This window comes from Lissotriton vulgaris, chromosome 4_1, assembly GCF_964263255.1.
Source record: "Lissotriton vulgaris chromosome 4_1, aLisVul1.2, whole genome shotgun sequence".
NCBI lineage: Eukaryota > Metazoa > Chordata > Amphibia > Caudata > Salamandridae > Lissotriton > Lissotriton vulgaris.
In genome coordinates, this window is record NC_141691.1 from 811,217,877 (window position 1) to 811,506,234 (window position 288,358).

General features: G+C 46.5%; 2 protein-coding genes across 2 annotated transcripts in view; both read left to right on the forward strand.

Annotated features, from left to right (window-relative positions):
- The first annotated feature begins 9,019 nt into the window (after positions 1 to 9,019).
- Positions 9,020 to 184,205, forward strand: E2F3 (E2F transcription factor 3). Its single transcript, XM_086965146.1, has 7 exons — positions 9,020 to 9,554; positions 78,289 to 78,394; positions 115,623 to 115,851; positions 128,219 to 128,377; positions 132,327 to 132,441; positions 151,382 to 151,517; positions 182,380 to 184,205. Exons 1-7 carry the CDS (start codon positions 9,297 to 9,299, stop codon positions 182,643 to 182,645), a joined length of 1,269 nt encoding a protein of 422 aa, XP_086821272.1. The 5' UTR covers positions 9,020 to 9,296; the 3' UTR covers positions 182,646 to 184,205.
- Positions 184,206 to 273,642: 89,437 nt separating this feature from the next.
- CDKAL1 (CDKAL1 threonylcarbamoyladenosine tRNA methylthiotransferase) overlaps positions 273,643 to 288,358 on the forward strand; it is a 2,392,744-nt gene continuing 2,378,028 nt past the window's right edge. The window contains exon 1 of the mRNA XM_086965147.1: positions 273,643 to 273,851. The gene's annotated coding sequence lies outside the window, so the exon portion shown is untranslated. The remainder of the gene's footprint in view (positions 273,852 to 288,358) is intronic.

Consider the following 288,358-nt stretch of genomic DNA (forward strand, 5'->3'; position numbering starts at 1 on the left):
ACCAAACCATTTGAGGGTATGAAAAAGGTAAGGCCATTCAACCCTGTCGAACGCCTTCTCGGCATCCAAGGCGATCGCAACAAGAGAATGTTGTAAAAGTGGGGATTTTGTCAAAATATTAAACAGTAATCTGGTGTTGTCAGTAATAAATCGGCCCTTCACAAAGCCGAACTGTTTCTCACCCAAAAGGTCGGGAAGCAGAAGGTCCAGCTGTGCCGCCAACGATTTAGCAAAGATTTTGTAGTCGATATTCACTAGGGAAAAAGGCTGATAGTTCTTACAGTATTTGGCATCTTTCCCCTCCTTGGGTATCAAACAGATATGGGCATCGGAAAAGGTCCCAGAGGAGCCCCCCAGGGCGGTGAACGAACTTAGGAGAGAGTGAAGTTTTGGAATGAGCAGGTTTGAGAAGTGAAGGTAAAACTCAACGGTTAAACCATCAGGTCCAGGGGCTTTGTTTAATTTGAGGTTGTGAAGCGCGGTAAGTAGTTCCCTTTGGGAGATATCAGATTCCAAAGTGGAAAGGTTGAGAGGAAAGTGTGCAGGCTTCTGAATGGTAGAAAAGAAATGTGTGAGTGAGTGGAGAGAGGGTTGGGTTTTAGAGGAGTATAAAGTCTTGTAGAAGAGGGAGAACTCAGTTAAAATGTTGGTATCAGTGTGTTTGAGATTGGAGTTATTGTCATAAATGGCTTCAATGTTTAGCTTATTATGCTTAATCTTCAAATAGTTAGCAAGAAGTTTCCCAGCCTTGTTCCTGCCTCCATAAAACTTAGCACTAGACTTCAACAGGTACAATGAAGCATCCTCTGTAGATTTCTTGTTAAACTTCATTTTGGCGGCCACAAGAGCAGTGAGAGTATCCTGAGAATGAGAGGTAGAGTAGGCGTGTTCCAGTCTCTTAATGTCACAAAGAATATCTCCTGTGAGTTTACGGGTGGCTTTACGCTTTCTTGCCACAAAGCGAGTAATAAAATACCGTGCTGCGGCTTTGAAAGCATTCCAAATAGTGTGTGTCGGGATAGAGGGAGTATCATTAAGCAAGAAAAATTCATCAAAAAAAGCGATAAAGGAAGAAGTAAATTTAGGATCTAAAAGAAGAGCATTGTTGAAACGCCACCTCTTAGGTCCATCAGATTTGGGAAGTACCTCAATATTGATCAGGACAGGGGCATGGTCTGAAAGTAAAATCCGGCCAATTTCAGCAGCAGTGAGAGTTTGAGCAATATTGTGGGAAGCAAAAATGTAGTCGAGCCGCGACTGAGAGCGATGGGAGGGAAAATAAAAAGTAAACTCCTGTAGGGCCGGGTTGCAAAGCCGCCAGGTATCAACAAGTTTGTGTTGGGAGATAGCCTGGGTAAAGAGCTTATGGGATTTATTAGGAATATGATGGGCCGCAGAGTACCTATCTACAAAAGGGTCCAAAGGATGATTACAATCACCAGCAAGGATGAAGTTGTCATCCATAAACAGAGTGATGTGACGAGAAAAATCATCCCAAAAAAGAGGCTCACCAACAGTAGGAGCGTAGACATTGAGGAAAGAGACTGGAACACCTCTGAGAGATAGTTTGACATATGTCCATCTTCCATTAGTATCTGATTCCTGGGAGATAATAGAAAGGGGGAGAGACTTACGGCATAGGATAGCCACACCATTACGTTTACCATCTCCTTGTGAGTAAAAGACCTCACCCACCCAACCCCTTTTAAGTTTGACAGATTCAGTGTCGGACAGGTGAGTTTCCTGCAAAAAAGCAACATCAACATTTAGCTTAGCCAAGTGAGACAAAATTCGCTGAAGTTTGATTGGGGAATTAATACCCTTGCCATTCCATGAGATTATATTTAGCGACATATCATATAAAATAACCTATAGCAAACACATTGGCAAAAACAGAAAAAAGAACCCATGAGACAAAATAAGAATATAAGAAGAAAGTGATCACCTAGACTAAGGAGGAAGAAGAGAGGGAAAGAAAGAGTAACGGGTATAAAAGAAGGAGGGAAAAGAAAGCAGGAAAGAGATAAAAAGAAGAAAAAAGGCCAGTGGAGTAAAAGGAATAACGGCATAGGCAAGAGAAAATCTTAAGGACGGATATGTATCATCCGAAAACAAATCAGAGAGAAGGAACAAAAGGAGGGGGAGGCAGAGCAAAACGAGGCACAAAAGGTACACACAAAAGAGGAAACAAAAAAGGATCATACCTACAAAGGGAAAACACGAGAAGAAACTGAGGGGGGATGGTACCACACGGGTAAGGCGGCACACCAAGGTCGGCCGGGTGGGAAACCGGGAGACATCATCAGACGGGGAAGGAATCCTGTGAGGGTGAAAAAGGACAACAAGGGGTTAAAGTACAGAGAGAAGTTGAACCGGTAACAAAAACAGCGATGGATAACAGCATAGCGCAGAGAAGATAAAAACCAACATACTGAAACGTCTTAAAGAACAAAGAAGGCAGGTTGCAACAGCAATACAGAGAGACCCCTTAAAGATCAAAGAAAGCAAAATGCAATAGCAATAAGAGAATCAACACAACCACTGGTCATCCAGGAGCAGAGGACGAGGGTCCAGATGAGTCCATGGCGAAAGTCTTATGCGCATTGATGAAACTCTGAAGGCGTACTGGATCATCATAGATGGTAGTCTTGTTATTGTAGGTGACCTTGAACAGACAAGGCTGGTACAAGCCATATCTCTCTCCCATCTCACGAAGGTCACCTCTCAAACCCAGGAAAGCCTTACGGCAGTTGGCAGTAGCTTTTGCATAATCCTGAGCAAAGAACAGGGAGGAGCCAGACCATGTCAATGTTGGAGAGGATTTGGCAGCCGTCAAGACCTTGAAGAGATCAGTGTATTCCAAAAAATAGAGAATGACACCTCTGGGCCTCTGTGAGGGGGAGAGCGAAGAAGATGGGCGCCTCAATCGATGTGCAGGCTTGATATTAAGGGTTGTGCCCTCTGGCAGACGCAATAGCTTGGGAAGGAACGATTTAAAGAAGGCAAGAGAGTCAGAGCCCTCGAGTCCCTCTGCCAGACCATAAATGTGGTGGTTGTTCCGCCTATTTCTATTTTCCAACTCCTCCACCTGTCGCTGAAGAACAGACACTTGAGAATTCAAATGAGACACTGTGGAACAAATTTCTTGAAAGGACTTAACAGAATGTTCGACGGAGGCCACCCTGGTTTCAATTTGCGACCAGTTATCCGTGAGATTCTGGAGCTTGATGTTGGTTTCTTCCATAAAAGGGCGGAGGGATCTGATTTCCTCCAGAAAAGGGTAGAAAGACCTGATTTAGTACAGTAATAACTCCATAGAAACAGGCGCAGACTGTTTAAGAGGCAAGGGGGGATCCTTCTTCAGTCTTTTGGTATTAGTTTTCCCTGATGGGGGTTGGGAAGGTTCCATTGCTATATCTGAGCCAGACGAGGTGAGAGAATCTTCTAATTTAGAGAAAGCAGAGAAGACTTTAGAGTTCTTGACAATAGTAGTCTTAGTCATGCGGGCCGGTGTGACATGGACTAAAGCCTGTCCATAAAGCGGATGCCTGAGTTAATTGGTCGAACAGTGTTCGCAAAAGTCCACAAGGAAATGGGCGAATACACCAAAATGGCTACACCAAAAATAAAGAGTGTAGCGTGGGTGCAGCGCAAGTCACACGCATCATTGAAAAGGAGCAGCTGTTAAAATAGGTTCCAAGTGCGAATAATAAACAAGGCAACCATTGGAGAACAAAGTGAACCTGCCAGATTGAAGATGAGGCAATGCTTGTCTTCAGGAGCAGCTAGGCAAGAGCCCTATGAAGCATTGAAGAGTAAAGTCATAATCACAATGCAGCCAACGTTGAACATGCGAGGAGAGGGAATCCAACACTCAAATACATCAAAAGCCAACAAAGAAGATGTAATGAGGAGGTCCTTGAGTCGGACAAAATGGCGATGATACAAACAGTGAAGCAGCAAGTAATCTGAGATACTCACAGAGCGGGATATAGTTCAAAAGCTGTAAAGTCACTTATTTGAGACGCTGTACATTAGCCGCAGGCAGGATGGCTGAGAGAAAGCAAGTTAAAGTCACTAATTGAAAAAGCACATCACAAAGTGGAGAGGGCTGAGCCATGAAAGAGTGTATATCAAGTGAGGAGCATGTCGCAGCAAAAATGGAGAAGCTGTGGCATTCTTAGGCTGAGAAGTGGGCAGTTGACCAAGCGAGATAAGGAGAGAGGAAAGGCCAAAGGGCACCTCCAACAACGTAGAATATGGCATCAAAACTGCATCCAAAGGGCAAGGAAAAACTATCTTAGTAGCCCCTCCACCTCCGTAGCCAAGAAAGACTGATCCAGGTTAAGTAGCGCAGCAAAAGTGCACTGTCATGTTGAAGAAGGGAGTAGTTAATCACACAGTCCTCAGTGAGATCATATCCAGCGCTAAGCGGCAGTAAATGAAGGAAGAGCAGCCCCCATTAACCATAAAAGCTCCTACGCCATAACAGTGAGGGGAATGAGAGAGAGCCTGAAGCCCCACAAAATGGCGGTTGGGAGTATTCAATGATGTGGTAGCAAGTCGTAGCGTTTCTGAGGTGAAGGGGAAACGTATGAGCCTCAAAAAGGTGATAAGGGAAGTCCCATAAATGCAAAGATGTTCCGATTGTAAAATAAATTCAGTCACATGCAAAGCTCCGTGTGCCGGTTAAGAAGGCTGATTGTGCGCGGCATCCCAAAATGGCGGCCGTGCTCAAAAACTGAAACGGAGCAACTTACTACAACAAAGTTCTCCGTCCCAGAGCAGTGTAGCGCAGTTTCAGGGGTCGCGTAGGAATCCAGAAGTGTTCCGAAGTGAAGACATAGCCTTCAGACAGGAAAAGACGAGCTGTGAGCGGTACGTCTCCCGGAGCCCCAGCAGAGCATCACTCGGGCGCCGCCATCACCACCGGGCGCCAAGCCACGCCCCTCTCGTCACTGATGAACTTAAGCTTTCAGTTTCGGAAGATGATTGGTTAAGTGCAAGCAAGAAGGATTTAACTTTATCTAAGGCCTTGGAATCTGCGTCTGGGAGTTGGCCGGATGTGAGGAATTTGTCGGGCATCTAAGGACTATGTCTCAAGTGGCGGAGGAGTTGTCGGTAAATGGCAACGTCCTTCTACACGGGGACAAGGTAGTTCCTCCAGCTGAGTTAAGGAAAGAGATTATTAGGTTGGCTCACATTGGTCACTTAGGTGTGTCTAAGGCTTGTTTGAGGATAAAATTGTATTACTGGTGGCCTGGTTTGGATGCACAGGTATGGTCTGTAGTGAATAATTGGGATGAGTGTTTGTCAGACAAGCACTGGAAATTACCTAGTGAACCGTTACATCCCACTGTTTTTCCAGATGCTGCTTGGGAAAAAGTAGGTTTGGATTTCTTTGGACCTTATAATATCTTGCCTGATAATATGAAATTCTTGATTTTGGCGGTTGACTACTTTTCGAAGTTGTTATATTTCAAGTTTGTGGATGCTCCTAATTCGGATAACACAATTATGTTTTTGAGGAAGCTCTTCAGGTTGGAGGGGGCTCCTAAATTTTTGGTGACGGACAATGGAACTCATTTTGTTTTGGAGAAAATGTGTTCATTCTTGAAGTCTCAAGATGTTAAACATCTCAGGGTGGCGCTCTATTCTCCTGCTTCTAATGGTTTGGTGGAGCGGGGCAATAAAGTAATGAAGGAGGGTATACAAACGGCTGTGGCTTCTGGAATGGAGGTAGGGACCTTTGTTGAGGAGAAAGTTTGGAATTATAACACGTCTCCACATTGTACTACTGGAGTTACCCCTTTTGAGTTGCTTAGAGGAAGGAAGGTACATTCGTCACTATTTCCTACTTGGTTGAACAATAAATGTTCTGGTAAAGGAGTGGTTAGAGAAGATGGAAAATTAGCTGAAGTGGTCAGACAAAAACAAGAGGTCATGAAAAGACATTTTGATGGGAAAAGGACCCCTGTTTCACAAGGTATTGTGGTCGGGGATTGGGTGATGATAAAAAAACCTTTTAGGGTTTCAAAATGAAGCTCTGTTTTTTCTAGACCTGTGCAAGTTGTTAAAATTAGTAAAGGTTCAGTTTTCTTGGGAGAGAATGGTTTTGTGGAGTGTCTAGTTAAGATGTCTGAAAATCAGGCATTAGTGGTTAACAGGCACAAGGACAGAGGGGTCGAGGATAACTGTGGTTGGTCTCACTGTTTAACATCTAGTACTGGCGGGAGGAATGTGAATACTTCCATCTCTGATACATCGGTTTCCATTCAACCCTCAAATTCCTTGAGTTCACATGCTGCTTCTGCCATTCAACCTTCTACTTCTGTTTCTTTCAACAGGAATGGTAGAGTAATAAAAGCCCCTGTTAGGTTTAATGATTTTGTTAGATATTAGGGTATATATATATATATTTTTTTTTTGTTAAATTCTGATAAGGGGGAAGGTGATGTAATAGATTATTATGTTATAAATTGCTCGTGATTATTATTCTATGTGCCCCTTTAAGACATGTGTTCCTTTGAATGTCTGTGAGTGTTCCTGGCTCGTGGTTCGCTCAGTGACTGCAGTTACTGAGTGAACTCCGGTCTGAGAGGACACGTTATTCGTGGGTGAACTTCTTTGCAGGGGCGGATTGGCAAGGCGGGCATTCGGGAATGGGCCGAAGGGCCGGTGCCTCAGTGCCCTCTGTGGGCCGTTTTTTTTCTCCCCTGTCCCAGTCCACAGAGAGTGGACTAGGAAAGGGGAGAAAAAAACCGGCCCACAGAGTGCACGGAGACAGAGAAAATGAAAGCAGCCTCGCTGTGCGGCCAGACAGCGATTGTCAGCTGTGGCCTCTCCTTCACCCCTGCCCTGCCAAGCAATCAAGCTGAGGCTGGGCTGGGCAGGGGTGATTGTTAGCAATAATCGGCCTCCCTGGGGGCCAGGTGTTTCTCAGGCCTTTGAGCCATTTGCACCTCGGCCCCCTGGCGTCCATGCAGCCCAGAAACGGTGTTAGTCTTAACACCTCGCCCACAGCCCTTCACATTCAGGGCATAGTGGGCGAGGAAGAATGGGTCTTGCTGTGGGGGCCTGGTGATGTTTGGCATTTTTTTTGTTTTATTTATTTATTTATGCAATTTTATATAGCGCAGACTTTACCGAAGGTGTCAGAGCGCTTCACACTAGGAACAGCAATAACACATGAGGAGAAAATTATAAGTGGACAAATTACAAAAGCAAACGTTAAGTTACATGAATCAAAAGTGACAATAGTGTGCAACCAAAATACAAGAGGAGCAAACGATACATTACAGGAGGAAAAAGTGACATGTGTGCAGGTTACAAAAGCGTACAAAATACAAGTAGAGGTATAATACTGCAATTAATGTCAGACACTCCAGCACAAGAACAAACGTTACATAGGCAATGGTGGCACTTGTGCAAGTATCTAAAGCAAACAAAAGTGAGAGGAGCAAACAGTGTGTTACAAGAGAAAAGTGACTTGTGCAAGTTACAAAAGGGTACCGTACACAGGTACAAGGGTAATACTACAGTAAATGGTAAACACTCAAACTGCCAGAACACACTGGGAAGGCACTTCCCATGCACCAGCTTCACCTCAGCCTGCCCCCTGGCTACCTGGCTACCTTGGATGACCCAGAAAGCTGTGTTTTGTGCTCCCCTGCCAGGACATTTTCCCAAGGCCTGGAGGGTTGATTAATTTACTAATTGCAGGGGCCTTACCTCTGTTCATGTGCTCCTGAGCTGAAGGTCTGGGGAGGGCTGAGTAAGTTAGTAATAGCAGGGGCTTTGCTGCTTTTCAGGTGCTCCTGTGCTGGAGGGCTGGAATAATTTTGACAAAAAGGGGCCTTGCTATTTTTTTTAGTTGCTCAGCATGTAGGCCATTGTCACCTTGGCCCTGTGTCGTGTGCAAGAACAGTATCCCCCAACTTTCATTCCTTGTCTGTGCAAATGGTGTTTCATGAAAGGGCACGCCCCTTGAATGTGGGCCACGCCCCTTAAATATGGGCTACGCCTCTTGAATGTGGGCCACTTTTTTCATCAGTGCCCGGGCCGAATTGTGATCCCAATCCGACCCTGCTTCTTTGGAATAAACTCCTTCTTTCAATCAAGAATACTGTGGACAATATCATTTACTACACCCACCCACATAAGTGATGCAAGAGCAGTGAAGAAGGGTTAATGGGTATGCTGTGGCCAAATTCATCTACATTTCGGCGACTCTCGTACTTTGGTTGGTTACAAGTGTAATTTACACATGCTGAAATGTATTCTAATGTTTCCTATTTATTTTTTAAATAATCTGCTCCGATTGTTGTTCCCATAATTACTCTTCAAACGATAAACGGCATGAGTGCAAAATCCAAGCTGCACCGAAACAAATGGAAAGTTAACAAACATCCTGTGCACGAAATTGACCCATGGAATCCCGCATGTCGTTACACGGCTGACATGGTAGAGACGAAGCACAGCAGATGCATGAAAGCTGGCATGCCACGCGCCCTACAATCCCTACAGGGCAGGATTCATTCAGACTAGTAACAAAATCTAGTGTCACAATACAGTGTTATATCCGTACTACTTTTTTTTATAATTGCGAAAGAAAATAAATTATTTTTGAAAACATACTAGTAGTCGATCCAGTGTGGATATTTAAGTTAACAAAAAAAAAACATCGCCATTGAAACACTCCTAGCCTGGTAAGGTGTTAGCTTTTTAGTGTGGCACGTCTTACAATAAAATCATTTGCACTAAAATAGTGAGCCCGCCACATCGCGGAAGTAATCAAATGTGTCCTATTCGTAGTAGGTGCAACCTCGAGGCAGTCAACGCGTTGCCCGGGCAACAGCTGAAGCGACGCTGTATAGTACGCCGCCGCGTGGTAGTCTACACTCTCTTCCGGATAGGCCGGCGGATTCTGACCAATTGCGTAGGGCGTCGCGGTGACTGGCATCACTTTATGCAAATTTAGTTTAAAAAAGACGGCGGGAGTTCTGAGTTTCGCGCGAGCAGCTTTGGCGCCGCGCGCTGGAATCGGCCCCTCCATTCATTGTCCGCTTCCTGGAGAGCCATTTTCCTGCCGCGGCGCAGAACAGAGGCCGCCGCCCGCTCCCGCAATCCGCTGCCATCCGCCCGCCGCAGACTCCAAAACCCATAGGGAAGCGGCCTCCTCGACCCCCCTGACTCTCAGCTTGTCATAGCTGACCCCATTTCTTATCGGGGAGTGCTCCCTTTGCTCGAAAAAGGGTAACGGAGCGACGGAGGGCAGCCGGCGGCGGCGCAGCGAGATGCGGAAGGGCATGGCCCCGGGGACCCCAGCCCGGCGGCTAGTGAGCCGAGAGCACGGCCCTCCCACCCCGCTACTGCTGGCCGCCGGCTTTAGCCCGGCCGCCTACATCCAAATCTTGGCTTCGCCGCCGCCCAGCCCGGCCGCGCCGCCCCACGAGCAGGCTAGCCCAGCGGGTGGCCCGATGCATCCCGCCCTGCACGGATCCGGTGGCAGCAGGGGCGTCCCGCCGCAGAGCCCCAGCACGGGGCGGCCCAAGGTAAAACTCGACAAACGTAGGCCTCTATAAGGGCGCTCCGGAGCACACCTCGTACGTGTGCATGCTTACGTCATACGTGTGCATCTCTTCAAGGGCACAGCCACGCACTTCATGACAAGACCACTGATGCACTCCAAGCCTGTGCGTTGGCTCTTATCTGGTTGTATGTGTATTTCCGAGGCACAACTGCATTGTTGCACTTGCACAGAGCGCCTGTATTTAGTTGTGTATGTATACGTGTGTGGTGACCTAAGCAGCGCGCATCTCGAGTGCCTACACAAAAATTGTCTGTGTAATGTAACAGGTGTTCATATAAAACGCTTCAATACCTTCAGGTCGAGTTGGCGCTATATTAAAAAAAAAGTGTAAATCTGCCCAGACTATCTGTGCATTTATTGAATTCTCAGTTTCACCAAACACGTTTTGGATTCTGCGCACACTGTCAGTGCGTTTATTGAATACTGTGTTCCACCACGGAGGTTTTGGATGTTCACACTACTGCAACTATAAACGTATAAGAGATATTCGTATACTTAGCTACATTACAGCCAATGAACATATGGACTGACATGAATATGCGCCTGTGTGGAACACCATACTTGTCATTTTTGCACTTAACTTTGTTTAATCATTGGTTTCACCTCAATACCAGTTTCACATATAAATATAGCAATAAATAACAGAAAGGTGGCCAGTCAACCTTTGTGAAGGGCCATTTATTGTGTGGCAATGTGTTGCGTGTTTAGGAACTTTTGAACCATTTTAACTTGAAAGATTTTTTTTTTTGGATTAAAATCTGCAGAATATGCAGTAGAGATGATGGATTACGTGGCAAATGCGGCAGTCGCACCATCACATAATTCCAGTGGCTTTGCATATAGCACACTAACTTCTTTTCCACATCAAAATATAGGCGAAACTAGTGATGGCTCAAGATAATGCTTTTGAAGAATTTTTACTATTTTTGTAAGTTACCTACTATCGCCACCAAAGATAATTGTCTCTTCTGGTTTGGTTAAATGAAGTAGTTACACCTATTCTGTCAATTATGGTAACTTCTAGTCCAGCAAAGTTTGATAAAACCTCATCAATACAGTTAATCTCACACTTGGTTCCTACATTTAAAGATTTTCAAGATAAGGTCGCAGTTGATAGCTCGTTCTCTGAACCTTTGATTGTATAACCTAAACCAGATAAAAATCATATCTCTGTCTACCTAATCTTTTTCATTAATCAGAATTGTTAAATCTATGTTAAAGTCTTGGATAATAGATCATCTAATATCATGATTCTGGTTTTGACCCTGACAAAAATGGATTTTTGAAAGGCAGAGTACACTCTTAATCCAATAATTATTCTTCGTGTGTTGTCCTGCATTAGCTACATTCAATTCACTCTTGGCCTTCTAGCATTGGATGCTTAGAAGGCATTAGTTGGTCAATTGCAGATTTAATTTCTAACTGTGCACTCTTTTCATTTTGGTCCAATGTTATAAATATTATCAGTTTTGTACATAAACCACCAGCAGGACTTGTGTAAATGGTATTATAGTTTTTATACATTCCTAGGAAATGGACAACGTTGCCTTTTCGGTCTTCTTTTCTTATTAGCCATTTTACCCATACTTTGATATTTTAGGAACTAAAAAGATGTTAGTGGGGAAACGCAGTATTAGAAAACCATGTCAGTGTGAATATTTTATTTGATTCTACTTCTATATTGAACATTCTAGTAATATGGATATTGCAGATTCTCTGGCTAAACACTAAATGTTACTACTGAATTTTCCCCTTCAGTTTGCTTTGTACATTGGTCATGGCAAAATATACGGATTGTTTTGGTATCAAATTGCTTGTGAATGCCTCTGTTACTTTCTGTAAACCAGTTACTTAAAAAAAAAAATATATTAATTGTGGTATATAATAGCAGTTACAAGTTAACCTCAACTGTCCCAAAACCAGCCCCATGATAGAGCTGGCCACAGTGTAAACATTTAAATGTCTAATTTGGTCTACCAGCAGCACATTACAAGTATGTTTTGAAAATTGTTTTGTTTATATGTAATATTACAAGCAATTTCACGTATACCCACAACCATTTCTTGCTAGTGGGCTGCCTGGGTGTGATCCAGCATCTGGCAATGCATTTCTTTGCAACCAGTTCAGCATTTTTTTCCCCACGTGTTAGGTGTTCACCCAGGGCACCAGGACCAAGAGACATAGCTGGGTGGAAGACTGCAAATACAAGCCGGTCAAATCGCATTATTTTGCAGACGTTCTCCCAAAAGTTTCGTATCCCTGGACATTCCCACCACACATATATAAATGTCCCTACTGCCTGCTTACGTTTAGGGCAGTTTAGAGGGGTCTATAGCTGTATCAAATGCCTACTGGGCATCCAAACTGGCGAGTGCACATGGCTCCTTCCCTCTCGAGATCTGCTGTATAATAATTCCTTCCATATGTTGATGGTGGTTTTGCGGACCCCCACAAACCCAGCCTGGTCTGAGTGTACTAGTTCTCCTGCCACTATGTTGTCATATTTAAAGAGTGCATTTTGGGCTTGGCACTCACCGGTCTGCACGAGGGTAACAGTGAAAGAATTGCCGCAAGTGTTAAATAACGGGTGTGCATCCTGTTCCTACATTTGATGACTCCGGCCATCATAGTCAGACGATGAGCCAAGATCTTCCATATCGATCATAGATGATGGGCGCTATGATTCTCATTTAGATGTGTACCATCCCGGTTTAGGCAGAGCCACTATATAAGTCTCCCTTAGTGTGGCTGGTAACACCCCGTGTTCAAATGCCTCCCAATACAAGGCTAGTAATGGCACATACAGTAAGCCTACATATTTCTTATAAGATTCAACTGTCAGGCCATCAGCCCAGCTGTCTTTCCTGAATTCATTTGGTTGATAGCCCACTTTATATCGAACTTGTCAATCTGGCGTTTAGTATCTTCCACACTTAGTCTGTCTACGCTTTTTTAGATTTGGTACAAATATTTATTTATAAAATGTTTAGACTGGCAAAACTTATGAATGGGCTAGAACAAACCTAAATACATTAAAACAATGGTATGGGTCTACCTGACTGTTGTAAACCATGCCTAGCTGTTTTAAGAAGACGTTGGTCTTTGATTGCTCTCCACAAGACTTCAGCCCCTAAATGGTGCCAACAGTAGCAACTCTAATTGAAGTCAAGTCTTACTTTCTATTAGGTGTGGCTTGATGCCGCTGGAGTAGGCAGCAAGGCTTACCAGCTCCCAACAGTCAGCTGCTGCTCTGTCCCATCCTGATCCCCTATAGAGCACACTCCATGATGGGACTGTAGCCCCGTGAAGCGAGCGGACCGCAGAGCTGGTCCAGAAAGCAGCCCACAAATGAGGAGACAGGTACCAAAAGTCTAGACAGCCGGCACAAAATGGCACCGCCCGCTGGAGCTAGGAGACGCGGCGGCTAGACTGTCTGAACCTGTGTTCCCTGTGATGGACTGGGCCTGCGGGACTCCTCTAATAGCGCACAGTGGATATGAGGAGAGTGGTGGGCTAAAACTAGAGCACTGATGCAAGGCCTGTGAACCTCGATGGGAGGGGAAAGAGTGACCTAGGTGCCCTGCTGCTTCGAGCGTTGAAGTAGTCGAGAGCGGCCCGCGCTCTTCTCCCCCCTCCCTGACCTAGGCAACAGACAGACTGCGAGGAGAGCTCCGACATTCCCGGAGGCCCCTGCACTGAGGTAGGAGCGCAGGGCAGATAATCACACCTGCGGATAGACTGCGAGAGCAACTGATTCGGGGGAACATGAGGCAAACCCACGTGGCTGGGAGCGGCCTGACTATAATGCGAGAGAGATGAGGAGAGCACGGACGCAGACACAGGCCCTAAACAGAATGAGACCTGTGGTGGGACCCTGACACTGGGAGGCAGTGGATCCTACACTGAGGAGGCGACCCTACACATGACCCTGAGGCAAGTGATGGCCTAGAGGAGGCTAGGAGAAGTGCCCCGGGCCCTAAGAAGAGATACTGGCTGATGTTGGAGGGCCTGTGGGAAAAGTGACCGGGTACACACATAATGTGTGGGTGGCAGAGGGCCTCACCATGACCACAGAACTGGGGAGACTAGACTCTGCTGTGACACCACGCTAGAGGACACCACACTCGGTGGGGTCGAGAGAGGCCATAAGAGGGAGCAGCATTCAACCCAGTTAGGCCTGGGTGGGATGTGCCACCCCGCACATGGAGGCAAGGGTCAGGTCCCAATCGAAGTGCCAGGCGGGGCTACAACTCGGAGGCACAGTGCAGTGGATACCCCAAGAGTTGGCTGAGGCACGAGACGGCCCAGCTGGGAGATTGAGGAGCCACACCTAAGGAGCAGAAGTGCACCCTGAGCTCGAAACAGCTAGCTAACAAACACCCTCTAGAGAGGAGCGAGAGACCTACCTATAATCAAGGGTGACTGAACCAGGAGGATGTGCAGGGATGACAGAAGACCCAAGAACAATAATGGGGAAGCAGAACAAGAGAGCGCGAGGAAACAGGCTGATAAGCTGCCAGAAGAGCGCTGTAGGAACAGGGAATCTGACCCTACAGGACATTTTACAGGCCATAAATACCTCTAGTGAGAAGGGAAAATTGATACAATAGGAACTGATCTGGGCATATTAAAGGACGACCATAGGCTCTTAGCGGGGAGAGTCACAACAAATGAGCGCCAGATCAGAGTCCGCCCCTGTAGTGACAGAGATGAAGGCCCAACTGATGGTGCTGAAGATGCTGAAAACCGCTCGTGCAGAAATGACAGACTGATTAGCCTGCCTGAGAATGCGTACAGTGCAAGCATGGTGCGCTACTTAGAGGAATGGCTCCGCACTACAGTGGCACCAGAGGGTCTCATTGTTCTGCGTTCTTGAGGGCCCACTGAGTACCGACGCGACCGGCTGTCCCAGGAGCCCCCCCTGTAGTGCAGTTCCTATATTCCCAATAAGGTCTGCGCATTGGAATAATATATCCTATAGATTTGATGTAGGACTTATGTCGACTAGGTCTCTATCGAATATACTAAACCTATTAGTGAGTGCCAGCTAGCTCGGAGGTCACTAGAAACGTTCTCAAATTCACAAGAAGGGATTCGTTTCTGATAACCGAATAAACATGACAACTTTGTTTCCCAAGAATAAGATATGCATCTCTAGAGTCGTGGAAACAATAGATAAGTATTTCACTCAGTCAATCGTGCATGCTTCTTTTCAACAGAGGTGCAGAGAACTAGAGAGACGGGTGCTTTCAATAAAAGGTTTTTATTGAACAGTCTTCTTTCTCCTGCAAGTAAAGTGAACTGCTACAATTGTTATGCAAGCTGCAAAGTATAATGTGTACAGCGAGAATAGTATTATAAAATATACTGTAAAAGCATTGTATGGTTTCTAAGCCATATAAAAATACATACATAAATACATAGGCTAAAATACTCAACTGGTGCTCTCTAAAATACGCCTACCCCAGTGTACCTTAATCTGAGTCTAGTACGAGGGAGGGAGTAAGTAGGTGTGTAGCATAGGTTTCGTTTTCTTTGCCAAGAATCTATCCAAGATTTCTCTTAGGTTCTAATCAGCTCCATACCTTAGTTTCGAATGAAGTAGGTCTGGTATCTCTCTTGGGACTCTTTCCCAACACCCCGCAAGGGGAGTTTGGAAACACCGGAGCTGGATTCTCAGCGAGAGAAAGGACAGCTTCTCGATCAGTGCGTCAGCTGGAGGGTCGGCTTCCTTCTGCACTTGCTGTAGCGAGCTGCGTCGGGGTAAGTAGATAGTCTAACTGCTCCGAACCACCATGCGTTGCTAGAGCAAGTGAAGGCATATTTATACCTTGAAAGTGCCTAGTTTGATGTAAAGTTGGGCATATTGTCAGTAAAGAACCCCAAGGGAATAGTTGTTCTTTGTAAACTCCATGAGTTCTTGGACAAACCAATAGGCAGGTCCCTGGCTGCTTAAGCCGATTTTCCAAGAAATCGTTGTGATGTTTTGGTATAGGTGAAAGTAGCCATGCCTGCATTTGGACTGCATAGGCTATGTGTAAATATGGGTATGATTTCTATGCCTATATTAAGGCAATGTGAATTGTACCTATATAAGGGCATGAATCTGGGAAATTCGCTCAGATCCTAAAATGTCGTACAACACCCCAAAACCAATGTTTCCGAGGCGACTGCACTACCGGGATAGAGACCACATACTGGCGCAAGCCTGGTGGCAAGAGGATATCAGTCAACAGTGTGTTGATCTGAATATTACCAGACTTCTCTAGGGAGGTACAGCAATGGAGGAGCTCCTTTCAGAGCTGAAAAGCTGACAAATCTACTATAAATACGCAATGCAGTACCCAGCCATGGTACAAGTGTCCACACCCGATGGAACTACGTTTATTTGGCTCCCCGCAGGAGGCATGGAAATGGCTGGAACACCATCTGGGAGTATCCCCGCCCAGGGACCAGAGCCGATGTGGAGGTCTAAGTAGACTATCCTGCAGCACAGCGTGCAAAAGGGACACTTTGCGCCATCACAGGAGGAGGCGCAGATGAAGCGCCATGCAAGTGGTGGCACGTATCAGTGGAAAAGGGCAGGACTGCGCTCGCTTCGAGGTTGGTGGGCCTGGAGCTGACTCTGGCTCTAAGCCGGACTCTAGTGCTTTTGAGGTCCTGAGCAGTCAATCATGGGCTTGTTAAAGCGCACCTAATCACCTGTAAGGGTCTCAAAGCGCTGGGAGGGAGGTGGTGGTTCAGGTTCCAGTCTGTCAAGGAGGGAGTGTTGAAGAGCCAGGCCTTAAGGTTTCTCGTGAAGATGGGGAGCGATATTGTCTGCTTGAGGTGGAGCGGTAGGGCGTTCCATGCACTGGCCGCGAGGAAGGAGAAGCAGCACCCTCCTGATCTGGTCTTTCTGGTGCGGGCTACCATGGCGTAGGAGAGCTGGGCTGATCATAGGGTTCTTTGGGGTGCGTGGAAGTTGATTCGGCTGTTGAGGTATACTGGTCCGGTGTTGTGGAGGGCTTTGTGTGCGTGGGTGAGGATCTTGAAGGTGTTTCTTGCTTCGATGGGGAGCCAGTGGAGAGTGTGCAGGTGTTTGGATATGTGGCAGTGATGTGGTTAGTTGAGGACCTGTCTTGAGGCGGTGTTCTGGATGTTTTGTAGCTGGCAGGTGAGGTTTTTGTTCATGCAGACGTAGAGTGCGTTGCCGTAGTCGAGCCTGCTGATGATGAGGGTGTGGGTGACTGTTTTTCTGTGCTCGAGGGGGGGTCCGTTTGAAGGTCTTGCGTATGAGGCGGAAAATGTGGAAGCAGGAGGGGAGGACGCGACAGAGTTGATCTGGCAGTCCATTTTGAGTTCGTAGTCTAAGATGATTCCAAGGTTGCGTGCGTGGTCCGTGCGGGCGGTTGGGCTACCGAGGCCGGTGGGCCAACAGGTGTCATACCAGGTGTCTGGGTGTGGGCCCATGATGAGTACTTCTGTTTTGTCGGTGTTGAGTTGTAAGCATCTCCTTTTCATCCATTTGGCAACCGCTTCCATGCCTTCTTGGAAGTTGTTTGGCTGCGTGGCTTCGTTTGACAGGGAGAGGATGAGTTTGGTGTCATCGGCGTATGAAACAATGTTGAGTCCGTAGGTTCGGATGATGGGGTCGAGGGGAGCCATCTAGACACTGAAGAGTGTTGGGCTGAGGGAAGATCCATTGGGGACTCCGCACGTGGTTGGTGTAGGGTCCGAGAGGGGGGGGGGGGGAGTCTGACTCGCTGCGTTCTGCCGGAGAGGAAGGAGCGGATCCAGTTGAGGGCCTTGTCTTGAATCCCTGCACCGTGGAGCCTCTGTATTAGGGTGCGGTGAGAGACTGTCTAACAACGCTGAGAGGTTGAGGAGCATGAGGGTTGCTGTTTCTCCTTTGTGCAGTAGGGTGCGGATGTCGTCTGTTGCAGCGAGGAGGGCGGTTTCCTTGCTGTGTTTTTCTGAAGCGGTTTTGGGAGGAGTCGAGGAAATTGTGCTCTTCCATGAATGTGGCGAGTTGGCAGTTGATGACTTTCTCGATGACTTTAGCTGGGAAGGGGAGCAGGGCGATGGGTCTGTAGTTTTTGAGGTCAGTGGGGTCCGCAGAGGGTTTCTTGAGGAGGGGGTTGATCTTGGCGTGTTTCAAGTAGTTGGGGAACGATGCGGTTGCCAGGGAGCGGTTGATGGTGTGGCGGAGCATGGGTGCAATGGTGTTGGCGGCTCTGTTGAAAATGTGGTCCGGGGGGTGTAGGATCCGAGAGGAAAGGGGCGAGTCTGACCCTTTGTGTTCTGCCGAAGAGGAAGGAGTAGATCAGTCAAGGGCCATGTCCTGGATACCTGCGTCATAAAGTCTGCGTATTAGGGTGGGGTGGGATACTGTGTCGATGGCCGCTGAGAGGTAGAGGAGGATGAGGACTACTGTTTCTCCTTCCTCCATTAGGAGGCGAATGTCGTCTATTGCTGCGAGGAGGGCGGTTTCTGTGCTGTGGTTTTTTCTGAAGCTGGATTGTGACTGGTCGAGGATGTTGTGTTCTTCGATGAAGGTGGCAAGTTGGCAGTTGATGGCTTTTTTGATGACTTTAGCTAGGACTGGGAGTAGGGAGATGGATCTGTAGTTTCAGGTCGGTGGGGTCTGCCGAGGGCTTCTTCTGGAGGGTGTTGATCTCGGCGTATTTTCAGTCGTCTGGGAAGGAGGCGTTCGCCAGGGACCGGTTGATGGTGTGGCGAAGCATGGTATCCCGGCAGACTGAGCTGCTTTGAATTTAGAATCCATCGTTTTAATTGCGTGGTAGTAAGTACACAGTTTGGCTACCTACAACAGGGTGCCAGTGGAAACTGCTTAGGAGTACACAGTGATCAGGTCTACATCCCGGAGGTCGACCTCACTGAGAATTTAAGCCTGAGTTAAGTATTATTGCACCCAGCGTAGGTACTACTTTTTATACGAAATCAACAAAACAAGAGACAACCCCACCTCCCCCAGCCCACCCTCCATCCGCATCAGTTTGAGCCCTGCCTAAATAACCTCACCAGTCGCCAAGAACAATGGTCAGTCATCTAGCAATTGGATCTGTGGATGCACCGGGTGGTTCTAATGGTATGAGCTGTAAGATTTTCTGATATTTCGGGCATGTTGCTTCTCATGTCTTTGGTAAGAATCTGTAAATAAGGGACCCATAGTTTTGCAAATTCTTTGCTTTTCCCTTCTACTCTAAGCGATAATCGCTCCATAGCTAAAAGTTGGTCGGTGGATCCAATCTCGAGGATCAGCATCTATCTAAGAACCCCCCACTGCGCTAAGTGTACCTGACGCGCGGCAAGCAGTGCCATAGCGATCGGTCTGCCCCTCAGTGACTTCAGCGGAAAGAAACTATTGTGGAAAAGACCCAATAGTGTATGTTCAGGAACACGTGGCAATGTAATCTGAAATGCTGCATCAATGTCATCAATGATTGCTGCCCAATAACGCACCAGTTTCGGACAATGCCAGAGCAAGTGCACCAGGGTACCAGTAAGGCCACACCCCTGCCAGCAGAGGTCTGACTTGGACCTGTCCCAACAATGAACGCGCGCTGGAGTATAATACTAGTAAGCAACCACTTTATATGCAGACTCCGCTCCTGCTGTGTTGGAAGCAGTATGATGTGCTCGATTAAAAAAAAAAACATTCTTTGTGATAAGGGCCTCCCCAGTTCAGTCTCCCATCTTACTTGTGCTTTTGTACGGTGTCTCTTTGGATGTGTAGTGATCATGGCGCAAAGTTCAGATATGAGTTTATGATCTTTTTTACACACCAGGGTGCCAGGAGGCGGGACATTAGGGTGAAGTTCTTGGGTTGTGTAACCCAATGTGCAACCTGCGAGTTGTGGAAGGCATCTGAAGGTAGTAGATCATAATCTTTACACAACTGGGAAAAGGGGATCAAGCCCTCAACATCAAAAAGGGAACCTACCCTCTCGAAACCCTCCTCCCGCCTTCGATGGAAGATTGGAGACGAACACCCTGGCGGAAATTCGGGGTTATCTACGATGGGGGACATAGAAGGAAATGTGGTCCAACCATTCGGGACTGCAAGCCAGTCCCACACCTTAAGAGTCGGGGAGGTAACCGGCGAGGAATACAGTCCCCACGCCCTATGCTTGAGCGGGAGCCACAGTTCAAGCCATATATTCCGTCCGGCCACTGATTGGTCCATAAAGTTCCAATGTTTACTGGATAGGGGCCTGTTCCATTCAGCGATGTAGCGGAGGCATGTCGACTGGTAGTAAGCGCCCACTAACGGGAAGCCTAGCCCTCCCTGTGCCTTCGAGGAGGTTATGTGCGCAAGCGCGAGGCGCGGTTTCTTGCTCTCCCATACAAACCTATTGAGAAAGCCTTGCAATTTCCAAAGTGTGCCCGGCGGTGGGCTCAAAGATAGCATTTGGAAGATGTACAGGAGGCACGGGAGCACTGTCATCTTCACCGCCGCCATCCTCTCGTACCACGCCAACTTGAAGCGCGACCTGGCAGCTAGGGCCTTGGTTGTTTGCTCCAACAGCATGGTGTAATTGAGAGAGACCGTTTTTTAGCGATGGACGATTTCAGGCGAATGCCCACGAATGCCCAGGTAAATGATGTCCGCGGGCGCTCAATGGAATGCAAAGTCTTGCTGCAGGTCCAGAACCTCAGTCTCTGGAATCGAGATATTGACAATCTGCAACTCTGCGAAGTTGACCTTGACCCCTGCAACTTTCCCAAAAGCAGTAAGCTCCCTAGCCTGGGACTGCAAAGTCAACCGAGGCTGAGCGAGAGATGACATCATCGGCATACATACTAATTTTTTGTGTCAGCTCCAAATTTGAGACCTACAATGTCGGGGTTTGACCTAATTCGCTCGGCAAAAGGCTCCATATAGAGCGCAAATAAAAGTGGGTATAGGGGACGGCCCTGCCGCGTTTCCCGGGCAATGGGGGAAAGGGTTGATTTTACTTCCATTAACCCGCACCGCAGCTGTGGGGGAGGCGTATAAGCAACGAACCCAGCAGATGAAGTTATCCCCGAATCCGTATGCACGCATCACCGCAAACCAGTACTCCCAATCAACACTGTCAAAGACCTGCTCCGCTTCGATCAAGAGTAATAGGGCCCGAGGTACGTGATCGATGTATAAGGTCAATGAGATGCAGCAGCAGTTTAGAGCTATCCCCACCTTGCTGAGTCTGTATAAAACCAGATTGGTCCGGGTCTACAATATCATCCATATGGGGGCTAAGGCGTGACGCTAAAACACCCGCAAACCATTTCACGTTGATATTAAGGAGCAAGATTGGTCAGTATGACCCACAATCTTTGGGCCCTTTCCTGGGTTAAAGGATCACAGATATTGCCTCTGACAATGTAGGCGTCACTTCCCCAGTGTCCAGGTTAAAAAAAGGAGCCAGCTCCACACAGTGTTTTATAAAATAAAGCTGGGAAACCATCCGGTGACTTAGCTAACTTTTATCCCCGAAATCGCCGATATGACCTCTTCTATGCGAATGGCTGAGTCCTAGTTATCGGCCAAAGATTTGAGTAAGGGAGAAATATCGCAGGAGTTCAAGTACTCCCCTGGGTCATGCAGGAGGGTGTTGCCCCTAGCATAAAGGCGCTGGTAAAAGTTACGAAAGGAATCGACGATAAGGGCATCTGTGGTGTGTTCCACCCCCTTCTGGTCCCGTATGGAATGGATTGCAGACATCTGTACTTGTACTTGTAATCTGTGCGCTAGCATCTTCCCACACTTATCCACACTGAGGTATAATTTATGCCGCAGTCTCAGGAGAGCATGCTCAGCCCTGTCGAGGTCTAGGTGTGTCAGCATGCGCCACCAACTCACTCCAAACCCTCGGATCCCCCGTCCACTTATGAACTGCCTCCAGCTCTCCCACTCCCTTTTCTAAACCTGCACATTTCTCCCTGCTCAGGTGCGCGAATGACCCTGCAACCGCGATGAATTCGCCCTGCACCATCAACTTGAAAGCCTCCCACACCACCGCGAGAAGTGTACCCTCCTGTCTCGGACGGCTTGGTGACTTCCTCAGAGTGAAGAAGGGATTTGCGGAGTTTCCAGCCCAGCGGGATTGATCGCGAACACCGCTCTGGGAGCAGCTCTGAAAGGGAGCAGGGGGTGATATCCGCAGCGTGCAAAATGGGGAGAAGAGATGACGAGGCTAAAAAGTGATCCAGGCGCGCATATGTTTTGTGCGCCGCTGAAAGGTAGGTGTAGCCACGCTCATTAGGATGATGTATACGCCACACATCGCACAACCCACAGCCGTTGTCTCCCAGCCTGCGACAGTGCCCATGTCTGATGGGATCTCTGCCCGATCTATCCAGTTACTTTCCATTACAACATTAAGCCCCCGACCAAAAGCGCAGCATCAGGAGAGGTAAGAACCTCATACAGGGCTAGTCGCAAGAAGGACTGCTGCAGTTCATTAGGTGCATATAAGGACCCTATTGTCAAATGTGCGTTTCCCCCCCCCCCCCCATTGTATCCTAACTGCCAGTAACCCACCCTTAACTTCTGCCATGGTGGAAACTACTTTGCATTGCGCCTGTGCACTAAAGCGGATCGCTACTCTATTTTTATTGGACGGCCCAGAGGGCCAGATTTGTTGTGGGAAGCGTCTATCCCTCAGGCGTCTGGTATCTTTAGCTAGGAAGTGGGTTTCTTGGAGCAAACAAATATCACCATCCGCATTCTACAAAAGGGAGAGTATTGCAAAGCGCTTTACAGGATTATTTAACCCTCGAACATTCAGGCTAACAACTTTCAGATCACTACCTATCGCGGTAGTGGGAGAAGAAAGGCTATGCACCCGCTCAAGACCAAATGAATCAAGGACAGCAAAGGTTAATCCGTACAGTCTAGTCACCTATCAATCTTGCCCATGAACTGATGAGGAGCCCCAAAGTAACACCCCCCAAAAAAACCATTCCTGAACAATAAGAAACAGCTATAGAAAAAAAGGAAAGGAGAAAACCAGAAAATATGACACAAGTTCGTCTGTGGTCAGTGTTCAGGAAGAACGTAGCACAGACTCAGTCCGTACCAAGTGTTACGTAGCTATCACTCCAATGGCCAGGGAGTAGTGTCACTGCACACAGTCTAAGTGCTTCCTCTCTCTGGTGTCGGAAGATGGACCCAAGTGGATGCCATGTTTACTACATCAAGGGGTCCCAGGACGCTCTGTTACTTGTGTCACTGACAAAAGGGCAGATTCTCTCTCCAGCTTGCATGCGGCTGTAACAGGCACGGGGCTTGGCAGCGATTTCCCGACCCTCTGCCATTCGAAGGAGCGAAATCTTCTGTGGGGGAGTGGTTTGGCATCCCCCGCCAAGGCAGGAGTCTTCTCTAGACCCAATGTGTCGTACTCTTCCTCCAAGATAGAATCTGCAACAACTTGCCCTGATATTTGAAGATGAGGCGGAGCATGTGGCCCCAGGAGTAAGGAATATTTTTCTCCTGGAGGTGTTCGGTGATGGGTTTTAAATTCTCTGCGCTTAATGTGTAGGCCACCAAATCTTGGAAGAGCGTAGGTTGGTGGCTACGGAACTGCACTGGATTAAGGTCTCGTGCCCTACGGAGGATGCGTTCCTTCAGTTGAAAGTCATGAACGCAGACGAGGTTATCTGGGAGGGGTGGGGGAAAGAGCTCTAGCACCACGCGGGAGTCCTACTCGATGGACCCGGTCCATTTGAATCTCCTGGATCTCTTCATCCCTGAGGACCTGTAAAAACAGAGCGCTGACGGAGGCACAGAGGTAATCACCTTCCCCTTTCCAAGGGACCGTCCGGATATTATTGCGCCTGAAGCGGTTTTCCAGGTCTTCTGCGTGGGCTTGTAGGTCACTGTTCTGGTCCAGCAGGCGCAGCATCTCTTTGTTACAGTTGATGTAAGTCCTCTTCCCTACCCAGATCGTGCTCCTCCAGAGTTGCCACCCTTTCTCCAATGTTATCGACATCACGACGAACGTCTCTCAGATCCGCAGAGAGCTGGGAGCGTAGCTCCTGGCTATCATCCTTGATGGCTGTGAAGAGTTCAACCATGAAAGCCTTAGTTGTTGGCGAGTCGTCTCCCTCCATTGGTGGTGCCCTAGCCTCGGGCTGTACTGACGAATGTCCTGATGTTTTCTGGAGTAGGTCCTTCAGGGATTTCTCCTTCCGTCCTCTGGCTGATGACATGGTGGCCAAAGCAGATCACCGCCAGTGACACCCCTTGGCACTTCAGAATAGGCGAGGGCAGCGTATCTGGTCTCACAACAGTACTGTCCACCCACTGCCAAGCCCGGCTGACTCCACCAACACGGTACCTGGGTGCAGGTTTAGCTATAGAGGTAGCTCCGTCGCACGTGCCAGTGTCTGCGCTCGTAACTGCTGAATCGCGGGCTGGCCAATATCCTTTCGGCCTGGCACCTCCCTCCACTTAACCTTTGGGCCAGGACGAGAAGGCTCATTTTGGGTGCCAAGAGGGCTTGGCTATCACACAGCAGCTGGTCTATACTACGCCAAAATGTAAGCTCAATTCAGCGCTTGTTAGGCCTCAGACTCTATCCGGGGGGGTGTATCGACACCGGCGCCAATTGTTCATCCACTGCGGTAATGGGCACAATCCTCCCCAAGGGAGCCCTGTTGCAGTTCTTTGCTGGCAACAGAAGAATAGGCCGCGCCGTCCGCCGATCCACGGACCGGAGGCAGCCCCACCTGATCACCGAAGCATGAGCTCCCAGCCCTTCGGAGGACAATTCAAAATTTGCAAACATACGTGACAAGAATTTTCAATTCTATTAAGGACAAGGAGGCGAGGATTATGCTTTTCTCATTTCTTTAATGAAATGCTCAGCAGCCAATATGAAAACAAAAAATCTACATTTCCCATGAGCACTAGGGAATAACCATAGAGTATACAGTATAAAAGGTCACAACACTAGACCTTCTTCCTCTTTCTTTGTTGAGGAAACAGTTCAAGTCCAAAAGGCAATCCAACGTAGACCAAAAGGAACAAGACCAAGCGCGTCGCAGAAATCCAAAGGAACTGGACGCAGGCAGTAGAAGAACATAGAGACGGATGAGACCGGCAAACTCTACTTCTGGTTGGAACCTGAAAAGAGACATATAGCCGTAATACCCAAATAGTGCAAGTAAGAATGCAAAATCGGGGGGGGGGAAAACAAGAGGAGTTAATTGTGCAACATCATCAAGACATATTACAGCAAATAATAATACAAATCAATAACAATGGGTGGGATAATCCTCGCCTCCTTGTCCTTAATAGAATTGAAAATTCTTGTCACGTATGTTTGCAAATTTTGAATTCTATGTCAGGACAGGAGGCTCCGATTATGCTTGTTCAAAGCTGATCCACCACCACAGAAGCAATATGATCAATAGGTTTATAATAAAACGTTTTAAAAACTGAATCGGATGACCACTCCGCTGCTTTCATAATGTCAAAAAGAGTGACACCCAAGGAGAAAGCTTTAGAAGCCATCGCCCCACGTGCAGAATGTGCACTAAACAGACACATCAATGCTTCTGACATGAGCCATCTTACCCAGGGTGCTAAAGTAGCTGGGGTCACAGGGCGAAAAGGTTTCTGTAAAGCAATCAACAATTGACCCTGCATATCTGAACGTAAGGAAGCAGTACTTACTTCATAATCCTTGAGACACTGCACAACGCATAGGTTGGGATGAGCGGGACAAGAGGGATACGTAATCACCTCAGTATTAGATTTAGTTCGCCTGAAAAGACGAAATGTAACTCCATCCGGCGTAAAACAGCGACCCGCAAGGTCCAACGCACGGACATCCGACACACGTTTACAAGAGACAAGACACAACAACATGGTCAACTTTGCAGACAACTGCTTACGGGATAACGACGGGTTAGAAGGCCAGGCACAACCGCAAAACGATGGAAAAATCCCATAAAGAGACATACTTAGGAGTTGGTGATTTCGAGAGACGAATACCCTTAAGTAATTTGGAAATGAAAGGGTGTTCACCAGCAGGCTTTCCATCAATCTGGATATGGCCAGCCGAGATAGCGGAACAAAAATTGTTGACTGTTCTATAAGCTAAACCTGAAGTGGCTAGGGACGCCAGAAAGTTAATGATCAAAGAGACATCTGCTGAAACGGGATCAACTTCCCGTTGAACACACCAATCACACCAGCGCTTCCAAGCACCCTTGTATCGTTTGTGAGTATTGGGAGACCAGGCCTCACTAATGAACTTGGAAGCGTCGCTAGAAATGCCTGGGAGCGTCCAGCGGTCCCCGAGATCTGCCACGCCAGCAACTGGAGGGATCCGGACAGAATCAGGGGATGCGGACCTTCTAGAAGATCCAGCAAGAGATTCCACTTCTGGGGAAGAAGGAGAGGAGGCTCGCAACACATTTCCAGGAGAACCGGGAACCACGCTTGAGCCCTCCAGAGCGGAGTAATCCGAATCAGATCCGCTCGAAACCGTGTGGCGTAAGCTAGAACTCTGGGGATCATCATGAATGGGGGAAACGCATAGCACAGAGTCGAGGGCCAAACCTGGAGAAAGGCATCCGTGGCTAGGGCCAGCGGATCTGGTCTCCAACTGTAAAATAGCGGAAGCTGTGTTTTGAGGCGAGAAGCAAACCGGTCTATGTGACACTGGCCCCAACGCCGAAGAAGAGAGCGGAACACGTGAGGGTGAAGCCTCCAGTCGCTGAAGTCCCGAAGATGCCTCGAATGGCAATCCGCAATTTGATTGTGGCGACCCGGAAGATATTCTGCAATGACAGTGATCTTCCGCTGCAGGCAAGAATGCCAAAAGTCCTTGGCTATCTCCGCAAGCACTTTGGACCGAGTCCCTCCCAGCTTGTTGACATAACGGACTGCAGACACGTTGTCCATCCGGAGAAGAATGCAGCAGTTGGACTGATGGGGAGTAAAGCACTTGATCGCAAAAGAACCCGCCAGGAGTTCCAGACCGTTTATGTGGAGAGAACTCCTGAGGAGACCAACGACCCCCCCCCCCACCAGTCGAGGCAGGACCGCAGCGGGCTCCTCAACCCCAGCGACTAGCATCGGATTCGATCACTAGTTCGGCGATGCACCGAAGAGAGCTCGACCATTCCAGGCCTCCATGTGGTCTAGCCACCATTGCATCCCCCACCTCACCTCCTCCGACAGAGGCCTTTGCGGAGATGTTGGATCTTTAGACGCTGCATTGCTCGGTAATGCAGAGGTCCCGGGAAGATCGCCTGAATGGAAGACGCTAACAGACCTACTACACGTGCCAACGATCTCAATGACAGTCTGTCTGGAAATAACAGATGTCGACTCCCTCTTGATGTAACACATTTTCTGAGCGGGTAAGAGAAGCTGACGGGCAACTGAATCTATCTTGAAACCCAGAAAATCTATCGATTGCGTCGGAGCCAAAACCGATTTCGGAATGTTGATCAGAAAACCGAGAGATTGCAAAAAGATCGATGGACCACTCCAGAGGAGTCAGGAGCCTGAGTGGGCAATCTGCCATTAGGAGAATATCGTCCAAGTAAATAATCAGACGTATACCTCGAGCTCGGAGATATTCCACAACCGGAAGTTTCGTGAAGCACCACGGTGCTGACGAAAGGCCGAACGGGAGAACCTGATATTCGTACCAAACCCCCTTCCATTGAAACTGGAGAAACCGACGATGAGGCTTGAAGATTGGAATCGACAGATACGCGTCTTTGAGATCCAGAGGGACCATCCAGTCTCCTTCGCGAAGGAGATCCCGCAAGAGATGGATGCCCTCCATCTTGAAGTGCCGGTACACAACCCCTCCGTTAAAGTCTTTCAGGTTGAGAACCAGGCGAGACCCGCCTCCTTTCTTCTTGACCAGAAAGACTGAGCTGGCAAATCCCTTCGGATGACGGCGGTTTTTTATCAGAACGTTGATTTCCTCGGAGAGGCAAGCTTGATCTTGAAGGGAAAAACTTAAAGGAGGGGAAGGACGGGTCTGATGCAGAGGGTGATAGAACTCTATCTTGAACCCTTAAACGGTTTCTATCACCCATGCATCGCTGGAGATCATGCGCCAGTTGTCGAGGAAAAACTGTACTCTGCCCCCCAAAATCACATCGGAAGCATGAATCGGGCTCACCTGCAGAGTTGGAGTCCTGGTAATGACCTTGTTGACCTCCGGAACGGCCTTTTCCATATTGTGCTTTCCCCTTGCGGAAGGGATAGAAGTTCGCTCTGGTGGAGTATCCGGAGTCGTGTCCCCACCACGTTGAGAGGAGTTACCTCGCTGGGACTGTTGGTTTGACCCTCGGCCGAACGAGCGTCCACGATGTCGTCCGGCCTTGGCAAAAACCGGGCGCATAGCCCGGCGCAAGGGAGCCTGTGCCTTGTCGATGCCACTGAAGTTGGAGACAACTTTGGTAAGCTCCTTCAAGAAAGGCTGCCCAAACAAAAGGCCTTGCGCTTCCGGACCCGACTCAGAGGTCGATAGCTCCGCTAGTTTCGGGTCCAACTTCAACAGAATTGACCGGCGCCGCTCAGAGGAAACAGCACAATTGGCGTTACCCAATTGACAGACAGCCCTCTGTGCCCATTCTATCAGTTCATCAGGGTCCACAAGAGCAGAGGCCTCCTTTGCTTGAAACCCAAGATCCCGAATCTTGGTCAGAGGACCAAGCATATCAAGTAATTTGTCTTGGCAAGACCTCCATGGGTCCTTAGCATACTTTTTCAAATAGGTGACCATCATGGGATCTACCTCTGGCGTATCCGCTAAATGATCTGCGAGATCAGGCCTCGGGCATTCAGTGTGGAGTCTGGCTCTAACAGAGGCATCAAAAGACTGACGAATGTGAGCCTGAACATAAGCTGCAACTGCAGGCGAGGGCAACCAAGAGGAAGAATTAGGATGGAGGATATCTGCGGGTTCAAAGTTCAACACCGGCGGACGCTCAGGAGCGTCAACAAAATGTTCCTTGCGGACACGCTTTCTGGTCGGGGGCGAATCATGCTCAGAAGCTGAAGTATGAACATTATCAGAGTCGTCGGTGTCCTGAGGCGCAGAAGACTTTGAAGCCTCAGCCGCCAAAGTTTTAGCCAGTTTCTGGAAATCAGACTTGTGGGGATTGACAGGAGACTTGGTGGATTTTTTAGACGCAGGCAACCAACCCTGTTGTTGCGCATATTGATTTAAATTACGCTTGAGAGGATTAATGGCACATACGAGTGCCTTATTGACAGACTGCTGGACACCTTTATCCAGTTCCTCCACCAAATTATGTTCCAGAGAATCATCATCCTCATCCCCATAATAATAGTCATCTTCTGCGTCATAATAATCCGCCATGATACACAAGTGTAGCAATTCAGAGCCCACAAGATGACTGTAATAAATTTGGAGTATCAAAGACACAATTCAGGGGGAGTGTGAAAACCCCACAGCAGGCCAAAAGAGCAGGCACAAACCTGACTCTAAATTCAGTAAAGCGTGGAGGGAGATAAACCTGCTGAGACTAAAAGCACACTCTAGGCAGAGCCTATGCAACAAAATAACTACTGAAGCCCTTTCCTGAACTCCAGCGTCGAACGGGGTCAAAATTCCACAGGCTGTGGGTGTTTGAATAAACGACCTTTCACTTAACCGGCGCTGTGAGGAATCACAGAAGCCGGAAATATGGCAATGCGCATGCACAACACTGCCGCCTGTGTAAACACGGCTCGAGAGCGCTCGTGCTCTCTGCACGAGCCGGCAACGCCTTCTCCCGCTCCACAACCGCAACAGGGCAACACACCGGCGCCCAGGCACAGGGAGGCGAACTCACGCTCCCAAACGAACACGCCGCTGAACGGGTGAAACACTAACGAAAGCGGTAGCAATGGCAACCGGAGCGCTCCAACAAAGAGCAAACACAGCGCGCTGAAAACGCCAAAGCAATAACACAAAGTAAGTGACAGTCAATGTCTAAGCATGTAAACAGCAAGAAGCATGGAAATACAGATAAAGTCACTTAACTGGCTGCGGAGCAGCAAAGAAAGAGGAAGGACTAGTGTTGTGACCTTTTATACTGTATACTCTGTGGTTATTCCCTAGTGTTCATGGGAAATGTAATTTTTTGTTTTCATATTGGCTGCTGAGCATTTCATTAAAGAAATGAGAAGCATAATCGGAGCCTCCTGTCCTGACAGAATCAAGGCTCACAGAGAGCCACAGACGGCGGAGGAAGCACCGCACACATCACCTCTCAGGGAGTCCGCTGGGAACCCCATGTAGGCGCACAGTGCTGTTGCTCCACTAAGCCCAAGAGTGCAAGGCCATGTCCCATCTACCAGGCCCCGCGCTCACTGCCACTCAGCCTCTGGGAGCCCGGCGGGGCCTGCGTCTGCCTGCCTAGTCACCGTCCCTGGAAGGGAACCCACAAATGAAGGCGCCGCACGCTCCAGGGGTCGATGTCACCAGCAGGGGACCCTGACCGCCCGATGCGTCCTGCGGACCGGGTCTCACCTCGTTCGGCCGCACCCCACTCTCTGCCCGCCACTCCTCACCTCCGGACCTCTGTGGTGGGGGCAATCAAAGCTGTCGGGAGCAGCTAGACAACGCCGTATCGCTGCCCAAGGGCACTCTGCAGGGCTAAGGATCCCAATCCGCAAACACGGTTGCAAGTGGCCAGTCCACACCGCCAGGCCCACTCTTCTCTGGCGTTGTCAACCGCAGGCCCCAGCAGGAAAGCTCAAGTAAGTAAGTACATTTTTTATTGTATATAGTTAATTAAAACCTTTACAATATTGTTCATATAAAAGAAGCAACTTGTACTTTAAAATTAAAGTGTACAAACTAGAGATACATTAAAATAGAGAAACTTTCTCAAATGTCTGTGTACATAGTGATTTTGCTGTTATACTTGCACTTCGCACGGTCGGATTCGGACCTTTGCCGTCATTTCATGTTCATGATTAGCTGAAGTGCCTTTTGGCAAAATCTAGCGTCCCTACAAGCTGTCTGCAGTTTGTAGCTGTTCAGGGCCAGCATGACGGCCGGGCGGCATGATCTACTTTGAGAAAGTCGAAAAACATGAAGTAGGTAATAACGTCTCAAATTTGTTAAAGATGGGCAAATACACAATATATATGCATCAAGGATTCTTCCATTTCCCCACATAGTCTACAGAAGGGTGTCGGCCATGTTTTCTTCCATGCAGGTGTGTGATTTTTTTAATATGGTGGTTCCCAGCCGTAATTTTAAAAGTATTTTTTGAGCAGGTGGGGATATATGATTGACTAAATATGGTTGTGGCTCCGGCTTCCCATATGTGGCCAACACAGTCCATCCATGTTTTTTATTTGCTGTGGCAGCTTTATCTGCTGTCCATGATATTTGCTTTGCTGCTGCGTTAGTCTCTTTTTTGAACGCCACAAATGATTGATTTGTGTTCCATACCTTTTCCATTTTAAGGCTCGAGACGGCGTTCTCCCATACCATGAGTTTTTTGTCTTTTCTGGTTATTTATCTCAGTCCAACAATGGCCCATAAGGGAGTCCTCTTCAGCAGCTTAGTTTCCAGCATGTTTTTAATATGGCTGCTTGTCTGATTTGGTGCTGGTTTAGTAGACCGATTTCCAAGCGGATCTGGGATTGAGATACGAACCTCGGAATATGATAGATGTATTTGAACAACTGATTGTTGTGTGTTCAAGAAGTTAGCATCTTTTCCCTTGTACAAGTCCGATCCATACGTGAGAGATGGGAGAAATTTTGCAGATATTATCTTCAACAAATGCGAATTGGATTGGCAATTCATTTTTCTTTTTAACAAGTTTAGGGCGAAGCGTAGTTTGATAGCCTGTGCCTTTCTTTAAGACTGATGATCTTTCAGCGACCACCTAGCATCGACTACAACTCCCAAGTATTTGTACGTGGAGGTCTGCTCTAATGTGTTGCCTGCAATTTGCCATTTAAAGGATTTCCTCTCTAGCCGAGCGGCAAAACAGACCATCTTAGTTTTTTTATAATTAATTTGGAGCCCTTGTGCAGAGATGTAATCGTTGAGCTTTGTGATGGAACGTTGAAGGCCCAACGGGGTCTGACTGCAGAGTACAATGTCATCTGCGTACTGTATGCTCCTGATTTTGTGGTTGGCTAGCTTTGGTGGATCACTTTGTTTTCGCAATGCACTTGTCCAGGTCCGCTGTGAAAATATTAAAGAGCGTTGGTGCCAATACACAGCCCTGTTTGAGGCCAACATGGGTGAAGATTTTAGCTGTCGTTCTATCGCCATTAGCTAGTTTTATTCTAACCCAGGTATTAGAGTATAGGTTTATAATGGCCAACAGCAGCTTTGTTGTTGTTCCCCAGTTGGCCATCTTTCGCCATAGTGCCTCCCTCGGAACTGTGTTGAACGCTGCTTTGAGGTCTACAAAGCATGTGTACAGTTTCGCTGAGTTTTCCCTACTTTTTTCCACCATGAGATTTATCGCCAGCAGGTTGCATGATGTACTGGTTCCTGGCCTGAATCCTGTCTGCCTGATCGGCAGAATCTTATTCGCACTCACCCAATCTTCCAGGTCCCTCCGAAGATTCGAGGCATAGATTTTGGCCTCGACATCTATGAGTGCAATGAGGCGGTAATTGCCTGGGTCGGACCTTGTGCCTGCCTTAAAAATAGGATGTAAAATGCTACCTCTCCATGACTCGGGAATGCTTCCGGTTTGAAATACATCATTATATAGTGGGGTGAGGTATTCTGCCCAAAACTGTTGTTCTTGTTTGAACAAACCGGTCGGTAGGCCATTTGGGCCATGGGCGCTTTTGGACCTCAAGTTTCTAAGGACCACTGCTACCTGAGATGGCGTTATCCAGTTTCCGTATGATTGTGGCTCCACTTCTTGGGTATTTATTAGTAGCGAAGTCTGCTGGTCAGTGCACCAAGCCGGGATATTTTTCCTTTGGGCTTGCTCGATGTGTTGTATCCAATCGCTCTCGAGAATGTTTGCGTTAAAGACCTGTGCCGCTCCATTTGCCACTTTGTTAATATCAGCCCAAAATTTCCCGTTGTTATTAGATTTACTAGATGCTAGTAGTGATTGCCAGATGCCATTTTGGTATTTCGCTTTTTCTAACCACACTTCTTTTTTGTAGTTTTGTCTCAAGCTATAAATTTGTTTGCCAATATCTTCACCCTTTGTCTTGGCTATTGCATGTAGCTTTCTGATTTCTCGATTGAGTGACCTTTTCTTACGCAATATTGGGCCAAAAGGCACATGAGGTGATTTTCCAGTTTTCCTTTTAATGATTTGGGTTTGAGTCGAAAATCTCTCCATTAAATTTGTGATCAGATTTTCCCAGTTGTCCCGGAGGGCGGATCCATCTGCTTCAGACACTTCAGTGTGTACTTTTTTCACGTACATCATTATTTCTTTGATGTTGTTGCCATTCCAAACTAGTCACTTAAGATTGTAGAGACTTGGAGGTTCGATCAGTGCTTTGCATGCGGTGGCCCTTTTGTATTGGACACTGAATTCGAAAGCTTGTAGGCTGTGGTCGCTCTCCAGTTTGTGGATGATTTTGAAACTCACAATAGTTTGCAGGGTCTCTAAGTCCACCATAGTGTAATCCAGCACTGATTGAGCCTGTTTAGCTATTCTAGTGGGGGCCGCTGGTTGATCTTGTGAAAACCGGCCGTTCAAAGCAATCATTCCGACCTCGGCAAACATTGATGCACACTGTAGGCCGAACTTATCCTTTTTCCGGTGATTTGTAATGATGCTTGGGATGAATCTGCCGTTCCATTTGTTAGGAGTCATGGTTTGGGCCTGGTCCTTTTCAAGCAAGAACATGTTTAAATCGCCTGACACAACCAGCCCTGCCTGTGGGTAGACAGATTGCATAGATTTGATGAAGGCTTTGAGAATCCAAATCTTTTCCACTTTGTTCCTAGAGTCTGGATGTAAATATACGTTACAGATTATCATTGGCAAGGAATTTTGCGCACTCTGTGTGCTTTTGCAGGGGTCTTTCTTTATATCAAGTTTAATGCACTGGATCCATTGTTGTCCTGTGTCAATGGTGAGGGGAGTCCAAACGATGCTAGTGTTGAGGTAGATGGATAAGGCTCCGGCTGCCCTTCCCGAGGGGCCTCTTTTAATCGCTTGTAGTTGAACTTCCTTAAAACCAACTATGTGCTGGGGAGCCGTTAACCAGGTTTCTTGAAGTAGAATGATGTCAAAATCTTTTTAAAATGCCATTAATTCTACGTCATTAGTTTTGCCCCCAGACCATTGATATTCCACGAACAGGCTCTCAGAGTCGGTTTTCACGCTTCCGCCATCCTTGCCACTGATATGTTTCGTGTTGGGGCTAGGATTGTCCGTCCCTCTTTGGACCCCCCTAGCTGGCCTTGATGTGTTATGCGGAGGTTGGCCCATCCCCCCTTGTTCGTGTCTGTGCCCCCGACGACCCCCCGGAGAAGTCCACCTTCTGGTTTTGGTCTTTCTTCCGCAGATATTGATAAAGGGCCCGGATATCTTTCTGGCGCCACTGGCCTAATTTCAATTCCCCAGTTGGCGAACTCTTCTCTGTATCGCCAGACTTCTTTGGCTATTTCGGGGTCGTTCCATGTGGCCACTGTCATTTCTTTCCCGTTTGAGTTAGGAATTATTCTGAATTTGATGCTTTCTATGTGATTTGTATTCACATACTTTAGCGTCTCAAACAAGTTAATGAGTTTTGATATGGCACTCCGATTTAAGATATCATGGTTTCCCCTTGAATTGTAATGTGGTATTATTTCGAGCGTGATTGAGCCCGCCGGATAGCTTGCGTCTTGCCTCTCATTGTGCTTTAAAGGGCAGGTTTGGTTGTTGGATTTTACTGGTCTCGCTCGGGTGCCCTGCTTTGGGTTGATCAGCTCAGTTTCCGGTGTATTTTCGACGACCGCCTGCTGAGGTCTTAGGCCCACCGGAACATGTGAAGTCAGTCTCTGTTGTTGCTCGGTTGATGGGAGATTATTTTTATTTTTAAGCGCCGGCTCAATATCACGAATCGTCTGCTGTGGTTTTTGGCCCACCGGGGCTAGTGGAGTTAGTCTCTGTTGTTGCCCCAAAGCTGGGGGGTAGTCTTTTGGTACCTGTACCATTTTCGGGAAATAATGCAAAATGTTTTTCTGTGTTACCTGCGGCTTCTGTGGGGGGAGAGCCGACCACTGATTGCCTAGTTATTTGAGCTTGTATTGAATTTAAGGTATTTGAATTCTTTGTTTCGGCTATTACATTGACTTTTTGGTGCGGAGTCACTAGAGGGGCCGCCTGCCCACAGTCCACATTCTCTTCCTGTTCCGCATTAAGCATGTCCTTATTGCTCGGTCCTTGCGATGACGTTCTTATAATTAAGGTTTGCTTGATGGATCTAGTAGCATCTTTTTCCCCCTGTGCCTTATGTCTTGCTTTCCTTAGTCTTACGTTCACGTTTTGTCAGCGGCATGTTTTTTTTTTATTTGCCCCTTTGAGGTTGTCCCCGGTTCTTCGCTGGGCGGATTTTCCAATTCAACCATAGATCTATTTGTTTGGTGCCCATTTATTTGCGATGGCCAGGGGACTTCTTTTCCTGGGGGAGCTAGGATCGGAATATCTTTTTGATGTAGTATGATGGCTTCAGTAGTTGTAGTCTGTTTTTACTGAGACAGAGGAACAGGGCGGTAGGCTACCTTCTATTTCATCCGCCATCAGATCCTCCCTGGGTGTAATGGCGTTGCTGATTGAGCTTGTCAAGTTTCCGGGCGAGCTTTCAATCCCTGGAATTTCAGATGAATTGTGGGCACTGTTTGGTTTGCTTTGTATCTCTGCCAGGATGTCAGTTAAGATGACCGGTAAGACTTTAAGCTGATTCATTGTATCAGAGCACTGACATTCATGATACGTTGTGCGCGGGTCTTTCTGGACTCGTTCGATAAAGGAATTTAACTCTAATCTTATTGTCAATGTCCACGACATGTGAGGCCAAAATTTGCAAGATATCTATCTGTAATTCCAGCTTTTCTGAGTGTTGGAGTAAGGCTGCGGATATAGCTTCCATCATATTTATGAACGGTGGCCACAGCTGTGCGTGCACTGGTAGGCTGTTATCTGCTTGATATCTAAGGTCTTGGGGAGTACTCAGAGCATTGCCCCTTAACTTGGCCCTTGCTGAACCCGGAGCTCGTGGATCTCGAAAGTCAGGTGGTACTTGTGCATCTCCTCCTGGACCCATATCTGGGATGATAGTTTGGCTGGCCATTCTATGCCTTGTATTGAAGCCCTTTGGTGAAGTTATTGGTGAGGTTGTTGGACTTGGTGACAAAATATTGAAGTGGAGCGGGAATAGCCCAGATGGGCGATTTAGTGTTTTACTAGTGATCCTTTGATTAGCTATTGTATTCAGAGCGTTGGTTGGATTGTGACCCTCCTGCAAGTTTGGTGTTTCGTGGTTTCTCATTGGATTGGTAGTTGAGGTGAGAGCACTATTTGGGCTGTAATCCTCCTGCAGGTCTACGCCTGCGGACGATTTTGGAGTGACATTGGGCTTAATTTGTACCTCTGTGACCAACTGGCCCTCCATTTGCTGTGTTTGGCCATTTGATCTCAAGCTTTCACTTGAAGCTGATCCTTGTTATCTGCTTCTATGGTGAGCTTAACAATTGGATCCAATAAGGCTTTGTTGTCCGTTCTTAGAGCCGGGCGTATGGGGGTCCCGTGGTCCTAGTCGAAGTATGAACCTAAACTTAGGGAGCGCCGTGTCACTGACGCGGTAGGTGTCATTTGTACATTTGATATTTCTGTTGTGCTCTCAAAGCGCTCATCACTTGTCACTATAACGGAGTTAGTGATGCCCACTTCCTCTCTTATGTTGATTTGGGCATTCACTGTAAATTGATTCATCTTTTTGTTTAAATTTTTTCGAAGAATGTCCCATGGGTGTTTTTTAATTTCTTGGAAGTTGTTGCTCTGGATGTTATTTTGAAACACCAAGGTTTTTGCTGGGGAGGTCGCTGATTGCGACATTCTTTTGGTGCTAGTTGCGGTTTTTGAATTCTGCTCCTGCTGCGCTGTCGGGGCGGATGATGTAGAAGGAGTTAGAAAGTCTGTGATCTTAGTGTTTTTAAGACCTACAGTCTTCTGTAGTGTTTTAGCTGTGTCGGCGCTGGCAATGATCTCAGGAGTCTCTAGTATGACCTCTGTTGAATCCTCGTCAGATGAATCGTTTAGTTCCTCACTCTTTATCTGGCTTTTTTGCTTTTGCTTGGTTTAGCGATTGGGTCTGTTATGAGTCTCCCTGATCTCATGGTGTGGACGAGGATAGTACTTTGGGGGCACCTGTAACTGCCCTCAGCTCCTTGTGGCCTCTCAAGTGCTCTCGGGTGCTCTTATTGCGTATTCCTGCGTGTTCGTAGCAGTGGGGTCTCAGCTGAGGACTTGGCTAGCGTGGTCTTAATGGATCTACGACGATCCCACCCACGCCTAGGGTCTAGTTTTTTTTTTTAACGATTCGCCTATGCCCAGCACCCGGCACCACAGCACCCGGCCCGCAGCTCGCTGCCGCCTCTCACCTTGTCAGCTGGTGCACTGTGGCACAAAGGGGAAGCCCAAAAATCCTTGTTTTTCTGGTTTTTGCAAGATTGGTCCGGACAGTTGGGTGTTAGCTTCCACCGGCTCCAAGCTCCCTGTCGCTTGATCCAGTGCCGGCTTGTGCTTCCCGGCACCCGCGCCTGATTTAACAGCCGCAATCGCTGCTTTCTCTGCCTCAGCGCGATCCGCTCCCACGACCGTGACCTGCATGTTTCTGGCGTTCTCTGGCGGTTACAGCTCTCTAGCAGTGGAGGCTGGTAGAGACCGTGTGACGTTAAACGTTTAGGCGATCAGCATTCTCCACTCTCCTCTCTTTCACTGAGCCACCGCTCCTGTAGCTTCTGTTTCGGTCACATTCGCGGCGAGACGCTGGAGAGCTGAGGCGGCACGGTCAAGCCCCTTGCTTCTTACTCGCACAACTCAACTGACCACTGGCACTGGCAACCAGTAGCAAAACATGGACTGGAGACTGGAAACAGGAAAATATTCTGGCTTCTGAAAAGCTCCTTCCGTTGTGGAGCCTCGCTGGAGTCACTGCCTCACTGCAATCCCCCACTGCCTTCCGGACTGTCCCAAGGCTTTTCAAGATCTCCCGTGGCCCCAGCCGGCTGCTTGCAGAGAACCTGCAAAGAGCCTCACATCGGCTACCGCCGCTACCGGGCCACTCCTGTTTTTTGCGCAGCGGATAAGGAGACTGCAAGCTCTGGCGGCCTCCTGCGCTCACGTCCCCCGCGCTCCGCACCTCCCTGCACGGGGGGCAGGGTACAGGCACAGGGTACTGGCAGGGTACAGTAGGGTACAGGCAGATTGTCCGCCGGTTGGCGGACACACCAGGGAGAGGCGGAGAGGCTGAAGACAGTGAAAGCCACGCACTGCATGGCAACGCGTCCTCCTTTCACTCACGCTTCCTTCCTTTGTTCTCAAACGAAGGAAGGAAGGAAGGCTCCAAATGCCGCCACCTTCAAAGCGCATCTCTCTGCAATCCTTCCAGCCAAGCCAGGGCTCCGCCGCACCTCTCTAAAGAGCTGAGCAGGGAGGTGTATTTCTCTTCAGTGAGGCGGTCCCAGATTGGGACCGCGTTGGCAGCAATGCCGGGGCTTGACAGGCCGCAGAGAGCAAACAAGTTTACAGGCAGATGGAAAAGAAGGCTCGCCACCTGCGTCAGGATCGCTGCCAAGCTGATACACGCGCTGGGCTCCAGAATGGGCGATAAAACAAAGCTAAGAAGCGGCAGCCCCGGAGGGATAGGAATACACGTCCTATCTCGCCGCTATCTTGGCCATGCCCCCTGCTTTGTCTTTAGACAGTACCTAGATCGCACGCATTAGACAAGTCAGGCTCCTTATTAGTATGGTTGGCTAACCCAAACAGTAGGGGGGTCCCCAATAGTGTAACTGGAGGATGGCAGTAGGTAATACACACAGGAAGGGATCAAAGACCTCTTCACCAGGTATTATGCCCGACTGAATCGCAGATTCCCCCAGTGTAGAGATGAGTCAGCAAGGGAATATTTGTAGGGGCTGAGACTGCCGCGATTAGAACGGGAGGAGGTGGGGGATTTGGGGGAAACTATCAACCCGCAGGTGGTGAACGCTGCTATTAAACACATGGCGTGCAACAAAACGCTGGGAACGGATGATATGCCTTCTGAATTTTACTTGATTTATGCAGTGGAGTTAGCCCCTAGGTTGGTTTCACTGTATGAGGTAGCTGGAGAACCGAAAACACTGCCCGACACCACTAAAGAAGCTCTTAAAGTCCCAGTCCTTAAACCGGGGAAGCTAGCCGCTGTCAATGCTGAAAATGGACTACAAAATACTGAGTAAGAAAATAGCGACTTGGTTGCTACCACATATGTCCAAGTTAGTGCACTCTGATCAGTCTGGCTTTATTCCGCAAAGGAATACTGCCATCAATATCCAGTATCTAATGGCTATATGACCTGTTCCAGAATTCCCAGATGCTTCCATTTCAGGACTTTTGCGAGGCGTTTGACCTTTCCTGAGGCCACTTCCAGATGCACAGAGCCCTCACCGCGGTGTTCAAGAAGCACTTGGGCACCGGAGCCAAGGGCCCTAGACTGCTGTAGATACGTGGCCCTGTTGGCTGGTAGAATTAAAACTGTCTCCTGTATATACAGGGCGATCTGGAACAACATCCAGAGACCCATGGAGCAATTATGGCTTCAGTGGCAAGGGGGCCTGGGAGTCCCTGACTTATCAATCCAGCATCCCTCATCCTTCGAGTTTGCTGTACTTTCTTGCCCCGTTGCGAACTCCTCCACTGTGGCCTTGCTCTGTATTTCCTTCACATTTTCAATTGTATCCTCAAACATGGAGAACTGCAGCACCCACCTGGTGGGACCTGCTACAAACATTCTTTTCCTCTTAGTTTGGGCTATTTCCTTAGCTGTTGGTCCTGCAAAAACGTTCCACTTACACACATAGTCAGTAACTTTCTTATGGGTGTTGCACTTTACTGTCGCCAATTTCGTAGGGAGTGCTAAAGCAGAATAAAGCCTATATATGAGAGGGCTGTGCTGTTTTCTCGTTCCATATGATGTAAGGAACCCTTGCTCTGCCCAGAACAGCCTAAAATTATGGGCGACTCCAAAGGTGTACTGGCTGTTGGTATAAGCATCAACTACCAGTCCCTCACTCAATTCACAGGCTCGTATTAGGCCAACTAGCTCTACAAGTTCCCTATCAGTCAGCCCAAGCAGCAATGTCTCAACTACAGTGCGCAGCATAGTAATCACATAAGCAGCTGTTGTGATGCCATCTGGTAATTTAAACAGCCATCGGCATGACTTTGGGGTCAGATAAGGGAACATCAGTCGGGTCTACCCGTCCTTTCGTCTCTTCTTCTGTCTGGAAGATACAATTCTGTATGTCAATGTCCTCATTCTCAGATGGGAGGGGGTAGTAGTGTGGCCGGATTTAGAGTGGCACATCATATTATTGTAATGTGCTTTTGAAAGAGCGTTAGCTTGTAACCTGTTAGACGCGCACTAGTGAGGTGCTGTGTCCTTGTCTTATTCAAAAGTGTATCGACCGCATGGGGGTACCATAACTGTGAGGTCGTATCCAGTACGAGTCCTGCCGATTGCCTTATTGAGATGGCCACAGCCGCGACTGCTCTTTGATGGCTCGGGAGGGCTTAGGCAACGGGGTCAAGCACAGCAGAGAAGTAAGCACACAGTCGTTGTTTATCACCAAATCTTTGTGTTAAAACCGAAAGTGCACAACCACCTATCTCATGGACGTACAATACGGAGCATTTAGCGTAGTTGGGGGGGGGGGGGGGAGCAAAGCGCAGTTTTTAATTGCTCAATACTGCTGACACTGCAGTCCAAGGCAAGGGTTCATGCACAACTTTTAGTGTTAGCACAAGCCGGGGCTTAATGAACAGCGAATAGCCAGGCATCCACTGCCTGCAATAGGAAGTGATACCTTTGAAAGCACACATCTTTCTGAGTTTGCGGGACAGACATTTTAACAATAGTACTGATGTTCTGAGGGGTCAGTCTCATACCCACCTTTGACAGTAGGTGACCTCCTGTCGACCATTCTGAAATTTGGTTAGTGATACTTTATGGCCATGTTGAGCTAAATGTAGCAGCAATTTAATTGTATTGACTCTGCAACCTTGTTCTGTTTCTGAGGCGATGAGCAAGTCATCAACATACTGATGCAATACATTACCTGTGGGGATTTGCATAGAATCCAGCTGGCCTTTTAATTCCTGACTATAGATACTCGGTCTCTCTGTATAGCCTTGAGGAGTGTGACAGAATCTAAAGCTTCTACCGGGGAGGGTGAATCCGAACAGATATCTGCTATCCGGATGAATGGGAATACTGAAGAATGCATTTTTCAAGTCGATGACGGAAAATAATTTAGCCGAAGAAGGAATCAGTTGTAATGTTGGGGACCACTGGAAACTGGGCAATCGCTCTATTTAAATTAATTTATTTAAAATAGGGGTTTGTTACACCTGTATCCACCAAAAACTCATCAGTCGAACCATGCACATCTGCACTAATGTACAGACTTTTAGTCTACAGGTATCAAAACCGGTCCCTCACTCTGTCCCCGGCTGTCCTAGCTGTAAGACATCCAGGTGACCTCATCGGTATCGTAGTCATCATGATAATACTGTTTGTCCTGAGAGTTGTCAAAGTGGTTCTGATCAGTACTACCCCTCAATGTTCTTAGCCCTGTCCTGGTGACCATCCTCACGACACCTTTCACGATAACCTCGTCCTCCTGAGACTGCCAACTTCTGCAGAAGTACAGGACACTCGCTGCACCAGTGTCTCCCTCCTCTTTACAATACTCACACTGATTCAGACCTACTGGCGTAATATTCCTGCTACTATGGGAAGCTGTCGGGCTAAACCACCACGTCCTCTGCTGTTCCCTCGAAGCCTGCTGCAACAACACATTCGTCTACAAATCCTTGTGCTTTTTGTCCACCTTTTCCTCATTGTCCCTGTGCTCATAATACTGCGCCATGGTCAAGATAAAAGAAGAAGAGGTGGACCAAGTACTCTCGGAAGTCTGTAATTGAGTCCCAATCTCTGGGAGCAAGTTTGAAACCAATCTATTGATGAACAATCAAATGCCACCCTTCAATTGACAAATCTTGTCCACTATAATCTAGAAACACACCTTCAAACAGAGTGAAGAAATCAGACATGCATCTTTCTTCTGAGGACAAGCCGATAGCTTGTCCCATTCAACCTTCCTCGGTGGAATAACAGAATGCATATACATGATAATGCGACCTGGCAAGGCAAGTATCTCTGCTTTAGGCTTAACACCAGGCTTTCTCTACTGGTCCCATACTTTAATTTGATCCCAGGTACCACCCAATGCCGCAACATGATCCTGTGTGTGTACTTGTCTCCAAATATCAATTAGAACCAACAAACCAAGAACATTTCGATATCCACTGTTCTTGGAAACAGGCTGTTACCCTGTGTCTAGTAAAAGTCCAATCAAAGTAGCAGACATGTGCTTCAGGGCATGCTGTTGTACAAGAGGCTCATAATCTTTCATCACACCACACAGCCTCCACACCATTAATGGGGTATCGGGCCCACTGCGCAGCCTGATTAGTCACTACCTGTTTCTCTGTCTCTCCCATATCGGATCGCACCAACGTTCGCCCCAGGCGTTCCTTAAATTTCATCCAGTCTCTATCCTCAGGGCCACGTACTGGTGTCCCACCACCCTGTAATGTTGGTGAATGGAGGAACACAGTGGGAGTGATAACTGAGGTCGTGAGTATTAACGTCGCTGCTGGCTGGGTCGTGAGTGTAAGAGTTGGTGAAAGGGATGTCGAAGCAAAAGTAGCCCACCAAGAACCTCCAGTGTGCGCCAGGGGGCTGCGTTGCGGAGAGGTGTAAAAAAGGGGTGTTGCCTCATTACACCTCTCTGCAACGCAGCCCCCTGGCGCGTTTGCAGAGGAGAACTAATTCCCCTTGCATACTGGGGGTCCCTGGGGGCCAACTAGCCCACCAGGAAACTCCAGTATGCACCAGGGGGCTGCGTTGCAGAGAGGTGTAATGAGGCCACGCCCCTTTTTACACCTCTGCAACGCAGCCCCCTGGCGCATTTGCAGAGGGGAAACTAATTCCTGTTGCATACTGGGGGTCCCTGGGGGCCAACTAGCCCACCAGGAACCTCCAGTATGCATCAGGGGGCTATGTTGCAGAGAGGTGTTATGGGGCCACGCCCCTTTTTACACCTCTGCAACGCAGCCCCCTGGCGCTTTTTCAGAGGGGGAACTAATTCCCCTTGCATACTGGGGGTCCCTGGGGACCAACTAGCCCACCAGCAACCTCTAGTATGAGCCAGGGGGCTCCATTGCAGAGGTATAAAAAGGGGCGTGGCCTCTTTACACGTCTCTGGAAGGGAGCCCCCGGGCCCATTCTGGAGGCTCCTGGTGGGCAAGTTGACCCCCAGTATGCGAGGGGATTTACTTCCCCCCCCCTCTGCAAACGTGCCAGGGGGCGCGTTTTCAGAGAAGTGCAGGGAGGGCACGTGGCCTCCTCCCGATCCCGTTTTAAAAAAAAAAAATTTTTTTTTAAGAAAGGGGGCTGTGTAGCCCCCCTTTTTTTTTTTTTTTTTTTTTTTTTTTTTTTTTTTTTTTTGCCCTGGGGACCCCATCCCCAGGGCCTGCCCCCAATTTTTTTTTATTTTGACGGGAAGGGGGCCGCGTGGCTTTTGCTTAGAAGTACATGTGCACTTAATGAAATTAGTATTCTCCCAGTTAAGGCCATACATGTGCACCAGAGAAGCTGAACCATCTGTTTCATAGGTGTACTTAAAAAAAATATATATATTTCTCCATAACTAATCCAGCATTGTCTCAACAGCACAGATCATATTTTTGCTTACTCTTTGACTAATAGTACTAAAAATAGATTAATTCTAGGATTTATGGACACTCGCGCTTGTACAACATAACTCAGAAAATGTCATTCGTGTATCTACAGATCAGCAGTAATATGTTAATAATAAATCAATAACTTTAGCCTCCTTAATATGAATGCGATTTGAATTTGTGATGGTAATCCTCTATTTATAATCCTTGTATGGATTCAAGAACCGAGAGAGCACCTTTTGAGCACTAATACTACTCAAAAGAGACTTTACCCGTTGGTTTAGGTTTTTGAGAACATTATTCAATCGCCTGAATTTCTCTGTTCGACATGATCTTGCTAGGCAAATGTTGGGGTTTAGTTACAGTTTTCAATTCGCGTTTTTGTTTTTTTTATTGCTTTGGTATTTGACAGATGAGCATGCTTTCTGTTGGTAAGCCAAGATTTGTTCAGAACAGTCTGGGGGTTGGGTAGGGGGGCTTGGTGCTTAATGATGGGATTGGATGTTTACAGATGCTGTTATCTTGGTCCCATTTGACAAAGCACACTGAGCTGTGTTCATACTTTAAGCACAATGCTGGAATCTTTATTTTTTTTTCAATGAGCGAACAATCTGTCAGATTACTTGTAGAGTCAACAAACTTCTTGCACCCAGAGTCTACCAGGCTCGGAGTTTGTTGTTAAGGCCAAGTTCAATTTATTTGGTGGGAAGGGTGCTGGGACTTGTCATGGGCCAGGTGCTGAACCCAGAGCCAAAAGATTGTGCACAATAGGCCCAGTGGTGTAGGGTCCATTACCTGGCCACACGCCTAAATCCGTTCCCAATGCTTGCTCCATATGGACCCAAACCTGTGATCACGAGGCCACCTTGTGTGGCTGACTGCAGGTAGAAATTATTTACATCTGTCTATAACTGAAACTTCTTTAGACCTACCAGTGACACTTACATCTAGAAATAAATCATGATCACAGTTGTAAATGGCTTAAACTGTTGCATTTTACATGCCAATAGAAGGCAATTTGAAGCTGGCGATGAATGCAGATTTCAATCACTTAATATTTGAGGACATTTTTTGTTTGAATATACAGAGATTGTTTAGGAAGGAAATGCAAAATGATCTAACTAGGTTACTTCTGGGGGTAGACTTTATGAACATGTACTGGCAGACGAGAAGTGACTTTATTAGGTTTTCCTTAGTCTGCTGTGTTGTCCACAGATTTGATGGTATGATTCTTCTTGGGTTTGGAATGAATGCATATCCTCCGAATTGATGGTAAGCCTGGGGAATAGTCAAAAAGTGAGGAATCTTCGTCTCATTAAAGTCTCTACCAGAAAGAGCGTTAACAAAGGTAAGTAACTTGTCTTTGTGTTCCTAAGCAAGCTTAGTGGTCATGGACTTCAAACATGTTTAACCTTTTGTGTGTCTGCACACATGGTTTCAAGGTTTGTGAAACCAGCACAATGCCCAACCGAGGCCCTTGAAGGTTGCTGTGTGTTTATGCCCCCCAGTGATGAAGCTTGCCATAACACAGTGGAATTTTCTTTTTTTAAAACCAAGTTCACTTTGGGGGCCAGAACAGGCTCTCCTGCCCTCTTATGGCTCATTTCTGTTGCACTATTGTAGGGTGTGGTGGAGTTGCTGTGCAGTATGCTTTAGGGCAGTGCAAATGAGTTTGAGACATTGTCAAAATTGAGAACTAATGGCAAGAGCTGTAAATTTGGCCAGGAACTTTTCATATTTTTTTTAACGCTATTATAACACTTCAGGGTAACAGAATCGCCTTCAAGGCAGATAAGGGTGTATACCTGGGGAAGATCAGCAAAAGGCCAAGAGATTTGCTGGGATAGTGCAGAAACTCCAATCCCATTAATAAATGGCTGTAATATCCTGGGTTAATGCCCCAGTTAAGAAGATCCATGTTTAACCTACAGGCCCCAGTTTTGACTCCCATTAAGCTGTATTTGGGGAACTAATGCCAGTGACACAGTGGGATTTTAGATTGTTTTGCTTTTCCAGGCTGGAAAAATGGCAAACCATGTAGTACTATACTCTGCTCCATGTTTTCTCACTTATCGGACGTGAAGTTACCCAAGAAAGTGTTACGTTTCCATGCCCCAGACAGTTCCCTTATTGAATTTTTAGATCGCTAAAACGGTCTTGGTTTACGAAATCTAAGAAAGTGGGCCCCATAAATGCAACCTAGGATGTGGAAGAAAGCAGCTGAATGGTCTAACGGGAAAGGGTCTTTAAATTTGCCTGTTCCATTGCCCACCAGCTGATTGGTGGGTGGCCTGGCAAGTTTTTGCAGCCCAAGGAGTTAGTGCTGATCTTCTTTCTTTGAGGCAGTCTCTTGGCCTCCACATTTGTGGATCCTCTGACTTCTGTTATAGTTATGTTCAGTCAACACCTTTTGGGATGTATTTTGAAATGTAAGTCATTCAAGTGAACACAAGCTTTTAGTTTGTCACCATGAAAGTGCTTGGATTCGATGCGATCTTAGTTTGGATCACTCCTTGATTGTATAAATTGACATTTGTACTATCAATCGTTTAGCAAAAGATTGCTAAGTAATGCAGCGTGAAACAAGCAGTTTGTCTTGGTGACGGGAGCAATAAGTTGGCTCAGTGCAACACTGATGCATGAAGTAGCTGTGATTTCTGATACGATTTAAGGTAGGTAGTTTCAGAGGACATTCCACGTACCCAGTTGAGTCCATTTAGGAAAGTTAAAGTCCTTTCCTTGTGAGTGTATATTTCTTAATTTATTGAACAGGTGTTTCCCATCTCCTCTTGTTTAAAAGGTACGGAAAGGATTTGAACAATCCCTTTTTTCAAACTTCTGGGAAGTGTGGCAATATCGGTTAAGTGAGGCAGGGTCCCTCTAATCTGTACTGAAAGGGGGCAGAGCCAGGATGGCGGCAGAGTAAGATGTGCCGATCGCTCCTCTGCTGCATGGACTGACATTTGTCGAGTTCCAGGATGTTGCCTAATGCTGGAACCCGGGCCAGGGGTTGCTGTGCACTTAAAGCTCTTCTGAAGGGGCCTGAATCGAGGCTCAGGGGTAACAACCCCCCCCCCCCATTGATTCAAGGACTGTAGGGCTGACAGCGCCAGACAAGATGGTGGCTGCAAGGGAGCCCACAGCATCCCATTGTCACTGCTGTTAGTTGATGCTGCTGCAGAGAGTGGGGATGGCCCTGCAGGCGACTGCAGCCCAGAGGCTTCCTGGAGGGGTCACGGCAGACAGAGTAACAGGTTCTGCTGCCCCCCCTCCCACTTGGCTGATATCCTGGATGTGACCGAGATAAGAGCCTGATGCAGTACCCCGAGTCAAGCAGCCCCATTGGCACCGTACGGAGCAAGCAAGACCTGCAGTGCTGGGCCCAGTGAGGAGACCTACACCTCTGGGGCTCGGTGGAGCTGACGACGTGGGCCATGTATGGCCACGGCATGCCCAGGAGGCCACTGACGATAAGGGGGAGAGGGAGTTCTGCACTGCTGCATGGTCACGTGGCAGCCCATATACAAGACAGCTAGAAGACTTTATAGGAGATATACCAGCGAGCAACTCTGCTAGAACTAGGACCGCCTGTTGGCCCTTTTACCACAGAGGGGGCCCCTGAGCGGAGGACCTTTGGCTCCATTGTGGACTCAGCAACACAGTGAGCACGAGGTCCCGGTGAGGAGAGCGATGAAGCTGCTGCGTGCACCTGAGGTACCCAGTAGGTTCCTGTTAGCGCTCCATACAGTCAGCCACCCACAGTGACGCCCACAAGCTAGCCCTGAATCGATTCCCAGAGTCTATGCTAGGCTCCTAGCCCTACTATTCCCTGTGGTGCATGCTCACAGCTGCTTGTGGGGCACAGAGTGGAGGCTCAGCAGTACAATTGACAGAGACTTCCTAGCTTGATGAGGCATTGACATTGGTATGATGTCTCACCTTCACCATGGTGGCATCGAAAGGCAAAAGAGAGCACTCTGTTTGTGACATGCTCACCCGCTCCACTGTAGCTGCTTCCAAGGAGCCTGTGCTGGGATCAGAGGCCACTTCAGAGGTATTCATTAGATGAGATGGACCAGGACCAGGCTTTTCTAAAACTCCCTGTTTAACTCCCATGAGGCAGATATGCAACCGCTCAAGAGATCTATCCCAAGAACTAAGGAAGTGAAGCAAGACCTGAGCTCCATGGGGGAGGGAGTATCCTCGCTAGAGGGCACCGAAACGACCAGGGAAGAGGAGGGCGTGGTGTTGAGGCAGGAGGGCCTTTGTCTGCACGAAAGAGGTGGACCTTCAGGCACATGTGGAGGGCCTAGAGAATAGATCCCACAGCAACAACATTCGGCTGCGAGGAGTCCAGTGGGCACTGACTGCTCAGACATATGATGCTTTGTCCTGTCATATGGTTATTACGTTTCCATAGAGTGTGTTAAGTTAGCATGTGCTTATTAAATGTTTAAACGCCATATTTTCTTTCTGCTTCGGTTTGCACACGACACCTAATTGTTATTACAGCTTTTAACCTAGACGAAAGATGTGAATTATTTCAGAATAATATATTATTGTACTGGTATCAGTCGTGCCTGGAACACTTGGTACAACTGTCTGCACACTGAGAACTGCACACTCTAACACAAGGTTGCTGTAGGCCTGATCCTCGCACTACGTTAGTCATAACACAAATAATGTTTGTGCCAACTTTGGGCTTTACGTGAGTTCAAGATACAGTTACAGGGAATGAGAAAACACACATGATGCTGGACATGCTGAGAGCTGGTAGCTGTTGATGTGATCTCCTCCTACTGAGAATTTGAGGTATGGGTTCGCCCAGCTAAAGCCCAGATGAGACCTTCTTAGATATAATATAATATGCTAATTAGGGTGCGCGAAATATAGGTGATACAGAATTCTATAGATTTTTGCATCATAATATGTTATCACAGTTTGCTTACTATGGATTAGTGACTATGCTGCTGACTCTGATTTTTATAATATGTATGTTGATACTATACAAGATACTGCGTTTGAGAATGTTGCATTGAAAAATAAACATTTCAAACTTGCACATGTTTTCATTGCCTCCCAGTTTTGGTTTGGAATGATAATATAACGAAAGAGTGTTCATGTGTTCCACGATACCTGAGGTATTCTAAGTTCATGTTCTGGATTGTCTAAGACATCGGGAAGTATTCACTGCCGATGAGATACTGTAGCTAGCTTGGTAAGGGGATTTCTGAAACATAGGTGAGTTGTGGGTCACCCTGACTCACCCAGGTTCTAGGTCTCTGTGCACAGTTCTGTGAGAGAACGGAAACCCTGCGACATGGCGCCCATACGTTGGTTGGCCTTATAACATGACACTCGAGTAGTATATCATTCAAACCTTAACGCCTACATTCCCGTTTCCGGAAAACGGCAGTGTCGGAAAAAACCTACCTATTTTTGAAATAGGTCCTTTTCAAGCTTGAATCTATCTAAAACGGTTTCTTTGAATTACTACCCAGTTGTGCTACAAAGTATACTTTGTTTTTTCTCAATTCCTGTGCTAACATGGCTCTAGCCGTGGACATCCCGCAGCATAGTCGCATTGCGGTGCGTGACCATTTGCGGATGTATGAGGTTCCTATGGAAGGCTTGGCTGTGGTTTTGGTGGTGAGCGCGGAACATGCTTACCCGTACGAACTGTTTTATTCGTGGGTGACATTTCCCGAGGTGGACGCTAATACTGGTGTGTTCCACACATACACAGCTTCGGTTGTACCGGCTGCGTACGCTCCGTACAGAGCACTGGAGGTTCCTATAGACGCTTGGCAGCATGGAGTTTGGTTTGGTGGCGCCCTACCGCACGCTTTGACCGCTCCGAGGTTAGGTCCTTTGTCCATTCCGGGCACTCCTTGGCCTGCTTTGGCTGGATTTACTCCTCACCCTAGACGTAACGCTTGTAACGTAGCCGAACTGCGGCAGCTTCATGAAGTCGCGGTGGGAGTGATTAGAGCGCTTGTTCATTACATTGGCCGTAATGTTCAGGACGCGGCCCCTAGAGGCGCACAGCTTCGAGCAGAACATGCTGGTCTGAAAATCAACCCGGTCATGGTTAATTCCGTGATGGGTAAGAAGCCCCAGGAAAAGGACGATTTTCCGTTCTGGCTTGCTGAGAAATTCGGCCAGCTGGAAGCTGTGTTTCCCAATACGAGTCCAGGTGATAAGCACCGGATTCTTACACTGAGTTTGCCGAAAGATCTGGCTCCTGATCTTGCTGACTGTGAAACCTGGGGAAAAACTTTTGCAGCGGTCTATTCGAGGTGCTATGGCTCCCCGTCTGTGACCAATCTAGGTGGGGTCCTTAAACGTGTTCAGGACGAACATGGACCGGAGGCGGCTGTTAAATTGGGCATGCGCCTGTGTGGCTCCTTTGAAGTGGTTTGCGGTGTGATCCTTGCGAATGTCAAGGGGGATGCAGTGAACTTTCAAGTTGCTAACGCGTTAGCGTTGGTTCCCGAGCCCGACCGACCCCCGACAGTTAGCAAAGATAATTGTGAATGCTTACAAAATGGTGGGCCACAATGCAAAGGGGGTTAAATCTTTTCCTGATAAGGAGAAGAAACAGCCCCAGGGTCAGACATCGGAAACTAGTGTTCAACAAAAGTCCAAGAAACAAAATTGGCCTAAAAAGCAGAATCAGGGTAAGCAACAACAACAACAACAACAAATACAGGTTTCTGCTCCTGCGTCTCCATTGCCTGCGCAGTCGGATCGAGTTTATGATTTGCACGACCGCGCGATGATTAAATCGCCTGAGAGGTTTCAGGCTTCTGAACAACGCTCTCCTCGTTCCTTTCAGGACTCATCGGCTCCGTCAACCGGTGGTGGAGGGGGCGGCAGGGGCCGGGGTGGCCAGCAAGGACGTGGTCAGCCCCGCCCGCGTGCCAGTGGAGATCAGCAGGAAGGCTCTACGCCCAAGAGACCACAGTTTGCCACAAAGAAAGTCGCTGCCCTGACCGCGCATCGTTATGCCCCAGATAGTGAGAACGCGGCTTCGGAATCTGACGTGGGCTCTGACCTTGCTGGACAGCGCAGCAGAGATTACCATAGTGAGAGAGGCCCTCCGTCCACTGTTGAAGGTGACAGCGACTGAAACTTTTGTTGTGATAGAAACAGCAGATACGCATGTTGCTCCCCCTGAACGACTTTTTGAAATTGTCCTGCTAATTGAAGGTGACATGCAGCGAACTGTAAAAGGGGTATTTTGGGAAAATCTCTCGTCTACGTATGACATTTTGCTTTCGGAGGCTGACTGGCCCCCACCTATTGTTCTCGCAGCTCCGCGAGGGGAGGAGGTAATCCTACCCAGCTTCGCGCACACTGTGCCGAGGGTGGAGGCGCTGCATTTTGCAGAAGAGTGGGCTCTGGCGCTTGCGCCGGCTGTGTACCGCAATCAATGTGGCTGGGATAAATTGTCACCAAGCCATGAGATTCCTTTGCGGTCACAGCCACAGCCTCAACCTCAATATCCCATACGGCGTGAAGCGAAAGCTTCAGTCGCAGCTATCCTTGAACAATTGGAATATCAAGGTGTAATTGAAACGTGTGTGTCACCGATGAATAACCCCCTTTTTACTGTGAACAAGCCGGACGGCTCATATCGTTTGGTTTTGGATTATAGGCATTTGAACTCGCATTGCCGTAACTGTGCAGTACAGAATACGCACGGCTCTGCGTTAGTGAATAGTCTTGAGCGTAAACGGTTCAAAACCACGCTTGACATTTCCAATGGTTTTTATGCACATGCAGGGCTCGAGAAATTCACTCGACCACTCGCATTTGCGAGTGAAATTGATGAAGGACGAGCTATTTTTAGGTCCTACTCGCCCTTTCTGGCGAGTAGGAATACAAACTTGACACTTGACCTCTGCCTCTGAAAGCAGAGGAAATGTGACAAGAAAGCAAGATTTAAAGGCATCTTTATTGCTCACGAAGTAAATGAGCAATAAAAATGCCTTTAAATCTTGCTAACTTGTCACATTTGCTCAGTTTTCAGAGTTTGAGGTCAAGTTCATTTAAGTTAGGTCGAGGAGATTTTGTAGTTTACTAGACCTGCAGGTCTAGAGCTTTTTATACGATTTGTCGAGCCCTGACATAGATTAGACGGTCTAAGTTCCCAATGGACCAGTTTTACGTGCGCCGGAGTGCAAAAAATGTTTAAACGACTCCCAATGGGCTACAAGAACAGTCCTGGAGTTTTTTCCGCGCGCATAGTCTCTCTTTTTGAGAGCTTCGACCCAGTTGCTTGTTCGTATGTGGATGACGTTTATCTCACAGACGACGATCTTTGGGAGCATCTGTGTCGAGTAAATAGCATAATTTGTAACTTTGCTGACATGGGTTACAAGTTTAACTTTGCAAAGTCACACATTGCAGAGTACACAGTGTTGTTTCTAGGTTACGAGCTTAACCATGAAGGGAAGGGTTTAGCACCCCATTTCCTGGAGAAATGCGCACAGTTGTGCTCTCCGACAACACTGAAAAAATTACAATCTCTACTGGGCTTTCTGAATTTCGGGAGGACTTACATTCCGGAATATGCCCAGCGTATCAAGCCTTTGTATGCTTTGATACAACCATCTTTTTCCAAATCATGCTGGCTGCCTGAGCATTCGGCCATTCTGCAGTCTTTGCAGGCTGATTTGCTCGCTTCTGAATACTTACAGACTCATGATAACCAGACCAACCTGGTGATAAGAATTATCCCTGGGGCGGTGGGTTTCGCGTACCTGACTTTTAATGAAGGGGATACAGTACCTATTGCTTACAAGTCACACTTGTACACTTCGGCTGAATTGCGTTTTTCCACTGTGGAGAAAGTTTTAACAGCTGTGCAGATGGCAATTCTTAAGGAACGTGCCCTGTCACAAGGAAAGCGCATGTTGGTTGTTACCCCGTGTCCTGCCTTAGAGGCGGTTACGAAAGCCAGTGTACCTAATTCCAAAGCTTTGCACCCTCGGTGGATTCAATGGGCTGCATCCTTGACGTCCCAGGATGTCACGTTTATATTTGACGCCACTTTACGGTCACAGGAGTATTTACAGTATGAATTTGTTCATCCTGCTCCATTAGCAATGCGGCCGTTGGAGGATTTCCATTGCATCATTTACACTGATGGTTCGGCGCAGGTTGCGCATGGCTCTAAACATGCCTACGTTTCCGCTTGCGCCATTGTGGTCGGTGCCATGATGAACGATGAGTTCAAGTCCAGTGTCGTGCACACGCAGACGCTTGGAGATTGCACCGCACAATTAGCAGAGCTTCGTGCTCTGATGCTTGCATTAGAGTACGCAGATCCTAATGTGACGACTTTGATCGTAAGTGATTCTTACTACTGTGTCCAGTCTTACAATGAAAACTTGTTCTTTTGGATTCAGAATGATTTTTGTGACTCCAAAGGTAGCACAATAAAACATAAAACGATCTGGGTCCGAGTGGCGGAACTTAAAGAGAAGCTGCCACTCGTGTTTGTGATTCATACTCTCGGTCATCAGTGCGTGGGGGTCCACGCTGTTGGCAACTCGCTTGCTGATGAAGCAGCGAAGTCAGCGGTATCAAAATACTTAGTTGCAGCAGTCACGAGGTCCAAAAGCAAAATAGATGATGATATCTTGGCAGCTGTAGCTGCAACAGAGAAGGGAAGTAAATATCCTGCGGGATTCCCTTCTAAATACACATACCACTTAAGTCCCGATAAGGTTCCTTATGTGAAAATCCCTGAAGTTGGCGAGCGTTTAGTTCCCAACTCGGATCGCAGAGCTGCTTTGGTTACAGCGGCACATGAAGGTGTGGCGTCTGCGCATGCGGGCGTCTCGGCCACTGTAACGCAGCTACAACAGAGATTCTGGTGGCGGGGGCTGTACAAACAGACGCGTGAATATGTTCTTCAATGTGACATTTGCCAGCAGATTAAGCCTTCTACTGCTGCGCGTCCGCCTCAGACACAGTTGTACATCTCTAATAAACCGCTTGGTTGCGTTTATTTGGATCACTGCGGTACTTTTTCTTCTGATACTGCGTTTAAATACATCTTAGTAGCAGTTGACTCATGCACACGCTTTGTATGGGTATGGCCGCATCGAAGCGCTGATTCGCGGACTGTCATTAAGGATTTGCGTGTCTTTGTGGGAATTTTTGCCTGTGGTACTTTCCATTCGGACCAGGGTCCGGCTTTCGCCTCTAAGGCATACAAGGCTGCTATGGTTTCGTTGGGAGTCCAAGTCAAGTTTTCAAGTCCCTACAGGCCCGAGAGCAATAGTGTAGTAGAACGAATGAACCGCGACTTAAAGCAATCTTTGACAGCCCGAGTTATAGGTACTGGTTGAAACTGGCTAGCCCACCTCATAGGCGTGCAGCGTGTGCTTAATAATCTCCCTAGAAGGTCTCTGGGTGGGCGGACCCCATACGAAATGCTCTTTGGTATCAAGATGTATGTACCTGACCTTGATGGGCCGGACTACAAGGCCCAGGCCGGGGCCTTTGACGTAGATGAACATTGCAATGTTTTACAGAATCTACAAAAGACCAGAGACAGTCTTGCAAAGGAACATTTGCCCTCCACATCGGATGATGCGTTGCAGATCCCGGTAGTTGGCTGGCTACCCCAAGTTGGAGAACTGGTTCGAGAGAAGATCGATAACAAGAAAGAGTTTGGTCCCTCCTATCGAGCACCAGTTCGAGTCCTTGGAGTGAAGGGCACAAGAACAGTCATTTTACCACCACTTCCAGGTCGTAAGGAAAACAGATTTATTTCTATTGACAATGTCAAGACACACAGGGTGGCCGATTCTTCATAGCATGACACCGGCTGTATCCTGTCCTTCCATGGTGAGGCACTCTGTGCTGGCTATTACATCTGGTGCAGAACGGGAGGTGTCCCTTGAGATGCCTGCCATATCCAGTCCTTTATTAAATACTATTCCTGATACTAACATTGATGAGCTAAACTACACTTATCCTGCTGATTTATCGATGCCTGATTTACAGACCCATTTGGCAGGCCAGTCCAGATTCTCTTTTGACTCTGTTTCGGAAACTTCAAAGAAACCCACAAACATTGCAAGATATGCCACGTTGTTTAAAAAACATTTTTTAATTCCGCCTTGGACATACATTTGGTTGATCCTATTTTCATTCTATCTTTTTATGTCAATTGGTTTTGTGTTTTATTTTTTCCGCCTGATTGATGGTCACTACGTTAAAGAAAGAACAGGAATTCGGTACCTTAATGGAACATTGGCCCCTCTTTCCTCTTCACATTCTGCGCACAGACTGAAACGAAACTTAAATACAGTTAACATTACTGCTTGGCCTGTCCTTGATGGGATTGTGTGGGATGCGGTTAGGTTTCAGATACATGGGCCTACTGAAGTGATTAATGTTCCAAATGTGCTTAGAGTAAACATGGGAGATGTGATTAAACAAAATGTACGTTCTGATGATTGGGATATTCAGGCCGTAGAAGCATTATTCTCGGATTTGAAGTATTAGGCTGCCTTCGATGCTGAGGATCTGTGTACAGATTCTATTAATTATGGTGATTTGTTTTGTTTTCAACACTATGGTAATCATTTTTTACATAAGACAAATTCCAGGAGGGTTGCTGTAAATTATACACAATGGGAACATTGCCCTGCTCCATTCAGTGGCAATTCCAATACATTTCTGAAAAAATATACATATTTTACAGACTTTGATCAATCTAATCCCGAGTCATTTTATTTTAAAATGACACAAATGCCCATTTCCAAAGTTAGACTTACCGATACAAAATTGCTGTATTCGAAGTCCTTTTTAGACAGGTTGGCTGTAGATGGCTACGAGTTCTGGAAAGGAACTATTGACCTTAAATCGGTTTGGGGTACCAAAGATTGGCAGGTTCAAGGCACTGAGGCTTTGCACCGTGCATGTCTCATCCCGAATCACATGTTGTTTTTAAATTCGACCATTTTCCAGACAACATGCTTTGGATTGGCTACTTCTAAAAAATTAAATACACCGACCATCCCAGATTTAAATGAATATACAGGTTGGGGTAATTTCACTGGTTCCTCCATTCAAGAGTTGCAAACTCTTTTACACAATTCGTCCTTTAACATTTCCAGTTTGGATTCCAAGGGTTGGCTGGTATGGCAAAAGAGTGCTGATTCTTGCCAGCGCCGTTTTATGGGTTTGGCTGAGGGGTTCACAAAACTCAGGCCCGATCCACGTTTTGAAGAACACTATACTGTCACGACTTATTCTGTGGGGAAGCTGTGTCAAAATTGGTTACAGCATTCCACTTTAGCTGCAGTTAAACTACATCTGTCTCAATTACATGATAATGTGGATCTGAACGATTTTATAAAAGGCCCGGCTAAAGGTAGATCTAAACGATGGCTGTATGTGATTTACAATGAAATTTGGAAAGTTAACCAAGTTGAGGCTGCTAAACGCCTAAGGGCTATTGATCAAGCTAATTTAGAAAAAGTGCTTGCAGTGGTTGATAACAGCATTAACACGCTTTCTTCCCGAATTTACACGTTGAATAATATTGTGTCTTCTGTTGTTGACATTGTACATGATGAAGTGTCCGTGTTATATCATGGTCAAAATCAATTGCGTTCTGTGATGCAGTTTGCTTGGACACTACAGACTCTTAAGTCTGGTCGAGTGCCATGGACTTTTTTGAACGTATCATAATTATTTGCCCCGTTTAATTTGACTGAAAAACAGCGCATGTTGTCAATGAGAGATGCAACATTTTCTATGTTACATATTGAAAAATTAGAATCCCTGCCATTTTCGGTGGCTGAAGTGACTGCAGCAACATGGCTTATTCATGGTGTTATAACATTACCTTTTGCTTTGTATAAATTTACAAATTGTATGAAATATATAGCCATTGGGCGATATGAACCATTAGGCAGCGCTTTCCTCCATGAGACATGGTCCTTACCATACACTTACAGATGCCTTAAGGAGGGGAATGAAGTGAATCTGAATGGTGAAGAATGTACACAGTCGCCTGACCGCTCACTTATTTGCAGACACATCCAGTTGCATGGTTCTTGTAATCAGGACAAACCTAATTTGGCCTGTGTTTTGAAAGGGACACCAGTTCCTGCAATAGTTCCCACGTTCACGTTGTTGTCCAACGGTAGTTATTTACTTTTGAATAACGAGTTTTGTTGTGGGTTAGAGGCTGGTATCGCATATGTGGTTACCGTGTCTGAAAAGGTCGTTTGCTGCAAGAATGTGTTGTATCCACCCACGCATGGGAATTCAGAAGTTTTAATTTGGCCAAGAATACCAACCTTGAGAGCTGAATTCAATGGTTTAGGCCGTATAAGAGCCCTTTTGTCTCAAAAACAGGTGGCCCTGAGCTCTGCCCGTGAAACTTATGTCCTTCACATAGCAAACACACGCACAGAAGTACAAGCGCTTTTGAGTACTGATTTGCCGTTTCATTTTTGCGAGCTGGTTCATCAAATCTTCAATGCCTCCTCCACATCCAGCCTCGCTCATTTTTTTAAGATGGTTAGTAGTGGTCTCGTGACTACATTTGAAAAAGTATTTGGTATTATCCCTGCGTTCTTTCATTCTATATTCGCTAGTCTGTTTGGCGGATTTCCTGTTTTGCTGGCTTTGGCTGCAGGCGTTCTGGTGATATTTTATTTTATAAAACATGGATGCCCATCCTGCGCAAGGAAACGCACAGCCCCTACTGATGCAGTTTCGCAACCGGATGCTTGATTATTATGGATCCCTGCCGCTTGCGACCTTAAGCACGGCTTTTGGATTATCCTTCAGATTTTCCTATTTCACCTGTGTCCAGCCTGTGTTTCATTGCCTGAGCTGTGATTTCGACTGGGCCATTGATTTGTGTCTGTTTACCGACCTCTCCTGACGTCAACTTTGATAAGCTGATGTCCCCCGTAGTGGCTCATGAGTTGGTCTGTTCTGGCGAAAGGGTTATGGCTGTGGCAGCGATGCATGGACTAATGGGTCAGTGGGACATATTCGCAGCGGCGCATGACTTTCTGGCACAGAGCGTTCTCGAGAACCCACTGAGTTGTCCTCTGAGGTTGCTAGAGGATTCAGTGCTGGAGGAGCACGTATGTTCTTTCCCATTACTTAATTGGATGGCTGAACTGTTTTCGGATGATGACAGTGATTTCATGTTGGAAGCTGTTGCTACATATTTTGCATATTCATTCAACGAGGAATGACTCTTAATACTTCCATCTTTATGGCACGTGACTTTTTAGTAATTCTGAATGGTGCCAGTTTCAATACGAACATTCGATTTTTCCATATGTTCTAGGCCTATTTATTATAGTTAGGCCTCAAGTTCGACTTTTTATATTTTGTGTGGCCACTATAGGCATTCATACCTATTTTTTTGTATTTTTTAAATTTTACATACATTACATACATTTAGCTTGGCTCAATATCATTGAACTCTGCTTTCAAGTCTTGCCTTTCATAGAGTTTGGTTTATATATTTGTCTTTTGACCGTCCTCGGATCATTGGGGGGGGGTGTCATATGGTTATTACGTTTCCATAGAGTGTGTTAAGTTAGCATGTGCTTATTAAATGTTTAAACGCCATATTTTCTTTCTGCTTCGGTTTGCACACGACACCTAATTGTTATTACAGCTTTTAACCTAGACGAAAGATGTGATTTATTTCAGAATAATATATTATTGTACTGGTATCAGTCGTGCCTGGAACACTTGGTACAACTGTCTGCACACTGAGAACTGCACACTCTAACACAAGGTTGCTGTAGGCCTGATCCTCGCACTACGTTAGTCATAACACAAATAATGTTTGTGCCAACTTTGGGCTTTACGTGAGTTCAAGATACAGTTACAGGGAATGAGAAAACACACTTGATGCTGGACATGCTGAGAGCTGGTAGCTGTTGATGTGATCTCCTCCTACTGAGAATTTGAGGTATGGGTTCGCCCAGCTAAAGCCCAGATGAGACCTTCTTAGATATAATATAATATGCTAATTAGGGTGCGCGAAATATAGGTGATACAGAATTCTATAGATTTTTGCATCATAATATGTTATCACAGTTTGCTTACTATGGATTAGTGACTATGCTGCTGGCTCTGAGATTTTTATAATATGTATGTTGATATTATACAAGATACTGCGTTTGAGAATGTTGCATTGAAAAATAAACATTTCAAACTTGCACGTGTTTTCATTGCCTCCCAGTTTTGGTTTGGAATGATAATATAACGAAAGAGTGTTCATGTGTTCCACGATACCTGAGGTATTCTAAGTTCATGTTCTGGATTGTCTAAGACATCGGGAAGTATTCACTGCCGATGAGATACTGTAGCTAGCTTGGTAAGGGGATTTCTGAAACATAGGTGAGTTGTGGGTCACCCTGACTCACCCAGGTTCTAGGTCTCTGTGCACAGTTCTGTGAGAGAACGGAAACCCTGCGACAGTCCAACCGCTATTGCACTTTATCCTGGGCCGTGCTGATGACACCACTTTGCAGCTTGACATTGTCCAGTGGGTTGGTCACCCCGGGGGTCACAACGCAAGACCTCCTGGATATCCTAGCTTGTATCCACGACTTCCAGACCAAAGTAGACACGCCAAGAAGGCCAGAGACTTGCACCCTCTACAATTCTGAGGTCAGTAAAGGGCTCTCATACTGGAAATCTCTGTGCTAACCCTCCAACGACGCTGAGACCTTCAACCGATCACTGAATTCTTACACACTATGGATATCTCATATTGATGGGGATATCCCTTCTGGTTGGTGTTTTGCTGGGAGGGCTAGTTGTTTCAGCCCAAGGCGCTTGAGAAGGCACGTCTCATTCTGGTTCTGCAGAGAGACTCCCCTGGCCACCCATGTCCGGGTCACCTCTGGGCCCTGCATGCTACATTCTGGCAGAAGGCAGTTAAACCTAAAAGACATCTCCACCCCAGACTGAACGAAAGAGCCCAGGAATGCAGGTACTTGATAGACTGAAGTCCGTGGCACCTCTGACCCATGGCGAAGTTAATATACTCATAAGCCTTGCTTTCTCCCTTTGTTGATCTGGTCTGAGGTGACTGGGTGTGACAATGCCTCTGCGCTTTTCGAGGCTTGCATAGTGCTCCTTCAACTGGGTCATGCACAGCTTGCAGTTTTCCATTGTTAATGGACTGGTCTACAAACTAGTTTTGTTTCTAGTTGTTGGGGGTTTCTTATTCTTCTCTCTAAGTCACACAGACCGCCCCAAGAACCACACAAGAGAGGGGCTTTTATACTCTCCCTTTCACCCGGTTTTGCCCTTCCCCGGACCTGCGTGTTATACTGTGGGCTGATGGCATAGCCTGCATGACCCACTGATACCCTGAAGGTTAAACTCACCTTCCTCAATGTTGGAAGCCTAACCATCCTGACCAAACCAATGCAGGAGTATGCATTGACATGTCTTGAGCACACATTGTACATGGAGATTAATCGATGTGGCCAGATGCTTAACGAGAGGGGTCCAGAGATCTGAGTGGACATAGAAATAGCAGGGGTCTTTCACTAATATTGCAGAACATTATACACTGCACATGACTACACTCATGTTAGTATCTAGTTGTACTTGGAGGCATCTTGGGTGACACCCCAACCTCAACACAGTCTGGAGAAGTCTAATAAGATAGAGCAGGTGATCTCTGCCATCACCAGATTGAAACCACTCAAGGCCTGGATCCTTACAGCTTCTCCCCCCAGTTCTATAAAATATTCTGCCTCACCCTGGCTCAGTTTGTCCCACCTGTCCTTTTTAATACCTTCACGGATACCGGTCCTATAACTGACACCATGCTCGAGGCACCCATCATCGTCCTCCCTAAGCCTCTGATCTTTGCCTTTTACATGGAGACTTTAGCTCAGTGAGTAAAAGCGGCCCGCCGTTACAAGAGTACCCTTCGAGACGGCCAGCATATCATCAGTCGTTACACTGACTGTCATTATAGGCCTCTGACATGCTATCATCCCTACCTGTCCTGGGGGTGGAACTTCACTCCTTTGGGGAAGTCTCAGGGTACAAGGTCAACCTTCAAAAGTCCCAAATATTTAACCCATCTCTTTCTCCACGCATGAAACATATCTCCATACTGCGTTCCCTACAGCTTGGGCAGGAGAGCTCATTCCGTACCTAGGGATCCAGTTGGCCCGAACAGTAGTACTCCTAGAACGTTCTCATCCCACAAGTCCAGACAGACTTGGTTAACTGGGGATGGCTCTAACTTTCCTGGTTGGGCAGGATAGTGACTCTTAAAACATCTGTTCTCCCAAAAATCCTTTACATCTTTCAATCACTGTGGCTGACGCCTCCTAAATACACCCTAAGGGATATGCAGCTGGAGATGAATAATTTTATCTGGGACGGGGGAAAAGCAGCCCTACACGGGCAATTTGCTTTATCGTACAACTCTGGAGGATGGACTGGCTTGCCCGATTGTTAATAGATTCTGCCACGGTACACAGCTACACTTTTTGGTGGAATGGGGTAGACCCACCTCCGAGAAACATTTATGCTTTATGGATCAGGCGGTAGTGGGAACCCATGTCTGGAAGGAACCCTGGCTACCCCATAGACACAAGGTTTGGAGAGTCTATTTGTCACCTGTGACAGAGTTCACCTTCAGGGTGTGGGATATTGTGGAGTTCCGGGCCAAGCTGATTTTCTGGAGGAAGCAGATCGCATCCAGTTCTTGCAAATTATACACTTTGTGATATATCAGTCTGTCAAACTACACACCGAGCGCCCCCTTAATCCCTTCGAGAAATGGGTTTTCCTTAAGAGAGTCGACAGGCGTCTTATTACAGAGATCCACGCGCTCCTGGGACAGGTGCCAATGCAAGACAAAACAGCAGGGCAAGAGTTGGGAGGCGGAGCTAGGCCGTACACTAAGACTGGGCAATATCTAGTTCCAGACACACAACGCGCAACATGGAAACCGCATGCAAAATCGGTTTGTATTGGTACCTCACTCTCGCCTGACTCAGGAAATGGTGCCCGGAATGTACAAAGGAGTGCTGGAGGATGTTCAACAGGACTGCCACCTAACTGCTTTTACTGTGGCAATGTCTGAAGCTGGTCCACTTTTGGGAGAGAATCCCTGATTTAGATCGGGCCTTTAATACACACCCTCCTGATGTTCCCTGCTTACACTATACTTGGGCTTTCTAACCCTATGACATACCCTTTGTGGTCGGCTCATCTGTTCATAGTCTCCTTATGGCACTGACTGGACCCCTGACTATATGACTTGGTTACATAAATTATGGTACATTTTGGGAATGGAAAAGCTGTTCCTAGCAGTTTAATTGCAACAGGACACCTATCAAGAGTTGTGGGCCCCCTTCATTACCATTCTATCTACTGAATAAACAAAACTGCATATTTATCCATACTGATCAAAATTATACTGTGACCACAGTTTATGAAAGTAGTGAAATACCCTTGGATCCGTGCTCGGCAAAAATACTTGCGGCTGTGGCTGATCTCATCAACCCAGAGGTCAATACAGTTTTGAATTTGTCATTAAGCAGCAGCAAGATTCCATCTATTTGGAAAAGGGCCAAAATATCCTCTGATAAAGAAGCCTACGGCAGATCCTCTATTAATATCCCACTATTGACCCATCTCACTCCTGCCTTTTTTCGCTAAAACAATCGAAAAATGTGTAACTTCCGAAATCATTGAATCTCACAACCTCCTTCACACAAGTCAATCTGGCTTCCGCCCTAATTTTAGTACAGAGACAGCTCTTCTCGAGATCTTTGAATCCATCAAAGAGACTCTTGATGCAGGTGGGAGAGCAGCGTTGATATTGTTAGATCTATCAGCCGCTTTCGACACCGTGCCCCATGATAGACTCCTTCTGAGACTGAGAGAGTGCGGAGTAGGGGGCACGGTGTTGGAATGGTTCTCCTCCTTTCTGGACGAGAGAAGCCAGGAGGTTTGGACCCCCACCCCCCCTTTCTCTTCCCCGTATGCCTCATTTTTTAATTTATTTAAATATTTTTATTGTTTTCCATACACAGCAAGAGTACAAGATGACCAATCCAGGTTACGAATGGCCACGGCTATACCATGGTGCGTGCAACAATACATGCCATACAGCAGTACTTTCCAATCAGAGCAACCAAGCAAGCAGCAAGGAATTAAAGAAAACCAATTGTGAGCAACTTGCTCAGTCCGTGAAGCATTCAACTTAACCTCCAGGGTACTTGTGCCAGCACCGTATGTTGCATCAAAAGGCCTGAACAGTAATACGTCAGTTCCGAGCCAGAGTCCACCTCAGGTGTCCTCAGCTCTGCAACCAGGGCCTCCCATGCCCGCGCCGCTTCTAGCGCTATATCATTTTGGGATCTTTAGCCTGCTGCAGACGGACCACACTCTCGCTCCCCGCCCATGTAAGGAGAGCAGCCCTCCATCTGGTAAAACTGGGACCCCCCCCCCCCCGGGTTTATCCAGTGGTGGGACGTAATCTCTCTTATGGCCAACACCAATTAATTTTGTCTTGCTAGTGTGGGGGAACCAATGCAAGAGACAGGTTCCTTTGTCTGGAATAATCTGTCGTTCTGTAATATCACTTGATAATGTAATGATATCATCCCAGTAAGTACCCAACTGTGGACAATCCCATAGCATATGCAAAAGACCCACATCTCTCGGCCTACAGCGGGGGCACTGTGCGTTATCTACATGAAAATACTGATTTATTTTCTCCGGGGTTAGGTACGCCCTACGCAATATGAAAAACTGAACTAACTGAAATCTAACATTTCTAGTGCCCTTCCATGCCCTCTTAACTATTTGCTTCCAGGCCGAGTCAGGAATTTCCCTATCCATGTCCGCCTCCCAGTGGGATCGAAGCCTCTGCAGCGGCAGCAACCCCTCCTCAAGAATACGTCTATATAAGCAGGTGATCGATTTGTAGGTTCCCGCCGACATCGTAACATATTGGCACACCGCACTCACCGGGGGTTCTGAAAGGCCCGTTCCCCTGTATTTCTGAATAGCAGCAATCGGGGCCTCATGGATTAAGTAGTGACCCCGTGAAAGTCCAAATCTCTCCTGCAGTTCATCATAAGGTAATAAGACGCCATCTCCGTACAGGTTTCCCATAACCTGCAACCCAAGGGTTTCCCACTCCGCAAGAGCCGACCAATCGCGGCCATGCGGGAGCGTTGTACACATGCCCAGTGGTATCTCTGGGGCATAAGGGCGCTGCACTCCTATTCTGCTGTGGTACCGTTTCCAACAAAGTCTCAGAGTGCGTTCCTCTACTGTCAATGAATCTGCGTGCAGTTTTTGCTGTAATACCACAAAGGACAGGACATGCCGTGGCACGTCCGGTTCGACTTCTCGTTCAGGCCCCCTAAACTCCTGCGCTACTGCCTGAGTGAGGCCCTGGAACTGCGCAGCCAGATAATAAAGTTCGAAATCGGGGACGGCAAGTCCCCCCCCCCCCCCCCCCCCCCCCGCCCTGGGGCGCATCAGTGTGTCTAACGCCACCCATCTTCTCCCACTCCCCCAGAGAAAACTGCTCACCATAGAACAAAGCTGCCGGAAAAGGGCCACAGCTATCCAGACCGGTAATGTGCGGAAGAAATAGAGTAGTGCCACCATCTTCAAGAGTGCCACCCGGCAGCCACTGATAACGGCAATGTTCCCGAAAATTGCATGCTGCTCCTAAGCCCTCTCATAGCCCTCCCAATATTACCGTCAAGCAGATCATCTAGGTTATTGTAAATATGCGTCCCTAGGTAAGGGAGGCAACGAGGCTCCCATGTGACGTGCGCAGACGTGGCTGGGCCACATGATTGGGCCACCGGAAAGACACCGGTTTTGCCCCAATTTACTCTTGAACCTGGAGAGGAGGGCTCGCGCTCCTTCCAATGCCTCCCCTGCGTTCTCTAAGAACATCAAGAGGTCATCCGCATACAGTGAAGTGCGTCCTGCCTCGGAGGCGCAGGCCCTGAAATGCTCGTCCCAATCTGGCACAAGTAGCCAATGGCTCTATGGTATGGGCAAATAATAACTGGGAGAGCGGGCATCCCTGTCGGGTGCCTCGCCCCACCGGGTACGAGGAGGAGATGACCGTTCCCACCTTTACTCTAGCACTTACCGACGAGTACAAAATTTCAGTCCAGCGGATGTATCCCTCACCAAGCCCAAAGGCTCTCATAACCGAGAACAGGTAGGGCCACTCCAAGCTATCAAATGCTTTTGCAATATCCACCGATGGGACCCCGCCTGGCTGTCTGCGCCATGGTCTCCGCTCAAAATGCGTATCAACCTGTCTATGCTACCCGCAGTGTTGCGAGTAGGGATGAAGCCAGCCTGATCGGGATGAACCAAGCGTAGCATGTGTGGGAGTAGCTGGGTGGCCAGAATACGACTCAGGATTTTATAGTCAGTGGTGAGCATGGATAAGGGTCGGTATGCAGAAGGGTCCGTTGGGGCCTTCCCCAGTTTGAGTAGAGGGATGATAATGGCTTCCCTAGTCGAGGGTGGCAGCACACCCAATCGTTTGGCTTCCTTAAACACCGATAGCAATCTAGGGGCAAGGATGTCAACATAAGCCGAATAAAACTCAATGGGCAGGCCATCAATCCCTGGAGTCTCGTTACGGGCCAGCTGTTTAACAGCACATCGTATCTCAGCAAGCGCAATATCCTGGCCGAGAGAATCTGCCTCCTCCACGTCAACTGTAGGCAGCTCCAAATCCTCCAAGAAAGCCTGCACCTCTGCGTCCCCGGCCTGCAGCTGGCTACTATACAAGTCAGCATAGTAGTCACGAAATCAAGCATTTATTTGCTGCTGGGTGTACTGCAACTGTCCCGATGGGGATGTCCGTGCCAGGATAGGAGCACACCTAGGGAGGGGGTTGGCCAGCCAAGCCACTAAAGTACCCGCCTTGTCCCTCTCGGCGTGTGCTCGGTCCAAATAGGCTCTATGGTCGAAGCATCGCAAGCGCTCCACGATCGCCGCCACTGCTTCCCTCAAATTCAAAACCACCTCCTGCGTCTCCGAGTTAGTAGAGTGACTCTGTTCGGCACTCCTAAGACTTTCCTCTGCAGTGTCTATCTCACGCAGCAGCATCTTCCGGACTCCCACCCAATTAGCTATACAGAATCCCCGGACCACCACCATGAAAGCGTCCCATTCAAAAGGGTTGTCGTAGCGCTGCCCTAATTTTCACTAAAGTACCGCCCTATCCCTGCCTCTAGGTCAGTCCGAAAGGCCGGGTCCTCCAGCAGCTCCGGTCGCAAACGCCAAGTCGGGATCGCTGGGCGCTCCCTGGTCCAGCAGAAACTCCCCATAAACGGGTTATGATCCGAGATGGTGCGCGATAAATATTCGCTATTAAGTACTAGGGGAGCAAGGTCAGCGCTACATAAAACCGCATCAAGCCTCACGTGCAAATCATGCAGAGCCGAGAAGTAAGAGTAATCTCGTTCACCGGGATGTTGCGCGCGCCATATATCTATAGGTCGCCAATTATCCTGCCATTGGGTTCTAACCTTTGAGAGTTTATGGATCGGAGCTGCTGGCAACGGGGGATGGGATCTATCCATGGTCACATCTGCAATGGAGTTGAAGTCCCCTCCCAACAATACTGGAGTCGTGAGATAGTCAGCCAGGGCATCGGACATGTGTGTAAAGAAAGTTGCTTGATCCACATTAGGAAAAACAACAATTGATGGACAGAATGCAAAACAATGTCATACATTCACCCCAGTACAGATATCTGGGCCTAAATCCATTGTTTTTTTGCACTCCACACCACCCCAGTTCCGACATGGCCATGTGCAAATCAGCCTTGACCCTGTGCCTCATGGGAACAGTCCAGCCTGAACTGCCAAGCCATGTCTTCCCTGGACCGGAATCAAGCATCCTAGGACCGGTTTCTGGCTATCAGCCGTCTTCAGCCAGGATAGGTTGACTCCAGTGGTGTGGAGAGCACGGGACTCACGTCTGAGCATACCTGTCCCACCTGGGGTGACAAATGCAAAAACAATTGATGGACAGAATGCAGAACAATGTCATACATTCACCCCAGTACAGAGATCTGGGCCTAAATCAATCGTTTTGCAGCGTGAATCTTTCTGGATTCACTATGCTGTGCATATTCCGCAATCTGGTGGTTGGGTCCGGAATCGTAGTCTTTTTTTTTTTTTTTTTTTTCGTAGCCCAGGTGGGCGTCCGTCCCACCATTTGGTGTACCATCGGTGACGTCGGCATGCTTCCGGCGGAAGCTCCCACCCTTGGGCGCCATCTTCAGATTATTTTTCCCGCCGTTGGATCTGGATCGTCGCATGAAGCTCCAGAACTTTTGAAGGAGAAAAGAGGAAAACGCCGAAATTCTACAGAAAAGGACTTGAAAAGACTAGGAGAAGAAGACCATCAAAGCCGGGACGACGAAGGAGGAGAAGTATCTCGAGATCTTCGACGTCCGACAGGGAATACGCGCACAGGGGGCCCCGTGAGCGCAGTAATGGACAATACACCGTTTAAATTCTGCAGTAACTGCCATCACAAGTACGTGCAAAAGGACCAGTACCCGGTCTGCAACCTCTGTCTGCCGGTCGACCGCGGGAGCAAGGACTGCAACGCTTGCTCCGTCTTCACACCAAAGACACTCAGAATTCGAGAGAAGCAGAGGATAGCTCACCACACGATGCAGGTTAAGGGCCAAGTACCGTCGCTGTACGAACTGGGCCTCTCCAACGACGAGGACAACATCGCCGAAGGACCAGATGTCTCCACGGTCGCAGAGACTGATAAGAAAACATCAGGCAAGGTAGGAGAGTCTACGACCGCGAAACCCTCGACAGGGCCTCGAAGGCCCGAGGTAGACTCTCGAAAATCAGTCTAGAGCCTCGAAGGGAGCACCAGTGCCGAAAACCTCGACGACCGAAGCTGCATCCTCTGAAAAACAGCCCAGCGGATCCTTCGAAAAGGACTCCCAGAAGGCGAAGACCAGCGAAAAGCCATGGTCGTCGAAGCAGGTCCCCGAAAAAGGAATCTTGACTTCGAGGGAGAAGGAGTCGAAAACCACGTCGACGACGCCGTCGGAGGGCGGCCGAAACACTAGACGCCGAGCATGCCGCGCAGATGGAGAAGAAGAAAAGACGGCTCGAGGCCGAGATGGAGAAAATCCTCCAGAGGAAGAAAGACTTCAAAGAAAAGATGAGAAGCTACAGGATCCCCTCGAAGCCTGCGACGGCCGTCGCCGAAGTAGAAGAGCACGAGGAGTTCCGACGCCGAAGAGCCGCCGAAAACTCCGGAACCCTCGGAACAGTGAGAAGAGGAAGACCTCTATTACACAGAGGGAGAATATGGGGATCAGCGTTCGCGCTACGACTCGGGATCCTCGACGGCTCAAGACCTGGACTGGCAGGACATCGATGCCGAAAATCCGGAGGAGGCTGTGGAGACATACCCCTCGAGGCCTTCGCTGCCAGATGACATTGGGGCTTACAATGAGGTCATAAAGAAGGCAGCAGCAGCTTATGGGGTTAAATTGGAGGAAGAAAAGCCTAAAGCAGATTTCTTTCTGGAAACCTTGCTCCCCACACAGACAAGGAGCCAATTCCTGCCCATGCTGAAGTGTCATGGACCAAGGAAAGTAAGCGTTCAAGGAACCAGCGACTTGCAGATCCGTCACGCCAAGAACGGAGAAGAACAAGTTCTCCTCCCACCCTCCCTACATCAAAGGCTTTGTTAGAGCAGACTCAATTATCGCTGCGACGGCAAGGAGAAGGGCCAACGTCCCGACAACAGCTGGACCACCACCACCTGACGAGGAGAGCAGGAGGATGGACCTGGCATGCAGAAAAATCGAGAGAAACGCTGCAATGCACTGGCGGATGGCAAATTCCAACGCCCTCCTGAACAGACACCAATATCAACATTGGTACGAGGTGGGGCAATTGCCTTAACACCTCCCAGAGCAATTCCAGCAGAGAGCCACACACCTCGTGGAAGAGGGAAAAAACATAGCAAACTCGTGCCTGAAGACAGCCTTGGACGGAGCAGAAACCTCCAGCAGACTGATGGCTATAGGAATCAGAGAGAAGGCAAGCCTGGCTCAAGATCTCAGGCTTCAAGACAGAGGTTCAGAACAACATCCTGAACACTCCATTCAACGGAGAATCGCTGTTCGGCGCCCCGGTTGATGAGAAGCTCACCCAACTGAAGAAGGATAACGAATCCGCTCCAAGGGTGTTCACAAAATGCCTCGCAGCAGTGGCCACACATCTGTGAAGAGGGGATCCACGTGTACCCCTTCCTCGACGATTGGCTGATAAAGGCGAACTCTCGTAAAACATGCGAGGAACATGCACAGCGAGTCACAAACACGCTGATGGACCTGGGATTCTCCATACACTAGGGAAAATCCTAAATGGAGCCGGAGCAGGTGAAGATCATGGGGATGATGGTGTCATGCATACACCTGGTCCCCAATGTACGCCTACACATGAGACCACTCCAAGAATGGCTGCAACAACAATGGTCACAAGCTACAGGAAGTTGGGAGGATCTTGTGGTTGTAACGCACAAAGTGCAGGAAGAGATGAGGTGGTGGACCAAGAAGAACATTACAGTAGGGAAGCCTCTAACTCCACCAAACCCAACAGTGACCATCACCACAGACGCATCCCAGAAGGGATGGGGCGCACACATATGAACAGGCTCCAAGTGAGGGGTCTGTGGGCACCAGCGGATGCGGTCAGACGCATCAATTACCTGGAACTGAAGACCGTGCTACTCGCCCTGAAGGCCTTCCAGAAACAGCTGTACAAACGGAAGGTGTTGATACAAACGGACAACACAACAACGATGTTCTACATCAACAAGCAGGGAGGGACTCAGTCGTTCCCCCTGTCCAGCCTAGCGCAAGAAATATGGAGATGGGCAATACCACTCGAAACAGACCTGCTGGCCATACACCTACCAGGGAAGGACAATGTGGAGGCGGATTGGCTCAGCAGGCAGACTTCAGCATCCCACGAGTGGGAACTCAACAATCAGGAAACCGAGAGACTATTCAGGAGATGGGGCACCCCAATAACAGACCTGTTTGCAACACGCCAGAATGCAAAATGCCAGTACTTTGCATCCAGGCAACCAGAGGAACAATCCCAGGGGAATGCCCTATGATTCAGCTGGTCAAAAACATTTGCCTACGCTTTTCCCCCGATACCATTGATCCCCAGGGTGCTCAACAAATGCAGGATAAGCAACATAACTATGATCCTGGTGACACCTCAATGGGCAAGGCAGACCTGGTATTCACAGGGTCCACCCCACAAGTTCTCAAAAAGAAAGGACCTACTCTCCATGCAGAACAGAGAAATTCTACACCCAGAGCCAGAGGGCCTCAGCCTAGCAGCTTGGCTCCTGAGGACTTGGAGTTCGCACACCCTAAGCTCCCACAGAGCACTCTGCAGGTGTTGCGAGAGGCACGGAGGCCCAGCACACGCAAATGCTATGTGGCAAAATGGGTAAGATTCACTCAATGGTGCAGCAAGAAAAAGCTGCAGAGGAAGCTGACCAAGGAATCAACGGTGCTAAGATACCTCACGCACCTACTGAAAGCCAAACTAAGCTCATCCTCGCTAAGGGTACACCTGGCAGCAATTGTGGCATACACAAGGGGAGAGACGGGGAGAAGCTTCTTCACATCAAGGGTAGTAAAAAGATTCCTGGAAGGGGCAAAGAAAATAGCGCCACCAAAAAGGATGCCGCTGCCGGCGTGGAACCTGAATGTGGTACTGACAGAGCTCATGAAAGCACCTTTCGAACCCATCCACAAGGCATCACTGCAAATGCTGACAATGAAAGCGGCCTTTCTGGTAGCAATCACCTCGCTACGCAGGGTGAGCGAACTACAGGCACTGACACTGCAAGAACCCTACATCCAGATACACAGTGACAGGGTCGTGATGAGAACAGACCCGCACTTCATGCCAAAGGTGGTGTCAAGGTTCCACATGAATCGGAGTATTCAAATTCCTAGCTTCTTCCAGAACCCCACGACAAGCGCTGAGAGGGCGCTCCACACTCTAGACGCAAGAAGGGCAGTATTGCACTACATTGAAAGGACGAAGGAACACAGGAAGACAAAACAGTTCTGGAGTGCAAAAAAACTATGGATTTAGGCCCAAATCTCTGTACTGGGGTGAATGTATGACATTGTTCTGCATTCTGTCCATCAATTGTTGTTTTTGCAATTTAACACATTGATCAAAACAAAAACGACGAAAAATAACAAGCAGGCGAAACAGAGGGAAAATTATTTGTGTGTACGCTGTATTTATGGTCGACGACGTTTCGATCCCATTCACACGATAACTGGGATCCTCATCGGGACAGCAAATAAACTGTAAGCCTTAAGGATAGCTCGAACATAATTTCTGTGACAAAATTAAGGAGGGGGTCGGGGAGGGAAAAAAAGAAAGGAACAATTAGGAGTAGTATTTGTACATATGTCAGTCAAGTACTCAATAAGAACGTGCGAGAAAGGTGGTGCGGGAAACATTAATAAGAAACCTTGTGTGCCTGGTGTAAAAAAGACACCGGACATAACCGTTACATAAAGGAATTCCTTGAGCACGTTTGGTAATACACAGTGAAGTTGATATGGCCACATGCAGAGAAGAGGGAGAGTCCCTGGCGGTTGCTGAGTAATTAGTGCATTTGAATAGCCAATTATGCTGATGCCTCGCCTGGTGAGAGCGCCCTAGGCTATCTAAATTGGTAAGTGCCCAATAACGAGAGCGGTGTAGGCTGTCTAAATTGGTCAGTGCCCAATACGAGAATGAAGTGCCAGCATCGGTGGGCTTAACATGGAGAAGTATGCTATGGCAAGGCGCTTATACCAATTACGGCATTGGCGCAGAACCGGTCTAAAGGGGTAGGTGCCCATCAAGAAGGTTAACATAAAATTACAGAGAATTGACAAATTTACCTAATTAGCAACCACGAAGTCTCAGGAAAGGGCTGAGCAATTTAATACATTCAAGGTCCTGGGATAGCTGGATACTAGGAAGAGGTTAAGGGCGGGCCGGGTAGGGCCAGTGAATTAGGCAGTGAGGCCAAGTCAAAACGATTTACCTGTGCTGAACCATGTTTACCTGTGCTGAACCCACGGGCCGGTACCTGTGGGTAAGGAAATAAGGGTGGTGTTGGTAGAGATGCGGTTTAATTAAGTGAACGGGCTAATCTAAGGGCTAATTTGTATCGAGGCGGTCAAGGGGACAACTTACCTACATCAGTTGCAGCTTCTCCGCGCCAATGAGCTGGGGGTCCGGGGAAGTTGAGCCTTTGAAGTAGAATTGGCGGGGGGGATCGGAAAGAATCGTGATCCAGCAGTTCCGGGATTAGTTTGAGCAACGTGCACAATGGCAATGGTGTCTGAGCATGCGTCTACGTGGTACGCAAGATATACTGAATGGAGCGCGCTGAGAATGCACAGTGTGCTGATGGCGGCCGCCATCTTAGATGTGCATTTAGACTATGGTCGTCGGTGGCATTGCATAGGAGGCGAATGCAAGGCGACGAAGGTGTGGTGTAGGTTGGGGGAATTAATTTATTCTCAAGGAATTAACTGGTACAGGAAATTCAGCCAATGGAACTACGGAGGAATTGGAGTAGATGGGAACCAACATTACAATTAATTAACAACGGCAGCAGATAATAGTGGTGCCGTGGTAGTGAGTGTAGGTGCCAAAAGTGTTAAGTGAATTCCCTGCCAATCAGGTTCTCAGGGCCTGTGTTTTTCCCTAAAACTGCACCTTTGTTCCCACAATTGGCACATCCCTGGCCACAGGTAATCCCCCTTATAAAAGGTACCAAGGGCACAGTAACCAGTGACAGCCTCCCTTAGAGACCCTGTACCTTAACACCCACACACTGCCATTGCAGGCTGCGTGTTTTGGTGCAGAGAAAAGCTAAGAGTCGTCATGGCACAAATCACTGTGTGCCATGCCTGCAACCCACTGCATGAGGCCTAGGTAAGTCACCCCTCTAGCAGGGTGCACTACCCCTTAAGTGAGGGTACAGTGGCATGAGCCCTGTACCCATACAGTGTCCAAGTCCATTCTTAGACATTGTAAGTGTAAGAGAGCCATTAAGAGTATATGGTGCTGGGAGTTGGTCATTGCGTACTCCACAGCTACATAATGGCTTTACTAAAACCTGGGAAGTTTGGTAGCAAACGTCTCAGCACATTAAACCCAAACTGATGCCAGTGAGGGATTTAATGTAAGATTCACTCAGAAGGCATCTTAGAGATGCCCCCTGAAAAAAAACCAGCCCTAGTGTGGTTCTTGAATGGCTGCCTGCCATTTACCACTACCAGACAGTTTTCTGGACCCCTAGGTAGAGAGTCTCTGCTCTCTGTGGCCAGAAACAAAGCCCATTCTGTGCAGAGGTGTCATACCTCCTCCCCCAGGATGGGCTGGGTCCACGAAGGGGAAGCTGCAAAGGCCTGCCGACTTTGTAAGCTGTCCCTGCCTTTTGCTGCCCCCAGCAACTGGCTCCCACCAGTTTTGCCCCCCCACTTTGGAAAGAAGAATCGTTGTGAAAACCAAGCAAGGATGCGAGGTGTGCCCACCTTTGCCAACCCTACCCCTCAGAATGGGGGGCGGGGGGTGTGAGGTGAAGCACACATCTCAGTCCCCTCCATCTTGAAGATAAGGGGAAACAGCTAATTAGGGAGAAGCTCATGCCCCCTATCACTGGAGGGTGGCATAATAGGGGGGTGTATCCACTCCAAGAAAGGAATCAATTTGTCCCGACCTACACACCCCTTTAACGCCCCTAAATTTAGTATTTTGGGGCAACCCTGAACCTTTTCGCCTCGGACTATAGGAAGAAAGAAGGACCAAAGAGCGGTGCTGACCCAGGAAGAAGAGGACACCAATTGCTTTGGCCCCAGCCCTCCTGGCCTGTCCCAACTCCCACCTAACTACAGTGAAACCACGGCCTGTCCAGCAGAGCCCGGAGAACCTGCCCTGCAACCATGTCCAGTGAGCACCAGATTTGCTCGACAAACACTCACCCACAGAATCCGGATCCAGCCGGCTGTGGGATTTTTGCACCAGACACCCACGGTCCGAGTTAGTGGCCCAACACCATGAGTAGGTTTCCCCAGCAATCCTGACCTGGGATCTAGTGATCCCAGACCTCCCTCAAGCTTCAAGCCGACACTTGCCGTCTCAACCTGAAGGGTCCCCTACTGTGACCGTAGCCAGTACCACGAAGAGGTCTAACTGACAAATCTGACCTGAGATCTGGTGATCTCTGACCTGCCTCGAACTCCCAGCAAAGCCTGCAGCCTCTTCCTGGAGATTCCCCCCGACTGCGACCGGATCTGGTAAGAGAAACCAGATGCCAAAAGACACCCCTGCATCAGATGCCCCGCTGTGTCCAGGCATCCCCCAAGATCCCAACTTACTTTCCAGCTGGTGATCTCCTTAAGGAAGCCTCCATGCCTGAGCCTGCAGCATCTTTACCGAACCGGAGATCTCCATTGAACACCACAGGGTCCATGACTTCGCCTTGGCACTCTGCACTCGGCTGCCCCTGTGCCGCTGGTGGTGCAGCTCCTGTGGGATTGTTGGCCCCTCCAGTGCTGGTCTCTATCCCTGACCAAATGCCCCATTGGCTAACATAGGGTCCCTGCACTCTGCACCCAGCTGCCCCAGTGCCTCCCTAGTGCCGCTGGTTGTGCAACTTGAGTGCCGAACTGGACCTTGGGAAACCTTGGTCCTAACTTCTAAGACTCTCCCTCATAAGTAGTCTAATTACCTGAGAAACCGCTAACACTTTTTCTCCCATAGGAACCCATGTTACGAGTTTGTTCCTAAAATTGTTCTGTCAAGCTGAACTGTTTATATGAAAAGAAAAGTAAGTATATTGCAAATGTGAAAAAAAGTCTTACTTGCCTTGCATTGTAGGATCCACGTGTGGTATCTAGGCATACCACCCGAGTAGTCAGTAATCTAAAAGTATTCCAAAAGTAATTACTGTATAATTTAACCTATTTTGAAACCCAATACTAACCTGTAACAATTGCAGATTCAGCCACAACTGCATTTCCTTGTAAAGTCTTGCATTTGAGAGTATTATTTTCATTACCTATTGTGAGAAAGTGCCCTCATACTGCATGGTTGCCCCCACTTTTTGCTGAATTGCCGATGTACTTAGACTGAGTGTGCCCTGGACTCCTGCTAATCAGGTACCCAGGGCCTATGTTCTTTCCCTAAAACTGCATTAACGCCTAAACCCAATTGGCATCTCTGGCCATAGGTCAGTCCCTGGTAAATGGTACCACGGGTACCCAGGGCACTTTGAGCAGAGCAGGCCTCTAAGGGCTGCTGCACTTATTGTGCCACCCCTAGAGGTCCTTTACCACTACACTCACACACTGCCTTTGCAGGCTGCATGTTTTGGTGCAGAACCAAGTGAAGTCAACATGGCGCACATCTCTGTATGCCATGCCTACAACCCAGTTCCCTGGCATAGGTCAGTCACCCCTCTAGCTGGGTGCACTATACCAGTGGTGAGGGTACAGATGCATGAGCCCTGTACCCCTACAGTGTATAAGTCCATTCTTAGACATTGTAAGTGCAGTGCTTCCATTAAGAATATATGGTGCTGGGAGTTTGTCATTACGAACTCCACAGCACCATAATGGCTACACTGAAAACTGAGACGTTTGGTATCAAACTTCTCAGCACATTAAACTCACACTGATGCCATTGTGGGATTTAATTAAAAATGCACGCAGTAGGCATCTTAGAGATGCCCCCTAAAACTAACCTACCACTAATGTCCAGGCTGAGTGGCTGCTTTCAGCTGCCACCACCAGACAGGTTTCTGGACCCCTGGTTTGAGAGCCTGCTGTTCTCTGGGGCCTTAAACAATGCACACCCTGGTATGAGGTGCCAAGCCTCCTCCTCCAGGATGGGCAGGGTTCACGAAGGGGAAGCTTCAAAGGCCCGCCTTTGTGAACGTCCCCAGGCCACTTGCTGCTTTCAGCAACTGGTCACCACTGGTTCTGACCCCCACTTTGGGCGGGAGAACCGGCGCATTAAAACAAGTGAGTCCCACCTCTGCCAACTCCACCCCTCAGGTGGGGGAAGCAAGGTGAAGCACAACTCTCAGTCCACGCCATCCTGAAGATGGGGACTTGGCCACCCAGGAACAGCAATGCCTCCCTCCCACCGAAGGGTGGCATAATAGGGGGTATACCCACCCCAAGAAGGGACCCATTTGTCCCCGTCTTTTACCTACCTGTAACCCCCCTAAATCCAGTATTTAGTGGCACCTCTGAACCTAGGCAAGAACCTGCAATAAGAAACGAAACAGCTGTACTGAAGCTAACAAGAGGAAGGCGCCCACTGACTTGGCTGCAGCCTTACCGGCCTGTCTCCACCCCGAACCTGCTCCTGTGGAATCCCGGTGTGTCCTGCACCCAGCAACCTCGAACACCCCGGAGGACCTGCCTGCCTTCCAGCACAAAGACTTTTTTCTCCCATGAACACCAGATTTGTTCACCTGCAACTTCTGGCTCCGGCCGGACACTGCGAATCTGCCCCACTCTGCACCTGCCGCCCACGGCCCAAGCTCGAGTGGGCATACACAACGAGAAGGTCACCCCGGCGATCCTGAACCAAGATCCAGCGACCCCCTGACCTGCCTCCAGCCGATGTCTGAATCCAGAAGGCCCCCCTAACCGCGAACAGGAGCTTGTCAGAAGATCTGACCCCAAAAGGCACACCAGCACCTGACGCCCCATGGCCTTGTGTGCCCAAACCAACAGTGCCTAACGACCCCTAAAATCCCCACTTACTTCTCGAAGTGGTGGTCGCACCCAGAAGACCTTTGTCTCCCTGCCTGCAGCACTTTTGCAAATCAGAGGTTCTCCATTGAAACCAAAAGGGCGTCCGACGTCGAAACAGCACCCTGCACCCGGCCGCCCAAGTGCCACTGAGGGTGCACCTTTGGTGCTAATCTGTTTCCCCATTTGCCCTGAGCTAAAGTCCAGATTTGCTCCCAAAGCTTGAGTGACCTGCTAGCCAGCAGCCACCAACCAGAGACCCCCTATCCCCCTTAGGATAATATTAGCACTCTGCACCCGGCCGCCCTAGTGGCGCTGAGTGTATAATGAGGGCATCCTTGACCCTTGGGTAACCCTTGTGCTAACCCCAGAAACTCAACTCCAAAGACCGATTACTTACCAGGTAACCGTTAACTTCATTTCTCTCTATAGGAATCCATTGACTGTTTTTCTCTGAAAAATGTTCAAAGTATGGAGTTAATCTGTATGGAAACCTAAAAATTAACAATTGTGCAAAACGGATGTTACTTACCTTTTCTCTAGGAAATGTCCCAGTGTGATATATAGGCATATCACACTAAGTAGGAAAAGTGATCTAAAAAGGTACTTAAAAGTAACTTACCGGTAATTTTCATTGCAGAGTCGATACAAAGTATATGTACAGCATTTCACAGTATCGCATTACCAGTAATTGAAACTGTAACCATTTTAAAGTACATTTACAATTGCATTTCAAACTGTATATTTACTGCAAAGTATTTACCAACTTATTTGTGCCAGGCTTGCTTGGTTCTGGAAAATAAAATACCTAAAAGAATATTTTTGTACAAAAACAATTGGTCTGAAGTTCAGTCATTGAGTGTGTGAATTTATTTGCTGACTGAGTGTGTACAGCAAATGCTTAACACTGTCTTCTGATACCGCCTTACTGCTCGACCTCACTACGGCAAATAGAGAGTAAGGTTCTATCTAACTTTTACCTCTACCTACCAAGTCCTGCTTGGTCCAAGAAATAAAACATAAGTATACTTTTTTTTTTATACTTGCATAATTGGTCTGGATTCAGTCTGTGTGAGTGCCATCAGTCTTGAGTAAATACAATAAATGCTTAACACGCCATCTGGATAAGCCTAATTGCTCCCCCATACTACCATGAGGAGCTGTTAGTACTGGTTTCATTTAGCCTCTGCTATATTTCTAGGGACTCCCTGGACTATGTGCCTTACTTTGGTATAGTATTGACAGAGCCAGCTTCCTACAGCCCCAGCCACCCTTGTTGTTCCCTTATGTGACTCTTTTCCCTTCTCCCTGCCTCACCACAACCCGCTTTTCCATTGCTTCTCCCCCATGGTCCTATTTTTCATTTTTGAAAAGTCGGGCAGCAAACTATTCATATGCACATCTATAAAACGATATAGATCTTTCTTTTAATGCTGTACAGAATTGCCATTTGTTGCTGATACTGTAGAGCATGAATAAAAGACACAGACTGAGCTAGTCGGTTACAAAGGCGAACCCTATTGGCTTTGCCAATTCTTGTTACCTTTTGCATTTCTAAAAGTATGGCTGGCGTAAGAATTGTACTGGAGGTGTTCAAGTCCCTTCTATGTATGAACTGTTGGGTATCAGGTGACTGGTTCCAGAGCTTTGACTGCAGATAACTATGGCTTGGGGCCTGCAAACTGACAGGCTTTAAAGTGGTGTGATGAGTTGTTTGTAGCAATTCAACACAGCAGATAAAATAGTTTGTTCAGTTTTAATCCGAACTTGCATGATGTGACCTTCTATTCTTCTGTTGCAGGCAAAGCGAAGGCTGGATCTTGGGGAGATTGGCCATCAGTATCTCGTTGAAGAATTCAAAACGCCAAAGGGCAAAGGAAGAGCTGCTACCACAGACAGTCCAAAAAGTAAGTTTTTCTTTGATTTAAGTGGGGTAGTATAAAGAAATGTTTAATTATTTAGCTCAAAGTGGATTAATAAAAATAGTTTACACTACTTTATTCCTCTTCTCTTACTGGATGCAACTACTGTCCACTTTGGGATCTGTGGCTCTTGAAGTATTCCACGTCCTGCATTGATCAAAACAGAAAGAAAATGTTAAATTTTCTGTTGCTTCAAAGTAAGCATCACCTGGAACTCTTTGGGCCGTTCAAGAACTGCAGTGATGTAACTGGTGTGTAAAACTATTTCTTACCCAAGTGCTGCTAGTTAATCTTAGCTCGCACAGGCATTCATAAAGCCAGCAAGGCCGATACATGTGGAAGATGGAAATCAGGGTTTGTGAAAGGTGGGCAGCACATTTTTGTACGAGTTAATTTTATTTTCCATCCTACGTTTGCAGCAGCATAGAAAGAGTGATGGGGTGGAAATACGGTCTGAGCAATTTAATTGTTTCCTATTGTGTTTTTTTTTAAGCATGTGTATATATATATATATATATATATATATATATATATATATATTTTTTTTTTTTTTAAGTCAACTTTGTGAATTTCATGAAGAAGCTGTTTGGTTTGTTTTCTTGAATTTTTTTAGCCCCTCCCAGATATGTCATTCAGCAGCTCCCAGATATGTCATTCAGCAGCATCAATCTCAAATAAGAATGCGTGGAAATGGGATAGAGGTGTTTGTGTGTGTGATGGTCAACACTTAAGCTATGCATACTGAATAGGGAGCTACTGAGTTAGGCTAATGTTGAGGCACAGTTTTCTTACTCCACCAGTTATTGACTTGTCCCACATAACGGGCCACTTTTGGAGCCCAATCACCCAGCACCACATTCCTTCTTCTGGTCCAGCCATCCCACACCTTAAATTGTTGCTAGTAATTACATTTTTTTTTTAAAACCCTGATGCTAAGGTCCATAGTTTTCTTTTTAAAGAGCCTCCAAATAGTTGTGTTTGTTTCCCCAGGACACTTTCACACATCTTGGCAACTCACCCATTCTCTTTGCCTGATTGTCTAGGTAGCCACAGATCAGACGGAGTCTAAAGAACCTCTTTCAGGAGTCATTAAATTCTTCACAAATGGACTTCTATTCTGCAGTGCTCCTTTACATAGTAGGGCTCAGCATTAAAATTGAAGATCTTGTACATTATTGGTTTTTAGGCCAACAAGAACTGCAAGCAGATGCTACAAGAAAGGTTCTCCCACAGATGCTCAAAGAAATGTTCTCCCAAGGATGTTCATTTCTTTAACTCTAGGTCATTACTCTGCTCTTTCAGGCTGTAGGAACCCCTCAGTCATCACCATATACCTGCTTTACCTCTACATGCATTTCTCATCTTGCAGTGAACCGCCATATTTGTCTTCAGGGAAATGTCTTCCACCCCTCCTGTTAACTTCTCCAGTTTGCCAAAGCTCAGCGATCGCCATTGTGGTACTTTTGGGGAAAATCTTACTTTGAAGTACTTAATTGACAAATGAAAATGATGTTTTGTGAGTGGGTTGAAATAAATGACGCACGCTAACCAATGTGTTCTGCAGATGTTCAAAGATAAGACAACTCTTAGTTCTCCAGTACCTCCAGCTGCAGGGGATCACAGCCCTTGAGGGATCATCGAGCAGATTTACTTGGTTAAATATTTAGAACTTGATTTGACCTAAAATCTATGCACATGGAATACTGAGAAGGCAACACATCTAATTGTCCATCTTTGCTTTAGAAGGAGCAAGGCCGCCTTGCATTGTGGGAGAAAACTGCGTGTAAGGTAATGCAGTCAAATGCTTTTAGCATATTGCAGCCAAATTAGTTTTATTAAGGTAAGGTCTAAGGAATATGAGAAGTTGGAGGTGTATGGATAAAAAAACCTTCACAGGTGGGTGAATCGAAGAAAGGCAATGGTATATGAAGCTTTGTCTAACTTCCTTTTTTGCACCCTGAATCCTTTTTTGGATTCGCAAGCTGTTCATTATTCTGCCATCTAGGGGTTGGGTCCAGAATTGTCTCAGTTTTCTTCTTTTTTTATTTTCTTTTGTGGGCATCGTCTACTACCATTTGGTGCTAGGTCCATCCCTTGTGTGATGTCAGACGGCGCCTCAGAAATTCTGGTGTATGGTAGTCATTTCTAGGTACATTTTTTTTCAACCGTTAGGTCTGGAAGCAAGGGAAAAGACTCTGAATTTTGGACGAAATACCTGAAATTTTTGGGGTATTACATAGATTAACAAGGCACCTGATAAGGAGAGAGACCTCCGGACACCTTTCCCCGTCTGAGCAGCAACCATGCAAATGGACCGAAAGTCAACGGTTGGGGCCATGGAAAATACCCCTTTCAAATTTTGCCCTAATTGCCACCCAAAATTCCCACAAGGCGTTACACACGACATCTGTAATCTCTGCCTACAGAGGGATCACAAGGATAAGGACTGTGAGGCCTTCGCTGTTTTTGTGTCAAACTCTCACGGTCTGAAGAAAGCAGAGTTGGAACACCAGACAGAAATGTTTGGTGGGCAGGAACTGCTGGTATCGCTAACTGACTTGGTCCTCTCAAGTTAAGAAGATGAACAGGGGGTGGCCACAGAATCAACACATGGAGGACCGGATGTTGAAGTCCCAGAGGGGGTGATGCCGAGAAGAAGCGTACCGCAAAAAAATCCACCAAGGACATTGAAAAGAAAGCAGAGAAAGTAACTCGGACCCCTCACCCATCAGATACCAAAGGCCTAGAAGAATGCAACCCAGGCGTCGAAGAAGACTGTGACCAAGGTTTAGCTGAGGCCAAAAGAACCCCACGAATCCTATGCCAGGGATACCGACGAGGGGATAACGTCAATCGACAAAGACCGGTGTCTGACAAGAGGCATTAAAGGATAAGACCATACCTTTAGAGGCAAAATCCACCACACCAAAGAGGATCTCCCCAGCTTCTGATGCTGAAAGGGCCCTTGAGGTGGAGAAAAGGAGAAAGCGCCTTGGAGGCAGAAATAGCGGCACTCCTTCAACATAAGGAGTTCAAGGCACTAAAGGAATACAGATTTCTTTTGAAACCCTCAAGGCCAAGGAAGAAGATATCCTCAATGCTCTGGCAACAACCTTACCTCACTAAGAGGAAATCGAGGAAGAAATCTGTTACAGAAGAAGAGGAAGCTACAGGAACTTTCGAGTAAGAGTGGTACGACCTTGACATGGAGTGCCCTGAGGAAGAGGTCTGTAGCTATCCCTTGAAGGCTTCACCTCCAAACAACATAGCCTTTTACAACTGCGTCTTCAAAAGAGCAGCTGATACTTTTGGGGTCCCCAGAGGAGGGGAAAGGATACTTGTGTTTCCTCCCTGAAACATTTGCACTCTCCAAGAAAGGTACACAATACCTCCCTATGCTACCAAACATTCTTGATCAGGGCAAAGAGCATGCCTCAGCAAATGAAGTAACACCAACAGTAGAAAAAATATGAACTCTCTGCAGAGGACCCTAAATATATTCAAAGGAACACTGTGGCTGACTACATCATTGTTACCACAGCAAGAAGGAGGAGCAACGCTCGTTCCTCTTCTGGCCCACCTCCAGAAAGGGAAAGTTAGAGAATGGAAATGGTGGGGAGGAGGATGGAAAGGGAGGCAGCAACGCAATGGCACATAGCGATTTCTAATGTCCTCCTCAATAGGTATAACAAGCATTTGCAATGCAATAGGTCTTGCATTTGCAAGGGTTTAAGCTACTAGCATTGCAAATGACAATGCCTTTTATTTGTTTTAAAAACCAAAACCTAAATAAAAGACATTGTAATTTACAATGCGAATAGCTCAAACTCGCGTAAAAGCGAGACCTATTGCATTGCAAGTGCTTGTTTATTCTTCTATTCCCCTTTTCCTATTTTTGCTCCCCTACATTCTACCACCTTTACTAGTATTTGTTGATGATAAAGTAATTATAGATTACTGTCGAATAATGTTGTTTAGCTATGATGTAATACTACAATGTACAGCCTTCCTAATTTTTTTTTTTAAAACAGATTTTATTAGTCAGGTTGCATATATTATGCAGCGCCCTGCACACCAGACTCAACTGCCAACGCATTTGTAGTACATCTAAAACAGCAAACAACTTTTGTTTTGTAGTCTTTCATCCCCCCATAAGCAACAGCCCAGTATACTGGAGCATAAAAGAGTAACACCCCATCCCCAACTCCCCCCACCTCCCCCCCAACGGTCGCACAAGTCCACATCACCATGTCCACGATTATGCACGAGAAATACTAAAAAAAAAGAAGAACCCCAATTCACCAAACCCTTCATTCTATCCCGCAAAATCTATATGTGATCCTCTACTTAAACCGGCAAAAAGGGCTCTTCCATCGCAGGGGGTTCCAACCATAGACCACGATACTCCGCCCACCGGTTCCAGATTTTATAATGTTGGCATGGGCACCCCCTGGCCACAAATATGGGCTGCTCCAGGCCCATGCAAAAATCAAGGCCGTTTTTCCAAGCTGCCACCGATGGGGCCCTCGTTGCCTTCCAGGCTTGCGCAATGTCCCGCTTTGCCAATGTAAATCCCAATAACAAAAGGTGTTGTTTGTAGATATTGCCCCCCACCCCCTCCATGACATGTAACAGTGCCAGCTGTGGTGTGCGGGTAAGCTCCCAGCCCAGGACCTCTGAGAGACCAGCAAAGACCCCCCTCCAGAACGGATCCAATGATGAACATTGCCATACCGTGTGGATAAACGTGCCCTCTGCCTGGTCACGGCGCAGACATACCGGCGAGGAGATCATCCCCGCCCGCCATAAGCGCGTCCTAGTAAAGTTGACCCTGTGGAGGTATTTAAATTGGACTAGGCGAAGTCGCATTGCAATAGCCACCCCCCTTGGGACTGCCAGGGCCTCTGCCCAGGCCTCCTCTTCCAGCCCCCCACATCAGCCTCCCAGTCCCCTTGGAGCTTTCGAAGTGTGGAGGAGCAATGTATTACCAGGGTTTGAAATATGCGCAAAATCTTCTTTTCCCCTAAATCCCCCATAAAGATGTTAGCCTCGATGGGACTGAACTCAGGAATGGACTCCAGACCCTGCAGACTCGGATACTGATAAAACTGTGTCTGATGAAGATGAAAATCCTCTTGGAGATCCCGAAAGGATTTAAGCGTTGTATCTGCCACTACATCGCCCAATGTGGAAATACCAATGGCATCCCACCCGCTTAACCCCGGAAGGGCCGCCAACTGGGGCAGCCGCCCGTTGTTTCACAAGGGGGTCTCCCGGGGTCAAGACGCCCCACCAGTCCATGCGCCGCAGCACCTGCCTCCAAACCATGAACACCACCCTTGTAGCCGGCGGCAGTGCACCACGCAACCTCCGAGTACAGTATCGTGTGTAGAGTGTGCTGGCCCATAAAACAGCGCTCCAGTGCGTAGGCCCGGTCCCCTCTCTGACCACCAGTCGTTGAGGACCAACCGGTGCGAAGCCTGATGGTATGAGAGGAAATCCGGGGACGCCAACCCCCCACTATAAGTAGAGAGGAAACAAGTACGCATTGCCACCCGCACCCTCCCGCCCTCCCACAGAAACTTCCCTAACATGGAGTTCACCATTCGGAACCATCTAGCTGGGATTGGATACGGATGATTCTGCAGTTGGTACAGAAGCCGGGGGAGTGCTACCATTTAAAAAATTGCCGATCTGCCGAACAGCGTCATGGGCATGCGAGACCAGGACTTGATATCCGCCCGCACCCACTCCCACACAGGTGCCACATTACGCTCCCAGGCCACTGCTGGTACCTCCGAGAGCACTACCCCCAGGTATTTCAATCCACCCGCTGCCGACTGAACCTTGGATGCCCATGAGCCCACCCTCGTCTGCCCACCAAGAACCCATAGCTTGGATTTGCAGGGTCCATATAGAGACCCGACGTCTCCCCAAAAATTAGCATGATACGTAGGAGCTCTGGACCCGTCCTGTCCACAGCCGTCAAGAAGAAGAGAACGTCATCTACGTATAACGCTATTCTATCGGAGAGGCCCGTGGCCCACTCAAACCCATGCACCTGGGTGTCCATGAGCACCCAAGCCGACAGGGGCTCCATAGCCAGAGCAAACGGGTATGGCGACAGGGGACAGCCCTGCCCCGTGCCCCTCTGAATCGCAAAAGTGGAGGAGGACGCGCCCGCAACCCCGACCGTTGCTGTTAGGCCGGTGTACAATAGTTTTACATAAGAAAGGAATCTCGGGCCCAGGTTGAGCCTAGGCAGTAAGGCAAACATGTAGACCCAGCTCAGGGAATCAAACGCCCTATCCATATCCACCAAAAGTAAAGCCGCCAGTCCCCTAGTTGTTGGATCGCCGCATCCGCCACCTGCGCCCTCCTGATGTTGTGTCGAGTAGCCCGCTGGTGCATTAATCCCGCCAGGTCTGGGTGTACCAGCGATGCTATATGGGGCAGCAGCAGATTGGCCAGAGCCTTTGCCACAATCTTGGCCTCCAGATTTAAGAGGGAAATGGGGCGGCAGGACGCATGGCACTCCGGTGGGCGCCCGGGTTTGTGGAACATCACCACCTCCGTGTGCCTCCAGTCCGGGGGAAGCTCCGCCTTGTCCCGCACCTCCTACACCACAGCATGGTAATGGCGGTCCAGCTGCAAATTATAGTGATGAAAAAACTTGCTCTGGAATCCATTCAGTCCAGGCCCCTTCCCGGGATTCAGTTCTCCCAGGGCCGCTCCCAGTTCCTCCTCCAATAGGGGGACCTTCAACTGGTCCCGCTGCTCATCCGAAAGCGCCTTGAGGTAAATCAGTAATACATTTCTCAACTGTGGCAGCCTCCAGGCACTCCCGGGGGGGCATAGAGATCACCAAAATATTCATCAGTATAGCTCTCCGCTATGGCCGGGGGATCCGTAATCTGGTCTCCCGCTGGATCCAGTATTCCCAGTTGGGCCTGAGCATGGAAGGTGCCCTGGCACAGGCCGTGCAACATTTTCCTCGACTTGTCACCCCATTGATACACCCTACTGCGCGTAGCCAGCCAGGCCTGACTCGCCTCCTCCATTAGCATGGCTGCACATTCCTGTTGGGCCAGAAGCAATTGCCTCATTCCCAGATCACTCCCTGACTCTCGATTCTGCCTCTCAAGTCTCTCTATGCTCACCTCTGCGCGGGTCAGTTCGTCCCTACACTGCCTGCGAGCCGCTGCCCACCAGGATATATTCACCTCCCGCAGTGTGGGCTTCAGCGCCTCCCACAACATGGCGGCGCTGGGTACGGTGCCCACATTCTCTGTCGGGTACTCCCACACTACCTAATACCAGAGGGTCCCCACCAATCCTGCCCCGGATAAACAATTAGCGCCCCTGCAAATCGGACCATTGCTGTTCATGTGTGTATGGGATCCTTCGATGCACCAGTATGGCCACTCCCGTGAACCCCCGAGGAAGCCTGCGTGAATGACCTGTTGGAGTGCATAACATTGCAGGCATAAGGCCTTCGTGCCCATGAGATGTGTCTATTGTAATAGAAGAGTATCTGCCCGCGCGCTTTGCATGCTGGAGTATTGCCCCCGCTTGACCTTGTTTAACGCCACTCAGACGTTCCAACTTAGAATACGAAGACCACCCTGCATTCCATGCTCACCCATAGCCATTGGGGAATCCCTTGCCATGTAACCCGAATGCTAAACCTTGGTGGTATGTGTGTGTGGCCTGTATCGGGCCTGTAGTGAAAGTGCGACCTGATAACCAAAACATCCCCTACCCATACCATACCCCTCCCCATACCTCAATCCCAACTCTGAAGTATCTGTCGCGGAGGGGCTGATCCCCAGTCCCCAACAGGGGGATGGGTTCCGCCCCAGCCAATGGATCCTCAACTCGCAGCCCATAGACATTCGACAGGGCTCCCACCAGTTCACTCCTGACGGTAACACAAGCCCAGGTCAGGACAATCCGGTATCTTTCAAGTGAAGTTCTGTCTCGCAACACCGGCGTACCTCGCTATGGCTCCAAAGTCTGTTCTCCCAGGGCTGGCCCCCTGCGGGAGGCCGTCCTGATGGACTGCGAGCGCCGCCTGTACCTTGACCGTCTGTCACTGCCCTGCCACCGACCACGGGGACACCCCCCCCCCCCTTCCCCTCCCTGAGCCGCATCACTCACAGAGGAGTCCGATTCCCTTCTTGGTGGGGTATGAAGCCTCACCTGCACTGTCTCATCCGTCCATCGAAAGACCTCCTCTGGGCTGTCTAAGAAGTGAGTGCACGATTGAAAGACCACCCGAATGCGAGCAGGAAACAGCAGGGCGTATGGAAGTTTAAGCGCTCTCAGCCGTGCCTTAGCAGCCATGAACGATTGGCGCTGCTGCTGAATTTGTTGCGTGTAGTCTGGAAAAATCAGGATACGGGCGTTGTTGTATAACCAGGGTTCTTTTGCCCTGGCCTGTTTCAAAATCATGTCTCTGTCCATATAGTTAAGTAACTTGGCGAAGACAGGCCGCAGGTGTGCCCCCACCAGAGGTTTCTGCATGAGTGCACGATGGGCCCGCTCCACTACAAAATACTTAAACATAGACTCAGGCGGAAGCCAGCCCTCCAGCCAAGTGGTGAGGAAGCGTTCCATGCTCCCCTCTTCGCAATGTTCCGGGAACCCTACAAAGCGGAGATTATTTCGTCGGGCCCGTCCTTCCGTGTCCTCTGCTCTGAGTACAAGGCCCCTTTGGACGGTCTCCATCGCGGCCACCTTCCGCTTAAGTTCCGTGATATCATCCTCCACCCCTGAGATGCGGGTCTCGGCCTCTGAGATGTGGCACACTGCGTTGTGCAGGTCCTGTGGCAGCAACATTACATCCGCACCTACAGCATGTCCCTGGACTGGGTGATGGCGGCCATGAGCGCCGCATTGTCCGGCACCCCTCCCAGCTGACCCCCAGATGCCACGGGCCATTAAATTTATCTATAGGCTCTTGTTTAGTCGAGCGGCCTCCTTTGTCTCTGGTCATGGCCACTCGGCAATCCCGATCCAACTCACCCCTGCAACTCCCCAAGACTGGTCACTGCCACCCCTCCGCACTGGGCCCAACCACACAGTCTCACCCAGGGGCCCCAGTTCCACCCGGGTTCTCCAGCCGGCCCGTGCTACCCTGCAGGTTCCTCACACCGTCCCCACCGGCCCACAGGCAAGGCAGAGCTCCTTCCGCACACCTACGGCCAGCCCCACAATCCCCAGCAATCACAGAGGGCCTGTTGCTTGCCCGAAAGCGTGGAATCTGATGTGGGCCTGTAATTCAACCTCCAGGGCCCAGCCTCTGGGCCTAACGATGCTGCCGATGTCCTGTCCTCACTGATGTGCCATAGGCCCCACCAGGCCCGGGCGATGTTTCCGGGGTGGGTCTCTCCGGCTGTACCCCCCTCTTCTCCACCAGCACAGTCCGTAGGGGGGCAGCGCCAAGCTTCCGCACAAAGGCCCAGCGGAGCCGGCCCCGGCACACAGAGAGGGGCTGCACAACCTGCCCCAGCCACAGAGGCCCTCACTCTGCCCTACCAGACCTCCAACCGCCACTGAGGGGGAGGCCTCCGCTCCGCAGCTGCCGCTACTGGACCCCCAGAGGGGCCTCCAGGCACCCTCGTCTAAGAGGAGGGGAGTACGGGGGGTAAAGCTGCCAATCGATACCCCCAGGGCCCCACACGTGGCCCGACAGTGCTGCCAATCCCCACCACTACCCCAGGGGAGAGAAGCTCTCGGTAGGACAAGCCCGCCGGCCTCCCAAGTAGCTCAAGGCACTGCTCCACACCGCCGCGGTCCGATTTGACCGCCGAGTCTCCCCGCCGCACCGCAGTTCGCCCGTTCAAGACTCCGGGCACCCTCAGGGCCGCCGGACAATCGACTGGCCCCCGCTGCCACTCCGTACCGCCCACCACCTATCGGAGCGTCTGTCGGCCGGGCCCCGCACCGCACTCGGCCCCGGATCCGCTGCAGCTGCGCCGCCTCACTCTCAAGGGCCCTCTGCACCCCGCCAGGCCTCACGTCCGCCTCCGCCAGATCTCTGCTTCATGGCAGCCTGCACCTCAATTAAGGACACCAATCCACGGGGAAGCCTGCGTCGCGTTCAGATACTAAAATAGTAGTCTCCGTGAGACTGGATTGCCAGGATAATCGGCGGGCTGGACTTAGCCGGCTCGGAGCACGTCCGCCATGTTGGCTACCAAGCCACGCCCCCCCAGCTTTCATAATTTAGACAGAGGATTGATATTTATTATCTCTACATGTATGTGAAACGTGTTTAATTTTTTTTGTTGTTCTTGAACCAGTTTGACCCACATAAAGCACCTCAAAAACAACCAGTGAATAAACCAGGCTATGGAATGGGACCACTCTTCTTTATGCACAAGCCGTACACTTTGTTAAACGATTTCCACTCAGTTATTAACTACAATCAAATGTAAACTGTCAAGGTGCCATCCTTATGAATGACCAAGTTAGCTGTGACCCACATTCAAGAGTAGCTTTCACCTCTATTGCATGAGGGCGCCCAGTGGCCATAATAATGCTGCATGGCTCTTCTTTACAGGTCAGTCTTAAACCCCCCCACCCCCCTAGTGGTTTAACACAACCCTGCACAGTCTGCAATGCAAAGTGGCCTCCAAGTCATCACGGGACTGTCTTTGCAGTTCTTCCAGAAGGCTCCAAAAAAGCAGTCAGCCTGAACCTCACAGCCATTACCAATGAGGGCTTCAGAAACAGGCACTAGGAAAGGTCCTGTCTGCAGCAACAGCATTTCATAATGTACGGTAGTGCTCACGGATCTCAAAGTTATGGTGTCATGAGGGAACCAGTCCCCATCGTAGGGGTTCAAAATTAATTATTTTCCTTGCTCAATATTCACCTAGCACTACAAACAGAAATGCATCTGCTCAAAACTTCAGCAGACCACAGTAGTGAGGAACAGGGATGTAAAATTATTTCTCAATTCTTATTTAGCCTTTTTTTATCAGGTCCTGTGGTGACAAATGGACATTGGCAGTTCTCTGGTGATTAACTGTCATGTACTGTTGATGTCCCCTGGGCTCAGGTACTACTTCATTGCTCAATAGGTATCAAATGTGCTTGACTGCTCAACCTCACTGTCGCTTAGAGTTCCAAGTCTTACTTAAGGATATCAAACACTAACTTTGCTATGCCTTTACAGATCCAGGTCTTACTAAAGGTAAAGGAGGTGATAAGGATCAGATATTCACTGACCTCGCTATCCCGCAGAGATCCAGTTCTTACTAAAGAAAGTGATAAGGATATGAAACGAAATAACTGCACAATCTTTAGAGATTCAGGTCTTTTCGAAATGAGGTGATAGGAACACGAATAAGTATATGAAACACGCAACTGGATGAAACAAAGCAGCAATACTCAAAGGTCACTGCATAATAGGAGCTTTAGGGCCAGATGTAGGTGGCTAAATACCGGTCAGTAATGCCGAAATTCACGGAATTTCAGCCTTACCGACCGGTATTTGGTTGGGTGCAATGTAGGTAAGTTCATACCTACATGCAAAATAAGGAATCGCAAAATAGTGATTCCTTATTTTGCTCTTGCATTTAAGGAATCGGAAATACAGATTCCTTAAATGCAATGTACGTAGCACTAAAAATAGTGCACTTGAGCCTTAAGGAATCGCTAATTACTACCAATTTCAAGTTGGTGGTAAGTAGCGATTTCCTTTAAAGAATCACTTTTTTGCTTTTTTAAATGTCATGTGGCACACATCCATGCCCTTAGGGCATGTATGTGCGCCGCATGTGCACACATGCACATTTCAGGGGTGCAGCAGGGTGTCCTTTGGACACCCTGGCACCCTTGAAATACCTCTCGGTATTAGCGATTCGGTAAAACCGAATCGCTAATAGTGAATATCTTCCCATTCCTTAATAACGAATCTCAATTACTGATTTGTTAATAAGGAATGTTAAGGAATCGCTAATATTTTAGCGCTTCCTACCTACGTTCCATTTAGCGAGTCCTTAAAAGCGATTCAGTAAAAATCGCTATTGACTCGCTAAATTGAAGTTACCTACATCTGGCCCTTAGTTTGGAAAGTTCTAGATATTATATACCACATTAAAATGAACAGAAAAGCAAAATCTGTGGGCTGTGTTAAGACTCAAACAAATGTATCGTGCTTACATTGCAATTTGGGTAACAGCTAGGTCTATGATCAAGTCTACAGACAAGAGACTGTGAGTCCTCAACCAGATCTGCCAATCTGTGCGTGTACGTCGGACCAAGGGATGAGAAGATACACACTGAGTCAAGACTGGCGAAACCTAATTTGGATATGCCTATGAGAAGAGGAACTTACGGCTGGAGTTCTTCAATGACAAGAAGTGGAGAGCTGGTACGACTGACTTGGGCTCCCACATGTCATTTTTAGAATAATTGCACCAGTGTCCTATATTAGCGACGGATGACCCTGCCCTGACGAAATTGCCTGAAAGATTGAATGGCAATGAAACATGTCAGCTGAGAAAGGAAATGGTCTGCTTACATGCAGCCTGTTTTAATATTTCTGAATAAGCGCACAAGAAAAGAATACAATTGAAAAACTGTGCGTCTTATTTCAGTTTTATATTTCACGGGGTCTTGTCTGTGTGCTAGTCGCAAAGCACATATGGTGGTTTTGAATTGTTTGAGCACTATATATTTTTTTGGGACATTATTTTTAAGCAAAATGGTTACAGATGATGATAATAGTGAGCATAGCTGGTGAGTACCAATCAGCAAGCTCGACTGGTGGTGCGCATGTGAAGTGCCATTTTGCTTTTTGCACAATTTTTTGTAATATAAACGCATCTACAGTTGTTTTTTTTTGGTAGATTCACCATTGTTTCCCATTTTGAATAATAGATGGGATATATGGCTGTCACTTGATTAAAAAAAACACTATTTTACAAAACTGGGCAAATAAAGTGGAAGGACACTACCTTGTAAGAAAGTGAGGAGTGATTGGCGTAGAAAAATGGAAAACATTCCACGTCCACATTTATGAATTTAAGAGCCCGGGTGACCGGTCCTGTGTGTATTTAATATACATTGAGAGGAGGGCGATCTGTTCACTTTGTTCCCTCTGCAGCTCTGTATTAGTAGAGTTCAATATCGTACGCCTGCTTTGGCTTTGCATCGCTCTGCAGGCCGTAGGTAATGGCATGGATGATACATGATGCACCTCTGGGATGACTGCAGGTGTACTTTATGCGCTTTGCATACAAAACGCGTGCTCGAATTGTAATGGTTCAGAAAAGGGGGTGGTGATGAACAGAGTGTCTGAATTAAGCAGACCACTCTTACCCAGTCCAAAGATCAGGGCTTGATCCATCACCGTTTTTTAGCTCACTGCACCATCCCAGCTCAGAACCTGGCTACATGCAAATTAGTCTGTTCCTGTCCCAGTGCATGATGGGAACAGGGCAAACCAAACTACCAAGCCAATTCTTGTACTGGGAAGGAAACAAGCTACCGGGGACCGGTTTCTGGCAATTCAGCCATCGTCGGCCCGGCTTGCTTGAATCCTGATGGTGCAATGAGCAAGGGACTCACATCTGAGTATACCCTTCCACGCTTATGGTGGACAAAATGATTCAGAAAAGGGGGTGGTGATGAACAGAGTGTCTGAATTAAGCAGACCACTCATACCCAGTCCAAAGATCAGGGCTTGACCCATCACCGTTTTTTAGCTCACTGCACCATCCCAGCTCAGAACCTGGCTACATGCAAATTAGTCTGTTCCTGTCCCAGTGCATGATGGGAACAGGGCAAACCAAACTACCAAGCCAATTCTTATACTGGGAAGGAAACAAGCTACCGGGGACCATTTTCTGGCATTTAATTCAGACACTCTGTTCATCACCACCCCCTTTTCTGAATCGTTTTTGGACACTATAGGTGTGGCAGGGTATACTCAGACATGAGTCCCTTGCTCACTGCACCATCAGGATTCAAGCAAGCTGGGCCGACGACGGCTGAAATGCCAGAAACCGGTCCCCGGAAGCTTGTCTCCTTTCTGGTGAAGAATTGGCTTGGTAGTTTAGTCTGCCCTGTTCCCATGATGCATTGGGCCAGGGACAGACTGATTTGCATATAGCCAGGTTGTGAGCTGGGATGGTGCAGTGAGCTAAATAACGGTGATGGATCAAGCCCTGATCTTTGGACTGGGTAAGAGTGGTCTGCTTAATTCAGACACTCTGTTCATCACCACCCCCTTTTCTGAATCGAATTGTAATGGGTCACATTGCGTCACAATGAGTCCCTTGTGTTCCCCCGTAGCTAGAGTATCCCCCAAATACCTTGAGCCCCTTTCTACTGTCACTGCCCCATTCCTAAACTCTTTCTGCATCTCACACCTTCCATTTTGCAGGGCTGGACTCTGTGTTCGGCCATGATCCGCATCAGTTGTGTGGGGGCACCGGGCGGGGGACACATATTAGTATTTCTGCAGACCTCCAGCGTGTGCACGTGTTCTTGTACCTCATATGTTTGGTATTCTGCTCTGCCTTATTTTCTAGCTGCGGCTGGATATTTGGGGTGCGGTGGAAGGGTTCCAATAGGGGGAGAACTCTGCTTAGATTGTGGGAAATAGTTGGCAGGTTCTGCTTAATCTAAGCCTGCACTGCATGGCCGATCACCCCTCCCTCACCTCGGGGTCCGATTCCCCTGTGCTCGCTGCCAGATCACACATATTAACTAAGAACGTTTCTGAGGGACTTTTTTGAGGTTTTATAATATGATTGGGGTGGTTGGCCCCATCTGTGCTCGTGAGAGGCACAGGACCTTTGTTTCATTAACTGCTACACCCTTGTCCTCTTTCATGAGATTTATAATAGCACAGGAGACTACGTGAGGCTTCAGCGGGCTCCGTCGAGGGCTAAGGCAGTGCGTTAACCCTATAGAATTATATATAGATCATAGATGAATCAATCTTTCTTTCTTTCCTCTGCGTTCTTTTGAGGGCGAGGTGGTAGGACTTTTACTTATGTCAGATGTGGAATTCAAGATGTTTATGAAAATAGAAGGGAGGTTTCCATTCTAAATTTGCGATTCTCTCCCCCCCACCCCCCCCTCACCCACAACCAGGACACACACTCACACTTAGCCTGTACAATCCAACTCAATTCTTTGCCATCCCGTGGATGGCAGTTGTGTGCCGCTCAGTATGACAGCGCTTGGCACTTAGCACCCACCTCTCATCGGCACTTGGGGGGCTGGGATGGCAGCTCGGCAGAGGCGCGTCCCATCCAGACGCCATCCTGGGTACAGAGTTTGAGGGTCTGACAGGCGAGCAAAGGCACCTGCCTTTATCACACCTTATTGTAAAAATTACACAGAGGTGAAGGAAGAATGCGCCGAAAAGCACCTGTGACCCCCAAGGCCTCACACAGCCCAGACCTGTATGCACCAGACCTGTATGCACAAGACCAGTGGAAGGGGTTGTACATCACCTGTGCTCACTGTCATCAATACATGGCGAGGGGGTAGGGGTTATATGTACAAGTTGTGAAGTGATGTAGAACTGGGTAGTGGGAGCCCACGGGAACGCTATTGTAAGAACTGTGCAGGTGCACACGGACAGAACGCTGAACTGAACATCCTTCAGTGAGAAGAGTTGTTCTTCTGGGGGGGCTGCACCCCGATTGGTGGCTTTCCCCTCAGTGATACTGTACGTGTGTGAGTAATCTATTGAGGATCATTTGCGTCCCAAGCTTAAACAGACGCTGTGAAAACATCTGCTGTGAACGAAAAAATCTGAACATCTGTATCCGTCCAGACTATGCTCTGATTGGACGGCAAGCAGTGGCGCGGATTTGAAAGTGAGCCATCCATTCCTCCTTTGTCATCTGTATTTACACAGAGACAGATATCCCTCCTGACTTAGACTAGCCCAACAGCCGACCGGCTAATGCCTTAAGGTTCGACCTAAACACAGTAGGGACTGTTTTTCTTACAATTCGGTAAAGTTTTCACCCCCACTGGCGAATGTACCGGGTGAATTGATTGATGTGCATGCCCTTTAAAATGTCTAATTTACGGCAAATTCAGCCACCATTACTTTTGCGGGTCATCTCAACAAACCCTGTCTGGATTATTTAAAACCCCATCGATTTTAACAATGTTAGTTGTCTGAAGCATTCTAATAAAAACATTTAACCAGTCACCAACATTTCGCACTTGATGCTAAAATTCTCTTAAATCGATTTACTAATGTGCATGCCTTCCTTTTTGATGGCCGGCTCCTTCATTGCCCTGGCCGCCCTGTGCTAGTAGGATGATGTGCGGGTCTCTGTCTCAAACGCTCTCAAGGGGGTAATGGAACAGGCCCCTCCCAATAACGCAGTCCTGCGTCTGAGCTCGTGCTGGGTACATAATGAACTTACAAGCATTCCACAAGCGTGCAAAACATCGCCCACCTACTGCGCTACTCCTTTTTTGGCCTTTCATCATGTAAAGGTTGATAAAAACAGACCACTGAATGGCACAGAATGGAAATAAATTACCCGTAAGTACGCGAAAATGCTGATCCGGGATCAAGTGGGCATTTCGGCATATTGTAGAAAAACAATATTGCAAATCGCGAGTGACGCAAACAGGCGCTTGTGTTCGCTTTGTCGCTGTGCTCCTGTCATTGCATGTTTAGCTAAATTAAATCGCGTTTACACAACATGGCATAATCTTGGGCACTATACGTAATAATCACAATGCGAATCTGGAACCTATGCAAGATTATGCTGGTGTAAAGAACTTTTTTCTGAAATCAGAGGAAGAACTTTCTGCTATAAACTACAACTCCTCCTATAGCATCTTGGAGTAGTTCTAGATGTCATGATCTAAAAACCACCAGCAAAAAATAAACATTAAACTACCTACGGTTGGACATTCGCAGTGCGGGGAGCTCCATGTGTAAAAATCATCAACTAAAACAAGCGTGGTTAAGCAACTTTAATCACCAATATCCAAGGATTCACTGGTTGTTTTCCTTCGAGCGGGACGTGGCTTCAGCGTACGGCTCCAGCTTCCAGGCTCTCCTTTTGCTGTATTCACGCGGGTACAGGAGATGTGCATGCGTACGGAGTGCACATCTCCTGTCCCCTTTCAGAGGAGACGCCAGAGAGGAGACGCCATGCGTGTGCACATCGCATGTCCGTGCGCGCACATGGTTTGTCGCCCTTCACGCACCAAACCCACAAAAATAGTCTCGCCAAGGCGAAGAAGCACATGCGCGGCATTTGCTAGGCGAGACCTTAAAATGAGCAAAGTGTCCCCACTGAAACAGATCCACAAGAAAAAGAAAACAACCTCTTTTGACGTCTGCAACTTTAATAAGCAAACTAACAACATGGGTACATTGAAACTAACAATGTGGAGTCAATAAGGCCATTAGACCACTAAAGATGATTTCATGTAGTTGTTCCTTATGAGAAACCCACATGTACAGGAGTATGCTGCATGGAAATCTATCTGCATTTTCACCACATTCGCTGATTTATTCCCCTATTGCTCTCCTAGTGTACATCTGACGTACCTATCAACCGTCAACCATTTCTGATTTCCATAACCTCTTGCAATTTTCTATTTGCCTTTTCCATCCATAGCATATTCAACTCATCCTACTATTCTACGTCACGCCTCCTCTTTTTCCACCTAAACCTCTGTCCACCTTCCTCCTCTCCCTGTCTTCATAGACCTCCACCCCATCTCCTTAATGCCCCAACTAATTCTAATAATATAGAATCACATGCACTTTTTTCCTTAAACAATCACTCCACTACAGACCCAAAAATGAAATAACAAACATTACAATTTATGACGCCGGATGTATGACGTTACATCGCAAACCTTTACAACGCACACCGTTACAACGCAATTTTTACAACGCAGATTAATTTACAACGAATGCCTTTACAACGCATGACATTACATAGCAGATGCTATTACAACGCATGCCATTACAACGTAAGTATAGGTAGGTATATTATTTTATTTAAAAAATGTAATTAATTAAAATGTAATAATATAAATTATTTAAAAATAATTAATATATATATATATATATATATATATATATATTTAAAAAAAATAGTTTAGGTATTTAAAAATAAAAATCTAACTCCAGGGGAGTGTAATAGTAGGGTAAGTGCTGGATAGTGTAGGGTAAAAAATTACTTTAAGTTTATTTTTAAAAGAACTATTATTAATAAAGAACTATTATAATAAAATTATTAAAATTAATTTAAATTATTTATTTAAAAACTGAACCCTAAAAATACCCCAGTTCCCCAAAACCCTAAAAATACCCCTGTACCCCAAAACCCAAACCCAGCCCTGAACCCTAAAAATACCCCTTTACCCCATAACCCAAACCCAGCCCTGAACCCTAAAAATACCCCTGTACCCCAAAACCCAAACCCAGCCCTGAACCCTAAAAATACCCCTTTACCCCATAACCCAACCCTGAACCCTAAAAATACCCCTGTACCCCAAAACCCAAACCCAGCCCTGAACCCTAAAAATACCCCTTTACCCCATAACCCAAACCCAGCCCTGAACCCTAAAAATACCCTTGTACCCCAAAACCCAAACCCAGCCCTGAACCCTAAAAATACCCCTGTACCCCAAAACCAGCCCTGAACCCTAAAAATACCCCTGTACCCCAAAACCCAGCCCTGAACCCTAAAAATACCCCTGTACCCCATAACCCAAGCCCAACCCTGAACCCTAAAAATACCCCTGTACCTCAAAACCCAAACCCAACCCTGAACCCTAAAAATACCCCTGTACCCCAGAACCCAAACCCAGCCCTGAACACTAAAAATACCCCTGTACCCCAAAACTATATATATAAAATTACTTTAATGTATTTAATTTATTTTTAATATTTTTGTAATTAAAAAAAGGTTAAATAAAATGATATACTTACCTATACTTACGTTGTAATGTCATGCGTTGTAATAGCATCTGATATGTAATGTCATGCGTTGTAAAGGCATTCGTTGTGAAGGATCCTGCGTTGTAATGGTGTGCGTTGAAACAGTATGCGATGTAAAAGTTGCGTTGTAAGGGTTGCATACCATGACGCCAAAAGCTATAAGTTTTTCAAATGCCAGACCTTAACTGTGAAATTTCACAAAACACTTACATCGGTTCTTGTGTGTGTGAAATGTGAACACCTGACAAACTCCCAGGCAGCAGCACCCGCTTGCATGTGGCTCCTCTCTGTATACAAATGACACCAGTGATAATACCCATTTGAGCTATTTTGCTGTTTGAGGGGTGCCTGAACCCTGTATCGAGGGGCTTCTGTAGATCACATTTCTGTTTTCATAGCTTGACTGACACAGCTCAACATTCTGGCCCAAAAGTTTGCAATACTGGTCACTCCCATATGATCCTCAACTGGAAATATAATGCATACAATGGTATGCATTCCGGTGTTACCAGGGCAGAGGCCTTTGACTGGACCACTGCACACGCCCGCGATAAAACCTGTGTGTCTCACAGCCATCTGGGATGACTTGGTAAGTGGCGCACGCTGCATGCGCTGTGCCTCGCGCTCACCAGATTTCTTTTTAAGCGACCCTGCCAGCACATTTACTGATCCCTGCCCTCACTGTACTTCGGACTAAATGAATACAGCCTGGAAATGCGGCAAATAAAGATCGCCGCACTTCCAGGCCATCTTCATTTATATGCATCTGCAGAGGTATTCGAGCCCCCCTGGGAACCCATCCACGCTCCCGCCCTACAGTTTGAAGACCTCTGCTCTAAGGGCTGCAGCACTTACTGTGCCACCATTAGAGGCCCTGTAGCTTTACATACACACACACACTGGCATTGCAGGCTGCGTGTTTTCGTGCAGAACAAAGTGAAGAGTCGACATGGCACACCTGTGTGCCATGCCTACAACCCACTGCCCTGGCAGAGGTCAGCCACCCCTCTAGCTGGGTGCACTATACTAGAGGTGGGGGTACAGGTGCATTAGCCCTGTACCCCTACAGGGTCTAAACCAATTCTTAGACATTGTAAGTGCAGTAATGCCATTAAGTGTATATGGTGCTGGCCGTTTGTCATTACGAACTCCACAGCACTATAATGGCTTTACTGAAATGAAATGAAATGAAAAAGACTCTTCTATAGCGCATGGCTACTCGGGAACATCCCAGCGCTTAGGAAAGGCCCAAAGGGGAATTGAAATGCAAAGGGCCAGGGCCAGGGGCTCCAAGTCCTAGGAAAGAGCCAGGTTTTTAACTTTTTCCGAAATGCAAGCAAATTGGGCGCCTGGCGAAGAGATGGAGGAAGGGAGTTCCACAATTTTGCTGCATTATATGAGAAAAGACGGCCACCAGAGCGGGACCTGTTAATTCTAGGGATCACTGCAAGATTCAGATCATTGGAGTAAAGGTTTCTGAGAGCTTTGTATGGTCTGACCATCCCATCTAAAACCGGAAGCCAGTGAAGGGCGTTTAGCGAGGGTCTAGCTGAGGAGCGATGACTAGTGCCCGTTAGCAATCTTGCCGCCAAATTCTGAACGATCTGAAGTTGCTGGGTCACCGATGCTGGAGCTCCTAAGTAGATTGAGTTGCCATAATCTATCCTAGAAAGAATTAATGACTGGATTAGATTTTTTGGGGCTTTTTCTGGCAATTGAGGGAGGATTTTGCGGATTTTGAGGATTGTCTTTAATAGCCTGAAGCAAGTGGCCGCTGTTTTTCTTGCCTGGGGCCTGAATGACAGTTCCGCATCAAGCCAAAAGCCAAGGCTCTTAATCTCAGTTTTAGGAGTGGGGCCAGGACCCATACAGAGGGGCCAGGATATAGAGTTGTCAAATGTGGCCCGCCTTCCGAGTAACATCAGCTCAGTCTTTCCACCATTCAGCTTGAGATGGGACTGGTCTGAAAACTAATAGTTTCTTACCTGTCGGTGTAGTTTTGCAGCTTGAAGATCTTTCTGGATTCAAATTTCAAACTGGGAAATTTGTAGCGGTTTGTTATGTTTGAGGCGGATGGGTGGAAGATGAGCGTTGGTTGTTGAATATATGTTGAAGCACTTTCTGTCCTACTTGTGCTTCCTTGTTCATTTGTATATCCACGCAGTAGTGCTTAGTGAACGTGTGCACTAAAGCCCATGTTGCCGCCATGCATGTGTCTTGAATGGGTGTGTTAGCCAGGAAGGCTATTGTTTCTCCCTTTTTCCTGGTAGATTGGGCTTTTGCCCCCTTTGTTAGTTCTTGACCTGCCTACTTGGGGCAGAATTGTATCGTTTGTGCGATCCATAGTGCAATGGTGCCCTTTGTTACTGGTCTACCCAGGAAACTGCTTGCGAAGGACACCAAGAACTGCTTTGTTTTTCTGTGCTCTTTAGTTCTTTCCATATAATGCATTACTGCCCTTCTAGCGTCCAGAGTGTGCAGTGCCCTCTCTGCGCTTGTGGATGATTTCTGAAAGAAGCTTGGTATTTGTATTGTCTAGTTCATGTGAAATTTTGACACAACCTTTGGCATAAAGTGTGGGTCCGTTCTCATCACCACCCTGTCATTGTGTATTTGGATGTAAGATTCTTAGTTAGTGCTTGCAGTTCGCTTACCCTGCATAGCGAGGTGATTGCCACTAGAAAGGCTGTCTTCATTGTGTGCATTTGTAGTGAGGCCTTATGGATGGGTTCAAAAGGCGCCTTCATAAGCTCTGTTAGGACTAAATTAAGGTTCCATGCCGGTGGTGGCATCCTTTTGGGTGGTGCTATCCATTTAGCCCCTTCTGGGAATCTTTTTACTACTTGTGATGTAAAGAAGCTCTTTCCTGTCTTTCCTCTTGTGTAGGCTACTATCGCTGCTAGGTGTACTCTCAGCGAGGTAGAACTTAGGTTTGATTTTAGCAGGGGTGTTAAATATTTTAGCTTTGTTGATTACTTTGTCATCTTCTTGTGTAGTTTTTTTCTTGATACACCATTGTGTGAATCTTTTCCATTTTGCCACATAGCACCTCCATGTGGTAGGTCTCCTTGCTTCTCGTAGCACCCGCAGTGTGCTCTCCGGCAGTTTCAGGTGTGCAAACTCTGCAGAGGCTCTCTGGCTCTGGCTGGAGTTTTGCTCGGAGAGTAAGTCCTTTATTTTTCCGAACTTGTGAGGTGGTCCATGCACCATCTCCACTATTTGCGAGAACCAGGACTGCCTGGCCCACTGTGGTGCCACCAGAATCAGAGTCATGTTGCTGGTTCTGCATTTGCGGAGTACCCTGTGTATCAGTGGTATCGGGGGGGGGGGGGGAGCGCAGGCAAATGTTTTCGACCAGCTTATCCATAGGGCATTCCCCTGGAATTGTTCCCCCGGATGCAAAGTATCTGCATTTTGCATTCTGGTGTGTTGCAAATAGGTCTATTGTTGGTGTCCCACACTTCTTGAATAGCCTTTGTGTTTCTTGTGCATTGAGCTCCCACTCGTGTTATGTCATGTCTCTCTGCTGAGCCAGTCTGCCTCCACGTTGTCCTTCCCTGGTAGGTGTATAGCTAGGAGGTCTATTTTGAGTAGGATGGCCCATCTCCATATGTCCTGTGGTAGGTTGGATAATGCGACTGATTGTCTTCCTTCTTGTTCGTTGATTTAGAACATCGTTGTGGTGTTGTCGGTTTGTATCATCACTCTTCGCCCGTACAGTTGTTTCTGGAAGGATTTTAGGGCTAGGAACATGGTCTTTAGTTCCAGGTAGTTGATGTGCTTGATCCACAGGCCCGCACCTTGAGTTGGTTCATGTGTGCTCCCCATCCCTTCTGGGATGTGTCTGTGATGATGGTCACTGTTGGGTTTCGTGGTGTTAAAGGCTTCCCCTATGTTATGTTCTCCTTGTTCCACCACACTATCTCCTCTTGCACTGCGTGCATTACAACCACTAGATCTTCTCAACTCCCTGTAGCTTGTGACCATTCTTGTTGCAGCCATTCCTGGAATGGTCTCATGTGTAGCCGTATATTGGGGACTAGGTGTATGCAGGACGACATCATCCCCAATGATCTTGCTCGCTGTCCTCACGGTCAGAGCTTGCCCCTTCTGGTACTGACAGGTCTCCTTCAGCAGGGCAAGTGTTCTCTTATTGCTGGGGAACACTTTGCTCTGTATGGTGTTGATCTGTGCGCCTAAGAAGATCTTCTCTTGTTCCATTGAGGATTTCCCCCAGTGTATTGAGAATCCCAGTTCTGTTAGTGTTTTTGTGACCTGCTATGCATGTTCTTTGCATTATTTGTAGGAACTTGCTTTTATTAGCCAGTCGTCAAGGTAGGGGTAAACATGGAGCCCTTCCCTCCTTAGGTGCGCTGCCACAGCTGCGAGGCACTTGGTGAAGACCCTTGGTGCGGATTTTAGTCCGAAAGGCCAGGGCAGTGAACTGGTAGTGTGCTTTGTCGATGGCAAATCTCAGTAGATGTTTGTGCTGCCTGTTCATGGGAATGTGTAGGTAGGAGTCTTTTAGGTCTATGGTGGACATAAAGTCTCCGTCCCTTATCTGAGAAATGACTTCTAGAGATGTCATCTTGAATTTTTGTGTTCTTATGTATTGGTTTAGGAACCGTAGGTCCAGGATGGGTCTTAACGTTTCGTCCACCTTTGGTACGAGGAAGTAGTTAGAGTACACTCCTTTGTTTCTTTCTTTGAATGCTACTGTTTCTATGGCCTCTTTGCGGAGGAGTTCTTGTGCTTCCTTTATGAGTAGCACTAGTTCTTTTGCTGAGCGCGCTTTTCTTTTTGGTTTTCTGTTTGGCGGTTTCTTTTCCAGTTCTATGCAGTATCCGAACTGTATGATGTTCAGTATCCATTTGTCTGTTGTTATTTTCTTCCATTCCTGGAAGAAGTGTTTGTCTGTCTCCTACTGGTGTTACACGTTCGTTGATTTTTAGTCCGTGTAACCCTTTTTTGTTGACTTTGTTGTGCCCCTCCCCTAGCGGTGTTGTGTGGGTGGGCACGCTTGGTGGTGCGGAGTCGCTTTGAGGTGGGTTGCTGGCCCCCTCTTCTTGTTTGCCCTCGTCCATTCACCCTCCCGCGAAAGGACTGGCCCCCTGGCTGGTATTGCCAGGTTTGTTTTTGCTGGCCCTGCTGTGCTTGATTGTCGCCCTGGTAACCCTGCTGGAATGTCTGATGTGACGCTCCCGGCTGGTTTTCCCCTCTTCCGTTTGGCCTCCGTGTCGGTGTGCCTCTTCTCATTCCTCTGAATTGCAAGACCCTTATGTACCTGCAGTTTAATTTTCCTTTTTGAGTTGGGTGAGTTTCTCATCAACTGGTGCTCCGAAAAGGGTTTCTTATTGAAGGGGGTGTTCAGAATGTTGTTCTGTACTTCCGGCTTGAAGTCTGAGATCCTCAGCCAGGCATGCCTCCTTTCTGTGACCCCGATCATCATGAGCCTGCTGGACGTGTCTGCCGCATCCAGGGCTGATTTCAGGCATGAGTTTGCTTTATTCTTGCCTTCCTCCACCAGGTGTGTTGCTCTCTGTTGGTATTGCTCAGGGAGGTGTTTGAGCAGTTTTCCGACTTCGTCCCAATGCTGGTACGTATGTCTGTTGAGTAGGGCATTAGAGTTGGCAATGCACCTGTGTACTGCTGCATTCCACTCTATTTTCCTTCCAGTGAGGTCTATCCTCTTACTCTTTGTCTGGTGGTGGGCCTGAGTTTGTGGGAATGCTGGCCTTTATTCTGGCTGTTGCTGCAATGATGGAGTCAGCCGTGACGGATCCCTGGATGTAGGGAGGATCATTAGAGGAGTGTTTGTATTTCTTCTCTGTCCTAGGTGTGACAGACCTGCAGCTTGCTGGTTCTTTGAATGCCTCCCTCCCCTGGTCCAGGACACTTGGTAGCATGGGGAGGAATTGACTCCTGGTGTGAGTGTGGAGCAGGATTTCTAAGAGGAAGCAGGCTTTTGGTTTTTATTCCTCCATTTTCACTCCATAAGCTGTTGCTGCGTTCCTGATGACCATGTTGTAGATGCCAATGTCATCTGGGGACGTTGGATGTCGAAGTCTTCGATGTTCTCCTCCTCCTTCGTCATCCCGGCTCAGTGTTCTTGTTTCTGGATGTATTCTCCAAACTTTTTTGGTAGATTTCAGTCTTTTCCTTCTTCTTTTCTCCCAAAATTCTGGAACCTCTCGGTGACGATCCAGACCCAACGGCGGAAAAAATTATCTGAAGATGGCGCCCAAAGGTGGGAGCTTCCGCAGGAAGCGTGCCGATGTCACAGAAAGGACACCAAAAGGTGGGACGTCGACGCCCACCTGGGCTACGAAAAAAAAAAAGCGAAAAGACTACGATTCCGGACCCAACCACTATACCGCGGAATAATGCACAGCATAGTGAATCCACGCTGCAAAACTGGGAAATCTGGTATCCAACTTCTCAGCACATTAAACCCACACTGATGCCAGTGTGGTATTTAATGAAAAATGCACTATGGCATGAGTGGCTGCTCGCCAGCAGCCACCACCAGACAGGTTTATCGTCCCCTGGGTCGAGCGCCTACTGCTCTCTAGGGTCTGAAACAATCCACATCCTGAAACAAGGTGCCAAGCCTCCCCCCCAAGATCGGAAGTCTCCACGAAGGGGAACTACAAAGGCTTGCCACCTTTGTGAGCTACCCCAGCCATTTGCTGCTCTCAGCAACTGGCCCCCACCGGTTCTAACCCCTGCTGCTGCGGGTGTACTTTGGATGCTAACTCAGATCCCCCTTTGCCTTGAGCTTCGCTCCCACAACCTTGTGGCCTGCTCGTGAGCAGCCACCATCTGGAGGCCCTCTATCCACCGTTGGATAACATTGGGCCTCAGCAGTCTGCACCCTGCTGCCCTAGTGCCGCTGAGGGTGTTCTGAGAGTGCATCCTTGACCCTGTGGGAACCCTGGTTCTAACCCTGAATACTAACTCACACAAATAAGTACTTACCTGCGAACCGTTAACTTCCTTTCATTCCATAGGATTGCATTGACTGCTTTTCCTTAAAAAGTCTTGTGTGGAGTTGGTTTGTATGAAACATTGAAATACTGCAAATGTACTAAAAGTGAATTACTTACCTTTTGTCTACGAAATGTCGCAGTGTGATATCTAGGAATATCACACTTATTCGCAAAAGTAACTTAAAAAGTAATCCAAAAAGTTACGTGCGCAGTAATCTGTAATGTAAGTAAAAAGTAATTTAAAACTGTTTACTTACCTATAATTCAACCAACTGCATTTGAACCCGCATTCAACTGTAAATCATTGCATAAGATGTGGCAAAGTATTATTTCACTTACCTGCACCAGGCTTGGCTTGGTTCTAGAAAAAAAACAAAATAATATTTTTTATACAAACAGATTAGTCTGAGTTCAGTCTTTGAGTGTGGTACATCATTTCTTGCCTGGGTATGTAAAACAAATGTTTAACACTACCCTTTGATAAAGCCTTACTGCACACCCACACTACCACAAATAGAGAGTAAGGTGCTATCTACTTTTACCTCTGCCACCTTTGGGGTTCCACTTGGCTCTGTTCACACTATCTCATTTTGGTACGGTATATACAGAGCCAGCTACCTACATGTTCAACACAAACATAGACAATGGAGCCTACTGTTGTGCAAGTACATTCTTCACTGTAAGCCTCATTTCTACCCGAAGCTCAAATCGCACAAATTCTAAATGCAAATGTTCAAACAATGTTTCCTCAACCGCCACCACCCTCTACCCTCCCTTTCCTGCAGTGTTTACATTTCCTCAGAGGTCTGAAATTCGCATTCCATTGAAGAAGCAGAGGCCCCCATCTTTTCAGAGGAATCCCTCTGTACCAGACCTAATAGGCCCAGATGTTATGCTTTTTTGGACAACCCCGAGCAGGGTACATGCAGATTTCCAAGCTCATACATCTGTCCAGGTTCGCCTCCATGCCTCTTCTCAGGGTACTATATCCCTCTTGGCAACGGCCTGTCCGAGCCATATCCGAACCGCCTGATATCTGTTACTTTCAGTGCCCTTGGTTAGATGCAACAGGAAGAATTTGGGATCTCTAGTTGGACTCCACCCAGTTTCTGACAGACATTTGAGCATTCCCTCCCAGAAGGGCTTAAATCCCTCACAGGCCCATACTATGTGAAGAGAATTCCCAGTTTGCATCCCACATCGCGGACCTATTGGAGAAGGGATCACCCCCATTTTCCACCGCTTTCCTGAGTAAAGTAGACCATGTGGAGGTATTTAAGATTGATCAAACAAAATTGTGAGGCTTTCACTGCCTTCCTAGAGGATACAAGTGGCTCCCTCCAATCAGTCTGTTAGTGGTCTTAGATCCTCAGTCCAGGCCATCCTTCAGGTGTTGAAGTTGTCTTTGGAAATAATCAACATGCTACGCTAGAGCTGTGAAATCTTGTGAGTGTCTAACTCCCCGGGAGAATTTTGGCCTCAATCAGACTATTGACCACTAACTGTCAGTGGTTTAATGAATGGAGTGAGTGTTTGCCTGAGTTGTAGGTATTTAAACAATTGGCTGTTATGCATGTCATATTCTTCTTGTAAGTCAATGAAGAATTTGAGTACTTACCCTTCATGATTTCCCAATGTAGAGATGCCGATGGCATCCAAACCTTTGAAGAACTGTAGAGCTGGCCCCCAGCTCGTTAGAGGGCAGGTGCTGCTAAGGTGTTTCTCTGGACAGGCATCTCGACCAGCCCAATTCCTGGAGTACTGCAAACCTGGACTACCAGTCTGATGGCTTATGGAAGTATGTTCATTGCAGGGTTGCCTTAGAATAGGCGTTGGAGGTGGACATTCCCCATCGCCCAGCATTTAGACCTGGTCCTGAACCACCATTTGTTGATGATAAACAAGTGAGACGCTCTGCAGTAAGAGGTCCCGAGTGACAATGCCTTCATCGTAGGGTGATTTGTGGCACTTGTAGAGGGCAATTCCCTGGGGTTACTAGTTCCATGAAGCCTCACAGAAGTGTCTCAAATCTTCTTTGAAGATGGCCTGTGGGAGTGAGAAAGGGGAATTCTGTGGTTGGTCAAGTAGACTGTAAGGCCACCATCTTATAGTTGGGAGAACGGCCCATCACGGACAGTGGGTGCCTAGACCAGAGCTCCAGGTCCCGAGACAGCTTCTTTAGCTGAGGCTGGATGTTATTCTCCCATGCCCTCAGCTGATTGGACACCAAGGTATTTGAAACAGTCTATCTGAATCTGCAGTTCTCCAGCCCACTCCAACTACGGTAGTGGACAGTAAATGGGGTATATTGTAGATTTTGCCTTGTTTATAGTGAGTGAGCCCCAAGAAGGTGCCAAATGTGTGGTATATCTGGAGTCCCGACTCCTGTGGCTCTGCCAGAAATATCATCCGCTATCCGTGCTGTTCAGTCAGATGCCTGTCGCCCGTTGCAGTCCTTTGACCAAAGAGTCCACTCTCAGCAACCGAGCCAAGGCTATATAGCAATTGTGAATAGTAACAGTAACATGGGGCAATCATGGCATGTTTCTTTGTATATCTGAAAAGTGTTTGATACTGCACCACCCACCTACTCCCTGGCCCACAAGTCAGTGTACTGCATTTTAACATTACTAATACATTTGGGGCTAAAGTTCAAAGGTAAAACTGATAGTCCCATTGTACTGAGTTGAAGGCTTTTTGGAAGTCTGCCAACTGGAACGTGTATGCCCCGGACCGATCCTTGGCCAATTTCATCATGATTATGGACCTGTTAGATATTGTGGCATGTGGCCCACTAGGACATAAAGCAGGTTGATCTAGTTGGACAAGAGAACAAACCACTGAGTGACTGGTCAGTAAACACCTTGGCCCAGATCTTTACTTGTATATGAAGTGAGATTGGGCAGTATGATGAAAATATTCTGGTGGATGTCCCTACTTCCATATGACCATAATCTCTGCCAGACAAGGGTCTGGTGGCAGTGTTCCGGACACTAGGGCTGCTGCCAAAGTTTCGGCAAACATTCCAGTAGCTGTGTATGGTATGTTTTGAAATATTCTGCTGGGAATCCGGTGGGGCCTGGAGTCTTTCACTATTGGAGCTGAGCCAGAGCCTTCACCAATTCTTCCTTTGTAATATCCTCCTCCTGTGTAATTTTATCTTACACCCCCACAACAGAGCCACCGGCAGGTCTTCTGCAAATTCACATAAGGCCTTCTGGTCGGACTGGCCTGTACCAAGTACAACTCTGCATCGTAGGAGGCGAATGAACCTGCAATGTCTCTATAGATGGACACCCACCCGAAGTCTGTGTACTGGACGTATGCAGCAGGTTAACGATGGGCGGTGTTGGTGCAAAAGCCAACAAGTTTTGCTTATCTGGTCTCCCCACTGATAAATTACGGCTTTGCGTAGTGAACCACACCATCCATGCCTCATTTAAGAGCATCTGCAGAAGGATCTTTTGTGTGTTGAGAGTCTGAGTGGAGGATGACTTAAACTCCCTCTCCAACCTCAGAATGCGACTGTCAGTCACCTCCTTGTTGTTGCTTATGCTTTCTCTCTGATATGTAACTCATGATATTTAGGCTTGTCGAGATCATGGTATAAGAATTTTAAATACCTAGGGGTAGGCCCCTGGTATTGATTAAAAATCAAACAGAATGGTCCATGGATGAGATCCAATGATTCATCTGACCTTATAGAATCCTTAGAAGGATGATAAGTTGTGGGTGAGACGACATCTTTAACCTCTTAACTGATAGACTTCTAGCTGCAGATTCCCACCCAAAATGGGGGGGGGGCAGAACCGGTGGTAGCCAGTTCCTGGGCACAGCTTCTAAAGGCGGCAGGCCTTTGAAGCTTCTCCTTCGTGGGTTCAGCTCATCCTGAGGCAGGATGCATGGCACCTCTGCCCAGGATGGGCTTTGTCTCTGGACACAGGGAGCAGAGACTCTCTAACCAGAGGTCCAGAAACCTGTCTGGTGGCAAATAGCAGACAACCATTCAGGGACAACACCAGGGCTGATCGATTTTCAGGGGGCATCTCTAAATGAGTGCATTTTACATTCAATCCCACACTGGCATCAGTGTGGGTTTAATGTGCTGAGAATGTTTGCTACCAAACGTCCCAGTTTTTAGTAAAGTCATTATGGAGCTGTGGAGCTCGTAATGACCAACTCCGAGGCCATATAATCTTTTTGGTTTTACTACACTTACAATGTCGAAGAATGAACTTGGACACTGTAGGGGTACAGAGCTCATACCACCATACCCTCATCTGAGGGCTAGTGCACCCTGCTAGAGGGGTGACTTGCGAAGGCCTCAGGCAGTGGGTTGCAGGCTTGGCACACAGGGATGCGTGCCATGTCGACTTCACTTTTCTCTGCACCAAACACGCAGCCTACAATGGCCGAGTATAGGTGTTAAGGTAAAGGGCCTCGAAGGATGGCACAACCGGTGCTGCAGACCTTAGAGGCCTTCCCTGGTCACAGTGCCCTTGCTACCCATGGTACATTTTACAAGGGGCTTACCTGTGGCCAGAGATGTTCCAATTGTGAGTACAACAGTACAGTCTTGGGAAAGAACACTGGCCCTGGGAACCTGATTGACTGGGACCCAGTGCACATGTCCGGTTTTATCAGGTGTCCAGAAAACAGTGGGGGTAATCACGCAAAAATGGGCACTTTCCTATACCGATGCCTGGCAATCCGGAATGGCGACTCCAGACGGAGGTGGCACAAGTTCTCTTTCAGCAGTGGGGAGAGCATTGGTTGGATCTGTTCACCTCTGAAGGGAACGCGCAATGTCTGCAGTTTTGTGTGCTGAAATTTCCAAAGCAGCTATTGCTCTGCAACGTTTCCCACGCAAGGGGAGTTGTACACCTTTTTGCCCATACCACTTATTCCCCATACCACTTATTCCCAGAGTTTTGAAGTTCAAGAACGACTGGGCCCAAGTCATTCTTATGGCTCTGGACTGGGAACGGAGAGTCTGGTTTCCAGAGCTTCTCTGAATGGGCATTGATCCGCCGATCAGGCTGCCCCTTCAGGAGGATGTTCTGTCGAAGCAGCAGGGGAGGGGTCCTCCACCCAACATGTCAACTCTTCTCCTTCTTGAGTGGAGATTGAGCGGTGACAGTTGATAGCTCCAGACCTTCCCCGTGAAGTATGTAATGTTATTTTTGTGGCCCTCCACCAAGACTGTATATGCTTCTATTGGCAAACATTTGTATCATGTTGTACAGAAAGATCTAGTGACCCTCGTGCTGCTTCTCTCTATTATTTATTTATTATTTTATTTATTTTGAAAGTTTTATATAGCGCGAACAAGATCTTCGCAGATATCAGAGCGCTTTACAGAGGAGGGGAGCATATATACACAGATACATCAATAGTGTTAAAAGTACAGTGTAGTGATATCATAAACAATCAAGTAATTCAATTTCAAAGTCATACAAAAATGCAAAGGGTTCGAACAAGTAGTACAGATCAGTATTGAGTCTTTGAAGTTGATCCCCAGTAGTGGTTCAGGTGTATTTAGCCATGAGGATCGCTTTTACTTCTTTCTTGAAAAGTGTGATAGAGGGGATGAGCCTGGTTTCAGGAGGGAGTGAGTTCCAAATCCTGGGAGCCATTCCTGAGAAAGAGCGTTTATAGGTTTTTTCCTTGCGGAATCTTTTAGGCTTTAGCAAAAGATTGTTTGTGCCTCTAGTGATTCTGGAGCCTCCAGAAATCGTCAGCTTCTGAGCGAGGTATCTAGGTGAGCTCAGGTGGACAGCCTTGTGCGTCAAACAAGCGATTTTCAGGTGTATTCTGGCTTCAAAAGGCAGCCAGTTCAGGGATTTGAAGTCAGGGGAAATGTGTGAGTGCTTTTTTGATCCAGTGATGAGTCTCGCTGCGGCGTTTAAGGAGGCTCTTATGGGTGCCGTAGTAGCTAGGGGTAGACCGCAGAGGGCGGTGCTGCCGTATTCTATTGTACCGCAGTTTGGAAGTCTTTGGCTGGAAGGAAGGGTTTAAGTTTCCTAAGGGTGTTGATTTGGTAGTTCGCTCCCTTAGTTGCTTTGTTGATGTGTTCCTGCATGCTGAGATTGGTGTCAAGTGTTATGCCCAAAGATTTTGCTGAGTCCTCGATGGTGGGTTGAACATTGAGTGCCGTTAGGCGTTTAAGCCACATTTGTGCGGTAGTGATCTTCGCGGGAGGTGAGATCAGAAGGAACTCTGTTTTAAGGGCATTGAGTTTGAGATGATTAGCGGCCAGCCAGGATTGGGTGCTTCTGATCGTTGAGTTCAATAGCGTGATGTCTTTGGGTGATTGTAGTTTGAGATAAAGTTGGGTGTCATCAGCATACATGTGGAAGTGTACATTGGATTCTTGTAGCAAGGTGGTGAGAGGTTCCATAACTAGGTTGAACAAAGTTGGGGATAGGCAGGATCCTTGTGGTACGCCTAGCGATACAGGTCTTGGCGCGGACATCAAGTTGTTGCTCTTGAATTTCTGCGACCTGTTATGCAGAAAGGACGTGAACCATTTGAGCACAGTTCCACATAGGCCCATTCTTGTGTTTAATAGTTCGAGTAAATTCTCATGTTTGACGGTGTCAAATGCGGAGGAGAGATCAAGGAGGATGAGGAGGCAGGTATCGTTATGATCTAGGATTTGAAGGGCGTCGTCAATTATGTGAGTCATAGCAGTTTCAGTACTGTGATTTGCTCGGAAGCCTGATTGATGAGAGTTGAGGAGATCAAACTGAGTAATGTGTTTAGTCAATTGTATTTGTGCGCATTTTTCCAACAGTTTGGCAAGAGTCGGAATGTTGGTAATGGGACGGTAGTTGTTTAGGTCAGAGGGGTCGGCTGTAGGTTTCTTTAGCAAAGGTGTGACTTGACCAACTTTGAGGGAGTCTGGAATGGTCCCTTGCTGAAGTGAGCTGTTAATGATTTTAGTCCAGAGAGGAAGGAGCGACGGGGTAAGGACTTTGACAGCGTTAGCAGGAAGGGGGTCCGTGAGGTGATTAGATGGTTTCAGAGTGCTGAGCAGTCGGCCAATTTCTTCTTCCGTGTAGGTGACAAAGGTTGACCAAGTGGCATTGTTTTTTGGTTTAGTGGGTGCTATGCAGTGGGGTTTGGGATAGAGGCTTGCGTCCATGAGGAGATCATTCTTTATGTTGTCAGTTTTTTGGTTAAAGAAAGAGGCGAAGTCTTCGCAGGAGGGAGCTTCGCACATAGTGTTGAGAGGTTGGGGTTGTTCTTTGGATTGTGTTCGGATAAGCTCAAACAGCTTTCTCGGACGATTTTTGGCTTGGTCGAGCTGACGGCTGAAGAAGTCTGATTTAGAGCGTTTTATTTTCCTGAAGTAGGCATTTCTCTTTTTCTTCAGGGTTTTTAGGTTCAGTGCAGAGGGAGCTGATCTCCAGGTGCGCTCTGCCATTCGCATGGCGCGTCTATCGTCATTGAGACTCCCGTCGTACCAGGGATTGGAAATTTTTGCGGAGGCTTTTTTTTAGCTGCAAGGGTGCGACTTCATTGATTATTGCGGTCATAGTGTTAAGATGGTGATCAGACAAGGATTGGACGACCTTAACGCCAATAGGAGGAAGCAGTAAGTTACAGCTGTTGGGGGGCAGAGAGTTTGAGTTTAGTTTTTTCATGTCTCTTTTCCAGACTTTGGGCCTGGCGGATTGAACAGGGTTAAATTTAACTTTTTCATTGATGAAGAATGTGATAATATGATGGTCTGACCAGTCACAGGGTTGGATAGATTCGAGTTGGATAGAGGCCTCTTTGGAGATGATAAGGTCGAGGATAGAGCCTTTCTCGTGTGTTGGACTGTTGCAAATTTGAGTGAGGTCAAGGGCGTTAAGGAAATTCTTCAGACCTTTTACCACCGCATCACTATGATCGTTCCAGTGGAGGTTGAAGTCACCAAGGTATATTTGTGTGAGTTGTCGCTCGGAGTTGGTTGAGATCATATCCATGATTTGTTGGGAGAAGGTAAGGTTGTCGCCGGGTGGGTGGTAAACGCCATGAAGAGTGCAGATCTGTTTGCCCTCACTGATAATATCGAGGCAGATGTATTCACAGGAGGTTGGGGAGGGTAGGGAAGGGGAAGTTACTTTCGAGACAGAGAGGTTGCTCCTGTATATACATGCGATTCCGCCACCTTTTTTATTGCCAGACCTGTCAAGTCTAGTGATGTGGTAGTTGGGGGGAACCAGAATGTCCATTATAGGTGTAGAAGATTCTGTTAGCCATGTTTCAGTCATGATGATTAAGTCAAGATCCAATTTTAGGATGAGATCGGCGATAGCGAAGGAGTGTCTAGCGGCTGATCTGCAGTTGAGGAGAGTGCATTATTATTTTCATTCTTACCCTTCCCAGCAGGGCTCTGCTTTGGGTAATCTTAAGGGTTATCTCTCTGCTCAGTCCACTTTCTTGCGGCTGCCGGACCAACCCTCCTTGTTCAAATCCCCTATTGTAAATAGATTCCTTGAAGGGCTGGTTCATATGTTTTCACCCATGCACCTTTGTCAAGCCATAGTGGGATGTTAATTTGGTTCTCACATTTCATGTGTGCTCCTTTCGAGCCTTTGAATAATTGTCTCCTTTGGCTGCTTACCATCGCAACCGCCTTTCCAGTGGCAATAACATCTGCCCGGAGGATGAGTGAGTTACAGGCATTATCATGTAAGCCCCCACACAATGACTTTTGTGTACATAGTGGTGCTTTGCACCCGTGCCTCATTTCTACCATAGGTGGTGACTCCATTCCATCTTGGTCGATCAATCACACTGCCAACCTAATTTGCTCCTTCGTACCTCTCTAAGGAAGAGGAGTGTCTCCACTGTCTGGGCCCAAAAAGAGCCTACCTTGACCGCAGAAGAGTTCCGGGTGGACGACCCACTCTTTGTGGTTACGTGGGAGCTAAGAAAGGTTGGGCAGTGCAGAACAGACCATTTTTCGCTCGGTCATTCTTTGCATTAAAATCTGCTACGCCCTGGCTAAAAAGCAGCCCCATACGTGCCTATTCCACCGGGGGAAGGCTGCGACCTTGGTGTTTGTTACGGGTGTCCCAGTCCTGGACATCTGTCAGGCTGCAATGTGGGCGTTCCTGCATGCGTTTGCCAAGCATTACTGCCTGGACAGTTAGGTCCGCAGGGACGGGCATTTTGCCTGTTCGGTCCTGCAGGACTTAATGTAGAAATCTGTCCGCAGCCCACCGCCTGGATGTTATGGCTTGATTATTCAAAGGTAAAGAATCTGCAGCTAGAATTCTCTATCAGATGAGCATGTTAATTTTCTTCGGTAACAGATTATCGGGTAGAGACCATATCTAGCAGCAGATTGCTTACAGACCCACCCATGCCTTCCCGGTCTGCGGCTTAATTTGTTAAGGTGGCTCCTTTTTTCAAGGCCCTAGTTGTGAGACACAATCCAGTCAGTTCACTTCATGGCTCTGCGCTTCTAGCGTGGAAAAGTGAAAAGTACTGACATCCACGTGCCTGGGTGGCGCATCTATAGGTGAGCGTGATGTCTTAACTGACGCTAACGACTCCACGCGAAGCCACCTGACAGCGCACAGAGGTACTGCCCGTGCAAAAGTTTCCAGATCCAGCCTGACGCATGGGGAATTCAAAGGTAAAGAATCTGTATCTAGTTATTGCCTCTTGCTGATAATTTGTTATCGATGGTAAGTAATTTGTTCTTCATGACCTGTTGCCATTGCTTCCCTTTTGTGAAGAGAACTATGGGTTTGTGAACTCTGGTAGCTGTGGTGAGAAGAATTTTGATGAAAAGAGGATATACTTGAGAATACACCTCTTCACTGTCCTGTGGGAATTGATGAGATCCACCAACATTAAACCAGGAGTTATCAGAATGTTTGCAAGCCTGCTTGACTTGTTTAGAATAGGTTAATAATGTCTGAGGGTGGTATGTGTTAGATACTGTCTCTGCTTCAAAACAATAACTGTCTAATATTATGTTGTATCTCTCACACTGTTCACAATTAATGGTCCACTATATTTTGTTGATATGTTATTGTTTGAATTTATTTTAATTTTTGTCAAATTGCTTTTATTGATTTCAACAACAAAACTAATCAGAACAGATTAAGGCTCCACCGAGCACAAGTCACTTGTCAAGAGTTAAAGGTATCTGGAAAAGGAAACACACAACATGTTCACAAGATCTTGACGCAACATATGGATCCTTAAAAACGTTTCCCAGCCATGCTAGATTGTGCCTACTACATATCAACTACAGAACATACACCTTCTAGGATGAATTTTTTTTAATTGAATGTTTTTCCTCTATGTACATATTTATTTCTTAAATGGTATGTATTTTAAGAAAATTCACACAACACTTGCTGAATATCCAAATACATATTGGAACAGTAGTAAGTGTGTTGTACTTGTACCTCAGTTTAGCACCATACCACTTCATTTGAGTCAAGCAACTCCTCCTAGACAAGGCTACCTTGAGAATCAAGGAACTTTATGAAACAAACTTTAAGTTGGACTCTGGTACTGGTTAGTGATGGGCGATACTTGAGATCTTTATTTTTTATTTTGGCATGGTAAATAGTGGTTGGGGGCACGGGTGCGTTGAACTGTGATCTTAGGGCTTCACAATGAATTTGTGGTTTTCGAGTCTGGAACGGGAGGCCTGTAGAAAACTCCTAAACTGCTATCCTTGTGTGTAATACTGCAGGTGTATACACAGCTTTCACTTGCAGTTGTGAAGCCCCTTGGCACTTGTGGAGTGTTGCTTTTGTGGTTGGGGCACTTTTCTGTTGATGTGCTGTATTATTGGCAAAACTGGTTAGCACCTGTTCAGAGAAGCATGCTGGTGTTTGAAATATGTTGTGGAAGTGTAGTGTACATAATACTGAAGGTGATATGACTTGATATAAAAACAGTAAGGGACCCCTGCAGCGCCAATTTGCTATTTTTTTAACACAAACTCCAGATTAACAGTTCTGTGCATATTAATTCAAGTCTGCGACAGCCTTATCATCTCTAGGTCACAGCAATAATGCCCTAGTGTAGATAGACTACAAAACAGGAGCTGAAAAAAAAGGAGGCAGGTTGGGTAAAGAGCTGATGCTTCTCATAGTAATAGTTGCAAAACCTTTTAGTGTAGATCTTGCCTTCTCTCTGACTTCTCTCCGCTCTTCTAAAGTAATGTTAATCTTACAAGCATTGTTGTGACCTAACTTGCCTTTGCATAATTGTTTCCCTGCATGTTGTTTTTCAGCATGTTCATCTCGAAAGGCCTACTTTGAAAAGAATAGATATGACACTTCTCTTGGCCTGCTCACAAAGAAGTTCATTGAGCTGCTAAGCCAGTCGGCGGATGGTGTTGTAGACTTGAACAAAGCAGCAGAGATCCTGAAAGTGCAAAAGAGAAGGATCTATGACATCACCAATGTGCTGGAAGGCATCGATCTCCTTGAGAAGAAATCTAAAAATAACATTCAGTGGTTGTGAGTATGTGCTGTCATTTAAGGTAGATTGCATGGGTGTGAAGAATTGGGAGTTGTATTCACTTCTTTTTTACCAATTCTGTGTACAGTCTGGCAAGGTTAATCTAGGTGGCTTGTGGTTCTTCTTATGCCCAGACCACAGAATCCTTTTGTTACTTAAACAGGTATTTACAGGGACAGTATTCTAAAACTTCATTAAAAACTCTTCCCATTAGACACCTTAACTTGTATCGCAGAAGTCCTTTATCACTTGCCACATACACATTACCATCAATTTGAGTTTTAGAAACACTGTAAGGATTCCATGCTAGGTCTAAAAATTGAGCTGGGATCAGACTGGAGTGTAGTTAAGTAGAAAGGAAGTTAGGGAGGCCACCTTATTTTTACTAGCTCTTGTTTAAGAGTAATCTGTGCATGCTGCATTCTGAATGGCAACATACTGTTAGAAGTGCAAGTAGACTTATGGGTAAGCCAGGAGGAAAACTGGAGAGTTATTACTCTTAAAGATCACATATTTGATGGGAAACAGTAAATCTGTCTCCTTGTAAGAGATGATGGGTAGTACTGGATTACACCCAGCACACATCCAGTGAAATCATGGACTGCCTTGTTTGACCTCTTAACTGTCTTTGCCTAGTTGTGACCTTTTCTCCAGTGCTCTGGACACATGTTGCCATGCATATTGTAATACTTTTGATAGTACTACAGTAGTACTACATCTATTACTAACTTCAATTTACAAACCTAGGGTTTGAGACCTCTGCATCTTCTATGTTTTCTGTGCAGAGATCTCGACACACATAAGCCTATGTGTTAGCAAGTGGGAGTGACAAAAGAATTGGCTGGAAAATGGGAATCCCTTAGTACAAAATGGGAGGGGTTAGGGGAAGGACAGACTGTTATACACACAGTAATTGCAATTCACCAACCATATTTCTAAAGTTCTGCAATTTGATTATTTTCTGGATTCACATGCTGTGCATTATTCCGCTATCTAGTGGTTGGGTCTGAAATACTTAATTTTCTCTTCTTCCTTACCTTTTGTTTGTGGGCATTCTCTGGTACCATTTGGTGTCCAATCTCATCCCCTTGTAACATCTGGTGTGCACCTCGAAAGCTTCTGTGCATGGTCCTCTTCAGATTCTTTTTTTACTGCTGTTGGCCATCTGAAAGCAACAACCAAATCTCTGCAAGTGCGAAGAGAAGTTTCAAAGAAAAATCAACTGTTCATCTCTTAGAAAACCGAGAGAAGAATAGCAAAACAGAGAGGGTAGAAACCAAAAAGACACCAGCGAATTTGTCAAAGATCATCAGAGAAGTGAGTGGACTGTACAAGTCTTCGACCATGCAATCGTATAATGCACGGAAGGGGAGGGAGAGTACCACCAGGGTCAATGGAAAATACTCCATTTAGATTCTGCCATAGGACACCCCAAGTTTACCCTGAAGGACACCCACAAAGTCTGCAATCTCTGCCTGCTGAAAGATCATGGTACAAAAGGGGGTGGTGATGGACGGAGCATCTGAATCAATCAAACACTCACACCCACTCAAAAGATCTGGGTTTAATCCATCACCTTTCTTTAGCCCACTCTGCCACCCTAGTTCAGACATGGCTATATGCAAATCAGTCTGACCCTGTGCCTCATGGGAACAGTCCAGCCAGAACTGCCAAGTCATGTCTTCCCTGGACCGGAAACAAGCTTCCGAGGACCGGTTTCTGGCATTCCAGCCGTCTTCAGCCCGGCTTGCTTGAATCCAGTGGCAAAGTGAGCAAGAGACTCCCGTCTGAGCATACCCTGCCACACTTATGGCGGACAAAAGGGGGTGGTGATGGACGGAGCATCTGAATCAATCAAACACTCACACCCAGTCAAAAGATCTGGGTTTAATCCATCACCGTTCTTTAGCCCACTCTGCCACCCCAGTTCAGACATGGCTATATGCAAATCAGTCTGACCCTGTGCGTGAGTGTTTGATGGCTAAGAGAATAGTGTGACCCAGAGTGGCACCCACGCCTATGTGGAACCTTAATCTGGTCCTAACGTAGTTAATGAAGGAGCTTTTCGAACCTCTACACAAAGCAGAACTCCCAGTTCTTTACCCGAAAAAACTGCATTTAGAATCTGTTATCTAACTGCACAGGGTAAGCAAACTTTACCAGAGCCCTACCTACAAATGCACAAGTACAAAATAGTTATGAGAACAAATCCAAACTTTTCCCAAAGTGGTTGACATGGAGCTGTGATCTTAAACAATTCAAGTGTCAGGGTTTTTCGAAGACCTAAAATCTACAGTAGAAAGAGCACTGCACAGACTTGATGTACAAAGGACTGTTACGTATTACATATTGTAAACAGCGTCGAGGTGTAAAGGGGAACTTGCTAGAGACAGGTGGAGGCCTAGTTGACAGAGGCCCCTGAGAGCACAAAGAATTGCATCAGTGTACCGGGTATCCATGCATTATTGCATGTGTAGTAGTATTCTGTGTAATAAAGTACTTTTTTTATTACAAAGAGAATTAATTGGGCTGTACATTAATCTTATTGCACTGCTGGAGGGGTGGTATTGATTTCCGAGCCTAAGTAACACCCACACTAACCTCCCTGAGAGGTCAGTGACTGCTCACTATTGCAACTACTCAAAGAAGTGCGGAAAGGGGTGTATTTGATGACCATGTTTGCAGAGCCATAGTAGACCAAACCCCAAGACAGCAGAGGTAAAAGGTGTAAAACCTCACGGTTGTGGCCCAGTAACCCCTGACTGTTAAACGCACTCCTGAACGGGGGTCCCATGGAACGAACGATAAATAATTATTTTGATTTTAGACAATGTTAAAATGATCAGTTATTACTTTTATTTTAAACATTGATGATTAACATTTCCAATATTTTTAGAATAATTTAATCTACTTTATTTTTCACAGTAACTTCTAATAAGATATCTGCCTCAGTGGCAGAGTTTTCATCTTCATGTGAAAAGTTACTACTAGTAACTTTACTCTCCTAAATCTTGTTACATGAGGTTACAACAGGGGGTTGAGACATTCAAGTCAACACTTAAATGTGTTCTAAAATTTTGAATAGTGAATTGAAAATGTACTCCTAGGTGTTGTTTATAAATCAACATGTGTATGTTTACTTTTGAGAATTTGGCCCGCTGTTTGTGCCTGCAAAATATGTGGTTGGTACAAGGAAATATTAAAGTTTATCCCACCTGCCAATCTCTTCCAAACATGTAAAGTTTTCCTGGTTCCATCACCCCAATCGTCCACTTCCTGCCACATGCACTAGCTGGATTTGACTGCCTGTAAACAAGATGTTTTTGGCCGATTCTCTCAATTCTTTGTGTGGACAACAGTGACTATTTGACTAACATGCTATTTGGAGTGGTGGTTTTGCTACATTATTTCCTTCAAATTTGTTCAAGATTTCACTTGATAGGTGTTGAGGTCTAAGCCGCCTTATTCCAATACCATGAACTGCAAACAGCCTTTGCCTACTGCACTAATTCACTCTTCCATCGGAAGTACGAGGGATCCTCCCCCGCATTTCAGCATTATGGCTTAGCCAGCGCCAGGTCCAACATTGGATTACCTGCTTCTCTACGTTTTGGGCATTACAACAGACTCCACAAACCAGCCTCCGTGTAGTTTCTAGATGTAAAATTGACTTCAGTGATTAGAGGACATCTCCATACATGTCTCTCTCTAAGCCAAATATCTTGTTTAGTTTCTGGGGTGTTGGGTAGGTTTGAAGGCATTTGAACTGTGTATACTTAAATCGGCTATTACTAGAGCCTTGACTGTACATTAAAATCTTTTCCTACTTACCATCATCTAGTTCTCTTCCAAACTCAGTTTACCAAGTAGCACTGGCCTTGCTCAAATTTTTTTCCTCCATTTTAATTAGTGCCCTATAAAACAAAATAAACTACTGGCGAGTCGCTCCTACCATAAATAGAAGTTGAAGAACTCTTGTGTTCTAGTACCTATTGTAGTACGTAGTGTATGTACTTGTTAGACTTGGCATCTTTTGGCGTGTTTTGGTGTGTTTCCCCTGAGTTATTGTTTTCTGACCTGCCAGTTTTGACTGTTTTTGCTGGCGTAGTGTTTCTGCTCACTTTTCCCACTGCTGATCCGTGGTAAAGTGCAAGTAAAGTGCAAGTGCTCCTGTGGTAAATTGTGTTATGGATTGGTGTTTCCATGATTGGATATTTTACTTGCTAGTCCCTGGTAAAGTGCACTGAGTGGGCCAGGGCCTGTAAATCAAATGCTACTAGTGGGCTTCCAGCATTGATTGTGCCACCCAGGTGAGTAGCCCGGAAAAGGAACCTCAGACCCATCGTTGCGGAGTCTGCGCGCAGTTTGTAACTGCCATGTCGACTTGGCCAGTGCACATATTTGCCAGTTCCTCACCTTCCCTTTTCTTACTTCTCAGCCACCCCTAAGGTAGGCCCATGGTACCCTCTTTGGGCAGAGTGTAGTTTATGTGAAATGTAGGATATGCCCTGGTGTGTGTGGTATGTCCTGATAGTGAATTACGGCCAAATTTGTTTTTCGCTATTGCAAGGCTACCCATTCCCCATAGGACAGAATGGGGAGTTTGTTTATGACCTCTTAAAAACATAACTGGCCCGGGGAATTAGGTAGGAAAATAAAGTTTAGTATGCTTCAACTCAGAATCTAAAGATGCATCTTTTAGTGAAGGGGATTTTTACTTTCTGTATTTGAAAATACCACTTTTAGAAAGTAGGTGTTTTCTTGCTCAGTCATCCTGTGTGCCTCTGCTGGAATGTGGATTGCCTGTCTGGGTTTTGGATGACAGAAGGCTGGGGAGAAAGTAGCTCCAGATACTCTAGGTGGGTCAGGAACGGGCTGAATAGACCTGGGCTGCAATTAACGAAGGGGGAATAGATTTCCTTGCACCTCAAAGGGCCTGGCCTGCCTCTGACCATGCCGTCCCCACCTTCTGCCAGGAAGTCACACCAGAGAAGACAGAACTGGTTCTGGCTGGGCACAGACCCTCTCTGCTTAAGAGATCAAAGGAGTTTGGGATATAAATATTGGGGCCCAGACCCCTGCACTTTAGAACTCTTTTGGATCAAGAAGACTGCCAAGAAGAAGAGCTGGAGAAGCTGTGAGGAGAGACTACCACATTGCTGTGTTGGCCTGCAGTGGCTGCTTCTGTCTTCGGCAGAAAAAAGGACTGGACTGTCTGCAATCTACTTTTGTGAGTCTCTCCAAGGGCTTGAGGTAGAGCTTGCCCCCTGTTCGAGAAGTCTCAGGAACAGCAAAGACTTCAAGCTCTTCTGCCCTCAGCACTGGGGGACTGTGTGTTTTGTGCTGCAACAGAGGAAACAGCAACCCAACGCCGTCTACAACATCGTTGCAGACTCCGTGTCCTGAAGACACCGCAGAGGGAAACGCCGCACCGCGACCCTGGTCTCACCGACTAGCCTGCTGACGCTGCCATCGAGCCACTGCTCACACCGAGACCTGTGGGCACCGCACTGCCTCGCTTCACGACGACGACGCTCCACGCAGGAATCTACGTCGCTGCATGCACCATGGTTCGAGGGCATCACTTGTAAAGTTACATGATGCACCACCCTCATCCCGCACCGCAGCCATGGCTTACTGAAGCGGGCACCATAGACTCCAGTTTGCCAGCCGACGACAGTGCTTCAGCCACGACAATACCACTGCTTGCACCGCGACCTGCGAGCACCGCGACGAACACCGCCTTCACCTCGCACTGCGACCCTGGTCTCGCTGACAACGCCATCACCGAGGCGCTGCTCGCACCGCGACCCTGGTCTCACTGCTGCACTTCGCACCGCAGCACCTGACGCCTGCCAACGCCAGCGCTCCTGACTTCAACAGAAGGGAGTTTGACCAGCAACACGTGTGACCTTAAGGGCCCCTACGACTCCGGCATCGACCTCCGGTACCTACGCCTGCGGACACTGCTTTCAGAATCTCAATGAGAGGTTGCCAACGCCCTACATTTCTAAAAGGTACTATTTACGGTTCTTCCCGACACCGTAGCTGGCCTGCGATGCCGCAGTCAGCCAGAACTGTTTGGATTTGTTTGCTTACGATGCCTTGATAGCCCCGGACGGAGTTATCGACATCGAGAAACAATTTTTCGAGCATATTTTGATAATTGAAGATTTTTAAGTACTGTATTGTGGATTTTTATAGTTTTTGGTCTTGTCTTAACTATATAAAAATGTTGGATATTTCTCTAAACTGGTGTGGTGTCCTTTTGTAGTGCTTACATTGCTGCTGGCTATGTTCAAATGCTGTACACGTTGCCTTTAAAATGAGCCTGACTGCCCGTGCCAAGCTACAAAGGGGGTGAGAAGGGGTTATTTTAAGAGTATAACTTCCTTATCCTGACTAGAGTGGTGCCGACTTTGGAACTTGCCCTAGCCGACCAAAAGTCCAATTTTTAACAGTGCTGAATGAAGCCTTTTATGTAAACAATTGTTCAGGGGGTAGCCCTTACTGCACTATTAATCTCTCTGGGGGAATAAATAAGCTGTCAGTTAGGAGAACCCCCACCCCATTGCTGAGCGAATGTCCGTTTATTCTGACATTTGCCTGGCATTAAAAAGGAAAAAACATCTTTATGTGGAATCCCAGCCAACAGTAGTGCTAGTGGATATAGTTCTACCTTCAAGTTTTTCTTTTGTTGATTTTTTTTTTGAACGCCTTCAACATTTTAGGGCTGTCTAAACGAGTGGGTGTTGCATCCTAATGTTCTGGATCTGCTCCATCACCCCACCCATAAACAATCTCACCAGCGCCCCCTGACTTTACTACACTGCTGTTCTATCTCCTCCCTGCAGTCGCCATCCAGCTACCTAGCAAGTCGCTGCAACTGTACAGCTAGATAATATAATTCAAAGTCGGGTGCACCGAGGCATTAATATGTATTCTGTCTATTCTATATTGACTGTATTCCAGTGGTCTAAACCAATGTTACGAACCTCGATCAGCAGGTTTGTAATAAATAAGGCAGTTTAGTAAGAATCGCCATTTCAGTATGGGTCATTCGCAAAATAATGTGCAACCTGGGTTCTCCAAATTGTGATTTTTGCACCTTAGAAACCTATGGTAACAGTTAGTCCCCCCCCCCCCCGTTTCTTCTGTTTGATAAATGTTTATCTTTATATATATAAACGTTTGTGGTGCCCTTGTGACCTAGAGATCGGTCAAGGGGCTATCCATTACCTGGATACAATGAGAAAATGTAGGTCTTGGACCAGTTGGTTCTTATGCCTGACCATTCCCCAATTTCCGGCAGGAGCTGGGCTATTAGTCCAAGTCTAGTCCTTCCAGCTCTTGAATATAACAATAGGTCACGTGCACAGTGAGGTGATATGCACCCCATCTCTCAAGCAGTTGCCTCAAGTATGTTCCTGCAGTAAATTATATTTCAATTGCACTGCAAACAGAGGCGGGTTAATGGGCACCACTCTAGTACCCTTATATACATAGGGTTGATCAGAGAAAATGTCTCTGGTCGTACTCTGCCACTGATTTGGAGAATAGTAATGCCACCGTTTTGTCCCAACACGCTCTCCTCTCCATTGGGTGGTAGGGTATCCCCACTGCAGAGTACCGAGCACTTTTTCTAGATTCACAGACACCACATCTGCCTCCGGGAATCTTCAGGTGAGGCTTCATTCAGGACCCTATAAAGTCTCCTTATATTAAGAGATATATTTCATGCAGAAATGTACCCATTCTTGTCTGTATGCATTAGAACAGGCATAGTGATATAGCCGGTTTTGCTATAATTCTACTTAGTAGTTTTATTCCAGGTTGAGCATGGAGAGCGGCTTATAGGAGGCCATGTAATTCGTGTCCCTTCCGGGTTTGGGCTTGGACACAGACACATTCATACCCTCATTAGTTGTTGCATGGAGTTCGCTAAGCTCCAATGCAGCCTTGTTTAGTTTGGCAAGCCGGGGGACCAGAAGTCTTTGTGTACACCTGTTAGACCTCGTTTCATGGACGTCGGGTGAGATTGTGGTAAATAAGGTGTCGGGCAGGGTAGTTTTTGAAAATCCCTGCCATGCATAATAGCAGGGCTTCTGTCCCTTCTTACTGGCCATTCTCCGCACCCTTTCTCCTAACATTTCCCAAGCTCGGGTGTTATCTCCCTCTGCATGCCAGGGCGTGTTGTAATTTGTAAGTTGTTTGTGTTTTTTTTACTTCTTCGCACACTGATGTATTCTTAATCTTCTCACTGGCATCATCCAGAAGAGTAGGAAATTAACTAATATATATCACTGGAGCGCACTACACACACTCATTTTTAGGTCGAGCAGACCTACCCTCAATGCGTGAGCATTGAAGGGTGTCTGCTTCAGACCTATTGTGGCCCGTTAGTGAGAATGCTGGGAATGAGGACACCAATCTGTTACGAGCTCGCAGTTTTCCCCGCGGGAGCGCGTGTCTGACCCGCGCTTGCGCAGATCAACTCACAGCCCCTGCTCGCACACAGCCAGCCCCCACCCCTCTGCATGCACGCATACACAGGCGCGCGTGCGCGCGCACACACACACACACACACACACACACACACACACACACACACACACACACACAGGCGCGCGCATGCACACGCAGGCATACGACACACATACAGGCTCAATCACACACAGTCACGCACGCGCACACACAGTCACGCACGCGCGCACACACACACTTCCCCCCTCCCCTCCCCGGCATACACACAGGCACGCACGCACTTCACTTCAGCCCTGGGCCCCACTCACCGACTGCGCTCTTCCGGCGGGCTCCTCACGGCGCGGCGCGGCTCGTCTCCTCTTCTTAATCGGGCTCGCGGACCTCGGGAGGCGGGACTTCCGGTCGGCCGCGACCTGATTCGCCGGCCGGCCAAGAGCTTCCGGGTCGCCGCGGGCAGCGCGGCGGCACTCCGATGCGCAGTCCCTTTTCTTCAGATGCAGGGGTGTCCGTGCTTACAGAATTTTATCGTGATTCACTGTCTTTCAGCACCGGTACTTCAGTGCTCTCAGTCACGTTATACTGCTTAATAGTGTCACATGATGGCTTTTTAAACAACATTACTTTGCACGCTGAGACTTTTAGTTTCAATGTTCCCGTTTTCCATGAAAAGTAATAAATGTATAGCAGTATGCGAAGTGAGTACTCTTTTGGCTAAACAGAAGTCCAGAATGGCTGACGGTGTTACATTGGTCTCCATAACAAACATTCCCTCAAGGAGGGCACCTTCAAGCCCATCACAATTTAGCTAATGAGGGTGGTGCACCTAGTATCAAGGATCTGTCTCATAACCCTCCACTGCTTGAGGTGTCTCAATCTAGACCCAAGTGGCTCTTTCTTATGTGTGATCTCTTCAGCTGTTCTATATTAGTTTTTAAGCCATCCCTTTACAATATGGGACTTGTAGTTTCGTGTTCCCCCATTAGAGAATAAGCGTAGTCACTCCACGCCCTTGCAATTGAATCTTAAAAAGCAAGTTTGCACCCATTCACCGTTAGGTATATAAATAACTCTAGCATACCAGGAGCCAGTTGGGAGCTATGTGTATATACCTTAAACCTCATGAGAGGTCTCCGCCTGCATTGGAGGCTTTCTCTGTCCTCCTCTGACCTCAGGGCTCTCCCTCTCTGGCATTGAGTGAACTGACTCTATCCCTGCCTCCTCAGAGCCCCCTGTATTGCAAGCTTAAGGTGCTGAGTCAACATCTTTAAAGTGAGAGTTCCTTTAATCTCACACCAGGGAGACAGAGTGATTGTCTCCCACACTTCCCTCCCAGACTTTTTTCTGTCTCTCATTTTATCTATGGAGGGATCACCGTGATTCACAATGGGAGGGGGGCTGTCTCTGTCACTCTCACTAGTAAGGCATCTGGGTCCAACAAAGCAGGGGTTAGCTCCAGTATTCACTGAGGGTGGCTGTCCACCCAGGAGTTCCCACTGTCTCATACTGGAGGAGGCTGTCTCAGCCCTCTTATCAAGAGAACCCCTTCTCCCTTACTGGCCAAGAAAACTACTGCCAGCCAGAGATATGTCCCTGTCTGAGGCTGCCTCTGTCTCATTAAAACAACATGTGTGTCTGTTGTCTTTTTTCACGCTAACATTGTAGCTAAATCTTCATGTACATAAATGGATCGAATGAAATAAGATGCCCCTCAGTGGTAGGTCCTGTCAGCTTCTGTCCCTAAGTAGTAGAACCTACTACTCAGTGGGAGGCATGCACCTTACTGGCAGCCCATGCATCTATCTCCCACTCAAAGGGTCTGTCCCACATTAGCAGTAAATGTTCCTCAGTCCTAAAGGCTGCCTCTTGTTCTTCCTGGCAGAATCGCTCACAAGCCCTTTTAACAGGGAACGAATTACCCTGTCCTTTGTTGGCAGCAAAGTAATCCCTCGCACCTACAGCATGTCCATTATTGGCAGGGGAGGGGCGTGTCCCACACTGGCAAAGCCTACCTCTGACTCTACTGTCAGGGTCCACTTAGCGGTATGGTATGTCCCTCACTGGCAGTACGTATCTCTGTCCCTTATTGGCAGAGCCTGCCTCTGTCCCTGATAGGCAGAGCCCGCCTCTGTCCCTGATTGGCAAAGCCCGCCTCTGTCCCTGATTGCCAGGGTCTAATTCTCACTAGAGTGACTTCCTCTTTCCTTTGTTATCAGAGTCCATCCCTCACTAGTGGAGACCCATGGGCATTATGGAGCCCCCTGCGGTATATTGTATGCCCAACCCTTAAGGGTCCCCAACTCTTTAGGGAGCCCCCATTCAGCCTAAGGCTAATGAATATCTTTGAAATAAGGGAGCCTCCGGTGACTGGCTGCATCTCATTCTGCAGGGGGGCATTTTTCTACGCTAATCTTCAAAAAAGTTATTTACAAAAGTTTTAGCTATTACCATATAAATTACAATAACTTTTATTTAAGTATTAATTATTTAAAAAAATTAGAAGCCATTGTTATTTGCAATATCAGTACATATTAGTCACGTAAATGCAACACATATTGCATTACAAATGCTATACGTGTCACATTTGCGAAAGTTATAACTATTGGCCTTGTAAATGACAAAGCTATTAATTTCGCTATTTTCAAAACCAACACATAAATTAAAAATGTGTCATTTACAATACCATTAGCTCAAACTTTCCTAATGCGAGACCTATTGCATTGCAAATGCTTGTTTTTATTCGATCTGATACTGCTGGACAGATTATATGGGGCCTTTTCTTACTTCGGTGACAAAGGCTGCCGTACCGTTTTTGGAACCACAAACTGCACTGTTAAATTGGCAAGTGGCAGTCTTCTAGGTAGGATAACCTCACGTTTTCACACAAATTGCCCACTTTGTAGCTACTCATGGTAAGAATCTATTGAAGGCGAGTCACCTGAATGTCGTTTGACTTTGAAATTATTTGAGTATTTGGAAGTTGATGACCAATTTACAGAGAAATAAGTAAATGGGGTCTTCGGTGTGATCGACTGTGATCGACTGTGTTTTCCAGGGTGCGTCCTTTCGATCTATATTAATTAATGGTGCCCATCTTGTTACCCCTCACCTGTGATTATCCCCTTCTTCCCTGTCCCTACAGCCAACACTTCTACTACATGGACATTTATGCCTAATGATTGGCAGCCCCAAGTGTCTGAGCATCTGTCTGTTTTTTAGTTTTTGAAATTTGGCTACCCTAGTCTTGTATAGGATAGGTGGGAGTCTCACGGTTGCAAATGCTAGTTATTTGCTGTAGCTTTCCGTGGTCCCTTTCCACAAAGGTGAAGGTGGCAAATTCTGATATTGTATTGAATCTGAAGTGGTCTCTGACTCGAGCGCCATAAACCCCAGGTCCAAATTCACCTTCAGAGACCTACCAGCACACCTTCATTTCTCTCCATCCCCTGGCAGATGGCACTAAATAGTGCAGCACTGGTGCTTGCTGGGCTTCTGTAGGGGCACAGTGGCTTCCCATGTTCTCGCTCCTGGGTCCTCATGCTAGCTAGTGCTTCTGCTGCAATGAAATTAGTTATTGGTGCTAAGGTGAAACTCATACTTGTGAATCATTTGCACTGAGTGCTTGTGGTGTGGGCTGATTAGCATGTACCTGAGAAAACAACCAATGAGTGAGGTGGGAGAAAGGATGAATGACGGCTGGCATCCTGCCTCCGCATGGCTGGTATAATCTCTGTCAACATGGATACAGCTGCCATTTAGCCACACAAAAATTTAGTAGCCCTTTTCACTGTGCTTCCATTTCAGATCTTAATGATGCCACTTGAGCATATTTGTGTATGAATTGGTTGGTTCTTTTATTAATTATCCTTCTTTTGGATTGTTTAGGGGCTGCAGCCTAACCAACCCAAGTAACAATCATGCCCACCAAGATGGCTTGTCTGATGAAGTGATGGAGCTCAGTCGTCAGGAAAAGATACTGGATGACTTAATCCAAAGTTGTACGCTGAACCTTAAGTTATTGACTGAAGATTCTGAGAACCAGAGATATCCTTTCCAGGCACACCTTAATTTTTTTTCACCATCTGCCAGTAGGGTTTTTGGAAATACATGAAACTTAGCAGTGCACTCTTATGTTATGATATTTACTGCAACAAACTGCTGCTGTAAAACGATTATCCAATTTAAACGTAAGAACCTTCCCATGGAAAGATTAACAGCAGATGCTGTCTCGAAGGTTAGCTGTCTGGTTTGGGCAAACAAAACCGTTTAAAGTCAATATTGCTTATAAAACTAGATTAAGACGCCCAGTTGTTTAAAACTTCACTTTCTACACATTTGAAAGAGTGCGGTGAAAAGGATAGAGGCTGTGAATTTTACAATGGTCTGCAGTGAGAAATTGTTTATCAGCAACATTTTCTCTTTCCAAATGAGAACTGGATGAAAAAATTATTACTTCTCAAGTTCAGTGTTTCTTGTTTTTGCCCCATTATGATACACACACATAAGACTTAAGGAACTGTTAAACTTATACGGTTAAGCTTTTATTTTTTCGGAATTTTTTAAAAACTCAATGTACACAGAACACATGAGTTGCCAAATGTATTGGAGAAAAATGTACAGCAGAAATGAAGAGCCTTTGATACCACCTGCTAACAAGCTTTTTTAAAAAAAAAAATGTTATTGGTATATATGCAAGATAAACAAACACCGATAACATGGTGTGAACATCCCCTGATACAATAGATTTCCCTTTCCATCACCCTCCAGTGCTCCATGCCAACCACATAATCCTGGTGTTGGGGAAGTGGTTCTGAGCCCCATTTCCTAGCTGTCTCTTTGCCACCATTCATTCTAAGTTCACTGTGAGCTTGTGATAACGTCTGTGGTCAGTCTGTCCTCATTCCCAGCAGCGTAAGCCCAGGCTGGAGCCTCAATGGTATCCAGTTGCTTATTCCAAGATACCCCAAACCGCCTCCCAGAAGTTTTGAGTTTGGGCAGTCCCAGAGCCTGTGGTAAAACGTGCCTTCCTGATCACATCCCCCTAGACAATTGGGATCCGCAGCTCTGCCCTGCCTATTAAGCAGTGTGCATGTATAGAAGACTCTGCAAGATTTTGAATTGGATCAAACAGAGGCTTATCTGAATGGCAACTTCTGTATAAGGATCAATACACCCCTGGATCCTGATGTGTATTGTGCATGGCTAATCAGTTTATATTTGCCCCTTCCCAGGCTTCGATGTTGTGCATCCACCACATGGGTCTGTTGTAGGAATACAATATCAGGTTGGTTTCTGGAAATCGCTTTGTGAACGAGCCCCCTTTAAACCTTGTTACCCAACCTATTAACGTTCCACGTCACTAGCAACAACTGTGTTTGGGTTGAGCCAGTGTATGCGTCAATGTATCAACCACCCCGCCCCCACCCCCCTCCTGCGGCGTTTTCATAAAGTGCATTTTCATATTTCGTTCCACACTCAATTTCGCAGGGAATAAGAGCGCGTATTTCAGGTTCAGCTGATGAAGCACCCTTTTTACCGGAACGTATGCCCCTCTCTGCTTTTGAACCAGAGTGGTATAATCTGGATATAGAATGACCATTTGGCTATCAAGTTGCCAAGTTCCATGCTTTCTCACCGACTGAAGAATCAAATCTTTGTCTGGAAAGTTTATCGGATGAACTATAACAGGACGCTTGTTTGCCTCTGGTAGTGGGGGGCTTGCCAGGATCCTGTGTGCTTGCATTTGGAAGGTGTGCCTCTTAAGACTGTGGTCGCCAACCCTTCTTCCACATAGAGTTCCAAAGATGGACCATCCGCTCCTTTTGGCAAGCCAGCCAAGCTCCCGTTATGACAAGACCTACCCTATGCACAGCAGGTGTCTCTCCTGGTTCCTCAGTATAGTGCCCAGCGCACTACAGTTGCGGCTATCGCACCGCTACTGCATCCCTCCTCCAGCGGTGGAATTACTGGCTAGCAGCCGTCGACACCCCCACAGACCTCTTTGTATGTTCTCATGTGAAACTGGTCACTGCCAGGGAATCCAGTTGGCTGGGGGCGCTTATCCAGTAATGTAAGAGTGACTGCAGCAGCTGAGCCAGGCGGCAGCTACTTTGACTATTGATAGCAGTCAACTATGCAGGCCGATTCACCTGCCGCTGACCGCTCCCAAACCCCCCCCCCCCCTCTCAGGTCCCCCCCAGCCACAGCAGTCACTCCAGCAGGGCCAAGGGCACTCTGTAGCCCACAGTCTGGATTATTCCAGAGAGGCTCCAATCGGGCTGGGAGCCCTGGACTACACATCTGTCTCCATTGCAGGCTTGACCATGCTCCCCCACCGGGTAGCAAACTTAATACTGTTTCACTTCGCCCCACTGCTTCACTGGTTAGAGTGAAACAATTAATTATCTAACTTTTAATATTAGGATAAAATTATGAATCCTCACTTATTCAAATATTAATTTGTGAAAATACATTTACAGCATGCAGCCTCATAGGGCATTAAGTTACTCAATATTTAAAATGTCCATAGTCTTTAGTTCCATACAGCCGACTGTATAACATGAGCCTCTGGCTTCTTTGACATTGCATTGATCACTACATTAGTGACAGCGCTAGTCTTTTTTGGTCAAGTACTGCCACATAGAACTTTGTATTCCCCCCGATGTCCCCTAATAGTTGGGAGGCCTGATTGTCTCCATTTATCTGATGTTTTTGCAACAAATGTTTTTAGATTTGCTGTACAGTCATTCAATTTTGATTTTTATAGCAAACTCCGCTTTTAGATATTGAATACATTTGCCATGTTTTCAAGCATTGGCTATGTCAAAGATTCACATGATTTGATTTAACCCCAAAGGGGATCCTCTATTTAAACAGTAAACCTTGCTAATGTGACCATAGGCCAGGAGCAATGTTTAATATCACACTAACTTCAGCCAATGAGGTGAATGCATTTTTACCCAAATTTTTCCATTACAAAACTAAAACTTAGATCAAGAGTTAATCATATGTGAACCCTGAAAGAAGGCAATGCTGGAGAACAGAGGTTACATTTAAGTAGCTTGCCTCTTCTCTATGTTTTGGCTCTTTCCTATTCACGATTGAAATGAAATGGCTAGCAGTTCATACTACGTTAAGAAGCAGGTGCTCATTACCAAAAGAGATTGCTCAGAACTGCTTGTCCCGCTGAAGAATTTGCTATTGAATCCTTATCCAAGCAGTAGTACTTGGTAAACATATGCCTACTTCTCCATTTTGCAGGCTGACTGCTTTCATGTAGAGGCAATGCTGCATATAGATCGGTCATTAAGGAAGCTTCTGGTTCAATGCCCTCCTTTATGGTATTTCTTAATTTTAGGTTTGTCAGTAATTACCCCAGGGGTATCCAACCGAGAGCTACTTATGTTCAATGAAATGCATTGAGAGCTAATATTGTTAGTGTTTTTGTATAATTTCTATTTATTTCTAAATTTAATAAGCTGGGCTGCACACAGGTGAGCTACTCCGAGGTAGCTGGAGAGCCACAATAGCTCACTAGCAACTGGTTGAAGACCCCTGAATTATCCCAATGGGCTATACTTGACTATGTGAATTAGAAATAAAGTGCCCTCAATTGTGGTCGTCCTGCTTTTCTGACCAATTGCTTCTTTCCACAGTTGATGAGATAAATAGTGGCAGAAGGATTAACTAGATATTTTCCTCAATACATTAGCTTGTGACTCTGAAGTTGACTACTAAAGTTTGCAATAGAGGCAGCAGAGGAGATCCTGAAACTTGTGTGATTATTTGTTTGTGGAGTTGTTTGCAATTCTGTAGTCAACAAGACTTAACATTTCTGACCATACAGACTATAATCTTATATTGGGGTTTGTTCAAAACAATAATGAATGTCTTAATTTAGTATCCTGGGGTTTCTAAATTGTTCTCCTTTTTCTGTAACTAATATAACCTATTATCTTCATTTTGTGTGGTTGGTTCCTTAACTGCCCTTTACATTAGCATATGTCACTTATCAAGACATCCGGGGAATGGGTGGTATTAAGGACCAAACCATCATCGTTGTCAAAGCTCCTCCAGAAACCAAACTTGAAGTGCCTGACCCAGTTGAGGTATGGCGCTATCTATTATTTGTGTCTTTGCCCCATGTTATGAGCATGCTCCTTGTTAGAACATTGTCAAACTGTTACATAGACATGTTTCAGCACTGCCAGAGCTGTTCTTGCGGAGGCTTATGCCAATAGACTGCAAGTACCATGGACGAGCTCTTACTTTTTCTGCTTCATTTGTTTGTGTACACTATGCAGCTATATAATCTTCTTTGTATTCCAAGTAATCATTCATTCCTTGCACCAAATGCCCCAGGACATCTTAAGGATTTTGGGGGCCCTGGGTCAAACATATTTTGGGGGCAACTGTCCAGAACATCTTTGAATTTATGATCCAATTTGAGCCCCTGTTTCCCATGCAGTTTCCACTTCCTCAGCTGCGTTAGCGATCCAGTTTGCATCATAGGCATTAACCTATATATTCCCGAGGTACATTGACGTGGCAGCTGACAGCGGTAGGATTTAGTGTTTCCTGCCCTGCTACTAGGTTTTAACCCCTTCCATGCTGATGACGAGTTCAGCTCGTCATCAGCTACGGCGCTCGTATGCTGATGACGAGCTGAGCGCGTCATGTAACGCGGTATTTTGAAAATACAGCGGGGAAAGCCGCCGCAGCGATGCGGTTAAATACTTTTCAAATTGTATATGTGTGGATGGATTACTCTGTGCTTTTTAACAATTTCTCCTACCTACGCGCATTTGTTCTTTACTTGATTCTGCTTGCCTATACCTCCTTAGCTGCTTCGATTCACATCTCGCTTTTCCTCCAGTCCTGGCCCGCCGTGGCTGATACGCCGATTGGGGCTACTATCGGGCTCCTCACTTCCGCCCACACAGTTTCCACTTCCTCAGCTGCGTTAGCGATCCAGTTTATATCATAGGCTTTAGCCTATATATTTCTGATGCAAACGGACGTGCACAGCGGGCGTACCGATGGAGCGCCAAAGGCAAGCCCTTCTGCACAAAGAGGCGTCCGGCGCCGGCCATGCTGCCCAATTCCCCTCTGGTGAGTTTCTTCCACTATATTAGAATAGGGAAAAACTGCTTAGCATTAGGCGACTACCATTATGCCAGTGTACAGTGGCTGATCTGAGCTCCGAGGTAGATTTTCAATGAAATAAGTGCAACTGGTCTCTTCTCCAGCCCAGGAATCTCGCACACAAGATCCTCCCATGCAACAATAAGTGTAAAAACATTAAGAAAACAAAGGAATTAAAGGCCACCCTTTTAAATTGTCGCTCTATGCAAAAGCATGAACTACAAATGATCAACAGCCTGATTTTTTTATTTCTCCCTGAGACCTGGCTGTCTGAGGCCTCCAACCCGACTATCACCTCGCCCATCCCTACGGGTTATAAAATCCTTAGGTGGGACCGGCCGAGTGGGACGTGGGGGCGATGTCGCCATAATTTACAATAAAAATCTAGACTGCTCTCCCATTCTGATGGAAAACATCAAGGGCGCAGAGTCCTTAGGCTTCTGCTGTACCTTGTCCCCCAATCATAGCATAGCTGTTTTTCTGATTTACAGACCTCCCAGTGCAATTGAAAATGTTATTACTATGCTGAATACAGCCACCACCTCCATGGACTTAAAATACAACAACTGCCTTATTTTGGGAGATTTCAATATACATATGGATAATGGAACAGACCCTCAAGCAATTTCCTTGTTTGAGATGCTGCAGGGCTGCAACATGTTTCAATCTATTTCTTCCGCCACCCATGAGAAGGGCCATACCCTAGACCAAATCTTCCACAACTTTGACATATCAGAACCCTCTCTTCCCATTATCTGGTCTGACCACCTCCTATTAAAATTAGTAATTCCCAACTCTGCCACAGCTCCTGGGGCTAACGCAGGGCAGAGGGCCCCTAGTTTAAGGACATTCCATAAAATATCCATCCCAATGTTAGCAGACACCCTCGGTCATTCCTCACCGGAGCTGTCTTGCTGCCTCTCAATAGATTCATGTCTTTGAACCAACAGTGATGCAATTGTAGCGGTTGTTTCCCGCTTCTCAAAAAGTTCGGCCCCACCAGCGCGATGGTTTAACGATTCCCTCAGATCTAGCAAAATAAATTGTAGAAAAATTGAACCAAAATAGTGTAAATCCCATCTACCTGAGTACAGGAAGGTGTATAAAGACAATTTAAAAACTCATTACATTCACGTGAAGGCAGCCAAGAAAAACTTCATTCAAACCAAGATAGAAAATGCCCAAAATAAGAGTAAGGAAATCTTTGGCATAGTTAAATCCTTTACCGCCCCAAAAGCCGGCACAAAGGAAGGGACATGCACAGAAGAATGGTCTAAGCAAATAGCTTAATTCTTCCACAAAAAGATCTCTGTGATCCAACAAGCCTTCACTAACATCTCATAGGAAGAAATGACCATCTACCTAGGTTCCAATAGCATATTCCACCCCTTGGATCCTCCATCTTTACTAGCTTTCCCTGAGTTTCAGCTTGAAGAGTCACTGACCATTCTCCACAGCATTAAGTCTGCCTCTCCTACCGACCCATGTCCAGCAAATATCCTGAACCTATTAGCTCCCACCACAAACCTCACGGTAAACCAGCTCTTTAATGTGTCCCTCTCCTCAGGCAACATGCCGAAATGATGGAAGAATGCTAAGATTCTTCCACTGATAAAAAAAGGCTAAAGCCAAACCGACGGACCCTGCCAACTACAGGGCAATCTCCCTTCTTCCGGCCCTCTCCAAAGTATTAGAGCATGTAAACAAGGCCCTCCAAAAATACATTGAAGATGAGAAGCTCCTTCATGAGTTGCAATCCAGTTGTTCAATATTGTAACACAGCGGCAGCTCACCAATATTACTGGAAATTATCTCTGTGATGCCTTCCCATTTCCTATATGTTGGGCCTTGTTTTGATCTAAAAGAATCTTTTTATATGTAAATTGCATGAATCATAAACTCAACGGGGCAGATTTACAAGCCCACTGCGCCACCAGCACATCACTTTTCATGACGTACTAGTGGCGCAGGGGGCTCCACCATAATTACAAGGACAGGAAAAGCCACCATGCATTACTTTTCCTCTCCTTGTAACTACGGCCCTTTCACACGCAGCACTTTGCGTTGAAGGGGCGTTCCATAGGTGTTGCTATGGGTGTTTCCACGCAACACCCATGGAACAAGACACATCTCCAGATTTACGAGAAATCATAAATCTGGAGATGCGTGTGAATGCTACGCTACCCTAGAGGTGGCGTAGCGAGGTGAAATGAGGGGAATTGTTTTCATCACTCCTCGTTTTTCCCTCTTTTAATGCGTGCTGCATTCTACAGCATGCATTGAAAGAGGCATAAGACTGTAGTGATTGTTTTTGTGCAGGAAGGTGCCCCTTCCTGCACGAAAACAATCTCCCCACGACGCAGGCATCCTGGCTGCAGTTTGTGCACCAGCGCAGGGGAAGCACAGAGATGCAACATATTCTTGTAAATATGTTGCATCCCTGTGCCTCGGAAGTGCCGCAGCGTGGCGCAGCCAATGGGCTTGCAGTGCCACGCTGAGGCACTTCCTTATATCTCTGCAAAATGGCTGTACTAGACTCTCACACATCAGGTACATGAAAAATAAGTTAAAGGAAAACTGAATTTAAAACCATCTGTTTAAGCAATATTCAAGGTCATTAGGGCAAAACTCTGGAGAACGGAGCTGGCTCTGTCAGGGGGCCCCTTGGAAGGTTGGGGACCTGGGCCAGAGCCCACTTTGCCCATGCATTAAAACATCTCCGCAAATGCCTAAATTAGTGGCTATTGTTTGTGAAGGAGCCTGTTTTGTGAAGCATTTACGATGTTCAAGACACAAAGGTAGGAAAACTCGTTTTGCAGCTTGAATGTTTTCTGGATTCACATGCTATGCATTATTCCGCCATCCAGTGGTTGGGTCCTGAAAACTTTTTCTTGCGTTTTTTTCTTTTGTGCTGCTGAGTGTCATCTGTTCCCCTTCGGTGGTACGTCCGTTGCCCTAAGATGTCAGACATGCGCCCCAGAAGCCACTGTGCATGGTCGCCATTTTCAGATTATTTTGCCGCTGTCGGGTCGGCAAGCAACATCTAAATCTCTGGACACCAAAAAAGTTGTGAGGGCTTTCGGAGGATCTTTGAACGAGTCAGTGGAAAATCTACAGAAATCATCCCAAGAGGAGAAAGCCAAAGGCACAGAAAAGCACAAAAAAGTTGGTGCACCATGTGGCCAATGGACCGCACGGTCTAAATGCATGGGGTGCTGGTGTCAAAGAGGATGGAATATACACCTTTTCGATTCTGCCCCAAGTACTAAAATAAGCTCACCTAAAGGTACCATAAACAGGTCTGCAAACTGCTTTCGAAGGGACCTCAGCACTGAGTTCCAACAAATCACTCAGAGAAGCAGAGGTGGGCACGCTATCGCCATATAGGCAGAACGGAATTGGAGCGCTTCAATGAGGGAGCACAGGCTTTTGAACAACTAAGAACATGGTTGTCGTAGAGGTGGCGCAGTGGAGGAAGGATCAGATGCCGAAGAGAAAGTCATACATATCTAGCCATAGCAGCTGCCAAAACCAGTAAGGAGGAAAAATGCAAAAACATTCCCGAAAACATTTCCGTTTGTGCCGAGCCACAGTCTTCTGACTCTAATCCTCACACGAATGCCTCCACGCTAAAACCCTAGTTGACCGAAGAAAAGTCAAAACAAAAGGAACTCCATGGGCAGCGAAACCAGCAGACCAGTAGAGGACATCGCTCAGACAAGCACTCATCTAAAGGCAATTATTAATGCACGAGGATAAAGGAGATTAGCATATATGCCCTGATCATGAAGAAACAGACCTCTAAGTCGGTCGAAAGAAGAGGTGCCTTGAAGCCGAAATGACGGCAGTCATTTAGAAGAGGGATATCTGTGTATTTTCTCAAGGAATTTTGGAAGTGCTCTAAGATAGACACTTGGAGAAGATCTGAGAGGAAAAACAGGTTGAGCTCAGATCACTAGAGCCCCAGTTGGAAGAACAGGAACAACTTGCAAGAGCAATTCCAGGATGCCGAAAGTATTGATGACTAGTGGTAAGACCTTGACCCAGACTTGCTTGAGGTGGGATTGGAATCCTATCTGTTGAGATCATCCTTACCGGGTGACATTGCCATGTATAATACGGTGGTCAAGAGGGCACATGTGGGCAGGAGGGAGTGCAGCTTGAGAAAGAAAAACCACAGGCGTGTTTCCTGCTAGAGACCCTTATTCCATCAGCAGGAGCCAGTGTCTTCTTATGCTGCTAAGCATTCCAGACGAAGGAAGGTAGGCGCTCAAGGAACCAGCTGCAAATCTCTAACTCCAAGGGTGGAGACAAAAAATGTAAACACTCATCAAAGGACCCCCTTATACATCAGGGGCAACGCAGCAGCAGATTCCATCATAGTGGCCACTGCAAGGACATGCGGCCATCCACTGGGCCACCTCTGGAGAAGGAGACCAAGAGGGTTGAGCTGGTGGACTGAAAAGTCGGAAGAGGAGCAGTAGCTCAATGAAGAATTGCAAATTAATTTTTCTGCTAAACCGCTACGCCCACCAACAATGGGAAGAAATAGGGACATAAATGAAACGCCTCTCTGAGCAATACCAAGAAAGTGGCATTGTTCGCAGAAAGGAAATCAATCGCAAACACCCGCCTGAAGTCAGCAGTGGATGCCACAGATACGGTAAGCAGGCAGTTGGTCACTGGGGAAACACCTAGCTACGTGTGTCTGGCTTTAAGCATGAGGTACAAGTCAACATCATTGAGACCCCTTTTCCGGGAGAGCACCTGTTCGGCACGGCCTCTTCAGCAAATAATGGACAATAAGGCAGCAAATGCCATGGGAAACTGCAATACCACGGCCACCCACGAAGAGGAGCAAGTCCATAAGAAGACCAGCATGAAAGGAAAACTTCGAACATTGACACGAAAAACTTCTTACCACTGAGTAGGGCCACAGCAAGTAACACAGCAACAGTGGCGGTTCTCCACAGCCCAGTACCTGCACGTTTGTTGTAAGGCAAGAGGAACGAGTGAGCTCCTCGACAAAGTGACTACACTGCATCAGCCCCACCACATAAGAGTGGGGTGGCGGAATAGGGGTAGGTTCCTCTAAGAATGGAGGGAGGTCACATCAGACAACCTTGATACTCCACATCAGCGCAGTCCTTACATAGAACTAATAAACCTCCTCAAGTTTAAGCCCCCAAAAAATCCCATACATCACAATTATTAGGTAGAGGATCTCCTGCAGAAACATTCAATAGAAAAGTACTTCGGGAAAGAGACTGCTGTCAATTTATAAATTAAATTGCAAGATGCCTTTGAAGTAAAAAAAACTATATTATTCCGAAATTACAGAATATTACAAGAAAATGAAATTTACAAAAGCCATTTTCTGTTGCAAGATTGTTTTTTTTCCAAATGTTCCTCTAGAGGGGTATTAGCTATCATCAAATCCATGACCCACCCCGCTTCAAGGAGTCACTCAGGGCGTCGCGTATTCCCAATCCATGTAACACACTAATTTTTTCAGAGATGAAATACTCTGTGTACATGATTCTTCTCTAATACCATCTCACTATAATATACGTTCTGTCTAATGGACAGATGCAGATAGAGTTCACTATGACCCTTGCCCTTCAGCAATCCTTTAAATAGGAGTACTTACTATCACTCCCATACTGTGCAACAAACTAAATTTGTCCTTTAACTCCGCTAACATCCCAGTTTCTTGAAAGCATCCAAGGTGTCTCCTATTAAGAAAATCAATGCGGACCCCAATATCTTGGCTAACTATAGACCAATTTTGTTGTTGGCTTCTCTAATGAAGATGCTTGAAATGCAAATAAATTTGCAGCCGTCTACATATCTAGAAACTAATCGCATTTTTTATTCAGTTTTCATGCAGCACCTAATGGCGAATTCTCCTCGCTGTCAGAAAATCTTATAAGCATATTGGACAAAGGAAACACAGCTGCCCTCATTGTTTTGAAATGCAGGTTTTTTTAACAGTTTTTTTATGTCAATTGTCAAATACAACGCAGAGCTCTGTTACCCAGAGACAGACTGCCACATGTTACACAAGATATATTGCGTTGACTTTTAGTATATACATTATGCAAAAACTGAAATAATAAAGAAACAAGCCACCCCCCCTGCACTGTCTTTGCATCACACCAATAATAACACACATTCGCCTGCACATAAAGAAACATTATCCGCAGGACCCTAGAGGTCCAGAACCACAAGTCCTGCCTGACTTAACCCTCAAATGCCACGTCCCTCACAGCTGGGGGCTCTAGGTCCAAACCTCAATACGTCGCCCACCTCTTCCAGATCTTAAAATGCTTCAACGGGCACCCTCATGCCTGAAAGATCGGAACCTCCAACCCCATATTGAAATCTAAACCATTCTTCCATACCGAGAACAGAGGTGGAGCCCCAGCCTTCCACGGAATGTCCCGTTTAGCCAGAGTAAAGCCCAGTAGCATCAGATGGCGCTTATCAATATTCCCCCCCCCCCCCCGCACCCCCCCTCCCTCCATTACTGGAATGCAGCTTTTAACACCATATCTCACTCCATCCTCTGCCAAAGACAGTAGATAGGTGTTAAAGATATGGCCTTGACCTGCAAGACTAATTTCCTTGCAAATACATCTCTAGTATCTTCCATTTGCCTCCTCAAGCGCAGTACGTCTGAGCAGCGGATTGCCATAGCAGTCTTCGTTGAGCCCTGCATCTATCGTCTAGATGATTCTTCTGGCAACCTTTATTTTTAGCTTTGGGTTTAAAGTGTTGTCCTGTGCTTACAACACTCAATTGGTCGTCTCATTAACTGAGGAGAATTACTCTCGTCAAACTATGTTCAAGCACTGTTTAAGGTTTCATCATGGATGAACAATTGCTTGAAACTTCTTTCTCAAAAAACTGAGTTAAGTCCTAATTGGGGAAAAAAAACTTTGCGTAACTCTGGTCGCCTATTGAACTTGACCTAGCTCCTGTTCCACCAGAAGTGATCAGATACCTGAGACATATTTGACATCCTCTTTTGTTTAAGCATCACGTTAATGTGATAACTGCTTCCTGCTATGGAATTATTAAATCTCTCAACAATTTTGTACTTCCTTCACCAGCTAGGAAAACGGTTGTACATGCATTGGTCATATCCAAACTGGATTATTCCAATGCCTTAATTTGGTCTCACTTCTAATCGTTCCAGAAAACTGTAGTTGGTACAGAACATGGCTGCTAGACTTCTACTCAATCTTCCTAGACTCTGCTGCACTTCTTCCAAACTCGGGGACCTTCACTAGCTGCCTTTTGAAAAATCTGGTTCAACATTAAATTCTAACTCTTGTTCACCAAGCCATCTATAAAACATGTCCTAGTGTCTGCAAAACATGTTCACACTCTGTACTCATTCTATATCGCTGAGTTTAGCCAGTGCTTATCTCCTTCCTCTTCCCAAATTTTGTCTCGCTCGCTTCAGTGGTAGGTTCCAGGTTATGAAACCAGCTCACTTTAACCCTCTGAGCTACCTTGAATCTTTTTCTAAATTTCAAAAGGACCTCAAAACTTGCCTTTTTGACCAAGGAAGAGTAGAAATAAGGACAAAATATGGAACGGTGCTAATGTACCTTCCACGCCTACGAGAATGTAGTCTGACCTACGCATCACTAAAGGTACACCTGGCTGCCATAGTCGCTTATATCAGGGGGTAAGGAAAAGATTTCTGAAAGAATCAGATGGGCACTGCCAACAGCACCAGCACCCATGTGGAACCTCAATACAGTGCTCGCATAACTCATGGCAAGACCATTTAAACCAATGCACAAAATTAAACTGTAGTACCTAACCCTAAAAACAGTGTTTTTAAGATGGGTGACTGATGAGGAGCTCCAGCCGGGAGCTCCCGGCAAGGGATTGCCTTTTTGGCTTAAATCCCCCGATTTCTTACTCCCTCCCCCTCCCCCCGCCCCCCCCCCCCTCCCCCGAACCCTTTTGCTCACCTGTGTTCCTGCTCGACAGCGGCCTCCATCTTCTCCAATCTCCCGCATATCGGCTCGAGATCTTCAGAGGATTGCGGGATCGTTGTTTTCAGGCTGCAGAGCCTGAGCAAACCAGGCCAATGCCTGGTGGAGCTGCCAGAAAGCTGTTGGGGGGGATTTGCTCCGGTTTCGCCACCGTCGCCTACCCAGCCGGGCATCGGCATAGTCTCTCCTCGCCTCTGCTGCGTGCCTCCGTCTTCTGATGATGCCCTGATGAGAGCTTTCTTCCTTCCGTGGTGGCTGATGGGGAATTGGCTGGGACCCTCTCCTCCGGCCATCGCCTGCCTTTCCGGATCGAAGACTGGGTTGCCTGGCATCCTGCTGCGCTGGAACGAGAACCAACGAGAGTGCAGAGGTGAAAGCCACAAGGCATTGCTGCCCTGCCCCACTAAGCTTGCTTTCTGTCTTCCTGAGTTGCTTGTTCTCCTGACTGGCTGTTGCCTTTCCACCTCCTGGGGCTGCTTCCTGGACGCCCGTGCTCCTTTTCACCTGCAGTGGATTACCCGGGAGAGAGCAGTGACCTTGCCTCCCTCCAGTTCCAAGCTGCTGCCTTCCCCATTCGGCTATGCCTTTGGGTAGGTTTTGAACATTGGGGTTTTTTTTGTGGGTTTTTTTTTTTTTTTTTTTTTTTTTGCATTCACGCAACCCTGCCATCTTGTCTTTGTAACTCTTGGGGTCCGAGTCCCATTCCTCCAACTTGTGGTTTTGGCTGTGCTCCTGACTGTTCCTTGCCACTAGCCACCTCCCTCTGCTTCTGGTTTTATCATTGCCCCTCTTGCTCGGCTTCACATTGCTCTTTGTGTTTCGGCTTGGTGGGACACCCCGTCCACTTCCAACTCTCTGCCCCACCCAGTGATGAAGTCCGGCACTGGTTTGTTTGAGTATCCCTGGACCTTCTCCGGTTTTGTTCAACTTGTCTTCTGACTCTTGGTATCCACGGAAGTTCTCTTCTCCATTACCGGTCGTCCTGACTTGCTGTGTACTTTTAACCCTTTACTTTTACCCCTCTACCATCCTTGCTCCTTGGACCTGTTTCTATTTTATTCTTATGCTCTAGTAACTGATGTATTTTTAGAATAATTTTTCTCCATGCTATGTTTTTATTCTAGAAAATTATGTAACAATATTCTCTTGTAACCACTTCCTTACGTAAATCACTCTGATACCTCCGGCTCTAGCCAGCGCTACATAAAACTCCTCAAATAAATAGTGTTCTTAATGGCCATCACGTCACTCTGCAGAGTCCGCGAACTGCAAGCGCTGACAATCCTAGAGCCATACCTTCAAACACACAAGGACAAGGTTGGATTAATCGGCACCCATGTTAGAACAACCAGGCATTGAAGTTTTTCTAGAACACAGTGAGAGGTACAGCTTTGCAATGCTTCTTGGTCATTTCATAGCTTTGGCCCAAATAAGGGCCTCCCACGCACACCAGATGGATTCTAGCCACTTTGAGGGGGTGGCTGATTGCCAGGTCATTGGAGCGTGCACACAGGCTGGGATGGCAGTACGAGATCTTGGGTGAATTTTGGACCTGTCCTGAATCTGGCCGTGTCCATATAGCACAAGGCCTTCATTTGTATTCACTTATCCACAGGTAGCCAGTGGAGGTCACAGGGAAGGTTTGAGGCTGATGCACATTTCGGCAAGCGATAGAGCAACCTAGCCACCGCATGTTTCCATAGTCTGTTCTAGAGAGGATCAAGGTTTGAACCACTGTATTCTGAGCAGTTGGTTTTACCCCAATGATCTTTTTGACCCATTTTAGCACCACAAAGCACGTGGAGGCCACCTTGGCTACTTGTGGCTTCATTGATAGCTTCTCATCCAACCAGAAGCAAAGGTTCTTTTCCTTGGAATGCTATACCAGAGCAGCTCCCAAGTGCTTCCATCCAATGTTGAGGGCCCCATAACCGGGGATTTTTTCCAAGAACCAGAACGATGGATGAAAGATGGAGAACATTTTGGAATTCAACAAGGTGGTTGGGTGTGAGTTCATGTGCTTCTCCAGAATTCTGAAGAATTTGTGCAGCATTGAAATTAGTCGAAAATTAGTCCAGCGGGTAGGATTGAGGTTAGGCTTCTTTAGACGCGGTAGGACCATGGCATGTTTCCAATCTGGTGGGATAGAACTCTCACAAAGTGAAGGGTTAAGTCGATCAGCTTCTTTTTGAAGTAGGTTTGCCTCCTAGGGATTGTTTGGATGGAGGAAGCAGATCCAGCGGGGAGTATGATTTAATTGAACTCCATAGTCTGGACTTTAGGGATGTCTAGCAGAGACAGTAACTCCAATTTAGGGGCATCAATAGGAGTAGTGAGTTGTCTTCACCACTTGGGACACGATCCCAAGTGCTGGTGCTAGTGGAGACGGTATGTCACTGTTACAACGCAACTTTTATGTCGTAATGCTGTTACAACGCAGCTTTTACAACGCTGGTTCCATTACATCGGATGCCATTACAACGCAGGATATTACATAGCAGATGCTATTACAACGCATACCATTACATCGTAAGTATTGGTAAGTATATAATTTTTTTAATTTTTTTTAAATATTATATAATGAATTTAATCATTAATTTTAAATAAATTAATTTGTTTTTTAATATTATAAATTAAATATATTAATTTAAGTAATTTTTTAAATAAGTATGAGTATAGGAGTATATGTTTTGGGGTACTGAGGTATATGTTTTGGGGTGTTTGGGTATTTTTAGGTTTTAGGGCAGGGTTTGGGTTTTGGGGTACAGGGGTATTTTTAGGTTTTAGGGCTGGGTTTGGGTTTTGGGGTACAGGGGTGTTTTTAGGTTTTAGGGCAGGGTTTGGGGTACAGGGGTGTTTTTAGGTTTTAGGGCAGGGTTTGGGGTACAGGGGTATTTTTAGGTTTTAGGGCTGGGTTTGGGTTTTGGGGTACAGGGGTGTTTTTAGGTTTTAGGGCAGGGTTTGGGTTTTGGGGTACAGGGGTGTTTTTAGGTTTTAGGGCTGGGTTTGGGTTTTGGGGTACAGGGGTGTTTTTAGGTTTTAGGGCAGGGTTTGGGTTTTGGGGTACAGGGGTGTTTTTAGGTTTTAGGGCAGGGTTTGGGTTTTGGGGCAGGGTTTGGGTTTTGGGGTACAGGGGTGTTTTTAGGTTTTAGGGCAGGGTTTGGGTTTTGGGGTACAGGGGTGTTTTTAGGTTTTAGGGCAGGGTTTGGGTTTTGGGGTACAGGGGTGTTTTTAGGTTTTAGGGCTGGGTTTGGGTTTTGGGGTACAGGGGTATTTTAGGGTTCAGGGGTAGGTTTGTGTTTAGGGCTAATTAAATTATATTTACCATTTTTAAATTAATTAAAATGTATTTATTAAATTAATTATATTACATTAATTACATTTTTTAATTAAATTAAATAAATTAAATAAATTATTTTAATTAATTTAATTAAATTACATTTTAAAAAATATTTAAATTAAATTAATTTCATTATATTAATTTAATAAAATTAATTACAATTTTTATTAAAATTAAATAAATAGATTTTATTTTATTAAATTAAATTAATTACTATTTTAAAATGTATTTTAATTAAATTAATTAAATTAAATTAATTAAATTAACTTAATTACATTTTTTTAAAAAAGGTATACTTACCTATACTTACGATGTAATGCCATGCGTTGTAATGGCATCCGATGTAATGGATCCTGCGTCGTAAAAATTCCGATGTAACGGAATGCGTTGTAAAAAACCGCGTTGTACTGACACCAATCCGTGGAGACATCTGTAGTCTGCTCAACAGCCTTGGTGAAATTAAGATGAATATCCGATAACTTTTTTACGAAGAAATGTGCTAATTCTTCCCACTGATTTGGTGACAACACAAGCACTGGATAAACTTTGCTTGGGTTTGATGTATTCTTAACCACTTTTAAAAGTGTCTAAGGACAATTTTAGGCATGAGCAATTTTGTCAGAGTAAAAGCTGCCCTGGCTGCCTGATAACGACCATGATTTTGTTTTAAATCTAATTTATACTTTGCCTTATGGTCCTCTTAGGATTCTCTTCACTCTTTCTACGCATCTTACATCTTTTTTCCTATAACCAAAGTACTTCAGCGAACCTTACAGTGGGAGGATGGATTCTCCGTGATGACCTTGACCTCAGTGGGAGAATTACCTCGAGAGCATTCGTAAGCTAGTGCTCAACTAAGGGCTGATCTTGGTTTACAGTTTGTGTCAAATCTAGCATAGTGTGACACAGTTGTGCATTCAAAGATGGGGTGTTTAATCTCCACGAGATCCTGGATTCACTCCGAGAACTGGCTGGGCTTGTAAAACAGGGTGGCTTGAATCCTAAACGGGAATGGTACAGCCAAGTGGTCTGACCATGACCGTGGCAGAGGTGCATCTGAGGTAAGATCCTTACTATTGGAAAAGATAGAATCGAGCAGATTACCAGCCTAGTGTAGGCAGTGAGTTAATGAGAGCTAAGTATAACACACTTAGATACTCTCTGAACGTCATTGACAGGTTGCTTGTGGGGGCTTTCAGGTGGATTTATTTATTTTATTGGGTAGAACACTTCGGGAAACTCTACACCAATAGACAGGGGAACAACATGAATCAACAAAAGGCACTTTCACCTTTGAACAAATCCACGCAAGATAATCAGTCAAGTGATCCCCCAGTTTCCCCGTATCCAATCGACTTGGTTTTTACCACCCTAGAAGTTGAAAATGCAATCAGGGAAAGCCCTTCAGGGAAAGCTCCTGGTCCGGACCACACACCAGTGGATGCCTATAAAACAAACCTGGAATTTTGGGCTCCGCTCTTAACGAATGTTTTGAATATGGGAAACAAATGCGGCCTAATTAACACCTGGTCAGATGCTATTGTGGTCCCCATCTTTAAAAAGGGAAACAGGGACGATCCGGCTTGCTACCGTCCTATATCCTACTAGACGGCCTTATGAAAATTGCAGGAAGGATCGTCCTTAAGAGGATTCAGCTCTGGGAGACAGAAAACAAAGTTATTTCGGAATTCCAATATGGTTTCCGAAAAGGACTGGGTACCCAGGAGCAATGTTTAAACCTGTCCTTACTGATGTCCAAATATACTGAGGCCAAAAAAGGGGATCTGTTTGTTACATTTGTTGACCTTAGCTCAGCATTTGATTGTGTGGATCATCTGCAGCTCTGGTCAACATTGGAGCTCATCGGGGTGGATCCTACTATCGTGGTATTTATTAAAGAATTGTATAGAGATGCTGGTGCCAGAGTGAGGTTCGGGACCCAGGGGCAATGTACACAGAAATTTCCCATAAATAGAGGGGTTAGGCAAGGTTGTATACTCGCGCCCCTTCTATTTAGCTTTTACATCAACTCTGTTGTAGACCACCTAACAAACCTCCAGAATGACTATCCAGCTGTCAATGGTAGGCCTGTACCCATCCTATTATACGCCGATGACGCGGCCATTATGTCTAGGACTAGGGTAGGGTTGCAGAGAGCGGTAAGAGAATTTTCATCCTTCATGGGGAAAAGAAACTTGAAAGTGAACACCTCAAAAACTTTCTCCATGCCGTGCACCCAAAAGAGCAAAAGGCCACAATGTTCGATACACCTTGACGAGCAAAGAATTGAGACCACAGACACTTTTTGTTATCTGGGTGTTGTTTTTGAGAGAAAAGGAGCCTGGAAACATGCAGTATCGGCTAGGAGGCTTGCCTTTACCCGTGCTATTGGGGCCCTGAGAACTTTTGCAGCGAAAATTGGGGGCAAACCGACTGCTGAGATGATACAGATTTACCAAGCAAAGTGTGTAGCGACAGTCACCTATGGAGCAGGCTTATGGGGCTTTGAAGATGTGTCCTCACTCCAGATTTGTGAGAACCTTTTTATTCGTTACTTATTGGGTGTGAGTAAATCTACTTCAACTTTTATCACTCATATTGAGACTGGCCTCAAATACCTTAGCGACTCCATAAAGCTGTCACCGTGTTTGCTTTGGCACAAAATTTGGACTACCAGGGAATGCCAACTTAATAGAGAACTCATCAAGGATTGCATGAACTTGGATGCCGCATCCAAAATAAAATGGATGCGACATGTCCGGTTGATGTTCTCCAAGATTGGTTGTCCTGAATACTATGATGACCCGGAGTCCTTAGAAAATCTGTCTAGGTCGTCCCTCAAAAAACTTTTAATTACACACCTGGAAGGTGTTAGATGGGATGCAGAGAAACTCAAAAACACCACCCTGAGCTACCAAAGAATCACCCCCACCGAAGGTCTGCAATTGTACCTCAGGATCGAAACTGCACCTTATCCTCGCATGCTTCTCACCAGGCTGCGCCTAGGCACCTTTTTCCGTATGGTCACTCTTCCAAAACAAAATGATTGGACTTCCCCGAACCTAACTTGCCCATGCGATGACCGCTCATCACAAAGTAACATTCATATTATGTTCTTTTGCAATCTGTATTCAGCCCCAAGGAAATTGTATCTTTTACCTCTTCTAAAACATTGGGGCATAAGAACATGTAAAGACGCTTACTATAAGTTACTTTTGTTAGATGAGGTGTATGTCAACTTTGTCGTTTCTCGCTTTTTAATGTCAGTGATGAAATATAGAAATTCTATGATGTAACCCTTACATGTTTAAACTTTTTCATACGTTTTTACATGAGGTTGATCGCTGTATTTTCACCATTGACCTTTTTTATCATCCGGAAAAATGTTTTACAGAGTCTTATAAAAGTTTCGTTGGGGACAACTTTTTAAATTTGCTGTATAAAATGTACTTGTATGCTTTTATGATTTTACCAAACAAATCGAATAAAGCTAATTTTGAATTTGAATATTTATTTTATTTATTTTGAAAGTTTTATATAGCGCGGACAAAATCTTTGCAGATATCAGAGCGCTTTACACAGAATGGGTACATGAGGGAGCATAGTCAAACAGGTAAGTCAGAAGAGCAAACAGTACAATCATATAAATCAATAATACAAATAAGCAACGGGGTCAGATAAGTAGTACAGATCGGTGCAAATTCTTTAAAGAGTCCGAAATAATAGTTCAGGTGTATTTTGCCATGAGAATAGCTTTTACTTCTTTCTTAAAGTGTGTAGTGGAGGAGATGAGCCTGGTTTCGGGAGGGAGTGAGTTCCAGATCCTGGGTGCCATTCCTGAGAAGGAGCGTTTATAGGTTTTTTCCTTCCGGAATCTACGAGGTTTCAGCAGAAGATTGTTTGTGCCTTTAGTGTTTCTAGCGCCGCCAGAGATTGTCAGCTTCTGAGTGAGGTAGCCGGGAGAGTTCAGGTGTACCACTTTGTGAGTCATGCAGGCGATTTTCAGATTTATTCTGGCTTCAAAAGGCAGCCAGTTCAGGGATTTCAAGTCAGGGGAAATATGTGAGTGCTTTTTTGACCCAGTGATGAGTCTCGCTGCAGCGTTTAGAGAAGCTCTTAGGGGTGCGGTAGTAGTTAGGGGGATGTTCAAATCACCCAGTTATAAAGAGTTGGGACATCTCAAGATATGGGAGCAAGAAGGTCTGGAACTGCTGAACACCAGTTCCCTGCATGTATTGCTGGCCGGTATATCAGAGCCCCGGAAACTGTGAATCTATGAGTAAAACATAATGAAAAGAACGTAGCTTCACAGTCCAGAATCGATAATTCCAGAACTTTACATTATTTATTCTTGCAATTAATGCAATTCCACCTCCAGTCCACCCTAGCAGGTTCTCCCTAATGATGGCGTAATTAGAAGGCAATCCTGCAATGTCGGGTGAGAATGCATCATGCAACCAGCTTCAGTTAAAAACAGGGAGTTGGAATCGTTATCCCATAAGACATTAAGAATATTGCGCTGGTGTTTCGTGATGGATTGGCAGTTGATATTGAAGAATCTGAATTTGCTCCTTGCTAACCTACCAGAGGTGTCAACTTGATTATTTAGTGAATCAGCAACATTTCCAGGGGCGCCCACATAGTCCCTATTCCAGTAGCTTGATAGCTACAACTGAGACAAGTAATTGGGCCTACCTGTGGATCTAAAGAAGACAAGCAATCTTTGGAACCGGGAGAGTGAAATGCTAACAGTTCTTTGAGAGTGTAGGCTAACCTCTCTTGCTGGCAAAAGGCAGGATTCCAGGGTCTGTTCAGGCGTGGACTTTGGCATGCCAGCGATGGTCCCACTGCATGAGTTTGTGCCACAGGCGCTCTAAGTAGGGGCGAGCGCGTGGAAGCTACGTCGCAAACTCAAGCGTGCGGTGCGTCCAAAATGACTGCTAAAAGTACCAGAAGCCGCACTTAACTCCTGCTTAAATGCTTCCAAAAACATTTGTTTTGATTTTAAAAAAAAGGCCCCAGGTCACCACAGCTGGGTCATACATTGCACAACACAAAAGTGATATATTTTTAAAACGCTCCTCAAAGCAGCATAGCAGTGCCTCGGGGCGAACCCTACCCCAACCATACGTTTACAAATCGTTATATTAGTACAGATTCTGGCTAGAAAAATGCAAGGCTTCCAATACCACAATGAGCTCTACTCCAATCCTGACCCCCAAGTATGCAAACACCACATCATTCTTAAGATGAGCACCTAAAGCAGTGACATATTGAATAACCTTGATGTCTTTGCTGTCAATTAAAACGCCAATAAAACTGAAATGGTGCGCTGGCAATCTTGATGAAGCCCTACAAACTTGCTTAGAATGGAGTAGTTTTCTGCTGTTCAACACATTACATGAATGCAGAACCAACACTAAGAAAATGAAAATAATCCTTCCAGTTAAGAACCATGAGATTTATCCTCTTACCACCCCCTGAACTTTATGAACTTATCTCTTCTAGACTAGGCCTACGCCCAGGACTTCCTGCATGTGCCCACCTCGTGTACAGAACACATTAGGGTTACTATTCCTCCAAGAGAAAACAAGCCCCTGGCCTCTAGTTTCTCCACTGCCACCTAGTTACCCAAGGATTTACCCTTCAAGCCTTCTGCGTCACATGCAAGGTATTCTACAGAACAGTGGCCCTTTTGTCTCCAAAAGAATGCACACAACCTTTCTAATTTGGCAGACATGGTTGACTTGAATTTGCATTCATGTATGGGCAAGACCCTCGAGACACGTTTTACTCTGGAAATGTACTCCCGTGTATTCGTTTAGTTGTTACAGTTGTAATGTATTTACTAGTTTAGAGATCATGGAAAATCCTATTATGCATGTTTGCTTATATCAACAGTAATTGATCCCCTTGGCAACATCTGAGGGTCGAGCAAGAAAACACCTAGAACATGGCTCCTTCAACTGCAAGCTTAAAATCCGCCAATCTTTAACTTGAAAGGAACACCATCTTTTGACTACACATGGCTAAGGCAGTTACCTAAAATGGTTACCATCAATAGAGAAATCCACAGTAACACAGAATGACTGTTTACAAACCTTGCTTATTGACTTGAACCCACACTGGCACCCACTTGGATTCTACTGACGCATTTGGCTAATCAATCCCTATTGCACTGTCCACAGCACTGACAAGTGCGCCTCCTGCACTATGTCTCTAGTTTTGTCACCACAGCTGCATACTATACACAAACTCTTGTAAACAGGCTTGTAGCCAACAAATAATAACTTTCCTAAAATTATTAGCCATTTTATCACCTCCATGGGCCTATTTGCTCATTTTCAGACCGCATTGCTTTTGTGTCTGCAATGAAATACAAGTTCTATCTTGTTATTGCCGGACACATAGGGCACAGAGACTGCACTGACTGCCCTTCAACAAAGGTCATAACGGTGATGCTTGTTGTCCCTTCTGAAGAACTACACTTCTTGTTTGTGTTAACTGAACTCCTCTTTTTGTGCTTTGTTTCTTTTTAATTTTATATAGAACCTACAGATTCATTTAACAAGCACCCAGGGCCCCGTTGATGTGTATCTTTGTCCCGAAGAGACTGAAACTAGCAGTCCACTAAAATCCTGCCATCGTGACTACAATGGAAATATCCCAAAATTAAACCCCAAAGGTAAGCCAGTTGTTTAGTTTCATTTTTTAGTAATAAACAAAATGCATTACAATTGACCTTGATTGGGGGCGGGGTGAGGGGGTACCTTCCTTACACTATTTGACATGGAAACAACTGAGTCTCCAGGTTTTGTTTGCTGTCCCCCCAGCGTTTTGCCAAACGTCTTGTCTGGTATGTCTCGACATAGTTTTTCGAACTACACCACTGTTAATGGATTTCTTGCAAATCCCATTTTCAAAATGGTAGCCTAGATGCTACTGTTAAAGACCTCTCAAGCTCATCTCGTTACATTAACTCCTATGTATACATCATCCTAATTGAATGAATGGATTCTAAATAAAGGGTCAATACGAGAATCGATTATCTTTAAATCTACTAATTTTTTCTCTTTATTACCGATCACAGTTAATCTAATTCATTACCAAAAATGTCTAATTTCCACATAAATATACTATCGCAAAAACACATCTTAAATATTCGGTAAAAAAAATGGTTTTTGTAAGAGACTAACTGTTCCTAATTGTATATACATGCCTAATTGTTGCTGCCATGGGGCAATTTTTAATTTTGTTCATTATACTGTGCCTTATAATTCAGTGTTTTCTTCTCTCAGGCCATTGTTCTGTTTTTGACCTTACATTCAAAGTTTTGGATTCTTGATAGCCTTCATTAGGATGGACATACTTTTCTGGCTGTTAATTTTATTTAATCCTTTTTCGTCTCTTCCAGTAGATGTCTGTAAATATATAGGTTTATACACTATTCTCGTAAATACAAATTCCTCTTTTACTTTAAGTCCCTTATTTAGTTTCCTGCTCGAATACTTGACCCCCCCTCAACCATGGATCACTTTACTCTCCAAACTGAATCAGAGTTCACTTTTACACATGGCAGAGATTCCAAAAGTGATATCCTTTGCATAAATGAATCTGTATCTGCCAATCAAACCTACATATATTAAACTGAATGGAAATCAAGAAATGATCAACCTTCTGGCTCTTTTATTCAGGACATGTGATGTATCCAATTGTAATGGTATACAGAAGGAAGTGTGAATGCTATAAGGAGATTGGCTTTTGTGCAAACAAGTGCACTTGACTGACTTGTGTCCCCCTGGAAGAGTGAGATTTAATGGTAAAGGACATGGTCTGAAAGTGCCTCTTTTTAATGCAGTCCAAATGTTAGTTACCTGTATTCCAAAGTGACTATCTGGATTTATTGCCATTTTTGAAAGTTATGACAGGGTATCAGAACACTTAATCAGCGGTAAAAATGATCTCAAAACAAATAGCGCCTATGTAGGGAGAAGCAATTTTTTGAGTTCAAAAACGATCTGAAGTGCGTTTCCTCCAATAGTTCATGTTCTCCTTAAGACAGAAATGTAATGGTTTAGTTCCCACATGCATGTCATCCTAATTAAAGCAAAATCTGTCTAATGCAACCGAACCACCACAATTCCTACATGCATCACAGTTGCTCGATCAATTACATGTAACTGTCTGATGAAAGATAGGAAAATACATCAAACTCTAGCTTCTAAACCCCCCTCCCTTACCCCACCACCATCGAAAATTCCAATGGCTGGACAACTTAACTATTGAATAGTAAGTGTGTCCCTTCCTAGGAGTTAGAAGAGCAACAAGGCATGGAAGGAAGATTGGCCGCCGGGAGAATGAGTTCAAATGTAGATATAAAAACATGGAAGGAGAAATTGACCTCGTGAACAGATAATAGAGCGGAGGGGATTTGTCTCTGCCAATACATACATAGCCCCAAGTGACCCGGCTGCTGACTTACTATTTGAGGTTAAATAGCTTGAATTTGGACATAGAAGTATGAACTCACTGAAATTCTGACACACTTTTCTCTTGTGTGGACTACAGAGCCGTATGAGTCCCTCAACCTAATCACGGGGACAGTTGCAATTTGGCAGTTTAACTCTGACTTCTGGTGAAAGCATATGAAAAAGGATTTCTCATACTCTGGGCTTTCTTTTCTTGAAGCATCCTTAACTTTGAGAAGTCTAGACATCAGTGCCCCTCCCACACGCCTGCTACCCAAACATTGCTGCATAAAATAGGGCCAAAACTCTGAAGGAACTGGATAATGATGTCCAGGGCAGGGGTAGCAACGGTTGAGGTAGGGAAGCTTCCCGTCCATGGTCGCATTGCTGTGCTCGCCTCCATTAAAGACCACCAAAGTCACATAGAAGATATAGCCCAGCAACAGCTTAGCATTCACATTGACATTTTTCTGCTCTTTCCTCATTGAACAATACAATAGAGCGTAGGCTCTCCTACCTCTAATCTAAAGGGGTTAGACTTGGTAAACTGGGGGCAGATTGGCAATAAGCCATGAAGAAATAGAAGAAAAATGAACCCTAAACTCAGGAAAAACACTTCATGCTGAAGTACATGGTAAAGCAGTGGATTTATTTTCACCTAAAGAAAATAAAGGCCAAAATGCACTTTGTTAGAACTGGCTATTTCTGGTAGGCTAAGGCTGACGCCAAAGCCAGGCAGAAACCACCATTCTAGTCAGGGCAAGGAAGTCACACGCCAAGATAACCTCTGCTCACCCCCTTGGTAGCTTGGCACAAGCAGTAAGGCTAAACTCGGAGGCAATGTGTAAAGCATTTGCGCCAGCGCACAACAGCAACAACATACTAGGCACACCACAGAAGAGACTCCACACAAGGTTATTATAAAAATAACTTTTGTATTGTAAAAACACATCAGATAAAATCACACATATACATGGTGCCAACTGGCACGGGCAATATTCACAGGGATTATGTACACAAGACAGGACCACAAGGGTCACTGTCATAGTCAGATATAGCACTTCTAGAATATGAAATAATAAAACATAAAATGGTAATCACAAAGATAACAACCAGTAACCACTGGTAACAGGAACCAGGACCTTACTAGGACCACCTGTACTAAGAAAGAAGAACCACCTAAGTATCACACAGCATTAGGGGTCTAAGAAAGAATACATTACTCATGATGCAATAAACCTACATTCAGAGGAGTAGAAAAGACAACCACCTAAGTATCACTCAGCATTTAGGGGTCTAGAAAAAGGACACATTACCCATGATGCAATAACCTACATTCAGAGGAGTAAGAATAGAGCACATGATGCAATAAAATCACATTCAGGGGTGCAGCGCAAGAAGACACATGATGACTAAACATTCAGAGGTGCAGCGCATGGAAAGGAAGACACATGATGCAGTAACACATTCAGAGGTGTTAAGAATAGGGCACATGATGCAATAAAATACATTCAGGGGTGTAGCGCAAGAAGACACATGATGACTAAACATTCAGAGGTGCAGCGCATGGAAAGGAAGACACATAATGCATAAACATTCAGAGGTGCCTAATATAAGTCAATAGCGCAAAAACACACAGTAGGCAATTACTATTTAAAAGCATAGAAATCGCATTGCGCCTACACCACATAAGCCACTACCTGTGGCAGTCCCTAGGCCAACTGGCCTTGTTGGGGCAAGGATGCCCTGGGTCCAAAGTCAGGGCGCGCTGCCATGCAGCGCCAGTCCAAAGTACAAAAGCCTAAACGTGGCAGGTGCCCACTAAGTGCTGGGCACCTGGAGAACAAAAGAACTGCGCCAGGGCCCTCACTGGCCCTTAGGAGCAACTGCGCCCAGGCTGGAGCCACACAGGCTCTAGAACACATACACTGTGCACGTTGGAGCCACACAGGCTCTGGCCAACACTGGTCAAACGTTGGAGCCACACAGGCTCTTAAAAACACATATGGCCCCTCTGAGCCACACAGGCTCTCTCAAAGCGTTGGGGCGACCCACTGCCAAACGGGGCCGCCCTTGAAGCCCTCGTGGCTTCACACTGGCAACAGGCGCGCTCTCGCGCCACTGGGGGGGGGCGGACACCGACAACATGTCCCGGCGCCCCTCCTCTCTTCTGCCCCACTCTCGTTGGAGTCCCCTACGGGGGACTCTAGCTTCTCAAAATGTCCCCAGAAAGTTGTTGGAGCGGCCCTCTGCCAACTGGGGCCGCCCGGCAGTGCACAGGAAACTGCACCCGGATGCTGGAGCCTCTATAGGCTCTATGGACACAATGCCCCTGCCGGAGGAGTGGCCCGATACCAACTGGGGCCGCTCTGCACTCACCGGCCTGGAACACCCCCAAGCTCCCTCCTGGAGCAGAAGCAGCACTGTCCCCTGCACGCCCGCACTCACCGGTACCTTCGGAGGCGGCGTCGGCTCTTCTCTGCGGGGCTCCCAGGCGGCGGCGGCTCCTTGATGCAGCAGGGCTCCCTCGCATCACGGGAGCCCTGCAAACCGACCGCCACGCTCCTCCTCTCTCCTCAGATGCCGCCGGGCTCCCTTAGCTCACGGGAGCCCGGCCGACCCGCCGGCATGCAGCGCCATCTTCTCCGCGCCTCCTCATCTCCAGCAGGCCACGAGCGATGGGCCAATCCCCTCGCAGCTCCTTCGGCGAGCCCCCAGTGACGCGTCTTCTTCGGCCAATCGGAGCGCGGCTCTCGGGGACAGGCCTCCTGCCACGGCCAATCAGAGCGCGGCTCCTGCCGAGGGACGGCCAATCAGGTCGCGGCCCCTTCGTGGCTTCGTCCACGGCCGTACACAGTCAAACGGCGGCTCCTGGACCCCTTTAGGCCCCCGGGCAGCGGCAATCACGGCGTGGGCAGCCGAAGTTGAATAAAACAAAGAAAATAAGCGAGGTGGGCACTCGCCAGGGCGGGCAAAGCGCGCCTCAGCGCTATAATCAAGATAAAGCGCTCTTCCAGGACTGCGAGCACCACAGCGCTCCCAAGGCGCTAGATCACAAAGTCCCAAGGTCCTTCCAGCAACGCAGCTCCACCATGCTGCACAAAGGTCCCAGAGAGTCCCAGGGGGCTAAGCAAAGTCCCCCCCATCAGCCCAGCAAGGCAGAGGGGTCCCCCAGGAGTCCAGGAAAGTCCATCAGGTGCCCAGGGGCTGGGCAGAGCCAGGGATTCCCCTTAGCTCAAGCAGCAGCAGCCCCTGGCAGATTCAAGTTGAAAACAAGAACATTTTGGAAGGGGATACAACCCCTTTTTATATAGTGCAAAACCTTTGAAGTTCTTTGAAGTCCTTTGAAGCAGGCAGTGTGAGAACCAGCTGGACTGGTTTAGAGGGAAGTCCCCTTCAGTATCAGGGACAGAGGTGTCAGTCGCCCAGCGGGAGGTGGAGCCAGCTTTGTAGTTACACAGGAACAGCCCTTCACTATCAGGTGCCATCTCCTCCCACTTCCCTGGCAGCAGATGCTGCCTTTCATCCATGGGCTGACTTCAGACAACCTCCCGGGCTCTCCAGCCCCTGTCATCCTCAGACCAGACAGTCAATCCACAAGCAGGCCCATGCACTCTGGGCCAGGCTCACCAGCCAATCACACGCTAGCACCAACTTGCACAAATATGCCAACTTCCAAAAGTAGGACTTCTAGACTAGACACAGCCATGTCGCATACATCATTTTGCGGCATTCATTCTCACGAGTTCTCTCATACCAAACTCGCCCCTGCACTCCCCACGCATCAGGAACTACCATGGGCATACATATTCCCCATTCATTCCTATGGGAGGGCAGGTCACTCACCATTCATCCACAGAGAGCTCAAGCACTTTACACTGTACCACAGTGAAAAAGTGCGCAGAGGCCTAAAATCACCAATACCAGGTTCCATAATTAGGCTAGGAAAACGCAAAAAGCCTAGGGGTGAACCTGCCTAATGGGCCGGGTCCAACACACTTGTAATGGGCATGTGCTTGCACTGTTCCTCTTTTTCCACTAATAGCACAGGTGAAGAAGAGGAATTTTATCAATTTCACATGAACGTAGGCCCAGAGTATGGAAGCAAACGCCAGCTGTCTGAGCGGTGTGCTCTTTCAGGGTGAGGGCTTGGTCCAGGCGGATGCCTAAATTCTTAAAAGTGGTTTTAGGGTCAGGAGGGGTACCAAGATCGAGCAGCAACCACTCAGGAGAGCATAGTAGGGGGGGCCTCTCCAAAGAGCAAAATCTCAGTTTTCCTAACTTTACACTGGAGGAGGTTACTCTTCATCCAGTGTGAGATGGCTCTCATTCCTGAGGAGAAGGTCAGCTGTACAGACAGTGTGAATTTGTCAAAAGGGAAAAGCAGCTGTGTTTTGTTCGCATATGATATTGGGGTGAACCCATTAGTCCTCAAGAGATTGGCCAAGGGAGCAACATAGATTTTGAAAAGTGTGGGGCTCAAGCATGAGCCCTGAGGCACTCCCTTGGACAATTCCATAGGTACCGAGGGATATGGGCCAAGATTGAAAGTCTGAGAGCGACCAGATAAGAAACATGACATCCACTGAAAAGCAGAGTTTCTTAGTCCAATCTCCTCCTGTTGTCCACTTAACGTGACTGTGTCATGGTTGCTTAGGTGTAGTTCTTGTATGCTGTTGGCACAACACCTTGTGTGTATGCAATGGATGAGTGAGCTTGGACTGTGTTAGTACCTACCGTCTTTTTGCTTCTTTAGAGCGCTCTGCTTTTGGCCGGATATAATGCAGTTAAAAGGCAGTGTCCGTCCTTGTTTTTCAGAGTTAATATGTCGTCCAGCTCTTCGCTTGTGTCCTTGGGTGTTGGAAGAACCCCTGTAACTGGATAGCTTGGTTTGCATGGAATTATATGATCTTTAAGAGGAAATGTGGGTTGGTCTGCATAGTTACCCTATTGTTGTGTATTTTCAGGTATGGTTCTTCAGTAGTTTGTGTCTGTAGCTCACTCACCCTGCATAGTGATATGATTGTGATTAGGAAGGCTGTCTTCTAGGTCCGGAACCACAGTTCTGCCTTATGCAGTGGTTCAAATGGTGTCATTAACTGCTTTAGTTCCAGGTTGAGGTTCCACATTGGCTTCAGTGACTATCTGGGTGGAGCTTTTCTCTTTGCTTCTGCCAGGAATTTCATGATAACTTGCGTTATAGAGAAACTTGTCCCTATGTGGCATCTTGCGTAGTCAAGTGCCAAGTGCACCTTTATTGAGGTGTATGTCTGTATAAGTAGTAGGTGGGTTAGATACTGTAGTACTGTAGTGTCCTCTGTCCTGCTGAGGAGGCGACCGCTGTCGATGCACCACAGTATGTATATCTGCAATTTTGCAGTGTAGCATTTTCTTGTGATCGACCTTCTCTGTTACTTTAGAGCGTCCCTTGAACGTTTTGGGGTATTCAGGTGTTCAAACTCTGTCCTTAAGAACCATGCAGCTAGACTTGTGTTGTCTACTTCCAGGTGGATAACGTTCCTTCCCTGCATAGAGAGGAGGTTGTGCTATCTTGGAAACTTCTTTACATGTTCCTGAGCAAACACCAGCAGATCTGAGAGCCATGTTTGGCTTGCTCATTTTGTAGCAATTAGGATCATTGTCATCTGGGTCGTTTGCACTTTCTTATCACCAAAGGTTTGAAAGGAATTGGTGGAAAACTATACTCCAATTTCCCTGACCAATTTGTGCACTGGGCATTCCACATGGAGATGTGGTGTGGATGCCTAGATACAAGGTCTCTGCATGTTGCATTTTTGGGGTTGCAAATATGTCACACTGGTGTGTGTCACTCCTGGAAGACTGAGTATCTTGTTTAGTTCCCATTGGCGTGATCTGGATGCTTGTCTGCTTAGCCTGTCTGCCACTCTGTTTTCTACACCTGACTGGTGTATTTTTTATTTGGTCTAGTCTCTGAATGGCCCATCTAAAAATCCCTATGTCTAGTATTGACAGGACGTGCGATCTTGTAACCTGTGTTTGCTTGTTAAGATAGAACATTGTGGCTGTGTTTTCTTTATATGTTTGTACTGTTCTCCTATTTACCTGTATCTGGGAAGCTTTTAGAGCCAGAAAAACGGTTTAGATGCAGGGCATTGATGTGCTGGGTCACTTCATCCGCACTCTTTACCCCTTGACACTGAGCTGCCAGAGTGGGATGCATCCTTGGGGATGGTCAGTCTGGTTGGTTGCATGAATGAAAGTCCTGCCCACAGTGGTGTTTGTGTTCCACCATGCCATCTCCTCCTGTACTATTACAACCACTAAATCTTCCCAACTCCCCATCGCCTGTGACAGTTGGTTTTGGATCCACTCTTGCAGTGGTCTTGTGTAGCCTTGCATGCAAAATCAGCGGATTGCATGAGGCCATCATGCCCAGCCTCTTCCCCACAGTCCTCGCTGCCAGAGATGGACCCTTGCGATAGCAGCAAGCTTAGTCTGTTATTGTGAATCCTCTTCAGGGTACGTAAAGCTCTCACTATCAAAGTTTTGATCCTTTCTCCCAGGAAAATCATTCCTCTCTAATTTTGTGGAGGGTTTTTGAAAGCTGATCTGAAGAGTAGATGTGACTGTCCTGGTATCTTTTTAGCAGAGTGCGTTTGAGACTGCCTTGATTACTCAGTCGTCTCAGTATGGGTAGATATGTATGCCTTTCCATCCTGGGTAAGCTACCACAGCCACGCAGCGTCTTCTTGACCATGAACCAGAGGTATTTTGTGTTCTTGCAGGAAGTGCAGTTAAGCATGCTTTTGGTCTACAGTTGTCATATGGTCTCTTTCCCGCCGCCAGGGGATGACTTCTTACTGTGTAATCATTCAACTTTTTTGCACCTTTACGAACCGTATTCAGCAAGTTAGACTTACTGATGAAGGGTTGCAGCGAAGGGCAGAAATATGGACATTTTGCACCTTATTCGTACATCTGCTTGGTTACTCAAAGTGAATGACCCTTTATTGATCTTCTGACGTCTGGCTGTACAGCAAACTGTGCTTAATTTGAGCCAGTGGTTTTCGGTGCTTGGCATTGGCACTTAATTGTCATCACTGGCACTTGTGAGAGTCGGCCAAAAGGTGGCGCTGTCTGGCTAATTTAGAGAGGACCACAAGTCCGTTCTTTTTTTTTTTTGTTAACATCTTTTTAAACACAAGTCAGTTATTAATTCAATATGCACTTAAAGAACATTGCTATAACCTGCCACCAAAGATTTGGGGGCCTAAAATAGTCCGAACTTGTCACATTTGTAGGAGTGTGATGGTTGGTAGGTTTGGTGTTACCATCATTGGCAGCATGGCAGGGGCAATATGTGGTAGAAGTTGCAGCGGCCTACTAACAAGAATATTGGCACATTTTTTTTTTTTTTTTTACAAATTAGGCACTGTCAGAAAACCTTAGATATCGTATATCTGGGTAAAAGAGCACGCTTGCATTGAAGACTTTACATGATTATAGTATGAAGCTCTTTAATAGCTCACGTACACAGCCGAGTACATTAAGAACTATTTGCACTTCATCTTTTATGATGATGTCTTGCACAATCATCAATAGGTCAAGATGATTAGCTTTGGCTTTTTTGTAACCAGGTCGCGTTTTCTCTGGTTTTACCAGCTATGTAGGAGATATACAACTCACTAAATTTTAATCTTTCTTTTAGTCATTGAATCATGTGACAAACCTATGAATATCACATTTTAACAGATACCAGTAAGACAGACAATAGTAATAACCATTTCCTGCACTTTCCTTTTATGATATCCAACTTAAAAAAATCGCCTAGATAGACTGTCAGTTCCTTGAGATTCGCTATACTCAGTTATTTTGCACTTTAGAATTGGCGATAGCTTGGAGGAAGACATCTTATTACTCTTAACAGTAGGGAAAGCTGTAAAGGAAAAAAATATTCTTAATTTCTTCAGGTGAGCCAAGTAGCTTTGTGTCGTTTTGATGCTTTAGCTTGGGTTTTTGTTGTTGTTGTGATTCTTGATTTGCGCCTTACATTGTATGGCTTACTTTTGCAAAGCTTGAACAATAGAGACTTCCCATCCTCTCCATTCACGCCCTTGTCCAACCCACTACTGGAGCTCACTTTGTTTCCAATGCATGTCCACCGGTCTTTTAACAAGTACTAATCCTAATTCTGCACTCTATTTTTTGGTTTTGACATGAGTCTAGTAAGAGTTTCTGAGCTGTGTAAGTTGGGTTTATTCATGAGGTCAGACATAGTCTGTGACAGTCTTCCAGAATGCTAATAATTTTGGACCAGTACAAAGTGTTTTTGAGATCAGAGTTCCCTTTTCCTCACCGTGGACAGGGTGGTCAATAGGTTTCTGTTTATCCCGTGAAGTCAAATATGCTCTGTATAATTTACTGTGTTCTTCTAAATGGCTATAGACTTTCAAGCACTTTCGTGTATAGCATCTTGTGGGTCGGGATTCATTCTCAATCCCCACACCAGCTTGGTCACTGTGGCGAGACTACCATAAGTCGGGAATTGACCCACTGATAAGTTGTGGCTTTGTCTTAAATAATCAAATGCTTTCAAATAGGGCTCTTATTTGGAGATTGTTTGCTTTGTGCCATTCTACAGTATTTGCAGTTTCCGATAATTCTTTAAATTTGGGGTGTAGCCACAATGGCCGAACATTAACATAATACTTATTGCACCCATGTGTAACAGATGGATGTGTCTTTGCAACTCGTAGATGCGAGTGTTTGTGCAAAAAATTGACCAAAAATCTATCTGCTCACCAGGCAACACAAAACCAGTTGTCATAATCTGAGTGAGCATGCTTGTGAGTTGGCATGCTTGAATTCATTGAATAGCTCTCGTTGTAGAGTTGTTTCAGTGTGGATTTCAGCACTGTAAGGAATGCCTAGATAACCAAAAGTACTGCTGGTCTTTTTGTTTTTTTGTAAACAAATGTTATTGAATTTTTCATGACATTTTACATGGTTGCAGTTAAAACAATTGGCACGGTTATTCGAATTGCATATTACATGTCTACTGGTCTACCAAGGGTGTGACCGTATACGTGAGTAGCGGGTTTGTCTATTGGTCACCCTGCCATGGCCGTGCAGTGTTGTGGTGCCGTGCAGTGTACCATGCCATGGCCGTGCAGTGCACCCTGCCATGGCCGTGCAGTGCACCCTGCCATGGCCGTGCAGTGCACCCTGCCATGGCCGTGCAGTGTTGTGGTGCCATGCAGTGTAGCTGCAATAGGAGCTATTCATCTTGAACGGTATCCGGTCCCTGGAACTACCTGCTTGGACAACTAAAAGGGGGTGGGAGCCTAGGGTGGGTGGGGGAGTGCAAATTAGAACCTCTTCATCTGTGGGTGTCAAGAGATGGAAGAATTATGTTGCGTGTATTTGTAGGGAGGGGAGAGTGGGGCTTTCCTAAAGAGTGGCTCCGGTGAGTTTGGGTGCTATGCATGGGTCTCTTTTTTTTTTTTTTTTGTGGGGGTACTGCCAGATCATGTACTATTGTGGTACCTGGGGGTAACTTTGTTGTCACAGGTATTTGGGGGGGTGGTCTCGGCTTGTGTATCTCGGCTCGGGACTTCAGTTGCAGTTGTCTGTGGTGGCGGTTGCTGGGTGCTTACTGTATGGTGGCGGAACTGGTGCAGTAATGTAGCCCACTCAGTGGAAATGTGTTTCCTATTTACACCTTGTACTTCCTCCAGCCTGATTGTGTCCTCCTCTGCCGAGCCCCATGTACTAACTGCCCATGGCCAGGCTGTCAGGGGGGGGGGGGTGGTCTTCTAGGGCTCTCCAGTACATTGTGATCACTCTTTGCCAGTAGGCAAAGCGCGTCTGAACTTGAAGGGTTTTTTGTCTGTGGAATATCCCGATCCTGCTGGCCTCCCAGGTGTGAATGTTGGTGAGCCCGGTTAGTTGCTGCAGTGTCCTGTGTAATGTACTCCAATAGGACAGTATAGTGGGGCAAAGCCACAACATGTGTTTAAATGTGGCAATCGAGGTTTGACATCTTGGGCATAGAAATCGTGTGTCTGGGCAAAACCGTTGAAACCGCGCCATGGTAAGGTAGGCCCGATGTAGTATGGAGAACTGTATGTTTTTAAACCAAGCATTGTGGGACATTCTAAGGTGTATTCTAAGACTGTTCCCTTTCCTTATCATGTAGTGCCCTATCTTCTCCACCCACTTCTTTCACAGCGTAGTGGCGGCGAGATCCCAGATTGCTTTATAAAGACATGTGATTAAGTGTTGTCCCATTCCCATATGGAGTATTGTGTGAAGTAACGGGAGCGTTGCGGGCTCCCCCTCTGAGAGGTCCCAAAGGCGGCGGCTACAGAGAAATAGGGGGGGGGGGGGGGGGGGCGGTGTTACAAGGTCTATATAGTGGTAGAAAATGTACTATGCTAACCTGACATTTAATGTAATTCTTATATCCTTTGCAGGCAAAGGAAAGGACTAGCAAATCAGTCCATTGTGGTACATTTATGGAATTTTTACTGCATAAAGATTACCTTAAGTAAGATGTTCCTGGCTCACAACAGCAACTTGTGTTTATGGGGAAGGTTTACAATTAAAACTATGCTACTAGACACGTGAGATGAATGTCCTACTCTAAATTATGGGGTCAGTTATTTGAACCAATGCATAAATGTGACCTAAAATTACTTAATTGTAGCTTTCATTGTGGCGCATAGGGCAAGCAAGTCAAATATTTTGTGTTTGAGCTAGTTTTAAGGCGACATCTAACATTCTTGCAAATTCTAAATTGGACCACCAACTGTCTACTTATCTTACGACACTGCCTGTATGTATATCTTGTACAGTTTAGTTAAAATAAGTTTCCCTATGGACTAGATGTATTTAAACCTCATACACAACACTTATTTATGAATTTGGAACAGAATGTATATCTTGTACACCTAGAGAGCATTTAGGTAGATCTTTCTAATATGAAACTGGTCAAATGTGACTAACTCATTTTTGGATTGCAAGTCAAATGCCTGAAGCAATGTAATTGACTATTGTGGGGACATTAAATGTTGCTACAGTGGCTTTTCTTTGAGATATTTAATCTGCGCTTGGGCTTTTATCAAATTTCGACTTGTGATGGTGGCTCATCTTGGAAAAGACAATGGATTAGTCTTTACATATATTTGGACAACTGGCTGCTGAATGTTATTTTGAGAAACCTCAAGTACAGTTAGCTTTTTGCACGAGTCATGCCATTTGGTGAACTTATTTTAAAAAATCCTTTCTGGTTTTACCTCGCCACTCTCAATTCAGAGACAACTATTTGATACAGCAATTTTGACCATTTATCTTCTGAAAGAAAGTCGTTCATCTTATCTGGATGGTAACTGTGTTCATGTTGGAACTCCTTTCAGAGAGCCACGAGGCAAGCCGGAGCTACTGGGCCCAACCATGGTGGTTGAGGGCTTTTACTCCTGATGTTCCCGGACCTGACTTACTGTGGGTCTTGGGCAACTAGGCCAAGTGCCCCTTCAGCACTTTACTCTCAGTAGTAATGTGGGCCGATAAGACCAAAGCTTCTAGATTGTGAGGCGGAGGGACGGTAACATGGTGAGCACAGGCTCACGACTCAAACTACGTTCATTAGCAGCAATACATGATTATCCAGTTAAATACTTACTTTTATGAAAAAGGGAGTATTTATATACGAACACATAGTCAAATACAGCATGTACAAATAATACACTCAATCACGTGAGGTTGTGGCTCTAGTATTTGATGGGCAGGTCCCAGTGTTCAAGTGCCTCTCACTAATGGTAGTGGTTATTCCCCATTCACAATAGGTGACATACGTGTTAAGCCCCCTAGGAGTCTCACTCACTCTTCCAAAAGTAGTGTTCCTGGACCCAAAGAGCTATGCGGCAGAACAAGTTTCCCCCGCCACTTTCCAGCCCTGCGATCAGTCTGACCCGCTCCTGCAGTGGTTGTGCTACCGGAATTGCCAGGGGCATTTCACTCTTGGATGTGGAGGAGTGGTGCAGAAGCTGCTGATGAGTAGAACTCGCAGCTCTGCAGGGGCAGCGGCTGGACGTCCATGGCGCTTACTCTGGCAAGATAAGTTCTTCTGATCCTTCTTACAGGTTCGGGGGATGATCGCCTTGGTTCCAATTCTCAGGTGGAGCTCAGGCATGCACAGTGCAATGGCGTCTTCTCCTTTTGATGTCCCTGGTTCCTCATGGGGACTCATTTCAGTATATGATGGGTGTGGGGGTGGGGGGCAGGCAGACCTTTCTCAGTACATTGGCTATGCTCTGATCGGCATGACAGTGATCCTCACTGCGACCCCCTTTAAATACAGGTTGCAGACTAGAATCTGTACATGGGCGACAGCCCAATTGGTGTAGCAGCCGTCTTCTCGCTACTGGGATCCACTCTCCAGGATCCCTCACTGGACCTCACTCTCTCCAAACACTCTCCTCTTCCGGCACACTGATCTTTGTAGGCAGGCTCTGGTACCCCAGGATCAGGTGGTCTTGGAGTTCCCTGAGTGATGTCCCCTCACCTGCATGGGAGACTTGCAAGCCTTAGCCCCCAGTCCTGTTCACAGGCAGAAGGCTGCTTGACAGTGTACAATTTTTGAGGGCACCAGATATGATTTATGATCTTAGTCTTTGACGTTTGCGTTTGGTGTCTGCTTCCTTTTGAAGTCCTCACTTCTCTATCTTGCCCTACCTCCAAAAAACAGGAGTTACTCCAAATATGAATTCCCTATAACACAGGCCATGGGAGAGACTAAAAGTTCACACCTGGATGTCAGCCACAGTGGTATGTACATCAGATTGTTACCCCAGGTCCTCATCCTTGCTATTTGATTCTGTTAACAGCCTCATCTTCCTGAGATGTGCTCAGACCCCCTTTCAATGACCTCTCCCTGAATCAAAGAGCACCCTCTGAAATGTATTGAAGAGCCTGGCTTTTCTTCCTCCAGTGTCTGGCTCGCAGGAATGCAGCAATACACCTCTATCTGGGGGGGATTTCTCCACCTCTTCATGCTCCTCTAGTCAGAACTGTGTCTGCCTAAATGTTATGTTATGTTATTCTGAATGTATTAAGCGCACGGGCACCCAGAGGTTTCATGGCGCTGGTAGTGAGGAAAGAATGAAAAACAGTTAACCTATCCCGAAGCTTGCTTGAACAGCCAGGTCTTCAATGCTCCCCGGAACTCCATGAGATTGGTGCATTTCCTGAGCGACAGGGGGAAAGAGTTCCACACCTTTGGGGCAAGATAAGCAAATCGACACCCGCCTTGGCACTTCAGTTTGAAGGAGGGTAGAGTGAGAAGGGACTGATGAGCAGAGCGAATATTGCGGGTCGGCTCATGTTTGATTATGAGGTTGTTAATGAACATGGGACTTTTCCCGTGAAGAGCCTTAAAGGCCAAGCATCCTACTTTAAATATTACCCGTTGGGCTATGGGTAGCCAGTGAAGATTGGCCAGCAATGGTTTCGCCGAACTCCAACCGCGGTTCTTGAAGATTAATCTGGCCGCTTGGTTTTGCACAATTTGCAAGCGTTTAGACAAGAACAGGGGGAGGCCTAAATAGATAGAATTTGAAAAGTCTAATCGGGACAGGACCAAGGCGAGAACCACATGAATGGGGGCAGAGTGAGTGAGTAGATGAGCAATTTTTCTGATTTTGCACAATTGATGGTAGCTGGACGAGATCACAGCTCCCACCTGGCTTTTCAGAGAAAGATCGGAGTTAATGGTAATCCCGAGGCTTTTCACCGAGAGAGAGGGGGAGGGAGGGGATCCCATTGTTGACTGCCAGAAATGAGGGCCCCAGCTGATCGAGCTTTTGCCCGGGAGTACCAGCTCAGTCTTCCCGGGATTAAGTTTTAAGTGGTTCAACTCCATCCACCGTTGAATGTGCAGCATGGTTGCCTGGAATTCCACGGCGAAGTCAGTTGAGTCCAGTGGGAAAATTAACTGCAGGTCGTCAGCATAGTTATAAATCGTGACCCTCCTATTTTTTAAGGAGTGTAATAGGGGTTTGGGATATAGATTAAACAGGAGGGGGGACAGTGACGAACATTTGCGGGACCCCACAGGTGGTAGATAATTTGGGCGCTAAAAAGTTCCCGAGTTTAACTGCCTGGGTCCGGTCGTTCAGAAATGACTTCACCCAGCCGAGGGCCGAGCCTCGCAGACCAGCTTGTTCGACACGATGTAATAAGATGGTAAGGTCCACCGTGTTGAACGCTGCCGACAGGTCCAGAAGCACCAAGGCCTGATGTATACCCCTGTCGGCATTGGACCTCATTGTGTCCAGAACTGCGAGGATCACTGCCTCGGTTGAGTGCGCCTGGCGAAAGCCGGCTTGGTTAGGCTCCAGATAATCCGATGTTTCAATGAAATTGGAAATGCAGCTAGCCACATGGGCTTCCAAGAGCTTTGCTCCAAAAGGGAGGAGGGATATGGGCCGGTATTTGGAGAGATTAGACGGATCGGCACCCGGTTTTTTGATTAACGGGACCAGCGTTGCGTTTTTAAATGAAGTGGGGACTATTCCCTGAGCTAGGGACTCATTCAAGAGGGGGAGTATGCCTAGCGGGAGTGCTGAATAGACGTCCCTCAGGACGTGCGGGGGGAAGCAATCATTAGGTGAACCGGACTTCACACGATTCATCAGTTCCACTAACCTAGATTGATCCATCGGAAAGAAAACCTCGAATTCAGATGATTTCTGCAGATGTCCTCGATGGCCGCCATGCTAGGCCTTTCCGGGATGCTTTCTTTTATGGTGGCTATCTTGTCCATAAAGAAATTATTGAGCTGATTGCAAAGCTCTTGCGTGGGGGCTTGGGGGGAGGGGGGGTTCTTACATCATTGCAGAGATCGTTCACAACCCTGAAAATTTCTCTAGAATTATTGTGTGCGTTCAAAATTTTGGCAGAGAAGAATGCTGCCTTAGTAGTTAGAATGGAGTTCTTATAATTCCTACGGGCAGTCGTATATGACACTCTGTCCTGATCTGAGTACCCATGTCTCCATTTCCTCTCAGATTGGTGCAATTCCAATTTTTGTTTTTTTAAATCTGCCGTGAACCACCTATGGGCATCCATGCGACGGGCAAGAGAGAATTTGGAGAGCGGAACATGCTCATTGCAGGCTGCCAAGAGCCAATCCGTGAGATTTTTTTCCGTAAGATTAATATCTTGGGTGGGTGCTGGAATTGAGTTAGACAAGGAGGACAAAAAGTCGTGATGGTTTAGTGATCTCCATTTCCTTACTACCCCTCCTACAGGAATGGAGGCCTTCGTATGGCCGTGTAGAGTGCAGGAAAATTGGAGTAGATGGTGATCTGACCAAATGCAGGAGGTTGCCGTCTGGATAGACAGCGGGACATTATGAGACCAAATCTGGTCCAAAATGTGCCCTTTTTCGTGAGTAGGGGTCAAGACTGATTGAGAGAAATTCAAATGGAGGAGGAGCTCGGAGAGTTCAATGGCCTGGGGCCCTGCCGCTGGGTCGTTAAACCAGTAGTTTAAATCCCCCATTCAGCAATACCTTGTCGTAGTTGACAACTAAGCCAGCCATTTGCTCGCTCAGGGGGACCGGAAAGGTGGGCATGACCTTGGGGGGTCAATAGATCAATGCCAATACCATGGTTCCCTTGTCTGTGTCAGATTTGATTAAGAGGTTTTCGGTATCTGGTAGATCCAGGGAAGGTAATGTGGTGAACTTATGATCTTTGTGGATGATGGCAGCAACGCCACCCCCATGCTTTCCTGATTCTCTATTCACTGACAGTGTGTAATCTGCCGGTAGAGATGCTAGGACATCCGGTAGAGAGTCTTGGGTTATCCAGTTGATGTTTTACCATAGACCGTGTATTCAAGTATAGGCAGCGGAGCGTAAGGTCATTAGATCTCAAAGTTTTGCTAGTATAGTGAGAGCCAGGGGGAGTTTTATCAGAGGAGGCCTGGCCTGGCTGGGGGCGGCAAATGTTATTGGCCGTTAGGCAGGAACGTGTGGCAGGATCCAGGCAAGGGAGGCGAGAGTGTTGTAGGGAGCAGAATTCCATGGGAGTATAGCTGAAATTTTTGCCATTCTGCCTAGTCCCTAGGCCCAGACGGACGCAGACGGGCTTGCCTTAGGCGCGCCCGCTGCGCTCGTCTGCTGCGCGTCCGGGAAATGCACATAGTTATAGGAGAAGGAAGGGCGTGGCCTGACGGTAGTGGGCGTGGCCTGTGTGCTCTGGGGAAATGGCGGCAAGAAGAATTGTGCCCCGCGGCAGCGCTAAGATCCGCTGCGCGGGGATGCCCAGCGCGTGAAATACGAAAGTATATTTGCCCAGGGAGAAGGGACTAGTAAGTAAAAACTCAATATCACATTCAAATTTTATAAAAAATTGCTCGCGTTTCTCCCGGCTTCCGCCTCAGAAGATAGGTATCATCTGGATCTTCCATTTATTGTACCATTCACAGGCATACATACACACTGCTTACATGCAATCGCACTCACTTCCAGAGCTATATACTAATTTGATGTTGGCCAAAGGTGATTATAGCACACAACTGCAGAAATTTACATGACTGACCCCCCATGACCTCACTTCAGTGACACAGGTAAAAAGAAATGTTTCACTTATACAGATTACTACACTTATTTATTTGTTTGAAGAGTTGCTGGCTAGACCCGGAGGTATCAAATCGCTATACATGAGAACTGTTGTACAGAGTTACATCAGTTACCAAAAGCATGAAATAAAACAGCTGGTGGGGGGGGTTGAGACAAGGGTGTAGGAAGAAAACCAACAAAAGTCAGTGTCAGGCAGGGCTGTAAGGGGGAGGTAGCCACAGGATCACGGAGGGAGGAGGCATGGGATGGAAAAGGAAACACAGCAGAGAGCTGAGGAAAAACCTAGTCCAAGGTCTGCCTAAACGGCTCCACTGGGCATCGGCCATGGTTGCTCGGACTCAGCGGTCTGTACTAACTACACTGTATGCTGTCACCACTGCACTCACGTTGAGTAACTCCTGGCAAAAGCAATACCCTTTCACCGCCATGTGGATAGCGTATTAAGCACCCCTCCTGGTCCAACAAGACCTCAGTCCATGAGACCGGCCAATGTCCTCGCCCATACGCATGATCGGTCTTCGCCCATGTCAACAAAAATCAGCACCAGGGATCCAGATATTATTGCAGTGGGGACACCTGAGCCGAAGGTGCAAGTCTGTCTCCCTGCAAGGGACTTTCTCTTCCAATAGTTCATACAGATTCTGTTGCAACCTGCATGAACTGTGGCAAGTTGGCTATTTCTGATGCCTTATAGTATCTTTTGGTCCTTCAGGCATCTTCTGCAAATGAGAACAATATTGTGGTGCCTCTGGTGGCTGTGTAATCTGTGTTCTGGCCAGTTAGTTGACGGCGTTGTCCTCGATGCTTCACTGTTTGAGGCTGCAACAGCGAACTCAGCCGATAAACATGTTTAATGAGGAGCCTTCTTAAATGACTTGGCCTCAACTGAGCTTGATAAGACGCTCCCCTTCAGGGTTTGGGAACCCTTCGGGTTGTCTTTCATTGTTCTGGACAATCTTCAGGAAAGGAAGTTGTGTGTCATTCTTAAGTTATGGCCTGTGAGATTGGCCATCAGACGTTTCCCCTTCCATTTTGAATGAAGAGGTTTAGATTTTTATGGACAGTACTTATGCCATTATTACATGAGCAATTGAAGTATGTTCCCTGTGCTGTGAGTTGGCCGGTATCTAACATTGGCCTTGGGCAGAAGAATTAGTCTGTCAACAGTAAATCTTGCCAGTGAGGACCGTGTGACAGCCTATTTTTTAGCATGATGTTAACTGGCCCAAAGTACAAGTTACTTAACTTCGGTAACAATGTATCTGGAAGAGACGATTCTAACGTAGAATTATCCCCAGGCGTGAGACTGGATCTGGAATTTTTTTTCCACAGCATCTCGGCACCACGTGACTCCGCCCTGATGTCTGCGGACATGACGTCAGCGACGTCACATAAGTCCTATCTAAGCGCGGAAGCGTCCGTTTTCTTCGGAGATCTTTTCCGTTTAAAAACGCGGAGCCATCACAAACAAAACTGTGAAGGTATGGGAGCAGTGTGCGGAAAAATCAGTGAAACCGAAAGGTGAGGACCAGTAGGGAAAGTGTCAGGCACTGTGTTACTGAAAAACATGGAAGGGAAAGAGCAGAGCACCGCTCCGAGAAGCAACCTCACAAAGCGAAGGAGACATCCTCCCTGGAGGCAGGTCAATTTATGAAAAACGTCAAGCAGACAAAAGAAAATTTGCACCCACAAGCTATAACAGTGAAGGCAACAAGTCCGGAACAGACGAGTAAGGACAAAGTACCCCAAGACAACCCCATCAAGGAGTCTCTTATCCCCTTTAAAGAGCCAAGGGCTGAGGCACAGCCAAGAGACTTCAACCCAGAGGACTGCAGAGGAGTCAGAAACCCAAGCAATGAGAAAAGGCAGAATAGTATGAGTAGGCCCCACACTGGAATAATCCGGGTGTAGGGATGCAGAAATACACATGAACCTACCGACCTGTTACCAGAAAGGAAGGAGTGGAACAAATAAACAGAACAAAAGCATCCTGCCAGGGAGGATGAGAAGACAAAGCCTACCGGAGGGAGGCAAGAGCAAAAGACCAAGCTGAACGGGGAGGAAGGGCGGGCCGTGAAGGAATCTGCGGCTAGAAACGTCTCTACCAGATACATCGTTACCGAAGGTAAGTAACTTGTACATCTGTTAGAGACTACTAGCCGCAGATTCTTTAACGTAGAATAGATACCCTAGCCATACCCCGAGGGGAGGAGGGTCTGCGAGAGAACCTCACCAGCTTGGAAGAACACAGGGCTCCAACAGGGGATGTGTCATGGGGACGGAAAGGACAGCCCAACCCTCACCAAGCGGAAGTAAGAAAGGAGAAGGGAAGGCCAGGATACCACAAGTCTACCCGAGGGACAAAGGGAATCCCCAGAAAACCTGGAGGGACAGACTGCACCAAGAGAGTACTAAAATAAGAAAAGAACCACCCTCAAAAACCAAGGAGAAGAGTTGGAAACGGAGGCAGAGCCCGCCTCAGGAGAACACCCACACACAGCGAAGGGGACAACTGAACGGATATCAGCCCAGAGGCAGGATCGGCCCCACAGCTGAGATGTGCATACGTAAGACAGTCGCATACATGAGACATTGTTGCACAAAGCTCCAGCAGAGCAAGGGACATGAGCACATAGGTACACACTGAGGCCCATGGAGGTGGACCAGAACGAGCAGGTGTGCGCCGCAGGCCACTGGTGAACACTATGAAGTAGTGTGCCCAGAACAGCGATCCCCAGGAAGTGAGAAATATGCAGTACAGCTGGAAGCCGTCAACCAGAACACAGGAGAACACCAGGAATATCCCAGCAATATCCCAGCACCCCTGGTACACAAGGCAGTGGACCAGGCCGAAACGTAGTTTAATAAGGTGGAAACACCACAACACGACGATATAGATGGCATGACAAAAGCCGTTCTGGTGAACCAGAGGCAGAACAGGAAGGCAAAACGCACAGCAGCAGATCTCCAGCAGGAACAAAGGGCAAAATGTACAACAGACAATCCCTGTAGAAGGAGGATAGAAACACCATTGGATACTGAGCAGGACAGAACCTGGAGCAGCGCAAACTGCGCTACGGCGGAAGTAAAAGGACTGCACCAAGCAGTATACAGTGATGCCTGGAAACGCGAGGAACCCGAGAAGGAATCCACACCTACCCAGTGTAGGACAGAGTTATACAATAGCCTACAAGTACCCCACCTAGGATATGACACGTCCCCAACAAAACAGGGGAACACCTCTTTGGGAAACCGGCAGCCGAGGTCAAGAACATAAAAGACCTGTGGGTATCACCACAGGCGGCTAACCAATCAGCCAAAAAAAAATACACAGATGGTCCAACCTGAGGACCTATACAGCTTCATTAACAGCCAAAAAAACACACCACAAACGCTGAAGGGCTGTCCTGCCACTCGCAAGAAGTTTTTTCCTTGATAACTGACGATGCCCCGGATATCTTTTTCTTCACGGAAACCTGGCTGCATGATCAGTCTATGGCGGTCATTAATTTAGCCTTGCCCGTGGGATACACCATGCATTCCCTTCCCCGTAATGCTAGAGGTGGAGGCATAGCAGTTGCGGTGAAATCATGTTACCCCTGCATTTGGAAACCCATCACCCTGGCAGGATGTGAGAGTGCCCTTTTCAACATCTCAGTGAATCCCCACTTCACTTTTACGGGACTCCTAATTTACAGGCCCCCTGGTCCTGATGGCGCTTTTCGCCAAAGCCTCCCGGAGGTGATCTCCTCCCTAGTTTTGAAAACTGCTAATTTTACAATCCTAGGTGACCTAAACCTCCATATGGACGCTCCACTCTCCAACTCGGTACATAGCTTGTTGGCTGATCTTGAAGCGCTTCAAATGACCCAAATGGTACAACTGCCGACCCACACGGGTGGCCACATATTAGACCCCGTCTTGACGAATCTGGCGACTAATATTTCAGTGCTGCCTCCTAGACCTATGGCCTGGACTGATCCCCATTTGATCGAGATCCGTATCGTCACTACTTTACCTCCCCCTAAAAACAACATTCCAGCCAGCTTCAGACGCCCCTGGAGAAATTTGGATTTAGAGCATTTCCACCAGCTATTGATGAAATACCATCCCTCACCTCCTACTGAAGTCTCCCGGGGTTATGATACTTTCTGTGAATGGCTCAATCAGTCTCTAGATATGCTTATTCCGGCCAAGTGGAGTAAGACTAGATCTAGTCCCTCTAGCCCTTGGTACGATGAATCCCTCAAAGCTCTTAAAGTCTCCTGTAAAAAAGCAGAACGCGCATGGCGTAAAACGTATGATACTGACCTCAAGGCGGCCTATAGGGCCTGCACTAGAGTGTATCATCGGGCCATATGTGCAGCTAGGGCTGCTTTTTACGCTCAGGAGATTAAGAACAGTACAAACCCCTCTAAGATCATCTTCAGGGTGTGTAAGGACCTCACAAGCAAGAGGGCGGACATTGCTACTATTGAACCCTCCATGGTACACTGCGAGGATTTAGCCTCGTTTTTTGTTGATAAGGTGGAGGCCATCTATAGATCATTTTCTCAGCTTCCCATCAGGGAGGAAATGTCTACATCTCTGGCTCTTAAACCATTGCTAACTATCCCTAGTCCGACCTGGGATGAGTTTTTAGCTTTGACAACAAAAGTTAAATCCGGATCTCCGAACGATCCCATGCGACCCGCTCAATTCCGGGAATTTGCTGAATGTTGCTATCCTGCCCTACACGATCTCATCAATCTGTCCTTTAGTACGGGCAGCGTTCCCAAGGCCTGGAAACAGGCGATGGTCATTCCGATCCTTAAAAAACCTGCCCTCGATCCTACTAAGCCAGAACACTATCGGCCCATTTCCCTTCTTCCTTGGCCAGCCAAGTTAGCGGAAGCACATGCTAACCGTATTCTATCTGCTCACCTGCAAGAAACAAATCTGCTGGACATTTCCCAGAACGGATTCCGTGCAGGTCATAGCACCGAAACTGCTCTTTTGGCTGTGGTGGAACACATCAGGAAGATGTTGGATCAGGGTCAGACGGCGGCACTGATCCTTCTGGATCTTAGTGCCGCCTTTGATACGGTGTCCCATCAGATCTTATTACATCGTCTGATGGAGGCTGGAGTTGGAGGGATGGCACTTGAGTGGTTCCGCTCTTTTCTTGAGGATCGAGGTTTCAAAGTGTCTACACCTCCTTTTGTCTCTGCTTCACGCCCCATTCTTCAGGGCGTTCCCCAAGGCTCGGCTCTTAGCCCCACTTTATTTAATTTATACGTTCAGCCTTTGGCAGAGGTAGCCCACAGTTTTGGTCTTTCCTTAGTGTCATACGCCGATGACACGCAGTTGGCGGTGGCACTTAACGGTGACTCCAACATGGACGCCCCCACCTTCCAGTCAGCTTTAAAAGCTGTCTCTGGCTGGATGGCGAACAACCGGCTTCAACTTAATGCCTCTAAGACCGAGGTCATTATTTTTGGTAAGGAAAGTGGCCTATGGGGAGATCAATGATGGCCTACTGATCTTGGCCCTGCACCCACCCCCGTAAGTGAAGTTAGAAACCTCGGGGTGTGGTTTGACGATAAGCTTTCATTTACCTCCCACACTAAACGCGTGGCTGGCGTGTGTCTAGGTACTCTGCAATGTCTGAGACCCATTTTTAAATTTTTTGATGCTGAGACTAGACAGATTATGGTCCAGGCTCTGGTTCTTACCAGACTGGACTATGCCAACTCTCTGTTTTTGGGCTTAAACCAGGCCGAACTGTCCCGTCTTCAGAGGGTTCAGAATGCGGCGGCCAGGATGCTTGTCGGCCTCCCGAAATTTGTCTCAGCCCGCCAAACCATCCGGAATCTCCACTGGCTACCGATTGAGCAAAGAGTTAAGTTCAAAGCCCTCTGCTTAACTTTTAAAATTCTCAAATTAGCTTCCCCTCCTATTCTTTCACAGACTATTCTGCATTATGTCCCTGCTAGAGCTCTTCGCTCTGCTGGATTGAACCTCGCCACGGTCCCCCGTTTTAAGCGAGCTAGAATGGGTGGACGCTCGTTCTCAGTGTTGGCGGCTGCCCTCTGGAACTCGCTACCAGCTCCACTCCGTTCAATTCCAGACCTGTTTCTTTTTAGGAAGGCCTTGAAGACCTTCCTCTTCTCCACAGTTTAGTCTGTCTTCTTGTCTTCGCCTTCTCATATGTGTTGTGTTATTCAGTTCTCCAAGCGCCGGGACGCCTCTTAGCTGCGGCATCCGTGCGCTATACAAAAAAGAAATAACATAACATAGCAGCCAAAAGTACAGAGGGGGCCAACTGAAGGACCCTGAAGGCATTCCAAGCCACACTGCACACAAGACGGGCCAACCGAAACACTAGGCCCAAAAAGAAAGGTGGGATAAACCCTTCCCATAAGACACCTAAGGACCGACAAGCCTACGCTTAAAGAGGGGGGAGAAGGACGGCCCGCAAGGAGTCGTTGAATAGCGGCGTCCGCGTGGGTGTTAAATAAAAGAATCCCATCAAAAGGCAGGTCAGCAAGACACTCTCAAATTTTCTTCTGAAACACGCCATCCCTCAACCAAGCATGGCGGCGGAGGGCCACAGAACTCGCCATTGTGCGGCCGAGAGAATCAGAGACATCCAAGGCCAAGCGGAGAATAAATGCAGCTAACTCCCGACCTTCCAGCACATGGTGCCGCAGATCAGCGCGGACACCTTCGTGGGAGGCGCAAGACAGAAGTGACTCCGTGGAATCCCATAGGCCGGAGATAGCCCTGGCCAACACTGTGTTGAGCGGGTGCAGAGCAGCACCAGTGGAACCGAAAATGTTACGCCCCCAGGAGTCCAACCACCGGGCCTCCCATGACGGAGGGAGCAACACTGAATGCAAAGAAGGAAAAGCAGTCTGCAGGACAGGGCCCTGGGCAGATGCGTGGGAAAAAAAGACAGACTGGATTGTGCGGGGCAGGACAGTGGCGGTGGAGCGGCTGAGGCACTGCATTTCCCGTAGCAGGGTGCCCCCAGGACTCCATAGGAGAGTTGTGGAGCGGAGCTTCCAATGGAAGAAGCGGCTCCCCTCCACCAGAGCCCTGGTGGAGAACCTCCAACAAGTGGTCCGTTGTTAGAGGAGTGACTGCGTTTCCCATTTGCAAAATGCCGGTGGCCGTGGAAATAACCTGGACAAAGGCTACACTCTCCTCCATAGGGTGTCGTGGGGGAGAGAGCAGCTCTTACGTGGGCGAAGGCTGCAAACTTAGCCGCCCATCCCCGTGCCCTGCTGGAGGAAGAAATGGCCAGCCCCTGTAGGATGGAAGACCCGTGTACGAGTGAGGGGCCTGAGGGGGCTGCAGAAAAGCCTGCGGGGCAATCGACTCCAAGTTGCAAAAGAGCGGGTCCAGGGGCTGTGAACACTGAGACAGCGTAGAACCCGCCCTGGAAGCTGCCATGGAAAAGGCAATGATGCAGCAAGGAGATTACAATCCTCCGGAGAGGAAGAAACATCCGGAGAAGAGTTGATGATTCGACGTTGGGGCGGCACTGAGGAGTCTGCCATGGGCACCGGTGTGACCTCGATCGGCGCCGAAGTGTCCACCAGGGGTGCAAGTTGACCTCCATCACCACGTGCCTCATAAGAGAAAGGGGTGGGGTCAAAGCCGAAGTGGCCAATGAACGGCGCCGAAAAGGCATTGGCGCGTCCTCCGGCAAGACAGCCGGCCTGCCCAGAGGACCGAGCCGTGAGTCGCGACCTCCTGCGACACCACAGGGAACCCCGCGGGGTTTTGCGGCGAGGCAGGGGTACTGTGGGTCAAAGAGGGGAACCCCGTAGGGCAGCCCCTCGACGACACCACCCCACCAAAACCTGAAGCCCAACTAGTCTGCGAATCTGCTGGTGAGTCTGCGGAAGGCTCACCGCATGTTGAGGGATCCGCGGATGTCTTAGGAAGAGGGCCCCAAAGAAGCCTGCAGAGCCGTAGCATAAGCCGCTAATTGGACCCCTTGTCGCCCCCAAGGCCTGGAAAGGATAGCGACGGGCGAGGGCACACATCCTGAGAGAAACCCGCACCCTCCGCTGAATGAAGGCAAGGCCTCAGTGACGGGCTGCCGGACTTACCGGTGAGCTACGCCCGTGGAGCCTCTGTGAAGGACGATGCCGAGGTCGGGGACGGATGCTGTGACAAGAGTGATCTGGAGAAGCGGGCCGAAAGCACATTCATCCGGCTCACCCGCCGGGACTTCGGCTTGAGATGCTGACAAGCGTCGCAGTCCGTAGAATCATGGTGCTCGCCCATAGACCAGATACAAATAGGGTGAGGGTCCGTCGCCGACATCTGACGCGTACAAGAACACCACGCCTTGAAGCCCGAAGGCATTGCACACTGTTCCCAACGCAAGGCGTAAAGAGGCCTGAAAACAGGTCAAGGAAACTCACTCCGGATCCACGTTGCACGCAGTAAAGAAGGAAACTGACGTCAGCGCACCGGGATGGGACTTCTGTGACCTCGCTCATGTCCTGTCCGTGGACAACGTCAAGTGGTGCCGCCCCCCTGCGCGTAGAGATGCTGTGGCAAAAAAATCTGGATCCAGTCTCAAGCCTGGTGATACTTCTACGTTAAGTAAACTGCGGCTAGTAGTCTCTATCAGATATAACGACTGCTGTTATTACGTACCTAATTTCCCACTGCAATCTACCCCTCAGCTGACATATGCCAAGCAGGATCAAATTTGGGAACTGAGGTAACAGTTGTGGAGTCCGATCATACATCCACGAGACTTGTTTTTAAATCTCTACATGGACGGAGCCCCAAATTCATCGATAGTCTTATTCAAAGGCACACTCCCTCATGTAACCTACGCTCGGCAACTCCCGCCTTAAAGCTGAAGAGACTAGGTGGCTGTAGGTTTGAAACTCTGGTATCCAGACTTTGCAACTCCTTTCCCCCTGGAAATTAGATAATGCACTGATCTGTTAGGTGTGAGAAGTTGGCCTGGTATATATTCTAGTGGGCACCTTGCACCAGTCCAAACGACCCTTATTGATGGTAGGTTTAAAGACAACCTTATAGGAAGATATACTAGTGGGAGCTGTGGAGAGCATCCTTCCGGCTAAGTCTTGAAGGAATGTAAAGCAGCTTGTTTTACCAGTCTATGATCTCATGAATGACCAAATGAAAGGAGAACCACACCAGGTGTGTGTGTATGTATATATATATATATTTATTCAAAACACAACCCTCTAGTCTCTTTATGAGGCTAGAGGCAAGAGTACATTCAGTAAACTTATTTAGCACACTGTAAATTAGCACAAGATACGTTGAGCCCTAGGGGCTTGCCAAACCATATATTAAGAAAGTGGTATAAGAACCACGACTAACATAGAGACGAGGCCTAGAGTCTTTAGAAGTGCTGGGGCCACCAGGAACCACCCAAGGTAGTGACACAGGGGACCCACGGGGGACTCGTGCCGTGTCCAAACACAGCCAGGAATCACCATTAGCTTCCATGGGGACAGACTCGGTTTGAATTTTAAAGATTAAGGACACTTAGAAGAGGACTTGGAGCAAACCCTTTAGAATTAGGCAGTTCTAGAGTCAATAACCACGGGAGCACCGGAGTACTCGAGTTACCTCACCCAGGGAAGCCGGGTGCATAGGTGTCTTTTGGTGTCTATTTCAATGGCAATCTGCTGGAAAGTGCTGCTGGCGACCAAGTCGAAAGTGTCCGGATGGATCCAAGCCTGGATCAAGGATGAGAAGAACTTGAAAGCAGAGGGGACCTAGTCTGGGTCACTAGCCAGTGACCAGGAAGGCAATGAGCAGATGCCCACCGATGTCGGGTGATTTCAGGTGAAGAAGGTGAAGCTCGACTCTTCATCCACGAGGACCAGGAGGCGTCTAGGACGACCAGGAGCTGGATTAGAGCTGTCCCACGAAAGATGTCTAGTGCTGCGGTGTTTGTTTCCGGATTGGACCCAACAAGCCTTGGCAACAGCAACCCACGCAGAAAGCTAAGATTGACTTTGGTGCAGACCAGCAAGGTCTGAGGGACTCACCACTTGGTGGGGAGTCAGGGCACATCTGGAGCAACCAGAGAAGCCCAAAGGAAAGAAGTTACCTTCGTGGGGACCCACCAGTCGACGGACCAGGGATCGCAAAGGGGTCTCGAGAGGAAATGCTAGAACCGGGTCACGGAACACTCATGGAGTGTAGGTCCACCATCTGCGGTGCAGATGGTGCTCGGGGCTTGAACTACAAGTAGCCCAATGCACAACTTCGGGAAAGCTCGGGAAGTCTATGCACTAGCAAATGTGCACAGTGTCCAGGAGTTCCGGTCCCACGTCACTCGTGAGGGCTGCGGGTCTCGACTTTGCTGGGAAGTCTGGAAGGCCGTGTTTTGAGTCGCAAATACTTCGGGGTACAGCTGGAGCCTCGGGAATGCAGACTGGCAAGATGCTTCTTTGGTGCTGCTTGAGCAGAGGAGTCACTCCTTGACCCCAAGGGAGATTCTTCCGTCTTCTAGTTGTGTAGAATGTCGAAGTTCCAAGATATATGTTGCAGAGTTTCGTCCAGGTGTAATCTGAAGTCCCAAGGACTGTGGTCCCATACTTATACTAAGTTAAGGGGTTGGACATACTCTGGGGACCCACCTATAGGAGGGTCTGGGAAGAGGGGTGGTTACACCCATTCCTTTTGTCCAGTTTCGCGCCCGCACCCGGTTTGAACTGGGGTAAGCCCAGGGACACCAAGTGTGCCCCCAGCACTGTCTGAAAAGCATTCTCTGAAGGCACCCACCCAGCCCCAATACACTAATACACTTAGGATTTCAAAGTGTTTGAAACCAAACACAACATGTTTCCATGCAGCCATTCCGAAGTTAGCATTTACTGCGAGGTTATAATGCACTTATGTATAAGTTTATGGTCTGGCTGCATCACAGAACAGCCTCGGAGAATAGATTCCGAAAGCTGCAGAGGGGTCCTGCTCATGCAGTGACACCCTCTCACACAAAACCAAGCACTCTACCATCAGGATTGATTAGGCATGCCATAGGAGTAACATAGGTTTATATGTGTCGGTGATTAAAGGTAGATATAGGTAACCTATATCTTAGTTATGGGTGCATGCACCACCTTACCCAGGCTGCAGTAGCAGACCTGTGGTGCCATTTTGGAAGGCTTCCCAGGGGGGCATAATACATGCTTCAGCCCCTGGTAGGCCTCTGGGGTACCTATGCCTTAGTACCTAAGGTACCATATATTAGGGACTCACAAGGGTAACCCAGTAACCAATCTGAAGTGTACCTAAAGTACATGCAATCGTTTTAGAGAGGAAGCAGCTAGGCTGGGGTCCTGGTTAGCAGGGCCCCAGCCAGACTAAAGTTGTAAATCCGTGAAACGCCAACAAAAAGTGGGGGTAACCATAGTAAGCAGATCCTACTTTACTACATTGAGCTTCAGGAAATCCCTTAAGTCATGGTTGTTCACCCAAGCATATGAATAAATTCCACGGGGGGTCGGCAAGTCCTAGAAACAGCGCCATGAAAACAATTGGTGTACGTGCGCTTTATAAGAATTTTATAACACAACATTGTGCTAAATGGGTGAAAAGAAATCTGACATTGAACGGATTAGCAAATATCTGATCTGACATACACAAGTGAGTCCAGGTCGCTGGTAATTGGTATCTCGATCGTATACTACCTAATACTTAGAATCAGCTTTTATCCTGGGGCACTGAATACCTCTATATATTGGGGGGGGGTAAAATGTTGGCCATCTTTTTGTCACCAGTGTTTGTTGCTGTGCATTATGTTTGAAATGCCATGAATTTGTTTAGCTTAATAAAGTTAATTCATTTTGTTGTGCTTACACCGATCTAAGTTTTACAAACCTCAACCGTTAATTGCTGTTAACCGTTTTAAATTCAACTGGATTTCCTTGTCGAAAGCTGTGTAAATGTTTTTTGGAACAATTTTTCTTTGGCGGTTCTCTAGCTTATGATTTAATTTGCATGCATCACACATGTATAGTAAGATGAATTCATGTGCACTTTAAGTTCATCACAGCAGCTTATGTGCCATGTAAAATTGCTGTTTCTTATTGGTGTAAACTTTGTATATATGTATGTATATGTATATGTGTATGTATATATATGTGTGTGTGTGTGTGTGTGTGTGCTTGTGAGCTTTTGCTTCTGGTGTTACCAATCCTAACCCTGCACATGGGGTCTTTCTAATGTTGCATGTTTTCAAAGGTGGAAACCAGCTTATAAAATAGAGCACAACCAAAGTAAGAAACATGCTTGCAAATCTTTCTAAAATGCACTTTTGATTGGTGTATGTGGCGGTATACAAAACTTTGCAAGGAGAAGCTTTTTTGGCTCCTTACCATTTTAGTTGAATGTTGTGTGGATTTTCAAGTTGTTATATATCTTATTCTTACAACATGAACTTTGTCTTTCAGATCAGCTTTCACCAAAATTTGAGCAAGGTAATGGTTCTCTGACTGTGCCCCAGCTTTCACCTTTAACACCTCCAACAAAGTTTTTACCACAGATGCCTGAAGACCAAATCCCCCAAAGCATGGAGTCGTCTTTTATAAACCTGATGTCTCCGTTTGGTCACGATGATTATCTGATGAGCCTTGACCCCAACGAGGGCATCAGTGATCTCTTTGATACGTATGACATCGAAAAGTGTCCCCTCTTCGATGACTTTGTATGCAGCTGATTCTGTTGGCTTGATTACTCCTTTACATCTGGCTTTGGAATGATGTACACCAAACTGTTCATGATGGTGCAGTAATTGTGTGTTTGCATTGAGCCTAATACAATCAACGTTCATGGCGGAGAGATCAGTCTTAACAGCGAATGAAGATTCCATACATGCACTGGCCAATGCAAACCCTTCCAGATGGTGGCGTTTGATCTGCTATCCATGGTCTTCAGAAAAGTAAACTTTATTACTTTGCACTCTTCTGAAGGGAGGGGCTCTTTCTCTTCCAGTCAATCGCAGCCCCTGCACTTTGTAATTGAAAGTGAATTGTTTGTGGAAGGCCTCTGACAAAGTGGGAACCTATAGCAAATTGGCTTGTGATGTACTGCCTTCAAATGGATGTGTAGATGGATCTGAAGGAACACCATGTTGTTCGTACATTCAATGTGAGAAATGGAACTGCTGCTCAAAAAAGTTGCCTTGGTTATTTATGTAGTAGTGTCTGTATTTTTGAAACAAAAATAATGCAATGTTATTGGTATATTTTAAGTGTACCCTTAAACGGGTACATAAATCGGTACTTCGAGTCACTAGTGCCTACAGGTGATGATGCTGTGTGGTAGGAATTTTTATATAAGGTTTTTTTTTTGGTGAACATGCCAAATTGAACACTTGTTTATGGTCTCTAGCATCTGTGAGCTTATTATGGTGACTGGTGTGCTACCTGACCGAATTGAGCATGTTTTGTAAGTGTGAGAACTCGATTTAAATAGGAAATTGGTAATCTAGTACCAATGTTATTTCTTTCTTCTAAATCTTGAACTACCTTAAACTGCCATTGTTTTGGCTGAACTGAATTCTTCACACAGTTCAGGACTGTCCACTGTTTATATCCTCCTGCATTAGCATATGCAGAAAGCTATCCTATGTTGTACCATTTGAGTTCGCTATGCGGATTTCTTGGTACAGTTGAATTGCTGCTATAAAATCTCACACTTGAATTGACTGGTGGAGTCCTGTCCATGAATGAATATGAATGCTTTGTGAACATTGCAGTTGAGTGGAAGAATCACTTTAGGGCGACACCTAAACTGTCAAACAGTGTTAACATGTAAAATGTACAATTCTGTGCATGGTCTTATTTAGCAGAGGCGTTATTTAAGTTGGTTTTATGTAGCCTACTCCCGTTTAGCCATACAATTTGTGCATTAACGGCATTCGTACACTGCCGAACTTTTTCTAGAATTTCAAATTTTTATGCAGACTTTTTAAGTGCAGTGTAAATAAAATTACAAATGTAGAGTATTTAAACTAGGGGATGGTAGATGGAAAATGATTTGCCGCCGTACAACATGAAATGCAGTTAATGGCGAATGACTTAATGTAGAAAGTGGAGAATACAACAGTACAGGAGAGTGCAGTTTCTTTGCATTTTAAGCTAGCAAACTGTAGAAAAAAGAAAAATGATGCTTTTAAGCTTTGTAAATGTTTCGAACTGCCTGATTATACCACTTGTAACAGATGTCATTGCAATACAGTTTGTAATTAAATGAACAATAAAGTTATTTTCTGTGATTCGGTCAGTTTATTGATGCAACAGCAGTATAATTTTCTTGACCTATTTCAGGTCAGATGAGATCAGATCCGACTTTATTCGTTCCAACTAGATTAAAAAAATATAAAAATGAATGCTGTCCGCAAAACGCGTACAATAGCAGCATGATATAAAAGTTAAAAAAATAAGCCTTTAGATAAAATTATTATTAAAAATCTACACAGACAAGAAAAAAAAGAAGAGCATCAGTGGTTACATGATCATAGCAGCCCTCTGCTTTATGGCACATTGAATGTAAACCGCAGTTAAAAAGCTGATTTTCATAGTTGGAAGAGACTGTAGATAGTTAAAGGCAGCTCTGCAAAATCAAATTATCGCCTCTTTTAAATATGATAACAAATAGCATTTTCTCAACAATCAATACAATTTACAGAAAAACATTAAATGAATCCTACTTTCTGATGAGTATTCGTCACCAAGACGAACAGGTAAGCTATGGAAATAAAAACCCTTCTGAACAAGCACTGCCGTTGCCAATAGGTCTCGCAGTAGGAAAGTTAGAGCTATTGGTTTTGTAAATGACAAAGTCCTTTATGTTTTTAAAATGAAAACAAAAAAAGGCATTATTTGCAATTGTAATAGCTCCAAATTTCCTACTGCGAGACCTATTGGCAACCAATGCAATAGGTCTCGCATTAATTAAGTTTGAGCTATTGGCATTGCTAAATATTGCAACACCAAATGCAACTAAAGTCTATAAATTGTATGTTAAAAAAATGTGTATTTATTTTTGTAGCAATGGTGGCATGCTGCGCTTTAGATGAATATGTTCAAAAGTAAAGTGCGCCATACTGCGATTGGTACAATACTTAATTGTGGATGCGTTAACCATCGATGTGTGCATTGATGGCTGGTGGTGTATGTGCCTGTAGAAATTGTGCACTGATGGTTGGTGGTGTGCGTGCCTGGTGAAAGCGTGCACTGGCGGCTGGTGATGTGTGCCTGGTGAAAGTGTGCAGTGATGGCTGGTGGTGTATGTGTGCCTGGTGAAAGCTTGCACTGACGGCTGGTGGTGTGTGCCTGGTGAAAGCATGCACTGACGGCTGGTGGTGTGTGTGTGCGTGCCTGGTTAAAGCGTGCACTGACGGCTGGTGGTGTGTGCCTGGTGAAAGTGTGCAGTGATGGCTGGTGGTGTATGTGTGCCTGGTGAAAGGGTGCACTGACGGCTGGTGATGTTTTTGCCTGGTGAAAGCGTGCACTGACGACTGATGGTGTCTGTGCCTGTGTAAAGTATGCACTGACTTGTGGCTGTGTGTGTGGTTGTGTGTGTGTGATTGTGTGTGTGGTAGTGTGTGTGGTTGTGTGTGTGTGATTGTGAGTTTGGTAGTGTGTGTGGTTGTGTGTGTGTGCAGTTGTATGTATGGTTCAATGTGTATTGGTATGCAAATCAGCACCACGCTTTACTTCACGCTATGCACCTCCACTCCACACTCCTCCACTCTGTGCCCCTCTTCACCACTCCACACTACTCTACAACACTCCATTCTATGACATGTCACGCCAGTGTCTGCTACACTATATGGGCTGTCCGCGAAAGCTATTGTTCATTTACAAAAAAAACTCAAATGAGGATTTGAGACCGCCCATTACTTACCATTAGTAGCCTCCCACGTCACCCTTGTTTCCTTACTTCCTACTGGTCACACCTCCGCCTTACCTCTTGCTGCCTCCTGGGCTTCCGTCCTTGTCCCTGCTGTGGATCATGGACCAAGTACTGCTTCATGGCCAGTGTCCTTCCACTGGTCACAGGCTCCTTCACCAGGCCCCACCTCCCTTTTTTTTGCAGGTTTATTATAGCGCAAACTAGACCCGAAGATATTGGAGCACTTTACATGAGCACCAGCTACATTACACAAGTACACATTCACTTGTACTTTAAAGGTACAGCACGATGAAGTGATTTGCACAGAATCACAGGACGTTCAGCTGACCAATCACGAGACTCACACCTGGTTCCTAAGTTCCAAAGTCACCAGCTCTGCCGTTATACCACATCTTCTCCACAAACCTTGGCCACAATCCTGAGCACAACTGCTTTTATATTGATTTCTTGACCGCTTTTATATTGATTTCTTGACCACAACGAAGGGTTAAATGTAAGTTTATTGATTGCACGTGCTTGCGTCGAGCTGTTGGTGTGGGAGACTAAACTGCTCCGCAATCGAAGCTGGGGTTGAGGTGTGAAAGGGGGGAGGGGGGGTTAAAATCCACAATGCTGACCGGGGAAATCCTGTGGTCAACTGCACAGCACAACGCCCTGGCAAGCAAAATGGGGCACTGGCTTTGTAAACATACTCCGGACAGGTCGAGGTCTAAAGTAACAGAAGTGAGAGAGATTAGAAATGTGCTAACGGCAATAAGTGCCGAACGTTATTACTCTCTGTGTCTAACAATATGCACACTTAAATAATAACGAGTAATTAAATAACTCAAAAACAGGCCGAATCATTGACCAAAGAAACGTGGCATGGAATGGGACAGCAAATTATGTTAAAATGACTTCTGGAATAATACACGCAGCTGGTGGGGGTTGGGGGGAGACAGTGCTGGTAGTAAGTGCGGAGATGTGAAAGGGCGGGAGAATGCGGCTGATTAACAATTCACTGTGCAAATGCATTCGTGGATTTATCATCAGTTCTTATACCGTCTGATGGTCTGAAGTGGGGTTTGGGCATGAAAGACGTCGAGAGAGGCTAAAGAAGACCTGAGAAGATGTTGCAGGACCCTAATAATTCAAGAAACAAGGAGCACAGGGTACCCACGTATAAATAAAAACAAGCAAAAGCAAATGGTGGGGGACTGAAGGAGGAGGGGGTGCGAGGGATGAGTGAGGATGGGGTAGCAGGGGAGGGAACACGGCCTGGGGGAAGCTGGCTGGGGAGGGGGAGGAGAAATCCAAGGAAGGCTGTGTGCGGGGAGAGAGGGGAGGTGCTAGAGCTGAAAGTACGGGCGGCCGGCCATCCAAGAATAATTAGGGGAGGATAAGCCAAGAAGCTGCAGAGCGCACGCTGGGCGAAGCCCTATGATGTGCTGCGAAGATGAGCAGCCGGGAAACTGAAAGTACGGCCGATAGGAGGGAGGGAGGCTGCTGCGCGTGCTTGTTTGGTCACGTTGTTCACGTGAACTTTAACAAAACCGCAGCAGAAAGCCCTTGGTTTGACGAGGATTTTGGCTACTTGAATTCTCGCTCCGCTCAATGCGCTTGCGCGCATTGATAGGTCGCGAGACCTAATAAAGGTGGACAGAAAGTGCACAGTGCATAGTTTGTCCAGCAGAAATCTGTGATACTAGTTATACAACCCTGTTAAATAAAGTTCAGTGCTGGTTTTCACATAGATCTGCAAGTACGCCTGGACAGTTGGCTCATTAACCACCTTTTGCATTCTCTTCCATGCAGCTATCTAAAAAGGTTCTCTTTAGCAAAGTGAGAGGCAAATAGATCCTTCTGTCCCAGACTTGGACGGATATTGTGAATGCACCTTATCCAGGGAATTGTTCAACATTAGTCAAATTTCAGACAGTCGGCAGCAAACGCCATATTGAATGAGGTCTGGCTCTTAGACTAGATTCTGATCAACAGGAGGAGTGGTAGCATTCTGATAAAATCATTTATATCCCTAATCCCAACCTCTGAATGACATGAAGGAGTTAGTACTTTTAGGAACAATAATAGCCTTTTAACGAAACCGTTCAGTTGTTTCCAGGCCTTCTTGATCGCTAATGCACTACAGCCCAACCAAATAGGAGGTGGCAGCATTGCATTTAGCTTTAAATGGCAGTGAGTTTCCGAATTGGCTTCTGGCCTAATTTATGGGCCAAGCTAAGAACAAACTCAACAGTTTTGGAGAAGGCAGTGGCTTTACCGGACTTCAGAGGAGCCCAGCTTAGATGGCTGTGGAAGGGAATTACTAAATATGAAAACAAAGGGACAGTGCTAAGCTTCGAGCTGTTGACTACACATGCAGTGCTGTCCTTTTTCTTTGCCCCAAACTTGTCTTGGCCTGGTTAATCCTAAGATGTAAGCTAGTCATAAGCTGGCAGAAACTGTCCAACCAATGTTTTGAACAGATTGCTGTCCTGGCTGTCTGAAAGAGACAATTAGTTATAGATTCCTTACCTTGGAATTACCCCAGGCGTCGGACTGGATCCGGAAAGTTTTTCGTCCGCAATATCCCTGTGCGTTGAAAGGTGGCATCGGTCGGCTCTGCTTTCGTCGGTGGTGTCGTGGTCATGGGGATGACTTTGCAGTAGCTACTTAGACGCCGCCCTCGCACACTGACGTCCATTCTTTCTTTGTACGCACAAGCCAGAGCTGATTCGGAGAGAGCGGTACCTCCGGTCACTTTTTGACTTACTTTTTGGCAACTTTTGGCGACTCCTGGTGCACGTCAGGGATGCCCGGTTTCAAGGCGTGCGGCTCCTGCAGCCGACTGATGTCAGTGACGGATCCGCCCCGCATATGCCTGTTTTGCCTGTTTTGCCTGGAGCGTGACCATGATCCCAAGTCTTGCAATGACTGCTGGACAAAGAATCTGAAGTCTTTGCGGGAGCAGTCCCAAAAGCTTCTCTAGGCCCACCAGTCCGCTTCAGTCTCCGCACTCCTCAGGTAAGTGGAAACACAAGAAGAAGTCTAAGAAGCATCTGCGCTCTTCGACTTCTCTCAGTCGGCCGACGCAACGAGGGATGCGGATGGTGCCCCTGCCACGGCTTCGTGTATGCAGCCTGAAGGGTCGACTCAGAGTTTCCCTCCCTTCCTGAGACCCGGAGCGACCCCTGCCCAGCTTCGCACCTTTTACGAAGCGATGCATGCCAGCTTTAGGCAGCCCGACTCCGCTGCTGTGGCTTCGGGCCTCGCAGACTCGGCTGGGGCTCTGGGTCTTTGACTCCGGCAGCCCTGGCCCCTGCACCGTGCAGGGTCCCCTTGGATCCAGGCTTCCTCCGGCACCACGCCCCCAGCCGGTGCCGGTGGTGTCCCCAGCCGGCATCGACCCGGCCTCCACCCTGTACTGGACACTGTGCCGGACCTGCATCAATGGGTACCTTTTTGCCCTTGTTCTACCCTGGTGCTCCTATCAGGCTAGATTGGCAACCAGAGGAGGGTGAGATGGACTGGGAGGGGTCTAGAGACCCTCTAACTGACCAGTTGGAGTATGACCCAGACTGGAGAGAGGAACTGGGGGAAACCAGTGGTCTGGATACTACCCCCTACCATGGCATGTTGTCTCCTACCGTGGCTAAGGAAGAGGGAGCATCTTACGCAGTGGGGTTGCGTAGGGCGGCAGAGACTCTCAACCTCGAGCTACCTACGGTGGCAGTCAGGACAAACCTCCTGACAGGTGCTGCAGCCAGCAGCGAGCTCTTCAGAGCCCCTGCTGCCGTTCAATGAACCCTCCTTTTAGGGACCTGGTCAATGCCCAACACTGGGGCTCCAGTGGATAGGATGATTGCCCAACGCCATCGCCTGATACAGGGTGACCCATTTTCCTCTCCCAACACCCCACCCCTGAGAGCTTGGTGGTCCTAAGCCTCCACGTCCAAAGGAAGCGCTTCCTACTTCACCACCTGATAGGGAATCCAAAAAGCTGGACCATCTTGGGAAGAAGATGTTTTCTTCCTCCAGCTTGAAACTGCGGTCCGTAAACACTACATTTCTGTTGGGCCGTTATACCTACTCCGCGTGGGATACGGCGGCGCACATGCTTCCTCGGTGCTCGGAGGAGGCCTGGGCAGGGCTCTCCCTTGGTGTCGCCTAGGGGAGAGACTCAGCCAAGTTTACGATTCGTTGTGGACTGGACACCGCCGACTCACTAGGCAGAAGAATGTCAACGTCAGTAGCCCTTTGACTCTACGCATGGCTGAGGTCGACTGGTTCCTCTGGGGATGTCCAATGTACCCTGATGGACATGCTCTTTGGCGTTCGCCTGTGCGGCGACAAGGCAGACCGCGCATTAGAGCATTTCAAGGACAATGGGGCTACAGCCAAGTCCTTGGGCCTCTCCACCACCCGTCCTGCGGGTGGTGGAGAGGCCCAAGGACTTGAGATTCTGGAAAATCCAGAGGAAGAAGCCTACTACGAGGAGGAGGGCGACGACGATCAGCGGACGATCCTCTGCTCAATATCCTCGGGGACACAGGACCTGGAGTGGCAGGACCTCGACACCGAAAGCCCAGAAGAGGCCATTGACACGTACCCTTAAAGGCATTCGCCGCCAGATGACATAGGGGCCTACAATATGGTCATCAAGAACGCGGCAACAGCTTTTGGAGTCGAGCTGAATGAAGAAAAAACAAAAGCAGACTTCCTCTTGGAGACCCTGCTCCCCACACAAACTAGGAGCCAGTACCTCCCCATGCTGGAGAGTGTCATGGCCCAGGGGAAAGAGGCGTTCAAGGAACCGGCAACATGCAGGTCAGTGACGCAGAGGACGGAGAAGGATTATAAACACTCCTCTAAGGACCCTCCCTACATCCGAGGATCAGTTACGGCAGACTCCATTATTGCGGCGACCGCCAGGAAGAGGGCAAATGTGCCAACAACATCAGGGCCACCACCAGACAAGGAAAGCAGGAGGATGGACCTAACAGGGAGGAAGAGAGATAGAAATGCAGCCATGCACTGGCGCATGGCAAACTCTAACGCACTGCTGAACAGGCACCAGTACCAAATTCTGGACAAGATAGGACAGCTGCTCAAGCACCGCCCAGACGAGTATCAACAAAGAGCTTCACACCTTGTGAAAGAGGGGAAAAATGTGGCAAATTCTTGGCTCAAAACTGCCCTGGACGGAGCTGACACGTCCAGCAGGCTGATGATGTTGGGAATCACGGAGAGAAGGCAGGCCTGGCTCAGGATCTCAGGCTTCAAACCAGAGGTGCAGCACAACATTCTGAACACGGGGAGACACTGTTTGGGACGCCGGTGGATGAAAAACTCACGCAGCTCAAAAAAGAAAACTAAACTGCAAGTTCTCCAGTATTAGAGTGTCTGTCACAGATTCACATGCTTGGATAATTCCCCTTCGTCGAAGTGGGAGTCCCACGGTACATAAAACAGTAGTAGTATACATATATATATATAACATCATAAATATACATAAACATATAAATATAACATATATAAATAGTCATAAAGAAATGTTTAAAAGTACCATAGAACAACATGGGCCCATAGAGGCCCGAAGGGAGAATTCACTTTAGTAACATATCCATGTTAATATAATAGTCCACATTACAGCCAATCAGGCTGCAGCACCCTCTAGAACCTTTCCTCAGAAGCTCAAGCCCTCAGATTTTCTACCGCACGTCGTGTGAAGCGAGTCTCCCTGAGCTCTGCTCAGTTTCTTCTACTTCAAACCTTTCAACTTCTACAAAATGTCTTCTACTGAAAAATCTTTATTCAGGCCCTGTTCTTCATGTGGGAAACTACGCCTGTTCCTCACAAAAAGTGCATTTATTGCCTGTACCCGGAACATGAGGTGAGGAACTGTAAGTTTTGCAGGACATTTTTTTCTAAGACTCTAAAGCAGAGATCTTCAAACTTTTTTAGGTTGAGCCCTCCCAGCTGAACTTTTTTAGACGTCAGGGCCCCCACACCACTTGACAGAAATTTTTGTAATCTGGTACACTACATAATCGACTGCCATCCGCATCTGCATATCCACGGCCATACCCGGAAAAAAATAATGTTAAACAGAGTAAGAGTGTTTAGTAAACTGCAGGTTTGTGAGTGGGTGTGGTTAAATGACAGAGGCTTATTAACCAGTCCAAATCAAATTTTTACAAGATAAATTGTGCGCAAATTATTTTTACTAGGGATTTACGTATGTAGTTGAGTCATAATGGGCCAGTGTTATCTGGAGCAGCCCATTCACCTCAAAAGCAACTACCCTCAATTCAGGTAAATACCTTTCCTTCCATAGCAAGCGAGGAAGAAAAGGCTAGCTCATTGATTTAAAAAAGGAAGATCTCACAGGGTGCTGACATCCCTTCCTGTGATGTCCTGGGGCACCAATGCACATTGCTTGTGCTTATTAGTCCCCCCACTTGTTTTTTTTTTTTTTAGGACTTATGCCCTGAGTGGGGGTTTAGGACACATGTCAGACTTATGGTTAAAAAATACAACTTATAAAAAGTGAATGATGTGGCCTATTTTACTTCAGAGCAATGTTGTCTGACAGACTTTGTAGTGATCAAATTAATCTCGGTCCAGCTGCACAGTGAACTGGAAGCATTGCAGTGCATTTAAATTCAGCGGAGGCCGACGCAGGTAAGTGCGATGGGTCAGCGGCGGGAAAGTCGGCAGGCAATGGAATAGGTCAAATTAAATAAATAAATCCTATTCGTTCCCCCCCCTCCCACTCCACTGCCCCACAGCGCTTGCCTGCACCAGCCACAACTGATGTTTGTGCCTCCAGGGAGTGGGTCTAGGCAGAGAGTAGAAAAGACTGTTACAGGCTGAAAGGTTTTATGATGGATTCCCAAAGGCAGTGCTTAGTTATTAATAATAAAAGTACAGGTGCCAAGTTTTTATTACGTCACTTCTGCCAGCATGGTCTCTTGCCAGAGCGGCTGTTTGCCAGGACTGACAAGTCTTGAACAAACCAACACACTCCTCATTCTTCCTCCACCCTCTTATTTCTGCCTCTGTCTCATTCTTGCAGTTTTTTTTATATCTGCTTTATCCCTTTGTCTTTCCCAGCTTTCTTGCCCTTTTTCTTTCACCCTATTTTGCTTTGCTCTCTCTTGGTAATTTCCACTTGAAATACATTCACTTAGTACAAATCAAATGGTAGTTGCTGAATTGAGTACACTCATGTGAGTGAACCTCAGCTGCCAAATCCCACAGTAGCATGAGCCAACTGCCCTTCATTTGTCCCCTAAGCCATGTGTTTTCAGCCTATTGTGAAGAAAGATTAGTCTTAAAAGTGTGCTCTTTGAGCACAATGTATAAAAAGCCTGAAAATAGCTACATTAAATATGCACTTTTGTAATTTTTTAAGAAAACCCTGAGTGTATGGCATGCCCATACTTAATGTAATTTAAAGAGAAACTTTGCTTCCTTTCGGTGAAAAACGAACCATCCCGTTAATTTTCAGAGCTGAAATGTTTTGCTTTCGTTTTCACAGCACAGGAACATTTCAGCTCTTGGAATTAGCTTTTTTTCGAAATTACGTCGTGCCCCATCGATTAGCAAACAGTGAAAGGTTAGCTCTTACAGTGGAGTTCGCGACCCCCCTGAGATGGTGTAGCGCCCCCCTAGGGGGGCGTGCCCCACAGATTGAAGAACTCTGCTCTAAAGGCTAGAGAGGCCCGTCTACTTCTGTGGCTACAGAAGTTGAAGACTACAGATAATCCTATGTCGGATGTGGAGAGTGTCGTCCTACCATTCGAAGACCTCTCTTAAGCGTGGGGCAGAGATTGAGATGCCTTCTCCTTTACTAAAAAGGAAGACGTTTGTGGACGCTCCAAAGTCTGTCTCCCCACGGGATCTGCCGGCCTCTATGCCTACGGGACCTGGTTCTCTGACGTCCCAGTCCCAAGCTGTGCCCTCATCCTCTAAAATGAGCACCAGCTCGTCGACGCGCCCGCCGACGACTACCAGATCTGTCAACGCTGTGCCTACGATGACAACGACATGTTCTATGTCGTCGAAGACGACTATGACAACGTCCGCCTCGTCGACGATGCTCCAAGAGGTTAGACCCATAACATCAATTGTGAAGATCTCGTCGACGGCGAAGAAATCCGTCTCTTCGACGGCCTTGCCGAAGAAGCACTCGTCGACGAAGGCTTTGTTGACGCGTCGCTCATCGACGGTCCCATCCTCGTCGACGGTCCCATCCTCGTCGACGGTACCACCTTCGTCGACAGTACCACCTTAGTCGACGGTAGCCTCGTTGATGTCGAGTTCTATGTCGACTACCACCTCCTCGTCGACAGCACCGTTGACGGCGAAGAAAACCTCGTCGACGACAGCCGCACCATCGAAAGGAAAAGCACTGGCTCCGTCGACTGCTTCCGCTTCATCGTCGACGCCTGGTCCACCTTTGTCGAATCCCTCTATGGCGGTTTCGACCACGAGCTCGTCGAATGGTCACTATTCTCTAGCGACTGCAACTACCTTTACCGTGGTGACGGCTTCCATTGTAAAATGTCCTGCTCCGCTGGATTTGAGTCCTCTTCAAGGTGATTCTCGTCCCCCAGCTCAATTATTTGCGTCTGCAGAGGAGGAATCTTCAGATGGTTCCTATGTTGATGACACTTTTCGTCCTGCATCAAGTCCTTCGGAACTCAATATAAAATATCAGGACTATGAGGATGAGGACAATGATGACAGGAGTTCACTCTTCCCCGTTCACGATGACCAGCTGGATGTTGACCACGAGGTTCCTATGGCACAAATACCAGTGACTTTGATATCGAACCTTCAACACATGTTGGATGATTATAATCGCAGATTCCCACCTTCTGCGCAAATTCTCCTGCTCCGCATCCTCCAGCACAAAAGCCATTACCTGTTTTGCTCAGCCAAGATCGCCAGTTCGTCCAGATCCTGATACTGATGATGATGTACGCAAGGATACGGAACAGGACGACGACGCTGTCCTTACAGATTGGGATAACTATCTGGCCCAGACACAGTCTCCTCCTCTGGCATCTCCCCTGCCTTCTCCACCAGTGGTCATTCTCAGAACTTTTTCCCCAGATCCTCAGTCTCCTGCTGAGCGCTCTCCATTCTTTGGACTTGAAGCGCTGCCTCAAATTCTATATTCAACGCACTGCTGCTTTTCGTAAAACAGACCAGCTCTTTGTGGCCTATGGACGAATGCGCGAAGGATATCCAGTCACTAAACAATCCATTACTAGATGGATTTCTTCTGCCATCAACGGGCTGGTAAGCCTCTTTCTGCTCCGGTGCGAGCACACTCGACAAGGGCAGTTGCATCCTCTACTGCCCTATTTGCTGGAGTGCCTCTACATCAGATCTGCAGGGTGGCAACGTGGTCCAGCAGGCACACGTTCACGAGGCACTACTGTCTGGAGACAGCTGATACTGCAGACACTGCTGTGGGTCAAGCTGTGCTACGAAATCTCTTCAGATAAAGGTGAGCCTCTGTTGCTTCCCACCTTGTGTCATAAAAGATTTTCCTGTATTTATATGCAATGTTCATATGTGCATCTCTTTGCTTGCATTTGTTCTTTTTGCCTATTATGACTCTTGTGTTGGCGTACTGCTTTCTAGTCTTATTCAAGCATGTGAATCTGTGAAAGACACCCTAATACTGGAGAAGAACAAAAGTTACTTACCTGTAAACTGGTTCTCTGGTATTGGTGTCTTTCATAGATTCACATGCGACCCACCCTTCCTCCCCTCAGAGGCTCTCTTCTCCTCATGTACTCTTGGTCACTTTGGTGCTACGAAAATCTGAGGGCTTGAGCTTCTGAGGAGAAGGTTCTAGAGGGTGCTGCAGCCTCGTTGGCTGGAATGTGGACTATTATTATGACCTGGATATGTTACTAAAGTGAATTCTCCCTATGGGCCTATGTTGTTCTATGGTACTTTTAAACATTTCTTTGACTATTTATATATATTATATTTATATGTTTATGTATATTTATGATGTTATATATCGCATGTGAACAAGGGCTTGCTTAGCCCGAAATACGTCTTGCTTGACCAACTGAAACTGAAATAAAGAAACCTGTAAACCGATCTGGTGGTCCATCTCCTGCTTCGCCGATCCGAGGGGGATTGGAGGTTGCATCTTAGAGTTTTCCAGCATATATATATATATATATATATATATATATATATATATATATATATAGATATATTACTACTATTTTATGTACTGTGGGACTCCCACTTCGACGATGGGGAATTATTCAAGCATGTGAATCTGTGAAAGACACCAATACTGGCGAACCACTGTTTAGAGGTAAGTAACTTTTGTTCGTCCATGGGGGCCTTACAATTCAGGGGGACAAAAAGGGGTACTCCATTGCGGAGACCAAACGGAAGGGAGGGAAACCAGGCACACCAGACCTTCCAGCAGTCCCACCAAGGAGAGAGCCAAACACAACAAGGACATCAAAAACAAACCTGGCACTACCAGCAAAGGGGCCAGTCCTTTCGCGGGAGGGCGAACGAACGTGGACAAAATAAGAGGGGGCCAATAACCCACCTCTAAGGGACTCCGTCACGCAATACGTGCCCACCCACAAAACTCCTGCCAGGGTGGAGCACAACAAGACCAACACAGGGTTACACGGCCAGAACATCAACGAACAGGTAACCCCAGTAGGAGGCAGGCAAAGTCATTTCATCCAGGAGTGGAAGATAACCACAGACAAATGGATACTCAACATCTTACAGTTCGGATACTGCATAGAACTGGAAAAGACACCACCAAACAGGAAACCAAAAAGAAGGGCGCTGTCAGGAAAGGAGCTAGAGCTACTTCAAAAGGAAGCGAAGGAACTCCTCCAAAAGAAGGCCATCGAACCAGTACCATACAGAGAAAGAAACAAGGGAGTGTACTCTACCTACTTCCTGGTACCAAAGGTGGACGAAACACTGAGACCCATCCTGGACCTAAGGTTCCTAAACAAGTACATAAAGACACAAAAGTTCAAGATGACGTCCCTACAAGAGGTCATTCTTCAGATAAGAGAAGGAGACTTCATGCCCACCATAGACCTCAAAGATGCCTACCTACACATCCCAATGAACCGGCAGCACAAGCATCTATTGAGATTTACCATCAACAAAGATCGCTACCAGTTCACAGCTCTGGCATTCGGACTAAAATCTGCACCAAGGGTCTTCACAAAGTGCCTCGCAGCAGTGGCAGCGCACCTAAGGAGGGAAGGGATACATGTGTACCCTTACCTGGACGACTGGCTAATAAAGGCAAGTTCACACAGGACATGCAAAGAACACACACAGCACGTGACAAGCACACTGGCGGACCTGGGATTTTCCATTCACTGGGGGAAATCCTCAATGGAACCAGAGCAAGTAAAAATCTTCCTAGGAGCAGAGATTAACACCATACAGAGCAGGGTGTTCCCCAGCGACAAGAGAACAATGACCCTGCTGAAGGAGACGCGCCTCTACGAGAAGGGGCGAGCTCTGACAGCGAGCAAGATCATGGGCATGATGGCCTCCTGCATACATCTGGTCCCAAATGTACGGCTCCACATGAGACCATTCCAGGAATGGCTGCAAGAAAAATGGTCACAAGCTACAGGAAGTTGGGAAGATCTAGTGGTTGTAACGCACGCAGTGCAGGAGAAGTTGTGGTGGAACAAGGAGAACATAACTGAAGGGAAGCCTCTGACACCACAGACTCATCCCTGACGGGATGGGGAGCTCACATGAGCAAGCTCAGGGTGAGGGGTCTGTGGACTCCAGCGGATGTGTTCAAACACATCAAGTACCTGGAACTAAAGACCGTGTTCCTCGCCATGAAGGCCTTCCAGACAAAACTGTACAACCAGAGAGTGTTGATCCAGACAGACAACACGACAATGATGTTCTACATCAACAAGCAGGGAGGAACACAATCAGCCCTGATATCGAATCTAGCACAGGAGATATGGAGATGAGCCATCCCACTAAAAATAGACCTGCTAGCCATACACCTACCAGGGAAGGACAATGTGGAAGCACACTGGCTCAGCAGACAGACATCGGCCTCCCATGAGTGGGAGCTCAATACACAGGAAACGCAAAGGCTATTCGGAAGTTGGGGAACACCGACAATAGACCTATTTGCAACACGCCAGAATGCAAAATGCCAAAACATCGCATCCAGGCGAAGGGTCCCTGGGGAATGACCTATGGATAAGCTGGTCAAAAACATTGCTTACGCTTTTCCCCCCCGATACCTCTGATACACAGAGTACTCAACAAGTGCAGAACTAGCAACATGGCTGATCTTGGTGGCACAGCAGTGGGCCATGCAGACCTGGTACTCACAGATAATGGAAATGGCACAGGGTGCACCCTAACAAGTACGGGAAAAGGAAAGACTTACTCTCCATGCAAAACGGACAAGTACTACACCCAGAGCCAGAGAGCCTCAGCCTAGCAGCATGGCTCCTGAAGACATAGAGTTTGCACAGCTGAAGTTACCTGAAAGCGCCCTGCGGGTACTACGAGAGGTAAGGAGACCTAGCACACAAAGGTGCTATGTGGCAAAATGGAAAAGGTTTACACAATGGTGCAGCAAGAAAAAGCTACACAAGAAGATGACAAGGGAATCAACAGTGCTAAGATATCTCACGCACCTACTGAAGGCAAAACTAGGTTCATCCTCGCTAAGAGTACACCTAGCTGCGATAGTAGCATACACAAGAGGAGAAACAGGGAAGAGCTTCTTTACTTCACAGATAGCAAAAAGATTCCTGGAAGGGGCAAAGAGGATTGCACCACTAAAGAGGATGCCACCACCGGCATGGAACCTCAATTTAGTCCTAACAGAGCTCATGAAAGTGCCCTTTGAACCCATTCATAAGGCCACCCTACAAATGCTAACAATGAGAACAGCTTTCTTGGTGGCAATCGCCTCGCTGCGCAGGGTGAGCGAACTACAGGCGCTAACGCTATAAGAACCCTACATCCAAATACACAATGATAGGGTGGTAGTGAGAACTGTCCCTCACTTTATGCCAAAGGTGGTGTCAAGGTTCCACATCAACCAGACAGTACAAATACCAAGCTTCTTTCAGAAACCGACCACAAGTGCAGAGGGCACTGCACACTCTGGACGCTAGAAGGGCAGTAATGCAGTACATAGAAAGAACAAAGGAACACAGGAAGACAAAACAGTTCTTTGTGTCCTTCGCAAGCAGTGTCATGGGTTGACCAGTAACAAAGGGAACCATCGCACAGACTATACAATTCTGCCAAAAACAGGCAGACCAAGAACTAGCAGAGGGGACACGGCCCACTCTACCAGGAAAAAAGGGGCATCGATAGCCTTCCTGGCTAACACACCCATTCAAGACATATGCCTGGCGGCAACATGGGCTTCAATGCACACGTTCACAAAGCACTACTGTGTGGGTATACAAATGATCAAGGAAGCACAGGTAGGACAGAAAGTGCTTCAACACATATTCAACAACCAACGCTCATCTTCCACCCAGCCACAAACGTAACAAACCGCTACAAAGTCTTTTTTTAATTTTTTTTTATTTATTTATTTATTTATTTATTTTTCTTTTTGTGTCCTCATTAGCCAAATAGTCGATCATGGGGTGCTCCAGCCACAAGACCCAATCGCCGCTGTAACGCCAAGAGACCAATAGATGATCTCCCAGTGCCCAGAAAGGCAGAATAGATGTCTCCGGCAGAAAAAGAAACCCTGCACGAACAATCTCCATTCGGGCCAAATTGGCGAGTAGTCCGATAGCAGTATGGCTTGGGGTGCCTCCCTTTGGACAAGGAGATTTTAGGCCTAATCATCGGACCCAGGGGAAAGAAAAAAAAAACCCGGGTTGACTAATTATACCTTCTCCACTCAATCAAAAAATCCCAAAATCTCATGGAGCGAGGACTACATGTTCTAGTTAGATCGACCTTCGATGTTGCGTACAGTGAAGACAGCCACTCTGCATGTGTCAGAGAGTTTATATTGACCCAGTTCTTACAAATTTCTCTTCTTGCTAATAGAATAGCGTAAAATAAGAATTCTCTTTCTAATCCCTTGATATTCTTGTTTAGGCCAAAGATGATTAAAGACCATGTCCACGGGATAGGGGTACTGAGGATGGATTCGAGTGATATCCTGATTTCTTGCCAATAAGTAACAATATTCGGGCACTCCCAAAACATGTGTAAATCTGAGGCTGCTGGAAAAGAGCATTTACTACAACATTTCCCGGGTTGAAATTTCGAGAGTCTCTTGGGAGAGTAGTATCCCTGATGTAGCGTGTAGAAATGATTGCGCCTCAGCCATGCTGGCTTAATGATTTTGTACAGGAGGGTAAAAGATTCCTCCCAAATGTCCTCCATATGCGGTTCTCCCTCTCCTCCCCAAAGTTTTTCCGGGAGATTGGGGTCACCCTCTCCATCCTCTATGATATTCCAATAAAAGAGTGCGACTTCTTTTCTTCCCACGGGTTTCTCCACTAAGTTGTTTTCTAAGGAACTGTGTTCACCCATCATTACTTTTTTCTTTGTTTGAGTTCGAAGCCAGCTAGCCAGTTGTATATATAGTAGCCAGGAGAGTGATGATGTTACCCTGAGCTTGAATGGTTCCCTTTTCATAAGGGAACCTTCTGCCACTAGTTCCCCCCCACCGTGTTATACCCGCGTCCAATAGGACCCTTTTAACTGTATTGGAGTGTTGTAGTGAGAGCCCAGGTAATTCCCAAATCGGTGCGTGATTAGACAGATATCCTATCCCAGCCTTGGATTTGATTTGGGACCATTCTTTTATGGTGCCCAGTAATGACTTTAGTCTGACTTTTTTTAAAAACTTCTGGTGGCCGAACTTAAATAAGAAGCCATTCAATGGAAGGTCAGAACTCAATAGCATTGCCTTAAACATATTTCCATTTGCATTGTAAAAGGGGATCTTAAGTAGCATCCTTGAATGAGTCAAATGAAAAGCCCAGGCGTAGCATTCCAAGTCTGGCAAGGCGAGCCCCCCCTTTTCTCTTCTTCTTCATAGTTTCTTCCACGCCAGTCTGCTAGATTTATGGCCCCAAATAAATGAGTTAATATTTTGTTGACATTTTGCAAGTTGTTTAGTGTCAAAAGTTAGTGGAATAGTATTGAAAATGAATGTATATTTGGGGAGAATACTCATTTTTATCAAACTAGTTCTCCCGAAGATGGTAAGCGGGAGAAAGGACCAGGATTTCATCAAGGTTTGGGATTCACGGGAAATCCGGGCCAGGTTATTTTGAGCCAGAAGATCCAGGTCTTTGGTTATTGTTATTCCCAGGTACCTCATTGAGGATTTTACCGGGAGTTGGAGATTAGAGATATTCCAGACCATTATTTCCGTCTTCCCGGCATTTATTTCATATCCCGAGAATCTCCCAAATTCCTCGCCTTCTTTATAACCGTAGGAAATGCCAGAGCGGGGTCAGTTGTGTAGATGAGTATATCGTCGGCATATAACCCGACCTTCTTCTCCCAGCCGGAAAAAGTGAAATGTGGTATATTGATATCCTCCCTTATGGACTGCGCAAATGGCTCTACGTACAAATTAAAAAGGAGGGGAGATAGGGGACACCCCTGCCTTGTTCCTCTGCTGATTTTAAAGGGAGTTGATCGCGTGCCATTTACTAAAAGGCAGGCTCTGGGGTTATTATATAATAGGCCGATGGCTCTGCGAAATTTGGGACCAAGATGGAATTTGTCCATTGTTGTGTTTAAGTATGCCCAGTTCACCCTATCAAACGCTTTTGTGGCGTCAAGTGTCATAGTTGCCAGGGGTAAACAGAAAGTTGAGGCGATGTCAGCGGCTCCCACTAAATCATATGTTAAATCAGCCAGTTGCCGGCCTCTAATAAACCCCTTTTGATCGGGGTGGATAATTGATCCAATCTCGCTTCCCAATCGTGCAGCCAAGATTGACGCGAAGATTTTATAGTCGTTATTGAGAAGCGAGATTGGACAATATGATCCACACTCCACTGGATCTTTGCCAGTTTTTGGTATTAGAGCTATATTTGCTTCCCCCCAGGAACTTGGTGGTGTCTCGCCTCTGATTAATATATTATTAAATAGGATCGTAAGAACCGGGGTGAGAGTAGAGTTAAGTACCCTAAATAGTTCTCCTGGGAGACCATCCGGTCCCGCGGCCTTGCCCTGTTTTAGTTGTTTGATAGTATTTTCAACTTCTGTTTCCTTTATTTCTTTATCTAGATTTTCTCTTTGGGACCTATTCAACTTTGGGAGAGTTATCTTATCCCGCCATTCAGAGCTTTCGTCAAGATTGGCGTTAATCTCTTCTGTGTAGATGTTCTGAAAGAAATCGCTAAAAGCTTCCCCGATTTCAATATCCGTCGTCCTGTTGACAATTTCCCCAGCCACACTCACTTCTTTGATAAAATTTCTAGTCTGGTCAGCTTGTATTTTCCAGGCTAGCAATTTTCCAGCAGATTCGCCGTATTCAAAGTGCGAAAGTTTGCTAGCCTGCCATCTTTTGTTCAGTCTTTCTTGCAATAACACATCTAATTTACCTTTTAATTCTCTTTTCTCCTCTTGGTTGTCTGACGGAACTTGATCTATCGACTCCAAACGAGTCAGGTCTTGCTCTATAATTAAAATTGCCTCTCTATTTCTTTTTCCTATAGGAGGCCCTATTAGTAATGCAGCCCCTTATATAAGCTTTCCAGGCCTCCCAAACATTTACCAGTGAGGCACAGCCAATATTCCGCTCTAAAAAGGAGGCGGTTTCATGTATCAGATGGTCTTTCTCCTCTTCCTCTAATAGTATTGTTCGGTCAAAAGACCATGATGCATGAGTAGATTCCTGCTCTAATTTTAGCGAGAAGAGAATAGCAGAGTCGTCTGATAAATGCAGGGGCAAATATGTTAAATTTTTAATCTGATCTTTAAGAGAAAGGCTGAATAAGGCATAGTCAATTCACGATTTTTGCTTGTATTTATAGTTATGAAAGGAAACTCCCATGGTTTTCCCAGCTCTTTGTCTCCAAAGATCGTTTAACCCAAGGTTTAACATACAGCTCAGGAGCGTATCCCTCATGTTACTATGGACTACGGCTCTGGAGGTGGGAGATTTATCTAGTTTTGGATCTAACACTAGGTTGAAATCTCCCATCCATATTATGGGGTCTGAGCAAGTAATCAGGTGGTTCTGTAGAATATTTAGGTAAGAGGGATCGTCCTGATTAGGTCCATAATAGCTGACGATAGTAAAACACCTTGAGTACAATTGGACATTGGCTATGAGCCATCTGCCGCTCGCATCTGTTTTCCAGTCCATGATCTGGGCCTTAGCTCCTTTTTTAAAAATGATGGCGGTCCCACGAATGCTAGCGTTATGGTCCGTACTTACAAATTTATCAACCCATTTAGATTTTTTAAGGATGTCCGTAATCTCCTGTTTGTTTAGGTGTGTCTCCTGAATCGCCATGATCTGTGCGGGTTAGTCTCTAAGATACTGTAAAATTTTATTTCTTCTCGCCCTTATTCGCAGACCATTGACGTTCCAGGATAAAAATTTGATATCTGTCATCTATTTTATCACTTTATCATCATTTTATCATCCCACAACTCTAGTACTTTGTTACCGGTTATCTGCCTACTATTTCCTGTATTGACCAAACAATAATTGTGAAACACCTTTGGATCCATATTTTTTGAGATTATAAGATTCAGCTTATGAGGACTTTTATTTTTTGCCTTCCCATTCCCACCCCTGGAAACCCCCCCCAACTTACTCTGGCTGGATGTCTTGCCAGATTGTCTTCCCTGACGTGTTCCTGTCTGCTGCCCACATTTTCACTTTTATCAGTCGATATGCTTAGTATCTTATAAGCAATGACAAATGGTGGGAATATAATTTTATTCTATTATCTGTTATCTATGTTAAGATATGTTGTTGCTTCTAATGACCCTTGAATATCAAAGGTATTATTAGGCGTGAATCATAGGTAGGATTGGTGTAGCTCGGGACTTCTTATCAAGATTAAATTAAATTTGCGGGGGTGGAGATCTGTAGAGATTTTTTTGGGGGATTTTTTTTTCCCACTCCCTTTTCTCTCCTTTTTTTTTTTTCCTTATTTGAAAAAAAGTTTTTTTTAACTCATATATATATTTTTTTTCCCCCAAATGCTCATTTACTCCCCCCCCCCCCTTTTTTGAATTTTTTTTTTTAACTGCATTGATGTTTATTTCTTTCCCCATTTTTTTTAAATTTTGTTCATGTTTCAAACCCTTCTTTTTTTGCTCCTATATTTTCCCTTTGTTATTTGCTGGCTTTTACAAGTGACCAGGAGGGTTTGCGTGTTCACTGATAATAACTAATAGCTCGTCAGCTTCGAAAGGAGACTTGATGTCGTACCTTTTGTTGTTATACATTATCCTTAGAAAGGCGGGGAATCGCATCTGGACAGTGGCTCACAAACTCCTAAACTTCTCCATCCGCTGGCCTAATTCCCATTGCCTATCTAACGTTGTTTTGGATAGGTCAGATCTAACTTCGAAAGGGAAGTCTGAGGCTTTCAGGGTCTTGACTTTCAATGCTAGGTTCAGTATCTTCTCTTTCAATGAGTATGTTAGAAAGTTCACCAGGATCTTTCTTGGTTTGACTCTGCTTGGGTTGAAACGGAAGGGGTCCCGATGTACCCTCTGAATATCGGATTCTATTTCAGACAAAGATTCTTCCAGATTAAGGGAGTCTTTAAGTATGGTTGCCACAAAGTTTTTTATCTCGCCTCCCTCTTTCCCCTCCTGGATTTTTAGCAGCCTCAAGTTGTTTCTTCTTGAAAAATGTTCAAGAGACTCAACCCTTTCTTTAACAGCCTCACCCTCTCGTCGTAGAGTCTGAATCTTAGTTTCAGCATTTTCCAGTTTTGCTTTAAATTCGCCGACAGAGTCCTCTAGGCTTCCAGTTCTCAAAGAGAGTCCGTCTACTTTAGTCTCCAGACTCTCACACATTGTGCGGTTCTCTGACTGGATTTGTCTCGTTTCCTCGAAGCATTTTTTTGACTCCTCGAATCCACTTCTGATCTCCTTCCTCATATTGAGAAGTATGACTTGAAGGGTGTCATCGCTCTCAGATTCTTCGTTTCCCCCTACACATTGATCTGGTTCTTTAGCCGCCCTTTCTGTCTCTACTGAGTTAGTGGCTTGGTGGTCTAGAAGGGGCAATATATTGGTAACCTGCTCTGCGGGATCACCCATCTTTGCGCCACCAGCCGGCACTTCCGCCCCCGTTGCCCCCACTGCTATTTCCCCAGGGTTACTAAGTGTGGTTGTGGAGTCGAGAGCTTCAGCTGACGTGGATGCGTTTTGTGTGTTATCCAGTCCTTGGGGTTCTTGATTAATGTTGAGAACCTGAGGCAGGACCTTGAAATAGGACTTCAGTGAAGGTGTAATCCGGGAGACTTTACTAGTTTTTTTTTTTTTTAGAGTTGCCCTTGTTGTGGCTCTCCTTATGGGGTAATTCCTTCGGGCCGGTGTACAACAACTGATGCCTCTTACCCCTCCTCTGCGCCATTTGGGCTGAAGGTTGTGTTGAGTCAAATACCGCCTCTGACTCTGGTTCTGATTCTGAGACAGGCAGTTCCCCTGAACTTCTTTCAGGTTCTTGCACCTGGCCTATATCCCTAGGTCTTGTAGAAACTCCTAAGTCCTTGTCTTTATTGCTCCCTTTTCCTTTCCCCTTAGCCTTCCGTTTCCCCAGGGCTCCAGCAGTCTTTATACCTGGGGTCTCACTGTTTGCCTGGGTGGGGGCTTGTGAGTGTGCCTTGAAGCTAAAGACTGTGGATGTAAGGACTGGATTCTGCCAGGAGCTACAGTCTTGTTTGTCTAAGGGACCACAATCGTTGGTAGGCTGAATTTCCCCCCTCAGCAAATTCCCTCCCTGCTGGTCCCCCTTACCGCACCACGTATTTGCTGCCACTCTCTTTGCAGAAACGCCGTGTGTAACTGCCCTTCGACTTCTTCGCAGCTCCACGGCTGCGTCTCCCCAGCGGTAGGGCGCAGGAAGGAGAGCCCGCCCCCAACACATTGGCAGCTCTGACCGCAATCGTATCCACAGCAGTCTGGCGGTCTGATGCTCTGAAGTGCCTCGGCGTCACTGAACCGTTAATCCTGCAGCTGCTTGGCTCTGTACAGCTCGGCCCGCTCACCGCACCGCTTCCAACCCGCCCAGCCTCGCAAGTAAGCTCGCAGGTATACTTCCGATGCCTTGACTTGCCGTCTCCCACCAGCGGAGAAAACCGACACCTAAACAAACAGCCGGGGCATCTTGACAGGAGACTCCGTCGTAGACGAGCGCACCGCGTTAGCAAGCGGCCGCCATGTTTTCCCGTTCAAACCGCTACAAAGTCTTTGCACAGCATAGTGAATCCAGAAAGATTCACGCTGCAAAACGAATAGTTTCTTACCTGTCGGTGTAGTTTTGCAGCTTGAAGATCTTTCTGGATTCACTAGCGAACCCACCCACCTCTGCCAGAAAGATGAGGCTGGAGAAGCAGATGGTAATACAAGGACAATACAGAAACAGACACCTTGAAAGATAAAGTGGATAAATCTCTTACTGGAGAAGAAATACTGAACATTCCCAAAGGATTCGCAAACAGAACACAAAAACAAGAAAAAAGAATCTGAAGATGGCGTCCAAAGGTGGGAGCTTCCGCAGGAAGCGTTCCGACGTCACAGGAAGTACACCAAAGGTGGGACGTCGACGCCCACCAGGGCGACGAAATAAAAAAAGAAAAAGACTACGATTACGGACCCAACCACTAGACCGCGGAATAATGCACATCATAGTGAATCCAGACAGATCTTCAAGATGCAAAACTACACCGACAGGTAAGAAACTATTTGTTACTTACCTTCGGTAACAATATATCTGTAAGAGACCTAGATTAGTTATAGATTCCTTACATCCTCACCAATCCTCCCCGTTCTGCGAACTGATTTCTAGGGTTAAGGGCTTCCTTTCAGAGCTCTAATTTTGTGCACCAGTGGTCAGTGTCTAGCATGGCCCCGAGCTTCTGGCATGGCAGGGGATTGGGTGGCGGCTCTTTCAGATTTTATCACGCCATTCTTGATGGAAGCATCCATGTTCTCCATTCTGGGTGACCTTAACCTGCATCTGGAGGACCGTAACTGCCCCTTGATCCTCAACCTTCTTTCAGACTTAGAAGCACTTAATATCCAGTTCTGGAACGAAGGCCCAACACATGTAGCAGGTCACCTACTGGATCCGATCTTTGCAAATTTTAACAACATAAGATGTGAGCCCACATCTCCCATTCCCTGGTCTGACCACTAGCTAATTTATTTCAAAATCTGGGTGCCTACTACAAAAGACCATGTGAATAGAACTGAGGTCTGGTTCAGGAATTGGAAAAAACTGAACATAACTGAGCTCAATTTGCAACTAATACAGTCAAAACCTGATATTAATCTCAGTGAGCTCAAAATCAGTGACCACAAAGAGATCAATAAATGCTATTGATAGCTGTTCAAATGATTATTCCTCTCACCTGGAGTCAACGGAAATCTTGTAATCCCCCGGATTTGTCAACGGAGAAATTGAAGGAAGAGAAAAGCAACTGTAAGAAGCTAAAGAGGCAGTGGAGGAGAAAGTATGATACAGCCAGCAAGGAAGTCTATAAGCTGGCGCTCAATGCCTACCACTTGTCTTGCAAAATAGCTAAGGGAGAACACACTAAAAACACCATTTTAGAAGCCCAATGTAATCCCAGCACTCTTGTTAAAGTCCTAAAGGACCTGGCAGGAGCTGCACTTCAACCAGAACCCCCAACATTGTCTACCACATAATGCAATCTTGTTGCTAACTTCTTTAATGAGAAAATAGACAAGATCTATTCTAATTTCAATGAAGGTTGCGATGCTACAGCCATCCCATGGTTGACCCCCACTCTTATGGAGTCTGACAAAAGGGACAATACCCCTGAGTATCTACTCACTGCCTGGTCACCACTACTTTTAAGGAAATACTAAACCGCATCACCTCAGGTTCACCCATGGACCCAATGCCAGCAAGTATCTTGAAACAGCTAGATCCATACATTTTGGATATAATTAGAACACTGTTAAATACTTCCCTAACGGAAGCAGTTGTGCCCATGGACTGGAAGCATGCTATGGTGGTACCTCTGCTGAAAAAGGCTAATGGAGACCCGGAGGTCTTTTCTAACTTTCGCCCAATATCGCTTCTGCCTATATTTTCCAAAATCCTGGAAAAACATGTGAACAAATTGCTAGCGGATTTTGTTAACAGCAACAAGCTACTACACCCCTCCCAATCGGGGTTTAGAAGGGGCCACTCTACTGAGTCCACCCTATTAGGGGTAACTGAAGCGATTAGTAAGGAATTGGACAGTGGTGGCACGGCGGCACTCATTCTTTTAGATTTGAGTGCCGCATTCAACACCATCTCACACAAAGCCCAGTCTCAGGCCCTGGAGGACATGGGGGTAAGAGGCATAGCACTGGAATGGCTGAAACAATTTCTTTCTCACCGGACTTTTCAGGTCTTTTCCAAAAACAATACCTCCGATGTCTTGAACTCCCCTTACGGGGTCCCCCAGGGCTCCATACTGAGCCCACTTCTCTTCAATATTTATGTGACCCCGCTGGCCAAAATAGCAGAGGAAATGGGTCTCACAATATATTCCATGCGGATGCCACACAATTAGTGTTCTCTCTATCAACCACCGACAAGTCCAACACCTTCTCCCTTCGCAGCGGGCTTCTGAGAATGGCAGATTGGCTGCATACCAAGAAATGAACACTTGATGGGGACAAAACTGAGTTGATCGTTTTCGGAGAACACCAAGAACTCTGGGGTCCTACTCATTGGCCGACAGAAATGGGCCCTACCCCGGTAGCGGTCCAATCCGCACGTAACCTGGGGGTGATAATTGATGAGAAGCTGTCTGTGTGCCCAAACAGCTAAAACGGCCTCAACTTGTTTCGCCATCCTTAGATGGCTGAGGAAAATCCTGTGGCAACTTCCAGAAGGGGCGCAGAGAACAGTTTTATAGGCCCTCATTGGCTCCAGACTTGACTACGGGAATATCCTATATCTAGGAGCCAATAAAGCTATCATCAATGGACTTCAGGTCATTCAAAATGCGGCCGCAAGGCTGCTTCTCCATCTTCCGGGGCGAACAAGTGTCACGGAACATCTTAAGAAATTGCATTGGCTGAAGATAGCCAATAGAGTTAAATTCAAAGCCCTGTTCTATATGTTCATGATTGGCACAGGGGAAGCTCCTGCCTATCTATGTAAGCTGGCGCATAAATATCTACCTTCTAGAAACCTTCGGTCAATGCATCAGGCCAAATTTTCTGTCCCTAGATTCAAATGAGCGCGATTGGGCGGGCGCTCATTTGCCTACTTGGCCCCGGTTCTGTGGAACTCACTGCCGCTCGAATTGCGTCTTGAATCAAGGTACCTTCAATTCCGAAAGGGCATCAAAACTTGGCTATTTAATCAATAGACTCCACACTACTATTTGTAACTTTCCATCTTATCAAGCCTAACTCAGATCCAAGGCGCCGGGAAACCCTCAGGGTAGCTGTTGCACCATATAAATGTAATAAATAAATAGAAAGTCGTGTACAGAACTGACGTCAGCGCGCGAGGGCGGCGTCTAAGTAGCTACCACGATACCATCCCTGCGACTAAGACGCGAAGGACTAACACAGAGCCGACCAATGCCACCTTTCGACGGGCAGGGGGTACTCCTGGCGAAAAACTTTCCTGATCCAGTCTGACGGCTGGAGATAATTCGAAGGTAAGGAATCTATAACTAATCTACGTCTCTTACAGATATATAATTACAGAAGGTAAGTAACTTGTTCATTAGGACAGTATGGTCAGCATAAATTAATGTTGGAAAGATGCAATCACCTCCGCGGGGGCAGTCATCCCTGAGCTCTAATAGATTTTCCTCAGAGCGATTACATACAATGAAAATAAAAAATAAAGCCAAAACATAGCCCTGGCGAACCCTTCTACTTAAACTAAGGCTGTAGTGGTTTCCTCCCCAAGCAAAATCTCCCATTGGCAGTGACATAATTGTGAAGCTATCTGAGGAAATTGACAATATATTGATCAACTCCAATATCTGGTAATGCTCCAGTGTTAGGACCTTTTAACTGAGTTCTTTATGTTAATTCACACTCGCACTCAAGAGGGTTCACCAAAAAGGCACCCAGAAACTTTATCAACTTTTGATTACCTATTTACACAAGGAGTACGAACGTCTACCTTCCAATTGGATTTCACATAAGTCCTCTGAGTACCAGTGGACCACGCCCTCGAACAACCAACATGTTATTCGAAGAAATTTCGCACCTTACGGATCAACGAGCAGATACATTTATTTTTACCGAGGAGGATACCCAACAAATTTACTCCCCATCGAGGAAACTGAAAGCACGGGCACAGGATCAACACAATCCAATATCAAACAACTCATTTACATGTCTAAAAGAATTGTGAATCAACGACTCCACGCGAGCAAACTCATTCAGTCTCACAAAGCGAAAAGCATACCCAGAGGATTGAGCATATCTCTAAAGTCAACATTATGTAAAAACAATGCATGCTGTACAGAAAAATGGTTTGCAAAAAAAAATTAAACTCACATACCAACGCGGACGCGTTTGCAGTAAAGCACACCACTTCACCACGGCTACATCTACACCACACATGTGGTGTATTTGAATTCTTCTAAATCAGATTTTCACGTGCATTTCTTGCCATAACACGTTCCGTACACCGTCATTTATTTCGTAAACAATGAGTTTAAGTCCCCTGATGAAGGGCAAGCCCGAAATGCATTGGGCTGAAATGATTGAATAATCATGCAGGTCCTATATACTAAGGAAACAATAGTATGGAACTGAAAATAAAATACAACTTTATAACACAACCAATACAAATATTGTGTTGATTTAAAAAAATTTTTTTTTTTTATTAAGGTGTGCCCGTTAGGGACGTAACTCTCACAGGAGATCACGCTTGTTCTTTATGTTAATTCAACCTCACACTCAGGAGGGTTCACCAAACAGGCACCCAGAAACTTTATCAACTTTTGATTACCTACTTACACAAGGAGTGCGAAAGTCCACCTTCCAATTGGATTTCCCATCATTGTGAAGCTATCTGAGGAAATAGACAATATACTGATCAACTCCCATATCTGGTAATGCTCCAGTGTTTGAACCTGTTAACGGAATCAAAGGTGGAGCTCAGGTCCATAAAAGCTAGGAACAGCTTGCCCTTCTTGCCACAGTATATATACATACTAACCGTTATAAATCCAGTTCCTAGGTCAGGGTGAAAGCCGAATTTAACCTCTGAAAGTCGGTTATGTTCGTTGGCTCACAGCTGAAGGTGGTACAGCAAAATGTGACCCATGATTTCAGCGGTAGAATTAATCAGTTAGGGCGATAACGTTGTGGATCACCTTTTGACCCCTTTTTTAGGTTGAGCATTCAAGACCACTTGTATATACTTTAGTATATGCTTCTATGTTTATGTACTTTGTGGGCTCAGGAGATCAGCTCTAGGACTGGTTTCCTTCTGCGTAGAGACTTTCTTTCTGTGCAACTGCCTCTATTCAACTGTCTTGATAGAAAACGACCAGTAGAGGTCAGTAAAATACCAGAATTGCTTTCTGCTAAGGTACTTAGTTTTTTTAATTTTTCTGACAACTGCCTCTATTTAACTTTCTTGATAGAAAACGACCAGCAGACATCAGTAAAATACCAGAATCACTTTAGCATTCTCTAGATTTAAGTCCATAGAAATTGTCTTCCACGAGCACCCGTAGACAATAATATTTTTTTCAAATCTTATATTTTCAGTGATATGACCCCAGAAGACCCTGATTTTATATTAAAAACAGAGCTTTGGACTATACAATTTTCCGCTGAAAGGCAATATTTCTCTCCATGTGTTCCAATTCCTGGTGTCACGTAGTTTGGTGCTTACTTTACCTCCGTGTTAAAGAACAGTAGATGTTTCAGCATCCAGGCTAATGTGCTGCATAGCTAAATACATGTAAGTTCCTAAAGCCTAGACAGATTGCATTGCAAATGCTTGTTAAAGATGGGAATAATAGTAGCTTGGTACCAACCCTTCGGCGGGCCAGTGGCTAGGGCAGCTTTGAGAATGTTGGTCAGGAGAGGAGCCCATAAAGAAGTATTTGCTTTAAACATGTCTAAAGGAATCCTTTCTGGGCCAGGGGCATGCCTAGCCGGCTTTTGCCAGTAGAACCTCACTCAGTTCAACCTCTTGGGCAGTAGAAAGTGTTGTCAGGTGCTGTAGGGGTACAGAAGAACCTATGGGCGACCTGGTCGATGGTAGTGTGGTCTAGGGAGACCATATTCTCCATTTCTGGGCCAGCATAGAGCTTTATGAAGTCAGCAACCCGGATATCAGGAGAAATAAAAGTATCAATGCCAGGGCCTTTAACTTTTTCAAAGTAATTGCGGGTTACTGTTGCCCAGTATGCTTTCCTATCGCTTAGCTCACTTGCTTGCAAAAGGGAGGAATAGGCTTCTTCTCTAATAGCATTCTTGTTTGCTCTAAGGGTGCTCCGGTACATGGTACCGCCACTTTGAACCACGTCCTAATCTGGGTTTCTTCTTCAGGGCAGCTAACCACTGGTTATGTACCTTAATGCAAAAATAATGTTAACATTTTTATTCGTTTTTATAGATACAATATGGGCATAGCCCGACTAGTACAATGTATATAATGAAAAAGACATAGCGTACTTGATTTTAGGTTTCAATACCAACTTGGCCTGGAGAGCACCAGGCCTGTTAATTAATAAACCACATAAAACCCAGCTAACTGTTCATAATTGCATAGGCTTAAGGTATGTCAAATGAGAACGATTAGAATGATCTGTCTCTGATTTACAACTGTATTGCCTTGTCTCTTGAGAACTTATGAGGGATATGTATGTGGCAGGGGGGCATGGTAATGCCTCGATATGTCGCCCAGCGGGACCAAATCTCCCTATGCTTTTGTGGGCATCCCGTGCATGAAAAACAACCATTTTGGCGCCCACACATCTGTCTAAGGCCTTTTTCTACTCTCCTAAACCAGGTGGGGGGGGGGGGAAGACTTCCACTTCTGGGCCATGTACCTTTTGGCCAGAGTGAGGCCCAGAAACAGGAGGTGCTGTTTGTAGCGATTTCCCCCAATCTCTTCTGTGCTGTGGAGCAGTAATCTGGGATCAAATAGAATGATTCAGGCCAGTACCTGGCCCAGGCAGTGTAGTGTCGTAGTGCCTGACCCTGTATTCAGACAGGACAGGCAACCAGAGAGGAAACAGGAACAGGAAAGGGTTTTAGTTTTGTGAGCCAGTTAAGTGCTGGCAGGGAATAAAGCAGCAGTGAACCAGCACAGCTCCGACTCCCGTGTCATCTTTGTATGGGTGCAGCGTGACACTGACGACGAGGGTGGGATGTTTACATCCCCACACAGTCCCGCGGCCCAGCCGGAAGCAGCCGGCCTGACCAGCGAGTCCGCAGTCGTCGTCGTGCGAGAGCGCGAAAGAAGAGCGAAATTTGAAATCGGCGCCGAGACTGCAGGAGCCAATATACCAGCCGTCAGAGCTCACGGCACCGAAGCAAGCACAGGAGCAGAGCGCGAACAAGAGGCGCATGACGCGCGTGTCCACGCGGCGAGAAACATAATTGAGCAAGCGCGTTACTGGAGACGCAGAATAATTAATCCTGGAAAGAAATCACAAGATTAGCAGCAGAGAAGCTGGGGTGAGTCCTGCAGAGGCCGCGCAAGAGTAAATGAATGAAAGTGGAGCAGCCAAGGCCCCGAGTCACAGCGTCCCACACAGCGGCCATTGCTAGGTCAGGCGCTGGCCATTGGGCAACCCACGAAGAAAAGACGGCGGCCATCTTGAAACCAGGCAAACCCCCGAAAATGTATTAGAAGCCTGCAACAAAGAGCGGGAAGGCGCAGAAAACGTATTAGAAGCTATTAGAAGCCTGCAACAAAGAGCGGGAAGGCGCAGAAAACGTATTAGAGGCTATTAGAAGCCTGCAACAAAGAGCGGGAAGGCGCAATTCAAGAAAAACATTTGCCCACAACGAAGAACAGAAGCAGAACATATCAGAATACACAACAAAGAACGGAAAGCCTGTCTAAAACTCAAAGACTTTAGTACCTGTAACAAACGAGGGGCCATCACACGGTCAAGATGTCTCTCACCGCTCCCAGCAGCACGACTGATGGAAATGCCACAGCCGGCCCCGCACCTCAAGCTAATACAACCACAGCGCCTCACAGGCCCCTGGGAGCACCATTCATGCGACAACCTCAACCACTGACGTTAACACCGGGCAACACCATGGGACCTGCCTGGAAGAACTGGAGTGAAGATTTTGAAGACTACATGGTCGGCTCGTCAGTACAAGATCCAAAACAAAAACTGGTGGCCTTAAGGAACCTAATAGGTCAGGAAATAGCGCAATTCATCAAGGACCTACCAAACGCAGCAACCGCAACCTATGAAGAAGTCAAAGGAGCCCTTGATAGACGATTCCTCCACAAACGTAACGTCGATTATGAACGACACACATTCAATCAGGTAACTCAGGAGAAAGATGCATGAGCGACTTCATCATACGCATCAAAAGAATGGCACGATATTGCGAATTCGACAACTTCAAGACGGAAGACGCTTTACGCCTCTGCATCATTGATGGCTGCATATCCGAATCCCTGCGCCGAAGACTCCTGAAGAAACCGTACACTCTGGAGGAGATCGAGGAACTAACAAGAATCAATGACCAGGCAGAGAACTATGCCAAACGAACGGGAACCCTCAAGCCCGACCGAAAGGACCATGCCCTCCGGATACAAGCACACAAAACAACAAGGTCTACAACGAGCTCACACAGATCCCACAAGTCCAAACATTATTCCCGCAAATCTCCGTCCCGACGAGACTCGAGACAAGACAAGTCAACGAAATCCTCGCCCGCATGCTATAGGTGTGGACAAGATTACCCACACTCAGGACAATGCCCGGCCATTGGGCAGTGATGCCACAGCTGCGGGAGAGACAATCACTTTGAGGTGACGTGCCAAGCCAGACAATCCACGCGAAAATCATCACCCCCACGCCGCGGCACCAGACACCATGCTCGTGCCATAAGAGGAAAGGAAGACCATTCATCCAGCTCGTCGAGGTCCAGCTGTCATTCAGCGAGTCCATATCACTCCAGGGGCCGATCTGTGAGCTCTCACCGCTCTCGACATCAAACCGTGAGTTCATACAGGTCACACAGACCCACGTCCAGTGACTCCTCTTCACACACACCCACGTCACAAGACAGTGATGAATTCATCTGCATGGTCTCGGACCCAGATCGCCTGAAACGATATCCCAAGCTGGACATCATGATTGGAGAACACCCGGCAAAATTCGTCTTAGACTCAGGAGCTTCGCTAAACTACATTTGCGTTTTGGAATACCACAGCATTAAGCAGCGGCCTAAACTGGAGCCAGCGGCAGTTCGCATCTTCACATGGATGGCGCGGAAACCCCTCAAGTGCCTAGGTCGTTTTCATACAACTCTGACATTCAAAGACAGGAAAATTCAAGCCTACATTCATGTCGTGGAAGGACCGGACATAGCTGATTGTCTACTCAGTTTGCCAACAGCAGAAAGACTGAGATTAGTGGAACTTCTCTATATGACTGAAGACGCCCCAGACATCGTGGCGAAATTTCCGAAACTCTTCAAAGGTCTTGGAAAGCTAAATCACTTCAAAGTGAAATTACACATCTATGAACGTGTGACACCCATTGCTCAGCACCACCGGAAAGTGCCCTTTTATCTGCAGCAAGCCGTTGATGATGAGCTACAGGATCTCCTACAATCTGACATAATCGAACGCACCTCGGGACCCACCCCATGGGTGTCCCCGGTTGTAGTAGTCCCCAAAAAGGGACAGGACAACAAAGGTAGACTATGTGTCGACATGCGTGCCCCCAATACCGCCATCGAGCGAGAACGCCACACATAAGCGACATGATCACGAAACTCAATGGCGCCACTGTCTTCTCCAAACTCGACCTTAATAAAGGTTATCATCAGTTGGAGCTTCACGACCAATCTCGATACATCACGACGTTCACTACCCATCAAGGCCTTTTCCGATACAAGCGCCTAAACTTTGGTATCTCGTTGGCTGCCAAGATATTTCAAGAAGCCATCCGGAGAGTCATACAAGGTATACCAAACGCCTTCAATTACAGTGACGACCTGTTGGTGTTCGGGAAAGATCAAACAGAACACGACACAGCTCTGGACAGAGTATGTCACGCCCTGCTGAACGCCAACCTAACTCTCAACGCTGCCAAGTGTGAATTCCACAAAGACACCCTGAAATTCTATGGACACATATTCTCCAGATAAGGGATGAAGCCTGACCCGGACAAAGTAGTCGCGCTTGTTGACACACCAACACCCCAAGATGTCAGCGACCTTCGCTCTTTCCTTGGCATGGCAAGCTATTGCGCACGTTACATCCGCGATTATGCCACAATCAGCTACCCCCTACGGGAACTCACACGCCAGGGTCAGCCCTTCGACTGGACAGATGCATGCGAACAGGCATTTACCATCATCAAGCGAGCCGTCGGCTCAGCCATAAATCTTGCTTATTTTGACACGAATAAAAAGACTGAGATCACTGTCGATGCCAGCCCAGTGGGCCTGGGTGCCATCCTAGCACAGTATCGTGAAAATTCAGACCAGCGTCACATCATTGCCTATGCGAGTCGCAGCCTCACAGATACCGAAAAGGTGTACTCCCAGCCGGAGAAGGAAAGCTTGGCTGTAGTATGGGCATGCGAACATTTCCACCTGTTTGTCTATTGCAAACATTTCACGATTATCACGGACCACCAGGCCCTCATCACGATCTTCGGCAATCCCAACGCCAAGATGCCACCTCGCATCGAACGATGGGGACTATGTCTTCAGAACTACATCTATACTATTGTTCACAAGCCTGGAAAAGCCGAAAACCCAGCCGATTATATGTCTTGCCACCCTTTGGACACTATGACCCCGGCTCACTCCTTAGCTGATGACTATATTCATTTTGTCATCGATGCAGCATGCCCTCCCACAGTTCCTCTTGAAGCCATACAAGATGCATCCGCCGGTGACCCACTGATACAGGCTGTCATGACCCGCTTCCGCTCAAACTCCTGGCGCCACCTGAAAAGCACGCCGCAAGAGTCGGATCAACTCCTTCGCGACCTGGCTATGTTCCAGCGGGTTCACGACGAACTTTCCATCAGTGATACTGGTCTTCTTCTGAGAGGGGGGAGGATTGTCATTCCACAAAAGTTACGTCAAGGAGTCATCAACCTGGCACACGAAGGCCACAGAGGGGTAAACGCCACCAAGAAAGCGTTGAGAGAACGTGTCTGGTTCCCCACGCTGGACCAGATGGTAGAGACAACGTTAAGAGACTGTATGACCCGCCAACTTGTCAGCAGAGAAGAACCGCCAGCCCCTCTCCACATGTCCGAGCTACCAGACGGGGTATGGCAGCAAGTTGCAGTTGATTTCTTTGGACCGCTACAGTCGGGACAATACATTGTAGTCGTAATGGATGAATATTCGCGATTCCCGTTTGCACACCTGATACTATCGACCAGAGCCACGGCAGTCATTCCAATCCTGGACGAGATCTTTGCAGCATGGGGCATTCCCCTTCGAGTCAAATCTGACAATGGACCCCCGTTCAACAGTCATGACTTCACAGAATTTGCGACACATCTTAACTGCAAGCACCAAAAGATTACTCCCCTGTGGCCCCAAGCTAATGGCATGGTGGAGCGATTCATGGGGACCCTTAAAAAGGCGATCCAACAAGCTGAGCTAATGCACCGGGACATCCAGCAGACTCTGAATGAAGTGCTAAGGGCCTACCGGACCACGCCACACAACACCACAAATCAGTGCCCGGCTACCCTCATGCTGGGGAGAGCACCCCGTACCCGGTTGCCCATGACAAACATCTCCTCGCAACCTCGGACCATCACTGTTGACCACGACACACTGGTCAACATAGATCATGAAAAGAAACTCAAAATGAAGATGTACGCCGATCGGCGCAGACACGCCAAGGACTCCAAGATACAGGAAGGAGACTGGGTGATAGTCCGGAAAGACCGACGAGCGAAAGCAGACAGTCGATATCTTGATATCCCCCTACAAGTCAGCAAAAGGAAAGGAACAATGATCACCCCAAAAGCTGACAACAAGCAAATAACAAGAAGCGTGTCATATTTCAAAAGATGCAATTCACACAACCATCAGCGAGCTTCCTCGAGCCAAACCTCCAGTGATTCGTTAAGTCAGAGCGACAACGCTGATCGGAACAGCTCCAGCCCTCCGCGAACTGTCAATAGCACTGATCATCATCACAGTCGAGCAGCAGGTCGAGAGAGCCGCCCCAAGCGCCAGACAAGAAGACCCAGACGCCTGGTTGAAGAAATCTGAGGTATGAAAGACTCTGTACAAAAGGGGGAGATGTAGTGTCGTAGTGCCTGACCCTGTATTCAGACAGGACAGGCAACCAGAGAGGAAACAGGAACAGGAAAGGGTTTTAGTTTTGTGAGCCAGTTAAGTGCTGGCAGGGAATAAAGCAGCAGTGAACCAGCACAGCTCCGACTCCTGTGTAATCTTTGTATGGTGCAGCGTGACAGGCAGGACAACACCCTCCTCCAGAATGCTTGTATTACCTCATTGATCAACACTGCATAGCGAAATTAACCCTCCTCTTTTGCACAGCGGAGGCACTGGGGGACTGGATAACGCCTATCTTCCACAACCGGGCTCTTGTATAGTATATACGGCAGAGATATTTAAATTGTATACGGCGGAATCTCGAGGAGACTGCTACGTGTCGGAGGCAAGCTAGGGCTTCGGTCCAATCATCATCGCTCAAGGTCGGCACGTCTATTTCCCAGGCAGCTCTAGTCTTATGTAATGTAGTGCATGTACGAGTGGTTAATGCCTGATATATTTGCTTAATTTTGTGTGCCCCTAGGTCCCCCATAAGTAACCGGCCTTCTAGCGGGTGGAATTCGGGAAGGGACTTCAAATGTTGCAACTGTAGAAAGCGGTGAAACTGGGATTTATGTAAGTGAAACTCAGTTTGTAGTTGCTGAAAGGATTTGAGGATGCAACCCTGCAGAATGTTGCCTAAGGTGGTCCCATTTACGGAAGCCCACTAAGGCTGAGACGGAATGTAAGTTGGTGCCATTCCAAAAAGGGGTTGTTTGCGTCAATGTCCCCATCCAGCCCATGGTCTGGACTGTGCGTCTCCACAACTGTATAACTGTTTTGCTGGCCGGTGGGAGAGTATCCAATTTAATCCAGCTGTACAGGAGTTTCTGCAGTGGTGTCCTTCATTGTCAGCCTCAACTGCAAATGTGGGGTCTGACTGGGACCCATACCATCATTCATTGATGACTAGGAGGTGTGATGCAGAATAGTATGAATGAATATCTGCCGTCGCAGTATGTAGATTGTGTGTGTTAGACCTGTCTGACTGAGGGGGTTCCCTACCAATTATTATTTATTTTGTCCCCTTTTTGTCTCCTACATTTTTCTTTTCTTTTGATGTCCACTGGAATTGTTGGCGTTGTCCTAGGGGCTAGGTGATACCTTGCCACTCTATATTACTGAGGCCTAGCTGTCCTTAGAGTATGGGGACAACAGGGACACAAAATGGTGGCTTGTAACTGCCATAATCTTTTTACCTCAGGCCTTGAGGCCATAGGAAACTATGGAGAGGTTCTAGAACCTTCTGGCTGGTTCTGGTAGCCAGAGCCTAGCCTATAAAAGGCCAGTACCCGGGTGGCCATTTTAGAGTGACCAGGGGTAGTACAGAGAGCACCGTGTGTGGAGGGAGGCACACTGTTAGAGGCTAGACTGTCCCCCGGGCCGGCTATCTTCACTGAGGAAGTCACCCCCTAGCTATTGACTGAGCCCCATCACCTGCTGTTTGGTCCAAAAACCTTTAACCTTGGTGGTGCCCTGGGAACAGCGTCTGTGACCCCACTGCGAGGAGCAGTTAATAGTGGCTCTGGGAAACCTCGGGTTAGGAAGAGACTGTCACAGTTCCCTTCTGTCATCCTCAACGATCGCTTGTGAGTTAAAACTGTGGTGAGCGATTCCTGACCCGGGAGGAGTGAAGGGTTGTAGGTAGCAGGGTCGATGTAAGAAGGCTGAAACCCCGGCTTGAGCCCTGCCACTTGCTGCCGCCTGGAGTTAAGACGTTTATTCCCTGTAAAGTTCCCCTGTTTTGGCCACACTTAGATTACTCAGTGGGGCACGTAGGAGAAGAACGAGAGGGGAACGTTAGTGACGACCCTGCTACTACTTCAGAACTTCAAAATTGTGGAAAGAGAAAGTAACCCTACCGTGAGGTGACTGGGCCGCTGGGGTAGCGTTGCCGAGCGGTGTTTCTGCTGCGGATCAGCGGTGTCCTCGGGCCCCCCCCCCCTTGTTTGATCTAGGGGTAAAGAGGAAAGGGGGCCCGGTTTAAGTCAGCCGAGTGTGGGTTCTCTAAGGCGACGCTGCGTGTGAGCGAACATCCCGTCAGAAGAGCGCCGGAAGAAGGGGGCAGGAAGCTGAGGAGGCCGGACTGCGGGCAACTCCCACCTCCACTGACAGGCAAGAGAGGGGCGGAGAACGAGAACGGAAGCAGCGTGTGTGAAGCGCTGCACATCCCCGGCCTGAATCGCGGCTGGGATCCTGCTGTATGTGAGCTGAAGTCCGACTGAAGAGTCGGAAGGGCGGGCCGAACGAGCGGACTGGGAATCAACGCAGCAACCTCCGGGTAAGATCGTGGAGGTGTTTTGGGGGCGCTCTTTGCCGCCACTGGAGAATATTAAACCTGGCTTTCTGACACTGAAAGGAGGGGTGGGGGAGCCATTTGGGGTGCCTGGGGCACAGAGAGATCTCCCTTCCCCCTAACATCTGGCCTGCCTGCCTCGGTGAACCACCTTCCCCCAAAGCTGAGGTGAAGAGCCTAGGGGTATGGCTGGAGAAAGATCTCACCTTTAGGACACAGGCAAAGAAGACGGCCGGCGTTTGCTTCGGCCTTCTCAGGTCATGCAGGAAAGTCCTCCCCCTGCTACCTTTCAACTCCCGGAAACTGTTGATCCAGGGCCTGATTGTGTCCAGGCTGGACTACAGTAATGCCATTTACTTGGGAGCCCCGGAAGCAACCTTTTACACTCTGCAGAAAATTCAGAACGCTGCGGCCCGGATGCTCACGGGCACCCCAGCCAGAACATCCGCGAAACCCGCCTTGATGAAGCTGCACTGGCTGCCGGTCAGGGAGAGGGTGGTGTTCAAGGCTCTCTGCCTGGCCCACAAAACGCTTCACGAAGAAGGTCCTCCAATCCTCAAAAACTGCATCACCCCCTATAGACCGGCCAGAGCGCTCAGATCGGACCACGAAAACCTCTTAGTGGTACCGAGAGTGAAGAAAGCCCGGGCAGGAGGACGCCGATTCTCGGTGCATACAGCCAAGCAGTGGAATGCGCTGCCTCTGAAACTTAGAACGGAACCCAACCATCTCCGTTTCAGAAAATCACTCAAAACCCTTCTTTTTCCCAAACCCTCCTAATCTCCTGTTCTGTGCCCCCGTCTGACTACTAGGTATAGCGCTGAGATACTCCCGGGTGATTACGCGCTCTATAAAAACCTTAAATAAATAAATAAATTTGAACAAACAATTCTTGTCACACAGTGCTTAGGAAGAGAAGAGCTAAGCGATTAGGAAGTGCTCAGTGAAAGTGACTTGTTGAGAACATCGAGGCTGCACTAACTGACTGAACCAACTGTCCCTCAGCCATAGTGCCTTGGAAGGAAGGAGGGGAGGTCAATTCTTGAGAAGTCTAAATGTACCTGGGAAATTGATTTATGCCTGAGTGACAAACCAATGAAAACTGTTATTAGAGGCCTTATTGGTGTTAGAATATACCAGGTTGTATATTGCCTGCTTCCCTTTCAGAGGAGGGTGGGAGATTAATTATTTGAGTACAACTTTACTGCTAGAGTACAGAAATCTGAGAAATGTCAACGAATTAAGATTCTATAAGAATGGGAAATGTTTACATCTGCAAATGAACCTTACTATGAAAAAAGTGTAAATGTGACCCTGATTGCAACTAAGAGAAAACCGAAACTAACTAAGAAGATATAAAGGTTTTTCTACTTTTCTAATCACGGTGTGGTGTTTACTTTTTGGTGGATGGGCATTGGATTACTGTGAAGGTTGTGGTGCAAGTGTTACACTATTGCCTTGGAGAAGGTTCTTCCACTCTGTGCCAGGCTACCCTATGTGGACTGGTAACCCCAGGTCCAACAGTGTGCAAGTGTGAAGTGCCACCCGGATCGTGCCACCCTGCCACAGAAACCCATTCAGTATTGCATTTAATTGTGTGAACAAAAAAATGGGAGACGTTATGTGGGAAATTTTGCAGACGCAACAATAAGTGGGGTAGAGATACCTTTTCAAAAATGGCTGAATACCCGTATAGTGATAGGGGCAACTGGGACCATACTGAAGTTTCGCAGAAGAGAAATGTTGTGAGTCCACGAAGTCGTAGGACATAGCGATATGTAAACTCCGGTATTTAAACCGATCTGTAGCCTGGGATAATTGCGCAGCCCAGGTCTAGCTTTTCTGGTCTCCACACACTGGGAAGAGCGTAGATTTGGACGGGTTAGTTTCAAACCCTAAAGTTTCTTCGAACACTCCGATAATCTGAAGGATACTGGGCCCAGAACCCCATGGATCTGTCAAAAAGAATAGAGCATCATCTGCATAGAGTGCAATTCTGTCAGAACATTCTTGCGACCACTCGAACCCTCCAATCAGCGGATCCTGACGAACCCATACCGCCAGAGGCTCTATGGCCAGGGCGAAGAGCAGAATAAGGGGCAGCCCTGTCATTTGCCTCGAAGAATGGAAAAGGGGGAGGACTGGGCGCTTTGCCAGGATGGGTATTAATCAATGCTGCTCTTAGATCGTCTAATGTTATGGGGGCATCTAATCGGTCCCTTTCCTGGTCTGAAAGTTTGCGGGGGGATGTCAGACAGGAATTCGTCAATGAGGTCCTCTGAAATCTGCTCCAGCTTCTGGTACAGCAAGGCATAAAATACAGCAAGGCATAAAATGTCACGAAGACCTGTACTACCGACTCAGGCGAAGTGGATACACTCAGTTTGCATCTCGCATTATCGGCACAGGGATAGGAGCCATCATAGCTTGACACAACCGGTGAAGCATTTTGCTTGATTTATCACCCCACTGATGAATTCTATGTTGTGTTGCCAACCAGGTCTCCCGTACCTTGTTAGTGAGAAGTTGATGTATTTGTTGCTGAATGAGGAGGAGGTTACAGCGCGATCCCAGGGCGTTCCCAGTCGCCACTTGCGACTCTAACGATCGCCGGCGATCTTCATGGTCCAGTATTTGGGCAAGTAGTTTAAGCTTTTTCCTGGTACGGAAGCTTATGTCAATCCCTCTAATCTAAGGCTTAAGGGACTCCCACAAGACTATTCTGGACGAGGCTGTGTCAGACTTCAGCAGGAGGTAATCGGAGATGGCCTGTTGAAGGGAGTCTTGATAATTAGGATCCCTGAGGTGCCAGGGGGACATACGCCAACGATAGGGGGCTTGGTGGGTTTTCAGCTATGGTTCAAAATCTACAGCTAGGCTCTTGGCAAAAAAAAGGGACAGTTTTCACTGTGAAAATGTAGTGGCCGCGTTGCTTTTTGGGCTGTTTCCTGTCACGGGCACGAGGCCTACCCACACAAGTGAGGTACCATTTTTGTAGGAAGACTTTGGGGGAATGCGTGGTGGGTAGAATTTTGTGGATCCACGCAGATTCCAGAACTTTCCACCACAGAAATATGAGGAAAATGTGCTTTTTTTAAAACAAATTTTGAGATTTGCAAGGGAATGTGGGTAGCAGAACCTGGTGAGAGCCAGACAAGTCACCCCATCCTGGATTCCCCTGGGTGTCTAGTATTCAAAAATGTATAGGTTTGCTAGGTTTTCGTAGGTGCCTGCAGAGCTATGGTTCAAAAGCTACAGCTAGGGCACCTTGCAAAAAAAAAAAAACAGGTCCGTTTTCACTGAAAATGTGGTGTGTCTATGCTGCGTTTTGGGACGTTTCCTGTTGCGGGCACTAGGCCTACCCACACAAGTATGGTACCATTTTTCTCGGAAGACTTTGGGCAATGTGGGCTATGTGGAATTTAGTGGATCCATGCAGATTCCTGAACTTTCCACCACAAAAATGTAAGGAAAATGTGTTTATTTGGACAAATGTTTAGGTTTGCAAGGGATTGTGGGTAACAGAACCTGGTGAGAGCCAGTCAAGTCACCCCATCCTGGATTTCCCTGGGTGTCTAGTTTTAAAAAATGTATAGGTTTGCTAGGTTTCCCTAGGTGCCGGCAGAGCTAGGGTTCAAAATCTACAGCTAGGCACTTCACAAAAAAAAGGGTCAGTTTTCAATGTAAAAATAAAGTTGTCTACGTTGTGTTTTGAACCGTTTCCTGTCGCGGGCACTAGGCCTACCCACACAAGTGAGGTACCATTTGTATCGGGAGACTCAGGGTAACAGAATTGTAGACCAACTGTTATTACCTATTGACTTTTAATGCATTTCTGCCTTCCAAATGAAAGACAATGTGTAAAAAAGAAATCATTTTGAAAAATGACCTATAATTCTCATTCTAGTATGGGTACTCACAATTTGAGAAATGTGCAAATATCTACTGTTTCTAAACTCTATATTATGTTCCGAAATGCATAGGTTTCTTTCATACCGATTTTTCCATTTATATATTTTCCCAAATGAATTACTATATACCCGGTACATAATAAAAAACCATTGCAAGACGCTGCTCAGTTTTTGTCTCTGTGTTTGTCGGGTTCTAGGTGAACCTACAAGTCCTGTATATATCCCCACAACCAGAACAGTCCAGCGGATGTAACGGTATATTGCTTTCAAACAGCTGTCATAGTTAGAAGAAGTTACAGGTGAAAACGCTGACACAAATAGCTGTTTTTTTCTTTCAACTAATTTTTAATTTTTCCTATATTCTACGGTTAGTTTCTATAAAGAACCCTTGAAGGATCTACACAAATGACCCCCTGCTGAATTCAGAATAGTCTACTTTTCTAAACACTATAGCTTTCCAGCATCTATTATTGCTTTAATACCATTAACTGGAAAGAGGTTGAAAGCACAAAAATAGGCTATGTCCCAGAAAAATGCCAAAACAGTTGAAAAAAATGTTGGTTTTCTGACAAAAGTCTGCTTGTCCCTCAAAGCTGGGAAGATGGTGATTTCAGCACCACAACCCCTTTTTTATACCATTTGCAGGGAAAAAACAGACGCTTTCATCTGTAGCCTTCTCTTCCCATTCTTTTATTTAAAAACACCAACATTTAGCTGTATTTTGGCTTATTTTTGGGCCCCCTCAAGGGGAATTCACACACCCTGGGTACCTTTAAAATCTCCATGATGGAAAAAAGGACGCAGATTTGGAGTGGATACCTTATGTGGTCAAAAAGTTAGAGGGGCCTAAGCGCAAACTACCCCCATAAAAAGGCTTCGCACAGGGGAGGGAAAGGCTCATCAGCGAAGAGACCACCTCTCCTTCAGGAAGAAGCTCAAGACCTGGCTGTTCGAGCAGTAGCAGCACCCCCCCCCCCCCCCCCCCCCCAAGCGCCTTGAGACCCTCCGGGTAAGTAGTGCGCTCTACACATGTCTTGATTGATTGATTGATTGATAGTTCCGTCAGCCCATGAAAACACCGCCTCCGGGTAGTCAGAGAAGTAAGACTTTAAACTGTATATCACTCTCATCCTGGCTGGGTATAACAGCATATAAAGAAACATTCAATTTCCTGAGTCTGCGTTTTGCAGCCACAAAGGATTGTCGTCGTTGCTGCACGAGCCTGGTATTACCATGATTAGATGCGAATTGAAGAGCGATTGGTCTTTATGGGTTCTTGCAAACTGTAGTATTGTGTCGCGGTCTGCATAGTTCAGTGGCTTAGCAATTACCGGCCGTGGATGTTCACCTGGCCTTAGTGCAATTTTGAGTCAAACCACATAGCGTGCTGTCTGCTGACAGATTTAATTTTACCACAGATCCCATCCTATCTCTGAAGAAGCGAGACACCACAGCCCTGCTTATAATCAACTAGGCATTTAAAAAAAATCAGCGACTGAAATACCACCAGCTGTGTTTAAAAAGTGGTTTAATCTATCTTTCAACCAGCTCTTTATCACCCCACGGTTCCTGGAGAGATTGGGCCACCACAGCCTTTTTTTTTATTTAAACAAGGCACGAGGCATGCAGTGAGAGCCAGAAGTCTATGGTTGCTAAGTGGTGAGTCAGCAAGGTTGTATTCCAAAGCCCTATCCCTCAATGGCTGTGAAAAAATAATTAAATCTATGTCGATGTCCCTCCTGACATAGGTGGGTGTAGTGTCGGGTTCTGGACTTAGGGAGACATAAAAAAAGATTAGATTGAATTAGGCCAGCAGTATATTAAATGTGTCTCCCGGTGAACAATGAGTAAAGTGAGTGGATCCCCTAAGTCGTTCACCGGACCACAAGCAGTGGCAGAGGAAAACTGGGAATTCTCAGATTAAATAAAGACCTTTGGACAATGTATGAGGGGGCGTGCCGCTGACAACTTGAGGTTGGGTGGAGGTGGGTTCTGGATATTGTTGGGTTATTATATGAGTATCCTAGCTGGAAAATTCAAGGTGGCGTAATGGAACGGATATAGGTTTACTGTACTGTTGTGAGAAATTTGTAACAATTGTATACAGATATCAGATGTGTCTATATTGCTGGATGTAAGTTCCTTAAATGCCAATAAAGAAATAAAAAAAAAAGTTCACATATTACAGTTCCCCTGATAGTACCACAAAATTAGACCACTTGTATGTTCCTTGTACACTTTTCAATATCCTCAGTCTGAGAGATTGCTAAGTCAGTGTTGGAGGCATCAAAGACATTGTTATACATGTTTATTAGTTGCATTAGAGTAGATGGGCACTAAAACAAAATCATCTGGTAGTACACAGCTACAATACAACCAAGTCATCTGGGCAAGGAGTGTAAGGGAGATAATAGTAATAAGGCCCCCGTTCGCCCCGCCCATAGCTCATGCAATGGCTTATGTGAAGTAGGTGGTATACTCGTCAAAGAAAACTGAGTCCGTGAGCCAGGTCTTTTGTAGGCCGATGAACATTCAATACATTTGAGTCAGTCTTGCCTATTCCACTTGCTTGCCAGGCCCGCAACATTTCATCAGACTAACTATATTGACTAGGTTTAATTACATCCAGGACCCATAGAGTGGGTAGACCGGTCACTGGTAGACTGAACAGGCATGGTATCTCCGGGGGCCCATGCTCCACAGGCAGGTAGCAAGTATCATGGGGGTCGCCACGTCAGACAGACCCCAATTGATCCAGGAGTGAAATGGCGAACAACCTATTGGCAATGGGGGCAGGATTCCCAGGCAGCAATGGAGTAAGCAAACACCTGTAATTTATAGAAATATGGTAGAGGAAGTGCCACAATCACTACTGTTGGAGGCCCAGCAAAATCGAACTTGGTCACAATATCCTTGGCCACCCTTTTATCTCTAAAATTGATGACCATCCAATCAGAAGCATTCGGTTTAGGGATGTTTCCCACCCAAGGGACTCTGTAAGCAAACGCCTGTAGTTTATAGAAATATCCTAGAGGAAGTGCCACAATCACTGCTGTTGGAGGCCCAGCAAAATCGAACTTGGTCAAAATATCCTTGGCCACCCTTTTATCTCTAAAATTGATGACCATCCAATCAGAAGCATTTGATTTAGGGGTGTTTCCCACCCAGGGGACTCTGCTCACAAAGTTGATCTGGCTATGCAAAAGAACAAGGTCTTCCGGTATGCTATTGATCCAGTTGTTAATCAGTTGGTCGTGGTCTTAAAGTATGCTATGGTTCAGTGGAGGCACATTTTTCCATATGACCTCAAAAGGAGTTGCCTTGGGTGGGAGATGCAGTGTGCATGCACTGTGGGTGGGGGGTGTAGAGTGAGACCAGCAATAACGTTTGTGGTGACCCAGTGGCGTAACGAAACCTGAGGGGGCCCCCCTGCAAACTACCTGGAGGGGGCCCCCCTCCCATCATCCGTGCCAGAGCTCTCAGGCCAGCGACCCGCCATCCTGCAGGGGATGCGGGTTGTTGTTGCGCCACTGTCACCAATACAGTTGTTATAACTAACACTGGATGGTGGAGTTAAAGGTTGGGCTTAGTCTGCTTGAAGGCTATCAAAGGTGGTGGTCCATTCATTACAGGGTCCCTGCCATCAGTAGGCCGGGGAAGTTTGCCCATTTTTAGGTGGGTTTCCTGCTGCAAACTCCAGTCATGATATACAACATCGAGCCCACTAATCATTCAGTTTTGACAAAAGTGCATCAACTGCTCCTTCGCGTTTCCGTTTTAAAACATTAGACAATGCGACATTGCAGTATTTCAAAAGCAGATGTAACTACAAAGAGCACATTTTGCTAATACATTTTTATTAGTAGACAATGGCAATCTTAAGATGCATTGTATAGCTTCATACACACTGTGACCCCAATTCCATCACAGTCTCTCTCTCTCTCTCTCTCTCTCTCTCTCTCTTTCAGTGAGTCAGTCTCACTCTCTCAGTCAGTCTCTCTCTTCAGTCAGTCTCTATCAGTCAGTCAGTCTCTCTCGCTGGTGGTCAGGTTCTCTCTCTGTCAGCCTCTCTCCGTCAGGCAGCCTCTCTCTGTCAGTCTCTCTCTCCGTCAGTCTCTCTCTCTCTCTCTGTCAGTCTCTCTCTTTCAGTCGGCCTCTCTCTCTCAGTCAGTCTCTGCCTCTCCCTGTCATTCTCTCTCTCTCTGTCAGTCAGTATCTCTCTACCTCAGTCAGTCTCTCGGCCAGTCAGTCTCGCAGTCAGTCAGTATTCAGTCTCTGAGTCAGTCAGTCAGTCAGTCTCCCTACTCCCTCTCCACTCTCTCTCTACTCTGTCCACACTATCTCCACTGTCTCACTCGCTCTTCACTCTCTCTCCACTGTCTCTCCACTGTCTCTCTCCACTCCCTCTCTCCATCCACTCTCTCTCTCTGCTCTCTATCCACTCTCTCTGTCAGTCTCTCTCTCTTTTAGCCTCTCTCTCTCTCAGCCAGTCTCTCTCTCAGTCAGTCTCTATCTCTCTGTCAGTCTCTATCTCTCTCTGTCAGTCTCTCTCTCTCAGTCAGTCAGTCAGTCTCACTCTCTCTGTCAGTCCATCTCTCTCGGTCAGTCTCTCTCTCAGTCTCTCTCTCTCTGTCAGTCTCTCTCTCTGTCAGTCCCTCTCTCTGTCAGTCCCTCTCTCTGTCTCTCTCAGTCAGTCAGTCTCTCTCAGTCAGTCAGTCTTCCAGACAGTCTCTCTCTCTCCCTCTATCAGTCTCTCCACTGTCTCTCTCTACTCTCTCTCTCCATCCTCTCTCTCTCTCTCTACTCTCTCTCCACTCTTTCTGTCAGTCTCTCTCTCTCTTTTAGCCTCTCTCTCTCTCAGCCAGTCTCTCTCTCAGTCAGTCTCTATCTCTGTCAGTCTCTCTCTCTCAGTCAGTCAGTCTCACTCTCTCTGTCAGTCCATCTCTCTCGGTCAGTCTCTCTCTCAGTCTCTCTCTCTCTGTCAGTCTCTCTCTCTCTGTCAGTCTCTCTCTCTGTCTCTCTTAGTCAGTCAGTCTCTCTCAGTCAGTCAGTCTTCTAGACAGTCTCTCTCTCTCCCTCTGTCAGTCTCTCCACTGTCTCTCTCCACTCTCTCTCTCCATCCACTCTCTCTCTCTCTCTCTACTCTCTCTCCACTCTTTCTGTCAGTCTCTCTCTCTCTCTTTTAGCCTCTCTCTCTCAGCCAGTCTCTTTCTCAGTCAGTCTCTATCTCTCTCTGTCAGTCTCTCTCTCTCAGTCAGTCAGTCAGTCTCACTCTCTCTGTCAGTCCATCTCTCTCGGTCAGTCTCTCTCTCATTCTCTCTCTCTCTGTCAGTCAGTCTCTCTCTCTCTGTCAGTCAGTCTCTCTCTCTCTCTTTTAGCCTCTCTCTCTCTCAGCCAGTCTCTCTCTCAGTCAGTCTCTATCTCTCTCTGTCAGTCTCTCTCTCTCAGTCAGTCAGTCAGTCTCACTCTCTCTGTCAGTCCATCTCTCTCGGTCAGTCTCTCTCTCATTCTCTCTCTCTCTCTGTCAGTCAGTCTCTCTCTCTCTGTCAGTCAGTCTCTCTCTCTCTGTCAGTCCCTCTCTCTGTCAGCCTCTCTCTCTAAATCAGTCAGTCAGTCTCTCTCAGTCAGTCAGTCTTCCAGACAGTCTCTCTCTCGCCCTCTGTCAGTCTCTCTCAGTCAGTTTCTCCCTCTCTCCGTCAGTGACTCTCTCTGTCAGTCTCTCTCTCTGTCAGTCAGTCTCTCTCTCTCTCTGTCAGTCTCTCACTCTCTGTCAGTCAGTCTCTGTCAGTCTCTCTCTCTCCCTGTCAGTCTCTCTCTCTGTCAGTCTCTCTCAGTCAGTCATTCTCTCTCTACCTCAATCAGTCTCTCTTTCTCTCTGTCAGTCAGTCTCTCTCCGTCACAAAGCCTCTATCTCTCTCTCTCTCTCTCTCTCAGTCTCTCTCTCTCTGTCTGTCAGTCTCCCTGTCAGTCTCTCTCTCTCTGTCAGTCTCTCTCAATCAGTCAATCTCTCTCTCTCTGTCAGTCTCTCTCTCAGTCGGTCTCCCTTGCAGTCAATCAGTCTCTCTCTGTCAGTCTCTGTTTCTCTCTGTCAGTCAGTATCTCTCTACCTCAGTCAGTCAGTCAGGCAGGCAGGCAGTCTCCGTCAGTCAGTCTCTCTCAGCCAGTCAGTCTCTCAGTCAATCAGTATTCAGTCTCTGAGTCAGTCTCCCTACTCTCTCTCCACTCTCTCTCTCTCTCTCTACTCTGTCCACTCTATCTCCACTGTCTCACTCTCTCTCCACTGTCTCTCTCTACTGTCTCTCGACTCTCTCTATACTGTCTCTACACTTTCTCTCCACTGTCTCTCTCTCTCCAACCTCTCCTCTCTCTCTCCACTGTCTCTCTCCACTTTCTGTCTCTCCACTCTCTCTCTCTCTCCAACCTCTCCAATCTCTCCACTCTCTCTCTCCACTCTCTCTCTCCACTCTGTCTCTCCACTCTGTCTCTCCACTCTGTCTCTCTCTCTCCTCTTTCTATCTACTCTCTCTCCACTATCTCTCTCCAGACTCCACTCTTTCTCTACTCTCTCTCCACTCTCTCCACCGTCTCTCCACTCTCTCTCTCCACTGTCACCCTCCACTCTCTCTCTCTCCACTGTATCTCCACTATCTCTCTCTTTAGTGTCTCTCTCCACTTTCTGTCTCTCCACTCTCACTCCACTTTTTCTCTCTCTACTCTCTCTCCACTTTCTCCACAATCTCTCCACTCTCTCTCTCTCTCCACTCTCTACTTTCTCCCACCCTCCGATCTCTCTCCACTCACTCACTCTCCACAGTCTCTCCACAGTCTCTGCACTCTCTCTCTCCACTCCCTCCACTGTCTCCCTCCACACACTCCCTCCACTCTCTCTCTCCACTCTCTCTCCACTCTCTCTCCACTGTCTCTCCCTCCACTCTCTCCCTCCACTCTCTCCCTCCACTCTCTCCCTCCACTCTCTCCCTCCACTCTCTCTCCACTCTCTATCCACTCTCTCTCTCCACTGTCTCCCCACTCTCTCTCTCCACTCTCTCTCTCTCTCTCCACTCCCTCTCTCCACTCTCTCCCTCCACTCTCTCCCTCCACTCTCTCTCTCCACTCTCTCTCTCCACTGTCTCCTTCCTCTCTCTCTCTCTCTACTCTCTCTCTCTCTCTCTACTCTCTCTCCACTCTTCGCTCTCTCTCCCTCTCTCCACTGTCTCTCTCCACTCTCTTCACTGTCTCTCCACTCTCCCTCCCCACTCTCTCGCCACTCTCTCTCTCCACTGTCTCCTTCCACTGTCTCCCTCCACTCTCTCTCCACTCTCTCTCCACTGTCTCCACTGTCTCTCTCTCTCCAATCTCTCCTCTCTCTCTCCACTCCCTCCACTCTCTCTCTCCATTCTCTCTCTCTCCACTTTCTGTCTCTCCGCTTGCCTCTCTCTCTCTCCACTCTCACTCTCTCGTGCTCTGGGGGGGCATGGGCAAATTACCGGCAAGGTACGCAGGCCATTATGTTGCACCCTCGTTCTGGTTAATTATAATGTTTAGAGGAACAACAGTTGTTGCGTAAATATGATAATTTTAGGACTTCAATCATCTTGACATAAACCATTGCTTGCTAAATGAGATAATAGACATTTCAATATATATATATATATATATATATATATATATATATATATATATATATATATATATATATATATCTATCATTCAGGCATGTGATTCATTTTTGAACACTCACTTTTTGTAAAACCCTTTATAAAAATAACTATCAAAAGCAATGTTGAGTAACAGTGACTCAAAAGGCAGCATTGTTCTTATATAAATAACTTTTTGGAAGCACACTGTCGTCTGGAAACATTTTAAATTCGTAGGCATAATACAATACCTCACAAATATCTATGTATTCTCAGATGGAAAATCCCTGATGGGAAATCCATCTGGCTACCTACTAATGTTTTTACTCGGGTCAGTTACAGAGCCTGAGATTTAAAAGGGAGTACACTGGAAAATACAAACCCAATAACCAGTTGCAGGATTGCAGTGTTCCCCAGGTAAACATCAGGTGTCAAAAAACCAATATGGTAGCTACTACGTCTAGCAGAAACTCTTTGCAATCGGCCAACGGGGATTTTCACTAGGGTTGTGAAAAGGCACCATCAGGGTTCAATCAATAAGGAGCAGAGAGCATGGAAGCCACAGGCTCTGAAACACACACAAATTAAGCTTGTATTAATTATTCTACCCTGTCAAAAGTCATGTGCATGTGCTATATAGCTCAAGGTTAGGGGTGGTCAGGACACCAACTTTAAACACTTTACCACACCAGGGTTTTTCAACTGCAGCTATCAGGGTATTTTGAAATGCTTTACATATGCTGGACATTGTAATGCGTGTGCAGACCACTGTGGCCTCCCATCAAATACTAACTCCACACAATATCTGCTACACGAGCAAATAATAAACACAAGTGTTTGTTCACACTTCCTAAACGGGTCAATTCCAGCTGATGAGGAGGCACAGTTAGGCGAAGCAGCCATGCAGACTTCAAGGTCACAGTGTGCAAATTCCAATAGGGAACTGAAGGACACACTAAGCTAGAGCACTTACTATGAGGGTTACTTGTAGTATCGCAACACGCTCGACTGGTTTTAGCATCCCCGATTTACACAGTACACAGACCAGGGAATACATTCACGCCTATTTACCCCACATAGCTCCTTCCTCCCGCGCTCCCCGATGTACATATGCACCTTATTTTGTTTCTGCAATGCTGTTTTACCAAGATTGCATGCCTATGGATTGCATGCCTATGGATTCGGTACATGGTGCAGAATTCATTGAAAGACTGTTACACGGACATTCTGCACATATAGATCGAACAATCCATCCATCCATCGCACATCCTCTCGGAGTTGCTTACATTTATTTGTTGACGTTTTTGTTCGTGCGCTCAGTTTAACCCCTTCCATGCTGCCCTCGGCCATTGGCCGTCGGCAGCACTACCTCCCCAGTGCTGCCGTCGGCCAATGGCCGAGGCGGCCCCGCCCGCTTTGCGGAAGTGCCGCACTGCCGCGAAATCGCGGCAGCATGGAAGGGGTTAAAATTGTCACTTCAGTGACACAAGTTTTATATGTCTGGCGTTTTTACCCTTTCCCCGATCTGTGCCCTGGAGGGGCGGAAAGGCTGTGTCTCAGCCTATAATTCCACGGCGAAATGAAATAAGAACCATACTGAACCGGATTGAAGAGCCCAGGCATCCAGAACAGTCCGCAACCTTCGCAATTCACGCGCTCCGCTGCCTGCCGTCCAGGCAGGACCAGACCCCAGCAGGCCCGAGCGGCCCCTCCGCAGCACCGGTCCAGGGAAGGTAAACTAAAGTTATTCTTCGAAGTCACCGCACTGCACTGCGAGGACTTCCTCGAAGCTTACAGTTCACAGTTTTGAATGCACTCCGTGTGAGCTACTGTCAGCCTCTCAAGGAAAGGAGGAGACTCAAGCCGCGCTCATCATCTGACGCTGGCCATGTGAAGGGACCCAGGAGGGAATCATGCACCTGGCCAGCGCTTCCAGAAGAGAGGTAACCCCCTCCCCCCTGCGCCAGGCCCCCAGAGGGGTAAACTCACCCTCTGCGCCAGGCCACCAGAGGCGTAAACCCCCACCCTGTGCTAGGGCACCACAGGGTAAACCCACTTACCCACTCCCTCTACCAGGGACACCACAGGGTAAATCCCCGCTCTGCGCCAGGTCACTGCAGGACTAGCCTTGCTCAGCATCCGCCGCTGGCCGAGTGCAGGACCGCGTAGAGTTCAGGCGCCCCCCAAACCTCTCCGCAGCAGGAATGAAGCCTCAAGGCACCTGGGATCCTTCCAATGCTCTTTCAGGGATAACGCCAACACAGGGAAAGGACACATTTAAGGAGTCTATATGGGGACAATCCTGCTGCATAACTTTAAATATCTGTGCAGAGCAGGGCACAGCCTTCTGACACCTCGACAACTTTTTTTTTTTTTAAATTGCCCCAAAGTCTTTGCGTTAGATGGTAATTTCTGCAGAATTCGTTAAATTCTTAATCATAAATCCCAATCCCCGAGCAGCGCCTCTCATCTGCAAGCAGAGCAGCATAAACACAACTTGGCACACTTAGCTCAATTATTAAACAGGCCTGAAGGCAGGCGCAAAGTAGTGTGCCTTCTAGCAATTGTGCTTACCTGAGGGCACCGACCATTTTGCTGCCTCGTCCTTTCACATATAGGCATTACCCTATGTAAAATGCTCTCTCTGGAAAATGCTTTCTCTGGGGCGGGGCCGGGTGGGGCCCCCACCCCCATCCCTTTTCCGGTGTTCTGGCGCGCTCTGACTGAAGAGAAACATTGTTTTCTCTTCAGTCCTGGGTCAGCGCTAGGAGGTCGGAGCAGGCTGCGCACAGCAGCTGCTGCTTTAGAGCCTGTCTCTCTCACAGCTCTCTGTAGATGAGCTGAGGGGGCCGGGGGCCCCCTTCATGTACTGGACCCTGGGGGCCCCCCCGCAATGCGTGGTCTGCGGGGGTGTTTGTTACGCCCCTGTGGTGACCCAGGGCCCTAAAGGCTGCCATGGCAATACAGTTTGCAGTTAAATGAACAATAAAGTTATTTTGTGTAATTAATTCAGTATATGGATGCAACCACAGTATAATTTGTTTGACCGCTTTACATGGATATTTTCTTCCTCTAGTAGAGCTGCTTTTATAGCGACACACTTTTGGTAGCAGTGGTACATATCCCATGGCTGTGAGAATGCACCAATGCAATGATGGTATCATCCCTCTCTACCCTACCCTGCAAGGATTGGCATTTTGCTGCCTCGAATCTTCAACAGTTCTCTTTTCTTTCCCGTCCCAACACAACTTTTCTTACTCCATATTTAGGTCTCGCACCTGCGATGCAGCGCGAAGTGCTGTCGCAATGCGAGACCTATAGTCGTCAACTCAGCTTTCAAGGGCTTGCAAGGGCCACAGGAGATGGGCACGCGCAGGCTGCAGCTCGGATCAGTGAACGTGCGCGTTCATCACGTACAGTTACGCACTGTGCCCATCTCCTGTCTCCCTTGCAAGCCTCCAGCACAATTGCATTCCCTTGCAAGCCTTGATTTAGGGGTGTTTCCCACCCAGGGGACTCTGCTCACAAAGTTGATCTGGCTATGCAAAAAGACAAGGTCTTCCGGTATGCTATTGATCCAGTTGTTAATCAGTTGGTCGTGGTCTTAAAGTATGCTATGGTTCAGTCGAGGCACATTTTTCCATATGACCTCAAAAGGAGTTGCCTTGGGTGGGAGATGCAGTGTGCATGCACTGTGGGTGGGGGGTGTAGAGTGAGACCAGCAATAAAGTTCGTGGTGACCCAGGGCCCTAAAGGCTGCCATGGCAATACAGTTTGTAGTTAAATGAACAGTAAAGTTATTTTGTGTAATGAATTCAGTATATGGATGCAACCACAGTATAATTTGTTTGACCGCTTTACATGGATATTTTCTTCCTCTAGTAAAGCTGCTTTTATAGAGACACACTTTTGGTAGGAGTGGTACATATCCCATGGCTGTGAGAATGCACCAATGCAATGATGCCATCATCCCTCTCTACCCTACCCTGCAAGGATTGGCATTTTGCTGCCTCGAATCTTCAACAGTTCTCTTTTCTTTCCCGTCCCCACACAACTTTTCTTACTCCATATTTAGGTCTCGCACCTGCGATGCAGTGCGAAGTGCTGTCGCAATGCGAGACCTATAGTAGTCGACTCTGCTTTCAAGGGCTTGCAAGGGCCACAGGAGATGGGCACGCGCAGGCTGCAGCTCGGATCAGTGAACGTGCGCGTTCACCACGTACAGTTACGCACTGTGCCCATCTCCTGTCTCCCTTGCAAGCCTCCAGCACAATTGCATTTTCCTCGCACCACTAAGACTGCCTCCCTGGCCCGACCAAGCCAGCCCCCATTCCCCCCCCCCGCCAAGAGGAAACGTGCAAACTCACCCGGTGCTGCGGCGCGGTACTGGAGCACTCCAGCTCCTCCAAATTTCTGGCAGCACGACGCAGGGCTCTCCCTTTAGGCATGGGAGCCCCTGCTATCTGCTGGTCTTCACCCAGGCCCCCTCCTGGGACCCGTGACTTCAGCTCCCGCACTTCGCTTTGGCGCCGGGGCTCCCTCTTCATAACGAAAGTTAGCAATGGCGCGCATGCGTGGGCAGCTCCGGCCTTCCCAGGTCTCCTCACAGCCCGGATACTAAGCTGCTTTCTGTTTCGCTTATCTCCCTGCCTCAGCTTGTGGCAATAGTGGTTTTCCGTGCTCGCTGCGGTGGCGGCTGTCTCTCTTTTTTATTTATTTATTTAATGTGTTTGTATATAGCGCAGACTTTACCCGAAGGTGTCGGAGACAACAGCGACCAATAACAAACAGTAACTGGACACCCAGGCGTGTTGAGGGCAGACGGAAGCACTGAGGGGAGATGTTTCTGTGTCCTATGTAGTCAGAGAGGACCGGGTTGAAGGCAAGCCATGATCTCTAAAATGGGGGACAAGCACACACGCATGCACGCGCACACACATGCGGACTGCCAAGGAAACTCGTTTATGTGGCGTGACATCTCTCCTTGTGGACCAACTCTTGGGAACCCAGAGCAAGGGACCTGGATGAAGCTGGGCACATTTCTGCATTTTAAATGTAGAGCTTTATGATCCTCACTCCGATGTACACAAGCTAATCGAACACGAGACAGATGGGGCATGGGTGGTGGCAACTCATAGGAAGAAGGGGTGGGGAGGTTCAACAGGCGGTGGAAGGAGGGTGGAGGGGGTATTGGCATCTCTGGGAGCAGGGACCAAACTAGTGCCTTGGTTTGTATAATGCACTGGGATCCGCCCCATCCACAGACTGGAAGCTTCTGGCACATTCATGACACGTGGGTTATGTCAAAGAGAAAGGTGAAAGTGCTTATCTCCCGTTTGTCTGCAGTCCACTCAATGACATATGAGGAACAAGCATTTGCAATGCAATAGGTCTCACATTCACGCGAGTTTAAGCTAATGGCATTGTAAATGACAATGCCTTTTATTTACATTTTAAAAACCAAAACACAAATAAAAGCAAATGTCATTTACAGTGCCAAAAGCTCAAACTCAAGTAAATGCGAGACCTATTGCATTGCAAATGCTTGTTACTGTAGTAGCCTGTGTTTTTTTCTTGGGTCTGCAGCTTGCCAAAAACTTTTCATTGTACTAAAATTATGTATAATATACATCTGATGGAGACTTCTAGCTGCAGACTCCTTACCTTTAAAATTCCTAGGTGTCAGCCTAGTTCCTCTACGTTTGCTAGACCAGAACACGGAAGTGGCATTATTATATATCTAACCAGCCGGTGTCTCCAGGAAGCGTGACGACGTGGGCCAAAGTAAATATTGAAGACAGACTCAGTGTGGTCTCAATTACAAGCCTACCGAGACATCCACGTGTTGGTTAAAGTCAGAACCGAAACTACAGTATACATGGGCGACAGACTCCATTAAAATTTATTTTATATTGATGAGGCTGCTAAACCATCCCTCCATAACCAAAGCAATCACAAACTAAACAAGCATTTGCAATGCAATAGGTCTCGCATTTACACCAGTTTGAGCTATTGACATTGCAAATGACAATGCCTTTTTTTTGTTTTCGTTCTTAAAACATAAATAAAAGGCATTGCCATTTACAATGCCAATAGCTTATATTCTCGTATACCGAACACGTTGGTATTCTATATATTTACATTTGTAGCGATCTCACTCCTATAGTTGGAGTGATGGTGATCTCACATCTATATCTGAAATTGGCGTGAGATCATCATTACTGCAGATATAGGTGTGAAATCACCATAACTGCAGATATAGGTGTGAGATCATCATTGCATCTGCAGTGATGGTGATTTCACACCTATATATGTAGTGATGTGATCTCACACCTTTTTACTGTTAGCACACCACTACAGCAAGGCCAAGGAAAGGAGCCCCTTGGACGTGAAGGGGCGTCTTGAGACTTCAATAAACAACAAAGAAAGGCTGGACTCTGGTGTTGAGCATTGGCTGGTTGAAGAGTTGAAGGGAGCCTCGGCGGCAGGCAGAGGGGAGAGATGGTGCACACTTGTGCTCTGGAGGCAGAGGGGGAGATGGTGTATGTATAGCAGCACAGAAATCTGTTTAAACTAAATATTAGATTTGGGTGAGAAACATACAGTAGCGTGATTGTTTTATTTCAGTGTAGACTGTGCGTGGTGCTGTTTTGTAATGTCGTCACTGGCAGACAATCACATTTAGGAAAAAAAAACAGACTTCGGAAACATGATTCGTCACTACACTCCTCCTTTAGATAAATACCCTCACGGCAGCCGTTAAGCAAACGATCCAGTCCGGATAGGCCGTCCCTTAAGGAGACAGGGCGGTAACAAAGAAGCCTCATTTTCAATCGGAGACCATGCGCGCTGCAACGCTAGGAGAGACCTAAAAACGATGAAATCCTCAACAGCATCATCTTCAAACATCAGGAAGGGATTAAACAGCATAAGGCGAGAAAATTAAAAATACTTCATACTGGGATATGAACGTACCTCAGATTGCAGGTTACAACGAAGTGGGAAATATTTACGGCCAGGGACTTATGAAAGCCCCATTGCTGGTATATACCACTGAGATCTGCAGCATACTCGCTGATTATACTCCGTTGTGTGTATTCATTGGCAGATTAAGGTAGCAAGGCACATTTATTGACGGACGCCGAATTTCAAATACTATTTGAAAAACGGATTTACTCCCTGTTACTCCAGATAATTTTATTTCATACAATTATTTGAGATGGCCGGGTTAGAATTTGAACCTGTATACAGGTTGCTTGTGGTTTACAAACTACAAAGCATGCAGCCTGAAGAAGTCATGAGGAACTCCCTCACTGACCAAACATGCGTTGGCTGCTATAGAAACAAGAGAAGAGGCCAACAGGCCGAAAAAACGAAAAGAGAAATACTAGTTTTGAGAACACCCAATCTTAAGGTTTTGATATCGCAAGGTGCTTGCTCTCTTCAATCCAGAGTACCCGAAATACAAATAAATAAAGAAACGCGGCTGGTATAGTTAAAGCGGACTCCCATTAGTAAATAAAATAAAAGTGGGCGGTGTGCTGCGACGTAGTGGGTAGCATAGGGGCAAATCATTAAACAAAATAGTGCTCACAGCCAAGATAAAGTAGACCGTGTAAAAAGACAAGTAAAAGGTCCAGTCATTATGGGATTAACAAATGCAGACAAGGGGGTACCAAGAAGGGTCTAACAAGCCTAATAACAAATCGGAAGCCATTGTTTACAAAGGACAATGGCACAAGCCAATTACAAATATGGCCGGAGAGTGGGCGGGGCTTCAAAGCTATACTCCAATGCTGCATGCCTCGCACAGCGCATGCGCCGCCGAGGCTCAACCTAAAAATGAGCGTGGAGAGGCAGTATGGAGCCGAGGTTCTAGTTGCTTTTGTTTATGCAGTTAAGAAGTCTGGATAGGATTCACTGTAAGCTGAACGTGCCTGGTGGATTGACTGCTGTGCGGCTGCAATGTGTATGGATGTTTAGGTTGCTAGGGTAACATGGAGTTAATGTTGAGGTATTGGGAATTCAGGAAAAATGGGTGAAAGTTATGCTGAGATAAACTTCAGAAAGAAAGTTAACAGATGCCATTGCTCTCCAATAAAGAGTACATTTTCATAATATAAACATAAAGAAGCGAGCAATCAACTACTAATTAACACCCCTGATGGCTTAGATGTTAGTTATATAATATGCAAAAAATACATGTACGCCCCTTTTGGGATAATAGTGTTGCTAAGTGAAGGAACTCGTCATGCAAACTCTCAAGGAAAACATAAACTCCAGGGCTGACATAAGCTCTGTAACCGCAATATTCCAAAGAATGAATGAATAAAAGTGTTTTGTAAAGTGCGCGGCTACTCCTGGAAGCTTCCTAGCGCTGAGAATCATCCGAGCAGGCACATGAGAATAGTTCATTTTCCTTAGCAAGAAAAATGGTTGAAAGACTTTTCATGGTGGAGAAAGGCAATCGTATAATAATGATACCACGGAACGTAAACAATCAGTGACAGTCATTAAATACCGTCCGACCAGGGCAATGCCGATTTTCTGAAGAGGACAGCACTACCCTGCTTTTGCAACTGATCCAGCAGGTCTAAAGAAATTCAGTCTCATATATTCAAATGCAAACTCTACACCATGATACTCACCAATATTTATAAAATTATTACTAGGCCCATCCTCTACTGAGACTTGTATTTTGACCTATTGAATCATATGACTATAATTAATCAAATCTAGCAAACACTTTAATTAAGTCACATTAAATAGGCAATGGATTAACTAATGGTAACTCAAAGAAACGATCAAGACCAGCTTGTCATTTTAAAATCTATTTTATTAATTTTATTTCAAAAGCAGAAGCATTTCTCTTTTATTAGCAATTTTATTTCAGCAACTTAATTCATTAGAGGCACAAAAGATTAGCAAATTCGAAGAACCAACATCAGCATGAGTAAAAGCTCAAACATGTTATTTATTTATTTCTCCATAACCTATTTCCCTAACTTAGCTAAAGAAAAACCTGTAAGTAAAGAAAAATCTCCAAGTCTTACGTGAAAGAGAAATCTGGCAGCGTCTCTGGAGCACAGGATCGATCGAACAGTGCTCTTAGCAAGGGGGCAATTTTTATAGTATTTTCCTATCTAAAACTAACTAAAAGAATACAAATATTCGAGCAGAACAAGATTTCATTGGTCAAGGAATGTCTTTCGATGCGGTCATCCGACTCTCGCATAACCAGAGTCACGTTTTCAAAAGTGCCACTGTCTATTAAGTAAGTCACCTGCAGCTTCCGAGGAAAGTAACATTTAACAAAAACCAAAACTTCCTTCGTCTGCTCAAGCTTTTCCGCTGCCGAACGACAAGGCCTTGACCATGAAGCAATCTGAACCAAATGTCCTAAGCTTCCACACAGCCTTTGTTTGCAAGCCTGTCTCCAAGAATTAATGTAAAAAAACATTTTCACATTCCAGCGTAGCTGTGCAAGGCCCACTTTGGCTAAGCTTTTCGGACGTCCATTTTAGAAGTAGGCCACAAGCCTTTTAGCGTGAGAGTGAGTCTAGTATGCAAGGAAACACAAGACAATAATTAATTCAAGAAATGATAATTATTCTGTTACCCACCCCTCTACTAAAATTAACCCATTAGCTATGTTACCTAGTTTTGCATACACACAAATAAACAAACACTAACACAAGAGACGACGATACGTAAACAAAAGCACATTTAAAAGAATGCACATGCTATTATTTTCAAAACAGCTGCAGTTAATAAATAACAAAACAAGAGACAAAGTAAATATATTATTTGAAGCAAAATGACAAACATGACAAGAGCACAAATGGTTATACCTGCGTGTTGATGATGGTGTATATTACTCTAGGTTGAGTCAGTAAACGTCCAAATCATGCGACACACATTAGTAAAAATAAAAATCACAAGAGTTTCATTTGTCACAAACTTTTCAGAAATAAATCTGAAAATCCGCTCCATCAACTCCCTCCTCTGGTGATTTTAAAATCACCAAACTAAACCCAAAAATGTATACTACATTTTTACTTTTATAAATGTCATATAATGATTTCTCTCAGTATTAGTAAGTCTAAACTCCTGTCTCATCAGTCTGTCTCTGTCTGGAACTATCATTTTGAGTCCTACGGAACTCATCCCTTTCAATCTCCTTCTCTTGAGCTTTTCTGAGTTTATAAATCCTCTTCTTTTCCCTCACATGCTTCTTTCTTTTGTGAATCATGCAACTGATTTTTAACAGAAGTGTCACTATAACAATAACTATAACAGGATAGAGTACTTTGCCAATGATTGAACTGCTAATGTCAGCAAACCATTCCTTGATTGCCCTAAATCTTTTTGCCAAACGTTCAGAAAAACTGTCATCTTCCATAGGTTCTATTTCTGTATGAAATTCTGTAATATTCTTAATTAATGATTCAATATTCTGGCTTTTATCTGGGATATATGTACAGCAATGCTGGACATGCAAAATCCCACAGACTCCTCCCTCTTTTGCTAAAAGGATATCTAGGGCAAGCCGGTTTTGCATAAACATGCTTCTGGTAGCAATGAGCTCTGTATTGACCAACTGGAAACCACTTGCAGTATCAATGGACAATCTATCAACAATTGTGGAAACCTTCCTGATCTTTATTGCATTCAGGGTAATTCCCACCATAAGAATTATTGCACCAAATATATGCCCATGATTTCTGAAAAACTTTCTCTTTTCATCCTATTCAGGTGTTTGCCAATTTCGAATGATCCTTCTCCATTTCTGTCAACATGGAAAATGTTAGGAAAGACCAAGGTAAAATGTGCCATACCAATGGTCAGGAAGACTAAAATATGCTTTATTACCACAGAAAAAATAAATCCCTGGGAAAATTGGGTCTTTGCCACCTTTAAATCCCCAACCCCCAATAATTTGATAAGTGTCTTCACATTGACTATCACCAACAAAATAGTTATCATAGAGCGTATTATCTCTTCTGATACAAAGCTTTCCACTAACTGGTTCATCTATATGGATGGCAGCAAATCTGTTTTCACCATTAAGTTTTTCATCTTCTATCTGCCAAAATGTTGATTTAGTCTGTTTCAGCATTCCATTCCTCTTATAAATTGCTCTTCTCTCCTCAACCTGATCAGGAAAGATTTTTCTTCATCCCTCATTTTGCAAGTTAAATTATTTTTAAACGCATATTCATAAGTTAATTCGTTAGTAACCAGGAAAAAATTCCTCGTTTGCTTGGCAGGCTTAACTTTGTTAAGACTGTTCACAACTTTCAAATTAGCAAAAATCTCGTCATAGTCTGAATAATAGTATTCCAGACGACCAGTTTGATAGCACAAGCTCGATATAACACTGCAGGTTATCCCATAAGTAAGGAAGCATATTGTACTTAATCCCTTCAGAAACAGAAGTAGGAAGCTTAACACATACGTAACAATCCTTAACATCCATGACTCTAACATATTCTGAACGTAGTCTGGAAAATGAATTAGTAGAAAAATCTCCAACTGATCTGTCCTGGTGGACATTTGGTTTATGCTCAATGATTCTGTTAGTTTTGCCTGCAACATCATGTTCAACTTGTTTTGATTCAGTTTTGCTTGTTATATTTACTCTAAAATGCTCCTTGTTAATTCCAAAAGGGAAAATGACTGCTAAAATTAACCAAACTAAAATAATCAAAATAACACAAATAGAAGACATTTAGCAACATCTTCTCAGAATTGCACACCTTGAATTATCAGTGTTAGGCATTTTGCTCAATAAAACAAAATTTTTTAATTTTTACCAGAATTAGTATGTATAACTGAATAATTAGTATGTATAACTGAATAACCCCCCCCCTTTTAATTTTTTTTTTTTTATAACCCTCTAACAGCTTTTCTTTGACCTTACGTCCATAAAAGTATTCAGCTAACACAATTTCTTCGACCTTGTGTCACCTAACACAATTTCTTCAGCCTTATGCCAAAAAGAAAACCAACCCTAACTGTAACTAAACCTCAATCATTGTCACTATTTTATTCCAAATCTTCTTGGCTACTGCTGCTCACTTCAACTATTGGTGGGATAATCAAGTAGGCCCACTCTGGAGATTTATACTTTTGATTAGGCTTCAATGGTCTCTTACTTTTTCTGTTTATAACTTCAATTTTCCTTCCGGCTTGATCCCTTTTGTCTGTTTCACCTTTTTGACTTGTTATTTCATTGATTTGTTCTTTCGATTTGTTGACTAATTTGAATTTCAAATCTTCTTTAGGCCAAATATCACCTTTTCTTAAGAGTTTCTTTTTAGGCTCAATTTCATTACTTTCAGCTTTCCAAGCTCTTTTTCTGAATTTTCTTATTTCTGATTCTTCATCACTGTCTTCTGAGTCAGTTTCATAGATTTAAATACTGTATCTAGGAACGTCTTTACTTGGCAGTTTCACTCCGTTAGGAACAACATCTCTGTAGCTGGTACTTGGCAATTCATCTTCTTCTTCTGGAATTACTTCTAACTTCCCAGTTTCAGAATTTCCGTTCCTGCTTTCAGAGCTTTTAATCTGCTTTTCAATACTCTCCTGATCTTGAATCTCTTCTGAAACAGTTTCCTTTTCAGTTCTTTTTTCTAGAACATCTTCATCATCATCTGAATCAACAACAACAATGTCTAGTTCTTTTTCATTTGATGCTTGTCTTGCCCCTGATTTCTCCAGATGTCGACTTCTTTGTCGATCTTCAGAATCTGGATTTTCAGGATTCTCTTCTTCCTCAGAATCTGAATCCGATGTAGTTTCGTCACTGTCTTCCTCAGGGTTATCTGGTGCAGGTACACAAAGGGTATGGCTAGCATGCACCCACCTTTTCAAGCCCTTGCATTTGACAGCATTAGTTGCGACTAAAATCACTTGCCTTGCTTTCTGCCACCTGGGTACCAAACAGTTCCTTCTTCGATGAACTTTTGTTCTGACCCAGTCTCCTGGCAAAAGATCATGAGCTTGCTCCTTTTCTTTTGAAATCACATCTGTTCCCACCTGATGTAATACAGAGGTTACCACGTCAGAGAGTTGCTTACAGTAGTCTAAAATTGCACTGTCATTTATTGCTAGGAACTTTCCAACCGGAATATGAGCCTGTCTCATTACTCTTCCCATAAGTATATCATGAGGACTAAGACCTGTTTTCTTGTCTGGAGTACTTCTCAATGACATCAAAACAAGTAGAAGAGCATCTGTCCACTTGATTCCTGTAGCTAGACACATTTTTGAAATTCTGTTTTTAATTGTTCCATTTATCTGTTCTACAACACCTGATGCCTCTGGTCTGTATGCACAGTGCAGTTTTTGTTTAATGCCAAATGCTTCACAAATTAGTTCAATTAGTCTGTTTTCAAAATGTCTTCCGCGATCACTTTCAATAGTTACTGGAAAACCATATCTAGGTATAATCTCCCTCAAAAGTAATTTTGCCACAGTGATTGAATCATTGTGACGAGTTGGGAAAGCTTCAACCCATCTTGAAAACAAACAGACAATTACAAGCACATACCTGAGCTTATTATGTTGAGGCATTTCAATGAAATCCATTTGCAATCTGGTAAAAGGGCCACCCTCCCGACCTATGGTTCCCATGCTTACCACTGTTTTTCTGTTTGGATTGATTTGCTGACAGATCAAACAACGTTGGCAAAGTGACTCTGCAATGACCCTGAACTTTGGATTATACCAAGTCTCTCTGAACTGTCTGATCATTGTGTCTATTCCTAAATGACCTGGTCCATGGTACATCCGTGCCATGTCAGCAATCATGCAATTAGGCATAACAGGTCTTCCATCTTTGTAAACCCAAATTCCATCTTCCTCTCGCTGTCTGCAATCTTCCTTGAGCCAAGTATTTTTCTCCTCATCCTCAGCTTCATCTTGTAAATCTTTTACTCCCTGCCATGTTTCTACTACAGATATTAGCATGAGAGAATTAATTACATGTTCATTATTCCTCTCCCGATTAAGTGAAAGATTGTTCTTTGCACAGTAACGTGCAGTCTCATCTGCGAAAGCATTTCCTTTAGTAATGTAATCCTGACCCTTTTTATGCGCACCACATTTAACTACTGCTATTTTTCTGGTAATTGAATGCCATCAATTAGTCTTTTAATCAATTTTGCATTTCTGATCGGAGTCCCTGCAGAGGTTAAATAACCTCTTTGAGACCAGAGTTGCCCATAATCATGGACCACTCCATAACCATACTGACTATCAGTCACTATGGTAACTTTTTTCCCTTCAGCTCTTTCACAGGCACAAATTAAAGCGACCAATTCTGCTATTTGTGCTGAACGAATTCCTTCCAGAGTTGAACCTTCAACTATTTCAGAAACTGTACAGATTGCATATGCTGCTCTCAGGATACCCTTATCTGTTCTTAAACAAGAGCCATCCACAAAGTAAACAATATCTGACTCTGGTAAAGGTACATCTTTAATGTCCTTCCTGGGTTTGGTACAGTATCCTAGAACATCCAGACACTCATGTTCTACATCATCATCATCATCAGGAGTCACATCTGGCAAAAGTGTGGCTGGATTGAGATTCAGACATCTCGCAATAGATACATTATCTGATCCCAGAATAACTTTTTCATATTTCGTTAATCTATTACTAGACAGGTGTTGTGTTTTACTTCTAGTAAGAAGTGTTTCAACTGAATGAGGTACATATACTTTAACAGGAAACCCCATTATAATTCCTTCACTTTGCTCAAGACGCACACTTGTTGCAGCCACTGCTTTTAAGCAACCTGGCAAAGCCTTTGCTACAGGATCAAGGACAGCTGAAAAGTAAGCTATAGGTTTTCTCATGTTTCCATGTTTCTCAATTAGAACTGACAAAGCACAACCTTTTCTTTCACTGCAATACAGTTCAAATTCTTTGTCATAATCTGGCATACCTAGCGCAGGTGCTTCACAAAGACTTTTCATTAGCTTTTCAAAAGCCTCTAATTCTGTTTTTGTCAAAACAATTGGATCTTTAAAGTCTGCTTTTGTTAATATTTGTAATGGTTTTGCAATAACTGAAAACCCACAAATCCATTGGCGACAATAACCAACCATTCCTAGAAACATTCTGATCTGTCTCTGAGTTGATGGTGGCTGTATTGCTCGAATCATTTTTATTCTCTCTATCATCACTTGTCTAATTCCTTTTGCAATCCTGTGACCTAGGTATTTAACTTCTTGCTTGCAAAACTGTAGTTTTGCAGGCAACACTTTATGCCCTTCATCTGCCAAACGATTCAGAAGTGTAATGGTGTCAGTCACACAATTTTCTCTTGTTTTACCTGCAACAAGAAGGTCATCAATATACTGGACTAATGTTGACTCTCCAGGCAATTTTAGATCTTCCAGGGACTTTTTTAATAACTGATTAAACATAGATGGACTCTCTGTATACCATTGAGGGATACAACACCATGCTAATATTCGATCCTGGAACCGAAATGCAAACATTTGCTGGCTATCTGGATGTAAAGGAACTGTAAAGAAGGCATTACACAGGTCAATGACCGTGTACCATTCTGCATCATGTGGAATCTGATATAGAATTACTGCTGGATTTGGTACAACTGGACAGCAAGGAACAACTATTTTATTAATTCTTCTCAGGTCCTGAACTATTCTATACCTTCCGTTTGGCTTTTTAATACCAATAATCGGTGAATTACATGGCCTGCTCTCCATTTCTTTTAAAACTCCTTGCTTAATGAATTTTTCAATAACAGGAATTACACCTTCAATTGTTTCAGGCTTTATTTTGTACTGAGGAACATTTGGAAAATCTATTCCCTGCCTTACAGTAATTTTAACTGGGTCTACATGTTTCATTAAACCCATTTCATCACCTGTCAAATCCCAAATTTTTGGATTCACTGCTTCTTTCAGTTCTTCCGGTAAATTATTTTTATCAAAAGCAGGAAACATTTTATTTTCTTCATCAACCATTAACAATGTCAATTTGTACAACCCATCTTCTTCTAAGGTTTGGAGCTCAATACCTTCAGGTGAACAGTATATTTTACAATTCATTTTACACAACAGATCCTGACCTAATAGGTTAACAGGACTGCTGTTACAGACAATAAATCTGTGTTTATCTTTGTAATTTCCTATTTCTACATCCACGGGATTTGTCAGATTAGTTTTAATATGCTGGTTAGCTACACCAACAACCTGGATTGTATCACCCGAGAGAGGAAGATTTTCAATTTCCACTGACCTAACAGTAGAACGGGTAGCACCAGTGTCCACAAGAAAAGTGATATCTTTATCATTCACCTTACCATTTACAAATGTACCTGACTGATCTACCTCTAGAGTGGCTCCAAGTACACACTCTTCTTCCCCTCTCAGGCACCGTCATGAGCAATCCTCTGAATCACTGCTCTCGTTTTCTTTTAACCAAAATTGTTGAGAAACATTTGACACATTTTGTGATCTTTTTACCTGTTCAGCTCCGCAGAAACCTGTTTCCGGATTGTATCTTTGTGTATTCATGCAATTTGGCAAAGGTGGCTGTGGAATTTGGCTTCGCTGAATGAATTGATTCTGCTGCTGATTCACTAACTGTCGCTGTAGCTGTTGCTGCTGATTTATCTCATTATGCATCTGTGGATTTAATGATGAACTCTTTAAATATCAGGGCGGATTTTTACACTCTCGCTTCCAGTGTCCAATTTCCCCGCAATTAAAACAGGGTAGCTTTTGTTTCAATTCTTCAATGTTTATATTAAATTTTGGCTTATTCGTAAAATTTCCTTTAAACTTACCAGGATTCTGGTATCGCTGAAAATTTTTATTTTCTAAAGCTGCTATCTGTTGCTCAGCTACCTTCACTTGCGCCCACATTGCCTTTTCCTTGAGTTTCTTCTGTTTAGCATCTATCTCATCACTGCAATATTTTGCCTTTCTCAGGATGCCATCAACTGAAAGTGCTTGCCAGCCTACAATTCCAGTCCTAATCATGTCCCCCATTTCAGGTCTCAGGCCATAAACAAATCTATAAATGAAGTGGCTCATGTCACTTTCACTTATTTTCTCATCGCCACTGTATTGTTTAAATACCAGAAGCAATCTTTCATAATAAGAATGAACTGATTCTTTTGGTTCCTGGTTAGTTTTGTCAATTTTAACCCAATCTACTTCTTTTGCAGGAATTTTATCTTTCAACCAGACAATTACTTTGTCATAGAAATCCATGACAGTGTCTGAAGGAGCACCTGTTACTCTATGCCTTTGTGGTTCCTCCTTCGGCCAACCCACAGAAAATTTGCATTCTGTCCAAAGATCTGACGGGACAACAATGTCAAAGAAACCATCAAGATCAATCCACAGAACTTTGGAAACTTTAATAAACCTGTCTACCTGGCGATACCATTCCACTGGCTTTCTCTGAGTCTTGGGAAATCATTTGTAAATAGTAATATATCCTGTCTTGTCCATAGAACATGAACATAACCTCCACCAGCTATTTCTCTCATTGGAAATTCACCAAAAACTTCTCCCCTGTCCCTCTTTTCTTCTTCTCTCTTTTTTGTCCATTTAACTCTCCATTTGCTTAAATCACTTAATCTTTTCAGGAACACAATTAATTCTTTTATGTGAGTTATTCTGCCTGTAGTATTACGATTTTCTATGTCCCTTTCAGAGAAATCCACTCTGTAATGCTTTCGTAATTGTTTCTGACGAGTTAAATCTATTTCCAATTCAGCAGCCACCTCTTCAAACTGTTCATATTCATTCTTCGTTTTCCATTGTAGTCCGTGAGCCAGGTCTTTTGTAGGCCGATGAACATTCAATACATTTGAGTCAGTCTTGCCTATTCCACTTGCTTGCCAGGCCCGCAACATTTTATCAGACTAACAATATTGACTAGGTTTAATTACATCCAGGACCCATAGAGTGGGTAGACCGGTCACTGGTGGACTGAACAGGCATGGTATCTCCGGGGGCCCATGCTCCACAGGCAGGTAGCAAGTATCATGGGGGTCGCCACGTCAGACAGACCCCAATTGATCCAGGAGTAAAATGGCGAACAACCTATTGGCAATGGGGGCAGGATTCCCAGGCAGCAATGGAGTAAGTAAACACCTGTAGTTTATAGAAATATGGTAGAGGAAGTGCCACAATCACTACTGTTGGAGGCCCAGCAAAATCGAACTTGGTCACAATATCCTTGGCCACCCTTTTATCTCTAAAATTGATGACCATCCAATCAGAAGCATTCGGTTTAGGGATGTTTCCCACCCAAGGGACTCTGTAAGCAAACGCCTGTAGTTTATAGAAATATCCTAGAGGAAGTGCCACAATCACTGCTGTTGGAGGCCCAGTAAAATCGAACTTGGTCAAAATATCCTTGGCCACCCTTTTATCTCTAAAATTGATGACCATCCAATCAGAAGCATTTGATTTAGGGGTGTTTCCCACCCAGGGGACTCTGCTCACAAAGTTGATCTGGCTATGCAAAAAGACAAGGTCTTCCGGTATGCTATTGATCCAGTTGTTAATCAGTTGGTCGTGGTCTTAAAGTATGCTATGGTTCAGTCGAGGCACATTTTTCCATATGACCTCAAAAGGAGTTGCCTTGGGTGGGAGATGCAGTGTGCATGCACTGTGGGTGGGGGGTGTAGAGTGAGACCAGCAATAAAGTTCGTGGTGACCCAGGGCCCTAAAGGCTGCCATGGCAATACAGTTTGTAGTTAAATGAACAGTAAAGTTATTTTGTGTAATGAATTCAGTATATGGATGCAACCACAGTATAATTTGTTTGACCGCTTTACATGGATATTTTCTTCCTCTAGTAAAGCTGCTTTTATAGAGACACACTTTTGGTAGGAGTGGTACATATCCCATGGCTGTGAGAATGCACCAATGCAATGATGCCATCATCCCTCTCTACCCTACCCTGCAAGGATTGGCATTTTGCTGCCTCGAATCTTCAACAGTTCTCTTTTCTTTCCCGTCCCCACACAACTTTTCTTACTCCATATTTAGGTCTCGCACCTGCGATGCAGTGCGAAGTGCTGTCGCAATGCGAGACCTATAGTAGTCGACTCTGCTTTCAAGGGCTTGCAAGGGCCACAGGAGATGGGCACGCGCAGGCTGCAGCTCGGATCAGTGAACGTGCGCGTTCACCACGTACAGTTACGCACTGTGCCCATCTCCTGTCTCCCTTGCAAGCCTCCAGCACAATTGCATTTTCCTCGCACCACTAAGACTGCCTCCCTGGCCCGACCAAGCCAGCCCCCATTCCCCCCCCCCGCCAAGAGGAAACGTGCAAACTCACCCGGTGCTGCGGCGCGGTACTGGAGCACTCCAGCTCCTCCAAATTTCTGGCAGCACGACGCAGGGCTCTCCCTTTAGGCATGGGAGCCCCTGCTATCCGCTGGTCTTCACCCGGGCCCTCTCCTGGGACCCGTGACTTTAGCTCCCGCACTTCGCTTTGGCGCCGGGGCTCCCTCTTCATAACGAAAGTTAGCAATGGCACACATGCGTGGGCAGCTACGGCCTTCCCAGGTCTCCTCACAGCCCGGATGCTAAGCTGCTTTCTGTTTCGCTTATCTCCCTGCCTCAGCTTGTGGCAATAGTGGTTTTCCGTGCTCGCTGCGGTGGCGGCTGTCTCTCTATTTTATTTATTTATTTAATGTGTTTGTATATAGCGCAGACTTTACCCGAAGGTGTCAGAGACAACAGCGACCAATAACAAACAGTAACTGGACACCCAGGCGTGTTGAGGGCAGACGGAAGCCAGCGCCAAGGGGAGATGCTTGTTATTCCTCAGCTGCAGAGCGGGCGCCAAATGTATTTCTGCCTAGAGCGCTATCTGAGCAAAAGCCAGCTTGTTAGAAATGTTTTTGAATAAATTGGTTTGATTTGGGAACCAGGAATGAAGAATACATACTCACTGACCAGGAAATTCAGCTGGGCTGTCTGGCTCCATGGAGGGGCATATCAGAGCCAGCTAACAAGCTCAGGATCATGCTGAATATTCACGACAGTCCCTTGAAAAAAGAGCGAAACCGCTTAGACATAGCGCCAAAAGCTATTTAGTTTTCAACAGGAGCTTGGCCTTTAAAAAAAAAACTATTTAGTACTTGTTATTTTTTCTAGTGCTAACTCTGCCACTTTTAGTCAACTGTAACATCTAAAGTTAAGAAGCCGCTGGAAGTTACAGCTGGGCAGGCGTGCTACGGCACACTACAAGTGGGAAAGAGGCAATCGCTACTTCGTGACTTTATGTGGAGCCCTATGCCACTGCGTTCGTATCCGAGGAGTACTACTGCCACCGTTAGTGCAGCTGGTGCAGTGGCACCAGGGTTCAGAGGTGAGACGTGCTCACACTGCCACCCTGGCTAAAATTGTCTTTGACCGACCACCTTGGGATCAGGGGGTTCCATTTTGCCTGCTGGCATCGGGGCTCAGGGCGTCCTAACCGCAGCGCTATCTCTTTACCCAGACAGCTGTAGGAGACCTCTGCAGGAGACACGTTCAGTAGGAGGGCTTGATGGTTCAGAGCAGACATCAAAAGAGGCCATGGCGTCAGGGAAAGGGAAGGGCCCCTAAATTTGTAACCTCAACTAGCAGCATGTCGTTTTACTGTGTGTTCTCGTGGCACGTGACCGGGTTTGTAACCAAAACCACCTTTTACTCTGGCTAAGCCTATCCGGAGGTGTCACATATGGTCTTGCAGCTCTCTGCGCGCACAGGGGTGAGGAAAGGAAACACGACGGGCTTGTGTATGGCCACCACCTGTCGCTGGTATGGCATCAGGGCACTTGCGGTTCAGGGGTCTCTCCCATACGGTTAGCAGCTTTTCATCACTAAGTGGAATCTAGTGCACCTTGCAACATTAGTAGTGCGAGTGGATGTGTCCCTGTGTCAGATGAAGTGCCATCTTCAATGAGCCGTGGGTGTACACGAGAGTGAGAGCTCGTGTTAATATGGGAGGCTGCCCGGAATCACTAACGCATCTTCTTGAACAGCAAGCATGCTTGTTGCCGGACTGTTGCATATGTGTGCATATCTGGGCATGTGCGGTGTGTGGCCTTCCAGTGCACTTTGTGCATGGTTGAGGTGGACGAGGGGTCTGAACAGGTAAGAAGTGTGTGTAAAACTATCTACGGATGGAGGGAGGTTGAGTAGAAGCAGAGTGCGTAGATACAGGCATAGAGGAGAGTGCAGAGACAAGCAGACAGAAAGGAGTGGCACAGACAGGCAGATACAGGGGAGTCAGGAGATTGCGCAGATACAGGCAAACGGAGGAAGGTGTGCAGATACAGGCAAGCTGAGGACTTTGAGCAGATACAGGCAGGGAGAATAGAATGCTCAGATACTCGTAGGCAGAGGAGAGTGTGCAGATACAGGCAAAGCAGAGTGGCAGTTACTGAAAGGCGATACTGGCATGCAGAGACGAGGAGAGGGTCAGGCAGACTGGACGAATATACAGACAGACCGGAGGAACAGGCAGGCAAAGCGGGACGTGGACACAAGCAGAAGAACCAAGTGTGGGCCGCGGGCATAACAGGCAGGGTAAAACTGTCAATGATTTACAAGACTGATCAGAACGTCAAAACAGACTGGTGAAACTGGAAGTGAGACAACTGGGCTGAAACCTTGCTATCTTCCGGGGCCCCTAAATATTTCACAGTGAGCCTTGACCGGAAGCACTGAGGGGAGATGTTTCTGTGTCCTAAGTAGTCAGAGAGGACCGGGTTGAAGGCAAGCCATGATCTCTAAAATGTGGGACAAGCACACACGCATGCACGCGCACACACACGCGGACTGCCAAGGAAACTCGTTTATGTGGCGTGACATCTCTCCTTGTGGACCGACTCTTGGGAACCCAGAGCAAGGGACCTGGATGAAACTGGGCACATTTCTGCATTTTAAATGTAGAGCTTTATGATCCTCACTCCGATGTACACAAGCTAATCGAACACGAGACAGATGGGGCATGGGTGGTGGCAACTCATAGGAAGAAGGGGTGGGGAGGTTTAACAGGCGGTGGAAGGAGGGTGGGGGGGGGGGTATTGGCATCTCTGGGAGCAGAGACCAAACTAGTGCCTTGGTTTGTATAATGCACTGGGATCCGCCTCATCCACAGACTGGAAGCTTCTGGCACATTCATGACACGTGGGTTATGTAAAAGAGAAAGGTGAAAGTGCTTATCTCCCGTTTGTCTGCAGTCCACTCAATGACATATGAGGAACAAGCATTTGCAATGCAATAGGTCTCACATTCACGCGAGTTTAAGCTAATGGCATCGTAAATGACAATGCCTTTTATTTACATTTTAAAAACCAAAACACAAATAAAAGCAATTGTCATTTACAGTGCCAAAAGCTCAAACTCAAGTAAATGCGAGACCTATTGCATTGCAAATGCTTGTTACTGTAGTAGCCTGTGTTTTTTTCTTGGGTCTGCAGCTTGCCAAAAACTTTTCATTGTACTAAAATTATGTATAATATACATCTGATGGAGACTTCTAGCTGCAGACTCCTTACCTTTGAAATTCCCAGGTGTCAGCCTAGTTCCTCTACTTTTGCTAGACCAGAACACGGAAGTGGCATTATTATATAGCTAACCGGCCGGTGTCTCCAGGAAGCGTGACGACGTGGGCCGAAGTAAATATTGAAGACAGACTCAGTGTAGTCTCAATTACAAGCCTACCGAGACATCCCCGTGTTGGTTAAAGTCAGAACCGAAACTACAGTATACATGGGCGACAGACTCCATTAAAATTTATTTTATATTGATGAGGCTGCTAGACCATCCCTCCATAACCAAAGCAATCACAAATTAAACAAGCATTTGCAATGCAATAGGTCTCGCATTTACACCAGTTTGAGCTATTGACATTGCAAATGACAATGCCTTTTTTTTGTTTTCGTTCTTAAAACATAAATAAAAGGCATTGTCATTTACAATGCCAATAGCTTATATTCTCGTATACCGAACACGTTGGTATTCTATATATTTACATTTGTAGCGATCTCACACCTATAGTTGGAGTGATGGTGATCTCACATCTATATCTGAAATTGGCGTGAGATCATCATTACTGCAGATATAGGTGAGAAATCACCATAACTGCAGATATAGGTGTGAGATCATCATTGCATCTGCAGTGATGGTGATTTCACACCTATATATGTAGTGATGGTGATCTCACACCTTTTTACTGTTAGCACACCACTACAGCAAGGCCAAGGAAAGGAGCCCCTTGGGGGTGAAGGTGCGTCTTGAGACCTCAATAAACAACAAAGAAAGGCTGGACTCTGGTGTTGAGCATTGGCTGGTTGAAGAGTTGAAGGGAGCCTCGGCGGCAGGCAGAGGGGGGAGATGGTGCACACTTGTGCTCTGGAGGCAGAGGGGGAGATGGTGTATGTATATCAGCACAGAAATCTGTTTAAACTAAATATTAGATTTGGGTGAGAAACATACAGTAGAATGATTGTTTTATTTCAGTGTAGACTGTGCGTGGTGCTGTTTTGAAATGTCGTCACTGGCAGACAATCACATTTAGGAAAAAAAAACAGACTTCGGAAACATGATTCGTCACTACACTCCTCCTTTAGATAAATACCCTCACGGCAGCCGTTAAGCAAACGATCCAGTCCGGATAGGCCGTCCCTTAAGGAGACAGGGCGGTAACAAAGAAGCCTTATTTTCAATCGGAGACCTTGCGCGCTGCAACGCTAGGAGAGACCTAAAAACGATGAAATCCTCAACAGCATCATCTTCAAACATCAGGAAGGGATTAAACAGCATAAGGCGAGAAAATTAAAAATACTTCATACTGGGATATGAACGTACCTCAGATTGCATGTTACAACGAAGTGGGAAATATTTACGGCCAGGGACTTATGAAAGCCCCATTGCTGGTATATACCATTGAGATCTGCAGCATACTCACTGATTATACTCCGTTGTGTGTATTCATTGGCAGATTAAGGTAGCAAGGCACATTTATTGACGGACGCCAAATTTCAAATACTATTTGAAAAACGGATTTACTCCCTGTTACTCCAGATAATTTTATTTCATACAATTATTTGAGATGGCCGGGTTAGAATTTGAACCTGTATACAGGTTGCTTGTGGTTTACAAACTACAAAGCATGCAGCCCTGAAGAAGTCATGAGAAACTCCCTCACTGACCAAACATGCGTTGGCTGCTATAGAAACAAGAGAAGAGGCCAACAGGCCAAAAAAACGAAAAGAGAAATACTAGTTTTGAGAACACCCAATCTTAAGGTTTTGATATCGCAAGGTGCCTGCTCTCTTCAATCCAAAGTACCCGAAATACAAATAAATAAAGAAACGCGGCTGGTATAGTTAAAGCGGACCCCCATTAGTAAATAAAATAAAAGTGGGCGGTGTGCTGCGACGTAGTGGGTGGCATAGGGGCAATCATTAAACAAAATAGTGCTCACAGCCAAGATAAAGTAGACCGTGTAAAAAGACAAGTAAAAGGTCCAGTCGTTATGGGATTAACAAATGCAGACAAGCGGGTACCAAGAAGGGACTAACAGCCTAATAACAAATCGGAAGCCATTGTTTACAAAGGACAATGGCACAAGCCAATTACAAATATGGCCGGAGAGTGGGCGGGGCTTCAAAGCTATACTCCAATACTGCATGCCTCGCACAGCGCATGCGCCGCCGAGGCTCAACCTAAAAATGAGCGTGGTGAGGCAGTATGGAGCCGAGGTTCTAGTTGCTTTTGTTTATGCAGTTAAGAAGTCTGGATAGGATTCACTGTAAGCTGAACGTGCCTGGTGGATTGACTGATGTGCGGCTGCAATGTGTATGGATGTTTAGGTTGCTAGGGTAACATGGAGTTAATGTTGAGGTATTGGGAATTCAGGAAAAATGGGTGAAAGTTATACTGAGATAAACTTCACAAAGAAAGTTAACAGATGCCATTGCTCTCCAATAAAGAGTACATTTTCATAATATAAACATAAAGAAGCGAGCAATCAACTACTAATTAACACCCCTGATGGCTTAGAGGTGTTAGTTATATAATATGCAAAAAAATACATGTACGCCCCTTTTGGGATAATAGTGTTGCTAAGTGAAGTAACTCGTCATGCAAACTTTCAAGGAAAACATAAACTCCAGGGCTGACATAAGCTCTGTAACCGCAATATTCCAAAGAATGAATGAATAAAAGTGTTTTGTAAAGTGCGCGGCTACTCCTGGAAGCTTCCTAGCGCTGAGAATCATCCGAGCAGGCACACGAGAATAGTTCATTTTCCTTAGCAAGAAAAATGGTTGAAAGACTTTTCATGGTGGAGAAAGGCAATCGTATAATAATGATACCACGGAACGTAAACAATCAGTAGCAGTCATTAAGTACCGTCCGACCAGGGCAATGCCGATTTTCTGAAGAGGACAGCACTACCCTGCTTTTGAAACTGATCCAGCAGGTCTAAGGAAATTCAGTCTCATATATTCAAATGCAAACTCTACACCATGATACTCACCAATATTTATAACATTATTACTAGGCCCATCCTCTACTGAGACTTGTATTTTGACCTACTGAATCATATGACCTAATTAATCAAATCTAGCAAACACTTTAATTAAGTCACATTAAATAGGCAATGGATTAACTAATGGTAACTCAAAGAAACGATCAAGACCAGCTTGTCATTTCAAAATCTATTTTATTAATTTTATTTCAAAAGCAGAAGCATTTCTCTTTCAGCAACTTAATTCATTAGAGGCACAAAAGATTAGCAAATTCGAAGAACCAACATCAGCATGAGTAAAAGCTCAAACATGTTATTCATTTATTTCTCCATAACCTATTTCCCTAACTTAGCTAAAGAAAAACCTGTAAGTAAAGAAAAATCTCTAAGTCTTACGTGAAAGAGAAATCTGGCAGCGTCTCTAGAGCACAGGATCGATCGAACAGTGCTCTTAGCAAGGGGGCAATTTTTATAGTATTTTCCTATCTAAAACTAACTAAAAGAATACAAATATTCAAGCAGAACAAGATTTCATTGGTCAACAAATGTCTTTCGATGCGGTCATCCGACTCTCGCATAACCAGAGTCACGTTTTCAAAAGTGCCACTGTCTATTAAGTAAGTCACCGGCAGCTTCCGAGGAAAGTAACATTTAACAAAAACCAAAACTTCCTTCGTCCGCTCAAGCTTTTCCGCTGCCGAACGACAAGGCCTTGACCATGAAGCAATCTGAACCAAATGTCCTAAGCTTCCACACAGCCTTTGTTTGCAAGCCTGTCTCCAAGAATTAATGTAGAAAAACATTTTCACATTCCAGCATAGCTGTGCAAGGCCCACTTTGGCTAAGCTTTTCGGACGTCCATTTTAGAAGTAGGCCACAAGCCTTTTAGCGTGAGAGTGAGTCTAGTATGCAAGGAAACACAAGACAATAATTATTTCAAGAAATGATAATTATTCTGTTACCCACCCCCTCTACTAAAATTAACCCATTAGCTATGTTACCTAGTTTTGCATACACACAAATAAACAAACACTAACACAAGAGACGACGATACGTAAACAAAAGCACATTTAAAACAATGCACATGCTATTATTTTCAAAACAGCTGCAGTTAATAAATAACAAAACAAGAGACAAAGTAAATATATTATTTGAAGCAAAATGACAAACATGACAAGAGCACAAATGGTTATACCCGCGTGTTGATGATGGTGTATATTACTCTAGGTTGAGTCAGTAAACGTGCAAATCATGCGACACACATTAGTAAAAATAAAAATCACGAGAGTTTCATTTGTCACAAACTTTTCAGAAATAAATCTGAAAATCCGCTCCATCACAACCACCTCAGGAGTGCAGGCTTTTGGAGCTATGTTCCTTCCCACCATGCAACGCGTGCAGCCTCCCCGGGACCCCGGTGTCCTCTCCCTGCGGTGAAGGGCGCAGCAGTCTCGGCTTCTTTGGTGCTCTGACTCGCGCTAGATGCCGTAAGCCCCAAGCGTCGCCCGTGCACCACCAGCCAAAAGCGTTGACTGCCCTCCCTCTAATGCGCTGCCCCTGCCCTGAGCCACTCCGGTATTTCCCCTCCTTCTGGCTGCTTCTTACCTGTTCCCTGCCGGGCCAGACTCTTATTTTGCCCATCGAACAGCAATTGGCAGGAGTGCGCAGGGTTAACTTGGTTTGGCAGGGGATTAGTGGTATATTTTCCTTGCTCGGGCCATGCCTGTCTCCCGGGTACAATAGGCTGCCAACGACAGCGCTCGAGACAGAGGGATATGGGTTATTGCGAGTGACAGGTAAACATCAAAGGAACATCCGGTTTCTTTATACTGTACACACCAACAGTCAGGGCTTTAAATGGACAGGGTCCTGTAGGTTTTCAGCGCCGGCAGTTTTAACAAGGAAAGCGGAAACAATCAGATTTTACGGTCTTCTGGTGGGATGCGCAAGGTAAGATCCGCACTTTCTGTGTGCTCGTGTGTGTGTGTGTGTGTGCGCGGGGGGGGGGGCGGGAAGTGGGGGCGGCGGCGTGTGTTTCTGTCTGCGTGCGTGCTCCATTGTGACGGGAATCAGCCTGCCGGAATCGGAGAACGTGTTTATGCGCGCGACCTGATCCGATTCCGTCAGGCTGCGCGTGACAGTCTCTTGTCTCCCCTTGAAAGCAAAACTGATTACAATAGGGCTCCACAGCGACAATCGCTTCGCGATTGCGTCGCAGTGCGAGCCCTAAAAACGGACGTGTAAATACTCAAACATGTGAATGCGGATACCCAGTATTTAACCTAGTATAAATCTCCTGCAATGGGGGTCTGGTGGCTCTGAAGGCACGGTATACCCACTATTTATGAATCCGGTGTCAAGTCCATAACAGGAAGCAGAAGCTCCTAACAAATAAATCAATTTCCAGGATCCCAGGCATGGGTCCTGTATGATAAAAAGATTTTTTTAAATAACAAAAAAGTGAAGAAATGAATGAACGGGCTCAACTGTGTTGAATGAGTACTCTCCATCTGGCTCCTCAGCAGGCTCTGTGGAATATGGACTTACACTCTAATGGACATCATCCATATATACACAAATACATAAAATATATATACAAAGTTCCATGGTAATATATACAATGGTCATATATTCTGGACAGGAACAGCACAACTTTCTTCCTAGTGGTCACACATAAAAGACTGTATTTTTATACAAATATCTCAGCTCCTGTTTAAGGCAGAATCAGATATTAGATTAATGCCCAGATTTCGTTGCGGCCATTACGTCCTTCTAACGCTGTTTGGTATCTTTCAATCATGCGTGCTTCTAGGCGATTAAACTTCATTTGAAGTTCGCCCTTATTCTGTGCTCTCACTACTAGAAGTACCAACCTACTTAAGTCATTTCCATTGTGTCCACACTGCACATAATGTTGGACTAATGGAGCTCCCTGTGTTTTACATCGAATTCGCAATTTATGTTGCAATATTCTCATTTTGACAGCTTGGGTCGTCTGCCCGATATATGCCTTCCCACATGAACTTATCACGGAATAAACAACATTTTTCGTATTGCAATTCGACAAGCTTTGTTGGAAATGTTTTTTGTTATTAATCATAATAGATTTAGAGTCATTTGTCTGTGGGCATGAGGCAAAGTTATTGCATCTAAAATGCCCTAGTAATGCTGGAAGACCCAACAAACCCCTCACATCTTTTTTCACTGGTTGTGAGCGTGCTACTCTCACTGGATGTTGTCGTAGGCTTCTACCTCTATGGAACGCAAAGAGTGGTTTAGGAATGCTGAGATGTTCAACTAGCCTCCAATTGCAATAATTTGATTCACTTTATTGGCCTTTGGATTAAATGTGGGTATGCATGTCAATTGTTCGGAGTTCTGTTTAGTTTTTGGTGTTAGTAAGCTTTCTCGTGGTGTGAACCAGGCCCTTTTGAGTGCCGCCCGGACCAATTTCCTAGGGTAGCCTCTGTGACACAATTTATATTGCAAGATCTCTGCATTCTTAAAATAATCATTTTTGTTGGAACAATTCTGACAAATTCTCAAGAACTGGCCGTAGGGCAAATTATTTTTTAGATTCCTGTGATGTCCTGAGGTATATTCCAACAATGTGTTTCGATCCGGGGGCTTGGTATACAAACTTACTTCTAGTTTGCCATCATTTTGTATCACCCAGACAGCCAAAAAGTTAATTTGGACATTACTCAACGTCTTTGGAAATCTCATGTCTGCGGTGCGGGCATTTAACCATGTAGGAAAACATTCCAACTCATCTTGGTTCTCTTTCCAGACCATGAAGATGTTGTCAATAAATCGCACAGATTCAGGCCAAACCAGGCAGCAGGGGATCAGTCTGGATCACACTGCATTTACTGGGAGAATGGTCTCATGTATAGCGAGCCTAAGGTTGCTGAGCCGGCATCAGCCCTTGTGCTGGTGGTACCCCAACGCTTCAGAGCCTTCCTACTGTGTCTTGCTCATGATGTGCCTTTGGCAGGACATTTAGGGCAAGACAAGACTTTTGAAAGGCTTGTCTCCCACTTTTACTGGTCCCAAATGCGTAGGAGTTCTGATACTCACTGTAGGTCTTGCCAGGCAAGTGGTAAGAGTGGGAGGAAGTGTAAGGCTCCACTTCAACCTTTCCCTGTGGTCAGCATTACCTTTGAGAGGGTAGGTATTGACATTGTGGGGCCTCTGGATCCCAACACAGCCATGGGCAATAGGTTTATCCTGGTCTTGGTGGACCATGCCACCCGGTAACCGGAAACCATCCCTCTCCGGACTGTGACGGCCCCCATGGTTGTTCATGCGTTGATGGAGATTTTCTCCCGTGTGGGGTTCCCCAGAGAGGTGGTGTCCGACCATGGTACCAACTTCATATCTAAGTAAAAGAAGTCCCAGTGGCAGGAGTGCGGCGTTACCTACAAGTTCACCACTTCTTACCACCCCCAAGGTAATGGGCTGGTTAAGAGATTCAACTGGACCCTGAATGGCATGATTATGGGTCTTGTTGAACCCATGAAGAGTAAGTGGGACGTCCTCTTGCCATGCCTTTTGTTTGCTTAGAGAGAGGTACCGCTGTCCTTATGGTTCAGTCCCTCTGAACTACTGTATGGGCATCCTGTAAGAGGACCTCCGAGTCTGGTCAAGGAAGACTGGGAGAAAGCTCCTGGTAAACCTCCCCAGGATGTATATAGCTACATGCTGGCCTTCAGGAACGAGACTAAGTGCTTCAGGCAACTCGCTCAGGCGAATCTGGATGCCAGCCAGGAGGAGATAAAATGGTGGTATGATCAGAATGCCAATCTGATCAAGTGTCAGCCTGGTCAGAAAGTGTGGGTCATGGCCCCAGAGGAGCCTTGTGCGTTCCAAGATTAGTGGATTGGGCCATTTGCGGTGGTGGAGTGTAAGAGTAGAGTCACCTTTCTGGTGGACTTGCAGTCTCGAAGGAACCCTTTGGTGGTCCTACATGTGAACCGCCTTAAGCCCCAATTGGAGAGGTTCGAAGTGGGCATGCTGCTGGTGACATGCTGGAATGGAGGAGGCAACTGAACCTCTTTCTGACCTCCTGTCTGCCAAGGAACATGATGGGTCAGTGGACGGTGTAACTCACTCCCCCACCCTGACCCCGGAACAGCAGAATGACAGCCGCCACCTGTTGGGAGAGTTTGTTGATCTGTTCTCCCTGACTCCCGTTGTCACTCATTGGTGTGTCCATGATGTTGACACTGGGGACAGTCCTCCCGTGAAACACAAAATTTCTACAGTGACTGACAGGGTCAAGGCTTGCATCAAGATACCAAGTCGGAGGAAATGTATTTTCACGTTTTACCTGCAATTTGAAAGTTATTTTGCACTGTAAATATTTTTAAGAGTATTGTAGTTCGGATTTTTGTCGTTTTTGGTCCCCCCCCCCCCCTTTTCTACTGAGTTTTATATTGCGCGAACTTGACCCGAATCGGGTATCGGAGCGCTTTACATAGCACCAGTTAAGGACACATTAATTTTTGTTGTTGTTGTTCGACACCGGGAGATTAAGTGATTTGCCCAGAATCACAGGATGTTCAGCGTCATTGCTGAGACGGGAACCCAGTTCCCCAGATTCGAGGTCGACTGCCCTAGCCATTAGGCCAACTCCTCTCCCTCATTGGTTTAGATAACGTTTGCTTATTTTTCTAAACTGGTGTGGTGGTTTCACTGTTACTGTATGCATGCGCAAATGCTTTACATGCTGCCTCTGAGATAAGCCTGTCTGCTCTTGTCAAGCTACCAAGGGGTTGAGCAAGGGTTATTTTAGAAGTGTATCCCCCTTACCCTGACTAGTAGCAAGGATCCTTACTTGGACAAAGGTACCCACCTCTGCCAACTAGAGACCCCCATTTGTAACAGTGCCCGATGTGAAAAATTAAATATTTTATTTCCTCAAGTATTTTTTTTATAAATTAGTGTTTTCTCTTTCTAAAAATTGTTACTTGCAAATCAGCATCAGATTTCTTGCACAAACTCGCTACATGCAAATATTAGCATTTGCCTTGCTGACTTTAAGCACATTTTCAAAAGAATGTTATTTCAAATAACATTTAATATGCACAGATTGGCACAGCAGTAAAATGCGGAACGGCAATCACTTCATTAGGAACATGCAAGGAAATCACCCACCTTCACTCCCCGTAAGGTACCCTGATGAAAACTTTTTTTTAAAAATAGTTTTATATCGTGCAATTTGACCTAAAGGTATTAGAGCGCTTTATATGAGCACTAGTTGCCTTGCACAAGGACACATTATTAATGTTTTTAGGTCAAGCCTGGGCCACGCCTGCACTGCTCTGGAGACATGCTGTATTCAGTATATGTGTTACAGCAAACAAATGATGGACGGAATGCTAACAATGCAAACATTCTTCCCCAGTCAAAAGATCTGGGATAAATCCATCGTTCTTCTGCTCACTACGCCACCCCAGTTTGGACCTAGCCATATGCAAATCAGTCTTGACCCTGTGTCTCATGGGAACAGTCCAGACCAAACTGCCAGGCCAGGTCCTCCCTGGACCGGAAACAAGCACCCTGGGACCGGTTTCAGGGTATGTCACCCTTCTTCAGCCAGGCTAGCATGAATCCAGTGGCACAGTGAGCAAGGGACCCACGTCTGGCCATACCCATCCCACTTAAGCGAAAAGTGTTACAGCAAACAAATGATGGACGGAATGCTGACAATGCAAACATTCTCCCTTAGTCAAAAGATCTGGGTTAAATCCAACATTCTTCTGCCCACTACGCCACCGCAGTTTGGACCCAGCCATGTGGAAATCAGTCTTGACCCTGTGCCTCATGGGAACAGTCCAGACGGAACTGCCAGGTCCTCCCTGAACCGGAAAAAAGCATCATGGGACCAGTTTCAGGGTATGTCACCCTTCTTCAGCCAGGCTAGTTTGAATCCAGTGGCACAGTGAGGAAGGGGCCCACGTCTGGGCATACCCATCCCACTTAGGGCTAAAAGTGTTACAGCAAACAAATGATGGACGGAATGCTGACAATGCAAACATTCTCCCCCCAGTCAAAAGACCTGGGTTAAATCCATTGTTCTGCCCACTACGCCACCGGTTTGGACCCAGCCATATGCAAATCAGTCTTGACCCTGTGCCTCATGGGAACAGTCCAGACCGAACTGCCAGGCCAGGTCCTCCATGGACCGGAAAAAAAGCATCATGGGACCCGTTTCAGGGTATGTCACCCTTCTTTAGCCAGGCTAGCTTGAATCCAGTGGCACAGTGCGCAAGGGACCCACGTCTGGGCAAACCCATCCCACTTAGGGCGAAAAGTGTTACAGCAAACAAATGATGGACCGAATGCTGACAATGCAAATATTCTGCACCAGTCAAAAGATCTGGCTTAAATCCATCGTTCTTCTGCCATCTATGCCACCCCAGTTTGGACCCAGCCATATGCAAATCAGTCTTGACCCCGTGCCTCCCTGGACCGAAAAAAGCATCCTGGGACCGGTTTCAGGGTATGTCACCCTTCTTCAGTCAGACTAGCTTGAATCCAGTGGCACAGTGAGCAAGGGACCCACGTCTAAGCATACCCATCCCGCTTAGGGCGAAAAGTGTTACATCAAACAAATGATGGACGGAATGCTGACAATGCAAACATTCTCCCCCAGTCAAAAGATCTGGGTTAAATCCATCGTTCTTCTACCCACTACGCCATCCCAGTTTGGACCCAGCCATATGCAAATCAGTCTTGACCCTGTGCCTCTTGGTAACAGTCCAGACCAAAGTGCCAGGTCCTTCCTGGACCGGAAACAAGCATCCTGGGACCGGTTTCAGGGTATGTCACCCTTCTTCAGCCAGGCTAGCTTGAATCCAGTGGCACAGTGAGCCAGGGACCCAAGTCTGGGCATACCAATCCCACTTAGGGTGAAAAGTGTTACAGCAAACAAATGATGGACGGAATGCTACAATGCAAATATTCTCCCCCAGTCAAAAGATCTGGGTTAAATCCATTGTTCTTCTGCCCACTACGTCACCTCAGTTTGGACCCAGCCATATGCAAATCAGTCTTGATCCTGTGCCTCATGGGAACAGTCCAGACAAAACTATACAGTATATGGGGTTTCAACAAGCTTGTTGAGCTTCCGAAAGTACGGCGTCCGCAGGCGTCGGTTCCGGAGGTCGGTGCAGGAGTCGTCGGGCACTCGACGTCATATGTGCTGTAGATCAAACTACTCGTGGTTGAAGACCGGAGCCCTGGCGTCGGGTGCTGCAGTGTGAAGTGCAGCGGTGCGGAGTGTGATGCCCTCAGGTTGCGGTGCAAGCAGCAGCTCGATGGCGGCGTCAGATGGCGTCATCAGTGAGACCAGGGTTGCGGTGCAAAGTGATGCGGTGCTCGTCGCGGTGCTGGCAGGCCATGGTGCAAACAGCATTGTTGTTGGTGAAGCGCTGTCGTCGGCTGACGAACTGGAGTCGATGGCGAAGGCAGGCCAAGGCTTCTGTGCAGGATGAGGGCGGTGCGTTGTGTAACTTTACGAGCGGTGTCCTAGAACCATGGTGCAAGCAGCTGCATCAATTTTGGCGTGGAGCGTCGGGGATACCAATACGGCGTCGTGAAGCGATGCGGAGTGCAGTGCCCATAGGTCGCAGTGCGAGCAGCAGCTCGGTGGCGGCTTCAGCAGCCGTCATTGGTGGGACCAGGGTCGCGTTGCCTTCAGGACACGGAGTCGGTAGCGGCGTCTTAGACGGCGTCGGGTAGCTTTTTCTTCTCTTGCAGCACAAAACACACAGTCCCCAGTGCTGAGGGCAGACGTCTTTGCTGTTCCTGAGACTTCTTGAACAGGGGGCAAGCTCTACCTCAAGCCCTTGGAGAAACTCACAAAAGTAGATTACAGAAAGTTCAGTTCAGTCCAGTCCTTTCACTGCTCAAGGCAGAAGCAGCCACGGCAGGCCAACACAGCAAAGAACTCAGCAAAGTGGTAGTTTCTCCTCACAGCTTCTCCAGCTCTTCTTCTTGGCAGTTTTCTTGGTCCAAAAGATTTCTAAAGTTCAGGGGTTTGGGCCCCACATTTTATAGCCCAAAATCCTTTGTCCTCTCAGGCAGAGAGTGTCTGTGCCTAGCCAGAACCAGTTCTGCCCTCGCTGGTGTGGCGTCCTTGCAGGAGGTGGAGACAGCATTGTCAGAGGCGGACCAGGCCCATTCAGGTGGAAGGAAATATCCTCCCCTACCCTAAATGCAGGCCAGGTCTATTCAGCCCTTTCCTGACCCACCTAGACTATCTGGAGCCACTGCCCCTCTCCAGACCCGGTCCCCCAGAACCCAGACAGTCAATCCACAAACCCAGCAGAGGCATACTGGATGGCTGAGCAAGAAAATACCTACTTTCTAAAAGTGGTATTTTTAAACACATAATGTAAAAATTACCTTTACTACAAGATGCATCTTTAGATTCTGAGTTCAGGCATACTACATTTTAACAGTTATGTTTATAAGATGTTATAAACAAACTCCACCCCCCCACTCTGTCCAATGGGAACATGTAGCCTTGCAATAGTGCAAAACAAAATTGGCAGTAATTCACTATCAGGACATGCCACACACATCAGGGCATATCCTACCTTTCACATACACTGCACCCTGCCCACAGGTTTACTTTGGGCCTACCTTAGAGGTGACTAACATGTAGAAAAGGGAAGGTTAGGGCCTGACAAGTGGGTGAACTTCCCAGGTCGACATGGCAGGTACAAACTGTGCGCAGACTCTGCGGTGGCTGGTCTGAGTCACCTTTTTACCGGCTACTTCTGTGGGTGGCACAACCCGTGCTGCAAGCCCACTAGTAGTATTGGATTTACAGGCTCTGTGACTCTCAGTGCACTTTACTAGGGACTTACCAGTAAATCCAATAGGCCAATCATGGAAACACCAATACATAACACAATTTACAACAGCAGCACTAGCACTTCAACACTGAAAAGCAGTGAGAAAGTGCGCAGAGACACTAAACTAGCAAAAACAGAGTCAAAACCAGGAGGTCAAAAAGCAAAAAGACACGGGAAACATGCCAAAAGATGTCAAGCTTAACACTCTTGCGGACCCAACTGTCCAGATATAGAATTCTTTTCTAACCTTAAATTTCACAACTTATTGAACAGATTTACACCAAATCACAGTATCTGCACCAAGGTCTAGCTTCCTGACAAATTTGGTGTAATTCAATTTAGCAGTTTTTGCGCTAGCCCGTCTTGAAGAAGTCTATGAAAAATACATGGGAATTTTGCGTTTTGTGATCCTCATTTTTTCCTTAGCCCCCGCAACGGACCACCCCAAAACTTTCTATGCTCAAACTGGTACAAAAGTAGCACCTTTTTGGAATGTTTCGTGGAGATTTGACAAACGGTGCTCAAGTTATTAGCAAAATGAATGCTTTTCCTATGGAAAAGCAATCCTAACTAAAACTACCGAGTGGCAACCGCCACTAGGCAATATACACAAGTGTGATTTTTCTCTCTGAAAAGAAAAAAAAAAGGTTTACGGGATGTTCTAGTTAGGCTTAGATTTCACTTGTACAAAACCATAGAAATTCAGGAGTTATTGTTACCTGAGCTAACTATAACTTACACTCCTGCAATGCACTGCGTATGACCTCACACATTACACCACGCATGACATGGTCTGTGACATCACTGATGACATACTGTGACTGTTTAATAAAAGTTACCGAGACTTGGATTGAAACTAAGCTACAGCATCAGTTAAATTACTATTCTTTCTGTACTAATAATAAGTCATACTTTTTCTAACCCATCTAATCTGAGAGGCAGTGTGACTATTTGTATTTGTGTGAGTAACTCAGTTGCTATAAGAGTGTTAGTGGTTATGTGTGTAGCTGTATGGGTGAGGGAGTGGGTGTGTGAGTGGTGTTATAGGTGAGTAGCTGTTATAGTGTGTGTATATGAGTCTAGTCGTATAGGAGACTTTCTGTGTGTGAGGTTGTATGGATGTGTGAATGGGCATTTAACTGGTTCTGTGGATGTGTGAATGGTTTTGGGGCTGTGTCAGTGGCTGTATGGGTGAGTTGGAGGGTGTGCGTGTACCGGAATGGGTGGGTGTGTGAGTACCTGTTCTGTATAGGGGATTTTGGGAAATTTTAACTGTGAGAAAGAAAGCAAAATGCTGCTGAGGAAGGCAGATTTCCATGTTAAAGGAAACAATCAAGTGAGACCTAGTTCAGTCTCTCTACTTCGACTGCACACACAATAACATTTCCTTCCACCACCTGTGAGTTGAGCACAGCTGAACTTCCTAATTAAACTGTCCATGAGCCAAATAACATTGTATCTGGTGCAATTAGACACTTGAAAGGAAACCCGACATGGCCAACATGATGTGTAATGTTACAAAACATGACCTTTCCTACCCACCACTTACCCACTGTCATACCAAGTCCAGTGAATGGAGAGACTTCATACATTGTAAAACATGCTTCGATATCACTGGTCTGCCACTGTGGAGCTCTATCCCAGTAAATAATAAGCCTTATATATTATTCAAAATAGAAAATATGAATGCATCCTCGGCACTTGCATTACGAGCTGGGATTCTCTCCTTCCAAAATTGTGGAAAATAGTGAAATCAAAAGCATGCTCCAGATTGAAAACGCTAGAAAATAAAGGCTAATGCTTTTTTCCGAGCAAAGTGGTGGGAGGGCGGATATCCAATCCTGTTAGCTGGCAGAAAGCCAGTACTGAGAAGTTAGCAATCAACCTGCAGCAGGCTTCGTCCGCTTGCCATGGAGACACTTGTTGCCGTGGGTGCAATCACTGTCCTGGCTCAACTGCAAGCGTTGTTCAAATCCTGCATTGTAGCCATCCACAGCCCCGACCATTACTTTTAGGAAGTCCCCCCAATGATGATGTAAACTGTTGCCAGAAGGAAATGAAACTAGAAACAGAAGAAGGACGAGGAGACATGCCTCTGCTGTACGTTAGCACCAATGGATCGTAAGATTAAACAAGTAACGTGGCGGGAGGGGTGACGGACAGGACGGGAGCACCAGACACAAGGGGGTAGTGGGAGGGGTATGCAACAACATGAGAATAGGTGGAAGGGATAAATGCTGCAATTAAATGCAACAGCAAAAGGCGCTGAGATGAACATAGGAAAACCGGGGCAAGAAATGAAGAAGAAAATAGCCCCCAAAAAACAGATGAACTAATGCGTAAAGATACAGTACTTGGTCCCTGCAATGTGGTGGGAACGAAAGAGAAATAGGAGGGACAAAGGGGCAGAACTGACCACTAGCAAGCAAGGATTTTTAAAGGACACTGAAACAAACAAATGAAAAACAGGAGGTGGCTTCTAGCCCACAAGAGAAGTATACACTAAAGTATATACAAGAGGTCTTGATATCGACCTAAAAATGACAAAATAATGAATTCATACTATTAAAAATGTGCCACATTACGTCGTATAATTAGATTTTTCTAGCTACAAAATTTACTCAGCCACTGCTAAATAATTTGGCCCTTCCCTGCTGTATAATTCCAGTGGTTCTGGTAGCAACTTACACTCGTAAATGTTGCTCTACACCCCCTCCCCCCCTTTTGAGGGGGTGTAGACTTGTGACTCAACACTTGAGTAACTTTACACTCAGATCTTGGGAATATCCCAAGCTAGTAATGTTACTCAAAAGTGTACGGTATATTACACATGTAAACTACTCACAAGTGTAGTTTACCTTTGTAAACAGCCCTGCGAGTGCTACAGTTCCAAAGTCAGCAGCTCTGGCAATTAGACGATATCTCCAATGATCTTTATACAGTGCTACATAATGTGCTTAAGCAGTTTTTAAGAGCTTTTGAGAAGAGGTTTCTAGTTCCCAGGTCAATGATACTCAATTTAGTGACCTTTGAGACATCAAAGTTGGCTTTAGGACTCAGGGCACTTTACCACTGCTACTCTGTGCATATGCTCTCTGTGTAAATTGTGAACATGATTGGTTGTCCATGATTGGCGTATTTGATTTAATGGTAAGCCCATAGTAAAGTACACTGAGTGTTCCTAGGGCCCATAAATCAAATGTTACTAGTAGGCCTGCAGCACGGATTGTGCCACCCATGAGTAACCCTGAAAAGGTATCTCAGACCTGTCACTGCAGTGTCTGCGTGCAGTTTTAAACTGCCATGTCGACCTGGCAAGTGCACCCACTTGCCAGGCCCTAACCTCTCCTTTTCTTTCATGTAAGGCACCCCTATGATAGGCCCAAGATACCCCTCCCTTGGCAGGGTGCAGTGTATGTGAAAGGTAGGACATGTACTGGTGTGTGTGACATGTCCTGATAGTGAAATACTGCCAGTTTCGTTTTTCCCTATTGAAACGCTAACTATCCCATAGGATAGAATGGGGAGGTACTGTTTGTGTTTTGGAGTGGCAGGGAGTGTGCATTCACTGTAGACTGCAGCTGGGGGGGTGAGGTGTGCATGGCCCTTCCTGGATGACTCAGAGCTGAGCTGAATTGGGCTTGGCTGCAATTAGAGAAGTAGGAGAGCATTTCCTTGCACCTGAATAGGGCCTGTCTCCCTTGCACAATGTTGTCTCTGCCCCCTGTGGTCCTACTGCACCAGTGAGGACAGAACTGGTTTGGACTGGGCTCAGAGACCCTTGAACAAAGACAAAATAGGATAAGTAGTAGACCTTAAACCCCAGAACTTTAGATTACCTCTGGACTCAAGAGATACCTTTTCCTTGGAGAAGAGCTGTGGAGCTGTGAGGAGTACTGCCCCTTAGCTATGTGGGGTTGGCATGCATTTGCTGTTTCTGTCGGGACAAAGACTGGAACTTTGTCTTGAACCAGCTTGAAGAAGAATCTTCAAGGGGCGCATCCTCTGTGATTTACCGCTCGCTGGTCATTCATGCCGCCGATGATCTTGAAAAGACCCGGAGGAGATGGGCTGCCTGGGTGAGATTGCTGGACGATGAGGAATGGAGGGAGGCATGCACAGCACCTCGGGAAGTGGCGATTTCATTGTGGCTGGTTATGGTTCAGTTTAATTACTTACACGCAACATATCTCACCCTGAAACGGTCAGAGTTTGTGCTCTCTATAACTCAGACGTGTGTGTGCTTCCAGCCAGCGACAATGTTTTCCCATGGGGATTGGGAATGTCCAGTGTTGTGGTCCATCTGGGAGGAAGTTGGTCAAGTACTCTCGTCTGTTTTGGGCCGCACCCTGGAGCGAACACCTTGTATTGCGTTACTGTGGCTGCTGGAGGAGGTTGGATGCCCTAGAGGTGAGCATCTCAATTTTTGAGGGTGGCTTGTTTGGTTGCTAAACGTGACGTGGGTCGTGAGTGGAAACAGCACAAGCCACCGCCTGTTAGTTGATGGACTGGTGCACTCACCAGGAGAAACCAATCTTCGAGACACGTGGCTGCCCTCAAAAGCATCCACAAATCTGAGGGGAATGGTGTCGTTATTATGGAGTGTCGAATTAATAAAAATGCCCAAAGGACCGGTAGCCGAGTTCTAGCTGTGGGCTGCTTTTTTTGTGCCCGAGTGGCCGTTCTAGAGGCAGATGTATCACTCCCTTTCGCTCATTGGGCCAGCCCATTAATGCATGCTGATTGATCGGGGCAGGTGGCCTTTGCAAAAGCGGTCTCTCTTGCATTCAAGTGTGGCTCAGCAGTGTGAACTAATCAGTGCATTTTTTTATTATCTAAGTGAAGTTAATAAAACATGCCCCCACCCCCTTTCCTTTCATAAGACTTCACTGAAGCAGTGTTTTGCGGAAAGGGGATACGCAAATATGGGCCATTTTTTTTTGGGGATGTGCCCGGGCCGTTTTTTTTTATCCCAATCCAACCCTGTGCTGTAATGCTGTGCCCTGCATCGATCATTATTGAATTTTGTTATGCTGCGCTCTGTAATAAATCTCTCAAAGTTGGTTAAAAGGAGTGCTTCAGACCACTGGTTTTCTTTCACTGCTGCAAACGTCTAATTTACATAATAAAAAGATGTACTCCATTTTCTGTCACTGGAGTGTTTTCAATGGACACAATGGAGTGGAAAAAAAAGCTTACAGCAACATTTTAATGTGCAAAATTCCACTATCAGAAAGGGGGGGGGGCAGATGCCTAATGGCCAGAGCTGCCGACTTTGGAACGGGGGTCCTAGTGTAATGGAACGGGGGCTCATGTAAAGCGCTCCAATACCTTCAGGTAGAGTTTGCGCTATATGAAACTGCAAACAAAAACACACACAGACAAATAAAACACATTGCCCGACAGCATTTCCGTGTCTCTACACATCTTCCATTGATCAGTTGTGGGGAGGCATAGAAACAAGTGTAGGCAGTGGCAACATCAGTATTTCTAAGCTTTCCTTTCACTTTCGGAATGCAGACCGCGACAAAGTCCAAACTCCCCTACCATCCATACGAAGCAGCCGGTGTTAGTCGCCTAGCCAGCCCTACCCGGCAAACAGTATCTAAAGGCGTGAGAAATCCCGGACTCGACAAAAGGCAAGCGCGAACTCCACAGCCAATCAGCGCTTTGGAGGTCAGTATGGCGCACTTGGATTGGGTTTGGTATTACCAACACTCCAATCACAGCTCAGCTTACATATTATTAGTCCCGCCCACTGATAGATGACGATTGCTATATGTGCAGTCTTGGAATTGGCTGTTATGTGACCCGGAAGTACTATAACTTTTTGGACCAATAACATCCGTTTAAAGAAAAGTTACTGACTACGCACATGAGAATATCTATAGTTACTATTCATGTAAAGTAGCAGTCAAGTGGACACTGTATAAGGGGAGCTGTGGTTCCGGAATTTTTGTCTGCCCCGTCTCCTGCCGTTATAGCAAAACTGTTATTTTCCCGCGTCTTCTAAGCGTGAGTCCAGTATGAAATCTGTGCTACTTCTCTGTAATGCCATGACATTGTAAATCAGATAGTGACATTTTGTTAGAAAAGTGTATGAATTTACCACCAGCTCAGTACTTCTGCACCATTAGCCGAATAGCGTGTAATGTTGCTTTCTTCATATGTAGTTTTGGGAATGGATTCCTGGGGGTTTTGTTGTGGAAATTGAAGTTGTCCCTTAACCTGGGTGTACAAGGGCAGGGGAAGTGGAAACTGGGGATGATCAACACGCCTCGTGTGTAGATTTAATACATATCGATGTTTCAGAGAAAATTGTGCTTTAAAAGATGATGTCTGGCCCTTTCAGGCGGCAGAGTAGCTGGTTTAAGCCTTCAATTCTGTCCACATACATACCTGTCAGCACGCGGAAAAATTAACGGTTCTCAATATCTATAATGATGCCCATAAAACGTCGTGCTGCTTTTCCGTATTTCCAGATAGAGTGGCTTGTAGTGTGGTTTTCTTAAATATCGTTGATCTGCATTTGTTCTTTTCGCAAATTACCTGTAATGTTTGTCACAAGTATTCATAGCTGCCAAGGTTTCAAACTCCTATGTGTGACATTTTAATATTTTCAGTGTATTTATGAATGACAATTCAATGATTATGAATGACACTTTTTCACGAGCGAAATCAAGCAATGAAGATGAGGGACACATATAAATATCAGAAATTACACCCATTTGAGCAACAAAAAACTCCAGGGACATCTTAAAACTCCTGCAAAGCACCAGAAATGTTCTGTCGACGTGGGACCTGGCCCAACAGGAAGGATGTGTGAGGCCTCAACATGAACAAGTTACACACAGAGGCATCTCAGCTGGATAAGTGCCACACTCTCAGCTGATTCACGCGCAGTCAGGCTGACGAGCACCATTTTGCATTGTCCAGTCACAGGCTGAGGTTTGCGCAGTAATCTCCAATACAACATAGCCGACACCTTATTATTGTCGGAAACCTGCTTTAAATTACCCCCGGCGGTTTTGAGAAATAAACCGCAAACGTAAAGGAGGAGACAGAAACACACACCTGGTCACAGCTCTAACCACGGCCGTCAGCCAGTTGCCCATTATCTATTCTCATTCTTTTAGCATTACATTTCCAACGACAGTGACATTGCAGACTATACTGTCCTGTTTTGAACATGCTGTAGATTACAGGCTGTTCATTAAGACATCACATGCCATTAACTGCAGACTACACATGTATACATTTGTAAAAGGGGGAGGGAGAGGGATGAAAAGAAAGAAGAAAATAGGAGGCGGTAGAAGAGAGGGAAGGAGGGAGACAATGGGAGTAGGGAGAGGGGGGAGGAGGTAGATAAAAGGAGGAGAGAGTTGATAGAGGGAAAGAGAAAAGAAAGGGTATAGGTGATATTGGAGGAGCGAGAGAGATGGGCAAAAATCTGAAATGGAAGTAGAAAAGCAAATGTGAGGCATTTGACATGGCTATTGCAGAAAGTAAATATAGCCAGAGGTGCGCTGGCCTGCTTGGTTAATTTATAGATACGATCTCGGTTATGGGATGGAAAACGAATGTGCTGCTCTGCTGTGAATAACTGTACTGTTGCCTGGAAGCTGGACGAGCACCCTGCACCTTCCAATGAGTAGTGTGTGTGGACCCCCAAATGTGGGTCATACAAAAAGTGTTCCATCTTTGCTGAAGGGACCCTGTCTTTATGGGCTCTACAGGTTCCGCTGTGCATCCTAAAGTAAATGATCATTGAGCTTGCCAGGGAGTGGTGAGCAGAAATGGTTCAAGTGCAACAAGTAAGCCTTTATATGTTTGCTTTGTGCTGTACATTTAAAGAGACAGTTGGCAGTGAGTTTTCTCTCCTCCAAGCCGGTGGAAATTGCTCTAGCACTGAGCTCATTCCCAGCTTCTGACTGAAAGATCCAGGGTTACCAGACCACAGACAGAATGTCGATTTTTTCGGAAAGCAGGCTGCATGCATTAAACAAAATTCCTTCGCAGCTCTGTGGGGGTCAGTCAGGGTGAAGGGGTAGTAGCTGGATGACATGTAGCGATGTGCAGGCACCAGTGGGCACGCCGCACATGGCAGACGTCTCACCCTCAGACTGCACCCCGAGTCTGTTTCTCCGATTATTATATTTTTGAGCGTGAGGTGGAGGGGCCGGCTGAGAGCTTCCTTCTGCTCTAGGCCTGTGACTGTGAGAGGCAGCCCCTGGACCATAGTGCAGCGTGATCGGCTCTATGCCTACGGAGCAAAACTGGAGGGGATCACACCATCACGGTGCTTCTTTCGTAGTCGAGGAGGAGAGGTATCAACCTATGGACAGCAGGTAAAGGGTGGGAGATTCAGGGACCTTCCCTCCTAGTTTTGAGGAGGGGACGTGTTCAGAGGGCAGCGGACATGCATTATGCTTCTCTCAGAGTTTAGTGGAGGAGAAGACGTATACAGGACCTTTCCTGATGTTATAGGGAAGGAAGATGAGTGTTCAGAGGACTGCACTTTGGAGAGCCGAATAGATGCAATGGCTTCTGAAAGAGAGCGCAGGATGCAAGCTTTTTAAGGGTTTTCTCTGATAGAGACTGGGAGGAGGAGCACGATTCTTCCCATTAATACGGCAGAGAAGGAGCATTGTTTAGGGATCCTCACTTATGCTGTGTTAGGGATTCGTGGACCTTATATTCCAGAGGTAGCAGAGGAGGAGAGGAGTTTTCTTAGAGAGCTGTGGGGTGCAGGGGCTTTCGGTCACAGAGATGGCTGAGGAGAGACAACAGAGGAGATGGTGAACGAAAAATGCAGGAGGCTTCTCTGTAGAGATTATGGAAGACAGAGCAAGAATTCCGTTTTCGCCTCAGTGGAGTCGACACATAGACTTTTAATTTGTAAGGTTTTCTCTGCAGATTTTCTTTTCTCGTAGTTGCCAGGCCGGTTCCCCCAAAAACATTTCCGACGGCTGTCGCTGTGTCGGGAAGTGCCACTTGCGTCCCAGGGTGTGTGTGTGTCTATGTGTGGGGCTCTGTGTGTGTGTGGGGGGGGGGTCTGTGTGTGGCTCTGTGAGTGTGTGTGGCTCTGTGTGTGTGTGGCTTTGTGTGTGTGGGGGGCTCTGTGTGTGTGTGTGTGGCTCTTTTTGTGTGTGGCATTTGCGAGAGATTAAGCTATTGGCATTGTAAATGACAATGCCATTTATTTATCTGTTTTTTAAAACCAACACATAAATAAAAATGTTGTCATTTAAAATGCCAATAGCTCTAACTGTTGCAAAGGCGAGACCGTTGCATTGTAAATGCTTGTTTGCTTTGGGATGAAGGGAATTCCCTTTTTGGGGTGCACTACAGTATACTTTTGCTATAATTAAATAAGTTGTCACTTGAGTCGAGTACTAGAGTTAGATAATATTTCAATTAGAATTTTTTTGTTTTTATAATCTCACCCTGCTAATCTTTTCAGTGTAGTTCTAAAGTGGCATGGGTGGTCATAACAAAGAAACTACTACTTTTGTGTTTTATGTAATATTTTTTTTAAAATGTCTATGTTCCATTCTATTTTAATCTATTGACATATTCAATGAGAGGTACCCATATATTTGACCGTATGTGTGCCTAAACAGTTTTTTAGGTCTCACCCTGGCGAAAGCTCGTTCTCGCCGCGAGACTATAGTCGTCGGCTCAGCTGACAAAGAGTGGAAACAAGAGATGGCCCCGCGCAGCATTGTACAATGGGATTTGGTCGCGCGTGTGAGATTCTACCCTAGACAGCATGGCAGAACGAATCGGATCACGACGCGTGCCTTGTGAACAGTTCACGTGACTTTGTATCAGCCTTTAGGTTTCGGTTTCACTTTTAGTCCTTGTTTTACTCATGCGTGTAGCGGTGAGGCGCCCCCGGGGGAGGAGGGGGCCGGTGGAGATGAGGAAGGAGTGGCGGAGATCCCCTACTCGGAGATCCGGGGTTGAAGGGGAGCGGGGCAGCGGGGTGTTGGGGCAGAGCGTCGGCGCCCGCGGAGGCACCCACGTGATCCGCTTGAGTAACAATGTTTTGTTTGTTAAAATCTGTGGATGATGGATGACTTGGCAAATCCCAAATTATGCGGTAACAGTGGCAGCCCCAAAATCATGTCATCATTCAAGTGGCCCTGGTTATGGAGGCGCAGTCCGTTTAGCACTATTGAAGGGGAGGAGGGAGGCTGGAGATACGTCTGACTGACTCGAATTACGGTCATTTATGTGTGATTAGGGTGGGGACAGGGAGGTTCCTGGTGACGGGTATGGTTGTGTGTCCCGTCTGTCACTTAGGCTTTCTGAGGTGAGTGAGCTCCGTGAACGCGCCCAGAGCCCAGCCTTCCCAGAGTCCTGCCGCGCCCACGCGTCCTCAAGGCGCCGGGGCAGCGTTTATTCACGGGTTTACTTGGTCGAAAAGCGGAATGAGGGAGCGCTTGTGTGACTGACGATAATTATGGGAAAGACAACGGCACATCTGCATGGGCTCTGTGACATGCGCCGCGTGGGCTGCGAGTAGGGCGCTGTGGGGCTGATGAGGAGAAGGGTCTGCGAGGGGTTAAAGGTTGGTGTGGACCGCTGCCATCCCATGTGTGATGCATTCTGACGTCTCAGCAGACCTGCCCGTTGCATTCTGGTGCTTGTTTTACACTTTGCAAATGTTTGGTGGCAGTGATAATGTTTTGTTCTGTCCTCTCTGTTTCTATATTATGCTGTTCAATGTGCGGCTCCTCTGTGTTATGCTTCCCCCCCCCCCCCCCTACCCCCCACCCCCCTCCCTCTGCTGGTACTTTATTCCAGTCAATGCTGGTTGTTGCTACAGCGCTTCGATCTGTTCTGTGCTTTCTCTGCAGTCATGCAGCGCTATGACACCTGTGGGCCGGTCCCCAATACCACAGACTGAACAAGAGCCCTGGACATGGGGAAAAAGCCGTATCTAAGGGGCTGCTGACACTGGATAGACGGACGGAGACGAGAGCCCCTGGAGACCCCTGCCCCCCGCCCGTGTCCCACAGCTTTGCACTGGACTCCAAGGTCCCACGTTTGCCTTCCACTAAGACACCATGGACGTCATTTAGGGGTCGTCAGGGGTCGCAGCTGTGACCCCTGGCCTGCCCAATGTTCCACCTGGCCTCAGGGGGTAAGATCAGTGCCTGGAATAGAGCGGCAGCTCGTCCCTATGGATATCCTCTGGGCGCCATTCTCCTTGTTTTCTATCAAGTTTGTATTACTTCAGGCACACAGCACTTTGCATTCTGGGATCCGTAGTTTTTAGTGTTGCCCTTAGGTGCCTTTACTGCGCATGTTAGGTCTTGACAAATTTACGGAGCGTCTATTAAAGCCTGGCACACAGGGCATTACTACATAGGATGACTGTCTGTATCGGCACAGGTGACTCTCCCAGGACAGCTCTGCCAAGAGACCTCGCCACATGGGAGATATTCTCTCCAACTCCTGCCGGCTGAAGGTGGAGATCTTGCCACCTGTTTCTGGCCTTTCTGCTGCCGGCCAGGGCAGGTGTATAATCTTTTAAGTGAGCTCTTCAGGAACAAATTCCTTTGGGTTTTAGAAAGCGCCCTCTGGACACCTGACTTGTATGCGCTTTAAACTGGAGCAGCTTTCGTTAGACCCTGTCCTCGGTCGGCCTGTCATGTGAGGCCCAATCGCGACTTCAGGAGCAGAAGGTTATGAAACAAAGGCATAATAATCTAACCCGGAGAACACTGATGAAAGAGCCGTGGCAGCAGCGGATGGAAAGAGGACGGTGAAGAGCCATTGCAAGTTTTGCAGGAACTTGCTTTTACGGTCACAGAGATGGCTGAGGAGAGACAACAGAGGAGATGGTGAACGAAAAATGCAGGAGGCTTCTCTGTAGAGATTATGGAAGACAGAGCAAGAATTCCGTTTTCGCCTCAGTGGAGTCGACACATAGACTTTTAATTTGTAAGGTTTTCTCTGCAGATTTTCTTTTCTCGTAGTTGCCAGGCCGGTTCCCCCAAAAACATTTCCGACGGCTGTCGCTGTGTCGGGAAGTGCCACTTGCATCCCAGGGTGTGTGTGTGTCTATGTGTGGGGCTCTGTGTGTGTGTGGGGGGGGTCTGTGTGTGGCTCTGTGAGTGTGTGTGGCTCTGTGTGTGTGTGGCTGAAGAGGTGTCCGCTTCATGGTTCAGTATATTTGTCATTTTTTGTTGCCATTGTGTTTCTTTTAATACATGTTTAGTGGTCTTACACATTCACAAGTTGGACAACTGAGCTGTCCCTCAGTGTACATAGATGTTGAGACCTCGGCCTTTTGACAGCAGTGCTGTCCCTCTGCTCACAGAGATCTGACAGCACATGTATGCATTCTTCTACTGGACAGATACAACAGCAGAAACTCTCTCTCATGTCACACAGATGCTGATCTGATAAACTCTGCTCTTCACACGCAGTCTAATTCATCTTACCTATCCTGGTTTCCATAGCAGAGAGGCCTTCTTAGGTTGCAAAGATCTTATGAGATAAGGGCTCAAAGAGCAGCGTTAACCTCTGTGCATTCCCAATTCTCTTGGGCTCGAGTTCAGATGGAACAGTCCTGCCTGATGAACACATCTGGCTCCGATCTCAGACAGAAGATCTATCTATCCCACAGGATCGTTCACACTCTGACCTTTACTGAGGTAGGCATTTGCAATGCAATAGGTCTCGCATTTACGCAACTTTAAGCTATTGGTTTTGTAAATGACAATGCCTTTTATTTATGTTTAAAAACGAAAACAAAAATAAAAGGCATTATCATTTGCAATGTCAGTAGCTCAAACTCGAGTAAATGCGAGACCTATTGCATTGCAAATGCCTGTTTCCATTGCAATGGAGAAGCAAGCCTCATTCGGCCATGCATTTATTCCCAGGCACCCTATATTTTCCCACCTTTTTGTTACAGCTCTTAACCAAAAGTTAAGGGTGGGTACATGTTTATGTATTATGCATCTTTTTAAGAAAAGTACTTAACTGGCTACCACCTCAGTCAAGAAAATCCCTAGTCCAGGCCCATATAATTAGTTGCCTGGACTATGGGAATGCGTTAACACCATCTCTGCTGATGATATCCTTCTCATGTGCTGGGCCATAATGAAAACGGGCGCGGTCATGACGAGCTCAGCTAGTCATGAGCACACGAGAGGTATACCTCATGACGAGCTGAGCTCGTCATGATCATCAAAGGGGTTAATGGCTTCTATAAACGAAGGTTTGTTTTCAAAACTTCAGGTGGTCCAAAATACATTTACCTGCACGTTTAGTTTGTCATCTTCCACTTCTATTGCCTTCAGAACCCATCCTAAGACGCCTTCACTAGTTACCCCTAAAAAAGAGATCACAGTTTAAACTTTTTGTTTGGTCCACAAACCCCTTTATGGGAATGGATCTCAGTATTTACAGAAAAAACTCAATTGGTATGCCCCCACCAGGAGTCTTCTTATGTTCTGTGGGAAATGTCTGTTACATCCTCGCCGAATCTGTGTCACCAGAAATATGGGCATATCATTCTCATACCTAGCCCCTCAATATTGGAACCAGCTCCTAATACATCTTTGTGTTAATACAGACCACAGACAGTTTAACCCCTTCCATGCTGATGACGGCCGGGAGCCATCATGGCACACAGTGCTCATGTGCTGGTGACGGCTTCCGGCCGTCATGACCGCACCCGCGATTGGAATGTGCCGCGCAGAATCGCGACCGCAGCCAGGGGGTTAAAAAAGCTTTTACAACACAGATGTTTTAGCCATGCTGTTAGTCCACTACTCATAATATCCTAATCTGTAGCCCATACCTGAAGATATGCAGCGGCGCCCAGAGACCCTTTTAGGGTGATTTGTCGCGCTTAACAAGTAACAATAATAACAAGCATTGGCATAGTCAATAGGTCTCGCCTTTGGGACCTTATGTGTTTAGCCAGAACTTTTGGCTATGTTGTAGAGCATTGTGGCTGCTGTGCATTATGTTGAAAAGTTGTAATAAAAAGTGTTTTTATCCAAACCAAGACATTATGTACAACTGATTAAAGAAAGATTTTAACATACCCAGTATGGCTGATCAGCACCTCGTACATAGTCGGGGAAAGAAAATGGGTGACTCAATGTGCACAGCAGTCATCAAATTTTGTCGGAGCATGGGTTTTGAGATTATCAGGCACAGGTTGATCAATCTGAGGGTACTAGATACTACACCTCCCACCCTGAACCTGAAAGGGGTTGGGGCAAGCAGGTACCTATTGAGCTTAGGGTGCCAGGCGGCAGGGTGGGATCTACAGTAGGTGTGATCCTCTACATAAGTCATGCCACTCACAGCTGAGGCCTGCCTATTGGCTGGCTACACGACAAACATGGTAGCAAGTTCAGCCTACCCATGATGAGGTTCCAGGCTAGTGATGGGTAAGATGGGGCAGGGTGGGCATGTATCTGGAACGGAAAGAGTGAAATTCCAGGACCGAAGTGAGCGGTAGAATGGGAGTATCGGTTAAGCTTTAGGTGCTTTAGTTCGAATTTGGAAGGCAGTAAGGGAAGGAATTACGCAAGTCGCAGGTATGATGGTTCCAATTTGTGGGGGGAAAGCAGCCAGTGAAGGATTGAGTATTGCTGATAATCATTGTTACTGCAGTATTGGTAACAATAAAACGTGCAATCATCGGATGCAATGCCAAGGAAATGTCAACAATACCAGTTTGAGAAAATCATCATATCTGACTAATATTTGTTTTGTAGCACTGTGAGTGTTCGCATATTCGCATCATAGATGTGCGACATGGGCCGGTTACTTACCTCTACGAGATAACAGTCCGTCAGAGACAGTTCTGGGTGTGTGAACTGCCGGCAAAGGGGTTAATAAAACCCACAGTGCTGACTCAGCCTTTTACCCGGATCGGTGCCACGAGTACCTTTGAGGAATGAGGACACAGTCTTAACGCAGCCATGGACGCATCAGTATTGTCTGCCAAACAGTCAGTCATATTACAGATCCTGAAAATGGTGGGCTGTGTCTAGGAATGAGAAAATATGACTGGTCGGGTAAATATGATAAGCATTTGTATGATCCCTTAGGCAAAATGCTGCTTTTATTCAGCTTTGACCGTCTCTGTTAGCATTGAGTCACGCTTAATAGTGCATCTGTGACTGTGATCTAGCTAAACTGTGCCTGTTGGTGCAGGACAGGAATGCACACAGAATCATTTTTCTTTTCTCTTTCATTTTTTTATTCTTCATTCAAGCTGAAGAACAATACCCCCTCTCACCACTTGATGGCAGTAAGTGACACGCTAGCTGACCGCAGCACGGTCTGCCCCAAAAGGCTTTTTAGGGTCTGAGCAGACAAGCCATTCGAAAGGTGGTGGGGAAAGAGTCAGCACTCTTCAATATGGGTGTGGATGTACAGTGCAGCAGATAACAGTGTAACACAGTGAACTACTTAACCTGACACGTCAATGAAATAGTTGAAGCAGTGAAAAGACTCTAGGATATTGGACACAATAAAACAAGCACAAGCTAAAAAAAAAAGCAATGGGAACCAGTCCGGAAGTAGTGCGAGCGCGCTTGTGCCAGCCGCAGCGAAACTGAAAGCGCCGCGATTGCCCATTTGTTTCCAATTAATGCGACCGTGAGACGCGGCGCGATAATTGGAAACATATGGTGCTCATGCTCGCTCCCCCGGACCCTAGGCCACAGAACAGAGAAGGCGGGACATGCACCCAACTTGGGCCAATTGCGTGCTGTCTGTCTTAGCAAGGCAGCACGCAAAGCCCAATAGCAAGTGATGAATTCCAAGCACACGCACAAGCGTGTGTTTGGAATTTAAAAACCTTTACAAAATGCCTCGCAGAGTAGCGCATGCGCGCTGGCTCACGCAAGACCTAAAAATAATAATAGAAGTTGTGTGATTTTTTTCCCCACCCCTATTTTGTATGCACTATACCCTTAGTATTCACCGCTTTATATTATTTATGAAGCGCATATTTGCTAAAGCTTTATAGTGTTCAACATAAGAATGGAAACTAGCAGTACAGCTTAAAAGGTCGGTTTTTAAATATTTTCTGAAAAAAGGCGAATGTGAAGACGACCGAAGGTCGCCAGGATGTTGTTCCATGCTCTTGTCGCACCCTTTGAAAATACAGTCTCCAGAGTTTTTTGTTCAGGTTTTTGGGACGCAAGGGTCGAATCGGCTGGTACATAGTACATTTTGAATGAAGAAACCATTGGGCTGTGCCGTGGATCATTTGGGTACTATTGCCACAACTTAAAAGATAATTATTTTCTTAATGGGCAACTAAGCACTGGAATAATGTACTGCTGATGAGGAGTCCTGGTGATGAGGCACGCCACTGCATTGTGGAATAGTTGAAGGTGTTGCAGTTGTTTCGGAGGGAGACCCAAACAGCAAGCATTTCCAAAATCTACGGGAGATGGAACTAATGCCTGGACAATGGGTGTACTGTGATTGCTGTCAATGTAGGAAGAGATTTTTTTTTCCCACCAAATTTAGGTACCAGAACAATGTACTTGTAATGTAGCGTACTGTAGTCCTCTGACGCCCCAATGTAAGTTTGACACCGACATAAATGATCAGATTCCTTTCAGTCTTAAAGTCTGTGGGAAGGGCCTATTGTTCCAAACCAAATTAAAGGTTAAATTTTCTGAACATAGTTTCTGGTGATCAGTATCTCCGTTTTTGAGGTGTCACGTTTTAGAAAACAAATGTATCATTCTGTGGTGAATGATGGTAAGGGAATTAGTCAGTTTGGAATGATTGTCGTTGGTAGTAGATTTAAATAGTGATGGCTGTTGAAGTTTGAAAATCCTCATAGTATCAATGGCATACATGTATGGTTGTACACCAATATCCTTCAAGATTTACGCTAAGGAGGGCATTTCAATATTAAAAAGCAATGCTGACACTAAATACCCCTGTGGCTCACCACATGTTGCTAGCTTAGTGTTTTTGATTTAAATGGGGTGAAAAAAATTGTTTTAGACTGTACTGTAAGGAATGAATTGAACCAGCATACTGATATTTAGTCATAGCCCGGAGGATTTTTATCTAGAAAAAAGATTAACATGGTCAGATGTGTCAAACACTGCAAACAGGGCAATTAGAGAGGTAGCCTTTAATCAAGGAGAGCACCTTTCAGAACAAGCCAAGGTTGGTGTAACATGTAACTTTTTTCTCGCATTGTCTTTTGCAGTCACGTAGAGAATGTATATGTTGCTTTCAATCTTACCAGCTTTGTGTACCACAGTGGCAGTATGTCTTGTATCCAAACTCCTTAATCTAGATGTAACGAAATAAAGTAGTGACTTCTGTCCCGTGTGTCCTCAATTGCAGACCTATTCATGGGAGTGCAGTATCATGTCTTCATTCATCATATGGGTTAATTTTTCATTTAGTTCCATTAAATGAAAGAAGCTTCAACTGGGTGGATACTATATTTTCAGCACTTCATGAATCAAATAGCATGCATTCTGTTTGCTGTAACACCTAATTGATGTGGGTCTATCTCTGAATGATTTAGCTAGTGTCATTTGCCATTTACTGTTCTCTCAAACTTTAAAAAATCTTTTGAATGTAACTTGATTGGGCACTAGCAGAGCCTGCGTAAATGTAAATGTAAATTGATACTTGTATAGCGCACTACTCACCCGCAAGGGTCTCAAGGCGCTTGTACAAATACCGTTGTGGAACCCATCCTGGCTTTCCCTGTGAGGCGTCCACTCCTGGGCACCCCCAAGGTGGAAGCCAGGCATCCTTAGCGTTGTGGGGGCCGTTGTGGGGATTAAGCAAGCTATCAGGGTCTGCCGCTCTAATCATTGAGCCACACTTCTCCACTTCGTACTGGCTCAGGTGCTCCCGTCTTTCTGGTTTTGAATCCCATTCAAAAAGAAGATATCATCTTCCAACCATTTCAATGGCAAATCCAACTTCCTGTTAACATTTTCATTATTAAAGCCTTCTTCATCAGAGGAGAACCTAGACAAAAAGTCTTACTAGTAGGAGCTATTATGGTTTTCCCAGTTTTCTTGAATTAACTTCTTTAAACTGTTGGTGGCAAATTCACCAGCTTGTTTGTAACTTTCCTAAAAAAAAAGTCTGTATTTATGCCATTTTGCACTGTATCTCCCTGCATTCCTTGTCACTGTTGACTTTGCAACCACACCTGATTCCATTTAGGGGCGGGACTTGGTGGTTAAAAGAAAGGCTGTTCAAGTTTTTTTCTTCTTATTAAGCTAGTCTCCATTTTCTATGCTACTGTCATCTCTGGCTTACTTCCCGCTTCCTCCTTTACTACAGACCAGGGCCAGGCCAAGGCATGTGCAAACTGTGCACCTGCACAGGGCCGCCAAACCCGAGGGGCTGCCACGACGACAGACCGGTCACCGAGCCGAGGATCGGATTCGGATCTAGTATCACTGTGGCGGCCCCCTGGCAGGATTTGGCGGCCTCCGCAACCTGGCAATGGCTTGGCAGCGACGGTGCACGTGAGCGCTCGAGTCTTGTTTACATAGTCTAGTCAGTTTGGTTTCAGTTTAAGTTGCCCAGCAGGCAGCAGCCAGCAGTTGGGTCCCAGGGCCGTCAATCTTACCCTATGACGACGTGACGGCCCTGGGACAGCCCCCGCTCGCTGTGCGCGGTTTATCCACGACGTCGCGCTCCGCCCTGCGGCGCCTCAGTGTGGGAGAGTGCGTCACTGTGAGCGGGTACGTCGTCGACTCCGACTGAGCTCGTCACGGAGAACAAGAATTAAAAATCATATCAAAATTAAGCGACTCCTCGTCCTGTCGCCTGATCATCGTCGTCGAGAGACACTAGAACACCTGAGTGTCCTCCTCCGACAAGTCTCTTCCACCCCACCCCCAGAGTCCGACTAACGCCGGTGAGACTGAGACTGTGTGCTCACAAAATATATTTATAAATTAATCATGACTTGTAATAATCGCCTGGCCTGCCTGTCTTTCCATTTGAGCTGCTAATGAATATGATCATGAGTGTGTAATAACATGATGCGCAGCGTAGTCGGCAATAGTACTACTGAATAATGGTATATTGGTTTTTGTCTCTGCGCCAGTGCGCCGCCACATTATGTTCAAGACACGAGACACGCATGTGTAACAGTATGTGAGGTGGTCGTGCCTGCCTGCTTTTGAGAAGAGAGAGTAGCTGACTGTGTGGGAGTAGGTGTGTTCGGTCACTCAGTGCGCAAGCGTCTTTATCATTCATTGCTAGTCACAGAATGCGTCACTGACTAAAGCCCCACACAGACCCCAACCACGGCAAACAAAGGGTGCACATCTTAAACCAAACTGCTCAGAATTCCAAATCGAAATCATAAAAAAGCGGTCTTAATTATTGGCCTCCTTGTCAAGTAGATTATTTTTTTTTTAAAACCACGACTAGGCCTCGTTGCTCTTCGCATGATTACACCTCAGTAATTACGGCAGCCATTATTCCGTTTTCCTAACTCTTGCTCAGTTCGCCTAGCTAGGAAGGGGGTGCCGCTAGTTCCGGGGGCTCCAAACTAGATTGAGAGCCACTGCCTTTGGCAGATAATAAACACGTCAACACGAGAAGGGAAGAGTTCAAATGATGTGCCCAAGAGCACACGGTTTGGACACATGAAATGTCGAAGTTGAGATTTGGGTCCAGGTCTCGTGGTTCCACAGGTAGCAGTGTAGCTACTTTACTACCACATCCTGCACACACCCCTCCCCCTTGCTGCAAACAGTCTTGACGAGGGTATCCCCGGTCCACCTTAGGAGATTCTGCTTCAGTCGGTGCCCTTCGCAGGAGTGTTCACTTGTCAAGTCTACAATCTGATGAGATTGCTCTTATGAGCACCACGTAGACTCCAAACATTAGACAAACTAGACTTGGAAGGACACAAGCAACTCCTTACCTTGTGTGTTTGAGTACCCACAGAACACACTTGAAAGCGCCACAAACTTAGCAACGGGCTAGGTAGGCCGTGCAACAAAGGGCAGTCATGTGCTCTCGTTTCACAAATCACAGTTAACAGATCACTTTGTTCAGCTGATTTAAGTGAAGCAACCTAATACTAAATGTCCCAGAATTCACTGATTTGTTACATGAAAGCCAACGACTTAAGGCATGGTGTAATGTTAGCAACTCATCCAAACTTCAGAAAACAGCCTACCTGGCTTTTGGGAGCTGCTGCTGGCAGCAGTGAGAGGGGGAGGTCCCCCTTGCAGCCATGTCTTCATGACAATGGAGAGGGGTGGGGAAGGGGTGTTTATCAATGACCTGTCACTGGCCGGAGCAGGTAGGGGTGGGATTAGCTTTATGTCCTGTGAAGAGGGCTAGGAGGCAGGATGACAGAGGGGGGAGGTGCGTGCCCACAGGCTGGAGCATGCCCTTCCACCACCAACCCACAGCTTGAGCAAAACAAGATAAAGTAAAAAAAAAAAAAAAAAAAACAGTAGAAAAGCATGCTAAGGGAGACTCCACTACAACCGCTGAAGAAATGC

Bases quoted from the DNA above. Each gene is read 5' to 3' on its own strand.
- E2F3 (XM_086965146.1), top strand. From the start codon at position 9,297: ATGCGGAAGGGCATGGCCCCGGGGACCCCAGCCCGGCGGCTAGTGAGC. The intron at 78,395-115,622 runs GTAAGTTTTTCT...GTTGTTTTTCAG, and splicing joins TACCACAGACAGTCCAAAAA to CATGTTCATCTCGAAAGGCC. The intron at 132,442-151,381 runs GTATGGCGCTAT...AATTTTATATAG, and splicing joins AAGTGCCTGACCCAGTTGAG to AACCTACAGATTCATTTAAC.